A 288,358-nucleotide genomic window follows, 5' to 3' on the forward strand; every position below is an offset into this window, starting at 1 on the left:
TTTTCTGTTAATCGTTTTCTTTGCACCCCACGATAAGCCAGTCTCTCTCTTCTTTGCAATTGTCGGAGCAAATATAGATTTTGCCCGAAAGAGAGTACGAGCAACAGTGCTAGCAACGCCAGGGATATTAGCTGTATTACGTATAAATTTCTCGTCTGCTGGATTGTAATTCCAATAAGCTCTGTTGCCCAACTCTGTATATTCTGTGTCGTGTTGTCGGCAAGCTTCATCTAACTCGCTTTTTGAACTGCCAGCCGCGTTGAATGGTCCGCAATGTGGATAGCCTGGTATGGTCCAACCTCCTAACTCTCCTGTTACTTTATGCCGCTTCTCTGGTGGTGGCATACTTATATATGACTATTTTCTGTTTACCGGCCTGGCCTCACTTCCTTCCCGTAGAATTTAGTAGCGCCAGTCGGTCGTTTCGCCCACGTCTGACTCTCTATAGTACATACCTTAACCCTAGTATGTACTATAGAGAGTCAGTGTTGAGTGTCAGTGACGTCACAGAGCTAGTCGAACTTTGTGCGGCGCATAGCGCCGCTCGACGCTCTGTGACAAGTTTAGTGTCCAAAATGCAGAAATAAACCTAAAAAAATCCCATTCCTAAAAAATTTAGTAACGAAATAATCGGCATTATCACGAAACAGTTACCATTGTGACGCAACAGTTACTTACTATTGTTCGACATTTCAGAGTGATGTTATAATTTCTACCCTCTTCTAATGGTCAAGTCAACTCTTCTGCTTAAGGATAAACAAAAAATAATTGTGCTCACTCAACCGATACCACGTGGTCACCTTTTTCTTTTCTATGTCATGTTCAAATGCTGCTCTCTTGTAATCGTTCTTTTTGGTTTTTGTAGTGGTTCGAGAAAGTCGCTTTTTTGTTACTTCTGTTAATTTGGAAACAAAATATTTGTTCAGTTATCCTAGATAATGGTCATATTTGCCACGTCTCCTATTAGTATTTCATCGTAGGAAAGAGTTTTAAAAATGTCTGTTTCGGGCGACAAAAATATTTGCACCGATTTGTTTTATTCTAGCAACTTCTACCCAAAGACGTGCTTTCTTAATAATTATAATCATATTAATATGCCTAATATACAAGTGTAGTCTGGCTATCTAAAGGCACTTATATTTATTCAGATTTCTAAAGTTTCTTTGTTTTAACCGTCAGACCTGAACTCGTAAGTTTGGGGGTATTGGAAACGGAATTAAAGAATTCTTAGTTTGTCGGGACAAATTGGAAGTTTTTTTTTAGGTGCTCACTGGCTTTGAGTAATCATTTTATAAGACACTTGTTGTATTAATAATATTGCAAGTATTGATATTTTTGCATTTGGATTCCTGGCAGTTTCCCGGGCATCCACCTTTTTGGCGTGCCTCCTTAACTTTGCCTTTAGCTTTTGCTTTTATATTGAAGGTTTTGAGCATTTCTTTGGAAATGCCAGCGTTTCAAAATAATTCCATTTAAACGTTCGAGCTGTGAATTACAAATCGGATGACAAGGACTTTAATAACTATGTACAACTCCTATATTCAACAAGTAACTTTAAATTCTACCCCGGTCAGAACTACAAAACTCGGCAGACCAAAAAACACAAAGTTGTTCTAAACAAGTTCATAACAGTTGTTGACATATAGCAGGGCAAATCAACAATATTTAATCGACAATATTTATTGACTACAGTTAACAAATACTTGTTCTTTGTATTGGTAGGTGTTTAGTGAGGCCTTTGATGTCCGTGAAAAAAATCCCCACGCTTTCTTTTGCTTGAGGGGCAAAACTTTGTCTTTAATTTGTTGCAAACCGGGCAAGGTAAACTTTTGAACCTTACAAACTGAAGCAGTCTTGAAGTATCTGGATGACGAAGTCCATTATATATTTTTAACAATGATAAGATGTATTATAACCGAGTTAAATTTCTACAGTGCAAATTCCTGAAGTCGAGCCTTGAAGCTGGGGTACTGCTATAGAGACATTTTCTTTCCGATAAAATATAACGTTGCATTTTTCTGGCAGTCAGTTTATTAAGCAAGCAACCACTTTTTATTAGAGCAAAATACGTTAATTTGAAAAATAACTTTCGAAACATGTATTTCGGGAACATGCATTATTACTATTGTCATTAAGTATTCTGTTTATGATTAACAATTTTAAACACTGTGCCAGCAGTGTCATCGCATTTATATATAATTTTTGCCATCGTCTAAAAAGTGATGTAACAAAAGATACGCTTTTAAATGCACTGCACAGACCTTGACTCATAAGTTTTAGGGTACTAGAAGCGGAATTAAAGAATTGTGAATGTTTGTTGCGACAAATTGGAGTTTATTTTTTAAATGCCCAACCTGCTCTTTGTAATAATATCACTATCACACTTGTTGTATTAATAAAATTGCAAGTATTGATATTTTTGCAGTTGGTGTCCTGGCAGTTTCCCAGGCATTCACTTTTTTGGCGTGCCTCCTTAAACTTTGCCCTTTTTTATTTAAACACCACAACTTTTGCTTTTATTGTTATGGTTGTTTCTTGTAGCCTTGCTTGTTGGTGACGATGCAAAACGGGCAAAAGCAATCAGTCTTGTGTAAATCCCGCATTTTCAGTATGTTTCTTGGATCTAAACGTTAAAACATAATATGAAAATTTTATATGCTTTTAAACGAATTTAAATTATAATATATTTAAATATGGAACAAAACTAGTTGTCAAGCGTAAAAGTTAAATGACCACACGAAAATTTATCGGTATACTTTAATAACACGAAATATATCATTTTATTGTTTTGAATGTTCAGTTTGTGTATTAAATAAAAAAAAGGAAACCCGCGGCAAATGTAATATTTCAGAAGAGTTAATTAGTTAATGACGCTTTGTTGATTTAAAATGCAATAATATTTTAAAGTTATTTGTAGTTTTTTACATTTCGTCGTCTGTAACATTGTTTAACATGCTTTCAAATTCGCTTTTCAGATGAATATAAAAATTAAGGTATTCTTGTTTATTTTTTGATTTAACATTTTTTTGTATCTCTCTTCTTGCAACATGGCATCGTTTCGGTCCAAACGTTCAAATAGTTTATAAATTTTATTTTCCAGTTCTTTTTTGGACAAATCTTGTCCAAGAGTTAATGATGTTCTTTTCTTTGGCGTAATATATATTCTTCTAGGCTTTTGTTTATTATTTTCAAGTTTAGATTTAATATTGTTAATCAAGGAATTTTGTGCTGTGTCACTAAAGTTAACCAATTCATAATCCAAATTTGTTTTTCCGTCCAGGCTAGTGTGTTGTTTACTTTTGTTTGGGTCTGCAAAGTAGTTGTTTTTCCGGAATGCCACACTTACCTTATTAATCTGGGCCGAACCCACGCTGTATGGTTTAGTGGTTGGAGGATTTAATGCAGGTAGTGCTTGTTCTTTAACCTTTATGACAAAAATGCAATTATTAACAAAGAACACATTAGGTATATATATAAACACAAATTGTTATTACAAGATAACGTGTTTTTTTACAACTGTCATGAACTGACAGAAAGTTGCTCATAAATTTTGTAATGTACCAATTGATGTCAATATTATCATTTATAAAACTACAAGTCCCGCCACATAGGTTAGAAAATTGCAAAAGCCTACGCAGGATCGTCACAGCGTAAAGACAAAACAAAACTGACATGCATTATTGATCGATTTTAAGCTTATATCAGCACTATGTAAATATAAGTTTAGCCAGTCCACAATTTACTACGTACAATTCACCTTGATTAATTTTTTCAGGTTTCGAAACGTTTTTTGCCACTGTTTTTCAGATGGTATTTCGGAAGTTTTCAGCCATGATTTGGACTCCTTGTTCAATTCCTCCAACAATGCATTCCCACTTTGGTACTTTCCTTTGATTCCAGTTCTGCTTCCGGACACGAACATTTGCTTCACACTCAAAGGGGGGCGGGCATTAAGAAGTTGTCTAAGGAATCCCGATACAATATTTCCTGGTATTTTGGATGGTTTCTAGCAAAAAATAAATGTCTTATTTTAGTTTTTGCGCATTCTACGGCATCCCAGTTACACTTTCGTATACCAGAACGTAAAAGCATTAATGCATGCAGATATGTTAAACACATTTGTTGTAAGTACGCGTAATTAAGGCATTGGACGCTTCGCGCCAGAAACACCGATTTTTCTACAATTTCTAACAAACGGAGTAACAAGTTCACGCCCAATAGATAAATAATTTCTAAAAAATTCCAAAGTTTATGATGATCACTTCCCTTTTTTAAATATTCCTGCGCCTTTGTTGTTGCAAAACCGAGTGAATAACCCAATGTACTCGTGAACACGTCCCAGTTTAAATTAACAAAAGATCGAGCACCATTCGTTTCCAAATGTAGCAGCCCCATTACTGGGACTACCCACCCGAACTCTGACCTTCCGCTTCTTCAACTTTGCTACAAAAATGTTCAAAAATCGATGTTTTAGTATAAAACGACTCGTCACACCTTTCACATCTCCAGACGTTATCCATTAAATCCCGCATCGTTAAAAATGGTAAACCATCACATTCGACGAAAAGCCATTCCCGCATTTTGCCACCGTATTCAGACAACCCAGCTCTTTTGCCAATATTTGAAATGACGCTGGCGATTGATTTGTAACTGTTGGGATTTACAAAGTCTGGTTCTCCGGGTTTACATGTCATTTTTGGGGCACTTGTTTCTACATTATTAAAGCTGCTGTAGGGATCGCAAAGGTCACCAGATACAAATTTTGTGGTCCAGTCTTCAAACGTAAGGCGCACCAATTTCTCTCCGCATGTACGGCATATTCTATACCAGTGGTTCTCAACCTTTTTAGCCCATGGACTATTTCCAAGCTGACCTAAATATACGCGGACTCAAGCCATAAGTATAAAAATAAGGTAGTTCTATAGCTTTCTACCGAAAAAAGAAAGCGCTGTTTATTTCTAAATAGGCAGTGTATTTCACAAAATAGGGGCATTAAATACGGTATTAACGAAAAAAAGAACGCACTTTTTTACAAAATGGGGGAATTAAATACAGTATTGACGAAAAAAAGCAAGAACTGTTTTTCACTCAGCACACAACTTAATGAGAGCCTTGTCCTTGAACTCGCATTGCAAGTTTATCGAATTCCGGTGTTATGGTTGCCAATGCACATCTGATGTCATCTTCCAGTTGAAGTCTATTGCGATATTTCGTCTTGATCATCGTCAGTGTTGAAAAGCCAGATTCACATAAGTAAGTCGTTGGAAAGGGCAAAAGAGCCGTTGCAGCTTGCTTGCAGAGATCGAAAAGACTAGGCTCCATTGACTGCACATTTGCCCAAAATTGAGTTAAAATTCGTCTTTCCACATCTGTCGACTTTGCAATTCAAGCAACTGTTGCAATGCAGTCCATATCTGAATGAACTTCTAGCGCTGACACCTGAAAAGGATTTCGAACCCAATTAAAGATTTTGCAATGATCATTAGAAGGAATGTATCGATCCAATTCAGAAACAAATGTGTTAAGGTGCTCAAGAAAGATGGGAAGAATGACGTCCAAATTAATAATATCTTTCTCTTCCACAAATAAGTTCAATGCTGGAAAAGCGGCTAGCCTTCGACTTATCATTCGATGCATCCACAGCTTTATTTTACCTTTAAATGCTTCAATACTTTCCAAAACATCAAAAAATAGTTTTTCTCTTCCTTGCATAGAACCATTCAGTTGGTTCACATGGCTGAAAAAATCAGACAAGAATAGCAACTTCGCAATCCATTCATCGTTACGAAAGCGATTAGCAAGTTCATGATTTTGCTCTTTTAAAAAAGTGTGGGTTTCATCTTTAAGGGTAGTGTAGAGTTACTAGATTTTATTGTTGTAGTTATTTTGGTTGGTTATTCGGTTTAACTGTTTAATTTGGTTTGGTATTTTGTTTAAGATTTAGTTATAAACGACAAGACGTTAACAGTAATACTTTTATTGTAATACGGCAAAACTACACGGTTTGATTTAAAGTTACATTACAAGATCAGCTAGATTGCTAGACTGACGTTAAAGTTAAAGTACGGTTTGTAGGTCCAGTTATTGCGAGATGCGACGGTGGCCAACTATCGGTAGATTGGTGAAGAATGTTTAAATTGTTCCAGTATTTATAGCACAACCGAAAGGCAATAAAAGTTCGTTCGTTGTAGAGCCGCTGGCCTTCTACGTACAGGTTACGTGGCTAATTCTCGTTAAGGGCGATTTTAGAGTGCATTGTTTGAAGTTGACGCCCGTTGTAACGAGAATAATTGTTGTACGTGTCCAGTCAATGACATTGAACTAGCTTGAACTTAGAATTGATTGTAATAGGCTTATTACAATTGATTCTACATCACCTCTCCTTGGAAAAAGTTGTGCATTCCTGGCATATGAAAATTCGGCAGAATCAATATCTTCTTCGGAAAAGCGAATGGAAATTGAGGAGTGAACTGGTTGACATGTTGCGATCTTCCTTATTCTTGAGCTGTGCCGTGGGCTTGCTTGCGACAAGTGACATTGAAAAGGGACGATGAATGAGCCTCTGTGGGCGTAGTTGAGCCAGCTTGGGCGTTAAAGTAGACGAGCCATCTGTGGGCTTTGTAGACATGGACGAGTCAAATGTCGGCTTACAGGCAAGGAAATAGTTGCAGTCAGAAAATCGAAGCCCGTTTGGAAGTCTGGATGAGTGCGTATGCCCCTTGTTCACCACTTCTGTTTGCATCGCCAATGTTCGAGAAAATATGAGAAACTTTAGAGATTTGTTGTGCCAGAAATAAGGGTTTATGTTGTCTCGGATTATCTAAAAACAAAGTTGTTACGCTTCCTACAAAATGTAGGTTTTGGCGTTTGTTTTATTTTTTGCGCTATAAAACGTTTATTTGCTGCGCTTTGTTAAAATGGCGTAATAGCCTTAGGCAGTTGCTAGTTATATTTTATTTGTGCGCGCATCAAACTAATTATATAACACTTTTATTAAGGTATTTTATTCTATATCGTAATTCGGAAGGTTAAAAATATCGAAAGGTTTAAAGTATCGGAAGGTTTGAAATATCGAAAGGTTTGCGTATTCGAGGTTAATTATAGCACTCTACAACTATATCATGCCGGGAAATCGCCATTTGTAGAGTTACTAGATTTTATTGTTGTAGTTATTTTAGTTGATTATTCGGGTTAACTGTTTAATTTGGCTTGACTCCGTTTACCGACTCATTTTATTATGATTATATTTGGTTTGGTATTTTGTTTAAGTTTTAGTTATAAACGACAAGACGTTAACAGTAATACTTTTATTGTAATACGGCAAAACACTTACACGGTTTGATTTAAAGTTACATTACAAGATCGGCTAGATTGCTAGACTCACGTTAAAGTACGGTTTGTAGGTCCAGTTATTGCGAGATGCGACGGTGGCCAACTATCGGTAGATTGGTGAAGAATGTTTAAATTGTTCCAGTATTTATAGCACAACCGAAAGGCAATAAAAGTTCGTTCGTTGTAAAGCCGCCGGCCTTTCTCGTTAAGGGCGATTTTAGAGTGCATTGTTTGAAGTTGACGCCCGTTGTAACGAGAATAATTGTTGTACGTGTCCAGTCAATGACATTGAACTAGCTTGAACTTAGAATTGATTGTAATAGGCTTATTACAATTGATTCTACAGTAGCCACTCTCTCAAGCACTTTACCTCGTGACAACCAACGAATATTTGAATGGAACAGAAGCCCACTATGTTCCGCTTCCATTTCGGCACACAAAGCACGAAACAAACGAGTGTTCAAAGGACGAGATTTAATGTAATTTACCACAGATACAACCTCTTTAAAAACTATGGCAAGATCTTCTTGTATTTCTTTTGTTGCAAGATTCTCTCTGTGAAGAAGACAATGAACAACTGAAATGTTATTGTTTTTCTTTTTCACAAAACTCATAAAGCCTTTCTTACTTCCCATCATGGCTGGAGCACCATCAGCACAAACAGACACGCAATTAGATCACTCAAGCTCGTGTACTTCAAAGAAAAAATCAACTTTCTTGAATATTTCTTCTCCTGTGGTTTTTTTAGCAAGTGGACGGCAAAACAAAAACTGCTCCACGAAATCAGTTGTGTCAAAATATCGCACAAACACCATAAGCTGTGCATCACTCACGATATCTGTTGTCTCATCCAGTTGCAAACTAAATCCCCCACAACGTTTTACGGCAGCAAGTGTTTGTTGCAGAACATTTGTTGAGAGTTCTTCAATACGCCGCTTGATGGTGTCGTTTGACAAAGGAACCATTGTCAACTTGTTAGCAACAGCATCACCGCACATTATCCTGGCCATTTCGACAGATGCTGGTTTAATCAAATTTTCTCCAGCTGTGTGAGGCGCTTTTGCACGTGCGATTTTCCATGCAACTGCAAAAGAAGCACGCACTGCATGACTGTGAGAATATACTATTCCTCCCCAAGCAGTTGGGCGATCGATGCGACTTCGCTTCACCTGATGCTCTTTTTCTTTAAATACTTCAAGAGTTTTGTTAACAAAATTCCCATGGTTTGATTCTAGGTGCCGACGAAGTTTTGCTTCCTTTAAAGAGCTGTGAGCTAAGACTGTTAAGCACATCACACACTGCGGCCTTACTTCGCCATTTACCTCAATCGAAGTAAATCCAAGTATTCATCATTATATGCAAACTCTTGCTTTCTTTTAGTCATTTTTAAGTAACTACGGTAATTATATGCTGCCTTATCAACACAGACTGATGAAAAGAACGAATTAAAACTCTTTAATATGACATATCACAAAGATACCTTAATGAACGGTAGGTAAGGTTTTGTAGAGGTCAAGCAACTCGAGCTTTTTAGCTGTTGTCCTTACCTTGTATTGATTTCTTAATTTTGCAATAGATCTGCAACACTGCTTTAACTGAAACTGCTCTAAAGTCCTATGACTAATGTTCTAAATTAATTTGTTTAATTCACCATTGTTGATACAGTGCAACTCTCGTAATTACATGCTGATTAATCAACACAAGGTAATACGGAGAACGCCCTAAATGTCTTTATTATGACATCACAAAGATAAAGGAAGATTTTAAAACACGGTATATAAAAAAAGTGAATACAGTAGTTTCGGTTACAATGCATCCACGTCGGGCCGGCCGATTTTGGCTGCAAAAAGCGGCAGGTGTAATAACAAACTTTCCTAAACTGCACCTAAAAATCGGATTCGGTATCTCTAATTTGTCACAATTGCCGTTTATTTGCACATAGTCAAAAACAATTTTCTTATCAAAACAGTATGGACCGGGTGTATTAAGCGGCAGCTGGAACATATTAACCGTTTTTTGTAATGGCAAATATATCGGATAATTCCGTCCCAAGCAATTTGGATGTATCGGTAATAAGCGGCTGACTGTATTAACCGAGAATATCGTAAGTGAATTCTACTGTATTCCGCGTTTTATTTTTAAAACAGTATGAACTAATTACTGATAATGGCTGAATTATAATTCCCTAAGCAACAATGCTCGCGGACTCATCCAGGCCCTTCGGCGGACTCATTTGAGTCCGCGGACTCGGGGTTGAGAAACACCGTTCTATACGAAGGGTCATTTTGTGCTCCGCAACCCGAACATACTTTTTCCTCTGAGGCTAATTTAATTTTAGACACAATATCGTCAATGTAATCAGTTTCATCGGACAAGCCATGTTCATTAGCGACGATATGTTTCAAGAATTTTGAAACACAGGCCCTGTGTCGATCATTCCGTCTAAAAGTGCTTGCTTTTTTTCATCGGTAAGCTCCGTCCACATCCAGTTGTCTGGTTTTAAATTAAGATTTTTTTGCATATCGTTTTCGTCGTCTAAAATTATTGTAAGATGGCTGGTTATCACACTTGTTGGTACAGCATTTGTTCCTGTGATTTTATAGGTTCTGCCAATCTTTTGATTGTTGTCAAAAACTGATTTCGTTAAACCATTGGGGTACGAAATTGCCGTATTTGCCAAGTTAGATAACCAGTTACAAATATAGGGTGTAAGAGCCGCCAGGTGAGTTTGTTCCCAACATGTTGATAAGTTGTTTTGAGTTGGTTAGTTTGTAGGCCAGCTATTCTCGCGGAAAGATAGAGGTAAAACTAACTTTGAGTTGCGTCAATGGTAAATAAAATATGCGATCAAAAACAACCAACGCAGGACTATTTAAAAAGAAATGCTAATATAAGTTTCACGAAGAAAATGATGAAAAATCAAAAAGCAACCTGATTTACACAGGTTGTATTTGTGTTTTAATTGCCTGGAAAGTTATGACTTGAACTTACACAAAAAATCAGCAAGGCGAAATTTAAATGCATGAGGGAAACGGGCTTTATATCCTTATATTCATCGTATTTGTGTTATAATTGCCTGGAAAGTTATTACTTTAATCAAGCCAGCAATATTCCATCAACTTCGCAAACCATGACTAAAGAAAACTTTACGGAAGAAAATGAACTTGAAAATTTAATTTCTTCTGATATTAAAAACCTGTTTGTTTTAAAAGAATGCAGCAAATTTGTTTCTATAGATGAATATAATGCATTCCAATGGCTTTCCCAAAGGCCGAAAGATTTAGTGGAGGAAGTTTCAAAATTATGTAATGTTAATATAGGTGAAGACAGCAAAAAGTCGGAGGTTGTAGCAAAAATTGTTGAATGACAAGTATAAAGCTAAACTCAATATTAATAAAGTTTCTAAAAATAATATGCTTTTCACGGCGTAAAATTAATTAAAAATATAACATTCCACAGTTCTACCTGCAGACCTGCTCTTCAGTCAGTCAGTACTAAAAAAGTATTTATTTTCTATTAAACTAATTTTCTTAAATAGTCAGGTAATCAGATAAAGTATGCAAGAAAAAATGTTGGGTTCTAATTTTAATGCTCAGTAGGCGAAATGAACAACAATGAAGGCTCCAGCCTGCTAGCCAAAAAGCGATAAGGCGATTTAATTGTATAAGAACATTTATTGTAAAAATAATAAAAAGAAATCGATAAACACACAAGTAAAAAAACAATGAAGGCTTTTATATATAGTAACAATGGTGAAATAAATGAAAAGAAATCAATAAAAACACAAAAAAAAATACAACAAACCAAGTTAATAAAAAAAAGTCATTATCAGTGTGCGGGACACTTATTTTCGTGTTCTGCCACCGCCTTATTAAGTTGGAGTTGCATTTATACAACTTGCACCCAATAATTGCAGTCGGGAGCGTCACAGCCTATCCAGGTCGTTTAAATCTGATTAACGATGATCAGACAATATTAAAAGTGAAAAGTTTGTATGTCTTTATTTATGTCAGTATGTTAAATCCACACATCGTTGATCGTCAACCGCCAACGTCAGACTAATCTACTTTAGTAATTTGCAACTAAAAGGCTGATTTACCTGTTCCAGTGTGATCGTCGACAATGATAACATCGGGAAGCCTTTGACTAGAATCTTTGGGATTTAGATGTTGTTGCTGTTCAAACTCCTCTCCCACTTCAATTTTTAGCAAATCCAGTGGAGAGGCTGTTTGCTTGTTGAACAACATATTCCCAGTTCCACTGCTTGACTGGCCGGAAAAGGATGGAACTTAAAAAAAATAATTATTAGTTACGAAATGCAAAAATATGTCTTACTGGCTGGCAGGTATACAAACAGAAAGGCAATATATTTTTTTAAAACTTACTTTTCTCCGATATTGTTGACTCCATATCCTTTTGAAACTGTTGAATTTTTAGCTCGTACACATCGTTGATATTAGCTTCGCTAAGAACGTGAAAATTTTTATTTTGTTCCATTGCGGTAGTCCGTTAAGTTTCTATTTGTTTTATAAATTTAAAGCTGTCCAGAAAATCTTCTATATAAATGAATGTCGGGTGGCCATTATAAATATTTGAAGGCTATCGGCTGTCCAAGTAACCACAGGGAGTTTCCTTTTTTGCCATTTTTTCTTGGTGCAAAAAAGCGCAAAAGTTTTGTTCCACCGTTGATAGCACATTTTTAAACATTAATAAAAAAGTAGCCATTTTTCATATTTAAAAAGGCTGGCCTTTTTTATTACATATAATAATAAACGATGTTATACCTAAAAAAAATTTTTGTAGGAAAAATGTTATAGGGCAATACGATTTATTAGTTTTTGTTTTTTTAACTAGAATTCTAACCCGCAACACGATAAAAATTGGACACTTTATCACTAACTCACCATTTTAAATTTAAAGCATTTGGTTGTAGAGAATAAAAACATGAATTACAATTGGCAAATTACAAAAACTAACTTTGTATTTGCACTATGCCAAAAAAATCTTAAGTATTTAATTTCAAATAACCTAAAATTAGTTAAAGGCCTATCTTATCACTAACTCACCATTTTAAATTTAAAGCATTTGGTTGTAGAGAATAAAAACATGAATTACAATTGGCAAATTACAAAAACTAACTTTGTATTTGCACTATGCCAAAAAAATCTTTAAGTATTTAATTTCAAACAACCTAAAATTAGTTTGTATTAAGATTCCAAAAATTTAAAAAAAGGCCTATCTAACTTTACCAATGGTAAAAAACTAAGGCAATTTACTATGATAAGTCAGTTAAAAATAAATCTTTCAATAAAAAAAAACTCTTCATAATAATGTAATGTTTAACCTTATGATGAAAAAAGTTTTTTTTGCCGGGTAGGGAGATGCTCAGAACCCCAATCATGTGTGGGTGAATATCTACAAATAACTTAAAACTCTTTTTCTATGGAAGAAAATTGGTTTAGCACCTGTATACCTAATATTGGTTGGGGTTTGAGATAGGGTTGGGGATAGGGATAGGGTAGTCACATACATATGGTCTAATGTTTGTATAAATTCTCATGTGAGAGTTCAAGTTATCCTTTCTGCTGCGACGTTTACCGCACTCTGGGCACTGATATTGTTTAGCACCAGTATACCTAATATTGGTTGGGGATAGGGATAGGGTAGTCACATACATATGGTCTAATGTTTGTATGAATTCTCATGTGAGAATTCAAGTTATCCTTTCTGCTGCAACGTTTACCGCACACTGGGCACTGATATGGTTTAGCACCAGAATGCGTTCTCTGATGCCCCTTTAAATGATGGACATGCTTAAAAGTTTATTGCAGCATTGAAATAGCCCAGTCGCCCGGGGATTTTCAATGGGAGTTTAGGGTACGAGGCTATAGGAAACTGGGATAGAAGACTGAGGTACGGGACTATGGGCAAGTGAGGTAAGGGACTGGGGCGGGCTGCTCTCTAGGTATGAAGTTGTAGTAATCGATTGAGCTTTTTTTTATTTTTTTTTGCGCATTGATAAAAGTAAATAATAAATACGATATACAATTAATATTACAACAACGCGACGGGAAAAAATGACAAAATCCCAGTATAGATTATATGAATAATAAATGCGATAAATAAAATACATTTTACAGAATATACACCAAAAAAATAAAACTATAACAAAGGAGTAACAAAATAAAATTGTACGGAAAAAAAAAGAAAGTTACGACACATTTGATTTATAATAGTAAAGCAATTACTCTCGATGGTAGTTACAGTGAATAGTATTGTTATAAAAAAAACAAGAGTTAATTATTTTGCTTCAAATAAAAAAATAAATTTCACGCTATTTCCATGAGTTCGGCTAAAGTTCCAAGAGTCCTGGTGTGACATTTACCACAAATTTGGCTTTTAGTCAACAACTCCATGCTCTGGGGATATTGGCCCCTGTTCTGGGCATACTCGGATGCTTTTTAGGTTCTATGGAAAATACTCATCACAGCCAAAATCTTCGTATCTTATTTAAACTGACGTGTTGTTTTTTGCTGTTTTTTCCACGTGCCATAGTCACAACTCTCAACTAAAATTTGTCCGCAATAATTTACCTAGGCACCACAAATCGCAGTTTTATTTATTTTGTAAGCGTACAAGTTGGACATTCAAAAAATATTTTTGTACATGTAATTTTCACATTGATTAACAAATTTGAAAAATCCTTAAAACCCGATTGATTTGCATTCCAGCAATGCTCTATATGCTGTTTTAAATAAAATATGTGATGTTGCGATAAATATTTTCAGTGACAGGGGAACCAAACATATTGTATTGAATAAGTTTGTAATTGCGGCCCTTTATAAACAAAAATGACTATAACCATATACAATGTTTTTTGATTTATCAAATGGTAATCTTATGATGGTTAAAGTCTAATTTTGTAACAATGGGCTACTTGTTTAACATCCCTAACTTAAATGTTATATTAATCCAAGTAAAAGTTAATTGTCGCCGTCATCTTCCTTTCATTCAAGGTCGATTTACGACGATCGGTTCTGTTTCATGACATTCTGGGGATAAAATTTAATTTTTCTCGGAAACATGCATTATTATTGTCATTAAGTATTCCGTTAATGATTATCAGTTTTAATTACATCCACCTTTTTGGCGTGCCTCCTTAACTTTGCCCTTAATTTTTGCTTTTATTGTTGTGCTTGTTTCTTGTAGCCTTGTTTGTTGGTGACTATGCAAAACGGGCAAAAGCAATCAGTCTTGTGTAAATCATGCATTGTTTCTTGGCTCTAAACGTTAAAACATATTATGACAATTTATACGCATTCATTTCATTTTAATCTCTTATAAAAAGGGTGGCTTTGAAAAAAAGGAATAGCGCTAGAACCATTCGTCCAAATACCTCGGCAGGCATTTTGAAATTTCTTTTTTTAGCTTGACTTTTTCCCACATCGATTCTACGTCGTTTGTGTGCACACCTTTTGAAGTAACAAGTTGAAATCTGTTGAAATTGATTGGAGTACTGGACTATGGGAGTCTGGAGTAATTGATTAAGAGGGCCTGGGGTATTGGACTATGGGGGACTGGGGTAATAATTGATTGGGGTACAGGACTATAGGGGTGGGGACTGGGGGCAGGCAGATTTTGGATAACCAAATTTAGTTTTTCTTTTATCTCATTTTGATTTTTTAAAATTTTTAAAAAATGACGCATATCCATATTTTTTTTATCTAATATATATACTACACAAGGAAAAATAATTGTTATTTGCTTAAAATAATTTCTATCACTTGTACATTATGGTCCTCGATTTATTCTCTTGTTTATTATTAAACTTCTAGCATTTGTAGTACTTTAAATATCTTTTGGTGGCGGTGCACTGCACATGCTGGGGTGCAGAACTGGTTGCGCTGGGGTGCGGAACTGGTGGCGGTGCACCACTGCGCATGCTGGAGTGCAGAACTGGTGGCGCGATCCATTGCGCATGCTGGGGTGTGGAACTGGTGGCGGTGCACCACTGCGCATGCCGGGGTGCAGAACTGGTGACGGTGCACTACGCATGCTGGGGTGCGGAACTGGGGGCACGCTCTCCAGGCAGATGTTGAATTATATATAATATTTAACCTTTCTGTGATCCCTTTTTGTTTCTCCAAAATTTCTTTAATGAAATTTATAATATCCATATTTTGTTTATATAAATAAGTCTGATAACGCATGGCCAATTTTACGACTTAAATCAGTCATGTATGTGTTTAACGTGGCTCGTTTTTAATTATAAACTGCTGGAGAAAAATATTGAAATTCTGAAAAATCCTTAGTGACAACTTGCCCTCGACTAGACAACTTTCCCTTGAAATTTATCCAGACTTGTCCATAAATTGCATGGAAACCTAAATCTCAATAGCTTTTATTAAATCATTAGTTTTTAAAAAATGAACGATTACTGTTTGACGTGAAAATTGCATATTAAAATCGAGAAGCGTTCGGCAACACTAGTTTTCATTATGTCACTAGCAAACTGTGAACGAAGACAAACGTAATATTTCGGATTAATTCCATTTAAACATTCGAGCTTTGAATTACAAATCGGGTGACAAGGACTTTAATAACTATGTACAACTCCTCTATTTAACAAATACCTCTTTAAATTCTACCCCGGTCAGAACTACAAAACTCGGCAGACCAAAAAACGCAAAGTTGTTCTAAACAAGTTCATAACAGTTCTTGACATATAGCAGAGCAAATCAACAATATTCAATCGACAATATTCATCGATTACAGCTAACAAATACTTGTTCTTCAGAGACTGAGGTCAAGAAAAATCTAATCTTAAAAAGTATCGACTCCTAAGGGTTCTCTTATCCAAATATAATGGCAGAAAAATATAAAGTATAGATCTCCAATGTCTAAGATAGGGTTTAAGACCCGTCAGAAATGGTCAAAAATAGCAAACCGAATCTACAGACAACATCTATTTATTAATCAAACACGATCATCACATAGTTTTTCCGAAAGTTACATTATGCTTATACAAAAAAGGTTATTTCACATACACAGAACAAAACAACGTCTTTCGTATATTGACTACATTCTTTATTGTAGTATTTAACTGTTAACTACTTCAAATTATTAATTAGGTGTGTGTATTAATGTATTACGAACTATTAGAAATAAAATTGCGCAGGAAAAACACAAAAACGAACAACTGTCAATCCACATTTTTTATATCACTATTAACCCTTGTTCTATAAATTTATCGAATGTTTTGTTTTTGTTATCACAGTGGCCAACGCTGTATTTTATTGTCAAAGGCCAACAGCTCATACGGTTTTCTCAAAGGTTACGGTTAAATGTTTTAAAATCAACGAATGACCAAACTTCTAAAGAATATTTGAGACATGCGTTTGAGCTCTTTTACCTAGGAAACAAAAGAACGTTGCTGTGACATCTAACATTTTAACAACTGCTTTATTGTTTATTAATTGGTTTAAAACAGTATTCATTAAAAAACTTACAGTTCGACAGTTGAACCCGATTTGCTTGCTTCTTCCAATAACTTTTCCCCCTTTTCAGTAAAACTACAGAACCTTGCACTTAAGCGGTGAACGTTATGAAGGCATTTTGAGAAAGCAGCAGCACACTCATATCCAAGATTGTTTTTATTGATACTTAATCTTTTCATCTGAAATATTAAAACTATAACATTTTTCTTTAAAAATCTGCTTATTAAGGAAGAATGCATCATACAATTTAACACATTTTTCAAAAAAATGATACGCAGAGATCGCCGTTAAGCAATTATCATAAAACAATAAGTTCACTGCAATGTAAAACATTAAAGTAGTTAATTTCATTTGTTGTTTAGCATACTAAAACATAAATTCAGAAAAAATCAAGCTAAAACTTACAGGTGTTTTTAATTCTAAACACCCTTTAGCAATGGCCAATCCACCATCTTCTGTAATGTCACAATTACTAATAAAAAGTTCCACAAACTTGTCGATAACTTCACTCAGTATTTTTGCAGTTTCATTTCCTATTTTGTTGCCGGATAATTTTAGCTTCATCTAAAAAAAATTGTTACTTTTATACAATTTGAGTATTTTAATTTTCGCAATTACAAAAACGGTTATCAATATTTTATTTGACTATTGTGTTAAATAAGGGCGTCATAAATAACCTGTACAAACTAACTCAACCAAAAATTATCCATTTATAATTAGTTTGCAACAACTCACAGGAGTTTTTATTGCCGCACAACCTCTAGCAATCGCCAGTCCGCCAACTTCTGTAATGTCACACTTTTTGATATCAAGTTTTTCAAATTTGTAAACACATTTGCTTAGCGATATAGCTCCCATGTTGCTTATTTTGTTCCATGATAAATGTAATCTTACCTAAATAAAATATAAAATGTCAACTGTAAAACATAATTAGGTAATATACTAAAGTACTTTGCTGATGCTAGCCGTCATTGCAAAACAAAAGGAAAACTAAGTTAAGTTAACAAGCTTTAGAATATATCTCAAACCTTTTCAAGATTTAACCCTGAAATAAAACTAAACAGTGAAGATCGTTCATCTACTCTTCTAAACTTCAAATTTAAAGAATGATGTTTAGTCACTTTTTTAAAAACGTAGCTAAAATGGATGTAGTCACTTGGCAACAAAGTCTCCTTAAATCGAAAATTTAAATGTTCAGGTAAAAGACCTAGAACAGACTGATTAAGATGATCGTTTTCAGCTTCGTACAAATAATTGCTAAGTTGAATTAGATTCCCTGCTGCTTGCTCATGAGAGCCCGATGATGCATGGCCAATTTTTCGACTCAAATCAGTAATGTATGTACTTAACTTTGCTCGTTTTTCATTATAAACTGTTGGAGAAAAAGATTGAAATTCAGACAAATTCTTGGAGCTGTAAAACCCAAACAGAAATTTTGTGACTACTTCCCATCGACTAGTGGAAAATTGGAGAACACATTCTTGAAATGTATCCAGACTTGCCCATAAGAATAAATACATGGCAGCAAACAGTTCTTGCCAGGTGAGATGACTGAAGTTGTTTCGTTTGTCTCCTTCTAATATCTTGACTTTCATGTTTGAAGAATTATAAACAAAAGTGTCAAGAAAAGTTTTAAGCATTTTTTCAGTAATTCCAGCCTTTTTAATGTCTTTTTGATCAAAAATAATTTTTTTCTGCTCAAACCCATTCCAAGCAAGACAAGCTAGACCTTTAAATTCGTTTTCAAGAATGTCTGTGTTGTCAGGAAAATGATCTGACCTCATATAATGCTTTAAAGAAGCAACCATAACATTTGTCATAGTTTTTAGATTAACCTCAGAGCCAGACAAAATTGCTTGATTAATGCAGTGCATATTTAGAATGCAACTGGCAGGAACATAATTGTAAGCATCAATATCTGGATGATCTTGTAAGTAGGTCAAGACTTTAGATGAATTTTCCCCACATATTTGCTTGCAAATGTTTTCTTGTGATTCTTTGTTGAAACCAAGTAATTTCACTACTAGGTTAGGTCTGCAAGAAGGATTCCACTCATACATTGGCCTTGGTCGAGATGTAATAAGCTTATAAGCATTGGGAAATAACTTTCCACTGAAAATGTTTTTTATAATTTCTTCAGGAAAACCACTTGTAGATACCAAGTTTTTGGGTGCTTTCCCTAAGGTAGTACTATCAGCTTCATCCAGTCCATCAAAGATAAGGATAGTGTCAGAACTGTTTTTAATACAATTTAATGATTCTACATCAGTAGATTCTGGCTTATCCCAATCTATAGATGAATTTGCAACAAGAAACCTGAAAGTCGACATTTCCCTACGAAAATCAACCGATCGAAGAATAATGCAAGTAGTAATACATAGGTCATTATACGCCCGTTTTTATACGCCCGTTTGATTTCGCGATCGAAATTACGCGCCCGTTTTTTTTTCTCTAAAATTACGCGCCCGTTTGGGTGTCGAAGTTACGTGTCCGTTTTTTTTTGAATGACGGTCAGGTTTGGTTGTGTCGAGGCTATCAGAATTATACGACACGCCCGTTTTTTCGTGCTCGTTTAATTTCGCACCCGTTTCGCGATCGAAATTACGCGCCCGTTTTTTTTTCTCTAAAATTACAAACCTGTTTGGATGTCAAAGTTACGCGCCCGTTTTTTTTTCTCTAAAATTACGGGCCCGTTTTTTTCTTTGTAAAGTTACACACACACACAGGATCGTTTGGTTGTGTCGAAGCCGTTTGGTTGTGTCGAAGCTCGTTTTTGGGCCGCTTTTTTAATCTTTAATAAGATATATTTAGTTTTAATATCTTTAATATTTTTTTATTATATAAAATAAATTTTATTTTAATAAAATATATTTGTTTATATAAATGTGTTAAAGTATTTAATATTTTAATCTTTAATAAGATATATTTAGTTTTAATATCTTAAATACTTTTTTATTATATTAAATAAATTTTAGTTATGTTAAATCTAATGATTTTAAGAAAACTAAATTGATTAACATAATTAGGAAAAATTTTAAATAAATCATTTTTTATATATAGTACATTATTTAGTTGATTAATAAAGTGAACTGGGTACCTATTAATTATCTTTAAAAATATATATATATTACTGTATATACGTTTTTTAAATCTTTAATGTATATATTTCTATATAAAAGTATATTAACATAGTTTATGTCCTAATAAAACGTTTAAAGTTAGTTACAAGTAAAAAAAACAACTCATTTTTTAAATGTTGTATGTATTTATTTTTTGTTATTCAAGATAAGGTACACAATTCTAATGAAAATTACGTATTTTATTTGAGTAAATAAACATATAATACAACTTTATTAGTATGAACTGACAGGTGAAGAAAAATTATTTCTTTTTGTTCGGTTTGTTCAGGTGTTGAACGATTTGTTTGAACTGCACCTCATCTTTCTTTTCGATCTGTTTTTTCGACTTATTACGAATCTCATACTTTGGATTCTTGGTTTTGAAGCGCTGCAAGTAGTTGTCGAGGGCGTAAATGCCGTTGTACTGATTTACCGTTATGTACATACCGCTAGCTCTTGCGTCCTCGGTCATCTTCTCGATGCGGCTTTGAACCGGACAAGCTTCGTTCGAATCCTTATCAGCACAATAGAATAGAAGATTTAAGCAGTTAGGATAACTTGCTGGATAACCGATTACGTACGGCCAGTTTCCGAATAGCGCTTCGGCTAAGTCGACTAGCTCTGCTTGTGGCCATTTTTTTCAATTTTTCCTATCTATAATTTCTGTAAGTCTAGCGTTACTTGAAGTTGCAATTATACAACAAACGTTAATTTTCCTAAAAAGGTTTTTCTTAAACACTTTTATGATAAAATTACATAATGTGTTTAAATAAAACGGCTCAAAATATAATTGAACGAATAATTTAAAAATGTATGTAGGTAAGATGTTTACTCAAGAGTTTGGTGTGAAAAATTGTTTTCGAATAATTTATCGTTTGCTTGCGTGAGTTATGCTAAACAGGATAATAACTATATTAAAAATTTAAACTAGTAACCTAATTTATTTTTTGTTGAGGTAGCTGTGGACGCACTTTAAAAAATAGCGTGAAAAATATTGAGTTGACGTTGACCAAAACTTTTAAAATAAATATTTAATTTATTAGAATTTCAGCTTTAAATTATTTGGGTGCGTGTAAAGCCTCCAAAAAACTTAAAAAGTTAATTACATGGGTGCGTGTAAAGCCTATCCGAAACTTCAAATCTAACAAATACAAAACATATAAACTGCGCACTTTTTAAATTAAATTCTGAAACATATTAGGGTAATAGTTTTTAATTGGATATGGTTTGTGTGTTATCACGACGCTAAAATAAATTGATATCACGTCGTTTTTAAACCGCACGTTAGGTTTTGTACACACTAAAAAAAGTCTAGTTTGAGGTATAACAGTAGATCCTTTTTACTAAAATAAAACTATTAATGAGAATTTTAAAATTAAAAGAAAAAACAACAAAACATATTTTTATTTATTGTAGACATACAACAACGATTTTTTTTATTTACTTAAATTTGGAATTCATTTTTTTATGTCAGCAATTAAATTTTATGTCGTAATATAGCCGAAAAATCAAGCAATGAAGGTCTTTATTTTTTCTTTTACTAAAGTTTTGCAAAGCGAACATTTTTGAACATTTTTTGAACAATTTTGGCAGCAAACCAAGTGACCACAGGGTAAAAATAAAACGCTACTAGCCTCATCATGACAATTGCGACAAAGCCTATTTCTTTCGAGACTTTGCAATTCCTGAAATGCATTCGATATTGGGTTTTCGTGTGGTTTAGTCACGGAAACCGTAGTTTTAGTTTCTATGGAGCTTGACACTGGGATCTTTAGCAAGTTATCCAACATTTCGCTAAAGTTCTCGAACGGTAGTGCGCTGGTCTTACAACCCCTTTTAAATAAACAAATTAGATTTTCAAGGTAAATTTGTTATATAAAATAACACAAACGCCTATATAATCTTTGAAAAATTTTTTTCTGCATACTTTTGTAACACTTTTTGAATGTGCACATCGTTAAAACCCATTGACCTTGCTTTTTCAATCAAATGTTTCTTTGGCTTTCGAGTAAAATATAGACTTTTAAGATTTAGGAAAATTTGAGAAAAACACTGCGTTCCCCTTGTTAGTTTCTGCAGTGCATGATATGGTATTAGGCGTATACTTGTTTATTTACAATGTAACAACAACAAAAACCTGTATGTCGTTCTTTAATGGTGGTTCGGAGGCGGATGGGGGGAGGTGCTTGTGTGTGTACATGTTTTCGGGCACAGTCTAAATACTTAAGAGTAATCAATTTTTTGTAATTACAAATTATTACACTCCAATAAAAACCATTAAAAGTCTTTCTCTGTAGGTATTTTTACAATCATAAAATTTAAAAATTTACTTAAAATTAAATACATGAAAGTATACACATAACTTTATAAAATGGCAAACATGTAGTTCATCATGTTGTTTAACACAACTAAAAAATATACACGATTCTATTTATTTAGGCAAATTATGATATTGTTTTGTTGAAAATTGTTTAAAAAATCCCTTTCACAATTTAAGTTGATCAAGAACAATTGAAATAGTTAAGTACTACTATAAAAAAGTCAAAGTCTATTTTCGATACCCAAAAACTTGATATTGTCATCATTTCGCTTATAAATTCCTTTGATGTTTCACAAAGTATTTACAAATGTAAAAAAAAGGCACCGAACCTTTGCAAATAATTTATACATTTAAAAACAAGTAGCATTTTAAGAAAATTAAATCAGGACAAACACGCGTTTAAATAAAGCTTATAAAATTTGCGGTTTGATTGTGCTTTAGATTTTTATTTTTTTTGTTTACTCTCTATAGGAATTGTTGAAAGCGAAACTTATCGGCTTACGACTTAAAAAAAATTTCTAATCATGTGCCAGTGAATGTTATTCAACTTGCAAGGAATAGATTCTTGTTGACAGGTTGCCGGGATCGCGTGAAATGTTTTAGGTAATAAAAGTTTAACATGTTTAAAATATTGTCGAAGTTTTGTTTGTATGTTGTTTGCTTGGTGAAATACGCCTAACTTAAAATTTTACAAAGTAAAAAATAAAGTAATGACAAAGTCTTTTTAACTATCCAAAATGTTCATTCAGTTGTGCACTGTGTTGAGGAATGGTGCGTGGACGATGATCCAACGTTACATGAATGAAAACTGATGGGCAAACAGCGTCCCATAACCGACTGGTCTCGGACGTACAATTTAACAATCAAAGAGCAAATATCACAAACGCAAAAGGAGCGACAAATTGTATGTATCGCACAAACAGTAACACCTAAAACTTCTCATGCTTACAACTTCGAAATCCTCATATGAGAGACGTTTCTGACAGGTTACAAACGTACGTGCGGGACTGCTTTGGCTTTCGAATAAAAGAGTCGTAGACTTTTAATTTAAAAAAAAAACTCAAACTATTGGTAATTGTTTTGCAGAGCACGAGATTACTTCCGATGAATACTTGTTTAATTATCGCTTACTAAAATAAAAAAAATCATGATTTTTTTTAAAGGTATACCAAGCATAAAAAGCATGTCTTTTTTACAGATTGCGGTCTTAAAAAAAAATTTTTTAATTGATTTAAAGTTCTGAAAAAAAAGGACTGAGACAATAAATTTTACTACGTTTTTAAATAAAAACAATAAATAGCTAAAGTATAAGCAAAATAGTTAAAACATAGAGAATGTTTACGAAAAGAAGAACACAAGCGAATTTGAATGACAAAATCACGATGCTCAAATTTAATTTGGAAACAGATGGAAAGTGCTTATATCAAACTAAGGATCCGCCCGGACAACGGTGTGTGTATATTATTCCAGGTACGATTGAAAACCTAAACTATTATTCAAAATTCACCATATTCGCCGGTTAAAAAGAATAGGGTAAAACATAAAAGTGTTTTTGTGAGTTTTCGTTATACCGTAAATTAGTGGAATTCATTTTTGTAAACACTAGTCGGATGGTATTAGACTTGACTTTTATAATTTACCAGACATATATCCAGAAAATTTAAACAAGAAAAAAATTAAAAGGCAACGGTCTGCTTTTATAACAAGGATAGGGTATCAGTGTGTTTTATATAAATATTGCCTTATTTTAGATTATTTAAAACTTCTTGTTCATAATTTCGATTTCGTGTGAAAACTTTATATTAATGTAATATAACTAAAAGTAATCCCATGCTGAAAATTGTAAAATTTATAAATTTTAAATGAAATTTGAGTTTTAAAATAATTTTTTTATGTCGTTTTTTTTTTATTGAAATCTATCTTGCTTAAAAGTTCGTTTAAAACGCATGGTGACGTATATTCATTGATTGCCATGTCGGTTTTGATTTTTCTTTACGTCCTCAGGAAATGTTGAAAGCAAAATCTATCGACTTACGACATTTGGAAAATTTCCGAATCACATACCAGTTGATGTCACGCAACTTGCAATAAATGGATTTTTCTTTACTGGTTACCGAGACCGCGTAAAATGTTTTAGGTCCTCGTTTTTATTTGCTAGTGATAAGTATAACCTATTATGCATTATGTTTGTGAGGCAAAAACATGCTGTCAAGATATTTTGTAAAAGTATACCATGCCTTTATTTAAAAAGGAAAGTGTGAATAATGTGTTTGTGTTTTTCCAATTTTTTTACATATTCAAGATTCACTTTAATTATCAAAAGTTCAATTTTTTTAGTTGCGCGCGGTGCGTTGAGGACTGGTGCATAGGCGACGACCCAGCGTCACGAGAATGGCATGGACGCGACTGTTCACTAGTAGCTGAAAATACCCATAACAGTGCAGTAATAAGTAAGTTAAAAAAAACGCTTACTCTGTCATATTTTTAAATGTGTTTTCATGATGAAAATAAACAAGCGTAAAAGAAAATTATCTAGATAGGACTATCAACATTGGCATCCACGACTAAAAGACCAAAAACATGACACAACCAGCCATATTATGAATCACAAATTACCAATTAATTGCACGCTTTTACAGACACAAAACCTTCGCAAAGGACAAGTTCCATAATTAATAGAAATACTAAAGCTGAGTTAGAACGTCAGTTTCCTTGTTTGCGACCTCGAAATCCACACATGAGAGATGTTTTTGACAGGTTACAAACGTTTGTGGACTCTAAAAATTGGTCTAAGGAAAGAACGAATAGCCTACCTCAGCAGTTTGCTGAAGCCGGACTGCTTTACTTGGGTTGGTATTTTAACAAGAACAAAAGTAAAGTTTTAAACATGCGTTTAGCTTCGATTAGATACAATGTAAGAATTTTTTTATACGTAGAATTTTTTTCAAGGTAACCGCGATAGAGTAAAATGTTGGTATTGCAATGGAGGTTTACAAAATTGGGAACTAAATGATGAACCGTGGTTTGAACATGCTAAGTGGTTCCCAAAGTGAGCTTTATAATTTTTTTAATACAAAAGTTTCTAATAACACTTTGTTTATATTTCATAAACGCTCTCAGATGCGAGTTTTTGTTGCAAAAAAAAGGACCAGGATTTGTTGAAACTGTAGCAGGTCAATTTCCTAACCTCCAACGACCGCCGCAGAGTGCACCAAGTTTTATGAATTTTAGGTAAATATAAAATCAATGCTTTTTTACATCCAGATTCAACGAGCTTTGAGTAATGTAGCTGGATTTTTATAACTGTAGGTTTTACAACAACGCAAAAAAAACTTTGCGTCATTTTTTTTCTTTATACTGTAGTAAACAGTCTAAAACTTGTTAAATACGATTTTAGTCCAACTCCAAACCCAGAAAATTGCGAACAAGCAAATACCCAGGAAGCTAAAAAAGTAGGGCGCGAAAGAAAACCCGCTAACAGCGACATTCAACCATCACATTTGATTGAAAAAGCAAGGTCAATGGGTTTTAACGATGTGCACATTCAAAAAGTGTTACAAAAGTATGCAGAAAAAAATTTTTCAAAGATTATATAGGCGTTTGTGTTATTTTATATAACAAATTTACCTTGAAAATCTAATTTGTTTATTTAAAAGGGGTTGTAAGACCAGCGCACTACCGTTCGAGAACTTTAGCGAAATGTTGGATAACTTGCTAAAGATCCCAGTGTCAAGCTCCATAGAAACTAAAACTACGGTTTCCGTGACTAAACCACACGAAAACCCAATATCGAATGCATTTCAGGAATTGCAAAGTCTCGAAAGAAATAGGCTTTGTCGCAATTGTCATGATGAGGCTAGTAGCGTTTTATTTTTACCCTGTGGTCACTTGGTTTGCTGCCAAAATTGTTCAAAAAATGTTCAAAAATGTTCGCTTTGCAAAACTTTAGTAAAAGAAAAAATAAAGACCTTCATTGCTTGATTTTTCGGCTATATTACGACATAAAATTTAATTGCTGACATAAAAAAATGAATTCCAAATTTAAGTAAATAAAAAAAATCGTTGTTGTATGTCTACAATAAATAAAAATATGTTTTGTTGTTTTTTCTTTTAATTTTAAAATTCTCATTAATAGTTTTATTTTAGTAAAAAGGATCTACTGTTATACCTCAAACTAGACTTTTTTTAGTGTGTACAAAACCTAACGTGCGGTTTAAAAACGACGTGATATCAATTTATTTTAGCGTCGTGATAACACACAAACCATATCCAATTAAAAACTATTACCCTAATATGTTTCAGAATTTAATTTAAAAAGTGCGCAGTTTATATGTTTTGTATTTGTTAGATTTGAAGTTTCGGATAGGCTTTACACGCACCCATGTAATTAACTTTTTAAGTTTTTTGGAGGCTTTACACGCACCCAAATAATTTAAAGCTGAAATTCTAATAAATTAAATATTTATTTTAAAAGTTTTGGTCAACGTCAACTCAATATTTTTCACGCTATTTTTTAAAGTGCGTCCACAGCTACCTCAACAAAAAATAAATTAGGTTACTAGTTTAAATTTTTAATATAGTTATTATCCTGTTTAGCATAACTCACGCAAGCAAACGATAAATTATTCGAAAACAATTTTTCACACCAAACTCTTGAGTAAACATCTTACCTACATACATTTTTAAATTATTCGTTCAATTATATTTTGAGCCGTTTTATTTAAACACATTATGTAATTTTATCATAAAAGTGTTTAAGAAAAACCTTTTTAGGAAAATTAACGTTTGTTGTATAATTGCAACTTCAAGTAACGCTAGACTTACAAAAATTATAGATAGGAAAAATTGAAAAAAATGGCCACAAGCAGAGCTAGTCGACTTAGCCGAAGCGCTATTCGGAAACTGGCCGTACGTAATCGGTTATCCAGCAAGTTATCCTAACTGCTTAAATCTTCTATTCTATTGTGCTGATAAGGATTCGAACGAAGCTTGTCCGGTTCAAAGCCGCATCGAGAAGATGACCGAGGACGCAAGAGCTAGCGGTATGTACATAACGGTAAATCAGTACAACGGCATTTACGCCCTCGACAACTACTTGCAGCGCTTCAAAACCAAGAATCCAAAGTATGAGATTCGTAATAAGTCGAAAAAACAGATCGAAAAGAAAGATGAGGTGCAGTTCAAACAAATCGTTCAACACCTGAACAAACCGAACAAAAAGAAATAATTTTTCTTCACCTGTCAGTTCATACTAATAAAGTTGTATTATATGTTTATTTACTCAAATAAAATACGTAATTTTCATTAGAATTGTGTACCTTATCTTGAATAACAAAAAATAAATACATACAACATTTAAAAAATGAGTTGTTTTTTTACTTGTAACTAACTTTAAACGTTTTATTAGGACATAAACTATGTTAATATACTTTTATATAGAAATATATACATTAAAGATTTAAAAAACGTATATACAGTAATATATATATATTTTTAAAGATAATTAATAGGTACCCAGTTCACTTTATTAATCAACTAAATAATGTACTATATATAAAAAATGATTTATTTAAAATTTTTCCTAATTATGTTAATCAATTTAGTTTTCTTAAAATCATTAGATTTAACATAACTAAAATTTATTTAATATAATAAAAAAGTATTTAAGATATTAAAACTAAATATATCTTATTAAAGATTAAAATATTAAATACTTTAACACATTTATATAAACAAATATATTTTATTAAAATAAAATTTATTTTATATAATAAAAAAATATTAAAGATATTAAAACTAAATATATCTTATTAAAGATTAAAAAAGCGGCCCAAAAACGAGCTTCGACACAACCAAACGGCTTCGACACAACCAAACGTTTTATCGGCTTCGACACAACCAAACGATCCTGTGTGTGTGTGTAACTTTACAAAGAAAAAAACGGGCCCGTAATTTTAGAGAAAAAAAAACGGGCGCGTAACTTTGACATCCAAACAGGTTTGTAATTTTAGAGAAAAAAAAACGGGCGCGTAACTTCGACATCCAAACGGGTGTGTAATTTTAGAGAAAAAAAACGGGCGCGTAATTTCGATCGCGAAACGGGTGCGAAATTAAACGAGCACGAAAAAACGGGCGTGTCGTATAATTCTGATAGCCTCGACACAACCAAACCTGACCGTCATTCAAAAAAAAACGGACACGTAACTTCGACACCCAAACGGGCGCGTAATTTTAGAGAAAAAAAAACGGGCGCGTAATTTCGATCGCGAAATCAAACGGGCGTATAAAAACGGGCGTATAATGACCTATGTATTACTACTAATGCAAAATATAAATTTTATATTCTGAAGAAAGTTGTTATTTTCGAAAAAAATTTCTTGAATAAGCATTTTAATAAAAGAAGACTTCCCGATCCCAGCTTGCCCAACAATGGCAACGGTTTTCGAATTTATTTCAACATAGTCTTTTCTCTTTTCGTCCAATTCCTGTTGTTCAGTTTCGTTTGCGGCAATATTTTCAGTAAATTCTTGCCTAGCGTCATGTTCAGCTTTCTGTGTTGCAAATTTGAATATTTCGTTTAACTTAATTTTAATTCCAGAGTAATAGTGAGACCAAGTTAACTTTGACATTCTAAGTAATTGTTCCTTTCTGGTATTATGATGATCAATTGAATCCAAATCCTCAATATCAGTGGAAGAATATTCAGCCATTTCCAACTCAACGTATTTAATTCGTTTGTTTAATTGGACAGGAGAGCAGAATTCATGGGCAAAACTTCTAGCTTGCTTATAACATAGCTCGGAAAGTTGTGCACTTAAGGAATCATCTAAAACAAAGTTGTCTTCGTTCTAATTAATATTTTTCATAGAGGATATTTTAACTACCGTGTTATAAATTTAATCAACATAAAATTAACATTAAATAGAAAATCATACCGTAAGACCAAAATCTTTTACAGGTCCGGGTCAACCGATTTACAAACCTTAAAATATATACCTTGTTTTTGTTGTTTCGCGCTTGATAAGTGTTTAAAGGGTAGTTTTCGTTTACTTTCGTGACCCATTTTGTCATCGCAGTAAGCCATCGGAATATTAAAGTCAGTTGGTGAATGTTTATAATTGCCCTTAAATATAAAGTTAATCCACTTATATAATAACAGAAACTTTGAACAACTACTTATCGTATAGTTTATAAACTAAGCAGAAAAAGGAAAAAAATAAAACCTCTTTTGACGCGGGAGATCTATTACGTTGGTTTGACGAAGAACCTTGAAAAAAAGAAAGCGTTATATCACCTTTTTGTAGTCTAGTCCTAAGCAAGCATTAGGAACAGACCGGACTCCATGATTTGCTCCGCAAGTACCAGCGTGTTCTGGCCGTGACATTTATTTAAAAAGCTGTTTGACCCTTTCGGGGTCATACGTTCCCAAAATTGGTTTTAATAACAAACTGTTTTTATGTCAATTTATTCCGAGGTCAACTTTATCTGTGGACAACTTAACCCAAACACAACCTAATTCGTGGATAACTTAACCCAGGTACAACCTAAACCCGTGGACAACTCAAACCAAGTACAACTTAATCCGTGGACAACTTAACCCAAGTACAACTTAATCTGTGGACAACTCAACCCAAGTACAACTTAATCTGCGGACAACTCAACCCAAGCACAACTTAATCTGTGGACAACTCAACCCAAGCACAACTTAATCTGTGGACAACTCAACCCAAGTACAACTTAATTCGTGGACAACTCAACCCAAGTACAACTTAATCTGCGGACAACTCAACCCAAGCACAACTTAATCTGTGGACAACTCAACCCAATTACAATTTAATTCGTGGACAACTCAACCCAAGTACAACCTAATCTGTGGACAACTTAACCCAAGTACAACTTAATCCGTGGACAACTCAATGCAAGTACAACCTAATTGGTGGCCAACTCAACCCAATTATAACTTAATGCAAGTACAACCTAATAGGTGGCCAACTCAACCCAATTATAACTTAATCCAAGTACAACTTAACCCAAGTACAACTTAATTCGTGTACAACTCAACCCAAGTATAACTTAATCCGTAGACAACTCAATGCAAGTATAACTTATTTTGTGGACAACTCAACCCAAGTACAACCTAATTCGTGGACAACTCAACCCAAGTACAACTTAACCCAAGTACAACTTAATCCGTGGACAACTTAACCCAAGTACAACTTAATTCGTGTACAACTCAACCCAAGTATAACTTAATCCGTAGACAACTCAATGCAAGTATAACTTATTTTGTGGACAACTCAACCCAAGTACAAATTAATTCGTGGACAACTCAACCAAAGTACAACTTAACCCAAGTACAACTTAATTCGTGGACAACTTAACCCAAGTATAACTTAATCCGTGGAAAACTCAATGCAAGTACAACCTAATTGGTGGCCAACTCAACCCAATTATAACTTAATCCAAGTATAACTTAATCCAAGTACAACTTAATTCGTGGAAAATTCAATGCAAGTACAACCTAATTCGTGGACAACTCAACCCAATTATGACTTAATCCAAGTACAAATTAATTCGTGGACGACCTTATGCAAGTATAACTTAATTCGTGGACAACTCAACCCAAGTACAACTTAATTCGTGTACAACTTAACCCATGTATAACTTAATCTGTGGACAACTCAATGCAAGTATAACTTATTTTGTGGACAACTCAACCCAAGTACAACTTAATCCGTGGACAACTCAACCCAAATACAACTTAATCTGTGGACAACTTAACCCAAGTACAACTTAATCCGTGGACAACTCAACCAAAGTACAACTTAAATCGTAGACAACTTAATGCAAGTACAACTTAATCCGTGGACAACTCAACCCAAGTACAACCTAATTCGTGGACAACTCAACCCAAGTACAACCTAATTCGTGGACAACTCAATGCAAGTACAACCTAATTTGTGGACAACTCAACCCAAGTACAACCTAATTCGTGGACAACTCAACCCAATTACAACCTAATTCGTGGACAACTCAACCCAAGTACAACCTAATTCGTGGACAACTCAACCCAAGTACAACCTAATTCGTGGACAACTCAACCCAAGTACAACCTAATTCGTGGACAACTCAACCCAAGTACAATTTAATTCGTGGAAAACTCAACCCAAGTACAACCTAATTCGTGGACAACTCAACCCAATTATAACTTAATCCATGTATAACTTATTCCAAGTACAACTTAATTCGTGGACAACTCAACCCAATTATAACTTAATCCAAGTATAACTTATTCCAAGTACAACTTAATCCGTGGACAACTTAACCCAAGTATAACTTAATCCGTGGACAACTCAATGCAAGTATAACTTATTTTGTGGACAACTCAACCCAAGTTCAACTTAATTCGTGGACAACTTAACCCAAGTATAACTTTATACAAGTATAACTCAATGCAAGTACAACCTAATTCCTGGACAACTCAACCCAAGTACAACCTAAACCCAAGGACAACTCAACCCAAGTATAACTTAATTCGTAGACAACTTAACCCAAGTACAACTTAATCTGTGGACAACATAACTCAAGTACAACTTAATTCGTGGACAACTCAACCCAAGTACAACTTAATTTGTGAAGAACCCAACCCAAGTACAACCTAATTTGTGGACAACTCAACCCAAGTATAACCTAAACCCGTGGACAACTCAATGTAAGTACAACCTAATTCGTGGACAAATCAACTCAAGTAAAACCTATTTCGTGGACAACGCAACCCGAATACAACCTAATTCGTGGACAACTCAACACAAGTACAACTTAATCCGTGGACAACTTAACCCAAGTATAACTTAATCTGTGGACAACTCAACCCAAGTACAACTTAATTCGTGGACAACTTAATTCGTGGACAACTTAACGCAAGTACAATTTAATCCGTGGACAACTCAACCCAAGTACAACCTAATTCGTGGACAACTCAACCCAAGTACAACCTAATTCGTGGACAACTCAATGCAAGCACAACCTAATTCGTGGACAACTCAACCCAAGTACAACCTAATTCGTGGACAACTCAACCCAAGTACAACCTAATTCGTGGACAACTCAACCCAAGTACAACTTAATCTGTGGACAACATAACTCAAGCACAACTTAATTCGTGGACAACTCAACCCAAGTACAACTTAATTTGTGAAGAACCCAACCCAAGTACAACCTAATTCGTGGACAACTCAACCCAAGTATAACCTAAACCCGTGGACAACTCAATGTAAGTACAACCTAATTCGTGGACAAATCAACTCAAGTAAAACCTATTTCGTGGACAACGCAACACGAATACAACCTAATTCGTGGACAACTCAACTCAAGTACAACCTAATTCGTGGACAACTCAACACAAGTACAACTTAATCCGTGGACAACTTAACCCAAGTACAACTTAATCTGTGGACAACTCAACCCAAGTACAACTTAATCTGTGGACAACTCAACCCAAGTACAACTTAATTCGTGGACAACTTAACCCAAGTACAACTTAATCCGTGGACAACTTAACCCAAGTACAACTTAATTCGTGGACAACTTAACGCAAGTACAACCTAATTCGTGGACAACTCAACCCAAGTACAACTTAATTCGTGAAGAACACAACCCAAGTACAACCTAATTCGTGGACAACTCAACCCAAGTACAACTTAATTCGTGAAGAACACAACCCAAGTACAACCTAATTCGTGGACAACTCAACCCAAGTACAACCTAATTCGTGGACAACTTAACCCAAGTACAACTTAATCCGTGGACAACTTAACCCAAGTACAACTTAATTCGTGGACAACTTAACGCAAGTACAACCTAATTCGTGGACAACTCAACCCAAGTACAACTTAATTCGTGAAGAACACAACCCAAGTACAACCTAATTCGTGGACAACTCAACCCAAGTACAACTTAATTCGTGAAGAACACAACCCAAGTACAACCTAATTCGTGGACAACTCAACCCAAGTTCAACCTAATTCGTGGACAACTCAACCCAAGTACAACCTAATTCGTGGACAACTCAACCCAAATACAACTTAATTCGTGAAGAACACAACCCAAGTACAACCTAATTCGTGGACAACTCAACCCAAGTACAACTTAATTCGTGGACAACTTAACGCAAGTACAACCTAATTCGTGGACAACTCAACCCAAATACAACTTAATTCGTGAAGAACACAACCCAAGTACAACCTAATTCGTGGACAACTCAACCCAAGTACAACCTAATTCGTGGACAACTTAACCCAAATACAACTTAATTCGTGGACAACTTAACCCAAGTACAACCTAATTCGTGGACAACTCAACCCAAGTACAACTTAATTCGTGGACAACTTAACCCAAGTACAACTTAATCTGTGGACAACTCAATGTAAGTACAACCTAATTCGTGGACAACTCAACCCAAGTACAACCTAATTCGTGGACAACTCAACCCAAATACAACTTAATTCGTGGACAACTTAACCCAAGTACAACTTAATCTGTGGACAACTCAATGTAAGTACAACCTAATTCGTGGACAACTCAACCCAAATACAACTTAATTCGTGAAGAACACAACCCAAGTACAACCTAATTCGTGGACAACTCAACCCAAATACAACTTAATTCGTGAAGAACTCAAACCAAGTACAATCTAATCCGTGGACAACTCAACCCAAGTACAACTTAATTCGTAGACAACTCAACCCAAGTACAACTTAATCTGTGGACAACTTAACCCAAGTACAACCTAATTCGTGGACAACTCAACCCAAATACAACTTAATTCGTGAAGAACACAACCCAAGTACAACCTAATTCGTGTACAACTCAACTCAAGTACAACTTAATTCGTAGACAACTCAACCCAAGTACAACTTAATTCGTGAAGAACACAACCCAAGTACAACCTAATTCGTGGACAACTCAATCCAAGTACAACTAACTCTTAGTCTGTGGACAACTCAACTAAAAATAAAAACAAGATGAAGTGTTTGTTTGTTCAGGATTAATTAACACCAGAAACAAAATAACTAAACCGGGCTTAAATAAACTTGAAAAATGCTTTATATTCAGGATTCTATGACATTTAAACCACGTTACGGCATTTTATTTAGTTGTCTCAGCGGTTGTGTAAAAAAAAATTTTTCCAGGTTTATTTGTGCGTATTTTGCGTTTTATTATACGAGTCAATCATGACCCAGTTTTTTGTAAAAAAAAGTGCCCGTAAAGTTAAGTTAGATAGTTACCCAATACAATTTTTTTCTAAGCTCGGTAAGAGCAATTTAGACGGCGGGGGGGTCTAGGGAGGCAAATTTTTACGTTTTAAGAATTACGAAAAATGATGACTGAAATTCACTATTACTCAAATAAACATCACCTACAAAGCATTCTCGCAAGCCGATTTACTTAAAAAGTTCAAAAAAAAAGCTTTTTCGCGACGTAAAAAATTAAATAGTTAATTCTTGGCAACAAAATTTAGCAACAATCATCGCTTAGTTACCTGGCAACGAAAAAAACCTGACAACGAAAAATTGTGTATTTTTAAAGGCGTTGCGTTGGGTTTTACCTGTTTCAAGGTAAAGTTTCGGAGTTTTGTAATTAAAGTCTGACTTGATGTTCGTTACGCGAGGAAATAATGGAAGTTTTGTAATTAGATATTCTGTTAAACGTCTCTTTATTCACCTTCGATGGAATTTTGATCACGTTAAGGTTACACGAAATCAAGACCCTTTTTGTTTAAATTTCCTACTTCGTTGACTTTAAATATATGTACTGTAACAGGTATGTCACGTGTTCAACAACCTTGTTTGTGTTGTAAGGTTCAGAATCTTAAACACAATTAAATAATATACCCTTTATGCCTTATATAATATAAACTAGCTTTATACTTATTTGAATCAATAAAAAACCCTTTGTACCTAGTATAATTGTGGCCAAATATTTAAACCCTTTGGATCACATGTTGTCCGGCTTAAAACAACGTTCCGTTACCGTAGGAAAGAATTAAGGAGGACCGAGTGTGATTATGTTTTGTCTAGAACCGGACAACATACGTGATCCAACCCTTTTATTTAAACATCTAATAATAGATTTAAATGGAAGAGGTTCCGATGAAGGGTTTTAAATGCATGGATTTTAAATAAAAAGGGGTTCAAGTGTTATAACCCTTAATAATATATATTTTCTGTTTTAACTCGTTAATACATATTGGCCAATGCCAGTAAGGATAAAACTGTAATAAGTACCTGTTTTATGGAACTCGGAATCGTATATTGAAGCACCGGGCATGAGTACTCCACCAACTTGGTTATTTTCATGGTGAGTGATGTTTTGAGTGATCTCATTTTGAGTGATTTCATTTTGAGTGATGGTACTATCATGAATCAGGGTTATTTGTGGGTTATGTAAATGTACCACAGCATCTGAAATTTAATATCTGAATTATAAAAAGGATAAAGTGACTTTTAACAAAAATACTCAACATTATTTTATAGCAGTAATTTAAGCTGTTTTTATTCAAAAATTAGATGGATCGTTACTTTGTCACGTTTGAACGAGAAATAAACAAAAGCGTTCTGCGAGATGTAAATAAAAACAGGCCTTGGTTTTACCGCTTCATTTTATACAATAAATTTTTTTTTCGTGTTCACGATTATATTTTTATCACCGATAGGATATTGTATAGATTATAATTGCTCGATAATTAAGCTGCTGATGAGGTGCTGGCTTAGCAGGAGTTCATATCGTTTATATCGCCTTACTCAAGGGCGCTACAGCATATGATCAGTGGGGATTGAACCCACGACCTCATGGTGGTGTAGCAAGTGTTCTTACCACTACACCATGCTGCCATTGAAATACAGGCTTTGGTGGTGCCCGTTATTGTCATGTTTTAACTTTTTTTTAAAATAATTACGGAAAAGTTTAAAATATATCAAAAGTCAAACATATTTTTAAAGAATAATATCGGTTTAATAACTATTAACAAATATAGTATTTGTATTTATGTTTTTTTTTCATTTTTTGCTGTTTTTAAACATTTTTTGCTTGCTATGATTTAAATGATTAAATTTTGACACGAAAACTTACTTGGGGGGAATTTTTTTGAAATTCGAGCAAAATTGTCGCTTGAAGCAACTAGGCTCGGTGGCGAGGCTTTTACATTCTGTAAAATTAAAAGATTTTCACTTAAATGATTACCTTTCTGCAAGTATATTCTATAATAAGACCAGCAGCGTGGTTTAGTGGTAAAAACACCTGCTACACCACACATGAGGTCGTGGGTTCAATTCCCACTGATCTTATGCTGTAGAGCACTTGAGTAAGGCGCTATAAACGGTATGAACTCCTGCTGAGCCAGCACTTATTCAGCAGCATAATTACCGAGCAATTATAATCTATAATATCCCAACCTGCCACAGGCAACTCGAGACTGGGTCAGAGTAACAGTTGTTACTCTATGTTTAAGTCGCGCATTCGACTTTCCCACATCAAGGATAAAGATATATACAAAAAAAAATAAGAACATTTTACCTGACAATTTGATGGTGGCTCAGTGTCGTCTGATAAATTGGGGTTGGTGATAATTAGCAGTTGTGAATCACAGTTATCTGGATTGTAGTCTTCTACTAAATCTGAGATATTCGACTTAACATTTTTTTCCATAGCTGTTTTATAAAATATTATTTAAAAAAAAAAACCTAACCGCAAAATAATTTATTTTTCGGTGTTGCGCGAACCAAACATAGAGTAACATCAGTTACTTCTACCCAGTCTCGAGTTGCCTGTGGCAGTTTGGATATTATTGTGCTGGCTCAGCGGAAGTTTATACTCTTTATAGTGCCCAACTTAAGGGCGCTACACCATGAGATTACTGGGGATCAAACCCACAACCTCATGTGTGGTGTAGCAGGTGTTTTTACTTACACGACGCTGATATTAAAGGAATTTGGATACGCCTAATGTTTATTTAAATCCGTTGTAATCCTCCCTTTGTTTAAAGTTCAAACACAGCATGTTTAAATTGCTTGAAATATAAAAATGTTGCTGTTTAAATAGATTAACTCTTAAAATTATAATTACCTAGAGCTACAACATGAACGATTCTGCAACAAGTTTAAAATACTGTATATCGGTCTCGCACAAATTTTTTCAGTTCGTTTTAATTTCTTTACGATGTTGCCAATGTGTGAAAATTCAACAGACTGTCTCGCTTATTAACTAAACCCGTAATTCGAAGAATCTCGTTTGTAAATGTGAGAGAGTGCGAAAAAGGGATTTTACGCTACGCAAAATGACGTTTTCTACCTTTTACAGAATATTACGTGCTTCATAAAAAATGTTACAATTTATTTTTTTATATTGTGAAAATATAAATAACTTGGCCTTCTACTAAAGCTAAAAAATAAAAAATATATCTTGCAAATTGATGCGTGGGGACGCGGAATTTAAGGAAATGAAAAATGAAAAAACGGAAATTGAAAAAAGGAGAGGCGGATTCTTAAAAAAATAAAACGCAGAAATTCCGTTGACTGTTTATTTGTATTTAAGTCAATATTATTTCAGAAATAAAAGGGCATTTTATAAAAGAGAGTTAGTGTATGCTGGGGTAATAAAAATTAGCTCATTATCGCTTATCAGTTCTTGAATAAATAACAGTAAACCTAAATAAACGGTCAACGGTATTTCCGTTTAGTATTTAAGATTTTGCCCTCTCCTTTTTTGTTTTCCTTCATTTTCCGGTTCCTTCAAATTCCATTCCCGGATTTTCAGGCGACCCGAACAACGTTTTGTAGCTTATTTTAGATAAATCCACATAAGCTAACTTTTAATTTTATAAACAAACAGTTTTTGATGTTGATTTGAAATGAAATTGTTATTTATTTGCTGTCAAGCTTTGGCGTATTTTTCCTCCCTATTTTAACAATGAGTTCCAATGCTTTTAACTATAACTTGTTTATCGAATTTGCGGGTTATTTAACAACTCTTATCACATGGGAACTCTAACCTCGTTTTTCTAGTATTGAATCATTTTTTCAACGATTCATTTCCTCTTTTTATTAAGTGCAAATGTTCGTTTTAAAAAATAGTTAGGCAATTCCGTTCTGCTAAACGGACGCCACTTAATAAACATGGATTTAGATATTACTTAAATTCAGAGTTTATATCCGTAAGATTTAGCCAGAATTTTATATTCTTGTATCAACTAACCACTAAAGGACAGTTCATTAAAATTAATAAATCGCTACAAATGATGATTTTCCCGACGTGATTAAGGTTTTGGGATTTAAACAGAATTTTGTAGCTTCTGTTCTCAGACCAAATGAACACCTTCCAAAGAGTCGCGCAAACGGAGATAAGCAAGTTTTCAGCTTTTGTTTATCAGCCAAAACTTTAGAATAAAAACAGACAATTAACAATTTTTAAATGGGAAAACGTTATTGCCAGCTTTAAATTTTAACAGTCTAACTACAAAAACGACAGATGAAGAAAGACCATCGCAGCATTTTTTTACGTGTTTTTCTTTGCCAAGCGGGTCAAGTGAACAAGATGAAGTACATTTCTTGCACGAACTACCTAGTTTCTTTTACCCAACGATGGCCGACTCAAGACGATAATCGACGCACCCATGTCTGATGCCCACAGAAGGCCGATTATTTTTCCGAAGTGCCCAAACGAGGCCAATATGTCTATAATGCCCACAGAGGCCAAGTCCCTTTTAATCGTCGATCGTTGCAATCACCTACCTCATGAAAGTTCGAATGTGCAAGAAATACAGTCATCAAACAATAAACGCTTATTTACAAATTTACGCTTGTGAGAATTAAGACGCGTATCGAAGAGTAGCGGTTGTGTTTTCTTATTTTTGATTACCCCGGGCTCTACTTTGAGTTGGGTTGATGTAGCTTATTTTAGATAAATCCACATAAGCTAACTTTTAATTTTATAAACAAACAGTTTTTGATGTTGATTTGAAATGAAATTGTTATTTATTTGCTGTCAAGCTTTGGCGTATTTTTCCTCCCTATTTTAACAATGCGTTCCAATGCTTTTAACTATAACTTGTTTATCGAATTTGCGGGTTATTTAACAACTCTTATCACATGGGAACTCTAACCTCGTTTTTCTAGTATTGAATCATTTTTTCAACGATTCATTTCCTCTTTTTATTAAGTGCAAATGTTCGTTTTAAAAAATAGTTAGGCAATTTCGTTCTGCTGAACGGACGCCACTTAATAAACATGGATTTAGACATTACTTAAATTCAGAGTTTATTTCCGTAAGAATTAGCCAGAATTTTATATTCTTGTATCAACCAACAACTAAGGGGAGTTCATAAAAATTAATTAATTAATAATTCGCTACAGTTTAATAAGAACACTCGGCTTCACCACATGATATACTGGGTTCGATTCTCACTGCTTTTAAGCTGTTTTGTTTTATATAGAACGCTGTGAACGATATAGATGCAGCAGTTTTGCCCGATCAATAAATTCCTTTTTTTTTTGAATATTTAAATATTTAAATTAAAATAAATCTTAAACCTATCTTGAAATAATCAAAGCCCGGTTTAAAAATCAATTTTAGAATATAAATCAACTAAAAGTAGTTTAAAACCTAACATTTAAACTACTGAGCTGATGTTATTTATATTCAAACCTGTTAAAATTATATTATTTGGGTTTGGTGACCATGCCATAAAATACTTAAAATCTCTATGTAAACATTAATACTTTTGGCATGTTTTAAATCATTAAATTGATTTTGTCATTTTTTTCCGTTGCATTGTTGTAATATTTATTGTATATCGTATTTATTATTTACTTTTATCAATGTGCCAAAAACCAAAATTAAAAAAAAAATTATGAGGATAAAAAATGTTTCTTAAACGCGTGCCTTTAGTTTTTGACACAAATCGGTTAGAATTTAGTTTGAAACTAAATATGGTTAACTCCCAATTTTTTTTGCGCAAAATTTTTGGGAAAAAAATAATTTTGAGAAATATCGCCAAGCTTAAATAAATATTTTAATATTTAAGCACTTATTAAGTAATTTATTGAGAAGGATTGCTTGTTTTTCAGACTATGTTGTTGAATTTATTAATTTTGGGTTTTTATTTAAAAGTATTTGATCGGACTGTCAGACTGTCTGTCAGAATTAGGAAAAAATACGAAACATTTATTACAAATTACGATTTTTAAAAAGGAAGGTTGTAGTAGACCTACATATTAAATTTAGCTAAATTTATCAAAAAATTGTTTAAATTTAACTGAAGTAAAAAGGTTATTTTAAAATTTATGTTTAATTTGGTATAAAACATTTAAAAAAATTTTTTTGGCAAAAAGCTTTATTAGCATCGTCCGCCAAGTTAATAAAAAGCGGAAAGGGCAGAATTTGGATCTCTATTAGTTTCGCTTGCCCGAATTTAAAAAGGCGTTATAACCTAAGTATGGCAATTGTTCAACCAGACATTAAAAATTAGTTGAAATATGTTTTAATGAGTATAACTAAGTCCACTTTACGAGTCAGATGTGTTAATGGGTAAACTGAATATGTGAGGGTTAGGGTAAGGGTTTAATTTATGCAACCTCTTTGTTTAATTACATGTGCCATATTTCGGTTACACACTCTGTTTATGTAGGGCGTGCAAAACTAATAGAGATTAAAGAATTTTTAATAACCTTACCCTAATCTTCCCTTGCTAATTTTGTTCTTTTCCGCATTTATTTTATTTAGTACTACTTGTTAAAAATGGCAGCGTGATGTAGTGGTAAGAACCCTGCTACACCATACATGAGGTCGTGGGTTCAATCCCTACTGCTATCATGCTGTAGCGCCCTTGAGTAAGGCACTATAAACAGTGTGGACTCCTGCTGAGCCAGCACTTAATCAGCAGCATAATTATCGGGCAATTATAATTTATAATATCCCAAACTGCCACAGGCAACTCGAGATTGGGTCGGGGTAACAAAATGTTATGTTTTAGTCGTGCATTCGACTTTCCCACATCGAGGATAAATAAATATTAAAAAGAAGTTATGTGATTGCTAGGCCAACTGTATCAACTTTAACGAATTTTAATCAACTTTAAATAAAAACATTTTTTTTCTTAAAAGGTTTTTATTTTAAAACTTAAAAAATGTCTGCGTTAAGCGGGGTTCAAATGGCTGATGGTCGCTATGCCGACGGGTCATGGGAACTAAAGATAAAGGTGACGGATTTATCAATAAAAAACAAGCAAGGAGAAGTTATGAGAGAAGTTGATATTAAAGTTTTGGTGACAACGGAGTTACATATTGGGGGAGTTATTGCTAAGCTTGTGGATACTCTAAAAAGCCAATACGGTAATTTGTTTGTTTCTTCTATTCTAGAATAAGTTTTTATAATTTGAACTTTTCGGATTACTTGTACTTTACAGTCTTAGTTAATTCTTTCTTGTACTTTACAGTCCTAGCTAATTCTCTCTTGTACTTTACAGTCCTCGCTAATTCTCTCTCGTACTTTACTGTCCTAGCTAATTCTCTTTTGTACTTTACAGTCCTTGCTAATTCTCTCAGACTTTACAGTCCTAGCTAATTCTCTCTTGTACTTTACAGTCCTTGCTAATTCTCTCTTGTACTTAACAGTCCTCGCTAATTCTCTCTTGTACTTTACAGTCCTTGCTAATTCTCTCTCGTACTCTACAGTCCTCGCTAATTCTCTCTTGTACTTTACAGTCCTCACTAATTCTCTCTTGTACTTTACAGTCCTTGCTAATTCTCTCTTGTACTTTACAGTCCTCACTAATTCTCTCTTGTACTTTACAGTCCTTGCTAATTCTTTCTCGTACTTTACAGTCCTAGCTAAGTTTCTCTCGTACTTTACAGTCCTAGCTAAGTTTCTCTTGTACTTTACAGTCCTCGCTAATTCTCTCTTGTACTTTACAGTCCTCGCTAATTCTCTCTTGTACTTTACAGTCCTCGCTAATTCTCTCTCTTGTACTTTACAGTCCTAGCTAATTCTCTCTTGTACTTTACAGTCCTCGCTAATTCTTTCTTATACTTTACAGTCCTCACTAATTCTCTCTTGTACTTTACAGTCCTCGCTAATTCTCTCTTGTACTTTACAGTCCTCGCTAATTCTCTCTCTTGTACTTTACGGTCCTAGCTGACTCTCTCTCGTACTTTACAGTCCTCGCTAATTCTCTTTTGTACTTTACAGTCTTCGCTAATTCTCTCTTGTACTTTACAGTCCTCGCTAATTCTCTCTTGTACTTTACAGTCCTCGCTAATTCTCTCTCTTGTACTTTACGGTCCTAGCTGACTCTCTCTCGTACTTTACAGTCCTCGCTAATTCTCTTTTGTACTTTACAGTCCTCGCTAATTCTCTCTTGTACTTTACAGTCCTCGCTAATTCTCTCTTGTACTTTACAGTCCTCGCTAATTCTCTCTCTTGTACTTTACGGTCCTAGCTGACTCTCTCTCGTACTTTACAGTCCTCGCTAATTCTCTTTTGTACTTTACAGTCCTCGCTAATTCTCTCTTGTACTTTACAGTCCTCGCTAATTCTCTCTTGTACTTTACAGTCCTCGCTAATTCTCTCTCTTGTACTTTACGGTCCTAGCTGACTCTCTCTCGTACTTTACAGTCCTCGCTAATTCTCTTTTGTACTTTACAGTCCTCGCTAATTCTCTCTTGTACTTTACAGTCCTCGCTAATTCTCTCTTGTACTTTACAGTCCTCGCTAATTCTCTCTCTTGTACTTTACGGTCCTAGCTGACTCTCTCTCGTACTTTACAGTCCTCGCTAATTCTCTTTTGTACTTTACAGTCCTCGCTAATTCTCTCTTGTACTTTACAGTCCTCGCTAATTCTCTCTTGTACTTTACAGTCCTCGCTAATTCTCTCTCTTGTACTTTACGGTCCTAGCTGACTCTCTCTCGTACTTTACAGTCCTCGCTAATTCTCTTTTGTACTTTACAGTTCTCGCTAATTCTCTCTTGTACTTTACAGTCCTCGCTAATTCTCTCTTGTACTTTACAGTCCTCGCTAATTCTCTCTCGTACTTTACAGTCCTAGCTTATTCTCTCTTGTACTTTACAGTTCTCGCTAATTCTCTCTTGTACTTTACAGTCCTTACTAATTCTCTCTTGTACTTTACAGTCCTTGCTAATTCTCTCTTGTACATTACAGTCCTTGCTAATTCTCTCTTGTACTTAACAGTCCTCGCTAATTCTTTCTTGTACTTTACAGTCCTTGCTAATTCTTTCTCGTACTCTACAGTCCTCGCTAATTCTCTCTTGTACTTTACAGTCCTCACTAATTCTCTCTTGTACTTTACAGTCCTTGCTAATTCTCTCTTGTACTTTACAGTCCTCACTAATTCTCTCTTGTACTTTACAGTCCTTGCTAATTCTTTCTCGTACTTTACAGTCCTCGCTAATTCTCTCTTGTACTTTACAGTCCTTGCTAATTCTCTCTTGTACTTTACAGTCCTCACTAATTCTCTCTTGTACTTTACAGTCCTTGCTAATTCTTTCTCGTACTTTACAGTCCTAGCTAAGTTTCTCTTGTACTTTACAGTCCTCGCTAATTCTCTCTTGTACTTTACAGTCCTTGCTAATTCTCTCTTGTACTTTACAGTCCTCGCTAATTCTCTCTTGTACTTTACAGTCCTTGCTAATTCTCTCTTATACTTTACAGTCCTCGCTAATTCTCTCTTGTACTTTACAGTCCTCGCTAATTCTCTCTTGTACTTTACAGTCCTTGCTAATTCTCTCTTGTACTTTACAATCCTCGCTAATTCTCTCTTGTACTTTACAGTCCTTGCTAATTCTCTCTCGTACTTTACAGTCCTAGCTAAGTTTCTCTCATACTTAACAGTCCTTGCTAATTCTCTCTTGTACTTTACAGTCCTCACTAATTCTCTCTTGTACTTTACAGTCCTTGCTAATTCTCTCTCGTACTTTACAGTCCTAGCTAATTCTTTCTCGTACTTTACAGTCCTCGCTAATTCTCTCTTGTACTTTACAGTCCTCGCTAATTCTCTCTTGTATTTTACGGTCTTCGCTAATTCTTTCTTGTACTTTACAAAAGTGTATTTGTTGCGCAATTGTCGAGAGTAGATTATAATTTATTAGAAAACGGCAAACCGAGTGTTTTTTATGTTTAGTAAATTGTATACAATCTTAAATGACTATTATTATTCTTAATACTCGGGCCAAGTACTCGGACTCAGATTCGATTGGCCCATCTCTAGTTGTAACTAAATATAACCTTATATTTAAAGTGTAGGCTGTATAACAATTTTACTTTTTTTCCCATTACTTTTAACTAAGATCACATTTTTTTCTAATTTACTTTAAAAACTTATTTTTTTAGATGTATCGAAGGGTTGGTCCGACTATGAATTGTGGTGGCCCAAAACACAAAAATGGTTGGATAAGATGGGTCAAGTGTTGGGTAAATACGAGGTTCAGGCGGACGCTGAGTTACTTTACACCCCAAAACATAAGGTATGCAGTTATTGACCATATCAAAAGCTACATATAAATTAAACTATGAACTTTACAATGAAGCTGTTTTATTTATGCTTTTGGAATTTTATAATCCACTTTGTTATTAATATTTAAAAAAATTTAATTTAAATTGACCTTTGTGTAGTGGTTAGAACACTTGGCTTTACTATAATAGGTCTTGTGTTCGATTCCCACTGCTCTCGTGCTGTGGTGCCCTTGAGTAAGGCGCTATAAACGGTGTAAACTCCTGCTGAGCCAGCACTTAATCAGCATAATTATCGGGCAATTATAATCTCTATAATATCCCAAACTGCCACAGGCAACTCGAGACTGGGTCGGAGTAACTTATGTTTCTTTATGTTTAAGTCGCGCATTTGACATTTCCACATCGAGGATAAATAAAATACAAATAAATTTATATTTTGTTGCTAGGTTGTAAAGGTCCAGTTACCCGATCTACAATATGCAAATGTGCGAGTAAATTTTGCTGCTAAAGTTTTACATGTTGTTATCGAGATGTGCAAGTTTTTTGGTGAGTTTTCAGCTAAAAATAAACTTTTACTAACAATGGACATCTTTTATTGAACCCCCAGTTCACCAAAAGCCCTTCTCTGTAAAAAAACTTTTTAAATTTTTATATAAAAATTTTTAAATTATAAAAAGGAAATACCCTGCTAAAAAAAATAAAAATAAAAATAATGGAAAAATAATTCAAAAAAAAATAAACGAAGTTTTTTTTTTAACTCTTTATTAAGACAGGTTTAAAATTAAATTTTATTTTCAATTTTTCATAATTTTTTTTTGTAATATTTTTATCTTTGATGTGGAAAGTCGAATGCGCAACCCAAACATAGAGTAACATGAGTTACTCAGACCCAGTCTCGAGGTGCCTGTTGCCTGTGGCAGTTTGGGATATTAATGATTATAATTGCCCGATAATTATGCTGCTGATTAAGTGCTGGCTCAGCGGGAGTTCATACCGTTTATGACGCCTTACTTAAGGGCACTACAGCATAAGAGCAGTGGCTATTGAACCCACAACCTCATGTGGTGTAGCAAGTGCTCTGACCACTACACCACGCTGCCGGTTTTTATTGTCGATATTCGATTTTTAAATTTCTTAAATTAAATAAAATTTTTTTTAGATATTCGACACCCAGAAGAGTTATCAATCATGATTCCCCCGAAAGCCCCAAAAGCGGGAAACACCCCCAAAAAGGACACCCAAGATCAGGATGAGGGTTTGTTGACCCCGAATGTATTAACCCCGGGACTTACCCCAACTTCACCCTACACCCCAGGTGAAAATTTCAAAATTTTTATTTTTAGTAAATTTTTTTTAAAATTATTTTTAATTTTTTGTTTTAACTTACTTTTATTTTGCAATGATTTTATAAACTAGTTAATATTCTCTGGACAGGATTAATTGACCCACAAACAAAAATTGCAGTTTTTTGAAGGTCTATAACTTGGACATTCACATTTTTTTTGTATATATCTTTATCCTCGATGTAGAAAAGTCAAATGCGCGACTTAAACATAGAGTAACATCAGTTACTCTGACCCAGTCTCGAGTTGCCTGTGGCAGTTTGGGATATTATAGAATATAATTACCCAATAATTATGCTGCTGATTAAGTGCTGGCTCAGCAGGAGTTCATATTGTTTATAGCACCTTTCTCAAGGACGCTACAGCATGAGATCAGTGGGGATCAAACCCAGGACCTCATGTAGTGTAGAAAATGTTTTGACTACTACACCACACTGCCTTTATGTCGTTCATTAAGCTTTATTATATATTTTTGCATAATTGACATATTTTTGAAAACCATAAGTCTTTTTAAGTTTAAATTCAAAATAAATAGTTTTGAATAAAAAGTTTATTTTTAAGCAATACATAAGAACATTACGAGACTTAAACCAGGTATTATGTGTTTCAATGTCGTAATTTACATAAATTTAATTAAAATAATCAAAAATAACTTCATTTTCATAAACCTGATGTTTGTTGTATATTTATTAATATAATGCCTAAAAATTAATTTGCATTCAAATTTATATATAATTGATTTGGTTCACGTTAACTGTCCGTACCCAGACAAAACTGATAAACACTACATACCTTCCAAATTTACTCGAAGCTTGTACGTAACTCTCCTACGCAACGCCTTTTTCGTTTTAAACTTAGATAGGGTTGGGGTAAGGGTATATATATTTAAAGACTAAGATGATGTCTGCAAATCAACCGTCGGTGTTCAGTGAAGTCGCAAACTTAAAACAATAAGTCTTGTCTGACGACTATTGTTTATCAACAAGCGTACTGCCTAATTTGGGACATAATCGAACTTATAACTGTTTAATTAAACTATATTACACCAAAATGTAGTAATTTATAGCTAATGTTGTTTATTGTTTATTATTTATTCGCATAGGCTACATTACGAGAGAGCTATCTGGTAAATATTACGTAACTTCTAAATTCACTGGTTTTGAGAACGTAACTTTTTTTTGTTGAGTTACGAACAGTTTACATGAACCAATGATTTTATTTATTTTTTTATTTATTAATATTGTATTTTATATAATTTTTAATCATTATATTTCCATAAAAATGAAGGTTAATTTTTAGTTGTCATGCTTTTCAAGATATTAGTGTTTTATTTTTAGTAAAACAATCTGCTGGCATTTGCTTATATTAGGAAATTTTTAGCGCTTAATTATGGTAAAGCTTTTTTAACTTCATTTCAGTAGATTTAGGGTCGGAGTTTAATTCCTTTTTATATATTTATTTATCCTCGAAATGGGTAGAGTAACAACTGTTACCCCGACCCGGTCTCAAATTGACTTTGGCAGTTTGGGATATTATAGATTATAATTGCCCGATAATTAAGCTGCTGATTAAGTGCTGGCTCAGCAGGAGTTCATACCGTTTATAGCGTCTTACTCAAGGGCTCTACAGCATGAGATCAGTGAGGGTTAAACCCAGGAACTCTTGTAGTGAAACTAAGTGTTCTTACCACTACACCATGCTGCCTGTTTCACTATTCTAACATTGAGGATAAACTTATAATTTATCACCCAGGGTCACCCATGTACAATACCCTCACCCCCAAAAACATGAAATCTTCGTCGATGTCGCAGAGTCTTGAGTTTCTCGACACGACGTACATCGACACAAAGTTGTTGATCAACAGCCAGAAGCCATCAACAAGAGCATTGACAAACCTCATGAGACCGAAAAACTACGTCGACAAAGCTGGCTTTAACACTGGGTAAGCACTTTTAATGGGTAGGCACTTTTTAATACTAGGTCGGACTTTTTTACTACTGGGTAAACACTTTTTTAATACCAGGTAAGTACTTTTTTAAATAGTGGATTTTTTAAATATTGGGTAAACACTTACTTTAATACTGGGTAAGGACTTACTTTATTACTGGGTAAGGACTTTTTTAAATACTGAATAAGCACTTTTTTAATACTGGGTAAGGACTTTTTTAATATTGGGTAAGCACTTTTTTAATACTGGGTAAGGACTTTTTTAATAGTGTGTATGGACTTTTTTAAATAGTGGGTTTTTCTAAATACTTTTGTTTTTGGATTAGCACTTTTTTATTTCTTGGTAAGCACTTTTTTAAGTTCTGGGTAAGCACTTTTATTCCCGGGTTTTAACCTTAACGATTGTGTTTAGATGGGTCGACAGTTCACGCTGTTTGATGGAGCAAGGAGTTAATGAAAAAGACACAATTTTGCTGCGGTTCAAGTTTTATTCCTTCTTTGACCTTAATCCGAAGGTATTTTAATATTACTGATGATATAGTTGGTAAAAACATTCGGCTTCACAACATGAGGTCCTTGGTTCAATCCCCATTGCTTTCATGCTGTAGCGCCTTTAAGTAAGGTGCTATAAACAGTCTGAACTCCTGCTAAGCAAATACTTAATCATAGGCTTAATTATCGGGCAATTATAATCTATAATATCCCAAACTGCCACAGACAACTCGAGACTGGGTCAGGGGTTACAAATTTACTCTATGTTAAGGTGTGAAGTCTAACTTTCTACATTGAGGATAAAGATATATAAAAAAATAATTAAATCTTACAAATTTGTTCGTTTTTTTAAACTAAATTTTTTTTTTAATTTTCTAATTTAAAATTTGGAAAAATTTTTAATTTTTATTGTAATTAAAACATACTAAAAAATAAAAAAGTAATATTTTAATTTTATAAAAGTTATAAGTTACAAAATAAATTTTAAAAATTAAAAAAGAAATTTTAAAACTTATTTAGCTGAAACAGAGTTGAAATTTTTCTATTAAAATGACGTCACGAAATTTTTCTATTCAGTATAGGAAGTTATTAATTTCAAATTATCATTCAACAAACCTTTAATAAATGTTGAATATCAGGAACACTGAATTTAACAAAAATTAAAAAAAAAAAATTTTATTAAAATTTAAATATTTCTTTTTTATATATAGATTTATTTATCCTCAATGCGTAAAAAACGAACAAATCTGTAAGATTTAATTATTTTTTTTATATATCTTTATTTTCAATGTAGAAAGTTAGACTTCACACCCTAAACATATAGTAACATCAGTTACCCCGACCCAGTCTCGAGTTACCTTTAGTAATTTGAGATATTATAAAGATTATAATTGCCCGATAATTATGCTGCTGACTAAGTGCTGGTTTAGCAGAAGTTTATTCCATTTACAGCGCCTTACTCAAGGGCGCTACAGCATGAGAGCAGTGGGGATCGAACCCAGGACCTTGTGTAGTATAGCCAAGTGTTCTGACTACTACAACACTTTCCTTGTCATTAAATGATTAAACTTGAAAAAAATATCTTTAAACATAGAGTAACATTTGTTACCTCTACCCAGTCTCGAGTTGCCTTTACCCCTTTCAGATAATTAAAATATATTTTAATTAGTACGATGCTGTGAGGATAAATCAGTTGTTTGAGCAAGCAAAATGGAATTTATTATGTGAGGATATTGACTGCACCGAGGAAGAGATGATCATGTTTGCATCTTTACAGGTAAAATTCAAAACATATATTAAATTATGACATCACAAACCTAAATATGACATCATAGACCTAGTTATGACATCACAAACTTAATAATGACATCAAAACTTGATTATGGCATTATAACCTTAATTATGACATCAGAAATTTAAATATGACACCACAAACTTAAATATAACATCACAAACCTATTTATGACATCACAAATTTAAATATGACATCACAAACTTAATTATGACATCACAAACCTAAATATGACATAAAAAACATAATTATAACATCACAAACTTAATTATGACATCACAAACCTAACTCTGACATCATGAAATTAATTATGACATCACAAACTTAATTATGACAATTATTTTGTAGTACCACATCTCCAAGTTATCGGAAAACACAAACGAAGACGTTGAACAAAACGACAATCGAGATATTGATCAAGCTTTACAAGACTTGGAAGGTTCTCTGGGAACAAACAGTGTGGTTAGCAAGGTACGTTCAATTTGAGGTTCTGGGTTCGATTCCCATTGTTGCCCCTTATTTTAAATTGTTTAAAACCTAAAACTTGGGTTCGAGGGTTCGATTCCCATTGTTGCCCCTTATTTTAAATTGTTTAAAACCTAAAACTTGGGTTCGAGGGTTTGATTCCCATTGTTGCCTCTTATTTAAAATGGTTTTAAATTTAAGACTTAAGTTCTAAGGTTTGATTCCCACTGTTGCCACATATTTTAAATTGTTTTAAACCTAAAACTTGGGTTCTGAAGTTTGATTCCCACTGTTGCCCCTTATTTTAAATGGTTTTAAATTTAAGACTTAAGTTCTAAGGTTTGATTCCCACTGTTGCCACATATTTTAAATGGTTTTAAACCTAAAACTTGGGTTCTAAGGTTTGATTCTCACTGTTGCTCCTGTTTTAAATTGTTTAAAACCTAAAACTTGGGTTCTAAGGTTTGATTCCCACTGTTGCTTCTGTTTTAAATTGTTTAAAACCTAAAACTTGGGTTCTAGGGTTTGATTCCCACTGTTGCCTCTTATTTTAAATGGTTTAAAACCTAAAACTTGGGTTCTAAGGTTTGATTCCCACTGTTGCTCCTGTTTTAAATTGTTTAAAACCTAAAACTTGGGTTCTAAGGTTTGATTCCCACTGTTGCTCCTGTTTTAAATTGTTTAAAACCTAAAACTTGGGTTCTAAGGTTTGATTCCCATTGTTGCCTCTTATTTAAAATGGTTTTAAACCTAAAACTTAGGTTCTAAGGTTTGATTCCCACTGTTGCCACACATTTTAAATAGTTTTAAACCTAAAACTAAGGTTCTAAGGTTTGATTCCCATTGTTGCCCCTTATTTTAAATAGTTTTAAACCTAAAACTTGGGTTCGAGGGTTTGATTCCCATTGTTGCCTCTTATTTAAAATGGTTTTAAACCTAAAACTTAGGTTCTAAGGTTTGATTCTCACTGTTGCTCCTGTTTTAAATTGTTTAAAACCTAAAACTTGGGTTCTAAGGTTTGATTCCCACTGTTGCTTCTGTTTTAAATTGTTTAAAACCTAAAACTTGGGTTCTAGGGTTTGATTCCCACTGTTGCCTCTTATTTTAAATGGTTTAAAACCTAAAACTTGGGTTCTAAGGTTTGATTCCCACTGTTGCTCCTGTTTTAAATTGTTTAAAACCTAAAACTTGGGTTCTAAGGTTTGATTCCCACTGTTGCTCCTGTTTTAAATTGTTTAAAACCTAAAACTTGGGTTCTAAGGTTTGATTCCCATTGTTGCCTCTTATTTAAAATGGTTTTAAACCTAAAACTTAGGTTCTAAGGTTTGATTCCCACTGTTGCCACACATTTTAAATAGTTTTAAACCTAAAACTAAGGTTCTAAGGTTTGATTCCCATTGTTGCCCCTTATTTTAAATAGTTTTAAACCTAAAACTTGGGTTCGAGGGTTTGATTCCCATTGTTGCCTCTTATTTAAAATGGTTTTAAACCTAAAACTTAGGTTCTAAGGTTTGATTCCCACTGTTGCCACACATTTTAAATAGTTTTAAACCTAAAACTAAGGTTCTAAGGTTTGATTCCCATTGTTGCCCCTTATTTTAAATAGTTTTAAACCTAAAACTTGGGTTCGAGGCTTTGATTCCCATTGTTGCCTCTTATTTAAATTGGTTTTAAACCTAAAACTTAGGTTCTAAGGTTTGATTCCCACTGTTGCCACACATTTTAAATAGTTTTAAACCTAAAACTAAGGTTCTAAGGTTTGATTCCCACTGTTGCCCCTTATTTTAAATAGTTTTAAACCTAAAACTTGGGTTCGAGGCTTTGATTCCCATTGTTGCCTCTTATTTAAATTGGTTTTAAACCTAAAACTTAGGTTCTAAGGTTTGATTCCCACTGTTGCCACACATTTTAAATAGTTTTAAACCTAAAACTAAGGTTCTAAGGTTTGATTCCCACTGTTGCCCCTTATTTTAAATAGTTTTAAACCCAAAATTTCATGGTATGAAGTCAAGTGTTCTTACCACTAAACCACCTAGATAAATTAAAGTTTAGATTATAAAATAAGAAAATTATTTTTTGTTTGTAGGGTGATATTACATCAGTTCCTGAGTTGTCACACTATCTTAAACTTTTCAAGTTAGTATACTAAAAGTTATTTTTTTTTAACAACATTTTTTAACCTAATTAAAATACTCTATTTGTTAAAAAAAAAAATTTTTTAAATTTTAGAATTTTTTTTTTTAATTTAAAAAATTTTTTTTAGACCCAAAAAGTTTACCCTGAAAGGTTACAAGAAACATTATTTTATCTTCAAAGATACGAATATTTCTTATTTTAAATCTAAAGAGGATGCGGCATCTCTACTAAGCCCAACTACGGTTCGTTTTACAAAAATAATTTGATTTTTAGGGGGGGGGGGGGGGGGTTAAAAATGGCATTTTTTTTGTTCTTTTAAAATTTTTTAAATTTCGTTTGTATTCCAAATTATTTAAAATTATTATCATATATTATTATAACTACATAAGGTCCTGGGTTCAATTACCACTGCTCTCATGCTATACGCCCTTGAGTAAGGTGACATAAACGGTATAAAGTTTTTTTTTTTTTTTTGAATTAAAATTTAAACGTTTTATTGGATTTCTATTTATTACTTGGTGTCGTTGTTGGCACTTGGCTTTACTACATAAAGTCCCAGGTTCGATTCCCACTGCTCTCATCCTGTGACGCTTTTAAGTAGAGTGTTCCGGCCGTTAATTTTATTAACTTTAGCAATTATTTGTTGGATTATAAATATGTGAAAATATTATTTTATTTTAAATTTGTTGTTTTTAAATTTTGATTTTAGATTAAGTTGAAGGGAGCAGAAGTTATCCCTGATGTGAATATTGGAGAGGAAAAATATATCATCAAACTTTTAATCCCTAGTGCCGAGGGAATGTCAGAGTTGTGGCTTAGATGTGACACCGTAAGTTACAACTCTTAATTTTTACTTTTTTAATTACAACCTTTAATTTTTTATTTTTTTCACTGTGAGTTACAACTCTTATTTGATTTTCCTTCACTGTGAGTTACAACTCTTATTTTTTTATTAGCTACAATCATTATTTTACCTACTTTTATCGATAGTTACAACCCTAAATTTTTATTTTTTCTTTGTTTAAAACCTTATTTAAAAAATACTCTAAAACTAGTGATGTGCCGATCAAAATGGTGATCGTAAATCGTCGATTTTTGAAGGTATTTTGCGATCACCCGATCAAGGTCCAAAATCGGCAGATCGGTAATTACGTCACATTTAATTTTACGTCACAAATAAACACGCACATGCCTTAACCACATAGATTTCCATAAACTTTTACAGCGCTTTATTTCCGCGCTAGTAAAATTGTTTTTAGTTCTTGTAAATGATACTGAATATTACGGTTAAATATTTAAACAAACTTGTGAATAAGTAGAAGTGTTTAACATACAGGGTCAATTTTTTTGTATTTAGTGACGATAAAGTTACCGATTGTTCGGTCACGTTATCAGATCGATTTCGATTATAAAGAACGGCGATCGGCACATCACCATTAGTTACAACTATTATTCTTTACTATTTTCTTTGTTACTTACAAGTATTATTTTTACCTTTTTTTATTAATAGTAACAACTTTTTTTTTTTTTTTTTTTTACTTAAAGTTACATCCCTTGTTTCTCCATCTTTTTACTGTAAGTTACAACTCTTGTTTAATTTTTTTAAGGACGTTGTGTATTGTCAATGGATAGCTGCGTGTAAACTGGCAGCGAAAGGCCACACGATGGCAGACTCGAGTTACGAAAACGAAGTCCAAAATTTCCGAACTTTGCTTAAACTGCAAAAAAGTGGGACAGGGAATGGGAATGGTAAAAAATTATCTTAAAGTCCTATATTAGCGATATTTTTTTGCTCAGAAATTAATAAAGTTGGTGTCACTGAACACAAAAATGATTTTAACTTTAAATAATTTTAATTACTTTTTAAGTTACACAACTTTTAAAAAAAACTTTAACTTAATTTAAAAAAAAGGGAAGTCCTGTTTGTGATGATGTAGAAAGTACTAGCTTGTATACATTCACTACTCTACTTAGAACTTTCTACGTCACACAAAACATTATGGTAACCTGGTTTTTTATGTTAATCATTTTCCAGTATTTTTGAAAACTAAATTGTAAGTACCACAGACATTTTTTAAAGATTCTAAAGCCATTTTGTGATTCAGTGTCAACCATACTAACATGCTATATACATCACTTACTCATATTTTTTTGTTTACATTTTTTGCTCAAGTGATTTTAATACTATGGTTAAAAATATTTATAAATCAAGTTAAATTACGGTCCTGTCTGCTAACCAACAATATTGTAATGTCTGAATTGAGATAAAATTTAACTTTAACCTTTTTTAATATTTTAAATGTAAAGTTATACTTAAAGAGATGGTTCAGTCGTAGAGTTTTTTTTTTTAATTATGTTGGAATTTTTCCAACTTGCACGAGTATACCATTATTTTAAAAATTGGTCCTACGTCTGTGTCTGCCAGCATATGATCTTACGACGATGACGTCGTGGGTCACGTGACTGGCGAGCGTTGGGACTTTCCCTATTTACAATATTTACCTTCAAATCCCGATATCTCAAAAACTACTTGACCAATTTTTAAAATAATGGTATCCTCGTGAAAGTTGGAAAAATTCCAACATAATTAAAAAAGAAACTCTACGACCGAACCATCTCTTTAACGTTTCTTTTTATTAATTTTCTGTTAAATAGTTCTATTTTTACAAACATATTGAATTAAAAAAATTATTAAACTAATTCTTCTTTAAATTTATTTTTTTATATTTTTAAAATTTTTTTTAAATTTTTTCGATTTATTTTAAGCAAGTGGAGACGGTTTGGGAAGTCTGACAACGAACATTGAACCACAATTCTATGTCGCTAAAAAACATCTCAAAAAACTGGGGAACAAAGTAACCAAAATTATTTTAAAAATTTTTAAGGTTGATAATAGGAGGTAGTAGAAGTTAATAAGATCATGGGTTTGATTCCCACTGCTTCCATGCTGTAGAGCCCTTGAGTAAGGTGCTATAAACGATATGAACTCCTGCTGAGCCAGCACTTAATCAGCAGCTGAATTATCGGGCAATTATAATCTATATAATATCCCAAACTGTCACAGGCAACTTGAGACCGGGTCACGGTAACTAATGTTACTCTATGTTTAGGTCATTAAGTTGACCTTCTCACATCGAGGATAAATAAAAAGGAAACAAAAAATATATACAAAATTTTTTTTATTTTAAGCTTGCGGTTCGAAAAATTCAGGAATCCGTTGCTAACTATAGCAGCTACAATCTTGCTAATGCAAAACTAGCTTACATTAAGGCTTGGCAATCATTACCTGACTTTGGGATCACCTACTTTCTTGTCAAGTTTCAAAATTGTAGAAAAGAGGTAAATTTCAATATTTTAATAATTTAAAAGTTTATCCAGGATCTCAGGTCTTACTCAAGGATGCTACAACATGCCAGCAGTTGAGATCCAACCCAGGCTCTCAGGTCTTACTCAGGATACTACAAAATGCCAGCAGTGGGAATCAAACCCAGGATTTTAGGTCTTACTCAAAGATGCTACAACATGTCAGCAGTGGGAATCAAACCAAGGGCTTTAGGGTCTTACTAAATGATGTTACAACACCGATTGTAAATCTAGTTTTAGAAAGATTTTTAACAATGAGTTTTTTTAGGAGCTTGCAGCGATCGCGTACAATCGAATTATTCGAATGGATGCTGCATCTGGTGAGGCAACTAAAACATGGAGGTACAACACAATGAAGGTAGATTTCATTTGTTAGCTTGACTCTGTCTTGAGTTTTCTTTTTTTAGTTTATGTATTGTCAGTATATTTAAAATAGTTTTTTGTTTGGTAATTTACGCTTAGTTTACCTTTTTTTTTATCCTTGATATTGGAAAGTCAAGTTTAAGAGTTAAACATAAAGTAACATAAGTTACTCTGACCCAGTCTCGAGTTGACTGTGGCAGTTTGGGATATTATTTATTATAATTAACCGATAATTAAGCTGCTGATTAAGTGCTGGCTCATCAGAAGTTCATACTGTTTATATCGCCTTACTCAAGGACGCTACAGCATGAGAGCAGTGGGGATCAAACTGAGAACCTTATTTGGCGAAGTTTTATTAAATTAGTTTTGTTTCTAGGCATGGAGTGTAAATTGGGATACCAACACAGTCATTGTTGAACTTGCGGAGGAATCGAAATCAATTATGTTTGCTTGTACGAGATTTAGGTAAGTTTAGGGACACCTTGTTGTCTGAAAATTATACTTTTGTTTATCCTCAATAAAACATCAGTTACCCCAACCCAGTCTCTAGTTGCCTGTGGCAGTTTGGGATATTATAGATTGCAATTGCCCAATAATTAAGCTGTTGATTAAGTGCTGGCTCTGCAGGAGTTCATACCGTTTATAGCGCCTTAATAAAGGGCGCCCCAGCATAAGAGCAGTGGGGATTGAACCCAACTACATAAAAGGGGGTAAAGTTTAACCCACTTTTGAGGGTAAAAACTTTAACGGTAAATGCTTTTTAGCCCCAAGTTAGTCCACGAGTTGATAGGAGGATACATCTTCCTCTCGATGAGGACCAAAGATGCCGACGAAACTCTCGATGAGGAGAAGTTCTTCAAACTCACTGGAGGTTGGAACGGGTGAAGATTTGGAAGATTTTTGAACAAAAATGTTTCGAAAAATTTGTTATCATTTTTTTGAGATACTGATAAATAAATAAAAACCATTTCTATAAATGGTTGTTTTTTTCTGATATCCATATGTTAAAAAACACCATTTTACTAAAAGTTTTACATATTTCATTACACCCCTTCTACCCTATCCTCTCTTATCTGGGAAATCCCCTTTAATTTTGACAAATTTATGAAAAAATGTCGATTTTAAAATTTTTGGAATTTGGAAGACACTTTTTCATTTTGTAATTCTGGTGTCAACTTACTTTATTATATTGCGTTTATAACCTTATTATCATTCAATAGTTTCTGTAAATATTTTAAAACCATTTTCTTTCGATTCACAAAAAAAATTTAACATTTCGATCAAAAAACAATGTTTGAAAACTTTTAACTGCCGTTTATTGTAAATATTAAAAATCTTTGTTTTTTTGTTGTGGGTAAGTTTTCTTTTTGTTGAATCATTTAAAGGGTAAACTAATCAAAAGTTTAAACTTGTAAACTAATCAAATTACTAATCACAATCGTTATTTTCATTCTTATTAACATATTAAGCTTTATTAAACTAAGTGTAACAAATATTGCCTGGACGACCATTTTGTTAAACTTAATAAAATCTATGTATCATTATTTTCAATCGCATTAATTCTATTCTAATATTCTAAAACTTGTAGGATTCCTAAGTAAGACCTGAGATCCTGGGTTTGATTCCCACTGCTGGCATGTTGTAAAATCCTTAACTAATACCCGAGATCCTGGGTTTGATTTTCACTGCTGACATGTTGTAGCATTTTTGAGTAAAACCTGAGTCTTTGGCATATTTGTTAGTGTTATTAAGCTTATAAAGGTAAGCTAAACTTATTAACAGTCTAATTAAAAAAACACATTTAAAAAAAAGTTAAATTTTTTTTATTAAATGAAGTATTTGTAATAAGGTCGAAATAGTTGAAAATATTGCAATAAAAACAGAAAATATGTCAAAAAATAAAATTAGAGAAAAGATAATAATGTCAAAAAATCAGGTAAAAAAATGCTGAGTAAACCGTTCGTAAGCCAACTCTGCGTCTTTACATTCAGTTCGTTCTTCATCTATCCACCATTTATTAAGATCATGAACGACGTTAGGCTTGGTAATCGAGGATAAAACACAAAAACCAATTGGTCGTGGATTTAAATATTTTCTAACCAAGCTTGGGATGTGTTTATTTGAAATTTCGCCGTCATTATCTAAATATTTAACCCAAGTTCTCCATTGTAAATATTCAGCGTAAGCCGTGACATTTTTGTCCAAATATTTAAGATATTTTACCAGGTCTTTTTGGCTTTTAAAATCTTCCGCAAAAATGTAAGATTTCGGTGGCAAAATTGTCTTAATGTCGTTCCTGCTTGGACCAAAGATGATTGGAACGACGCCGCTGTACAAGGAGTTATACCATAACTTTTCGGTTACATAATCATGGCAGTGGAGGCTGTTTTCAAAAGCAAGGTAAAATTTGTACCTAAACAAAAAAGGTTTAATTTATCCTCAATGTGGGAAGGTTGACTTCATGGCCTAAACATAGAGTAACATCAGTTACTCCAACCCAGTCTCTAATTGACTTTCTGGTAATTAAGTGCTGGCTAAGTAGAAGTTTATACCGTTTATAGCGCCTTACTAAAGGGCACTACAGCATGAGATCAGTAAGAATCAAACCTAGAATCAAGTAAAGCCAAGTTTTTTTTTGTATATCTTTTTTTTTGTAAATATATCTTTATTCTCGATGTGGGAAAGTCAAATGTGGACCTAAACATAGAGTAACATCAGTTACTCCGACCCAGTCTCGAGTTGCCTGTGTCAGTTTGGGATATTATTGATTATGATAAAGTATTAAACAAATATCTAAATTTAAACCTTCCGAGAAGTTCAAAAAAGTTCGGGTCCCAGCGGGATAGAATTGGAAAATTCTGTTCATTGCAGGAACCAAATTGATCGATCTTCAACCCGGACCTCAACATGGAATCAGAAAGTTGAAATCTTAGAAAACTTGATTCAGTATTTCCACAATTGCTGACAATCCAACTTACCAACCTGGGTAATAATGGTTTTTTATTCTATAAATATTTATAACAAACTGGTAACATGATGTAAATGGTTAAAACATGACTTTAATGGGCCATGGGTTTGATCCCCACTGCTCTTAAGCTGTAGCCCCCTTTAGTAAGGCGCTATAAACAATATGAACTTCTGCTGAGCCAGCACTTAATCAGCAGCTTAATTATCGGACAAATATAATCTATAATATCCCAAACTGCTAAAGGCAACTCGAGACTGGGTCTGAGTAACAAATGTTACTCTATGTTTGGGTCAAGAAGTCGCCCTTTCCACATTAAGAATAAATAAAAAGAAAAAAAATATTAAACTTACCTATTTTTTTTGTTTATCAAACTTTTTAAATTTTTGTGAATATTTGGGTTTGAGTTAGTTTGGTGACGAATGGCGAGGGAATGTTTCGGAAGATCTTTAACCGCGTATTTTAAATCGATTTCATCCGAAACATAATTTCGTTTTAAATCATTCTGTTGCTTGAAAAAGTTTTTGCCGTTTTCTGGATTTCTGTAAAAAATAAAAAACTTACGTCTAAGATTTTGGGTTCAATACCCGCTAGAAGAATGGCCTACAAAAAAAACATAAAAACGTGGTCTGTTAAAAAAATAGATTTTTTTCATATTTGTTTGTCCTCAATGTATTTATAACCAAAAAATACATTAACTTTTTTTTTTTGTGTATATCTTTATCCTTGATGTGGGAAAGTCGAATACGCGACTTAAACATAGAGTAACATCAGTTACCCCAACCCAGTCTCAAGTTGACTTTGTCAGTTTGGAATATTATAGACTATAATTGCCCAGTAATTATGCTGCTGATTAAGTGCTGGCTCAGCAAGAGTTTATACCGTTTATAGTGCCTTACTCAAGGGCGCTACAGCATGAGAGCAGTGAGGATCAAACCCAGGACCTTATATATTTAAGCTCCTAACCACTACATCACAATGCCAGTATATCAAACCAATCAACAACAAGATAACAATTCAAATTATTTATTTAGCCCTAACTTACGAAATAAGTTTTAGCACCCAAGTAAAAGAAGCGTAAGGCACAAAAACATCCGAAGACCTCCGATAACTCGCAGTAAGATTGAAGAAGTCCTTGAGGTAAACATTTTGTGAAATCGATGCCGTACTTTCCGCACTCCACCAAACATAAAATTGGTCTGCTGTTCTGGTAAAAATAAAAGAAAATGGTGTTTAGTTTATGGTTTTGGTCGCATGGTGTTTAGTTTATAGTTTTGGTTGCATGGTGTTTAGTTTATGGTTTTAGTCGTATGGTGTTTAATTAATGGTTTTGGTCGTATGGTGTTTTTTTACCTGTTTTTTGGAAGGTCATTAATATCAAATTGGACAGCGTGAAAAACGATAAATCGACTTTCCCGCTCATATTTTCGGTCAAAAACTAATCTACTATTTCCACATTTACTAGTTTCAACTTGTGCTCTAAATAAAAGAGATTTATTTAAGAAAATTTTAACAATTAAGTCATTTAATAAGCAATGTGTGGTGGTCTGAAAAATTGGATTTACTACATGTGGTCGTGGGTTCAATCCCCATTGCTCCCATGCTGTAACACCCTTGAGTAAAGCGCTATAAACTGTATAAACTTCTGCTGAACAAAAAATTTAATCAGCAGATCAATTATCGGGCAATTATAATCTTTAATATTCCAAACTGCCACAGGCAACTTAAGACTGGGTCGGGGTAACAAATGTTACTCTATGTTTAAGTCGCGCATTTGACTTTCCCACATCGAGAATAAATACCACCAAAACTTTTCTTTGTTCTCAATTTTATTTTCAGTTAAAAAACAACAAATTTAGAACTTTATACAATATGGCAGTGTTTGATATTATTAAAAAAATTCAACATGCTAGGGTTGCCAACAGTGGGAATCAAACTCAAGACCCCAGGCAATTAAACTTAACAATTTTTAATTATGGTATTTTAAGTGAAAACAATTTAACTTACTGATTTGAAGTTAAGATAATTTTGGCATCGGTGAATAAAAATTCAAGTGCCGTAGTAATTTCGTTAAAGGGGGTGTACCAGAATAAGATGACGTCACTTCTTGTTGTGAAGTTTTGCAGATTTTTCTTCTTGAATTTAAAGTTACTTTTTCGTTCAACATTTGGTCTATTATTTTTTCTTGCAGGTTCAACAAAGCTCTTGTTTTGTATTCGTTCTAAAATTTCAATTTCTTTTTGCGCGAAGTTTCGATTTTCAATTCTTTCCGCCTTTTTCCGTTTCCATTGTTTACTTTTATGACGGAATAATCGTTTCAAAGCAACTGCCGAGTCCGTGGTCGCTGTTTTATATTCTGTAGAGAAGTTGACAGTCCAGACCAGGCAAGCAACCGAAATTAGAAGCAGAAATACAAAACTTAAAAACAATTTCCGCTTCGAACAAACATACGTTCTCTTGGCCATCTCTTAACCATTATTAACAATCAAAACTTCATAACTGAACAATCTAACAATGTTTATTAAACTTGCAGATATTTATTGTTCAAAACCGGGTTGTTAAATTTTAACAGTGAAACTTAAGCGCTTATGTCTTGTGCGTTTCCTATGTCAATATCCACTCAGTCGTGAAGTCTGTCTTTCGCTATGACGTCATCACGCGGTATTTTAACCTACAAACACTGTGATATATGATTTTAAACAGATACAGGCTCGAAAAGAATCTACCAAGCTGTGGTTGCAATTTAAACTTAGGTTATGGTGTGGCTTCTCTGTTCTGTAGCCAATTTAAGCGGTTATTGTTCCATAAACCGCCGTAAACTGTTTTCTAAGGGCCTTTTTCAGTCGATATACAAGAAACTAAAGAAGCTATATAGCCTAAACGCCTTTTTAAAACATAGTCTATAAATAATGGAGTATACAGTGGGCGAAGTACTGTATATATATACAATCCCAATATATATATAGGTTTGGTGACTATGACATAACATACTTAAATATATTTGTGTAAACATTAATACTTTTGGCATGTTTTAAATCATTAAATTAATTTTATCATTTTTTCCCGTCGCATTGTTGTAATATTAATTGTATATCGTATTTATTATTTACTTTTATCAATGCGCGAAAAACCAAAATAAAAATAAAAAAAGGCTACTGCAACGCCTTTTTAAAACACAGTCTATAAATAATGGAGCATACAGTTGGCGAACTACTGCATATATATAAATATACAATGTCCAATATATATACCTTAAAAATTTATAATATGTTTTTAACTCACTTAAAAATTTTATAATATGTTTTTAACTCACGAAAGTTAACTACAGTACTATTGTACCATTAAATCGTTTCCATGTCACATGCTTTTATTTTAATCGTAAACCTACATATAAATATTTAATAGTTATGCTGCATACAAACCAATAAAATGATTTTATTTGCACTTCTGTTTGTCACCAGCAGCGTGGTGTAGTGGTAAGAACACTTGCTTGCTGCACCACACATGAGGTCGTGGGTTCAATCCCCACTGCTCTGATACTGTAGCGCCCTTAAGTAAGATAACTCGAGACTGGGGGCCACAGGCAACTCGAGACTGGGTCGAAGTAACTGATGTTACTCTATGTTTAAGTCGCGCATTTGACTTTGTCCCACCTTTTTTTTATATTAACCTATTACCAAAGCTTTAATTTAGACTTTTACAAAAGACCACAAATAGCTTTATTTTAGGCTTAACCTAGCCTTAAGATTTCGATGTTGAACGTACAGTTAGGGAAGTTTAAATGGGAGGCCTTCCAACGACAATAGGAGACCAAACACTTCTCCGTACATGGATATTCATTGGTTTTATAAGCGCGTTTGGTCAGCTTGTAGTGCCTTTAGGCCGATGGCTTTGATCGACTGTTTGCTTTTTTGAATATCGGATCACCTACGCTATGGCAGGAACTGTTTCTCCCCAAATTTTGGCACAGTTTTAAAGTTTTAGTAGTCAGGGTTAGGGTTTTGCCGTTTTTTGTTAGATGTGTTGCCGTTTTTTTGTTAGATGTGTTGCACTTTAGTCTTAGTAGTTGGTCGCTTGCCGTTTTTTTGTTAGATGTGTTGCACTGCAGTCTTAGTAGTTAGGTCGTTTGCTAGTTTTTTTGGTGGACGTCTTGCGCTTTAGTCTTAGTAGTTAGGTCGCTTGCTAGGTTTTTAGATAGATGTCTTGCGCTTTAGTCTTAGTAGTTAGGTCGCTTGCTAGGTTTTTTGGTAGATGTCTTGCGCTTTAGTCTTAGTAGTTAGGTCGCTTGCTAGGTTTTTTGGTAGATATGTTGCGCTTTAGTCTTATTAGTTGGTCGCTTTGCTAGGTTTTTGATAGATATGTTGCGCTTTAGTCTTATTAGTCAGGCCCCTTGCCGTTTTTTTGATTGATATCTTGCGCTTTAGTCTTAGTAGTTGGTCGCTTTGCTAGGTTTTTTGGTAGATGTCTTGCGCTTTAGTCTTAGTAGTTGGTTGCTCGCTAGGTTTTTTGGTAGATGTCTTGCGCTTTAGTCTTAGTAGTTAGGTTGCTTGCTAGGTTTTTTGGTAGATGTCTTGCGCTTTAGTCTTAGTAGTTAGGTCGCTTGCTAGGTTTTTTGGTAGATGTCTTGCGCTTTAGTCTTAGTAGTTAGGTTGCTTGCTAGGTTTTTTTGGTTGATGTCTTGCGCTTTAGTCTTAGTAGTTAGGTCGCTTGCTAGGTTTTTTTGGTTGATGTCTTGCGCTTTAGTCTTAGTAGTTAGGTCGCTTGCTAGGTTATTGTTACATGTCTTGCGCTTTAGTCTTAGTAGTAAGGTCGCTCGCTAGGTTATTGTTAGATGTCTTGTGCTAGTTGTGTGTATAGTTAGTTTTGTTTGTTATAAACTAAGTAGAGGTAGTTGGTTATAGAGCTTAGCCTTTTGTCCGTCGTTGTCTTTTGTCGCTAGTTTTTGAGGTAGATGTCTTGCGCTTGTTTGTTTGTTATAAAAATGGTAAAACATCGTTTTTTTGTACAGTTTCTAATTCATGTTTAATTAGTAAAACGGTATTAGTTAAATTATGCCTGGTGTAATAGTCAGAACACTAGGCTTTTCTATACGAGGTCCTGGACTTAATTCCCAGTGCTCTCATGCAGTAGCGCCCTTGAGTAAGGTGCTATAAACGACCCAAACTCTTGCTAAGTCATTACTTATAAAGCAGTTTAGTTATTGTGCAAATATAATCAATAATACTCTAACATGCTAAAGGCAACTTAAGACTGGGTCGAGGTAACGTTGTTGCTCTATATTTAGGTCTTGAAGGCGACTTTCTTCCAATGAGTATTTAAAAAGTGGTGACATTTTTCGTACGCCGCATATGAGTTACTACTTCAACTTTTTGTTGACATCGCGTTGAGGAAATGTGATTTTGTAAACAGACCAAAAACAGATGTTTTTAGATTAATTGAGCAAATTATAAAGTAAAAACAAAGAGATGTTAAGATATATTAATGTTAAAAATATCAGAAAATTTATGGTCTGGCAATATTTGCCAAAATTGTTTGCGTTAGCTGATATATTCTGGATAAAATTTTAAGTTAATTTTAGGCATAAATTAAATCTTTTTTGCTGAATAATGTTTTTATTATTTTATTAATATTTAAACAAATAACGAACAATTTTTATGTATCAAATTTTAAAATTATATATACTGTAATAATGGCAGCATGGTGTAGTGGTCAGAATACTTGGCTTTACTACATAAGGTCCTGGGTTCGATTTTCATTGCTTCCATGCTGTAGCGCTCTTAAGTAAGGCGATATAAACCGTATGAACTTCTGCTGAGCCAGCACTTAACCAGCAGCTTTTTTTAAGTTGTTAAGTCGACCTTTCCATATCGCTAATTAATAAATGTAAAATATATTTTAACAGAATTTAAATTTAGTTTACTTTAACATTAGGAAAACAATTTCAAAATGGTTAAAACATTTAAAGGGGAGCCCATGTATCATTGGTATTGTATAACAATCCTAATGTTGTGTTATGGGTTTGGGGAGTTGGGTCATTTTATGATCGGTGTCACCTCAAAGGAAATGGCACAGGACGTTCATTTTGGAGACATGGCTTGTTTGACCTTGGACATAAATGTTGAAAAACTGTCAAACACAAAATGCAGAGATGTGAAGAATTCAACACAGTGAGTAGTTGTTAATTTTGCATGCTAATATTATTTTATTTTCTTAGATCTATATTAGATAATACTAAAGGTAAACGTTAACAAAAATTTGCAGAATGTGGGATGGAAAGAAAATTTTGTATTTTACTGCAAGATAAAGTTGATATTTACTTAAGCAGTGAGAATCAAACCCAGGATCTTAACTAACGATGCTACAACATGCCAGTAATAAGAATCAAACCAAGAACTTCAGGTCTTTCTAACGATGCTACAACATGTCAGCAGTGAGAATCAAACCCAACATCTCAGGCCTTACTTTAGAATGCTACAACATGCCAGCAGTAGGAATCAAACCCAGGATCTCAGGTCTGACTTAAGGATGCTACAACATGCCAGCAGTTAGAATCAAACTCAGGATCTTAGGTCTTACTCAAGGATGCTACAACATGCTAACTAACAAAGTAAATTATTAATAATCCTAATTTTTAAATGTAATCTCATGGGATTGAATGGAACGATATATTGTGAATGGAATTACTCAGGCCAGGGAATAGAATACCAAGTTCTTGCTGATCCAATATTTATTGCCATTTTTACTGTTATGGGAGTTGTAATGGGAATTGTTGGCGATAAATATAACAGGTTGATTACCGACTATTTTTTTATATTTATTTATCCTCAATGTGGAAAGGTCAACTTCACGACCTAAACATAGAGTAACATCATTTACTCTGACCCAGTATCGAGTTGCCTTCAACAGTTTGGGATATTATAAATTACAATAAGCCGATAATTAAGCTTCTAATTAAGTGCTGGCTTGGCATTTGCTGTTGGAAATTATGTGACTGACGCCAACATTCTTGGAATGGTGAAAATTTTTTAAATATTTTTTACCGGCAGCATGGTGTAGTAGTCAGAACACTTGGCTTTACTACATGAGAACCTGGGTTCGATCCCAACTGCTGTCATGTTGTAGCACCCCTTTTTTGATCAGTTTATTTTTAGGTTTTTTTATTAAATCAACTCCCAAAAAAACAAAATTGATTTAACTTTTTTTAAATTAATTTTTAACTAATTTTTTGTTAATTTTTTCTTAGAGCTGGCGTTGGTGTTACTTTATAGCTGGAGCTCCAGGCATAATTATGGCGATTATTTTATATTTCTCTGTCAAAGAACCGGAACGTAAAATTATAGAACAAGCTGAAGAGAATAACAAATATGAGATAGACTTTGGTATTTAATACTTTTGATAAAATGTTTAATAAATGAACCCGTTTTCTGTAATTCGATCGATCTCACGACCTAAACATAAAGTAACATTAGTTACCCCGACCCGGTCTCAAATTGACTTTGGAAATTTAGGATATTATTCAATATATTTGTCGGATAATTAATCTGCTGATTAAGTGTTGGCTTAGCAGGTGTTCACACCGTTTATAACACCTTACTTAAGGGTGCTACAGCATGAGAGCAGTGGGGATTGAACCCACGACCTTATGTGTGGTGTAGCAACTGTTCTTACCACTACACCATTCTGCCATTTTCATTATAAGAATTATGTTTTTTAATTCTGCCGTAAAATTTCTTATTTTTTTGGAGAAATGTTTAAAAGTTATTTGGTCTATTTTGCAAACTATGTTTTTAACTAAGCTATTTATAAACCTGGCTATAAATTTTATTATTTAGAAAAGCAGTCGGTGTTGAAATCAATTTTGACAACTTTCAAATTATTTATCAAATCTCCAACTATCTTATTGTTACTGGTTGGGGCTTCATTCAGACATTCTGGTGAGTTTTATATTTATGAATAAAATCCTTAGTCGGTGCTTCAACATGCCGGTACTGGGAATCAAACTTTAAACCTCACCCTGCATACTGTAGTGGTCGAATCACTTGGCTTTACTACATGGGGTCTTTGGTTCGATCCCTTCCGCTCTCAAACTGCCACAGGCAATTCGAGTCTGGGTTGGAGTAACTGATGTTACTCTATGTTTAAGTCGCGCATTTGACTTTCCCACATCGAGGATAAAGATATATACAAAAAAAATAATAATATCCCAAACTGCTAAAGGTAACTCGGGACTGGGTCGGGGTAACAAATATTCATCTATGTTCAGGTCATGAAGTCGACCTTCCCACATCGAGAACAAAATCTAAATCAAATTTTAATATTTTCAGCAAGTTTTTGTTGGTCTTACAACAGTCAGTTATATTTTGATCAATATTACCCCGGCACAGAGGTGGGGTTGTGGATGAGTTTAACTTCTATCGTTGGTGGAACGATTGGGATAATCACTGGTGGAATTTTGTCCGATTTACTCGCTTCTAGATACGGTAATCTTTATTTTGATCATATTATTAAAAATCGATTTTACTGAATGGACATTTTTCTAAAATAGTTTTCGAAAATGGCATTATCTGAAAATTTTGACATAAATTGAAGGTTGGCAGCATGGTGTAGTGGTCAAAACCCTTGTCTTTACTACATAAGTTCTGTTGTTCGATCCCCACTGCTTCCATGCTGTAGAGCCCTTAAGTAAGGCGCTATAAACGATATTAACTTCTGCTGAGCCAGCACTTAATCAGCAGCTTAATTATTGAGCAATTATTATATCTCAAACTGCCAACTTGAGACCGGGTCGGGGTAACTGATGTTACTCTATGTTTAGGTTGTGCATTCGACCTTCCCACGTTAAAGATAAATAAGTACAATAAAACAGTTTTATTTTCAGAGAAGGGATAGGATATAAAGTGGTTAATATAAATGTCCCATTATATGTAAATTGGCAGTATTATTAATATAACACAAATTTTGTAGATTTGTATTTAGAAATATTCCATTTTTTTGGGGGTTTAATTTTAAATCAAATTTTTTTAGGTGTACGAACAAGATTGTGGGTTTTGGTCGTTAGTCAAGCAATAGCCTGCCCTCTAGCGGCGGGAACTCTTTACTTTTCTCCGCCTTATGCTTTTATTTCGCTCTTTGGAGCTTATTTATTCGGTAAATAGTTTCATATTTTTTTAAGAGAACAGTTACCCCGACCCAGTTTTGAGATGGCTTTATTGTAATCAAATTTGATTTAAAACACAGCGGAAATGTGGTTCGGAGTTTTGTTCACTGTTTTGGTTGAGTTCTTTCCTGCCCAGTCACGCGCGACAGCGATCGCTATGTTTATTTTTGTGATCAATAATATCGGAGGGAATGCCCCTCTTATAGTACCACCTATGATCAAAGTTTTAGGTTTCAGGGAAGCACTGTACATCGTTTACCCAGGATTTTACTTGGCTAGTAAGTTTTTTTTCTGATAATTGTTTATCCTCGGTGTGGGAAGGTCGACTTTACGACCTAAACATGGAGGTTTATTTGTTACTCTGACCTAGTCTCGAGTTGCCTGTGGCAGTTTGGGATATTATAGATTATAATGCCTGATAATTATGCTGCTGATTAAGTGCTGGCTTAGCAGGAGTTTATAGCACCTTACTTAATAAAGTTACAGCTCAAGAGCAGTGGGAATCGAACCCAGGACCTCATGCAGCAAAGCCAAGTTTTTTAAATAATATTTTAATGGTTTATATAGTTTGATTTTTATTGTTTTGGTTAGTTTTTACGAAAACTTTTTTCTAATTTCAGGTTCTTTTTTCTTTTTGTTGACTCAAAAAAAATTCTCTTCTGCGTGGTTCACCGCACATGAGCATTGAAGCGAATAATTGTGAAGAAAGTGAAGCGATAGTTAATAAAACGAAACTTTAAATTAAATAAAGTTTTTGAATTATGTTAAACATTTATAAATTTAAAAATTTTATCATGACAATATTTTAATTTTATTAAATATTTATTAGTGAATTTTTTTGCCAAAATTTTTTTAAAGTTATTTTTAATATTATACTAGTGAGTTATTTTAGTTCCTAAATTATTTGTTGCCATTCTTGCTGTTTTTATTTTCTAATTTATATTAACTAAACAGAAATTTAAATAATGTTAATTTTACAGTTTTTATTACTTTTAAGATTTTGTATTCCCTTACTTTATAATTACTCCATATTTTATGAGAAATTATTATTGTTTTATATTTCTGAAATATATTTTGTTTTTGTTACTTCTTTTAAAATTTTAGAAAACTATAAAATTGATATCATCTATTTTTTAAGATTATCTTTCGAAAATGCAAATTATTAATAGTGATGTGCCGATCAAAATGGTGATCGTAAATCCCTGATTTTTGAAGGTATTTTGCGATCACCCGATCAAGGTCCAAAATCGGCAGATCGGTAATTACGTCACATTTAATTTTACGTCACAAATAAACACGCACATGCCTTAACCACATAGATTTCCATAAACTTTTACAGCGCTTTATTTCCGCGCTAGTAAAATTGTTTTTAGTTCTTGTAAATTATACTGAATATTACGGTTAAATATTTAAACGGGTGAATAAGTAGAAGTGTTTAACATACAGGGTCAATTTTGTTGATGTATTTAGTGGCGATAAAGTTACCGATTGTTCGGTCACGTTATCGGATCGTGATCTGATCAAAAAAAACTGCGATCGGCACATTACTAATTATTAAAATACTGTAGAAAGTTTTTTTGTTTTTATGCAACTATGCTTTTACAATTATTAAAATATTTAAATGTTAAAGACATGATTTCTATAAATTGATTTTTGGTTGAAAAGGCTGGGTTTGATTCCTACTGCTGGCATTTTGTAGCATTCGTGTAAGACCTGAGGTTCTGGGTTTGATTCCCACTGCTGGCATTTTGTAGCATTCGTGTAAGGCCTAAGATCCTGGTTTTGATTCTCACTGCTGGCATTTTGTAGCATTCGTGTAAAGCCTTAAAGTTAGTAAATAATTATAAACATGTGAACAACATGTTTATTATATTGACTTTAGTTCAAGGTCTGCAAAATGTTGCAATTCAGTAAACACAAAATTACTGAGAATTTCGTAAACATTGCGTAAATATTTTGCAGAATTTTTGTAATCACAGCTCATATTGACCTTATAAAAACATCAAGTTTTATAAATAACTTCCTGTTATTCAGCCATAAATATTTGTCCTAGCTGATACCAACGAGTTTTATTTATCGATATTATAAATGATTAACCAAGTTCAACAACCTTATAGCATATTCGCTTCCAATTTAAATAAATATTCGTCAATAGGTTTTGCGTCATATTTAGCTGACACCACCATGTTGAAAATACTTAATCAGTTTAATGTAAACTACCAAGTTGTTTGGTATGGGATAACTAACTGCTTTAAAATGTAATAAAATTAACTTGAAAATTTCGTTGTTTAAAAGTTGGTTTGGTTTTTAAATTTTTTACATTTTGTTGCTTTTAATTTTAGTTCGATGTCCTAACAACAGGACAATTTTTATTAAATGTTTTTTTGGTTTTTATATAATTTGAAAAAATAATAATTATTGGTAATTATTAAACATTTAGCAGCGTGGTGTAGTTGTAACAACACTTGCTGCACCAACATGATGTCGTGGGTTCAATCCCCACTGCTCTTATGCTGTAGCGCCCTCGAGTAAAGTGCTATAAACGGTATAAACTCCTGCTGAGTCAGCACTTAATCAGCAGCATAATTACCGGGCAATTATAATCTATAATATCCTAAACTGTTAAATGCAACTCGAGACTGGGTAACTCTATGTTAAGTTAGCACAATCGACCTTCCACATCGAAGATAAAGATTTATACAAAAAAAACTTGTGACTAATTCTCCTAAATTTAAAGATTGCCTTTTTCTACCTGTTTCAAACCAGCATTTATAAACGAGTGTTCTTTTGCTGGGATCGCATTTTGATTGCTAGGCTAAGGTATATATAGAATAACTTTACGAAAAAATACCAGAATTTATAAACAAAACTTATTTTTAAACAGTGGGGCTCAGGGTCGTACATTTCGGCCTTACTTTTTTATGAGTTTTTACGACCAGCGAACTAACAAGAAAGGTAACCAGGGCCCAAAGATTTTTTTTAGAACAGCGGGGATTTTGCATTTTAATTACCGCGAAAAATTTTATTTTCGCGTAGTTTTATACAATTTTTTAGACAGTATTTGAAATAAAATAAGCAGTAAATTAATAGTTTTTTTTAAAGAATAATGTGCAAGAACATGTTATCTTTCTTTTCCCGTGTCAATTTATTTTTTAATTTTACAAACTAAAACCTATAAAAAAATAATTTGAAAGCGCGCGCTTTTAGGTGACGCAAGACGATGCATTATGATATCACGTATTTTGCGAAATAGGCCGTATTTCTAAACAATATTTGAAGAAAAAGCATTAATTTATCATTTTTTACACTGGAGAATGTGCATAAATATGTTATTAGTTATTGCCCGTGTTAATGTTTATCAATTTATATATTAAAACACAAAGAATGAAACGTTTAAAGAGTTGCCAGAAGATTTGTCCTGCAAAAAACGGCGGGGAGTCGGCGATGAAATTCCCATGAATAAAGTCAGCGTAAGACCATATTTTACCGATATTTAAAATAAAAATTTTGCATAAAGTACAGTATATATAAAAGTTTTTATTGGTTGTTACGTTAATGACATATGTTGGTTTTTAGAATATTATTTTTTTTTTGAAGATTTTTGTTTCAAAAACCTTTTTAAAACGAATTAAAGACGGCTGCTTCTGGCCTGCAAAATTTTACGACTAATAGCTTTCGGTCTGCAAAATTTTTTATTAAACTGCGGGGAGCCTGCAGCGTTAAGCCCGCGTATATTTTTAACGCAAGAACATATTTTACCGATATTTAAAATAAAATTTGGCGAAAAGTATAATAGTTAAAAAAGTTTTAACCGGTTGTTAAGATAAATATATATGTTAATTTTTTAAATATTTCTTTTTTTAAAATGTGTAAAGAAGAAAACTGTGAGGCAGGCGTTAACACAAAAAACATAGAAAATACAGAATTAATGCGATCCCTTCTAGAAGGCAAACTTTGTCTCAGGTTAAGGTAGCATATGCAGTGCGCACCTGGACACGGCGCACACTCCCGTTCTTGTCTAACTTCTTGATGATCCCTTTAGGCCAGAGTCCTCTTTTTTGCGTTCTCATTAACGGACCACGTCGCCAACCGTGAATTCCTCATCGGCTGAAGCCACTTTTGTCGCAATTATGACGAAGGTCCAAAATACTCCTTTGTCAATCGCTCTCAAAATTGATCAGCAAGAAGTAGAACCTCCAAGATCGTCTGTAACTGTCTTCCTTGACAAACGTGTCTGGAGGCAGGTCGTTGTCCATTGTTCGGCAACATACTTGGCCTCAATGCCAATTCATCCTTGCAGTCGTCGCTGAGTGGCACCAGAGGTCTGCTGTTTAAAATTCGTTCCACCTCAGCCATCAATGGGGGACAAGACATGGATTGTTCCCGAATGCCCATGCCATGATACTTTGTTACAATGAGCTCAGTTACAACCTGGTTAGATGGAAGAATCATCGGATGTTCGGTGATTAAAGGGACGGTTGAATTACGTAGCCTGCCACCAACGTACATATTGCCTTTGATTAAAACCGGGATTCAGTCCTTTCAGCGATAAAACTAAATACAACCATAATCAATATTAAGGTTTAAAACATCTGGGTATACTAATGTTATCTCAATCAACAAAAGTGTTTAGCCAATTATTCCAAGTGTTAATATGTAGTTCTGGAACCAGATCGTAAAAGCACTTCCACGAGGCTGCTAGTAAAGTCCTTGTAATAAAACGTCATTTAAAGAAACAACGCAGTGTTTTGCAACACAATCAAACACTATAATGTACTTAGGGCCCGTACAATGGTGTGGTATATACCACGTTATATCGTTTACACAATTTCTATTAGCCAATACAGTCACATGTCCTTATTTTACATATTCATCGATTTCTTCCCTATATTGCCTAAAAGTTTTAGGGTTAGCAATAAACTTCTTTTTCAAAGATTGCAGCCTTTGAAGTGTCATTTTTCTATTCTTTAAGAGTTATATATATTTCTTTTTTCAGAGTAATCCAATTTCATAGTGTCAGCCATTTCGTGAAACTGTTTTGTTCATAATTTTCAACGTCCTTTTGTCCTTTATTGACATTTCGCTCTTTAGCGCACAATCAAGGTCTTGAAAATTGCTCGACAAAAACATCTGAAATTTTGTTGCATGATGTCGATACTTGTTCAGGCTCATGCATAAAATTAACATTAGTTCGTTGGGAGGGTTTTCTTCGGTTATGGTCTGAGCCAAACAACGTCCAACCCAACGCCGTATGCGGGCCGAAAGGCTGGCACTTTTTGCCGTAACGCCATTCAGAAACCCTGAATGCATCGTGAACATTGTTTCCCAGAAGTAGCTCCACTGATTTTGTTTTAAGTTCAGGAAACTTCAGGTCACGCAGATGCGGATATATGTTTACCACTTTCTTGGTTGTAATGCTGTCACCTATATTGACAATATGATCAAGTACCAAAATCTTTTTGTCAATAAACGATTCGGTTTGACCTCCTTTACACAGAGTGAGTCAACTCGGCTCCCATGACTAGTTACTTAATTTGCTGTATAAAGTTCGGTGTGTTCTTTTGTCTCCTTCTAATTTCTTTGCAAGGCTTGCAGTACAAATACTTGTATTTGAACCGTCATCCAGAAAAGCGTTCACAAAATTACTTTGATTGTTGCCCCACACTTTAACTGGCACAATCTTGAAACGTTTCACATTTTTAACGCTGTTATGGGAAACCTCGTTGCATGCCACAATAGCTGACTCGCTTTACGGCTCTGGTAGCGGGCTTTGTCGTCACTTTAGTAGTTTATGACATCACAATTTAACTATAGCGGGCTTTGTCGTTACTTCGGTAGATTATGACATCACAATTAAACTATAGCGGGCTTTGTCGTCACTTTAGTAGATTATGACATCACAATTAAACTATAGCGGGCTTTGTCGTTACTTTGGTAGATTATGACATTACAATTAAACTATAGCGTGCTTTGTGGTTACTTTAGTAGATTATGACATCACAATTAAACTATAGCGGGCTTTTCGTTACTTTGGTAGATTATGACATCACAATTAAACTATAGCAGGCTTTGTCGTCACTTTAGTAGATTATGACATCACAATTAAATTACCGTTTTAAAAGGTATTTGAATGCGTTACTAGATAAAAATGTTTAAGTTTACAAATATTAACGTTGTTTGGTTATTAAGTTAATTGAGAATTGTCATAAGTAGATAACGTAAAGCTTATGACTGTATGTCTATATATTAGAGAAAAATGAGGCGCATTTACATTTCCATTCAAACAGTCAGAGATTAACACTCAAAGAGTTTAAGTTACTGCCGCTTCAAATCTTAATAGATAACAATTCGAATAACTATTTTAATGCAGCGTTCCTATCATTGTTACGTCATAGTGTCGTCACATCTCCTTAAAATTTTTTTTAAATAACAGCCGATTTAAAATTAAACAAGATATAATTTTTGGTGTGTTTTGGTACCTGCGTGTTTTGATACAAAATCTCGGAACAGAGGAATGTTATTTTCAATTATTAGTGATAAATAATAATAACAAAATTATAACTAGCTTGTTAAATGAGTTTAGAACAAAACAATTGTAACTTAAAACTTACCGAAATGAGTTTGAAAATATTTATGTTTTTGTGCTTCTGGTTATGCTTAGCTGCATCCCAAAACAACCAAGTTTGTTTTAGTGCAAGCCCCGCTGCATCTGCTCATGAACCTTCTGAAACTAAACAAGGTAGACCAGGAAAGCTTGGCCCAGCTGGGGAGAAAGGTGAAAAAGGTTCAAGGGGTGAAATTGGGGCAATTGGGGGTCCTGGCGTTAGAGGTGAACAAGGTTTGATGGGTGAAATAGGCCCCATAGGTCCCAAGGGGTCAGTTGGGGTTACTGGCGAGTGTTCTTGCGATGGGGAGGTCGTGTCGGAGATAGAAAAAATTCTCCCCCAAATAAAAGGTATTTTGGTTACTTTACATTTGTTAAATAATGATAATATCATCGGCTTACTGTTAGAACCTCAAAACTAAAATAAAAACAATTTTAAGAAAATTAATTAACGTTTTAAACCTTGCAAGTATATTTTGTATGATTTATTAACATTGTTCCTTATATAAACAAGTATACTTAATACAGTGGCATTTTTAAAGTGCTAAAACTTACCTGTAAAATTAATTTTATCATAGATAATTAGTTATTGTAGGGAATTGGGTCAGGGTGACAGAAAGGTCCAGTAATGTATTAAAATACTTAAATATATTCCTAGGTAAAACCTTATTCAAATAGAATTCTGGCTAACATACTTTATTGGTAACAATATATATACAAAAATGGGGCGATAATATTACAATATTACATTACGCTAAATCATTTCTAAACTAACATCATTATCATATAAAATACACTAACTCCTTTCTCCACAATCACAATTATCAAAAATACAACACACTCACAACTTCGCCTTCCACGTAAAACGACACCTTAATCAAATGGTACATAATAGACACAAACTAAATTATTCTGCGATGCGAAAATAAATAATATACTGGGTTAAATAATACAAAACTACATTACATGGATGTACGTTTCACTGTCATTAAAATGGATGGTAATTCTATATCAAATTAATTAATAATCACAAGATTCGGGAAAAAATATATTCAGCAAAAATCTAACGCATACATAAAAAGAACTATGTCACTATTGATAATGTTTTTTAAAGGTTTTTACTATATAGTAAAAACTAAACAACAACAGAAAATGTTATTGAGATATAACCTAAATCCAAAATTGGGGCGTTGATATGTACATAGATAGCGTCTATACAATGTTTGACTATTTCAATATAATGACGAAATATATTTGGTTATTCTAATTACCTTATGGGTAATTAGATCTGTCCTTGAATAAAAAGGTATTTCTTAGTTTTCATACCCTTTTCTATAACCAATACATATAAATATTGTTTCTCTGTAATTCTCTTATTGTTAATAAATTTGTACGGCTTTTAACCGCATAGGATGGCAGCGAGTTTGCACAGTTATTTGGGTTCACAGAACAAAAGTTATTATTTTGCCTGAGAAGGGGTTCTTACGTATTCTTTTTTGGGGGACGCAGAATTTTTTATTTTTTAGGATTCCGCCTCTCCTTTCTTCACTTTCTTTCATTCTTCGGTTCCTTCATTCTCCGGTTCTTTCATTTTCCGGTTCCTTCATTTTCCTGTTTCTTCATTTTCCGTTCCTTCATTCTCCGGTTCCTTTATTTTCCGGTTCCTTCATTTTCTGTTTTTTCATTCTCCGGTCCCTTCATTTTCCGTTCCTTCATTTTCCGGTTCCTTCATTTTCCGGTTTCTTCATTTTCCGTTCCTTCATTCTCCGGTTCCTTTATTTTCCGGTTCCTTCATTTTCTGTTTTTTCATTCTCCGGTCCCTTCATTTTCCGTTCCTTCATTTTCCGGTTCCTTCATTTTCCGGTTTCTTCATTTTCCGTTCCTTCATTCTCCGGTTCTTTCATTTTCCGGTTCCTTCATTTTCCTGTTTCTTCATTTTCCGTTCTTTCATTCTACGGTCCTTTCATTTTCCGTTCTTTCATTTTCCAGTTCCTTCATTTTCCGTTCCTTCATTTTCAGTTGACCCCTTTTTTGTACTTCATAATGGGTTGGTTCTGGTTGATAGTGTTGATAAAGTTTGTAAATATTTTTGTTTTTGATACCCCCAGTTTCACGGCGAAAATTACATCACGGCTGTCAATGCAGGTGATTTTTGCCGTTCTTTGTGAACCAGCACCACAGCTGTTTTGAGGCTAGGAAAGCATTTGCAGCGTAACTGATTGCGATGCTAAGTGCTTTTCCTACATTATTATATTAACACCCGATATTTAGTTATTATGTCAGTTTTAATTTAACAACATTTGTATGTTAACAAAACTTTAACCACTCGATCTTTTTACTTAAAATACACGGTTATTTAAAGTCCAAAAATCAAATGATAAATTAATAAAAAGTTATTTTTTAATTACAAATAAAATCATTTTTTAAATGCCGCTAAATTTATATTTGTTGTCAAATTTTGAGTTACGAGGTTCTAACAGTAAGCAGACAATATAACAATTTATAAACATTTTGTAATATTTAATTTTACAATTTAAATATTTAAGAGTTAAGCTAAATCATGCCAACTTATAAGATTAATTCTAAATAAACATAAATATTTATAGTTAGTGTATGTGGACTTGGGTTAAAAGATGGAAGAATAGCGGATAGTGACATCACAGTTAGTTCTTATTATAGCAACAGCTACTTACCACATACAGCAAGGTTGGATGCTAATACCTATGGTTGGTTACCTAAACAATGTGAGTTGTTGGAATTATTTTCTATCTTATAATAAAGTTTCACAACTTTTGTAATTAGTGGAAAATAAACATTAACATTGTTTTAATTAATAGACAGGGTTGGGGAATGGATCCAAATTGACCTCAAGATATCAACTCGAGTGACAGGAGTTGTGACACAAGGAAATTACCATAATCATTATTGGGTCACCAGCTTTAAGATATCTTATGGGTCCAGTACATCAGATATGCAGTTCATCCAAAATAATGGAAATGATCTGGTAAGCTTAAATTTAAAACGAAAATTTATTTTGTTTAACTTATTAAAGTTTAGAAACAGTTTTTAATTAATTGGTGTTAATTAATTTAAAAAAACTTATTTTATTAAAAATGTTTTATTTAAAATCACCAAAACTTGTTTTTAAAAGTTTTGTGTTGTATACAAGCTAGATAATAATAACCAAGCAAACCATTGTTTAAACAATCCCTATTCTAATTGTTTTGTGATGTCATAGCTTGTTACAAAACTTAATTATTCGTCGTTTGTAACAATAAAAGGTCTGCGACAGTTTTAAATTTTTTATTAATCTAAAAGTAAAAGTTTTGTAATTTAAAAAAATTGACGTTGTAAAAATCCCGCGAACCGGTGTGAAAATAATTATGTGGGTTTTTCTTATGTTTGTACTCGGTCTTCAGTCGTTGTTTGACTGGAAAAACGTTTTTTTATTAAAACATGTCCAATATAGCAATATTGATGTTTTTTAAACTCTACAGGTTCTAAGGCTAAACTGGATCACAATTTTTTACCGATTTTGTATTTCAGTTTTATTATTTTCCAGTGCTGACTTTCTTTTACATTTTCAGCCCCAAATGGGGTTTACTACTTGTTGAAAGACGTTTTTATGTTTTTCCAAGTAGTAAATAAGTTGTGAGTTTATAATTTAACGCAAGTTATAATCTACTGTTTTCTTAAGACCGAACGTAGCTATTTTGGTCCTAGCGTACGAAGTAGCTTGGAAAGCAGTTTATAGTACCTAACTTACTTAAAAACAGCATTCTTTTTAGCCTTAGTGTTAATTAAAAACATTTTTTTTAAGTGCATGCTACATTTGATTTTGTGGTTGTGATTTTTGTCCATAAAACTGTTTTTTGCAAGACATGGAACCTATTTATATCACGTTGCTATGGACGCTGTTCTAGCTCCCTAAAAACAGTGTCAACACGAATTCTTAAATTATGCACAACTTTAATATAAAGTCGATAACTTAAATTTAAGCATCGTCGTAACATTTTTTTATTTAAAATAGCAAAAATCTGTAACTTTTGGGCAGGAAATAAGCTATTTAGATTGTAATCAGGGGCTGGCAAACACGTCACAATGCCCTTTATAAACATTTTAATTTTGCATGTTGCAGTCCCTTTAAGTTAAATGTGAAGCGATGAACAACGCGCGATTAAAAAAGTTATAAAATTTAAATAATTAATATCTTAAACCTGAATATTATTACGTTAAATAATATATTAAATCTTTTTAAAGGTCTTTGTTGGTAATGAAGATAGAAATGGTTACAAGTTGAACAACTTTCCTCACCCTATAAGTGCCCGCTATGTTCGATTGTATCCACAAACCTGGTATAGTGGTCCCGTTCATGGTCCCCATCTTCGCATGGAGCTTTTATCTTGCTAGTAATCACATATTTTTTTCGGTTAATTATTTTAATTCCTAGTTGTTAATTAAAATTCTTTAGTTATGTAATATATTAAAACTTTTAAAGTAATTAATTTTATAATTTGAACAAATAATCCGTGTTATATTAATTAAATCTTACAAAAACAAAATTCTGTAAATGTACTAAAATGTTAAGGCTGTAATAGTTGGGTTTATTAAATGTGTGAATAAACATAATGTAACAAAGTCTATAGTAGTAATATTTAAATTTCCTATTTTCAAGTGAACAGTTACTGCGATGTCAAATCGTAGGTCTAATATTTGGTAAAGACTGTAATCAAAGATAGTGAAAGTAAAGCAATGTGTAATAAATGTAAATTAGTTATTTTAAGTGGCAGGCAACAAAAGAAGTTATAATACTAAAAATGTGCAGCCATTTTCATTGACGAAAGGTTTTAAATGACGAAGGTTTTAGAGATCTTATGAAAGTTCTAGAGCCCAGGTTTAAAATACCATCCCGCACAATACTACCTGCTCTTTAAACAGAGGTGTGGGAAGGATTAGAAGGTGAGATTGAACAAAAAATCTCTCTTGCCAAAGCTTTAATTTAGACTTTTACAAAGGACCACAAATAGCTTCATTTTAGGCTTAACCTAGGCTCAAGATTTCGATGTTTAACTAACAGTTAGGGAAGATTAAATGGGAGACCTCCCAGCGACAATGGGAGGCCAACCACTTCTCCGTACGTGGATATTCGTTGGTTTTATAAGCGCGTCTGATTAGCTTGTAGTGCCTTTAGGCCGATGGCTTTGATCGACTGTTCGCTTTTTTGAATATCGGATCACCTACGCTATGGCAGGAACTGTTTTCCCCTAAATTGGCACAGTTTTAAAGCTTCGAGGTCAAAAATGTCTAATATAATATGGCTAAATATTGCTTTTTATGTTAAGTTTGTTTTCTGCAAAAAAATTTAAAAAAAAAGTACAACAAACGGGTCAGAGAGGACAAAATAAGGTCATTTTCCTATGTCTGCCAGCATATGATCTTACGACGATGACGTCGTGCATAACGTAACTCGCGAGCGTTGGGACTTTCCCTATTTACAATATTTACCTTCAAATTCCGATATCTCAAAAACTACTTGACCAATTTTTAAAATAATGGTATCCTCGTGCAAGTTGGAAAATTCCAACATAATTAAAAAAGAAACTCTACGACCGAACCATCTCTTTAAAAATCAGTTTAATTATTGTGCAAATATAATCAATAATATTCTAACATGCTAAAAGCAACTCAAGACTGGGTCGGGCTAACAATTGTTGCTTTATATTTAGGTCTTGAAGGCGACTTTCTTCCAATGAGTATTTAAAAAGTGGTGACATTTTTCGTACGCCGCATATGAGTAACTACTTCAACTTTTTGTTGACATCGTGTTGAGGAAATGTGATTTTGTAAACAGACCAAAAACAGATGTTTTTAGATTAATTGAGCAAATTATAAAGTAAAAATAAAGAAATGTTAAGATATATTTAAGTTAAAAAAATCAGAAAAGTTATGGTCTGGCAATATTTGCCAAAATTGTTTGCGTTAGCTGATATATTCTGGACAAAATTTTAAGTAAATTTTAGGCATAAATTAAATCTTTTTTGCTGAATAATGTTTTTATTATTTTATTAAAATTTAAACAAATAACGAACAATTTTTGGATCTCTATTACTTTCACACTCCCGAATTTAACAGGGCGTTATAACCTAAGTATGACAATTGTTCAACCAGACATTAAAAATTAGGGATGTACTAAAACCAGACACCCGACACTTTTTCAGACACCTTTTCAGACACCTCTAAAATTCACTTTATCGTTGTTATTTTTTAATAAAAATGATTTTTCCGACTTTAGGACTATTGTTCCAGCTTGCCTCAACAATTTTTTTTTTGTTTTAACGTGTTGAAATTTGTGGCAAATTTTTTTAAATTTAGGGGTGCCGGAATTTGCGGTAATTTTACCCTCATTAGACACCTCCAAAAACCAATTAAACAATTATAAATTTTAATAAAAACTGCCTTAACAACATAAGAACGCTTAAACTAACTTGCCCAAGTCGTTTTTATTAAAAAATAATGGTTATAAAATGGTTTTTAAAGGTGTCTGAAATTGGCAATAACGACCATACTTAAAATTTCTTCATCCTCAGACACCTCCAAAAACCAATTAAACAGTTATAAATTTTAATAAAAACTGCCTTAACAACATAAGAACGCTTAAACTAACTTGCCCCGGTCATTTTTATTAAAAAATAATGGTTATAAAATGGTTTTTAAAGGTGTCTGAAATTGGCAATAACGACCATACTTAAAATTTCTTCATCCTCAGACACCTCCAAAAACCAATTAAACAGTTATAAATTTTAATGAAAACTGCCTTAACAACATAAAAACGCTTAAACTAACTTGCCCAAGTCGTTTTTAAAAAAAAATAATGGTTATAAAATGGTTTTTAAAGGTGTCTGAAATTGGCAATAACGACCATACTTAAAATTTCTTCATCCTCAGACACCTCCAAAAACCAATTAAACAGTTATAAATTTTAATGAAAACTGCCTTAACAACATAAAAACGCTTAAACTAACTTGCCCAAGTCGTTTTTAAAAAAAAATAATGGTTATAAAATGGTTTTTAAAGGTGTCTGAAATTGGCAATAACGACCATAGTTGAAATTTCTTTATTACTAGACACCTCGAAAAACCAATTAAATAAACAAATATTTTAATACAAACTGCCGAACAACATCCTATTTGTATTAACCATATTATAAAAGTTATGGTTTAGCTCATTAGACCATTTTTAAAATAAAAAAAATTAAAATATGTTATTCTGTTTCAGATATTTTAATAATTGCACAGTATTAATTTAAAAATGGCTTATGAAAATAAACAATACAGTCTTTCAATAAAAAAAGTTATTGGAATTTTAAAAGACTGCTCAAATGAGAAAATTAAGGACCATTTTTTAATTAAAAATTCCCCTATAAATCCATGTAATGGAGAGTTATATTTGTTTAAATGTGACGAAGAAAGCGTTAGAGATTATCTTTGTGATTCTCTCAACTGGTTAAACGGTGGAAAGCGCATTGTTGGTACCCCAGGTGTCATAAAAAAAAGATGGTATTTAAAAAATCCCCTGGAAAAAAATAAACATTTAGACTTTAAAAAATTTTTGTACACATTATCGAAAACGAAAACAGATAAAAATTATTATTTATTACATTATGTTGGTGATATGTCAGAATATTTTCCATCCTCACATGGTAATAGCAAAAATCCAAACAAGATTTTTGTTACAACACAAAAAAATGTTTTAAACGATATAAGTATTCAATTAGAAAATAACAAATCTCCGTTTCAAACATATGCCAAAATGACAGCGAAAAAGCAACATGATGAAGGTGAAGATAGGATGTCTGTCGATCGACCGCGAGATTTAAAGCAGGTTCACAACATTGCACATAAGGAAAAAAAGGATTTTCAAATGTGCACTGATGAAATATTTTCTACCAAAGAACTGACTATAGTGTTACCAAATTTTGTTCAAAAATTATGTATAGTGCCTAGTGTGTATGCCATTCTTGTGAATGAAGAGACGATTAAAATCGCTATAAAAGAACTAACCAAGTTTCGCAAAAATAAAGCAATACCTCAGTGTTTTGGATACGACACAACATTCGAAATGGGGGACTTTTATGTGTCATTTTTAACGATGCGCAAAACGGATATAGATGGAAATCCAATGTTTCCCATCGGCGCGATGATTCATGAAAAAAAAGATCAACAATATCACGAAGAACTTTTTAAAATAATTAGCAAACAACTAAAATTACACGAATTGGACAATATTCCAGTGACGGCTGATAGGGAAAAAGCGATAATGAACGCAGTTAATAAAACCACTGGACTAAAATTAGTTTGTTGCGCTAATCATATATTGAGAGATGTTGAATTCTGGTTAAAAAAACAAAATGGAAAATTTTCGGACATAAAAGTTTACAAAGACGAAATTGAACAACTAATATTTTCAACTTCATATGATAACTTTAATAAATTGTATTTTGAATTAAAAACAAAATGGTCACCAACATTTGTAAATTATTTTGAAAAAAATCTGCAACAAGATATACTAGCTTATTCAGTATTTTTTTACACCAAACAGTTTACAATTTTTAATGGAAAAACTGTAACCAACAACATGAGCGAGTCATTCAATAGGGTACTGAAGGACATTTGTGGCAACAAAGAAAATAGATTGGACTACACAATTATATTGTTTTTTAAATTATTTCAGAATTTTGCATATGACCTTTTTCGTGCAGAAAAAGGATTTGGCAGGTTTGGTTTACTTTGTCCTCTGAAGAAACAATTTCTGCCGGCGAAGATTCTAAAGATAGTATTCCTAAATTGGTTTATTTAAACAAAATAAAAGAAGAAATTTTAAAACAAAAAAATTTGGCTTCTGGTTCTAAAACTAAAAAGTTCCCTGAAAAAACTTTTTATACTGAAGTTGTTGAAATGTGCCTTATGTCTAGTGGCGTATCTTTGGATAGAGACACTGGCACTTTTGTTGTGATAAATCCATTTACTGATGCCCGACATGCCGTTACATTATTTCCACCTATTTGTAGTTGTTCAAGTATTACTGCAAAATGCTGGCATGTACTTGCGGTCCATAAACGACTGCAAACCAACCAAAAAAATCTCAAGAATCGCAGTTATACACTCACGGCGTTAAACAAAAGGCAAAGGGGAAAAGATGGTAAGTCAGGCAAAAAAAAGGTTAGACAAAGAGACTACGATTACGACGTAATTCCTGCTCCCAACAGTGCAGAAATGAACATCGACCTGGATGTGCTCCTAGGTCAAGAGACAGAAGATAAAAAATATATGTGTAAAGGTAGCGACGAAGAGCATGGTGATGAGTTAACTAGCCTAGGTCTAATAGAAAGTAATATTACAATAGAAGAAATTGTCAAAAAGGGTAATAAACCCAAAGACATAATAGAAAAAAAGGAAAATTTAAAAAAAAGTAAGCACATTGAAGTTAAAGCAAACGCAAAAGAGATTGGCAAAAAAAATATTAAATCTGTAGTTGAAATCATGCCGAAAAATATTGGCAGAGAAGATAAGAATTCCGAAAGTAAATTATATACTAAAGAAAAAGGTAAGACAGAAAATATGCCCAAAATTAAAAAAAATAAAAATGAAAGTGGGGAAAACTACAAAACACCTGATGGTGAAATGGAGAAAAATCAAACGTCTTTTGGAAACGCCCCCTGGGAAAAGGAGAATCTTTTGGTAACAACAGATCAAAAAAAAAGTTGTTCAATTGCAATGGAATGTTTAATTGGGAAAAAAAAATGGTTGGATGACATATGCATTGAAAAGTGCATTAACGGAGTCATAAGTTATCTTGACCTAAAAAATGAAGCTTTCCAATTTTCTTCTTTAGTATTTGAAAATCAAAAAAATAACAATAATGTGGAGTTGGTCTCAAACTATATTAGTTCACTCAGAGCTTTGGACTTTAATGTAATTGTTTTTCCTAATAACCTTAATAATATTCACTGGCAATTAATTATCTGTAATATTTCTCAAAAAAATATATGGATTTTTGATTCTATGGTCTGTCAATTGCATGGAGCATGCCTGCAGAAATCAGCCAAGTGTTGTCTTAAAATTTTATCCTTTATGTATGCTGTAATTGACATACCATTTAATAACTTGGAATGGACAGTCTCTTTGATGAACAATTGCCCACAACAAAATAATTGTGATGACTGTGGGGTTTACACAATCATAAACACGTATTACGTGCTATCTGGTCAGGTTCCAAATGCATTTAATGTCGATTTAGCAAGAAAATGGCTTGCTGCACTATTTATAAAACAAAATAGATTGAGAGATTTTTCAAAGCGAATTTCGGCCAACGAAAGAAAATCAGCACTACAAAAAGTTATTAATCTAAAGCCTACTTCGTTTCAACTTAAAATAGAACGAAAGGAATTTAAATGCTTAGTTCTGAATTCAAATACTAATTGGAACATATGTGAATCAACGTCTTGTCCAGGAAATGGTACATATTTGCCACAAATACAATGTTGTGTTTGTAGGAAGTGGTATCACGTTAAATGTCAAAAGGGGGTTACAAAACTTAGAAGTTGGATATGTGATTTGTGCATGTTAAACTAAATTAAAAAAACAGACACTATAGACACTTAAATATTATTTGTATTAAGTCGTTTTTTCATTAAAAGGGAAATTTAAAAAAAATTTAATGAGCTTTTTACTTGGAACCATTCAAAACCTATAAGTATATTTACCAATTTTTACTTTTAAAAACATTTTAACTATTGTAAAATCCGTTAACCTAAGTTCTTTAAATTTGTTTGCATAATACAATATAAAATTGAGGAATATTGATTTAAATGTTCTTATGTTTTAGGAGTTTTTATTAAAATTTATAACTGTTTAATTGGTTTTTGGAGGTGTCTGAGGATGAAGAAATTTTAAGTATGGTCGTTATTGCCAATTTCAGACACCTTTAAAAACCATTTTATAACCATTATTTTTTAATAAAAACGACTTGGGAAAGTTAGTTTAAGCGTTCTTATGTTGTTAAGGCAGTTTTCATTAAAATTTATAACTGTTTAATTGTTTTTTGGAGGTGTCTGAGGATGAAGAAATTTTAAGTATGGTTGTTATTGCCAATTTCAGACACCTTTAAAAACCATTTTATAACCATTATTTTTTAATAAAAATGACCGGGGCAAGTTTGTTTGAGCGTTCTTATGTTGTTAAGGCAGTTTTTATTAAAATTTATAACTGTTTAATTGGTTTTTGGAGGTGTCTGAGGATGAAGAAATTTTAAGTATGGTCGTTATTGCCAATTTCAGACACCTTTAAAAACCATTTTATAACCATTATTTTTTAATAAAAACGACTTGGGAAAGTTAGTTTAAGCGTTCTTATGTTGTTAAGGCAGTTTTCATTAAAATTTATAACTGTTTAATTGTTTTTTGGAGGTGTCTGAGGATGAAGAAATTTTAAGTATGGTCGTTATTGCCAATTTCAGACACCTTTAAAAACCATTTTATAACCATTATTTTTTAATAAAAATGACCGGGGCAAGTTAGTTTAAGCGTTCTTATGTTGTTAAGGCAGTTTTTATTAAAATTTATAACTGTTTAATTGGTTTTTGGAGGTGTCTGAGGATGAAGAAATTTTAAGTATGGTCGTTATTGCCAATTTCAGACACCTTTAAAAACCATTTTATAACCATTATTTTTTTTAAAAAACCACTTGGGCAAGTTAGTTTAAGCGTTCTTATGTTGTTAAGGCAGTTTTCATTAAAATTTATAACTGTTTAGTTGGTTTTTGGAGGTGTCTGAGGATGAAGAAATTTTAAGTATGGTCGTTATTGCCAATTTCAGACACCTTTAAAAACCATTTTATAACCATTATTTTTTAATAAAAATGACCGGGGCAAGTTAGTTTAAGCGTTCTTATGTTGTTAAGGCAGTTTTTATTAAAATTTATAACTGTTTAATTGGTTTTTGGAGGTGTCTGAGGATGAAGAAATTTTAAGTATGGTTGTTATTGCCAATTTCAGACACCTTTAAAAACCATTTTATAACCATTATTTTTTAATAAAAATGACCGGGGCAAGTTAGTTTAAGCGTTCTTATGTTGTTAAGGCAGTTTTTATTAAAATTTATAACTGTTTAATTGGTTTTTGGAGGTGTCTGAGGATGAAGAAATTTTAAGTATGGTCGTTATTGCCAATTTCAGACACCTTTAAAAACCATTTTATAACCAATATTTTTTAATAAAAATGACCGGGGCAAGTTAGTTTAAGCGTTCTTATGTTGTTAAGGCAGTTTTTATTAAAATTTATAACTGTTTAATTGGTTTTTGGAGGTGTCTGATGAGGGTGAAATTACCGCAAATTCTGGCACCCCTAAATTTAAAAAATTTTGCCACAAATTTCAACACGTTAAAACAAAAAAAAATTGTTGAGGCAAGCTGGAACAATAGTCCTAAAATCGGAAAAATCATTTTTATTAAAAAATAACAACGATAAAGTGAATTTTAGAGGTGTCTGAAAAGGTGTCTGAAAAAGTGTCGGGTGTCTGGTTTTAGTACATCCCTAAAAATTAGTTGAAATATGTTTTAATGAGTATAACTTAGTCCGCTTTACGAGTCAGATGTGTTAATGGGTAAACTGAATATGTGAGGGTTAGGGTAAGGGTTTAATTTATGCAACCTCTTTGTTTAATTACATGTGCCGTATTTCGGTTACACACCCTGTTTATGTAGGGCGTGCGAAACTAATAGAGATCCCAATTTTTATGTATCAAATTTGAAAATTATATATACTGTAATAATGGCAGCATGGTGTAGTGGTCAGAACACTTGGCTTCACTACATGAGGTCCTGGGTTCGATCCTCATTGCTTCCATGCTGTAGCGCTCTTAAGTAAGGCGATATAAACCGTATGAACTTCTGCTGAGCCAGCACTTAACCAGCAGCTTTTTTTAAGTTGTTAAGTTGACCTTTCCATATCGCTAATTAATAAATGTAAAAATATAGTTTAACAGAATTTAAATTCAGTTTACTTTAACATTAGGAAAACAATTTGAAAATGGTTAAAACATTTAAAGGGGAGCCCATGTATCATTGGTATTGTATAACAATCCTAATGTTGTGTTATGGGTTTGGGGAGTTGGGTCATTTTATGATCGGTGTCACCTCAAAGGAAATGGCACAGGACGTTCATTTTGGAGACATGGCTTGTTTGACCTTGGACATAAATGTTGAAAAACTGTCAAACACAAAATGCGGAGATGTGAAGAATTCAACACAGTGAGTAGTTGTTAATTTTGCATGCTAATATTATTTTATTTTCTTAGATCTATATTAGACAATACTAAAGGTAAACGTTAACAAAAATTTGCAGAATGTGGGATGGAACAGAAATTTTGTATTTTACTGCAAGATAAAGTCGATATTTCCTTAAGCAGTGAGAATCAAACCCAGGATCTTAACTAACGATGCTACAACATGCCAGTAGTGGGAATCAAACCAAGAACCTTAGGTCTTACCTAACGATGCTACAATATGTCAGCAGTGAGAATCAAACCCAACATCTCAGGCCTTACTTAAAAATGCTACAACATGCCAGCAGTAGGAATCAAACCCAGGATCTCAGGTCTGACTTAAGGATGCTACAACATGCCAGCAGTAGGAATCAAACCCAGGATCTCAGGTCTGACTTAAGGATGCTACAACATGCCAGCAGTCGGAATCAAACCCAGGATATCAGGTCTTACTCAAGGATGATACAACATGCCAGCAGTGGGAATCAAACCCAGGATCTCAGGCCTTACACGAATGCTACAAAATGCCAGCAGTGGGAATTAAATTCAGGACCTTAGGTCTTACTCAAAGATGCTACAACATGCTAACTAACAAAGTAAATTATTAATATTCTTAATTTTTAGATGGGATTGAATGGAACGATATATTGTGAATGAAATTACTCAGGCCAGGGAATAGAATACCAAGTTCTTGCTGGTCCAATGTTTATTGCCATTTTTACTGTTACGGGAGTTGTAATGGGAATTGTTGGCGATAAATATAACAGGTTGATTACCGACTATTTTTTATATTTATTTATCTTCAATGTGGAAAGGTCAACTTCACGACCTAAACATAGAATAACATCATTTACTCTGACTCCGTATCAAGTTGCCTTCAACAGTTTGGGATATTATAAATTACAATAAGCCGATAATTAAGCTGCTAATTAAGTGCTGGCTCAGCAGGAGTTCATACTGTTTATAGCGCCTTACTTAAGGGCGCTACAGCATGAGGGCTGTGGGGATAAATTTTTTTTATAAACTTTTTTTGAAGTAAAAGAGAGTTAATAGAAAATGTGTTCTTGTTAGTAAAATGGTGGTTTTGGCATATAGTTTTTGGTAAAATGTCAGTAACTCCATTTTCTATGCAAACCTAAAATCTCTTTTTTTTTTTTTTTTTTTTTAAAATCTCATTTTTTTTTTATTTATTTTGCTTTTCAATATTTAAATTTTGAATTAACTTTTATAAAACTCTTTTTATTTTATGGTTTAGAATCCAGATATTATCTGCAAGTGTTTTCTTTTACTCGGTAATGACTTTTACCACCGGATTTGCCGACACTTATTGGTTGTTAGCTTTGCTGAGAGTTGGTTTTGGGGCAGGGTGAGTTTAAAGTTTGTTTCAGTAAAAAAATATTTAAAAAAAAAAGTTTTTTGTACCAGTTAATATTTTTAACTAAATTTGTGGGTGAAGCATGGTGTAGTGGTAAGAGCACTTGGCATCACTACATAAGGTTCTGCGTTCAATTCCCACTGCTCTTATGCTAGGGTCTTAACAAACCTTAATAATATCAAATTTTTTGTATGTATAATAAATTCTCTTAAAAACCTAAACCTTTTTTTCTCAGAGAGTCGGCCTGTACTCCTCTTACCTCAAGTTTGGTGGCCGACATTTTCTCACAGAAAGTTCGAGCTTTTGCGATGAGTTTTTTCAACTTTGGGATTTATTTTGGATATGGTTTGGCATTTGCTGTTGGAAATTATGTGACTGACGCCAATGTTCTTGGAAATGGTGAAAATATTTTAAATATTTTTTGAACGACAGTGCGGTGTAGTAGTCAGAACACTTGGCTTTACTACATGAGAACCTGGGTTCGATTCCTACTACTCTCATAACGTAGTAGCCTACCCTATTTTTGAACAATTTATTTTTAGGTTTTTTTATCAAATCAACCCCCAAAAAATTAATTTTATTGTTTTGAATTGATTTTTAACTAATCTTTTGTTAATTTTTTCTTAGAGCTGGCGTTGGTGTTACTTTATAGCTGGAGCTCCAGGCATAATTATGGCGATTATTTTATATTTCTCTGTCAAAGAACCGGAACGTAAAATTATAGAACAAGCTGAAGAGAATAACAAATATGAGATAGACTTTGGTATTTAATACTTTTGATAAAATGTTTAATAAATGAAACTGTTTTTTGTAATTCTTTATCCTCAATGTGAGAAGGTCGATCTCATGACCTAAACATAGAATAACATCAGTTACCCCAACCTGGTCTCAAATTGACTTTGGCAGTTTGGGATATTATTAAATATATTTGTCTGATAATTATGCTGCTTATTAAGTGTTGGCTCAGCAGGAGTTTATACTTTTTTATATCGCCTTACTTAAGGGTGCTACCACATGAGAGCAGTGGGGATTGAACCCACGACCTCATGGTGGTGTAGCAAGTGTTCTTACCACTACACCATCCTGCCGTTTTCATTATAAGAATTGTATTTTTTAAGTCTGCCGTAAAATTTCTTATTTTTTTGGAGAAATGTTTAAAAGTTATTTGGTCTATTTTGCAAACTATATTTTTAACTAAACTATTTATAAACCTGGTTATAAATTTTATTATTTAGAAAAGCAGTCGGTGTTGAAATCAATTTTGACAACTTTCAAATTATTTATCAAATCTCCAACTATCTTATTGTTACTGGTTGGGGCTTCATTTAGACATTCTGGTGAGTTTTATATTTATGCAATAAAATCCTTAGTCGGTGCTTCAACATGCTGCTACTGCGAATCAAACTTTAAACCTCACCCTACATACTGTAGTGGTCGAATCACTTTGCTTTACTACATGAGGTCTTTGGTTCGATCCCTTCTGCTCTCGTGCTGTAGTGCTTTTGAGTAAGGAGCTATAAACTCCTGCTAAGCCAGTACTTAATCAATTATCGGGCAATTATAGTCTATAATATCCCAAACTGCCACAGGCAACTCGAGACTGGGTCGGGGTAACTTGTGTTATTCTATGTTTAAGTCGCGCATTCGACTTTCCCACATCGAGGATAAAGATATATACAAAAAAAATAATAATATCCCAAACTGCTAAAGGTAACTCGGGACTGGGTCGGGGTAACAAAAATTCATCTATGTTCAGGTCATGAAGTCGACCTTCCCACATCGAGGATAACAAAATCTAAATCAAATTTTAATGTTTTCAGCAAGTTTTTGTTGGTCTTACAACAGTCAGTTATATTTTGATCAATATTACCCCGGCACAGAGGTGGGGTTGTGGATGAGTTTAACTTCCATTAATGGTGGAACGATTGGGATAATCACTGGTGGAATTTTGTCTGATTTACTCGCTTCTAAATACGGTAATCTTTATTTTGATCATATTATTAAAAATTTGATTTTACTGAATGGACACTTTTCTAAAATAGTTTTCGAAAATGGCATTATCTGAAAATTTTGACATAAATTGAAGGTTGGCAGCATGGTGTAGTGGTCAAAACCCTTGTCTTTACTACATAAGTTCCGTTGTTCAATCCCCACTGCTTCCATGCTGTAGAGCCCTTAAGTAAGGTGCTATAAACAATATTAACTTCTGCTGAGCCAGCACTTAATCAGCAGCTTAATTATTGAGCAATTATAATATCCCAAACTGTCAACTTGAGACCGGGTCGGGGTAACTGATGTTACTCTATCTTTAGGTTGTGCATTCGACCTTCCCACGTTAAAGATAAATAAGTACAATAAAACAGTTTTATTTTCAGAGAAGGGATAGGGTGTAAGGGGGTTAATATAAATGTCCCATTGTGTAAATTGACAGTATTATTAATATTACACAAATTTTGTAGATTTGTATTTAGAAATATTCCATTTTTTAGGTTTTAATTTTAAATCAAATTTTTTTTAGGTGTACGAACAAGATTGTGGGTTTTGGTCGTTAGTCAAGCAATAGCCTGCCCTCTAGCGGCGGGAACTCTTTACTTTTCTCCGCCTTATGCTTTTATTTCGCTCTTTGGAGCTTATTTATTCGGTAAATAGTTTCATATTTTTTAAGAGAACAGTTACCCCGACCCAGTTTTGAGATGACTTTATTGTAATCAAATTTTATTTAATACACAGCGGAAATGTGGTTCGGAGTTTTGTTCACTGTTTTGGTTGAGTTCTTTCCTGCCCAGTCATGCGCAACAGCGATCGCTATGTTTATTTTTGCGATCAATAATATTGGAGGGAATTCCCCTCTTATAGTACAACCTATGATCAAAGTTTTAGGTTTCAGGGAAGCACTGTACATCGTTTACCCAGGATTTTACTTGGTTAGTAAGTTTTTTTTCTGATAATTATTTATCCTCGATGTGGGAAGGTCAACTTCACGACCTAAACATGGAGGTATATATGTTACCCTGACCTAGTTTTAAGTTAACTTTGGCAGTTTGGGATATTATAGATTATAATTGCCTGATAATTAAGCTGCTGATTAAGTGCTGGCTTAGCAGGAGTTTATATCGTTTATAGCACCTTACTCAATAACGTTATAGCTTGAGAGCAGTGGGAATCGAACCCAGGACCTCATCCAGCAAAGCCAAGTTTTTTAAATAATATTTTAAAGGTTTATATAGTTTGATTTTTAAACCTGGTTTAATTTATTTTTTTAGTTTTTACGAAAACTTTTTTCTAATTTCAGGTTCTTTTTTCTTTTTGTTGACTCAAATTTCTCTTCTGCGTGGTTCACCGCACATGAGCATTGAAGCGAATAATTGTGAAGAAAGTGAAGCGATAGTTAATAAAACAAAACTTTAAATTGAAAAAAAAGTTTTTGAATTATTTTAAACATTTATAAATTTAAAAAATTTTATCATGACAATATTTTAATTCTATTAAATATTTATTAGTGAAATTTTTTTTATAATTTTTTTGCCAAAATTTTTTTAAATTTATTTTTAATATTATACTAGTGAGTTATTTTAGTTCCTAAATTATTTGTTGCCATTCTTGCTGTTTTTATTTTCTAATTTATATCAAATAAACAGAAATTTAAATAATTTTACAGTTTTTATTACTTTTAAGATTTTGTATTCCCTTACTTTATAATTACTCCATATTTTATGAGAAATTATTATTGTTTTATATTTCTGAAATATATTTTGTTTTTGTTACTTCTTTTAAAATTTTAGAGAACTATAAAATTGATATCATCTATTTTTTAAGATTATTTTTTCGAAAATGCAAATTATTAATAGTGATGTGCGGATCAAAATAGTGATCGTAAATCGTCGATTTTTGAAGGTATTTTGCGATCACCCGATCAAGGTCCAAAATCGGCAGATCGGTAATTACGTCACATTTAATTTTACGTCACAAATAAACACGCACTTTACATGCCTTAACCACATAGATTCCATAAACTTTTACAGCGCTTTATTTCCGCGCTAGTAAAATTGTTTTTAGTTCTTGTAAATGATACTGAATATTACGGTTAAATATTTAAACGTGTAAATAAGTAGAAGTGTTTAACATACAGGGTCAATTTTTTATGTATTTAGTGACGATAAAGTTACCGATTGTTCGGTCACGTTAGATCGTGATCTGATCCGAAAAAAAACGGCGATCGGCACATTACTAATTATTAAAATACTGTAGAAAGTTTTTTTGTTTTTATGCAACTATGCTTTTACAATTATTAAAATATTTAAATGTTAAAGACATGATTTCTATAAATGAATTTTTGGTTGAAAAGGCTGGGTTTGATTCCCACCGCTGGCATTTTGTAGCATTCGTGTAAGACCTGAGGTTCTGGGTTTGATTCTCACTGCTGGCATGTTGTAGGATCTTCAAGTAAGAACCTGAGGTCCTTAGTTTGATTTTTACTGATGGCATGTTGTAGGATCTTTAAGTAAGAACCTGAGGTCCTTAGTTTGATTCCCACTGATGGCATGTTGTAGGATCTTTAAGTAAGAACCTGAGGTCCTTAGTTTGATTTTCACTGATGGCATGTTGTAGTATCTTTAAGTAAGAACCTGAGGTCCTTAGTTTGATTTTCACTAATGGCATGTTGTAGGATCTTTAAGTAAGAACCTGAGGTCCTTAGTTTGATTCCCACTGATGGCATGTTGTAGGATCTTTAAGTAAGAACCTGAGGTCCTTAGTTTGATTCCCACTGCTGGCATGTTGTAGTATCTTTAAGTAAGAACCTGAGGTCCTTAGTTTGATTCCCACTGATGGCATGTTATAGTATCTTTAAGTAGAACCTGAGGTCCTTAGTTTGAACCCCACTGATAGCATGTTGTAGTATCTTTAAGTAAGAACCTGAGGTCCTTAGTTTGATTCCCACTGATGGCATGTTATAGTATCTTTAAGTAGAACCTGAGGTCCTTAGTTTGAACCCCACTGATAGCATGTTGTAGCATCTTTAAGTAAGAACCTGAGGTCCTTAGTTTAATTCCCACTGATGGCATGTTGTAGCATCTTTAAGTAGAACCTGAGGTCCTTAGTTTCAACCCCACTGATAGCATGTTGTAGGATCTTTAAGTAAGAACCTGAGGTCCTTAGTTTGATTCCCACTGATGGCATGTAATAGTATCCTAAGGTAAAAACGTGAGGTCCTTAGTTTGATTCCCACTGATGGCATGTTGTAGCATCTTTATTATTAGCCTTATAGTGTGCATCATTATGAAAAAAGAACTCATGTCCTGAGTTAACTTTTTAATAACCTTTTACTAAAATCTTGTGCCTTGAAAGGCTATTTTAAGAAAATATCATGCTCTAAATATGTTATATATCTTTCCTATATTTAGGTAAAAAGTCGTTTTTTTCATTTTTAAAGAGTATGGGCAGATACTTTTCAAGGGAAGATTAGGGTAAGGTTTAAAAATTCCGCTTTTCCGCAAAATCAAAAAAATTGTCGTTTAAAATAAATTTTTGCTTATGCTAAGCCAACACATATACAAAGCGTAAACTTGGACTTTTACAAAGGACCACAAATAGCTTCATTTTAAGCTTAACCTAGGCTCAAGATTTCGATGTTCAACTAACAGTTAGGGAAGTTTAAATGGGAGGCCCCCCAGCGACAATGGGAGGCCAACCACTTCTCCGTACGTGGATATTCGTTGGTTTTATAAGCGCGTCTGATTAGCTTGTAGTGCCTTTAGGCCGATGGCTTTGATCGACTGTTCGCTTTTTTGAATATCAGACCACCTACGCTATGGCAGGAACTGTTTTCCCCTAAGTTGGCATAGTTTTAAAGCTTTGGTCCGTTTAGGTAGTTAGGTCGCTTGCTGGGTTTTTTGGTAGATGTCTTGCGCTTTAGTCTTATTAGTTAGGTTGCTTGCTAGTTTTTTTGGTAGATGTGTTGCGCTCCAGTCTTAGTAGTTGGTTGCTTGCTAGGTTTTTTGGTAGATGTGTTGCGCTTCAGTCTTAGTAGTTAGGTTGCTTGCGAGATTTTTTGGTAGATGTGTTGCGCTTTAGTCTAAGTAGTTAGGTCACTTGTTAGGATTTTTGGTAGATGTCTTGCACTACAGTCTTAGTAGTTGGTTCGCTTGCTAGGTTTTTAGGTAGATGTCTTGCGTTTTAGTCTTAGTAGTTAGGTCGCTTGGTAGTTTTTGAGGTGAATATCTTGGGCTTGTTTGTTTGTGATAAAAATGGTAAAACATCGTTTTTTGTACAGTTTCTAATTCATGTTTATTTGGTAAAATATTTTTAGTTAAATTGTGTTAAGGCAGCCTGGTTTAGTAGTCAGAACACTTGGCTTTTCTATACGAGGTCCTAGACTTAAGTCCCACTGCTCTCATGCAGAAGCGCCCTTGAGTAAGGTGCTATAAACGACATAAACTCTTGCTGGGTCATAACTTATATAGCAGTTTATTTATTGTGCAAATATAATCAATAATACTCTAACCTGCTAAAGGCAACTTAGGACTGGGTCAAGGTAACAGTTGTTACTCTATATTTAGGTCTTGAAGTTGACTTTCTTGCAATGAGTATTTAAAAAGTGGTGACATTTTTCGTACGCCGCATATGAGTAACTACTTCAACTTTTTGTTGACATCGCGTTGAGGAAATGTGATTTTGTAAACAGACCAAAAACAGATGTTTTTAGATTAATTGAGCAAATTATAAAGTAAAAACAAAGAAATGTTAAGATATATTTATGTTAAAAAAATCAGAAAAGTTATGGTCTGGCAATATTTGCCAAAATTGTTTGCGTTAGCTGATATATTCTGGATAAAATTTTAAGTTAATTTTAGACATAAATTAAATCTTTTTTGCTGAATAATGTTTTTATTATTTTATTAATATTTAAACAAATAACGAACAATTTTTATTTATCAAATTTTAAAATTATATATACTGTAATAATGGCAGAACACTTGGCTTCACTACATGAGGTCCTGGGTTCGATTCTCATCGCTTCCATGCTGTAGCGCTCTTAAGTAAGGCGATATAAACCGTATGAACTTCTGCTGAGCCAGCACTTAACCAGCAGATTTTTTTAAGTTGTCAAGTCGACCTTTCCGCATCACTAATTAATAAATGTAAAAATATTTTTTAACAGAATTTAAATTCAGTTTACTTTAACATTAGGAAAACAATTTGAAAATGGTTAAAACATTTAAAGGGGAGCCCATGTATCATTGGTATTGTATAACAATCCTAATGTTGTGTTATGGGTTTGGGGAGTTGGGTCATTTTATGATTGGTGTCACCTCAAAGGAAATGGCACAGGACGTTCATTTTGGAGACATGGCTTGTTTGACCTTGGACATAAATGTTGAAAAACTGTCAAACACAAAATGCAGAGATGTGAAGAATTCAACACAGTGAGTAGTTGTTAATTTTGCATGCTAATATTATCTTGTTTTCTTAGATCTATATTAGACAATACTAAAGGTAAACGTTAACAAAAATTTGGAGAATGTGGGATGGAACGGAAATTTTGTATTTCACTGTGGGATAAAGTCGGTATTTATTTAGGACTGAGGGATGATAGGGAAAAGTATAAAAATTTTGCCCTTTTCGCATTCAGTGATTTTTTGTTAACGTTTACATATGCCCCCTTACTATTTTCCGAACCCTCAACTTTTTGCATTCTGTATTTTAGTACCATCTTATATATATTGACTGTTTTATTTCCAGTTTCAAAAGGTTTAATTGTAAATAAATTTAACTCCTGACGACATAGTGTAGTGGTAAGACACTTGGCTTCACTAAACTAGGTTCTGGGTTTGATCCCCACTGCTTACATACTTTAGCTTCTTTAAGTAAGGCCTATTATTAATAGAAACTTTTGCTACGACAATTATCAGCAGATTAATGACTGTAAAATATATTTAATAATATCCATAAATTCTAAAGCTAACTTAGATTTACTTTAACATGCCATCAGCTGGAGTCAAACCCAGGATCTTAGTTCTTATTAAAGGATGCTACAACACAACTGTAGTGGGAATCAAACCAAGAACCTCAGGTCTTACTTAAGAATGCTACAACATGCCAGCAGTGGGAATCAAACCCAGGATCTCACATCTTACTTAACGATGCTACAACATGCTAACTAATAAAGTAAATTATTAATAATCTTAATTTTTAGATGTAATCTCATGGGATAGAATGGAACGATATATTGTGAATGGAATTACTCAGGCCAGGGAATAGAATACCAAGTTCTTGCTGGTCCAATATTTATTGCCATTTTTACTGTTATGGGAGTTGTAATGGGAATTGTTGGCGATAAATATAACAGGTTGATTACCGACTATTTTTTATATTAATTTATCCTCAATGTGGAAAGGTCAACTTTACGACCTAAACATAGAGTAACATCATTTACTTTGACCCAGTATCGAGTTGCCTTCAACAGTTTGGGATATTATAAATTACAATAAGCCGATAATTAAGCTGCTAATAAAGTGCTGGCTCAGCAGGAGTTCATACTGTTTGTAGCGCCTTACTTAAGGGCGCTTCAGCATGAGGGCTGTGGGGATAAATTTTTTTTATAAACTTTTTTTGAAGTAAAAGAGAGTTAATGGAAAATGTGTTATTGTTAGTAAAATGGTGGTTTTGGGAATATAGTTTTTGGTAAAATGTCAGTAACTCCATTTTCTATGCAAACCTAAAATCTTTTAAAAATTTGTTTTATTTATTTTGCTTTTTAATATTAAATTTTTAATTAACTTTTATAAAACTCTTTTTATTTTATTGTTTAGAATCCAGATATTATCTGCAAGTGTTTTCTTTTACTCGGTAATGACTTTTACCACCGGATTTGCCGACACTTATTGGTTGTTAGCTTTGCTGAGAGTTGGCTTTGGGGCAGGGTAAGTTTAAAGTTTGTTTCAGTAAAATAATATTTAAAAAAAAAAATTTTTTTGTACCAGTTATTATTTATAACTAAATTTGTGGGTGAAGCATGGTGTAGTGGTAAGAGCACTTGGCATCACTACATGAGGTCCTGTGTTCAATTCCCACTGCTCTTATGCTATAGGGTCTTAACAAACCTTAACAATATCAAATATTTTATGTTTTGTATGTATAATAAATTCTCTTAAAAACCTAAAACTTTTTTCTCAGAGAGTCGGCCTGTACTCCTCTTACCTCAAGTTTGGTGGCCGACATTTTCTCACAGAAAGTTCGAGCTTTTGCGATGAGTTTTTTAACTTTGGAATTTATTTTGGATATGGTTTGGCATTTGCTGTTGGAAATTATGTGACTGACGCCAACATTCTTGGAATGGTGAAAATTTTTTAAATATTTTTCACCGGCAGCATGGTGTAGTAGTCAGAACACTTGGCTTTACTACATGAGGACCTGGGTTCGATCCCAACTGCTGTCATGATGTAGCACCCCTTTTTTTGATCAGTTTATTTTTAGGTTTTTTTATCAAATCAACCTCTAAAAAAACAGAATTAATTTAAATTAATTTTTAACTAATTTTTTGTTAATTTTTTCTTAGAGCTGGCGTTGGTGTTACTTTATAGCTGGAGCTCCAGGCATAATTATGGCGATTATTTTATATTTCTCTGTCAAAGAACCAGAACGTAAAATTATAGAACAAGCTGAAGAGAATAACAAATATGAGACAGACTTTGGTATTTAATACTTTTGATAAAATGTTTAATAAATGAACCCGTTTTCTGTAATTCGATCGATGTCACGACCTAAACATAGAGTTGACTTTGGCAGTTTGGGATATTATTCAATATATTTGTCCGATAATTAATCTGCTGATTAAGTGTTGGCTCAGCAGGTGTTCACACCGTTTATAACACCTTACTTAAGGGTGCTACAGCATGAAAGCAGTGGGGATTGAACCCATGACCTTATGTGTGGTGTAGCAACTGTTCTTACCACTACACCATGCTGCCGTTTTCATTATAAAAATTGTATTTTTTAAGTCTGTCGTAAAATTTCTCTTTATTTTGGAGAAATGTTTAAAAGTTATTTGGCCTATTTTGCAAACTATATTTTTAACTAAGCTATTTATAAACCTGGCTATAAATTTTATTATTTAGAAAAGCAGTCGGTGTTAAAATCAATTTTGACAACTTTCAAATTATTTATCAAATCTCCAACTATCTTATTGTTACTGGTTGGGGCTTCATTCAGACATTCTGGTGAGTTTTATATTTATGATTAAAACCTTTAGTCGGTGCTTCAACATGCCGGTACTGGGAATCAAACTTTAAACCTCACCCTACATACTGTAGTGGTCGAATCACTTTGCTTTACTACATGAGGTCTTTGGTTTGATCCCTTCCGCTCTCAAACTGCCACAGGCAATTCGAGACTGGGTCGGAGTAACTGATGTTACTCTATGTTTAAGTCGCGCATTTGACTTTCCCACATCGAGGATAAAGATATATACAAAAAAATAATAATAATATCCCAAACTGCTAAAGTTAACTCGAGACTGGGTCGGGGTAACAAATATTCATCTTTGTTCAGGTCATGAAGTTGACCTTCCCACATCGAGGATAACAAAATCTAAATCAAATTTTAATATTTTCAGCAAGTTTTTGTTGGTCTTACAACAGTCAGTTATATTTTCGGGTAACTGATGTTACTCTATGTTTAGGTTGTGCATTCGACCTTCCCACGTTAAAGATAAATAAGTACAATAAAACAGTTTTATTTTCAGAGAAAGGATAGGATATAAAGTGGTTAATATAAATGTCCCATTATATGTAAATTGACAGTATTATTAATATAACACAAATTATGTAGATTTGTATTTAGAAATATTCCATTTTTTTGGGGGTTTAATTTTAAATCAAATTTTTTTAGGTGTACGAACAAGATTGTGGGTTTTGGTCGTTAGTCAAGCAATAGCCTGCCCTCTAGCGGCGGGAACTCTTTACTTTTCTCCGCCTTATGCTTTTATTTCGCTCTTTGGAGCTTATTTATTCGGTAAATAGTTTCATATTTTTTTAAGAGAACAGTTACCCCGACCCAGTTTTGAGATGACTTTATTGTAATCAAATTTTATTTAAAACACAGCGGAAATGTGGTTCGGAGTTTTGTTCACTGTTTTGGTTGAGTTCTTTCCTGCCCAGTCACGCGCGACAGCGATCGCTATGTTTATTTTTGTGATCAATAATATCGGAGGGAATGCCCCTCTTATAGTACCACCTATGATCAAAGTTTTAGGTTTCAGGGAAGCACTATACATCGTTTACCCAGGATTTTACTTGGCTAGTAAGTTTTTTTTTCTGATAATTGTTTATCCTCGATGTGGGAAGGTCAACTTTACTACCTAAACATGGAGGTATATTTGTTACCCTGACCCAGTCTCGAGTTGTGGCAGTTTGGGATATTGTAGATTATAATTGCCTGATAATTATGCTACTGATTAAGTGCTGGCTTAGCAGAATTTATATCGTTTATAACGCCTTACTCAATAACGTTACAGCTTGAGAGCAGTGGAAATCGAACCCAGGACTTTATGCAGCAAACCCAAGTTTTTTTTTTAATAGTTTGATTTTTAAACCCTTTTTTTAGTTAGTTTTTACGAAAACCCTTTTTCTAATTTTAGGTTCTTTTTTCTTTTTGTTGACTCAAATTTCTCTTCTGCGTGGTTCACCTCACATGAGCATTGAAGCGAATAAATGTGAAGAAAGTGAAGCGATAGTTAATAAAACGAAACTTTAAATTGAAAAAAAAAGTTTTTGAATTATGTTAAACATTTATAAATTTAAAAAATTTTATCATGACAATATTTTAATTTTATTAAATATTTATTAGTGAAATTTTTTTTATAATTTTTTGCCAAAATTTTTTTAAAGTTATTTTTAATATTATACTAGTGAGTTATTTTAGTTCCTAAATTATTTGTTGCCATTCTTGCTGTTTTTATTTTCTAATTTATATCAACTTAACCGAAATTTAAATAATGTTAATTTTACAGTTTTACTTTTAAGATTTTGTATTCCCTTACTTTATAATTACTCCATATTTTATGAGAAATTATTATTGTTTTATATTTCTGAAATTAATATATTTTGTTACTTCTTTTAAAATTTTAGACAACTATAAAATTGATTTTATCTATTTTTTAAGATTATTTTTCGAAAATGCAAATTATTAATAGTGATGTGCCGATCAAAATGGTGATCGTAAATCGTCGATTTTTGAAGGTATTTTGCGATCACCCGATCAAGGTCGAAAATCGGCAGATCGGTAATTACGTTACATTTAATTTTACGTCACAAATAAACACTTTACATGCCCTTACCACATAGATTTCCATAAACTTTTACAGCGCTTTATTTCCGCGCTGATAAAATTGTTTTTAGTTCTTGTAAATTATACTGAATATTACGGTTAAATATTTAAACAAACTTTTGAATAAGTAGAAGTGTTTAACATACAGGGTCAATTTTTTTGTATTGAGTAGCATTCGTGTAAGATCTGAAAGTTAATAAATAATTATAAACATGTGAACAACATGTTTATTATATTGACTTTAGTTCAAGGTCTGCAAAATGTTGCAATTCAGTAAACACAAATTTACTGAGAATTTCGCAAACATTGCGTAAATATTTTGAAGAATTTCTGCAATCACAGCTGATATTGACCTTATAAAAACATCAAGTGTTATAAATAACTTCCTGTTATGCAGCCATCAATATTTGTCCTAGCTGATACCAACGAGTTTTATTTATCGATATTATAAATGATTAACCAAGTTCAACAACCTTATAGCATATTCGCTTACAATTTAATTAAATATTTGTCATCAGGTTTTGCGTCATATTTAACTGACACCACCATGTTGACAATACTCAGTTTAATGTAAACTACCAAGTTGTTTGGTATGGGATAACTAACTGCTTTAAAATGTAATAAAATTAACTTAAAATTTCGTTGTTTAAAAGTTGGTTTGGTTTTTAAATTATTTACATTTTGTTGCTTTTAATTATGGTTCGAAATCTTTGATTTCGAAACATATTGTTATTGTCAGTGTATTTATTATGGTTCGAAATCTTAGATTTCGAAACATATTGTTATTGTCAGTGTATTTATTATTATTATTATTATTATTATTATGGTTCGAAATCTTAGATTTCGAAACATATTGTTATTGTCATTATATTTATTATTGTTTTTATTCTTATTTGACGAATTTTGAAAGACGATAACTTTTGTTCTTTAAAAGTAAAAGTTCTAAATTTTTAGTATGTTTGTTATTATCCCAACGAATCGCAAACCTCCTATTTACGACATTTAAATGTCACTAATTACTAATTAATATATTTTATTATTAAAATTTAAAGATTAAATTTTCTGAAATTTTAATATATTGTTGGTATTATTATTTTGTATGTTGCTGTTTAAAATGAAGATTTAACTCTAGCTAAATATCGTTTAATCATTATTTTAGTTTTTTTTTATAAAATAACGAATCAGTGTGAGTTTAACGCTTGAATAATTTAATAGCGTTCTGGTCGCCGTCAAAAATCGTCCTTTTCGCTGTCAATTAAAGTAAAAAATATTGGTTGAAAATTTAAGTAAAATGTTAAAGTATAAGTCAAAAATGTGTAAAATTTTTTTTTTTAATTGTTTTGTTATTATTATATTTTAATACTTGTTTAATTACTAAAAAATTAAAATCGGTATTTTGCTTTTAAATTTAGTTTACTTTTCTATTACAATATCAATGAATGCGTGTTCGTTTGTTAAAATTAGGTTTAAAAATAAAAAAGTTCATATTTAAATTTATAATTTAATTAATAAAACTACTAAATAAATTATATTTATAAAAAAGAATCAAACGATTTCGAACCATATTTTATTTATCAAATAAATTTAGTTGTTTTTATTCTTATTTGACAAATTTTGAAAGACGATAACTTTTGTTCTTTAAAAGTAAAAGTTCTAAATTTTTAGTATGTTTGTTATTATCCCAACGAATCGCAAACCTCCTATTTACGACATTTAAATGTCACTAATTACTAATTAATATATTTTATTATTAAAATTTAAAGATTAAATTTTCTGAAATTTTAATATATTGTTGGTATTATTATTTTGTATGTTGCTATTTAAAATGAAGATTTAACTCTAGCTAAATATCATTTAATCATTATTTTAGTTTTTTTATAAAATAACGAATCAGTGTGAGTTTAACGCTTGAATAATTTAATAGCGTTCTGGTCGCCGTCAAAAATCGTCCTTTTCGCTGTCCATTAAAGTAAAATATATTGGTTGAAAATTTAAGTAAAATGTTAAAGTATAAGTAGAAAATGTGTAAAATTTTTTTTTTAATTGTTTTGTTATTATTATATTTTAATACTCGTTTGATCACCAAAAATTAAGAACGGTATTTTGCTTTTAAATTTAGTTTACTTTTATATTACAATATCAATAAGTGCGTGTTCGCTTGTTAAAATTAGGTTTAAATTTAAAAAAGTTAATATTTAAATTTATAATTTAATTAATAAACCTACTAAATAAATTATATTTATAAAAAAGAATCAAACGATTTCGAACCATATTTTATTTATCAAATAAATCTAGTTATTATTGTTTTTATTCTTTCTAGTCAGAATTTTGAAAGACGATAACTTTTGTTCTTTAAAACAAAAAGTTCTAAAATTTTAGTATGTTTGTTATTATCCCAACGAATCGCAAACCTCCTATTTACGACATTTAATTATCACTAATTACTAATTAATAGGTGTTTGTTTATTAAAATTTAAAGATTGTTATTAATTTTTTAAATTTTGGTCAATTGTATATTATGATATGACTAACTCAAAAATAAATTAAAATTTTAATTTTTATCGATAATTACTAATTAATAGGTGTTTATTTATTAAAATTTAAAGATTGTTATTTATTCTTTAAATCTTAGCCATTTGTTTATCATGATATTGGTAACTCAAAAATGAATTAAAATTTTGAATTTTATCACTAATTACTAATTAATAGGTGTTTATTTAATAAAATTTAAAGTTTGTTATTTATTTTTTAAATCTCGGCCATTTGTATATCATGATATTGGTAACTCAAAAATGAATTAAAATTTTAATTTTTATTGCTAATTACTAATTAATAGGTGTTTATTTAATAAAATTTAAAAATTGTTAATTATTTTTTCAATCTTGGCCATTTGTATATCATGATACTAGTAACTCAAAAATGAATTAAAATTTTAATTTTTATCACCAATTAATAAATTATGGGTGTTTAGTGATTAAAATTTAAAGGTTGTTATTAATTTTTAAATTTTTGTCAATTGTATATCATGATATTAGTAACTCAAAAACGAATTTAATTTTTGTCACTAATTACTAATTAATAGGTGTTTGTTTATTTAAATTTAAAGATTGTTATTAGGTTTTTAAATTTTGGTCGGTTTTATCTTATAATATTTATAATTCGAAAAAAAATTAAAAAATAATTCTTGTTTGTTTTTTATATTTAAATGCTGGTTTGTTCATTAAAAATTAAAGTTCGACATTAAGCATTAAAAATTTGGTATGGTGTATTTTATAATATAAGTAATTAAAAAACATATTAGAAAAATAATTTTCGTTTATTTATCATATTTAAATGCTTGTTTATTTAATAAAAATCAATTTTAAGAATTTAAAATTTACTATAATTTATATCCTAATATCACCAACTTAAAACTGGGTTAAATATTAGTTTTTGTTTGTATTATATATATAAATGCTTGTTTGTTTATTAAAAATCAAAGGTTTGTAATATTCTTAGTTAATGTTTATGTATGTCTTTTTTTATTTATAAAAATTTATGTTAAAAATAATCAAATATTTTCGAACCATATTTTATTTATCAAATAAATCTAGTTATTATTATTATTATTATTATTATTATTATGGTTCGAAATCTTAGATTTCGAAACATATTGTTATTGTCATTATATTTATTATTGTTTTTATTCTTATTTGACGAATTTTGAAAGACGATAACTTTTGTTCTTTAAAAGTAAAAGTTCTAAATTTTTAGTATGTTTGTTATTATCCCAACGAATCGCAAACCTCCTATTTACGACATTTAAATGTCACTAATTACTAATTAATATATTTTATTATTAAAATTTAAAGATTAAATTTTCTGAAATTTTAATATATTGTTGGTATTATTATTTTGTATGTTGCTGTTTAAAATGAAGATTTAACTCTAGCTAAATATTGTTTAATCATTATTTTAGTTTTTTTTTATAAAATAACGAATCAGTGTGAGTTTAACGCTTGAATAATTTAATAGCGTTCTGGTCGCCGTCAAAAATCGTCCTTTTCGCTGTCAATTAAAGTAAAAAATATTGGTTGAAAATTTAAGTAAAATGTTAAAGTATAAGTCAAAAATGTGTAAAATTTTTTTTTTTAATTGTTTTGTTATTATTATATTTTAATACTTGTTTAATTACTAAAAAATTAAAATCGGTATTTTGCTTTTAAATTTAGTTTACTTTTCTATTACAATATCAATGAATGCGTGTTCGTTTGTTAAAATTAGGTTTAAAAATAAAAAAGTTCATATTTAAATTTATAATTTAATTAATAAAACTACTAAATAAATTATATTTATAAAAAAGAATCAAACGATTTTGAACCATATTTTATTTATCAAATAAATCTAGTTATGGTTCGAAATCTTAGATTTTGAAACATATTGTTATTGTCATTATTATGGTTCGAAATCTTCGATTTCGAAACATATTGTTATTGTCATTATATTTATTATTGTTTTTATTCTTATTTGACGAATTTTGAAAGACGATAACTTTTGTTCTTTAAAACTAAAAGTTCTAAATTTTTAGTATGTTTGTTATTATCCCAACGAATCGCAAACCTCCTATTAACGACATTTAAATGTCACTAATTACTAATTAATATATTTTATTATTAAAATTTAAAGATTAAATTTGCTGAAATTTTAATATGTTGTTGGTATTATTATTTTGTATGTTGCTATTTAAAATGAAGATTTAACTCTAGCTAAATATCGTTTAATCATTATTTTAGTTTTTTTATAAAATAACGAATCAGTCTGAGTTTAACGCTTGAATAATTTAATAGCGTTCTGGTCGCCGTCAAAAATCGTCCTTTTCGCTGTCCATTAAAGTAAAAAATATTGGTTGAAAATTTAAGTAAAATGTTAAAATATAAGTAAACAATGTGTAAAATTTTCGTTTTAATTGTTTTGTTATTATTATATTTTAATACTTGTTTGATTACTAAAAAATTAAGATCGGTATTTTGCTTTTAAATTTAGTTTACTTTTATATTACAATATCAATGAGTGCGTGTTCGCTTGTTAAAATTAGGTTTAAATATAAAAAAGTTCATATTTAAATTTATAATTTAATTAATAAACCTACTAAATAAACTATATTTATAAAAAAAATCAAACAATTTCGAACCATATTTTATTTATCAAATAAATCTAGTATTTATTATGGTTCGAAATCTTAGATTTCGAAACATATTGTTATTGTCATTATGGTTCGAAATCTTCGATTTCGAAACATATTGTTATTGTCATTATATTTATTATTGTTTTTATTCTTATTTGACGAATTTTGAAAGACGATAACTTTTGTTCTTTAAAACTAAAAGTTCTAAATTTTTAGTATGTTTGTTATTATCCCAACGAATCGCAAACCTCCTATTAACGACATTTAAATGTCACTAATTACTAATTAATATATTTTATTATTAAAATTTAAAGATTAAATTTGCTGAAATTTTAATATGTTGTTGGTATTATTATTTTGTATGTTGCTATTTAAAATGAAGATTTAACTCTAGCTAAATATCGTTTAATCATTATTTTAGTTTTTTTATAAAATAACGAATCAGTGTGAGTTTAACGCTTGAATAATTTAATAGCGTTCTGGTCGCCGTCAAAAATCGTCCTTTTCGCTGTCCATTAAAGTAAAAAATATTGGTTGAAAATTTAAGTAAAATGTTAAAATATAAGTAAACAATGTGTAAAATTTTAGTTTTAATTGTTTTGTTATTATTATATTTTAATACTTGTTTGATTACTAAAAAATTAAGATCGGTATTTTGCTTTTAAATTTAGTTTACTTTTATATTACAATATCAATGAGTGCGTGTTCGCTTGTTAAAATTAGGTTTAAATATAAAAAAGTTCATATTTAAATTTATAATTTATTATGGTTCGAAATCTTAGATTTCGAAACATATTGTTATTGTCATTATATTTATTATTATTATTATTATTATTATGGTTCGAAATCTTAGATTTCGAAACATATTGTTATTGTCAGTGTATTTATTATGGTTCGAAATCTTAGATTTCGAAACATATTGTTATTGTCATTATATTTATTATTATGGTTCGAAATCTTAGATTTCGAAACATATTGTTATTGTCAGTGTATTTATTATTATTATTATTATGGTTCGAAATCTTCGATTTCGAAACATATTGTTATTGTCATTATATTTATTATTGTTTTTATTCTTATTTGACGAATTTTGAAAGACGATAACTTTTGTTCTTTAAAACTAAAAGTTCTAAATTTTTAGTATGTTTGTTATTATCCCAACGAATCGCAAACCTCCTATTAACGACATTTAATTATCACTAATTACTAATTAATATATTTTATTATTAAAATTTAAAGAATAAATTTGCTGAAATTTAAATATGTTGTTGGTATTATTATTTTGTATGTTGCTATTTAAAATGAAGATTTAACTCTAGCTAAATATCGTTTAATCATTATTTTTGTTTTTTTATAAAATAATGAATCAGTGTGAGTTTAACGCTTGAATAATTTAATAGCGTTCTGGTCGCCGTCAAAAATCGTCCTTTTCGCTGTCCATTAAAGTAAAAAATATTGGTTGAAAATTTAAGTAAAATGTTAAAATATAAGTAAAAAATGTGTAAAATTTTTGTTTCAATTGTTTTGTTATTATTATATTTTAATACTTGTTTGATTACTAAAAATTAAGATCGGTATTTTGCTTTTAAATTTAGTTTACTTTTATATTACAATATCAATGAGTGCGTGTTCGCTTGTTAAAATTAGGTTTAAATATAAAAAAGTTCATATTTAAATTTATAATTTAATTAATAAACCTACTAAATAAATTATATTCATTAAAAAGAATCAAACAATTTCGAACCATATTTTATTTATCAAATAAATCTAGTTATTATTATTATTATTGTTTTTATTCTTTCTAGTCAGAATTTTGAAAGACGATAACTTTTGTTCTTTAAAACAAAAAGTTCTAAAATTTTAGTATGTTTGTTATTATCCCAACGAATCGCAAACCTCCTATTTACGACATTTAATTATCACTAATTAATAAATAATAGGTGTTTGTTTATTAAAATTTAAAGATTGTTATTAATTTTTTAAATTTTGGTCAATTGTATATTATGATATGACTAACTCAAAAATAAATTAAAATTTTAATTTTTATCACTAATTACTAATTAATAGGTGTTTATTTATTAAAATTTAAAGATTGTTATTTATTTTTTAAATCTTAGCCATTTGTTTATCATGATATTGGTAACTCAAAAATGAATTAAAATTTTGATTTTTATCACTAATTACTAATTAATAGGTGTTTATTTAATAAAATTTAAAGTTTGTTATTTATTTTTTAAATCTCGGCCATTTGTATATCATGATATTGGTAACTCAAAAATGAATTAAAATTTTAATTTTTATTGCTAATTACTAATTAATAGGTGTTTATTTAATAAAATTTAAAAATTGTTAATTATTTTTTCAATCTTGGCCATTTGTATATCATGATACTAGTAACTCAAAAATGAATTAAAATTTTAATTTTTATCACCAATTAATAAATTATGGGTGTTTAGTGATTAAAATTTAAAGGTTGTTATTAATTTTTAAATTTTTGTCAATTGTATATCATGATATTAGTAACTCAAAAACGAATTTAATTTTTGTCACTAATTACTAATTAATAGGTGTTTGTTTATTTAAATTTAAAGATTGTTATTAGGTTTTTAAATTTTGGTCGGTTTTATCTTATAATATTTATAATTCGAAAAAAAATTAAAAAATAATTCTTGTTTGTTTTTTATATTTAAATGCTGGTTTGTTCATTAAAAATTAAAGTTCGACATTAAGCATTAAAAATTTGGTATGGTGTATTTTATAATATAAGTAATTAAAAAACATATTAGAAAAATAATTTTTGTTTATTTATCATATTTAAATGCTTGTTTATTTAATAAAAATCAATTTTAAGAATTTAAAATTTACTATAATTTATATCCTAATATCACCAACTTAAAACTGGGTTAAATATTAGTTTTTGTTTGTATTATATATATAAATGCTTGTTTGTTTATTAAAAATCAAAGGTTTGTAATATTCTTAGTTAATGTTTATGCATATCTTTTTTTATTTATAAAAATTTATGTTAAAAATAATCAAATATTTTCGAACCATATTTTATTTATCAAATAAATCTAGTATTTATTATGGTTCGAAATCTTAGATTTCGAAACATATTGTTATTGTCATTATATTTATTATTATGGTTCGAAATCTTAGATTTCGAAACATATTGTTATTGTCATTATATTTATTATTGTTTTTATTCTTATTTGACAAATTTTGAAAGACGATAACTTTTGTTCTTTAAAAGTAAAAGTTCTAAATTTTTAGTATGTTTGTTATTATCTCAACGAATCGCAAACCTCCTATTAACGACATTTAAATGTCACTAATTACTAATTAATATATTTTATTATTAAAATTTAAAGATTAAATTTTCTGAAATTTTAATATGTTGTTGGTAATATTATTTTGTATGTTGCTATTTAAAATGAAGATTTAACTCTAGCTAAATATCTTTTAATCATTATTTTAGTTTTTTTATAAAATAACGAATCAGTGTGAGTTTAACGCTTGAATAATTTAATAGCGTTCTGGTCGCCGTCAAAAATCGTCCTTTTCGCTGTCTATTGAAGTAAAAAATATTGGTTGAAAATTTAAGTAAAATTTTAAAATATAAGTCAAAAATGTGTAAAAATTTTTTTTTTAATTGTTTTGTTATTATTATATTTTAATACATGTTTGATTACTAAAATATTAAGATCGGTATTTTGCTTTTAAATTCAGTTTACTTTTCTATTATAATATCAATGAATGCGTGTTCGTTTGTTAAAATTAGGTTTAAATATAAAAAAGTTCATATTTAAATTTATAATTTAATTAATAAACCTACTAAATAAATTATATTTATAAAAAAGAATCAAACGATTTCGAACCATATTTTATTTATCAAATAAATCTAGTTGTTTTTATTCTTATTTGACAAATTTTGAAAGACGATAACTTTTGTTCTTTAAAAGTAAAAGTTCTAAATTTTTAGTATGTTTGTTATTATCCCAACGAATCGCAAACCTCCTATTTACGACATTTAAATGTCACTAATTACTAATTAATATATTTTATTATTAAAATTTAAAGATTAAATTTTCTGAAATTTTAATATGTTGTTGGTATTATTATTTTGTATGTTGCTATTTAAAATGAAGATTTAACTCTAGCTAAATATCATTTAATCATTATTTTGGTTTTTTATAAAATAACGAATCAGTGTGAGTTTAACGCTTGAATAATTTAATAGCGTTCTGGTCGCCGTCAAAAATCGTCCTTTTCGCTGTCCATTAAAGTAAAATATATTGGTTGAAAATTTAAGTAAAATGTTAAAGTATAAGTAGAAAATGTGTAAAATTTTTTTTTTAATTGTTTTGTTATTATTATATTTTAATACTCGTTTGATTACCAAAAATTAAGAACGGTATTTTGCTTTTAAATTTAGTTTACTTTTATATTACAATATCAATGAATGCGTGTTCGTTTGTTAAAATTAGGTTTAAATTTAAAAAAGTTAATACTTAAATTTATAATTTATTTAATAAACCTACTAAATAAATTATATTTATAAAAAAGAATCAAACGATTTCGAACCATATTTTATTTATCAAATAAATCTAGTTATTATGGTTCGAAATCTTAGATTTCGAAACATATTGTTATTGTCATTATATTTATTATTGTTTTTATTCTTATTTGACGAATTTTGAAAGACGATAACTTTTGTTCTTTAAAACTAAAAGTTCTGAATTTTTAGTATGTTTGTTATTATCCCAACGAATCGCAAACCTCCTATTAACGACATTTAATTATCACTAATTACTAATTAATATATTTTATTATTAAAATTTAAAGATTAAATTTGCTGAAATTTTAATATGTTGTTGGTATTATTATTTTGTATGTTGCTATTTAAAATGAAGATTTAACTCTAGCTAAATATCGTTTAATCATTATTTTTGTTTTTTATAAAATAATGAATCAGTGTGAGTTTAACGCTTGAATAATTTAATAGCGTTCTGGTCGCCGTCAAAAATCGTCCTTTTCGCTGTCCATTAAAGTAAAAAATATTGGTTGAAAATTTAAGTAAAATGTTAAAGTATAAGTAAAAAATGTGTAAAATTTTTGTTTTAATTGTTTTGTTATTATTATATTTTAATACTTGTTTGATTACTAAAAAATTAAGATCGGTATTTTGCTTTTAAATTTAGTTTACTTTTATATTACAATATCAATAAGTGCGTTTTCGCTTGTTAAAATTAGGTTTAAATATACAAAAGTTTATATTTAAATTTATAATTTAATTAATAAACCTACTAAATAAATTATATTTATAAAAAAGAATCAAATAATTTCGAACCATATTTTATTTATCAAATAAATCTAGTTGTTTTTATTCTTTCTAGTCAGAATTTTGAAAGACGATAACTTTTGTTCTTTAAAACAAAAAGTTCTAAAATTTTAGTATGTTTGTTATTATCCCAACGAATCGCAAACCTCCTATTTACGACATTTAATTATCACTAATTACTAATTAATAGGTGTTTGTTTATTAAAATTTAAAGATTGTTATTAATTTTTTAAATTTTGGTCAATTGTATATTATGATATGACTAACTCAAAAATAAATTAAAATTTTAATTTTTATCACTAATTACTAATTAATAGGTGTTTATTTATTAAAATTTAAAGATTGTTATTAATTTTTTAAATTTTGGTCAATTGTATATCATGATATCAGTAACTCAAAAATGAATTAAAATTTTGAATTTTATCACTAATTACTAATTAATAGGTGTTTATTTAATAAAATTTAAAGTTTGTTATTTATTTTTTAAATCTCGGCCATTTGTATATCATGATATTGGTAACTCAAAAATGAATTAAAATTTTAATTTTTATTGCTAATTACTAATTAATAGGTGTTTATTTAATAAAATTTAAAAATTGTTAATTATTTTTTCAATCTTGGCCATTTGTATATCATGATACTAGTAACTCAAAAATGAATTAAAATTTTAATTTTTATCACCAATTAATAAATTATGGGTGTTTAGTGATTAAAATTTAAAGGTTGTTATTAATTTTTAAATTTTTGTCAATTGTATATCATGATATTAGTAACTCAAAAACGAATTTAATTTTTGTCACTAATTACTAATTAATAGGTGTTTGTTTATTTAAATTTAAAGATTGTTATTAGGTTTTTAAATTTTGGTCGGTTTTATCTTATAATATTTATAATTCGAAAAAAAATTAAAAAATAATTCTTGTTTGTTTTTTATATTTAAATGCTGGTTTGTTCATTAAAAATTAAAGTTCGACATTAAGCATTAAAAATTTGGTATGGTGTATTTTATAATATAAGTAATTAAAAAACATATTAGAAAAATAATTTTCGTTTATTTATCATATTTAAATGCTTGTTTATTTAATAAAAATCAATTTTAAGAATTTAAAATTTACTATAATTTATATCCTAATATCACCAACTTAAAACTGGGTTAAATATTAGTTTTTGTTTGTATTATATATATAAATGCTTGTTTGTTTATTAAAAATCAAAGGTTTGTAATATTCTTAGTTAATGTTTATGCATGTCTTTTTTTATTTATAAAAATTTATGTTAAAAATAATCAAATATTTTCGAACCATATTTTATTTATCAAATAAATCTAGTTTTAGTTCGATGTCCTAGCAACAGGATAATTTTTTTTGGGGGGGGGGTTTAATTAATTTAAAAAAATAATAATTATTGGTAATTATTAAACATTTGGCAGCGTGGTGTAGTTGTAAGAACACTTGCTGCACCAACATGATGTCGTGGGTTCAATCCCCACTGCTCTTATGCTGTAGCGCCCTCGAGTAAAGTGCTATAAAGGGTATAAACTCCTGCTGAGTCAGCACTTAATCAGCAGCATAATTATCGGGCAATTATAATCTCTATATTATCCCAAACTGCTTAATGCAACTCGAAACTGGGTAACTCTATGTTTAGTTCGCGCAATCGACCTTCCCACATCGAAAATAAAGATATATTCAAAAAAAACTTGTGACCAATTCTCCTTAATTTAAAGATTGCCTTTTTCTACCTGTTTCAAACCAGCATTTATAAACGAGTGTTCTTTTGCTGGGATCGCATTTTGATTGCTAGGCTAAGGTATATATAGAATAACTTTACGAAAAAATACCAGAATTTATAAACAAAACTTATTTATTAAACAGTGGGGCTCAGGGTCGTACATTTTAATTTTATTTTAACGTAAGGTTGTTTTCAGATTATATTTTATTTTTGAGGTGTAGATAACAGAGGTGGCTCATGGGCTATATAACTAGAAAGGAGGAATAATTTTAAAAAATCGCAGCATCGCGAGATGAATTTGGCGAAAATTATTGATTAGTTGACTGCAGTTTATATCTTGAATAATGTAGGATCTAATAAACTCCTAGTATGGCTTAAACAATTATTAACCCCAATAGAGTACGCTGTAAAGATGGGCATCGATAAGAAGGCCACACTTAATTAAAACAAAAATGCGACAAAAACTATATGATACGAAACACAAACTACAAAGTATTTAATTAACAAATTAAGTATAAAAGCGAAAGTCTAATTGTATGTTAAACCTTACTTCGGCTTTCCTTATTTATAAGTTTTTACGTCCAGCGAACTGACCAAAAAGGTTACCAGACACTTCAGCCCGAAGATTTTTTTTAGAACAGCGGGGATTTTGCATTTTAATTACCGCGTGAAATTTTATTTTCGCGTAGTTTTATACAGTTTTTTAGACAGTATTTGAAATAAAATAAGCAGTAAATTAATAGTTTTTTTAAAGAATAATGTGCAAGAACATGTTATCTTTCTTTTCCCGTGTCAATTTATTTTTTAATTTTACAAACTAAAACTTATAAAAAAATAATTTGAAAGCGCGCGCTTTTAGGTGACGCAAGACGATGCATTATGATATCACGTATTTTGCGAAATAGGGCCGTATTTCTAAACAATATTTGAAGAAAAAGCATTAATTTATCATTTTTTACACTGAAGAATGTGCATAAATATGAAGATTTGTTCTGTAAAAAAACGGCGGGGAGTCGGCGATGAAATTCCCGTGTATAAAGTCAGCGTAAGACCATATTTTACCGATATTCAAAATAAAATTTTGCATAAAGTACAGTATATATAAGTTTTTATTGGTTGTTACGTTAATGACATATGTTAGTTTTTAGAATATTATTTTTTTTTGAAGATTTTTGTTTCAAAAACCTTTTTATAAACGGATTAAAGACGGGTGCTTCTGGCCTGCAAAATTTTACGACTAATAGCTTTTGGCCTGCAAATTTTTTTATTAAACTGCGGGGAGCCTGCAGCGTTAAGCCCGCGTATACCTTTAACGCAAGAACATATTTTACCGACATTTAAAATGAAATTTGGCGAAAAGTATAATAGTTAAAAAAGTTTTAACCGGATGTTAAGATAAATATATATGTTAATTTTTTAAATATTTCATTTTCTAAAGATTTTTATCTCGAAAACGTAATTTTAAAACGCATTAAATGACATAAAGTTTATTGATCACCTAGGGAAAAGATTGTCGTTAACTGCCCGCACAATGGCAACTGTTGCGCTATTTAGTTCAATGGCAACTTTTGCGCTATTCAGTTCAATGACAACTGTTGCGCTATTTAGTTCAATGGTAGCTGTTGCCCTATTTAGTTCAATGGTAGCTGTTGCGCTATTTAGATCAATGGCAGCTTTTGCGCTATTTAGATCAATGGCAACTTTTGCGCTATTCAGTTCAATGACAACTGTTGCGCTATTTAGTTCAATGACAACTGTTGCGCTATTTAGTTCAATGGTAGCTGTTGCGCTATTTAGATCAATGGCAGCTTTTGCGCTATTTAGATCAATGGCAACTTTTGCGCTATTCAGTTCAATGACAACTGTTGCGCTATTTAGTTCAATGACAACTGTTGCGCTATTTAGTTCAATGGTAGCTGTTGCGCTATTTAGATCAATGGTAGCTGTTGCGCTATTTAGATCAATGGCAGCTGTTGCGCTATTTAGATCAATGGCAGCTGTTGCGCTATTTAGATCAATGGCAGCTGTTGCGCTATTTAGATCAATGGCAGTTAAATTAAACTGTGAGGCAGGTCGTCGCTGAGTGGCACTAGAGGTCTGCTGTTTAAAATTCGTTCCACCTCAGCCATCAATGGCGGACAAGATATCAATTGTTCCCGAATGCCCATGCCATGATACTTTGTTACAATGAGCTCGGTTACAACCTGGTTAGATGAAAGAATCATCGAATGTTTGGTGATTAGAGGGACGGTTGAGTTATGTAGCCTGCCACCAACGTACATATTGCCTTTGACTAAAACCGGGCTTCAGTCCTTTCAGCGATAAAACTAAATACAACCATAATCAATATTAAGGTTTAAAACATCTGGGTATACTAATGTTCTCTCAATCAACAAGAGTGTTAAGCCAATTATTCCAAGTGTTAATATGTAGTTCTGGAACCAGATCGTAAAAGCACTTCCACGAGGCTGTTAGTAAAGTCCCTGTAATAAAACGTCATTAAAAGAAACAACGCAGTGTTTTGCAACACAATCAAACACTATAATGAACTTAGGGCCCGTACAGTGGTGTGGTATATACCACGTTATATCGTTTACACAATTCCTATCAGCCAATACAGTCCCATGTCCTTATTTTACATATTTATCGATTTATTCCCTATATTGCCTAAAAGTTTTAGGGTTAGCAATAAAATTCTTTTTCAAAGTTTACAGCCTTTGAAGTGCCATTTTTCTGTTCTTTAACAGATAAACATCTGAAATTTCGTTGCATGATGTCAATACTTGTTCAGGCTCATGCATAAAGTTAACATTAGTTCGTTGGGAGGATTTTCTTGGGTTATGGTCTGAGCCAAACAACGTCCAACCCAACGCCGTATGCGGACCGAAAGGCTGGCACTTTTTGCCGTAACGCCATTCAGAAACCCTAAATACATCGTGAACATTGTTTCCCAGAAGTAGCTCCACTGACTTTGTTTTAAGTTCAGGAAACTTCAGGTCACGCAGATGCGGATACATGTTTGCCACTTTCTTGGTTGTAATGCTGTCACCTATATTGACAATATGATCAAGTACCAAAAGCTTTTCAACAACAAACGATTCGGTTTGACCTCCTTTACACACAGTGAGTCAACTCGGCTTCCATGACTAGTTACTTAATTTGCTGTATAAAGCTCGGTGTGTTCTTTTGTCTCCTCCTAATTTCTTTGCAAGGCTTGCAGTACAAATACTTGTATGTGAACCGTCATCCAGAAAAGCGTTCACAAAATTACTTTGATTGTTGCCCCACACTTTAACTGGCACAATCTTGAAACGTTTCACATTTTTAACGCTGTTATGGGAAACCTCGTTGCATGTCACAATAGCTGACTCGCTTTGCGGCTCCGATAGCGAGCTTTAACGTCACTTTAGTAGATTATGACATCACAATTTAACTATAGCGGGCTATGTTGTTACTTTGGTAGATTATGACATCACAATTAAACTATAGCGGGCTTTGTCGTTACTTTAGTAGATTATGACATCACAATTAAACTATAGCGTCAAATCTTGTTAGACAACAATTCGAATAAGTATTTTAATGCAGCGTTGCTATTATTGTTACGTCATAGTGTCGTCATATCTCGTTTAAAAAGTTTTTAATTAATTTTAAATTGCAGTCGATTTAAAATTAATCAAGATATAATTTTTGGTGCGTTTTGGTACCTGCGTGTTTTGATACAAAAATATCGGAACAGACGGAAAGTTATTTTCAATTATTTGTGATAAATATTAATAACAAAATTATAACCAGCTTGTTAAATGAGATTAGAATAAAACAATTGTAACTTGAAACTTGCTGAAATGAGTTTGAAAATATTTATGTTTTTGTGCTTCTGGTTATGCTTAGCTGCATCCAGAAAAAACCAAGTTTGTTTTAATGCAAGCCCCGATAGTCCCGCTTTCAGGGAGCTAAGATCAACCCAAGGGAGACCAGGCAAGCTTGGCCCAGCTGGGGAGAAAGGTGAAAAAGGTTTCAGGGGTGAAATTGGGACAATTGGGGGTCCTGGCGTCAAGGGTGAACAAGGTTTCAGGGGTAAAATTGGCCCCATAGGTCCCAAGGGTGAAATTGGGGCAATTGGGGGTCCTGGCGTTAAAGGTGTGCAAGGTTTCAGGGGTAAAATTGGCCCCATAGGTCCCAAGGGGTCAGTTGGGGTTACTGGCGAGTGTTCTTGCGATGGGGAGGTCGTGTCGGAGTTAGAAAAAATTCTCCCCCAAATAAAAGGTATTTTGGTTACTTTACATTTGTTAAATAATGATAATATCATCGGCTTACTGGTAGAACCTTAAAACTAAAATAAAAGCAATTTTAAGACAAATAATTAGCTTTTTGAACCTTGCAAGTATATTTTGTATGATTTATTAACATTGTTCCTTATATAAACAAGAACAATTTCATCATAGATATTTAGTTATTGTAGGGAATTGGGTTAGGAGGGTGACAGTTGGTTCTGGTTGATAGAGTTGATAAAGTTTGTAAATATTTTTGCTTTTGATACCCCCAGTTTCACGGCGAAAATTACATCACGGCTGTCAATGCAAGTGATTTTTGCCGTTCTTTGCGAACCAGCACCACAGCTGTTTTGAGGCTAGGAAAGCATTTGCAGCGTAATCGATTGCGATGCTAAGTGCTTTTCCTACATTATTATATTAACACCCGATATTTAGTTATTATGTCAGTTTTAATTTAACAACATTTGTATGTTAACAAAACTTTAACCACTCGATCTTTTTACTTAAAATACACGGTTATTTAAAGTTCAAAAATCAAATGATAAATTAATAAAAAGTTATTTTTTAATTACAAATAAAATCATTTTTTAAATTCCGCTAAATTTATATTTGTTGTCAAATTTTGAGTTACGTGGTTCTAACAGTAAGCAGACAATATAACAATTTATAAACATTTTGTAATATTTAATTTTACAATTTAAATATTTAAGAGTTAAGCTAAATCATGCCAACTTATAAGATTAATTCTAAATAAACATAAATATTTATAGCTAGTGTTTGTGCGCTTGGGTTAAAAGATGGAAGAATACCGGGTAGTGACATCACAGCTAGTTCTTATTGGAACAGCAACACATCACCACATAAAGCAAGGTTGGATGCTCATACCAATGGTTGGTGGCCTAAACGAGGTGAGTTGTTGGAATTATTTGCTATCTTATAATAAAGTTTCACAACTTTTGTAATTAGTGGAAAATAAACATTAACATTGTTTTAATTAATAGCCAGGGTTGGGGAATGGATCCAAATTGACCTCAAGAGATCAACTCGAGTGACAGGAGTTGTGACACAAGGAAGTTACTATAGTTCTTATTGGGTGACCAGCTTTAAGATATCTTATGGGTCCAGTACATCAGATATGCAGTTCATCCAAAATAATGGAAATGATCTGGTAAGCTTAAATTTAAAACGAAAATTTATTTTGTTTAACTTATTAAAGTTTAGAAACAGTTTTTAATTAATTGGTGTTAATTAATTTAAAAAAGTTTATTTTATTAAAAATGTTTTATTTAAAATCACCAAAACTTGTTTTTAAAAGTTGTGTGATGTTTACAAGCTAGATAATAATAACCAAACAAACCATTGTTTAAACAATCACCATTCTAATTGTTTTGTGATGTCATAGCTTGTTACAAAACATAATTATGCGTCGTGTAACAATAAAGGGTCTGCGACAGTTTTAAATTTTTTAATAATCTAAAGTTTTGTATTTTTAAAAATTAACATTGCAAAAATCCTGCGAACTGGTGTGAAAATAATTATGTGGGCTTTTCTTATGTTTGTACTCGGTTTTCAGTCGTTGTTTGACTGGAAAAACATTTTTTTATTGAAACATGTCCAATATAGCAATATTGATGTTTTTTTAAATTCTACAGGTTCTAAGGCTAAACTGGATCACAATTTTTTACCGATTTTGTATTTCAGTTTTATTATTTTCCAGTGCTGACTTTCTTTTACATTTTTTGCCCCAAATGGGGTTTACTACTTGTTGAAAGACGTTTTTATGTTTTTTCCAAGTAGTAAATAAGTTATCAGTTTATAATTTAACGCAAGTTATAATCTACTGTTTTCTTAAGGCCGAACGTAGCTACTTTGGTCCCAGCGTACGAAGTAGCTTGGAAAGTAGTTTATAGTACCTAACTTACTTAAAACAGCTTTCTTTTTGGACTTAGTGTTAATTAAAAACAGTTTTTTTAAGTGCAGGCTAGATTTGATTTTGTGGTTGTGATTTATGTCCATAAAACTGTTTTTTTTACAAGACATGGAACCTATTTATATCACGTTGCTATGGACGCTGTTCTAGCTCCCTAAAAACAGTGTCAACACGAATGCTTAAGCTTAAATTATGCACAACTTAAATATAAAGTCGATAACTTAAATTTAAGCATCGTCGTAACATTTTTTTATTTAAAATAGCAAAAATCCGTAACTTTTGGGCAGGAAATAAGCCATTTAGATTGTAATCAGGGGCTGGCAAACACGTCACAATGCCCTTTATAAACATTTTAATTTTGCATGTTGCAGTCCCTTTAAGTTAAATGTGAAGCGATGAACAACGCGCGATCAAAAAAGTTATAAAATTTAAATAATTAATATCTTAAACCTGAATATTATTATGTTAAATATTATATTAAATCTTTTTAAGGTCTTTGTTGGTAATGAAGATGAGGATGGTCACAAGTTCAACAACTTTCCTCAACCTATAAGTGCTCGCTATGTTCGATTGTATCCACAAACCTGGTATGGTAGGCCCCGCCTTCGCATGGAGCTTTTATCTTGCTAGTAATCACATATTTCTTTCGGTTAATTATTTTAATTCCTAGTTGTTAATTAAAATTCTTTAGTTATGTAATATATTAAAACTTGTTAACTAATTAATTTTATAATTTTGAACAAATAATCCGTGTTATATTAATTAAATCTTACAAACAATAAAATTCTGTAAATGTACTAAAATGTTAAGGCTGTAATAGTTGAGTTTATTAAATGTGTGAATAAATATAATGTAACAAAGTCTATAATAGTAATATTTAAATTTTCTATTATCAAGTGAGCAGTTACTGCGATGTCAAATCGTAGGTCTAATATTTGGAAAAGATTGTAATCAAAGATAGTGAAAGTAAAGCAATGTGTAATAAATGCAAATTAGTTATTTTAAGTGGCTGTCCAGGCAACAAAAGAAGTTATAATACTAAAAATTTGCAGCCATTTTCATTGACGAAATGTTTTAAATGACGAAGGTTTTAGAGACCTTATGAAAGTTCTAGAGCCCAGGTTTAAAATACCATCCCGCACAATACTACCTGCTCTTAAAACAGAGGTGTGGGAAGGATTAGAAGACGAGGTTGAACAAAAAGTAAGTGCTGTTACGATTACTACTGATTTGCGGACCAACAAGCAAACAATTAGCTACATCGATGTAACTGGGTCAAACAAAGAAGGTATTGGCCCTATTAATGCCACAATTGTAACTTATTTTGGATAAATCCACATAAGCTAACTTTTAATTTTATAAACAAACAGTTTTTGATGTTGATTTGAAATGGAATTGTTATTTATTTGCTGACAAGCTTTGGCGTATTTTTCCTCCCTATTTAAATAATAAGTTTCAATGCTTTTAACTATAACTTGTTTATCGAATTTGCGGGTTATTTAACAACTCTTTTCACATGGGAACTCTAACCTCGTTTCTCTAGTATTGAATTATTTTTTCAACGATTCATTTCTGCTTTTTATTAAATGCAAATGTTCGTTTTAAACAGTTGGGCAATTCCGTTCTGCTGAACGGACGCAACTTAATAAACATGGATTTAGACATTACTGAAATTCTGAGTTTATTTCCGTAAGAATTAGCCAGAATTTTATATTCATGTAAACAACCAACAACTAAAAACAGTTTGTAATTAATAAAATTCGCTTCATATTCTTGCATGATTCCCACTGCTGGCATGTTTTAGGATCTTTAAGTAAGAACCTGAGGTCCTTAGTTTGATTCCCACTGATGGCATGTTGTAGGATCTTTAAGTAAGAACCTGAGGTCCTTAGTTTGATTCTCACTGATGGCATGTTGTAGGATCTTTAAGTAAGAACCTGAGGTCCTTAGTTTGATTCCCACTGATGGCCTGTTGTAGGATCTTTAAGTAAGAACCTGAGGTCCTTAGTTTGATTCCCAATGATGGCATGTTGTAGGATCTTTAAGTAAGAACCTGAGGTCCATAGTTTGATTCCCACAGATGGCATGTTGTAGGATCTTTAAGTAAGAACCTGAGGTCCTTAGTTTGATTCCCACTGATGGCATGTTGTAGGATCTTAAAGTAAGAACCTGAGGTTCTTAGTTTGATTCCCACTGATGGCATGTTGTAGGATCTTTAAGTAAGAACCTGAGGTCCTTAGTTTGATTCCCACTGATAGCATGTTGTAGCATCTTTAAGTAGAACCTGAGGTCCTTAGTTTGATTCCCACTGATGGAATGTTGTAGGATCTTTAAGTAAGAACCTGAGGTCCTTAGTTTGATTTCCACTGATGGCATGTTGTAGGATCTTTAAGTAAGAACCTGAGGTCCTTAGTTTGATTTCCACTGATGGCATGTTGTAGGATCTTTAAGTAAGAATCTGAGGTCCTTAGTTTGATTTCCACTAATGGCATGTTGTAGGATCTTTAAGTAAGAACCTAAGGTTCTTAGTTTGATTCCCAATGATGGCATGTTGTAGGATCTTTAAGTAAGAACCTAAGGTCCTTAGTTTGATTCTTACTGATGGAATGTTGTAGGATCTTTAAGTAAGAACCTGAGGTCCTTAGTTTAATTTTCACTAATGGCATGTTGTAGGATCTTTAAGTAAGAACCTGAGGTCCTTAGTTTGATTTTCACTGATGGCATGTTGTAGGATCTTTAAGTAAGAACCTGAGGTTCTTAGTTTGATTCTCACTGATGGCATGTTGTAGGATCTTTAAGTAGAACCTGAAGTCCTTAGTTTGATTCCCACTGATGGCATGTTGTAGGATCTTTAAGTAAGAACCTGAGGTCCTTAGTTTGATTCCCACTGATGGCATGTTGTAGGATCTTTAAGTAAGAACCTGAGGTCCTTAGTTTGATTCCCACTGATGGCAAGTTGTAGGATCTTTAAGTAAGGGCCTAAGGTCCTTAGTTTGATTCCCACTGATGGCATGTTGTAGCATCTTTAAGTAGAACCTGAGGTCCTTAGTTTGATTCCCACTAATGGCATGTTGTAGGATCTATAAGTAAGAACCTGAGGTTCTTAGTTTGATTTCCACTGATGGCATGTTGTAGGATCTTTAAGTAAGAACCTGAGGTCCTTAGTTTGATTCCCACTGATGGCATGTTGTAGGATCTTTAAGTAAGAACCTGAGGTTCTTAGTTTGATTTTCACTGATGGCATGTTGTAGGATCTTTAAGTAAGAACCTGAGGTTCTTAGTTTGATTTTCACTGATGGCATGTTGTAGGATCTTTAAGTAAGAACCTGAGGTCCTTAGTTTGATTTCCACTGATGGCATATTGTAGGATCTTTAAGTAAGAATCTGAGGTCCTTAGTTTGATTTCCACTGATGGCATGTTGTAGGATCTTTAAGTAAGAACCTGAGGTTCTTAGTTTAATTTTCACTAATGGCATGTTGTAGGATCTTTAAGTAAGAACCTAAGGTTCTTAGTTTGATTCCCAATGATGGCATGTTGTAGGATCTTTAAGTAAGAAACTAAGGTCCTTAGTTTGATTCTTACTGATGGAATGTTGTAGGATCTTTAAGTAAGAACCTGAGGTCCTTAGTTTAATTTTCACTAATGGCATGTTGTAGGATCTTTAAGTAAGAACCTGAGGTCCTTAGTTTGATTTTCACTGATGGCATGTTGTAGGATCTTTAAGTAAGAACCTGAGGTTCTTAGTTTGATTCTCACTGATGGCATGTTGTAGGATCTTTAAGTAGAACCTGAAGTCCTTAGTTTGATTCCCTCTGATGGCATGTTGTAGGATCTTTAAGTAAGAACCTGAGGTCCTTAGTTTGATTCCCACTGATGGCATGTTGTAGGATCTTTAAGTAAGAACCTGAGGTCCTTAGTTTGATTCCCACTGATGGCATGTTGTAGGATCTTTAAGTAAGGGCCTAAGGTCCTTAGTTTGATTCCCACTGATGGCATGTTGTAGCATCTTTAAGTAGAACCTGAGGTCCTTAGATTGATTCCCACTGATGGCATGTTGTAGGATCTATAAGTAAGAACCTGAGGTTCTTAGTTTGATTTCCACTGATGGCATGTTGTAGGATCTTTAAGTAAGAACCTGAGGTCCTTAGTTTGATTCCCACTGATGGCATGTTGTAGGATCTTTAAGTAAGAACCTGAGGTTCTTAGTTTGATTTTCACTGATGGCATGTTGTAGGATCTTTAAGTAAGAACCTGAGGTTCTTAGTTTGATTTTCACTGATGGCATGTTGTAGGATCTTTAAGTAAGAACCTGAGGTCCTTAGTTTGATTCCCACTGATAGCATGTTGTAGCATCTTTAAGTAGAACCTGAGGTCCTTAGTTTGATTCCCACTGATGGAATGTTGTAGGATCTTTAAGTAAGAACCTGAGGTCCTTAGTTTGATTTCCACTGATGGCATGTTGTAGGATCTTTAAGTAAGAACCTGAGGTCCTTAGTTTGATTTCCACTGATGGCATATTGTAGGATCTTTAAGTAAGAATCTGAGGTCCTTAGTTTGATTTCCACTGATGGCATGTTGTAGGATCTTTAAGTAAGAACCTGAGGTTCTTAGTTTAATTTTCACTAATGGCATGTTGTAGGATCTTTAAGTAAGAACCTAAGGTTCTTAGTTTGATTCCCAATGATGGCATGTTGTAGGATCTTTAAGTAAGAACCTAAGGTCCTTAGTTTGATTCTTACTGATGGAATGTTGTAGGATCTTTAAGTAAGAACCTGAGGTCCTTAGTTTAATTTTCACTAATGGCATGTTGTAGGATCTTTAAGTAAGAACCTGAGGTCCTTAGTTTGATTTTCACTGATGGCATGTTGTAGGATCTTTAAGTAAGAACCTGAGGTTCTTAGTTTGATTTTCACTGATGGCATGTTGTAGGACCTTTAAGTAAGAACCTGAGGTCCTTAGTTTGATTCCCACTGATAGCATGTTGTAGCATCTTTAAGTAGAACCTGAGGTCCTTAGTTTGATTCCCACTGATGGCATGTTGTAGGATCTTTAAGTAAGAACCTGAGGTCCTTAGTTTGATTTCCACTGATGGCATGTTGTAGGATCTTTAAGTAAGAACCTGAGGTCCTTAGTTTGATTTCCACTGATGGCATGTTGTAGGATCTTTAAGTAAGAACCTAAGGTCCTTAGTTTGATTCTTACTGATGGCATGTTGTAGGATCTTTAAGTAAGAACCTGAGGTCCTTAGTTTAATTTTCACTAACGGCATGTTGTAGGATCTTTAAGTAAGAACCTGAGGTCCTTAGTTTGATTTTCACTGATAGCATGTTGTAGGATCTTTAAGTAAGAACCTGAGATCCTTAGTTTGATTCCCACTGATGGCATGTTGATGGCATGTTGTAGCATCTTTAAGTAAGAACCTAAGGTCCTTAGTTTGATTCTTACTGATGGCATGTTGTAGGATCTTTAAGTAAGAACCTGAGGTCCTTAGTTTAATTTTCACTAATGGCATGTTGTAGGATCTTTAAGTAAGAACCTGAGGTCCTTAGTTTGATTTTCACTAATGGCATGTTGTAGGATCTTTAAGTAAGAACCTAAGGTTCTTAGTTTGATTCCCACTGATGGCATGTTGATGGCATGTTGTAGCATTTTTAAGTAGATCCTGAGGTCCTTAGTTTAATTTTCACTAATGGCATGTTGTAGGATCTTTAAGTAAGAACCTAAGGTTCTTAGTTTGATTCCCACTGATGGCATGTTGATGGCATGTTGTAGCATCTTTAAGTAGAACCTGAGGTCCTTAGTTTAATTTTCACTAATGGCATGTTGTAGGATCTTTAAGTAAGAACCTAAGTTTCTTAGTTTGATTCCCAATGATGGCATGTTGTAGGATCTTTAAGTAGAACCTGAGGTCCTTAGTTTGATTCCCACTAATGGCATGTTGTAGGATCTTTAAGTAAGAACCTAAGGTCCTTAGTTTGATTCCCACTGATGGCATGTTGTAGGATCTTTAAGTAAGAACATAAGGTCCTTAGTTTGATTCCCACTGATGGCATGTTGTAGGATCTTTAAGTAAGAACCTGAGGTCCTTAGTTTAATTTTCACTAATGGCATGTTGTAGGATCTTTAAGTAAGAACCTGAGGTCCTTAGTTTGATTTTCACTGATGGCATGTTGTAGGATCTTTAAGTAAGAACCTGAGATCCTTAGTTTGATTCCCACTGATGGCATGTTGATGGCATGTTGTAGCATCTTTAAGTAAGAACCTAAGGTCCTTAGTTTGATTCTTACTGATGGCATGTTGTAGGATCTTTAAGTAAGAACCTGAGGTCCTTAGTTTAATTTTCACTAATGGCATGTTGTAGGATCTTTAAGTAAGAACCTGAGGTCCTTAGTTTGATTTTCACTAATGGCATGTTGTAGGATCTTTAAGTAAGAACCTAAGGTTCTTAGTTTGATTCCCACTGATGGCATGTTAATGGCATGTTGTAGCATTTTTAAGTAGATCCTGAGGTCCTTAGTTTAATTTTCACTAATGGCATGTTGTAGGATCTTTAAGTAAGAACCTAAGGTTCTTAGTTTGATTCCCACTGATGGCATGTTGATGGCATGTTGTAGCATCTTTAAGTAGAACCTGAGGTCCTTAGTTTAATTTTCACTAATGGCATGTTGTAGGATCTTTAAGTAAGAACCTAAGTTTCTTAGTTTGATTCCCAATGATGGCATGTTGTAGGATCTTTAAGTAGAACCTGAGGTCCTTAGTTTGATTCCCACTAATGGCATGTTGTAGGATCTTTAAGTAAGAACCTAAGGTCCTTAGTTTGATTCCCACTGATGGCATGTTGTAGGATCTTTAAGTAAGAACATAAGGTCCTTAGTTTGATTCCCACTGATGGCATGTTGTAGGATCTTTAAGTAAGAACCTGAGGTCCTTAGTTTAATTTTCACTAATGGCATGTTGTAGGATCTTTAAGTAAGAACCTGAGGTCCTTAGTTTAATTTTCACTAATGGCATGTTGTAGGATCTTTAAGTAAGAACCTGAGGTCCTTAGTTTGATTTTCACTAATGGCATGTTGTAGGATCTTTAAGTAAGAACCTAAGGTTCTTAGTTTGATTCCCACTGATGGCATGTTGATGGCATGTTGTAGCATTTTTAAGTAGATCCTGAGGTCCTTAGTTTAATTTTCACTAATGGCATGTTGTAGGATCTTTAAGTAAGAACCTAAGGTTCTTAGTTTGATTCCCACTGATGGCATGTTGATGGCATGTTGTAGCATCTTTAAGTAGAACCTGAGGTCCTTAGTTTAATTTTCACTAATGGCATGTTGTAGGATCTTTAAGTAAGAACCTAAGTTTCTTAGTTTGATTCCCAATGATGGCATGTTGTAGGATCTTTAAGTAGAACCTGAGGTCCTTAGTTTGATTCCCACTAATGGCATGTTGTAGGATCTTTAAGTAAGAACCTAAGGTCCTTAGTTTGATTCCCACTGATGGCATGTTGTAGGATCTTTAAGTAAGAACATAAGGTCCTTAGTTTGATTCCCACTGATGGCATGTTGTAGGATCTTTAAGTAAGAACCTGAGGTCCTTAGTTTAATTTTCACTAATGGCATGTTGTAGGATCTTTAAGTAAGAACCTGAGGTCCTTAGTTTGATTTTCACTGATGGCATGTTGTAGGATCTTTAAGTAAGAACCTGAGATCCTTAGTTTGATTCCCACTGATGGCATGTTGATGGCATGTTGTAGCATCTTTAAGTAAGAACCTAAGGTCCTTAGTTTGATTCTTACTGATGGCATGTTGTAGGATATTTAAGTAAGAACCTGAGGTCCTTAGTTTAATTTTCACTAATGGCATGTTGTAGGATCTTTAAGTAAGAACCTGAGGTCCTTAGTTTGATTTTCACTAATGGCATGTTGTAGGATCTTTAAGTAAGAACCTAAGGTTCTTAGTTTGATTCCCACTGATGGCATGTTGATGGCATGTTGTAGCATTTTTAAGTAGATCCTGAGGTCCTTAGTTTAATTTTCACTGATGGCATGTTGTAGGATCTTTAAGTAAGAACCTAAGGTTCTTAGTTTGATTCCCATTGATGGCATGTTGTAGCATCTTTAAGTAGAACCTGAGGTCCTTAGTTTAATTTTCACTAATGGCATGTTGTAGGATCTTTAAGTAAGAACCTAAGGTTCTTAGTTTGATTCACAATGATGGCATGTTGTAGGATCTTTAAGTAGAACCTGAGGTCCTTAGTTTGATTCCCACTAATGTCATGTTGTAGGATCTTTAAGTAAGAACCTAAGGTCCTTAGTTTGATTCCCACTGATGGCATGTTGTAGGATCTTTAAGTAAGAACCTAAGGTCCTTAGTTTGATTCCCACTGATGGCATGTTGTAGGATCTTTAAGTAAGAACATAAGGTCCTTAGTTTGATTCCCACTGATGGCATGTTGTAGGATCTTTAAGTAAGAACCTGAGGTCCTTAGTTTAATTTTCACTAATGGCATGTTGTAGGATCTTTAAGTAAGAACCTGAGGTCCTTAGTTTGATTTTCACTGATGGCATGTTGTAGGATCTTTAAGTAAGAACCTGAGATCCTTAGTTTGATTCCCACTGATGGCATGTTGATGGCATGTTGTAGCATCTTTAAGTAAGAACCTAAGGTCCTTAGTTTGATTCTTACTGATGGCATGTTGTAGGATATTTAAGTAAGAACCTGAGGTCCTTAGTTTAATTTTCACTAATGGCATGTTGTAGGATCTTTAAGTAAGAACCTGAGGTCCTTAGTTTGATTTTCACTAATGGCATGTTGTAGGATCTTTAAGTAAGAACCTAAGGTTCTTAGTTTGATTCCCACTGATGGCATGTTGATGGCATGTTGTAGCATTTTTAAGTAGATCCTGAGGTCCTTAGTTTAATTTTCACTGATGGCATGTTGTAGGATCTTTAAGTAAGAACCTAAGGTTCTTAGTTTGATTCCCATTGATGGCATGTTGATGGCATGTTGTAGCATCTTTAAGTAGAACCTGAGGTCCTTAGTTTAATTTTCACTAATGGCATGTTGTAGGATCTTTAAGTAAGAACCTAAGGTTCTTAGTTTGATTCCCAATGATGGCATGTTGTAGGATCTTTAAGTAGAACCTGAGGTCCTTAGTTTGATTCCCACTAATGTCATGTTGTAGGATCTTTAAGTAAGAACCTAAGGTCCTTAGTTTGATTCCCACTGATGGCATGTTGTAGGATCTTTAAGTAAGTACCTGAGGTTCTTAGTTTGATTTTCACTAATGGCATGTTGTAGGATCTTTAAGTAAGAACCTAAGGTTCTTAGTTTGATTTTCACTGATGGCATGTTGTAGGATCTTCAAGTAAGAATCTGAGGTCCTTAGTTTGATTCCCACTGATGGCATGTTGTAGGATCTTTAAGTAAGTACCTGAGGTTCTTAGTTTGATTTTCACTAATGGCATGTTGTAGGATCTTTAAGTAAGAACCTAAGGTTCTTAGTTTGATTCCCACTGATGGCATGTTGATGGCATGTTGTAGCATTTTTAAGTAGATCCTGAGGTCCTTAGTTTAATTTTCACTAATGGCATGTTGTAGGATCTTTAAGTAAGAACCTAAGGTTCTTAGTTTGATTCCCACTGATGGCATGTTGATGGCATGTTGTAGCATCTTTAAGTAGAACCTGAGGTCCTTAGTTTAATTTTCACTAATGGCATGTTGTAGGATCTTTAAGTAAGAACCTAAGGTTCTTAGTTTGATTCCCAATGATGGCATGTTGTAGGATCTTTAAGTAGAACCTGAGGTCCTTAGTTTGATTCCCACTAATGGCATGTTGTAGGATCTTTAAGTAACAACCTAAGGTCCTTAGTTTGATTCCCACTGATGGCATGTTGTAGGATCTTTAAGTAAGAACCTAAGGTCCTTAGTTTGATTCCCACTGATGGCATGTTGTAGGATCTTTAAGTAAGAACCTGAGGTCCTTAGTTTAATTTTCACTAATGGCATGTTGTAGGATCTTTAAGTAAGAACCTGAGGTCCTTAGTTTGATTTTCACTGATGGCATGTTGTAGGATCTTTAAGTAAGAACCTGAGATCCTTAGTTTGATTCCCACTGATGGCATGTTGATGGCATGTTGTAGCATCTTTAAGTAAGAACCTAAGGTCCTTAGTTTGATTCTTACTGATGGCATGTTGTAGGATATTTAAGTAAGAACCTGAGGTCCTTAGTTTAATTTTCACTAATGGCATGTTGTAGGATCTTTAAGTAAGAACCTGAGGTCCTTAGTTTTATTTTCACTAATGGCATGTTGTAGGATCTTTAAGTAAGAACCTAAGGTTCTTAGTTTGATTCCCACTGATTGCATGTTGATGGCATGTTGTAGCATTTTTAAGTAGATCCTGAGGTCCTTAGTTTAATTTTCACTGATGGCATGTTGTAGGATCTTTAAGTAAGAACCTAAGGTTCTTAGTTTGATTCCCACTGATGGCATGTTGATGGCATGTTGTAGCATCTTTAAGTAGAACCTGAGGTCCTTAGTTTAATTTTCACTAATGGCATGTTGTAGGATCTTTAAGTAAGAACCTAAGGTTCTTAGTTTGATTCCCAATGATGGCATGTTGTAGGATCTTTAAGTAGAACCTGAGGTCCTTAGTTTGATTCCCACTAATGTCATGTTGTAGGATCTTTAAGTAAGAACCTAAGGTCCTTAGTTTGATTCCCACTGATGGCATGTTGTAGGATCTTTAAGTAAGAACCTAAGGTCCTTAGTTTGATTCCCACTGATGGCATGTTGTAGGATCTTTAAGTAAGAACCTAAGGTCCTTAGTTTGATTCTTACTGATGGCATGTTGTAGCATCTTTAAGTAAGAACCTAAGGTTCTTAGTTTGATTCCCAATGATGGCATGTTGTAGGATCTTTAAGTAAGAACCTAAGGCCTTAGTTTGATTCTCACTGATGGCATGTTGTAGGATCTTTAAGTAGAACCTGAAGTCTTTAGTTTGATTCCCACTGATGGCATGTTGTAGGATCTTTAAGTAAGAACCTGAGGTCCTTAGTTTGATTCCCACTGATGGCATGTTGTAGGATCTTTAAGTAAGAACCTGAGGTTCTTAGTTTGATTTCCACTGATGGCATGTTGTAGGATCTTTAAGTAAGAACCTGAGGTCCATAGTTTGATTCCCACTGATGGCATGTTGTAGGATCTTTAAGTAAGAACCTGAGGTTCTTAGTTTGATTTTCACTGATGGCATGTTGTAGGATCTTTAAGTAAGAACCTGAGGTTCTTAGTTTGATTTTCACTGATGGCATGTTGTAGGAACTTTAAGTAAGAACCTGAGGTCCTTAGTTTGATTCCCACTGATAGCATGTTGTAGGATCTTTAAGTAGAACCTGAAGTCCTTAGTTTGATTCTCACTGATGGCATGTTGTAGGATCTTTAAGTAAGAACCTGAGGTTCTTAGTTTGATTTTCACTGATGGCATGTTGTAGGATCTTTAAGTAAGAACCTAAGGTTTTTAGTTTGATTCCCACTGATGGCATGTTGTAGGATCTTTAAGTAAGAACCTGAGGTCCTTAGTTTGATTCCCACTGATGGCATGTTGTAGGATCTTTAAGTAAGAACCTGAGGTCCTTAGTTTGATTCCTACTGATGGCATGTTGTAGGACCTTTAAGTAGAACCTGAAGTCCTTAGTTTGATTCCCACTGATGGCATGTTGTAGGATCTTTAAGTAGAACCTGAAGTCCTTAGTTTGATTCCCACTGATGGCATGTTGTAGGATCTTTAAGTAAGAACCTGAGGTCCTTAGTTTGATTCCCACTGATGGCATGTTGTAGGATCTTTAAGTAAGAACCTGAGGTTCTTAGTTTGATTTCCACTGATGGCATGTTGTAGGATCTTTAAGTAAGAACCTGAGGTCCTTAGTTTGATTCCCACTGATGGCATGTTGTAGGATCTTTAAGTAAGAACCTGAGGTTCTTAGTTTGATTTACACTGATGGCATGTTGTAGGATCTTTAAGTAAGAACCTGAGGTTCTTAGTTTGATTTTCACTGATGGCATGTTGTAGCATCTTTAAGTAGAACCTGAGGTCCTTAGTTTGATTCCCACTGATGGCATGTTGTAGGATCTATAAGTAAGAACCTGAGGTTCTTAGTTTGATTTTCACTGATGGCATGTTGTAGGATCTTTAAGTAAGAACCTGAGGTTATTAGTTTGATTCCCACTGCTGGCATGTTGTAGCATCTTTAAGTAGAACCTGAGGTCCTTAGTTTGATTCCCACTGATGGCATGTTGTAGGATCTTTAAGTAAGAACCTGAGGTCCTTAGTTTAATTCCCACTGATGGCATGTTGTATAATCTTTAAGTAAGACCTGAGGTCCTTGGTTTGATTCCCACTGATGCCATGTTGTAGGATCTTTAAGTAAGACCTGAGGTCCTTAGTTTGATTCCCACTGATAGCATGTTTTAGGATCTTTAAGTAAGAACCTGAGGTCCTTAGTTTGATTCCCACTGATAGCATGTTGTAGGATCTTTAAGTAAGAACCTGAGGTCCTTAGTTTGATTCCCACTGATGGCATGTTGTAGGATCTTTAAGTAAGACCTGAGGTCCTTAGTTTGATTTTCACTGATGGCATGTTGTATCATCTTTAAGTAAGAACCTGAGGTTCTTAGTTTGATTCCCACTGCTGGCATGTTGTAGGATCTTTAAGTAGAACCTGAGGTCCTTAGTTTGATTCCCACTGATGGCATGTTGTAGGATCTTTAAGTAAGAACCTGAGGTTCTTAGTTTGATTTTCACTGATGGCATGTTGTAGGATCTTTAAGTAAGAACCTAAGGTTCTTAGTTTGATTTTCACTGATGGCATGTTGTAGGATCTTCAAGTAAGAACCTGAGGTCCTTAGTTTGATTCCCACTGATGGCATGTTGTAGGATCTTTAAGTAAGTACCTGAGGTTCTTAGTTTGATTCCCACTGATGGCATGTTGTATAATCTTTAAGTAAGAACCTGAGGTTCTTAGTTTGATTCCCACTGCTGGCATGTTGTAGCATCTTTAAGTAGAACCTGAGGTCCTTAGTTTGAACCCCACTGATAGCATGTTGTAGTATCTTTAAGTAAGAACCTGAGGTCCTTAGTTTGATTCCCACTGATGGCATGTAATAATATCTTAAGGTAAAAACGTGAAGTTCTTAGTTTGATTCCCACTGATGGCATGTTGTAGCATCTTTATTATTAGCCTTATAGTGTGCATCATTATGAAAAAAGAACTCATGTCCTGAGTTAACTTTTTAATAACCTTTTACTAAAATCTTGTGCCTTGAAATGCTATTTTAAGAAAACCTCATGCTCTAAATATGTTATATATCTTTCCTAAATGTCAGCTCTACCTAAATTTAGGTAAAAAGTTGTTTTTTAAATTTTCAAAGAGTATGAGCAGATACTTTTTATGTTAATGATGTTAAAAAAGTTGGAAGTACTGGGATTCCACGTTTCCTTCCGTTAATTATTTCCGTAAACGAAATTCTCGATTTTTAATATTTTTTTTGCAAGTTTTTAGAATTTATTCTGAAATAAAGAAATTTGTTAACGTAGCAAAGTAAATAAACACTTTAAAGCTTAGCGCTCTATAAGGGTCGTCCACCAAGTTTATGAATGCGGAAAGGGCGGAATTTTTATAACCTTACCCTTATCTTTCTTTGTATATTCCGTCTGTTCCGCATTCATTTTAGTACTAAATAAAAAATCTTGTTAAATGGGTGTCTTAAAAATGTTAATGCTCGATATGCGCAGAGAACATGAAGCCCTAGGTTTAATTCCCACTGCTCTCATGCTGTAGCGTCCTTGAGTAAGGAGGTATAAACGGTATGAACTTCTGTTGAGCCAGCACTTAATCAGCAGCATAATTATCTGGCAAATATAATCAATAATATCCCAAACTATCACAGGCAACAGGCAACTCGAGACTGGGTCGGAGTAGCGGATGTTACTCTATGTTTAAGTCGCGCATTCGACCTTACCACATTGAGGATAAAGATATATACAAAAAAATGGGGTCTTGATTGGGTAAAACTTTTAATAAAATTGTATTTTTTTCAGAAAACTCAAGTAATGGTGTTCCATAAAGACCCATGTGGTATTTTTTGTGTTATTTTCACGTACTTTTTAGTGATTTATGCTGATTATGTGATCATACAACACATTGTTATGACATCACTATCTGGAAGGTTGGTTTGTATTGCTTATTAATAAATTGGATTTTTTTAAAATATAAATATTATAATTTATGTTTTAATTTTTTTGTCATTTTTCGAATCACGTAAATACTTTTATTGTAAAAGGAAAAAACTAATTTTAAGTACAATGTTCACTACAAGAAGTCCTGGGTTCAATCTCAACTGATCTCATGCTGTAGCGTTCTTAAGTGAGTGCTGTAAACGGTATGAACTCCTGCTGAGCCAACACTTAATCAGCAGCATAATTATCGGACAATTATAATCTATAATATCCCAAACTGCCACAGGCAACTCGATAATGGGTCGAAGTAACTAATGTTACTCTATGTTTAGGTCGTGTATTCGACCTTCCCACATCGAGGATAAATAAATAAACAAAAAAAATGATGTTGTTCAACTAAATTTCAATAAAGTTTATACAGGTTGTCCCATTCACTGTAACAATAAAAAAACATTAATTTTTTAGTTTATGGGGCCCATTTCATGCTGTAATGTTCAACATGGTTGTTTTAGCATTGTTGTTTGCCCATAGTAGATCTGTGTTTTCTGATCCTGGCATTGTTCCTCTACCAATCAGAGGCCTCGATTTCTCTGATGTCAGAATGAACTCTAAAGATCAGGTTAAATTTTTTCGTATTTAAAATATTCAATAAAATTAACTTCACCGTTAATTATTTTATATATCTTTATCTTCGATGTGGGAAAGTCGACTTTACAGCCAAAACATTAACAACTGTTACTGTGACCCGGTCTCGAGTTGACTTTAGTAGTTTGGGATATTATAGAATATAATTTCTTAATAATTAAGCTGCTGATTAAGTGTTGGCTTATCAGAAGTTCATATGCGTTTTATGTTTTTTCGTAATATTGACGTCACTAAAATTAAGTATTACAAAAGTTTTTTTATTATTTAAAAGAAAATTCTGCATTAAAAGTGTATCATGCCTAGTTTAAATTAATTTAGTTTTGTTCATGTTGTTCTCATGGCTAGATCCAGCTCTGCCTATAATTCTTTATTTAAAGTCACTGAAACTAAAGAGGAATTAATATTTTAGTCTAGCAGCAGCCAGGATTGGACTGTGTTCCAGCGGTGCGAAAGTTACCGACCCCCGAGAGCTCACCACTGCAAAATATGTCGCCGTTGTATCAGAAGAATGGACCACCATTGTCCATGGTAAGTTGAGTAACAATTAACTGACATTACGTTAAAAACACCGTTTTTCTTATAATCAAACATTACCCCCCTTTAAAGTTGGGCAGTTTTTGACAAGGGGCAGCATCACAAAACTCGTTAAGTTAACAATCGCGTTATTTAAACGTCATTAGCGAACAAGAACGTCACTTAGCGTCATTACTAAATTTGCGGGTGAAGCATGGTGTAGTGGTAAGAGCACTTGGCATCACTACATGAGGTTCTGAGTTCAATTCCCACTGCTCTTATGCTATAGGGTCTTAACAAACCTTAATAATATCATATTTTTTTGTTTTGTATGTATAATAAATTCTCTTGAAAACCTAAAACTTTTTTCTCAGAGAGTCGGCCTGTACTCCTCTTACCTCAAGTTTGGTGGCCGACATTTTCTCACAGAAAGTTCGAGCTTTTGCGATGAGTTTTTTCAACTTTGGAATTTATTTTGGATATGGTTTGGCATTTGCTGTTGGAAATTATGTGACTGACGCCAACATTCTTGGAATGGTGAAAATTTTTTAAATATTTTTGACCGGCAGCATGGTGTAGTAGTCAGAACACTTGGCTTTACTACATGAGGACCTGGGTTCGATTCTCACTACTCTCATAACGTAGTAGCCTACCCTTTTTTTGTAGATTTATTTTTAGGTTTTTCTATCAAATCAACCTCTAAAAAAACAAAATTAATTTAAATTAATTTTTAACCAATCTTTTGTTAATTTTTTCTTAGAGCTGGCGTTGGTGTTACTTTATAGCTGGAGCTCCAGGCATAATTATGGCGATTATTTTATATTTCTCTGTCAAAGAACCAGAACGTAAAATTATAGAACAAGCTGAAGAGAATAACAAATATGAGACAGACTTTGGTATTTAATACTTTTGATAAAATGTTTAATAAATGAACCCGTTTTCTGTAATTCGATCGATCTGACGACCTAAACATAAGGTAACATTAGTTACCCCGACCCGGTCTCAAATTGCCTTTAGCAGTTTGGGATATTATTCAATATATTTGTCCGATAATTAATCTGCTGATTAAGTGGTTGCTCAGCAGGTGTTCACACCGTTTACTTAAGGGTGCTACTTAAGGGTGCTACCGTTTATAACACCTTACTTAAGGGATGATAAGAGCAGTGGGGATTGAACTCACGACCTTATGTGTGGTGTAGCAACTGTTCTTACCACTACACCATGCTGCCGTTTTCATTATAAAAATTGTATTTTTTAAGTCTGTCGTAAAATTTCTCTTTATTTTGGAGAAATGTTTAAAAGTTATTTGGCCTATTTTGCAAACTATATTTTTAACTAAGCTATTTATAAACCTGGCTATAAATTTTATTATTTAGAAAAGCAGTCAGTGTTGAAATCAATTTTGACAACTTTCAAATTATTTATCAAATCTCCAACTATCTTATTGTTACTGGTTGGGGCTTCATTCAGACATTCTGGTGAGTTTTTATATTTATGAATAAAATCCTTAGTCGGTGCTTCAACATGCCGCTACTGGCAATCAAACTTTAAACCTCACCCTACTTACTGTAGTGGACAGATCACTTGGCTTTACTACATGAGGTCTTTGGTTTGATCCCTTCTGCTCTCATGCTGTAGTGCTCTTAAGTAAAGTGCTATAAACTTCTGATGAGCTAGCACTTAATTAGCAGCTTATTTATCGGGCAATTATAATCAGTAAGATTCTAAACTGCCACAGGCAACTCGAGACTGGGTCGGAGTAGCTTGTGTTACTCTATGTTTAAGTCGCGCATTCGACTTTCCCACATCGAGGATAAAGATATATACAAAAAAATAATAATATCCCAAACTGCTAAAGTTAACTCGAGGCTGGGTCAGGGTAACAAATATTCATCTATGTTCAGGTCATGAAGTTGACCTTCCCACATCGAGGATAACAAAATCTAAATCAAATTTTAATATTTTCAGCAAGTTTTTGTTGGTCTTACAACAGTCAGTTATATTTTGATCAATATTACCTCGGCATAGAGGTGGGGTTGTGGATGAGTTTAACTTCCATCGTTGGTGGAACGATTGGGATAATCACTGGTGGAATTTTGTCCGATTTACTCGCTTCTAAATACGGTAATCTTTATTTTGATCATATTATTAAAAATTGATTTTACTGAATGGACACTTTTCTAAAATAGTTTTCGAAAACGGCATTTTTGAAAATTTTGACATAAATTGAAGGTTGGCAGCGAGGTGTAGTGGTCAAAACCCTTGTCTTTACTACATAAGTTCTGTTGTTCGATCCCCACTGCTTCCATGCTGTAGAGCCCTTATGTAAGGCGCTATAAACGATATTAACTTCTGCTGAGCCAGCACTTAATCAGCAGCTTAATTATTGAGCAATTATTATATCCCAAACTGTCAACTTGAGACCGGGTCGGGGTAACTGATGTTACTCTATGTTTAGGTTGTGCATTCGACCTTCCCACGTTAAAGATAAACAAGTACAATAAAACAGTTTTATTTTCAGAGAAGGGATAGGGTATAAGGGGGTTAATATAAAGGTCCCATTATGTGTAAATTGGCAGTATTATTAATATAACACAAGTTTTGTAGATTTGTATTTAGAAATATTTCATTTTTGTGGGGGTTTTAATTTTAAATCAAATTTTTTTAGGTGTACGAACAAAATTGTGGGTTTTGGTCATTAGTCAAGCAATAGCCTGCCCTCTAGCGGCGGGAACGCTTTACTTTTCTCCGCCTTATGCTTTTATTTCGCTCTTTGGAGCTTATTTATTCGGTAAATAGTTTTATATTTTTTTAAGAGTAACAACAGTTACCCCGACCCAGTTTCGATGACTTTATTGTAATCAAATTTTATTTAAAACACAGCGGAAATGTGGTTCGGAGTTTTGTTCACTGTTTTGGTTGAGTTCTTTCCTGCCCAGTCACGCGCGACAGCGATCGCTATGTTTATTTTTGTGATCAATAATATCGGAGGGAATGCCCCTCTTATAGTACCACCTATGATCAAAGTTTTAGGTTTCAGGGAAGCACTGTACATCGTTTACCCAGGATTTTACTTGGCTAGTAAGTTTTTTTTTCTGATAATTGTTTATCCTCGATGTGGGAAGGTCAACTTTACGACCTAAACATGGAGGTATATTTGTTACCCCGACCCAGTCTCGAGTTGCCTGTGCCAGTTTGGGATATTATAATTGTTCGATAATTATGCTGCTGATTAAGTGCTGGCTTAGCAGGAGTTTATATCGTTTATAACGCCTTACTCAATAAAGTTACAGCTCAAGAGCAGTGGGAATCGAACCCAGGACCTCATGCAGCAAAGCCAAGTTTTTTGAATAATATTTTATTGGTTTATATAGTTTGATTTTTAAACCCTTTTTTTAGTTAGTTTTACGAAAACTTTTTTCTAATTTTAGGTTCTTTTTTCTTTTTGTTGACCCAAATTTCTCTTCTGCGTGGTTCACCGCACATGAGCATTGAAGCGAATAATTGTGAAGAAAGTGAAGCGATAGTTAATAAAACTTAAATTTAAAAAAAGTTTAAATTAAAAAAAAGTTTTTGAATTATTTTAAACATTTATAAATTTAAAAAATTTTGTCATGACAATATTTTAATTTTATTAAATATTTATTAGTGAAATTTTTTTTATAATTTTTTGCCAAAATTTTTTTAAAGTTATTTTTAATATTATACTAGTGAGTTATTTTAGTTTCTAAATTATTTGTTGCCATTCTTGCTGTTTTTATTTTCTAATTTATATTAACTAAACAGAAATTTAAATAATGTTAATTTTACAATTTTTATTACTTTTAAGATTTTGTATTCCCTTACTTTATAATTACTCCATATTTTATGAGAAATTATTATTGTTTTATATTTCTGAAATATATTTTGTTTTTGTTACTTCTTTTAAAATTTTAGAAAACTATAAAATTGATATCATCTATTTTTTCAGATTATTTTTCGAAAATGCAAATTATTAATAGTGATGTGCCGATCAAAATGGTGATCGTAAATCGCCGATTTTTGAAGGTATTTTGCGATCACCCGATCAAGGTCCAAAATCGGCAGATCGGTAATTACGTCACATTTAATTTTACGTCACAAATAAACACGCACATGCCTTAACCACATAGATTTCCATAAACTTTTACAGCGCTTTATTTCCGCGCTAGTAAAATTGTTTTTAGTTCTTTTAAATTATACTGAATATTACGGTTAAATATTTAAACAAACGGGTGAATAAGTGGAAGTGTTTAACATACAGGGGCAATTTTTTTGTATTTAGTGACGATAAAGTTACCGATTGTTCGGTCACGTTAGATCGTGATCTGATCCGAAAAAAAACGGCGATCGGCACATCACTAATTATTAAAATACTGTAGAAAGTTTTTTTGTTTTTATGCAACTATGCTTTTACAATTATTAAAATATTTAAATGTTAAAGATATCATTTCTATAAATTGATTTTTGTTGAAAAGGCTGGGTTTGATTCCCACTGCTGGCATTTTGTAGTATTCGTGTAAGGCCTGAGGTCCTGGGTTTGATTCCCACTGCTGGTATTTTGTAGCATTCGTGTAAGACCTGAGATTCTGGGTTTGATTCCCACTGCTGATATTTTGTAGCATTCGTGTAAGGCCTGAGATTCTGGGTTGGATTCCCACTGCTGGCATTTTGTAGCATTCGTGTAAGACCTGAGATTCTGGGTTTGATTCCCACTGCTGGTATTTTGTAGCATTCGTGTAAGGCCTGAGATCCTGGGTTTGATTCCCATTGCTGGCATATTGTAGCATTCGTGTAAGGCCTAAAAGTTAATAAATAATTATAAACATGTGAACAACATGTTTATTACATTGACTTTAGTTCAAGGTCAGCAAAATGTTGCAATTCAGTAAACACAAATTTACTGAGAATTTCGCAAACATTGCGTAAATATTTTGCAGAATTTTTGTAATCACAGCTGATATCGACCTTATAAAAACATCAAGTTTTATAAATAACTTCCTGTTATGCAGCCATCAATATTTGTCCTAGCTGATACCAACGAGTTTTATTTATCGATATTATAAATGATTAACCAAGTTCAACAACCTCATAGCATATTCGCTTACAATTTAAATAAATATTTGTCATCAGGTTTTGCGCCATATTTAACTGACACCACCATGTTGAAAATACTCAGTTTAATGTAAACAATCAAGTTGTTTGGTATGGGATATCTAACTGATTTAAAATGTAATAAAATTAACTTGAAAATTTCGTTGTTTAAAAGTTGGTTTGGTTTTTAAATTATTTACATTTTGTTGCTTTTAATTTTAGTTCGATGTCCTAGCAACAGGACAATTTTTTTTTTTTGGGGGGGGGGGGTTTAATTAATTTAAAAAAATTATAATTATTGGTAATTATTAAACATTTGGCAGCGTGGTGTAGTTGTAAGAACACTTGCTGCACCAACATGATGTCGTGGGTTCAATCCCCACTGCTCTTATGCTGTAGCGCCCTCGAGTAAAGTGCTATAAACGGTGAAAACTCCTGCTGAGTCAGCACTTAATCAGCAGCATAATTATCGGGCAATTATAATCTCTATATTATCCCAAACTGCTTAATGCAACTCGAAACTGGGTAACTTTATGTTTAGTTCGCGCAATCGACCTTCCACATCGAGGATAAAGATATATTCAAAAAAAACTTGTGTCTATTTCTCCTTAATTTAAAGATTGCCTTTTTCTACCTGTTTCAAACCAGCATTTATAAACGAGTGTTCTTTTGCTGGGATCGCATTTTGATTGCTAGGCTAAAGTGTTTAAGGTATATATAGAATAACTTTACGAAAACATACCAGAATTTATAAACAAAACTTATTTTTAAACAGTGGGGCTCAGGGTCGTACATTTTAATTTTATTTTAACGTAAGGTTGTTTTCAGAATATATTTTATTTTTGAGGTGTAGATAACAGAGGTGGCTCATGGGCTATATAACTAGAAAGGAGGAATAGTTTTAAAAATCGCAGCACCGCGAGATGAATCTGGCGAAAATTTTTGATTAGTTGACTGCAGTTTATATCTTGAATAATGTAGAATCTAATAAACTATTACTATGGCTTAAACAATTATTAAACCCCAATAGAGTACGCTGTAAATATGGGCATCGATAAGAAGGCCACACTTTATTAAAACAAAAATGCGACACAAACTATATGATACGAAACACAAACTACAAAGTATTTAATTAACAAATAAAGTATAAAAGCGAAAGTCTAATTGTATGTTAAACCTTACTTCGGCCTTACTTTTTTATGAGTTTTTACGTCCAGCGAACTGACCAAAAAGGTAACCAGACACTTCAGCCCGAAGATTTTTTTTAGAACAGCGGGGATTTTGCATTTTAATTACCGCGAAAAATTTTATTTTCGCGTATTCCTATACAGTTTTTTAGACAGTATTTGAAATAAAATAAGCAGTAAATTAATAGTTTTTTTAAAGAATAATGTGGAAGAACATGTTATCTTTCTTTTCCCGTGTCAATTTATTTTTTAATTTTACAAACTAAAACCTATAACAAAATAATTTGAAAGCGCGCGCTTTTAGGTGACGCAAGACAATGCCTTATGATATCACGTATTTTGCCAAATAGGGCCGTATTTCTAAACAATATTTGAAGAAAAAGCATTAATTTATCATTTTTTACACTGAGGAATGTGCATAAATATGTTATTAGTTATTGCCCGTGTTAATGTATATAAATTTATGTACTAAAACACAAAGAATAAAACGTTTAAAGAGTTGCCAAAAGATTTGTTCTGCAAAAAAACGGCGGGGAGTCGGCGATGAAATTCCCGTGTATAAAGTCAGCGTAAGACCATATTTTACCGATATTCAAAATAAAATTTTGCATAAAGTACAGTATATATAAAAGTTTTTATTGGTTGTTACGTTAATGACATATGTTGGTCTTTAGAATATTTTTTTTTTTGAAGATTTTTGTTTCAAAAACCCTTTTATAAACGGATTAAAGACGAGTGCTTCTGGCCTGCAAAATTTTACGACTAATAGCTTTCAGCGTGCAAAATTTTACGACTAATAGCTTTCGGCCTGCAAAATTTTTTATTAAACTGCGGGGAGCCTGCAGCGTTAAGCCCGCGTATACTTTTAACGCAAGAACATATTTTACTGATATTTAAAATAAAATTTGGCGAAAAGTATAATAGTTAAAAAAGTTTTAACCGGTTGTTAAGATAAATATATATGTTAATTTTTTAAATATTTCTTTTTTTAAAATGTGTAAAGAAGAAAACCGTGAGGCAGGCGTAAACACAAAAAACATAGAAAATACAGAATTAATGCGACCCCTTCTAGAAGGCAAATTTTGCATCGGGTTAAGGTAGCATATGCACTGCGCACCTGGACACGGCGCACACTCCCGTTCTTGTCTAACTTCTTGATGATCCCTTTCGGTCAGAGTCCTCTCTTCGCGTTCTCATTAACGAACCACGTCGCCAATCGTGAAATTCCTCATCGGCTGAAGCCATTTTTGTCGCAATTGTAACGAAGGCAAATACTCCTTTGTCAATCGCTCCCAAAATTGATCAGCAAGAAGTAGAACCTCCAAGATCGTCTGTAACTGTCTTCCTTGACAAACGTGTCTGGAGGCAGGTCGTTGTCCATTGTTCAGCAACATACTTGGCGTCAAAGCCAATTCATCCTTGCAGTCGTCGCTGAGTGGCACCAGAGGTCTGCTGTTTAAAATTCGTTCCACCTCAGCCATCAATGGGGGACAAGACATGGATTGTTCCCGAATGTCCATGCCTGTTATGATACTTACAATGAGCACAGTTACAACCTGGTTAGATGGAAGAATCATCGGATGTTCGGTGATTAAAGGGACAGATTATGTAGCCTGCCACCAACGTACATATTGCCTTTGACTAAAACCGGGCTTCAGTTCTTTCAGCGATAAAACTAAATACAACCATAATCAATATTAAGGTTTAAAACATCTGGGTATACTAATGTTCTCTCAATCAACAAGAGTGTTAAGCCAATTATTCAAAGTGTTAATATATAGTTCTGGAACCAGATCGTAAAAGTACTTCCACGAGGCTGTTAGTAAAGTCCCTGTAATAAAACGTCATTAAAAGAAACAACGCAGTGTTTTGCAACACAATCAAACACTATAATGAACTTAGGGCCCGTACAGTGGTATGGTATATACCACGTTGAATGTTTACACAATTCCTATTAGCCAATACAGTCACATGACCTAATTTTACATATTTTATAGATTTCTTTCCTATATTGCCTAAAAGTTTTAGGGTTAGCAATAAACTTCTTTTTCAAAGATTGTAGCTTTTGAAGTGTCATTTTTCTATTCTTTAAAAGTTTAATATATTTCTTTTTCCAGAGTAATCCAATTTCATAGAGTCAGCCATTTGCCAAACTGTTTTGTTCATAATTTCAACGTACTTTTGTCGTTTAATGACATTGCGCTCTTTTGCGCACAATCAAGGTCGTGAAAATTGCTCGACAAAAACATCTGAAATTTCGTTGCATGATGTCGATACTTGTTCAGGCTCATGCATAAAGTTAACATTAGTTAGATGGGAGGATTTTCTTGGGTTATGGTCTGAGCCAAACAACGTCCAACCCAACGCCGTATGCGGGCCGAAAGGCTGGCACTTTTTGCCGTAACGCCATTCAGAAACCCTGAATGCATCGTGAACATTGTTTCCCAGAAGTAGCTCCACTGACTTTGTTTTAAGTTCAGGAAACTTCAGGTCACGCAGATGCGGATACATGTTTATCACTTTCTTGGTTGTAATGCTGTCATCTATATTGACAATATGATCAAGTACCAAAAGCTTGTCGACAATAAACGATTCGGTTTGACCTCCTTTACATACAGTGAGTCAACTCGGCTCCCATGACTAGTTACTTAATTTGCTGTATAAAGTTCGGTGTGTTCTTTTGTCTCTTCCCTAATTTCTTTGCAAGGCTTGCAGTACAAATACTTGTATCTGAACCGTCATCCAGAAAAGCGTTCACAAAATTACTTTGATTGTTGCCCCACACTTTAACTGGCACAATCTTGAAACGTTTCACATTTTTAACGCTGTTATGGGAAACCTCGTTGCATGCCATAATAGCTGACTCGCTTTACGGCTCCGGTAGCGGGCTTTAACGTCACTTTAGTAGATTATGACATCACAATTTAACTATAGCGGGCTTTGTCGTCACTTTAGTAGTTTATGACATCACAATTAAACTATAGCGGGCTTTGTCGTTACTTTGGTAGATTATGACATCACAATTTAACTATAGCGGGCTTTGTCGTCACTTTAGTAGTTTATGACATCACAATTAAACTATAGCGGGCTTTGTCGTTACTTTAGTAGTTTATGACATCACAATTTAACTATAGCGGGCTATGTTGTTACTTTGGTGAATTATGACATCACAATTAAACTATAGCGGGCTTTGTCGTCACTTTAGTAGTTTATGACATCACAATTAAACTATAGCGGGCTTTGTCGTTACTTTGGTAGATTATGACATCACAATTTAACTATAGCGGGCTATGTTGTTACTTTGGTGAATTATGACATCACAATTAAACTATAGCGGGCTTTGTCGTTACTTTAGTAGATTATGACATCACAATTAAACTATAGCGTCAAATCTTGTTAGACAACAATTCGAATAAGTATTTTAATGCAGCGTTGCTATTATTGTTACGTCATAGTGTCGTCATATCTCGTTTAAAAAGTTTTTAATTATTTTTAAATTGCAGCCGATTTGAAAATTAATCAAGATATCATTTTTGGTGCGTTTTGGTACCTGCGTGTTTTGATGCAAAAATATCGGAACAGACAGAAAGTTATTTTCAATTATTTGTGATAAATATTAATAACAAAATTATAACCAGCTTGTTAAATGAGTTTAGAATAAAACAATTGTAACTTGAAACTTGCCGAAATGAGTTTGAAAATATTTATGTTTTTGTGCTTCTGGTTATGCTTAGCTGCATCCCAAAACAACCCAGTTTGTTTTAGTGCATGTCCCACTGCATCTGCTCATGAACCTTCTGAAACTAAACAAGGTAGACCAGGAAAGCTTGGCCCAGCTGGGGAGAAAGGTGAAAAAGGTTTCAGGGGTGAAATTGGGGCAATTGGGGGTCCTGGCGTTAGAGGTGAACAAGGTTTGATGGGTTAAATGGGCCCCATAGGTCCCAAGGGGTCAGTTGGGGCTATTGGAGAATGTTCTTGCAATGGGGAAGTCGTGTCAGAGTTAGAAAAAATTCTCCCCCAAATAAAAGGTATTTTGGGTACTTTACATTTGTTAAATAATGATAATATCATCGGCTTACTGGTAGAACCTCAAAACTAAAATAAAAACAATTTTAAGACAAATAATTAACTTTTTAAACCTTGCAAGTATATTTTGTATGGTTTATTAACATTGTTCTTTATATAAACAAGTATACTTAATACAGTGGCATTTTTAAAGTGCTAAAACTTATCTGTAAAATTAATTTTATCATAGATATTTAGTTATTGTAGGGAATTGGGTCAGGGTGACAGAAAGGTCCAGCAATGTATTAAAATACTTAAATATATTCCTAGGTAAAACCTTATTCAAATAGAATTCTGGTTAACATACTTTATTGGTAACAATATATATACAAAAATAGGGGCGATAATATTACAATATGTTAAATCATTTCTAAACTAACATCATTATCATATAAAATACACTAACTTCTTTCTCCACAATCACAATTATCAAAAATACAACACACTCACAACTTCTCCTTCCACGTAAAGCGACACATTAATCAAATGGTACATAATAGACACAAACTAAATTATTCTGCGATGCGAAAATAAATAATATACTGGTTTAATAATACAAAACTACATTACATGGCTGTACGTTTCACTGTAATTTAAAATGGATGGTAATTCTATATCAAATTAATTAATTATCACAAGATTAAGGAAAAATATATTCAGCAAAAATCTAACGCATACATAAAAAGAACTATGTCACTATTGATAATGTTTTTTAAAGGTTTTTACTATATAGTAAAAACTGAACAACAACAGGAAATGTTATCGAGATATAACCTAAATCCCAAATTGGGGCGTTGATTTGTACATAGATAGCGTCTATACAATGTTTGACTATTTTAATATAATGACGAAATATATTTGGTTATTCTAATTACCTTATGGGTAATTAGATCTGTCCTTGAATAAAAAGGTATTTCTTAGTTTTCATACCCTTTTCTATAACCAATACATATAAATATGGTTTCTCTGTAATTCTCTTATTGTTAATAAATTTGTACGGATTTTAACCGCATAGGATGGCAGCGAGTTTGCACAGTTATTTGGGTTTACAGAACGAAAGTTATTATTTTGCCTGAGAAGGGGTTCTTACGTATTCTTTTTTGGAGGACGCAGAATTTTTTATTTTATAGGATTCCGCCTCTTCTTACTTCACTTTCCTTCATTCTTCGGTTCCTTTATTTTTTGTTCCTTTATTTTCCGGTTCCTTCATTTTCCGGTTCCTTCATTTTCCGGTTCCTTCATTTTCCGTTCCTTCATTCTCCGGTTCCTTTATTTTCCAGTTCCTTCATTTTCTGTTTTTTCATTCTCCGGTCCCTTCATTTTCCGTTCCTTCATTTTCCGGTTCCTTCATTTTCCGGATTCTTCATTTTCCGTTCCTTCTTTCTCCGTTTCTTTCATTTTCCGGTTCCTTCATTTTCCTGTTCCTTCATTTTCCGTTCTTTCATTCTCCGGTCCTTTCATTTTCCGTTCTTTCATTTTCTGGTTCCTTCATTTTTCGTTCTTTCATTCTACGGTCCTTTCATTTTCCGTTCTTTCATTTTCCGGTTCCTTCATTCTCCGGTTCCTTTATTTTCCGGTTCCTTCATTTTCCGGTTCCTTCATTTTCTGTTTTTTCATTCTCCGGTCCCTTCATTTTCCGTTCCTTCATTTTCCGGTTCCTTCATTTTCCGGTTTCTTTATTTTCCTGTTCCTTCATTTTCCGTTCTTTCATTCTACGGTCCTTTCATTTTCCGTTCTTTCATTTTCCGGTTCCTTCATTCTCCGGTTCCTTCATTTTCCGGTTCCTTCATTCTCCTGTTCCTTCCTTTTCCGGTTCCTTCATTTTCCGGTTCCTTCGTTTTTCGGTTCCTTCATTTTCCGGTTTCTTCATTTTCCGTTCTTTCATTCTCCGGTTCTTTCATTTTCCGGTTCCTTCATTTTCCTGTTCCTTCATTTTCCGTTCTTTCATTCTACGGTCCTTTCATTTTCCGTTCTTTCATTTTCCGGTTCCTTCATTCTCCGGTTCCTTCCTTTTCCGGTTCCTTCATTTTCCGGTTCCTTCATTTTCCGGTTTCTTCCTTTTCCGGTTTCTTTATTTTCCGGTTCCTTCGTTTTCCGGTTCCTTCATTTTCCGGTTCCTTCATTTTCCGGTTTCTTCCTTTTCCGGTTTCTTCCTTTTCCGTTCTTTCATTTTCCGGTTCCTTCATTCTCCGGTTCCTTCCTTTTCCGGTTCCTTCATTTTCCGGTTCCTTCATTTTCCGGTTTCTTCCTTTTCCGGTTTCTTCCTTTTCCGTTCTTTCATTTTCCGGTTCCTTCATTCTCCGGTTCCTTCCTTTTCCGGTTCCTTCATTTTCCGGTTCCTTCATTTTCCGGTTTCTTCCTTTTCCGGTTTCTTCCTTTTCCGGTTCCTTCATTTTCCGGTTCCTTCGTTTTCCGGTTCCTTCATTTTCCGTTCTTTCATTTTCCGGTTCCTTCATTCTCCGGTTCCTTCCTTTTCCGGTTCCTTCATTTTCCGGTTCCTTCATTTTCCGGTTTCTTCCTTTTCCGGTTTCTTCCTTTTCCGGTTCCTTCATTTTCCGGTTCCTTCGTTTTCCGGTTCCTTCATTTTCCGTTTCTTCATTCTCCGGTCCCTTCATTTTCCGTTCCTTCATATTCAGTTGACTCCTTTTTTGTACTTCATAATGGGTTGGTTCTGGTTGATAGTGTTGATAAAGTTTGTAAATATTTTTGCTTTTGATACCCCCAGTTTCACGGCGAAAATTACATTACGGCTGTCAATGCAAGTGATTTTTGCCGTTCTTTGCGAACCAGCACCACAGCTGTTTTGAGGCTAGGAAAGCATTTGCAGCGTAACTGATTGCGATGCTAAGTGCTTTTCCTACATTATTATATTAACACCCGATATTTAGTTATTATGTCAGTTTTAATTTAACAACATTTGTATGTTAACAAAACTTTAACCACTCGATCTTTTTACTTAAAATACAAGGTTATTTAAAGTTCAAAAATCAAATGATAAATTAATAAAAAGTTATTTTTTAATTACAAATAAAATCATTTTTTAAATCCCGCTAAATTTATATTTGTTGTCAAATTTTGAGTTAAGAGGTTTTAACAGTAAGCAGACAATATAACAATTTATAAACATTTTGTAATATTTATTTTTACAATTTAAATATTTAAGAGTTAAGCTAAATCATGCTAACTTATAAGATTGATTCTAAATAAACATAAATATTTATAGCTAGTGTTTGTGGACTTGGGTTAAAAGATGGAAGAATACCGGATAGTGACATCACAGCTAGTTCTTATTGGAACAGCAACACATCACCACATAAAGCAAGGTTGGATGCTCATACCAATGGTTGGTTACCTAAACAAAGTGAGTTGTTAGAATTATTTTCTATCTTATAATAAAGTTTTACAACTTTTGTAATTAGTGGAAAATTAACAATAACATTGTTTTAATTAATAGACAGGGTTGGGGAATGGATCCAAATTGACCTCAAGAGATCAACTCGAGTGACAGGGGTTGTGACACAAGGAGATTTCTATTATTCTCGTTGGGTCACCAGCTTTAAGATATCTTATGGGTCCAGTACATCAGATATGCAGTTCATCCAAAATAATGGAAATGATCTGGTAAGCTTAAATTTAAAACGAAAATTTATTTTGTTGAACTTATTAAAGTTTAGAAACAGTCTTTAATTAATTGGTGTTAATTAATTTAAAAAGTTTATTTTATTAAAAATGTTTTAATTAAAATCACCAAAACTTGTTTTTAAAAGTTGTGTGTTGTTTACAAGCTAGATGATAATAACCAAGCAAATCATTGTTTAAACAATCCCTATTCTAATTGTTTTGTGACGTCATAGCTTGTTACAAAACTTAATTATGCGTCGTGTAACAATAAAGGGTCTGCGACAGTTTTAAATTTTTTATTAATCTAAAGTTTTGTAATTTTTAAAAATTGACATTGCAAAAATCCCGCGAACCGGTGTGAAAATAATTATGTGGGCTTTTCTTATGTTTGTACTCGGTCTTCAGTCGTTGTTTGACTGGAAAAACGTTTTTTTTATTAAAACATGTCCAATATAGCAATATTGATGTTTTTTTAAATTCTACAGGTTCTAAGGCTAAACTGGATCACAATTTTTTATCGATTTTGTATTTCAGTTTTATTATTTTCCAGTGCTGACTTTCTTTTACATTTTCAGCCCCAAATGGGGTTTACTACTTGTTGAAAGACATTTTTATGTTTTTTCCAAGTAGTAAATAAGTTGTGAGTTTATAATTTAACGCAAGTTATAATCTACTGTTTTCTTAAGGCCGAACGTAGCTACTTTGGTCCCAGCGTACGAAGTAGCTTGGAAAGTAGTTTTTAGTACCTAACTTACTTAAAAACAGCATTCTTTTTAGCCTTAGTGTTAATTAAAAACAGTTTTTTTAAGTGCATGCTACATTTGATTTTGTGGTTGTGATTTTTGTCCATAAAACTGTTTTTGCAAGACATGGAACGTATTTATATCACGTTGCTATGGACGCTGTTCTAGCTCCCTAAAAACCAGTGTCAACACGAATGCTTAAGCTTAAATTATGCACAACTTAAATATAAAGTCGATAACTTAAATTTAAGCATCGTCGTAACATTTTTTTATTTAAAATAGCAAAAATCTGTAACTTTTGGGCAGGAAAAAAGCCATTTACATTGTAATCAGGGGCTGGCAAACACGTCACAATGCCCTTTATAAACATTTTAATTTTGCATGTTGCAGTCCCTTTAAGTTAAATGTGAAGCGATGAACAACGCGCGATTAAAAAAGTTATAAAATTTAAATAATTAATATCTTAAACCTGAATATTATTACGTTAAATATTATATTAAATCTTTTAAAGGTCTTAGTTGGTAATGAAGATTATAATGATCACAAGTTCAACAACTTTCCTCAACCTATAAGTGCTCGCTATGTTCGATTGTATCCACAAACCTGGCATGATCATCCCAGTCTTCACATGGAGCTTTTATCTTGCTAGTAATCACATATTTCTTTCGGTTAATTATTTTATTTCCTAGTTGTTAATTAAAATTCTTTTGTTATGTAATATATTAAAACTTGTAAACTAATTAATTTTATAATTTTGAACAAATAATCCGTGTTATATTAATTAAATCTTACAAAAAATAAAATTCTGTAAATGTACTAAAATGTTAAGGCTGTAATAGTTGGGTTTATTAAATGTGTAAATAAATATAATGTAACAAAGTCTATAGTAGTAATGTTTAAATTTTCTATTTTTTCTATTTTTAAGTGAACTATTTTTTTTCTATTTTTAAGTTTTCTATTTTTAAGTGAACAGTTACTGCGATGTCAAATCGTAGGTAATATTTGGTAAAGACTGTAATCAAACATATTGAAAGTAAAACAATGGGTAATAAATGCAAATAAGTTATTTCAAGTGGCTGTCCAGGCAACAAAAGAAGTTATAATACTAAAAATTTGCAGCTATTTTCATTGACGAAAGGTTTTAAATGACGAAGGTTTTAGAAATCTTATGAAAGTTCTAGAGCCCAGGTTTAAAATACCATCCCGCACAATACTACCTGCTCTTAAAACAGAGGTGTGGGAAGGATTAGAAGACGAGATTGAACAAATCTCTCTTGCCAAAGCTTTAATTTAGACTTTTACAAAGGACCACAAATAACTTTATTTTAGGTTTAACCTACGCTCAAGATTTCGATGTTTAACGTACAGTTAGGGAAGATTAAATGGGAGGCCTCCCAGCGACAATGGGAGGCCAAGCACTTCTCCGTACGTGGATATTCATTGGTTTTATAAGCGCGTCTGATCAGCTTGTAGTGCATTTAGGCCGATGGCTTTGATCGACTGTTCGCTTTTTTGAATATCGGATCACCTACGCTACAGGAACTGTTTTCCCCTAAGTTGGCACAGTTTTAAAGCTTTAGTCCGTTTTAGTAGTTAGGTCGCTCGCTAGGTTTTTTGGTAGATGTCTTGCACCACAGTCTTAGTAGTTAGGTTGCTTGCTAGGTTTTGTGTAAGATGTCTTGCGCTTTAGTCTAAGTAGTTAGGTCGCTTGCTAGGTTTTTAGATAGATGTCTTGCGTTTTAGTCTTAGTAGTTGGTCGCTCGCTAGGTTTTTTGGTAGATGTCTTGCACTACAGTCTTAGTAGTTGGTTCGCTTGCTAGGTTTTGAGGTAGATGTCTTACGTTTTAGTCTTAGTAGTTAGGTAGCTTGCTAGGCTTTTCGATAGATGTCTTGCGTTTTAGTCTTAGTAGTTGGTCGCTTGCTAGGTTTTTTGATAGATGTCTTGCGCTTTAGTCTTAGTAGTTAGGTCGCTTGCTAGGTTTTTTGGTAGATGTCTTGCACCACAGTCTTAGTAGTTAGGTTGCTTGCTAGGTTTTGTGTAAGATGTCTTGCGCTTTAGTCTTAGTAGTTAGGTCGCTTGCTAGGTTTTTTGATAGATGTGTTGCGCTTTAGTCTAAGTAGTTAGGTCGCTTGCTAGGTTTTTTGATAGATGTCTTGCGCTTTAGTCTTAGTAGTTAGGTCGCTTGCTAGGTTTTTTGGTAGATGTCTTGCACCACAGTCTTAGTAGTTAGGTCGCTTGCTAGGTTTTGTGTAAGATGTCTTGCGCTTTAGTCTTAGTAGTTAGGTCGCTTGCTAGGTTTTTTGGTAGATGTCTTGCGCTTTAGTTTTAGTAGTTAGGTTGCTTGCTAGGTTTTTAGATAGATGTGTTGCGCTTTAGTCTTAGTAGTTAGGGTGCTTGCTAGGTTTTTTGATAGATGTGTTGCACTACAGTCTAAGTAGTTGGTCGCTTGCTAGGTTTTTTGGTAGATGTCTTGCGCTTTAGTCTTAGTAGTTAGGGTGCTTGCTAGGTTTTTTGATAGATGTGTTGCACTACAGTCTAAGTAGTTGGTCGCTTGCTAGGTTTTTTGGTAGATGTCTTGTACTACAGTCTTAGTAGTTAGGTCGCTTGCTAGGTTTTTTGGTAGATGTGTTGCGCTTCAGTCTTAGTAGTTAGGTTGCTTGCGAGATTTTTTGGTAGATGTCTTGCGCTTTAGTCTTGGTAGTTAGGTCGCTTGCTAGGTTTTTAGATAGATGTCTTGCGCTTTAGTCTTAGTAGTTAGGTCGCTTGCTAGGTTTTTTGGTAGATGTGTTGCGCTTTAGTCTTAGTGTCGCTTGCTAGGTTTTTAAATAGATGTCTTGCGCTTTAGTTTTAGTAGTTAGGTCGCTTGCTAGGTTTTTAGATAGATGTCTTGCGTTTTAGTCTTAGTAGTTAGGTCGCTTGCTAGGTTTTTTGGTAGATGTCTTGCGCTTTAGTCTTAGTAGTTAAGTTGCTTGCTAGGTTTTTTGATAGATATCTTGCACTACAGTCTTATTAGTTAGGTCGCTTGCTTGTTTTTTTTGGTAGATGTCTTGCGTTTTAGTCTTAGTAGTTAGGTCGCTCGTTAGGTTTTTGTTAAAAGTCTTGCGCTAGTTGTGTGTATAGTTAGTTTTGTTTGTTATAAACTAAGTAGAGGTAGTTGGTTATAGAGCTTAGCCTTTTGTCTGTCGTTGTCTTTAGGTTGCTTGGTAGTTTTTGAAGTAGATGTCTTGCGCTTGTTTGTTATAAAAATGGTAAAACATCGTTTTTTGTACAGTTTCTATTTTTTGGTAAAATGTTTTTAGTTAAATTATGTTAAGGCAGCCTGGTGTAATAGTCAGAACACTTGGCTTTTCTATACGAGGTCCTAGACTTAATTCCCACTGCTCTCATGCAGTAGCGTCCTTGAGTAAGGTGCTATAAACGATATAAAACTCTTGCTAAGTCATTACTTATAAAGCAGTTTATTTATTGTGCAAATATGATCAATAATACTCTAACATGCTATAGGCAACTTAAGACTGGGTCGAGGTAACAGTTGTTATTCTATGTTTAGGTCTTGAAGTCGACTTTCTTGCAATGAGTATTTAAAAAGTGGTGACATTTTTCGTACACCGCATATGAGTAACTACTTCAACTTTTTGTTGACATCGCGTTGAGGAAATGTGATTTTGTAAACAGACCAAAAGCAGATGTTTTTAGATAAATTTAGCAAATTATAAAGTAAAAACAAAGAAATGTTAAGATATATTTAAGTTAAAAAAATCAGAAAAGTTATGGTCTGGTAATATTTGCCAAAATTGTTTGCGTTAGCTGATATATTCTGGACAAAATTTTAAGTTAATTTTAGGCATAAATTAAATCTTTTTTTGCCGAATATGATTTTTATTATTTTATTAATATTTAAACGAATAACGAACAATTTTTTTTTGATCAAATTTAAAAATTATATATCCTTCAATGGCAGCATGGTGTAGTGGTCAGAACACTTGGCTTTACTACATGAGGTCCTGGGTTCGATTCTCATTGCTTTCATGCTGTAGCACTCTTAAATACTGTAAATAAGGCGCTATAAACCGTATGAACTTCTGCTGAATCAGCACTTAATCAGCAGCTTTTTTTAAGTTGTCAAGTCGACCTTTCCATATCGCTAATTAATAAATGTAAAAATATATTTTAACAGAATTTAAATTTAGTTTACTTTAACATTAGGAAAACAATTTCAAAATGGTTAAAACATTTAAAGGGGAGCCCATGTATCATTGGTATTGTATAACAATCCTAATGTTGTGTTAGGGGTTTGGGGAGTTGGGTCATTTTATGATCGGTGTCACCTCAAAAGAAATGGCACAGGATGTTCATTTTGGAGACATGGCTTGTTTGACCTTGGACATAAATGTTGAAAAACTGTCAAACACAAAATGCAAAGATGTGAAGAATTCAACACAGTGAGTAGTTGTTAATTTTGCATGCTAATATTATTTTATTTTCTTAGATCTATATTAGACAATACTAAAGGTAAACGTTAACAAAAATTTGCAGAATGTGGGATGGAACGGCAATTTTGTATTTCACTGTGGGATAAAGTCGGTATTTATTTAGGACTGAGGGATGATAGGGAAAAATATAAAAATTTTGCTCTTTCCGCATTCAGTGATTTTTTGTTAAGGTTTACATAATATGGCCTCACTATTTTCCGCACCCTAAACTTTTTGAATTCTGTATTTTAGTACCATCTTATATATATTGACTGTTTTATTTCCAGTTTCAAAAGGTTAAATTGTAAATAAATCTAACTCCTGACGACATAGTGTAGTGGTAAGACACTTGGCTTCACTAAACTAGGTTCTGGGTTTGATCCCCACTGCTTACATACTGTAGCTTCTTTAAGTAAGGAGCCATTATTAATATAAACTTTTGCTACGACAATTATCAGCAGATTAATGACTGTAAAATATATTTAATAATATCCATAAATTCTAAAGCTAACTTAAATTTGCTTAAACATGCCATCAGTGGAAATCAAACCCAGGATCTTAGTTCTTATTAAAGGATGCTACAACATGCCAGCAGTGGGAATCAAACCCAGGATCTCACGTCTTACTTAACGATGCTACAACGTGCTAACTAATAAAGTAAATTATTAATAATCTTAATTTTTAGATGTAATCTCATGGGATTGAATGGAACGATATATTGTGAATGGAATTACTCAGGCCAGGGAATAGAATACCAAGTTCTTGCTGGTCCAATATTTATTGCCATTTTTACTGTTATGGGAGTTGTAATGGGAATTGTTGGCGATAAATATAACAGGTTGATTACCGACTATTTTTTCTTTTTATTTATCCTCAATGTGGAAATTCAACTTTACGACCTAAACATAAAGTAACATCAGTTACTCCGACCCAGTCTCAAGTTGCCTTCAACAGTTTATGATATTATAGATTATAATTGCCCATTAAGTAAGCTGCTGATTAAGTGTTGGCTCAGCAGGAGTTCATACCGTTTATAGTGCCTTACTTAATGGCGCTACAGCATGAGAGCTTTTTTTTTATAAAATCATTTTTTTTTGAGTAAATGAGAGGTAACTGAAAATGTGCTATTGTTAGTAAAATGGTGTTTTTTGGGAATATAGTTTTTGGTAAAATGTCAGTAACTCCATTTTCTATGCAAACCTAAAATCTCTTAAAAATTTTTTTTTTTTTTATTTTGCTTTTCAATATTTAAATTTTGAATTAACTTTTATAAAACTCTTTTTATTTTATTGTTTAGAATCCAGATATTATCTGCAAGTGTTTTCTTTTACTCGGTAATGACTTTTACCACCGGATTTGCCGACACTTATTGGTTGTTAGCTTTGCTGAGAGTTGGCTTTGGGGCAGGGTAAGTTTAAAGTTTGTTTCAGTAAAAAGAAATATTTAAAAAAAAAAAGTTTTTTGTACCAGTTAATATTTTTAACTAAATTTGTGGGTGAAGCATGGTGTAGTGGTAAGAGCACTTGGCATCACTACATAAGGTCCTGTGTTCAATTCCCACTGCTCTTATGCTATAGGGTCTTAACAAACCTTAATAATATCATATTTTTTGTTTTGTATGTATAATAAATTCTCTTAAAAACCTAAACCTTTTTTTCTCAGAGAGTCGGCCTGTACTCCTCTTACCTCAAGTTTGGTGGCCGACATTTTCTCACAGAAAGTTTGAGCTTTTGCGATGAGTTTTTTCAACTTTGTAATTTATTTTGGATATGGTTTGGCATTTGCTATTGGAAATTATGTGACTGACGCCAACATTCTTGGAATGGTGAAAATATTTTTGACCGGCAGTGCGGTGTAGTAGTCAGAACACTTGGCTTTACTACATGAGGACCTGGGTTCGATTCCCACTTCTCTTATAACGTAGTAGCCTACCCTTTTTTTGAACGATTTATTTTTAGGTTTTTCTATCAAATCAACCCCCCAAAAAAACAAAATTAATTTAAATTTATTTTATTTTTAACTAATCTTTTGTTAATTTTTTCTTAGAGCTGGCGTTGGTGTTACTTTATAGCTGGAGCTCCAGGCATAATTATGGCGATTATTTTATATTTCTCTGTCAAAGAACCAGAACGTAAAATTATTGAACAAGCTGAAGAGAAAAACAAATATGAGATAGACTTTGGTATTTAATACTTTTGATAAAATGTTTAATAAATAAAACTTTTTTTGTATATCTTTATCCTCGATGTGGGAAGGTCGAATGCACGACTTAAACATAGAGTAACATCAGTTACCCCAACCCAGTCTTGAGTTGCCTGTGGCAGTTTGTGATATTATAGATTATAATTGCCCGATAATTATGCTGCTGATTAAGTGTTGGCTCAGCAGAAGTTTATACTGTTTATAGCGCCTTACTAAAGAGCGCTACCACATGAGAGCAGTAGGGATAGAATGCACGACCTTATGTGTGGTGTAGCAAGTGTTCTTACCACTACACCATCCTGCCATTTTCATTATAAGAATTATGTTTTTTAAGTCTGTCGTAAAATTTCTCTTTATTTTGGAGAAATGTTTAAAAGTTATTTGGCCTATTTTGCAAACTATATTTTTAACTAAGCTATTTATAAACCTGGCTATAAATTTTATTATTTAGAAAAGCAGTCGGTGTTGAAATCAATTTTGACAACTTTCAAATTATTTATCAAATCTCCAACTATCTTATTGTTACTGGTTGGGGCTTCATTCAGACATTCTGGTGAGTTTTATATTTATGCAATAAAATCCTTAGTCGGTGCTTCAACATGCCGCTACTGGGAATCAAACTTTAAACCTCACTCTACATATTGTAGTGGTCAGATTACTTTGCTTTACTACATAAGGTCTGTTGTTCGATCCCTTCTGCTCTCATGCTGTAGTGCTCTTAAGTAAAGTGCTATAAACTTCTAATGAGCTAGCACTTAATTAGCAGCTTATTTATCGGGCAATTATAATCGGTAAGATTCTAAACTGCTAAAGGCAACTCGAGACTGGGTCGGAGTAGCTTGTGTTACTCTATGTTTAAGTCGCGCATTCGACTTTCCCACATCGAGGATAAAGATATATACAAAAAAAATAAAAAAATCCTAAATTGCTAAAGTTAACTCGAGACTGGGTCGGAGTAACTTTTGTTACTCTATGTTTAAGTCGCGCATTCCCACATCGAGGATAAAGATCGAGGATAAAGATATATACAAAAAAAATATTAATATCCCAAACTGCTAAAGTTAACTCGAGACTGGGTCGGGGTAACAAATATTCATCTATGTTTAGTCAAGTTGACCTTCCCACATCGAGAACAAAATCTAAATTAAATTTTAATATTTTCAGCAAGTTTTTGTTGGTCTTACAACAGTCAGTTATATTTTGATCAATATTACCCCGGCACAGAGGTGGGGTTGTGGATGAGTTTAACTTCCATCGTTGGTGGAACGATTGGGATAATCACTGGTGGAATTTTGTCCGATTTACTCGCTTCTAAATACGGTAATCTTTATTTTGATCATATTATTAAAAATCGATTTTATTGAATGGACATTTTTCTAAAATAGTTTTCGAAAACGGCATTATCTGAAAATTTTGACATAAATTGAAGGTTGGCAGCATGGTGTAGTGGTTAAAACCCTTGTCTTTACTACATAAGTTCTGTTGTTCGATTCCCACTGCTTTCATGCTGTAGCACCCTTGAGTAAGGCGCTATAAACGATATTAACTTCTGCTGAGCCAGCACTTAATCAGCAGCTTAGTTATTGAGAAATTAATATATCCCAAACTGTCAACTTGAGACCGGGTCTGGGTAACTGATGTTACTCTATGTTTAAGTTGTGCATTTGACCTTCCCACGTTAAAGATAAATAAGTACAATAAAACAGTTTTATTTTTAGAGAAGGGATAGGGTATAAGGGGGTTAATATAAATGTCCTATTATGTGTAAATTGACAGTGCTTTTAATATAACACAAATTTTGTAGATTTGTATTTAGAAATATTCCATTTTTTGGGGGGTTTAATTTTAAATCAAATTTTTTTAGGTGTACGAACAAGATTGTGGGTTTTGGTCGTTAGTCAAGCAATAGCCTGTCCTCTAGCGGCGGGAACTCTTTACTTTTCTCCGCCTTATGCTTTTATTTCGCTCTTTGGAGCTTATTTATTCGGTAAATAGTTTCATATTTTTTTAAGAGAACAGTTACCCCGACCCAGTTTTGAGATGACTTTATTGTAATCAAATTTTATTTAAAACACAGCGGAAATGTGGTTTGGAGTTTTGTTCACTGTTTTGGTTGAGTTCTTTCCTGCCCAGTCACGCGCGACAGCGATCGCTATGTTTATTTTTGTGATCAATAATATCGGAGGGAATGCCCCTCTTATAGTACCACCTATGATCAAAGTTTTAGGTTTCAGGGAAGCACTGTACATCGTTTACCCAGGATTTTACTTGGCTAGTAAGTTTTTTTTCTGATAATTATTTTTCCTCAATGTGGGAAGGTCGACTTTACGACCTAAACATGGAGGTATATTTGTTACCCTGACCCAGTCTCGAGTTGTGGCAGTTTGGGATATTATAAATTATAATTGTCCGATAATTATGCTGCTGATTAAGTGCTGGCTTAGCAGGAGTTTATATCGTTTATAGCACCTTACTTAATAAAGTTACAGCTCAAGAGCAGTGGGAATCGAACCCAGGACCTCATGCAGCAAAGCCAAGTTTTTTAAATAATATTTTAATGGTTTATATAGTTTGATTTTTAAACCCTTTTTTTAGTTAGTTTTACGAAAACTTTTTTTTTCTAATTTCAGGTTCTTTTTTATTTTGTTGACCCAAATTTCTCTTCTGCGTGGTTCACCGCACATGAGCATTGAAGCGAATAATTATGAAAAAAGTGAAGCGATAGTTAATAAAACGAAACTTTAAATTAAAAAAAGTTTTTGAATTATTTTAAACATTTATAAATTTAAAAAATTTTTATCATGACAATATTTCAATTTTATTAAATATTTATTAGTGAAATTTTTTTATAATTTTTTTGCCAAAATTTTTTTAAAGTTATTTTTAATATTATACTAGTGAGTTATTTTAGTTCCTAAATTATTTGTTGCCATTCTTGCTGTTTTTATTTTCTAATTTATATCAACTAAACAGAAATTTAAATAATGTTAATTTTACAGTTTTTGTTACTTTTAAGATTTTGTATTCCCTTACTTTATAATTACTCCATATTTTATGAGAAATTATTATTGTTTTATATTTCTGAAATTAATATATTTTGTTTTTGTTACTTCTTTTTAAATTTAAAACAACTATAAAATTGATTTCATCTATTTTTTAAGATTATTTTTCAAAAATGCAAATTATTTATAGTGATGTGCCGATCAAAATGGTGATCGTAAATCGTCGATTTTTGAAGGTATTTTGCGATCACCCGATCAAGGTCGAAAATCGGCAGATCGGTAATTACGTCACATTTAATTTTACGTCACAAATAAACACGCACTTTACATGCCTTAACCACATAGATTTCCATAAACTTTTACAGCGCTTTATTTCCGCGCTAGTAAAATTGTTTTTAGTTCTTGTAAATGATACTGAATATTACGGTTAAATATTTAAACGTGTAAATAAGTAGAAGTGTTTAACATACAGGGTCAATTTTTTTTTGTATTTAGTGACGATAAAGTTACCGATTGTTCGGTCACGTTAGATCGTGATCTGATCCGAAAAAAAAACGGCGATCGGCACATCACTAATTATTAAAATACTGTAGAAAGTTTTTTTGTTTTTATGCAACTATGCTTTTACAGTTATTAAAATATTTAAATGTTAAAGACATGATTTCTATAAATTGACTTTTAGTTGAAAAGGCTGGGTTTGATTCTCACTGCTGGCATGTTGTAGGATCTTTAAGTAAGAACCTGAGGTCCTTAGTTTGATTCCCACTGATAGCATGTTGTAGCATCTTTAAGTAAGAACCTGAGGTCTTTAGTTTGATTTTCACTGATGGCATGTTGTAGTATCTTTAAGTAAGAACCTGAGGTCCTTAGTTTGATTCCCACTGATGGCATGTTGTAGGATCTTTAAGTAAGAACCTGAGGTCCTTAGTTTGATTCCCACTGCTGGCATGTTGTAGGATCTTTAAGTAAGAACCTGAGGTCCTTAGTTTGATTCCCACTGATAGCATGTTGTAGCATCTTTAAGTAAGAAACTGAGGTCCTTAGTTTGATTCCCACTGATGGCATGTTGTAATATATTTAAGTAAGAACCTGAGGTCCTTAGTTTGGTTCCCACTGATGGCAAGTTGTAGGATCTTTAAGTAAGAACCTGAGGTCCTTAGTTTGATTTCCACTGATGGCAAGTTGTAGCATCTTTAAGTAAGAACCTGAGGTCCTTAGTTTGATTTTCACTGATGGCATGTTGTAGGATCTTTAAGTAAGAACCTGAGGTCCTTAGTTTGATTCCCACTGATGGCATGTTGTAGTATCTTTAAGTAAGAACCTGAGGTTCTTAGTTTGATTCCCACTGATGGCATGTTGTAGTATCCTTGAGTAAGACCTGAAGTCCTTAGTTTGATTCCCACTGATGGCATGTTGTAGCATCTTTAAGTAAGAACCCGAGGTCCTTAGTTTGATTCCCACTGATGGCATGTTGTAGTATCCTTGAGTAAGACCTGAGGTCCTTAGTTTAATTCCCACTGATAGCATGTTGTAGGATCTTTAAGTAAGAACCTGAGGTCCTTAGTTTGATTTTCACTGATGGCATGTGTTCGGTCACGTTAGATCGTGATCTGATCCGAAAAAAAACGGCGATCGGCACATCACTAATTATTAAAATACTGTAGAAAGTTTTTATGTTTTTATGCAACTATGCTTTTACAGTTATTAAAATATTTAAATGTTAAAGACATGATTTCTATAAATTGACTTTTAGTTGAAAAGGCTGGATTTGATTCTCACTGCTGGCATGTTGTAGGATCTTTAAGTAAGAACCTGAGGTCCTTAGTTTGATTCCCACTGATAGCATGTTGTAGCATCTTTAAGTAAGAACCTGAGGTCTTTAGTTTGATTCTCACTGATGGCATGTTGTAGTATCCTTGAGTAAGAACCTGAGGTCCTTAGTTTGATTCCCACTGATGGCATGTTGTAGCATCTTTAAGTAAGAACCTGAGGTCCTTAGTTTGATTCCCACTGATAGCATGTTGTAGCATCTTTAAGTAAGAACCTGAGGTCTTTAGTTTGATTTTCACTGATGGCATGTTGTAGTATCTTTAAGTAAGAACCTGAGGTCCTTAGTTTGATTCCCACTGATGGCATGTTGTAGGATCTTTAAGTAAGAACCTGAGGTCCTTAGTTTGATTCCCACTGATGGCATGTTGTAGGATCTTTAAGTAAGAACCTGAGGTCCTTAGTTTGATTCCCACTGCTGGCATGTTGTAGCATCTTTAAGTAAGAACCTGAGGTCCTTAGTTTAATTTCCACTGCTGGCATGTTGTAGGATCTTTAAGTAAGAACCTGAGGTCCTTAGTTTGATTCCCACTGATAGCATGTTGTAGCATCTTTAAGTAAGAACCTGAGGTCCTTAGTTTGATTCCCACTGATGGCATGTTGTAATATATTTAAGTAAGAACCTGAGGTCCTTAGTTTGGTTCCCACTGATGGCAAGTTGTAGGATCTTTAAGTAAGAACCTGAGGTCCTTAGTTTGATTTCCACTGATGGCAAGTTGTAGCATCTTTAAGTAGTAAGAACCTGAGGTCCTTAGTTTGATTCCCACTGATAGCATGTTGTAGCATCTTTAAGTAAGAACCTGAGGTCTTAGTTTGATTCCCACTGCTGGCATGTTGTAGGATCTTTAAGTAAGAACCTGAGGTCCTTAGTTTGATTCCCACTGATGGCATGTTGTAGAATCTTTAAGTAAGAACCTGAGGTCCTTAGTTTGATTCCCACTGATGGCATGTTGTAGGATCTTTAAGTAAGAACCTGAGGTCCTTAGTTTGATTCCCACTGATGGCATGTTGTAGAATCTTTAAGTAAGAACCTGAGGTACTTAGTTTGATTCCCACTGCTGGCATGTTGTAGGATCTTTAAGTAAGAACCTGAGGTCCTTAGTTTGATTCCCACTGATGGCATGTTGTAGGATCTTTAAGTAAGAACCTGAGGTCCTTAGTTTGATTCCCACTGCTGGCATGTTGTAGCATCTTTAAGTAAGAACCTGAGGTCCTTAGTTTGATTCCCACTGCTGGCATGTTGTAGGATCTTTAAGTAAGAACCTGAGGTCCTTAGTTTGATTCCCACTGATGGCATGTTGTAGGATCTTTAAGTAAGAACCTGAGGTCCTTAATTTGATTTTCACTGATGGCATGTTGTAGGAACTTTAAGTAAGAACCTGAGGTCCTTAGTTTGATTCCCACTGATGGCATGTTGTAGTATCTTTAAGTAAGAACCTGAGGTTCTTAGTTTGATTCCCACTGATGGCATGTTGTAGCATCTTTAAGTAAGAACCTGAGGTCCTTAGTTTGATTCCCACTGATGGCAAGTTGTAGCATCTTTAAGTAAGAACCTGAAGTCCTTAGTTTGATTCCCACTGATGGCATGTTGTAGCATCTTTAAGTAAGAACCCGAGGTCCTTAGTTTGATTCTCACTGATGGCATGTTGTAGTATCCTTGAGTAAGACCTGAGGTCCTTAGTTTAATTCCCACTGATAGCATGTTGTAGGATCTTTAAGTAAGACCTGAGGTTCTTAGTTTGATTTTCACTGATGGCATGTTGTAGCATCTTTAAGTAAGAACCTGAGGTTCTTAGTTTGATTCCCACTGATAGCATGTTGTAGCATCTTTAAGTAAGAACCTGAGGTTCTTAGTTTGATTCCCACTGCTGGCATGTTGTAGGATCTTTAAGTAAGAACCTGAGGTCCTTAGTTTGATTCCCACTGATGGCGTGTTGTAGGATCTTTAAGTAAGAACTTTAGGTCCTTAGTTTAATTCCCACTGATGGCATGTTGTAGGATCTTTAAGTAGAACCTGAGGTCCTTAGTTTAATTCCCACTGATGGCATGTTGTAGCATCTTTAAGTAGAACCTGAGGTCCTTAGTTTGAACCCCACTGATGGCATGTTATAGTATCTTTAAGTAGAACCTGAGGTCCTTAGTTTGAACCCCACTGATAGCATGTTGTAGCATCTTTAAGTAAGAACCTGAGGTCCTTAGTTTAATTCCCACTGATGGCATGTTGTAGCATCTTTAAGTAAGACCTGAGGTCCTTAGTTTGAACCCCACTGATAGCATGTTGTAGCATCTTTAAGTAAGAACCTGAGGTCCTTAGTTTAATTCCCACTGATGGCATGTTGTAGCATCTTTAAGTAAGAACCTGAGGTCCTTAGTTTGATTCCCACTGATGGCATGTAATAGTATCCTAAGGTAAAAACGTGAGGTCCTTAGTTTGATTCCCACTGATGGCATGTTGTAGCATCTTTATTATTAGCCTTATAGTGTGCATCATTATGAAAAAAGAACTCATGTCCTGATTTAACTTTTAATAACCTTTTACTAAAATCTTGTGCCTTGAAATGCTATTTTAAGAAAATCTCATGCTCTAAATATGTTATATATCTTTCCTAAATGTCAGCTCTACCTAAATTTAGGTAAAAAGTCGTTTTTTAAATTTTCAAAGAGTATGAGCAGATACTTTTTATGTTAATGACGTTAAAAAAGTTGGAAGCGCTGGGATTCCACGTTTCTTTCCGTTAATTATTTCCGTAAACGAAATTCTCGATTTTTAATAATTTTTTTGCAAGTTTTTAGAATTTATTCTGAAATAAAGAAATCTGTTAACGTAGCAAAGTAAATAAACACTTTAAAGCTCAGAGCTCTATAAGGGTCGTCCACCAAGTTTATGAATGCGGAAAGGGCGGAATTTCTATAACCTTACGCTACTCTTTCCTTGTATATTCCGTCTGTTCCGCATTCATTTTAGTACTAAATAAAAAATCTTGTTAAATGGGTGTCTTAAAAATGTTAATGCTCGATATGCGTAGAGAACATGAAGTCCTAGGTTTAATCTCCACTGCTCTCATGCTGTAGCGCCCTTTAGTAAGCTGCTATAAACTTCTGTTGAGCCAGCACTTAATCAGCAGCATAATTATCGGTCAATTATAATCTATAATATCCCAAACTGTCACAGGCAACTCGAGACTGGGTCGGAGTAGCTGATGTTACTCTATGTTTAAGTCGCGCATTCGACCTTACCACATTGAGGATAAAGATATATACAAAAAAATGGGGTCTTGAATGGGTAAAACTTTTAATAAAATTGTATTTTTTTCAGAAAACTCAAGTAATGGTGTTCCATAAAGACCCATGTGGTATTTTTTGTGTTATTTTCACGTACTTTTTAGTGATTTATGCTGATTATGTGATCATACAACACATTGTTATAACATCACTATCTGGAAGGTTGGTTTGTATTGCTTATTAATAAATTGGATTTTTAAAAATATGAATATTATAATTTATGTTTTAATTTTTTTGTCATTTTTCGAATCACGTAAATACTTTTATTGTAAAAATGGAAAAACGTCCCAATTTTAAGTACAACACTTTACTACAAGAAGTCTTGGGTTCAATTCCCACTGCTTCCATGCTGTAGCACCCTTTAGTAAGCTGCTATAAACTTCTGCTGAACTAACACTTAATCAGCAGCATAATTATCGGACAATTATAATCTATAATATCCCAAACTGACTCAGGCAACTCAAGACTGGGTCGGGGTAACTAATGTTACTTTATGTTTAGGTCGCGTATTCGACCTTCCCACATCGAGGATAAATAAATAAACAAAAAAATGATGTTGTTCAACTAAATTTCAATAATAAAGTTTATACAGGTTGTCCCATTTACTGTAATAATAAAAAAACTTACTTTTTTAGTTTATGGGGCCCATTTCATGCTGTAATGTTCAACATGGTTGTTTTAGCATTGTTGTTTGCCTATAGTAGATCTGTGTTTTCTGATCCTGGCATTGTTCCTCTACCAATCAGAGGCCTCGATTTCTCTGATGTCAGAATGAACTTTAAAGATCAGGTTAAATTTTTTCGAATTTAAAATATTCAATAAAATTAACGTCACCGTTAATTATTTTTATATATCTTTATCCTCGATGTGGGAAAGTCGACTTTACAGCCAAAACATTAACAACTGTTACTGTGACCCGGTCTCGAGTTGACTTTAGTAGTTTGGGATATTATAGAATATAATTTCTTAATAATTAAGCTGCTGATTAAGTGTTGGCTTATCAGAAGTTCATATGCGTTTTATGTTTTTTTGTAATATTGACGTCGCTAAAATTAAGTATTACAAAAGTTTTTTATTATTTAAAAGAAAATTCTGCATTAAAACTGTATCATGCCTAGTTTAAATTAATTTATTTTTGGTTATGTTGTTCTCATGGCTAGATTCAGCTCTGCTTATAATTCTTTATTTAAAGTCAATGAAACTAAAGAGGAATTAATATTTTAGTCTAACAGCAGCCAGGATTGGACTGTGTGCCAGCGGTGCGAAAGTTACCGACCCCCGAGAGCTCACCACTGCAAAATATGTCGCCATTATATCAGAAGAATGGACCACCATTGTCCATGGTAAGTTGAGTAACAATTAACTGACATTACGTTAAAAACACCGTTTTTCTAATAATTAAACATTACCCCCCTTTAAAGTTGGGCAGTTTTTGACAAGGGGCAGCATCACAAAACTCGTTAAGTTAACAATCTCGTTATTTAAACGTCATTAGCAAACGAGAATGTCACTTGGCGTCATTACTAAATTTGTGGGTGAAGCATGGTGTAGTTGTAAGAGCACTTGGCATCACTACATGAGGTTCTGTGTTTAATTCCCACTGCTCTTATGCTATAGGGTCTTAACAAACCTTAATAATATCAAATTTTTTATGTTTTGTATGTATAATAAATTCTCTTAAAAACCTAAAACTTTTTTCTCAGAGAGTCGGCCTGTACTCCTCTTACCTCAAGTTTGGTGGCCGACATTTTCTCACAGAAAGTTCGAGCTTTTGCGATGAGTTTTTTCAACTTTGGAATTTATTTTGGATATGGTTTGGCATTTGCTGTTGGAAATTATGTGACTGACGCCAACATTCTTGGAATGGTAAAAAATTTTAAATATTTTTTGACCGGCAGTGCGGTGTAGTAGTCAGAACACTTGGCTTTACTACATGAGGACCTGGGTTTGATCCCAACTGCTGTCATGATGTAGCACCCCTTTTTTTGATCAGTTTATTTTTAGGTTTTTTTATTAAATCAACCCCCAAAAAAACAAAATTGATTTAACTTTTTTTAAATTAATTTTTAACTAATTTTTTGTTAATTTTTTCTTAGAGCTGGTGTGGGGTTACTTTATAGCTGGAGCTCCAGGCATAATTATGGCGATTATTTTATGTTTCTCTGTCAAAGAACCGGAATGTAAAATTATAGAACAAGCTGAAGAGAATAACAAATATGAGACAGACTTTGGTATTTAATACTTTTGATAAAATGTTTAATAAATGAACCCGTTTTCTGTAATTCGGTCGATCTCACGACCTAAACATAGAGTTGACTTTGGCAGTTTGGGATATTATTCAATATATTTGTCCGATAATTAATCTGCTGATTAAGTGTTGGCTCAGCAGGTGTTCACACCGTTTATAACACCTTACATAAGGGTGCTACAGCATGAGAGCAGTGGGGATTGAACTCACGACCTTATGTGTGGTGTAGCAACTGTTCTTACCACTACACCATGCTGCCGTTTTTATTATAAGAATTGTATTTTTTAAGTTTGCCGTAAAATTTCCTATTTTTTTTGAAGAAATGTTTAAAAGTTATTTGGCCTATTTTGCAAACAATATTTTTAACTAAGCTATTTATAAACCTGGCTATAAATTTTATTATTTAGAAAAGCAGTCGGTGTTGAAATCAATTTTGACAACTTTCAAATTATTTATCAAATCTCCAACTATCTTATTGTTACTGGTTGGGGCTTCATTCAGACATTCTGGTGAGTTTTATATTTATGCAATAAAATCCTTAGTCGGTGCTTCAACATGCCGGTACTGGGAATCAAACTTTAAACCTCACCCTACATACTGTAGTGGTCGGATCACTTTGCTTTACTACACGAGGTCTTTGGTTTGATCCCTTCTGCTCTTAAACTGCTAAAGGTAACTCGGGACTGGGTCGGGGTAACAAATATTCATCTATGTTCAGGTCATGAAGTCGACCTTTCCACATCGAGAACAAAATCTAAATCAAATTTTAATTTTTTTAGCAAGTTTTTGTTGGTCTTACAACAGTCAGTTATATTTTGATCAATATTACCCCGGCACAGAGGTGGGGTTGTGGATGAGTTTAACTTCCATCGTTGGTGGAACGATTGGGATAATCACTGGTGGAATTTTGTCCGATTTACTCGCTTCTAAATACGGTAATCTTTATTTTGATCATATTATTAAAAAATCGATTTTACTGAATGGACACTTTTCTAAAATAGTTTTGAAAACGGCATTATCTGAAAATTTTGACATAAATTGAAGATTGGCAGCTATGTTTAGGTTGTGCATTCGACCTTCTCACGTTAAAGATAAATAAGTACAATAAAACAGTTTTATTTTCAGAGAAGGGATGGGGTGTAAGGGGGTTAATATATATGTCCCATTATGTATAAATTGGCAGTTTTATTAATATAACACAAATTTTGTAGATTTGTATTTAGAAATATTCCATTTTTTTGGGGGTTTAAATTTAAATCAAATTTTTTTAGGTGTACGAACAAGATTGTGGGTTTTGGTCGTTAGTCAAGCAATAGCCTGCCCTCTAGCGGCGGAAACTCTTTACTTTTCTCCGCCTTATGCTTTTATTTCGCTCTTTGGAGCTTATTTATTCGGTAAATAGTTTCATATATTTTTAAGAGTAACAACAGTTACCTCGACCCAGTTTTGAGATGACTTTATTGTAATCAAATTTTATTTAAAACACAGCGGAAATGTGGTTCGGAGTTTTGTTCACTGTTTTGGTTGAGTTCTTTCCTGCCCAGTCACGCGCGACAGCGATCGCTATGTTTATTTTTGTGATCAATAATATCGGAGGGAATGCCCCTCTTATAGTACCACCTATGATCAAAGTTTTAGGTTTCAGGGAAGCACTGTACATCGTTTACCCAGGATTTTACTTGGCTAGTAAGTTTTTTTTCTAATAATTGTTTATCTTCGATGTGGGAAGGTCAACCTTACAACCTAAACATGGAGGTATATTTGTTACCCTGACCCAGTCTCGAGTTGCCTGTGGCAGTTTGGGATATTATAGATTATAATTGTCGATAATTAAGCTGCTGATTAAGTGCTGGCTTAGCAGGAGTTTATATCGTTTATAGCACCTTACTCAATAATGTTACAGCTCAAGAGCAGTGGGAATCGAACCCAGGACCTCATGCAGCAAAGCCAAGTTTTTTAAATAATATTTTAATGATTTATATAGTTTGATTTTTATTTTTTTAGTTAGTTTTTACGAAAACTTTTTTCTAATTTCAGGTTCTTTTTTCTTTTTGTTGACTCAAATTTCTCTTCTGCGTGGTTCACCGCACATGAGCATTGAAGCGAATAATTGTGAAGAAAGTGAAGCGATAGTTAATAAAACAAAACTTTAAATTGAAAAAAAAGTTTTTGAATGATTTTAAACATTTATAAATTTGAAAAATTTTATCATGACAATATTTTAATTTTATTAAATATTTATTAGTGAAATTTTTTTTATATTTTTTTGCCAAAATTTTTTTAAAGTTATTTTTAATATTATACTAGTGAGTTATTTTAGTTCCTAAATTATTTGTTGCCATTCTTGCTGTTTTTATTTTCTAATTTATATCAACTAAACAGAAATTAAAATAATGTTAATTTTATAGTTTTTGTTACTTTTAAGATTTTGTATTCCCTTACTTTATAATTACTCCATATTTTATGAGAAATTATTATTGTTTTATATTTCTGAAATATATTTTGTTTTTGTTACTTCTTTTAAAATTTTAGAAATCTATAAAATTGATATCATCTATTTTTTGAGATTATTTTTCGAAAATGCAATTTATTAAAGGTATGTGCCGATCAAAATGGTGATCGTATATGTTATTCAGCCATCAATAGAACTTCCTGTTATTCAGCCATCAATATTTGTCCTAGCTGATACCAACGAGTTTTATTTATCGATATTATAAATGATTAACCAAGTTCAACAACCTTATAGCATATTCGCTTATAATTTAATTAAATATTCGTCATCAGGTTTTGCGTCATATTTAGCTGACACCACCATGTTGACAACACTCAGTTTAATGTAAACTACCAAGTTGTTTGGTATGGGATATCTAACTGCTTTAAAATGTAATAAAATTAACTTGAAAATTTCGTTGTTTAAAAGTTGGTTTGGTTTTTAAATTATTTACATTTTGTTGCTTTTAATTTTAGTTCGATGTCCTAGCAACAGAACAATTTTTTTAAAATTTTTTTTTGGTTTTTATTTAAACATTTAGCAGCGTGGTGTAGTTGTAAGAACACTTGCTGCACCAACATGATGTCGTGGGTTCAATCCCCACTGCTCTTATGCTGTAGCGCCCTCGAGTAAAGTGCTATAAACGGTGAAAACTCCTGCTGAGTCAGCACTTAATCAGCAGCATAACTACCGGGCAATTATAATATATATTATCCCAAACTGCTAAATGCAACTCGAGACTGGGTAACTCTATGTTTAGTTAGCGCAATCGACCTTCCACATCGAGGATAAAGATTTGTACAAAAAAAACTTGTGACTAATTCTCCTTAATTTAAAGATTGCCTTTTTCTACCTATTTCAAATCAGCATTTATAAACGAATGTTCTTTTGCTGCGATCGCGATTGCTAGGCTAAAGTGTTTAAGGTATATATAGAATAACTTTACAAAAAAATACCAGAATTTATAAACAAAACTTATTTTTAAACAGTGGGGCTCAGGGTCTTACATTTTAATTTTATTTTAACGTAAGGTTGTTGTCAGATTATATTTTATCTTTGAAGTGTAGATAACAGAGGTGGTTCATGGGCTATATAACTAGAAAGGAGGAATAATTTTAAAAAATCGCAGCACCGCGGGATGAGTCTAGCGAAAATTTTTGATTAGTTGACTGCAGTTTATATCTTGAATAATGTAGGATCTAATAAACTCCTACTATGGCTTAAACAATTATTAAACCCCAATAGAGTACGCTGTAAAGATGGGCATCGATAAGAAGGCCACACTTTAATAAAACAAAAATGCGACACAAACTATATGATACGAAACACAAACTACAAAGTATTTAATTAACAAATTAAGTATAAAAGCGAAAGTCTAATTGTATGCTAAACCTTACTTCGGATTTACTTATTTATAAGTTTTTACGTCCAGCGAACTGACCAAAAAGGTAACCAGAACCTTCAGCCCGAAGATTTTTTTAGAACAGCGGGGATTTTGCATTTTAATTACCGCGTGAAATTTTATTTTCGCGTAGTTTTATACAGTTTTTTAGACAGTATTTGAAATAAAATAAGCAGTAAATTAATATTTTTTTTAAAGAATAATGTGCAAGAACATGTTATCTTTCTTTTCCCGTGTCAATTTATTTTTTAATTTTACAAACTAAAACCTATAAAAAACTAATTTTGAAAGCGCGCGCTTTTAGGTGACGCAAGACGATGCATTATGATATCACGTATTTTGCGAAATAGGGCCGTATTTCCAAACAATATTTGAAGAAAAAGCATTAATTTATCATTTTTTACACTGAAGAGTGTGCATAAATATGTTATTGGTTATTGCCTGTGTTAATGTATATAAATTTATATATTAAAACACGAAGAATAAAACGTTTAAAGAGTTGCCAGAAGGTTCGTCCCGCAAAAAAAAACGGCGGGGAGTCGGCGATGAAATTCCCGTGTATAAAGTCAGCGTAAGACCATATTTTACCGATATTTAAAATAAAAATTTTGCATAAAGTACTGTATATATAAAAGTTTTTATTGGTTGTTACGTTAATGACATATGTTAGTTTTTAGAATATTATTTTTTTTGAAGATTTTTGTTTCAAAAACCTTTTTATAAACGGATTAAAGACGGGTGCTTCTGGCCTGCAAAATTTTACGACTAATAGCTTTCGGTCTGCGAAATTTTACGACTAATAGCTTTCGGTCTGCGAAATTTTACGACTAATAGCTTTCGGTCCGCGAAATTTTTTAATAAACTGCGGGGAGCCTGCAGCGTTAAGCCCGCGTATACTTTTAACGCAAGAACATATTTTACCGATATTTAAAATAAAATTTGGCGAAAAGTATAATAGTTAAAAAAGTTTTAACCGGTTGTTAAGATAAATATATATGTTAATTTTTTAAATATTTCTTTTTTTAAAATGTGTAAAGAAGAAAACTGTGAGGCAGGCGTAAACAAAAAAAACACAGAAAATACAGAATTTATGCGACCCCTTCTAGAAGGCAAACTTTGTCTCAGGTTAAGGTAGCATATGCAGTGCGCACCTGGACACGGCGCACACTCCCGTTCTTGTCTAACTTCTTGATGATCCCTTTAGGCCAGAGTCCTCTTTTCGCGTTTTCATTAACGGACCACGTCGCCAACCGTGAAATTCCTCATCGGCTGAAGCCATTTTTGTCGCAATTGTAACAAAGTCAAATACTCCTTTGTCAATCTCCCCCAAAATTGATCAGCAAGAAGTAGAACATCCAAGGTCGTCTGTAACTGTCTTCCTTGACAAACGTGTCTGGAGGCAGGTCGTTGTCCATTGTTCAGCAACATACTTGGCGTCAATGCCAATTCATCCTTGCAGTCGTCGCTGAGTGGCACCAGAGGTCTGCTGTTTAAAATTCGTCCCACCTCAGCCATCAATGGGGGACAAGACATAGATTGTTACCGAATGCCCATGCCATGATACTTTGTTACAATGAGCTCGGTTACAACCTGGTTAGATGGAAGAATCATCGGATGTTTGTTGATTAAAGGGACAGATTATGTAGCCTGCCACCAACGTACATATTGCCTTTGACTAAAACCGGGCTTCAGTCCTTTCAGCGATAAAACTAAATACAACCATAATCAATATTAAGGTTTAAAACATCTGGGTATACTAATGTTCTCTCAATCAACAAAAGTGTTAAGCCAATTATTCCAAGTGTTAATATATAGTTCTGGAACCAGATCGTAAAAGCACTTCCACGAGGCTGTTAGTAAAACACTATAATAAACTTAGGGCCCGTACAGTGATGTGGTATATACCGCGTTATATCGTTTACACAATTTCTATTAGCCAATACAGTCACATGTCCTTATTTTACATATTCATCGATTTCTTTCCTATATTGGCTAAAAGTTTCAGGGTTAGCAATAAACTTCTTCTTCAAAGATTGCAGCCTTTGAAGTGCCATTTTTCTGTTCTTTAGCAGATAAACATCTGAAATTTCGTTGCATGATGTCGATACTTGTTCAGGCTTATGCATAAAGTTAACATTAGTTCGTTGGGAGGATTTCCTTGGGTTATGGTTTGAGCCAAACAACGTCCAACCCAACACCGTATGCGGACCGAAAGGCTGGCACTTTTTGCCGTAACGCCATTCAGAAACTCTGAATGCATCGTGAACATTGTTTTCCAGAAGTAGCTCCACTGACTTTGTTTTAAGTTCAGGAAACTTCAGGGCACGCAGATGCGGATACATGTTTACCACTTTCTTGGTTGTAATGCTGTCATCTATATTGACTATATGATCAAGTACCAAAAGCTTGTCGACAATAAACGATTCGGTTTGACCTCCTTTACATACAGTGAGTCAACTCGGCTCCCATGACTAGTCACTTAATTTGCTGTATAAAGCTCGGTGTGTTCTTTTGTCTCCTTCTAATTTCTTTGCAAGGCTTGCAGTACAAATACTTGTATCTAAACCGTCATCCAGAAAAGCGTTCACAAAATTACTTTGATTGTTGCCCCACACTTTAACTGGCACAATCTTGAAACGTTTCACATTTTTAACGCTGTTATGGGAAACCTCGTTGCATGCCACAATAGCTGACTCGCTTTGCGGCTCCGATAGCGGGCTTTGTCGTCACTTTAGTAGATTATGACATCACAATTAAACTATAACGGGCTTTGTCGTTATTTTTGTTGTCACATTAGTAGATTATGACATCACAAATAAATTATATCTACATTTCCATTTAAACAGTCAGAGACTAACACTCAAACAGTTTAAGTTACTGCCGCTTCAAATCTTAATAGATAACAATTCGAAAAAGTATTTTCTATCATTGTTACGTCATAGTGTTTCAATTATTTGTGATAAACATTAATAACAAAATTATAACTAGCTTGTTAAATGAGTTTAGAATAAAACAATTGTAACTTGAAACTTGCCGAAATGAGTTTGAAAATATTTATGTTTTTGTGCTTCTGGTTATGCTTAGCTGCATCCCAAAACAACCAAGTTTGTTTTAGTGCATGTCCCACTGCATCTGCTCATGAACCTTCTGAAACTAAACAAGGTAGACCAGGAAAGCTTGGCCCAGCTGGAGCGAAAGGTGAAAAAGGTTTTAGGGGTGAAATTGGGGCAATTGGGGGTCCTGGTGCCAGGGGTGAGCAAGGTTTCAGGGGTGAAATTGGCCCCATAGGTCCTAAGGGTGAAATTGGGTCAGTTGGGGGCGCTGGCGTTAGAGGTGAACAAGGTTTCAGGGGTGAAATTGGCCCCATAGGTCCTAAGGGTGAAATTGGGTTAGTTGGGGCTACTGGAGAGTGTTCGTGTCATGATGAAATTGTTGCAATATTAAAAAGATTTTTTCCTGATAAAGCAGGTATTTTGGTTACTTTACATTTGTTAAATAATGATAATATCATCGGCTTACTGGTAGAACCTCAAAACTAAAATAAAAACAATTTTAAGATAATTAATTAACGTTTTAAACCTTGCAAGTATATTTTGTATGGTTTATTAACATTGTTCCTTATATAAACAAGTATACTTAATACAGTGGCATTTTTAAAGTGCTAAAACTTATCTGTAAAATTAATTTTATCATAGATATTTAGTTATTGTAGGGAATTGGGTTAGGAAGGTGGCAGAAAGGTCCAGCAATGTATTAAAATACTTAAATATATTCCTAGGTAAAACCTTATTCAAATAGAATTCTGGTTAACATACTTTATTGATAACAATATATATATAAAAATAGGGGCGATAATATTACAATATTACATTACGTTAAATCGTTTCTAAACTAACATCATTATTATATAAAATACACTAACTTCTTTCTCCACAATCACAATTATCAAAAATACAACACGCTCACAACTTCGCCTTCCACGTAAAGCGACACATTAATCAAATGGTACATAATAGACACAAACTAAATTATTCTGCGATGCGAAAATAAATAATATACTGGGTTAAATAATACAAAACTACATTACATGGCTGTACGTTTCACTGTCAATAAAATGGATGGTAATTCTATATCAAATTAATTAATAATCACAAGATTCGGGAAAAAATATATTCAGCAAAAATCTGACGCATACATAAAAAGAACTATGTCACTATTGATAATGTTTTTTAAAGGTTTTTACTATATAGTAAAAACTAAACAACAACAGGAAATGTTATCGAGATATAACCTAAATCCAAAATTGGGGCGTTGATATGTACATAGATAGCGTCTATACAATGTTTAACTATTTCAATATAATGACGAAATATATTTGGTTATTCTAATTACCTTATGGGTAATTAGATCTGTCCTTGAATAAAAAGGTATTTCTGAGTTTTCATACCCTTTTCTATAACCAATACATATAAATATTTTTTCTCTGTAATTCTCTTATTGTTAATAAATTTGTACGGCTTTTAACCGCATAGGATGGTAGCGAGTTTGCACAGTTATTTGGGTTCACAGAACCAAAGGTATTATTTTGCCTGAGAAGGGGTTCTTACGTATTCTTTTTTGGGGGACGCGGAATTTTTTATTTTTTAGGATTCCGCCTCTTCTTACTTCACTTTCCTTCATTCTCCGGTTCCTTTATTTTTTGTTCCTTTATTTTCCGGTTCCTCCATTTTCCGGTTCCTTCATTTTCCGGTTCCTTCATTTTCCGTTCCTTCATTCTCCGGTTCCTTTATTTTCCGGTTCCTTCATTTTCCGGTTTCTTCATTTTCTGTTTTTTCATTCTCCGGTCCCTTCATTTTCCGTTCCTTCATTTTCCGGTTCCTTCATTTTCCGGTTTCTTCATTTTCCGTTCCTTCATTCTCCGGTTCTTTCAATTTCCGGTTCCTTCATTTTCCTGTTCCTTCATTATCCGTTCTTTCATTCTACGGTCCTTTCATTTTCCGTTCTTTCATTTTCCGGTTCCTTCATTTTCCGTTCTTTCATTCTACGGTCCTTTCATTTTCCGTTCTTTCATTTTCCGGTTCCTTCATTCTCCGGTTCTTTCCTTTTCCGGTTCCTTCATTTTCCGGTTCCTTCGTTTTCCGGTTCCTTCATTTTCCGTTCCTTCATTTTCCGTTCCTTCAATTTCCGTTCCTTCATTTTCAGTCGACCCCTTTTTTGTACTTCATAATGGGTTGGTTCTGGTTGATAGTGTTGATAAAGTTTGTAAATATTTTTGCTTTTGATACCCCCAGTTTCACGGCGAAAATTACATCACGGCTGTCAATGCAGGTGATTTTTGCCGTTCTTTGCGAACCAGCACCACAGCTGTTTTGAGGCTAGGAAAGCATTTGCAACGTAACTGATTGCGATGCTAAGTGCTTTTCCTACATTATTATATTAACACCCGATATTTAGTTATTAAGTCAGTTTTAATTTAACAACATTTGTATGTTAACAAAACTTTAACCACTCGATCTTTTTACTTAAAATACACGGTCATTTAAAGTTTAAAAATCAAATGATAAATTAATAAAAAGTTATTCTTTAATTACAAATAAAATCATTTTTTAAATGCCGCTAAATTTATATTTGTTGTCAAATTTTGAGTTACGAGGTTCTAACAGTAAGCAGACAATATAACAATTTATAAACATTTTGTAATATTTAATTTACAATTTAAGTATTTAAGAGTTAAGCTAAATCATGCTAACTTATAAGATTAATTCTAAATAAACCTAAATATTTATAGCTAGTGTTTGTGGGCTTGGGTTAAAAGATGGAAGAATACCGGATAGTGACATCACAGCTAGTTCTTATGTCAGCAGCACCTACTCACCACATAAAGCAAGGTTGGATGCTCATACCAGGAGTTGGTATCCTAAACAAAGTGAGTTGTTGGAATTATTTTCTATCTTATAATAAAGTTTCACAACTTTTGTAATTAGTGGAAAATAAACATTAACATTGTTTTAATTAATAGGGGTGGTTGGGGAATGGATCCAAATTGACCTCAAGACATCAACTCAAGTGACAGGAGTTGTGACACAAAGAAATTACTATAATCCTTATTGGGTTACCAGCTTTAAGATATCTTATGGTCCCAGTTTATCAAATATGCAGTTCATCCAAAATAATGGAAATGATCTCGTAAGCTAAAATTTAAAACGAAAATTTATTTTGTTTAACTTATTAAAGTTTAGAAACAGTTTTTAATTAATTGGTGTTAATTAATTTAAAAAATTTATTTTATTAAAAATGTTTTAATTAAAATCATCAAAACTTGTTTTTAAAAGTTGTGTGATGTTTACAAGCTAGATAATATTAACCAAGCAAACCATTGTTTAAACAATCACTATTCTAATTGTTTTGTGATGTCATAGCTTGTTACAAAACTTAATTATTCGTCGTTTTTAACAATAAAGGGTCTGCGACAGTTTTAAATTTTTTATTAATCTAAAGTTTTGTAATTTTAAAAATTGACATTGCAAAAATCCTGCGAACCGGTGTGAAAATAATTATGTGAGCTTTTCTTAAGTTTGTACTCGGTCTTCAGTCGTTGTTTGACTGGAAAAACATTTTTTTATTAAAACATGTCCAATATAGCAATATTGATGTTTTTTTAAATTCTACAGGTTCTAAGGCTAAACTGGATCACAATTTTTTACCGATTTTGTATTTCAGTTTTATTATTTTCCAGTGCTGACTTTCACTTACATTTTCATCCCCAAATGGGGTTTACTACTTGTTGAAAGACGTTTTTATGTTTTTTCCAAGTAGTAAATAAGTTGTGAGTTTATAATTTAACGCAAGTTATAATCTACTGTTTTTTTAAGGCCGAACGTAGCTACTTTGGTCCCAGTGTACGAAGTAGCTTGGAAAGTAGTTTATAGTACCTAACTTACTTAAAAACAGCATTCTTTTTAGCCTTAGTGTTAATTAAAAACAGTTTTTTTAAGTGCAGGCTACATTTGATTTTGTGGTTGTGATTTTTGTCCATAAAACTGTTTTTTGCAAGACATGGAACGTATTTATATCACGTTGCTATGGACGCTGTTCTAGCTCCCTAAAAACCATTGTCAACACGAACGCTTAAATTATGCACAACTTAAATATAAAGTCGATAACTTAAATTTAAGCATCGTCGTAACATTTTTTTATTTAAAATAGCAAAAATCCGTAACTTTTGGGCAGGAAATAAGCCATTTAGATTGTAATCAGGGGCTGGCAAACACGTCACAATGCCCTTTATAGACATTTTAATTTTGCATGTTGCAGTCCCTTTAAGTTAAATGTGAAGCGATGAACAACGCGCGATTATTAAAGTTATAAAATTTAAATAATTAATAGCTTAAACCTAAATATTATTACGTTAAATATTATATTAAATCTTTTTAAAGATCTTTGTTGGTAACGAAGATAGAAATAGTTACAAGTTCAACAACTTTCCTCAACCTATAAGTGCTCGCTATGTTCGATTGTATCCACAAACCTGGCATAATGATCTCAGTCTTCGCATGGAGCTTTTATCTTGCTAGTAATCACATATTTCTTTCGGTTAATTATTTTAATTCCTAGTTGTTAATTAAAATTCTTTAGTTATGTAATATATTAAAACTTGTAAACTAATTAATTGTATAATTTTGAACAAATAATCCGTGTTATATTAATTAAATCTTACAAACAATAAAATTCTGTAAATGTACTAAAATGTTAAGGCTGTAATAGTTGGGTTTATTAAATGTGTGAATAAACATAATGTAACAAAGTCTATAGTAGTAATATTTAAATTTCCTATTTTTAAGTGAACAGTTACTGCGATGTCAAATCGTAGGTCTAATATTTGGTAAAGACAGTAATCAAAGATAGTGAAAGTAAAGCAATGTGTAATAAATGCAAATTAGTTATTTCAAGTGGCTGTCCAGGCAACAAAAGAAGTTATAATACTAAAAATGTGCAGCCATTTTCATTGACGAAATGTTTTAAATGACAAAGGTTTTAGGGACCTTATGAAAGTTCTAGAGCCCAGGTTTGAATACCATCCCGCACAATACTACCTGCTCTTAAAACAGAGGTGTGGGAAGGACTAGAAGACGAGATTGAACAAAAAGTTAGTGCTGTTACGATTACTACTGATTTGCGGACCAACAAGCAAACAATTAGCTACATCGATATAACTGGGTCAAACAAAGAAGGTATCGGCCCTATTAATGTCACAATTGTAACTTATTTTGGATAAATCCACATAAGCTAACTTTTAATTTTATAAACAAACAGTTTTTGATGTTGATTTGAAATTGAATTGTTATTTATTTGCTGTCAGGCTTTGGCGTATTTTTCCTCCCTATTTAAATAATAAGTTTCAATGCTTTTAACTATAACTCGTTTATCGAATTTGCGGGTTATTTAACAACTCTTTTTACATGGGAACTCTAACCTCGTTTTTCTGGTATTGAATCATTTTTCCAACGATTCATTTCTGCTTTTTATTAAATGCAAATGTTCGTTTCTAAAAGCAGTTACTGAAATTCTGAGTTTATTTTTGTAAGAATTAGCCAGAATTTTATATTCTTGTAAACAACCAACAACTAAAAACCGTTCGTAATTAATAAAATTTGCTACATATTCTTGCATGACTCCCACTGCTAGCATGTTATAGCTTCTTTAAGTAGGACCTGAGGTCCTTGGTTTGATTCCCACTGCTGGCATGTTGTAGGATCTTTAAGTAAGAACCTGAGGTCCTTAGTTTGATTCTCACTGATGGCATGTTGTAGGATCTTCAAGTAAGAACCTGAGGTCCTTGGTTTGATTCCCACTGATGCCATGTTTGTAGGATCTTTAAGTAAGAACCTGAGGTCCTTAGTTTAATTTCTACTGATGGCATGTTGTAGCATCTTTAAGAAAGAACCTGAGGTCCTTAGTTTAATTCCCACTGATGGCATGTTGTAGGATCTTCAAGTAAGAACCTGAGGTTCTTTGTTTGATTCCCACTGATGCCATGTTTGTAGGATCTTTAAGTAAGAACCTGAGGTTCTTTGTTTGATTCCCACTGATGGCATGTTGTAGTATCTTTAAGAAAGAACCTGAGGTCCTTAGTTTAATTCCTACTGATAGCATGTTGTAGGATCTTTAAGTAAGAACCTAAGGTCCTTGGTTTGATTCCCACTGATGCCATGTTTGTAGGATCTTTATGTAAGAACCTTAGGTCCTTGGTTTGATTCCCACTGATGCCATGTTTGTAGGATCTTTAAGTAAGAACCTAAGGTCCTTGGTTTGATTCCCACTGATGCCATGTTTGTAGGATCTTTAAGTAAGAACCTAAGGTCCTTGGTTTGATTCCCACTGATGCCATGTTTGTAGGATCTTTAAGTAAGAACCTAAGTTCCTTGGTTTGATTCCCACTGATGCCATGTTTGTAGGATCTTTAAGTAAGAACCTAAGGTCCTTGGTTTGATTCCCACTGATGCCATGTTTGTAGGATCTTTAAGTAAGAACCTGAGGTCCTTGGTTTGATTCTCACTGATGGCATGTTGTAGCATCTTTAAGTAAGAACCTGAGGTCCTTAGTTTGATTCCCACTGATGGCATGTTGTAGCATATTTAAGTAAGAACCTGAGGTCCTTAGTTTGATTCTCACTGATGCCATGTTTGTAGGATCTTCAAGTAAGAACCTAAGGTCCTTGGTTTGATTCTCACTGATGGCATGTTGTAGGATCTTTAAGTAAGACCTAAGGTCCTTAGTTTGATTTTCACTGATGGCATGTTGTAGCATTTTTAAGTAAGAACCTAAGGTTTTTAGTTTGATTCCCACTGATGGCATGTTATTGCATATTGAAGTAGGACCTGAGGACTTTAGTTTGATTCCCACTGATGGCATGTTGTAACATCCTTAAGACCTGAGATCCTGGGTTTAATTCCCACTGATGGTATGTTGTAGCATCTTTATTATTAGCCTTATAGTGTGCATCATTATGAAAAAAGAACTCATGTCCTGAGTTAACTTTTTAATTATCTTTTACTAAAATCTTGTGCCTTGAAATGCTATTTTAAGAAAATCTCATGCTCTAAATATGTTAAATATCTTTCCTATATTTAGGTAAAAAGTCGTTTTTTTTATTTTTAAAGAGTATGGGCAGATACTTTTCAAGGGAAGATTAGGGTAAGGTTTAAAAATTCCGCTTTTCCGCATTTTATAAACCGGACGAACGACGCAAGCTTTCAATTTTCAACATCTCACAATTTTCACCCAAAACATTTTTTATTTACAAAAATCAAAAAAATTGTCGTTTAAAATAAATTTTTGCTTATGCTAAGCCAACACATATACAAAGCGTAAACTTGGACTTTTACAAAGGACCACAAATAGCTTCATTTTAAGCTTAACCTAGGCTCAAGATTTCGATGTTCAACTAACAGTTAGGGAAGTGTAAATGGGAGACCTCCCAGCGACAATGGGAGGCCAACCACTTCTCCGTACGTGGATATTCGTTGGTTTTATAAGCGCGTCTGATTAGCTTGTAGTGCCTTTAGGCCGATGGCTTTGATCGACTGTTCGCTTTTTTGAATATCGGATCACCTACGCTATGGCAGGAACTGTTTTCCCCTAAGTTGGCATAGTTTTAAAGCTTTGGTCCGTTTAGGTAGTTAGGTCGCTTGCTGGGTTTTTTGGTAGATGTCTTGCGTTTCAGTCTTAGTAGTTAGGTCGCTTGCTAGTTTTTTTGGTAGATGTCTTGCGCTTTAGTCTTAGTAGTTAGGTCGCTTGCGAGATTTTTTGGTAGATGTGTTGCGCTTTAGTCTAAGTAGTTAGGTCACTTGTTAGGATTTTTGGTAGATGTCTTGCACTACAGTCTTAGTAGTTGGTTCGCTTGCTAGGTTTTTAGGTAGATGTCTTGCGCTACAGTCTTAGTAGTTAGGTCGCTTGCTAGTTTTTTTGGTAGATGTCTTGCGCTTCAGTCTTAGTAGTTAGGTTGCTTGCGAGATTTTTTGGTAGATGTGTTGCGCTTTAGTCTTAGTAGTTAGATCGTTCGCTAGGTTTTTTGGTAGATGTCTTGCACTACAGTCTTAGTAGTTGGTTCGCTTGCTAGGTTTTTAGGTAGATGTCTTGCGTTTTAGTCTTAGTAGTTAGGTCGCTTGGTAGTTTTTGAGGTGAATATCTTGGGCTTGTTTGTTTGTGATAAAAATGGTAAAACATCGTTTTTTGTACAGTTTCTAATTCATGTTTATTTGGTAAAATGTTTTTAGTTAAATTGTGTTAAGGCAGCCTGGTTTAGTAGTCAGAACACTTGGCTTTTCTATACGAGGTCCTAGACTTAAGTCCCACTGCTCTCATGCAGTAGCGCCCTTAAGTAAGGTGCTATAAACGACATAAACTCTTGCTGGGTCATAACTTATATAGCAGTTTATTTATTGTGCAAATATGATCAATAATACTCTAACCTGCTAAAGGCAACTTAGGACTGGGTCAAGGTAACAGTTGTTACTCTATATTTAGGTCTTGAAGGCGACTTTCTTGCAATGAGTATTTAAAAAGTGGTGACATTTTTCGTACACCGCATATGAGTAACTACTTCAACTTTTTGTTGACATCGCGTTGAGGAAATGTGATTTTGTAAACAGACCAAAAACAGATGTTTTTAGATTAATTGAGCAAATTATAAAGTAAAAACAAAGAAATGTTAAGATATATTTAAGTTAAAGAAATCAGAAAAGTTATGGTCTGGTAATATTTGCCAAAATTGTTTGCGTTAGCTGATATATTCTGGACAAAATTTTAAGTTAATTTTAGGCATAAATTAAATCTTTTTTGCTGAATAATGTTTTTATTATTTTATTAATATTTAAACGAATAACGAACAATTTTTATGTATTAAGTTTTAAAATTATATATACTTTAATAATGGCAGCATGGTGTAGTGGTCAGAACACTTGGCTTCACTACATGAGGTCCTGGGTTCGATTCTCATTGCTTCCATGCTGTAGCGCTCTTAAGTAAGGTGCTATAAACCGTATGAACTTGAACCAGCACTTAATCGGCAGCTTTTTTTAAGTTGTCAAGTGGACCTTTCTACATCGCTAATTAATAAATGTAAAAATATATTTTAACAGAATTTAAATTTAGTTTACTTTAACATTAGGAAAACAATTTCAAAATGGTTAAAACATTTAAAGGGGAGCCCATGTATCATTGGTATTGTATAACAATCCTAATGTTGTGTTATGGGTTTGGGGAGTTGGGTCATTTTATGATCGGTGTCACCTCAAAGGAAATGGCACAGGACGTTCATTTTGGAGACATGGCTTGTTTGACCTTGGACATAAATGTTGAAAAACTGTCAAACACAAAATGAAGAGATGTGAAGAATTCAACACAGTGAGTAGTTGTTAATTTTGCATGCTAATATTATTTTATTGGGAATCAATTCAAGAACCCCAGGTCTTACTCAAAGATGTTACAACATGACAGCAGTGGGAATCAAATCCAGCATCTCAGATCTTACTTAAGGATGCTACAACATGCCAGCAGTGGGAATCAAACCAAGAACCTCAGGTCTTACTTAAGGATGCTACAACATGCCAGCAGTGGGAATCAAACCCAACATCTCAGATCTTACTCAAAGATGTTACAACATGACAGCAGTGGGAATCAAATCCAGCATCTCAGATCTTACTTAAGGATGCTACAACATGCCAGCAGTGGGAATCAAACCCAGAATCTCAGGTCTTACTCAAAGATGTTACAACATGACAGCAGTGGGAATCAAATCCAGCATCTCAGATCTTACTTAAGGATGCTACAACATGCCAGCAGTGGGAATCAAACCAAGAACCTCAGGTCTTACTTAAGGATGCTACAACATGCCAGCAGTGGGAATCAAACCCAGAATCTCAGGTCTTACTCAAAGATGTTACAACATGACAGCAGTGGGAATCAAATCCAGCATCTCAGATCTTACTTAAGGATGCTACAACATGCCAGCAGTGGGAATCAAACCAAGAACCTCAGGTCTTACTTAAGGATGCTACAACATGCCAGCAGTGGGAATCAAACCCAGGATTGCAGGTCTTACTCAAAAATGCTACAACATGCTAGTAGTAGGAATCAAACCCAGGATCTCATGTCTTACTTAAGGATGCTACAACATGCCAGCAGTGGGAATCAAACCCAGGATTTCAGTTCTTACTCAAGGATGCTACAACATGCTAGTAGTAGGAATCAAACCCAGGATCTCAGGTCTTACTCAAAGATGCTACAACATGCTAACTAACAAAGTAAATTATTAATTTTCTTAATTTTTAGATGGGATTGAATGGAACGATATATTGTGAATGGAATACTCAGGCCAGGGAATAGAATACCAAGTTCTTGCTGGTCCAATATTTATTTTTTTTACTGTTATGGGAGTTGTAATGGGAATTGTTGGCGATAAATATAACAGGTTGATAACCGACTATTTTTTATATTTATTTATCCTCAATGTGGAAAGGTCAACTTTACGACCTAAATATAGAGTAACATCATTTACTCTGACCCAGTTAGTAAAATGGTGTTTTTGGGCATATAGTTTTTGGTAAAATGTCAGTAACTCCATTTTCTATGCAAACCTAAAATCTTTTAAAACTTTTTTTTATTTATTTTGCTTTTTAATATTTAAATTTTGAATTAACTTTTATAAAATTCTTTTTATTTTATGGTTTAGAATCCAGATATTATCTGCAAGTGTTTTCTTTTACTCGGTAATGACTTTTACCACCGGATTTGCCGACACTTATTGGTTGTTAGCTTTGCTGAGAGTTGGCTTTGGGGCAGGGTGAGTTTAAAGTTTGTTTCAGTAAAAAAATATTTAAAAAAAAAAAGTTTTTTGTACCAGTTATTATTTTTAACTAAATTTGTGGGTGAAGCATGGTGTAGTGGTAAGAGCACTTGGCATCACTAAATTAGGTCCTGTGTTCAATTCCTGCTGCTCTTATGCTAGGGTCTTAACAAACCTTAATAATATCAAATTTTTTGTATGTATAATAAATTCTCTTAAAAACCTAAACCTTTTTTTCTCAGAGAGTCGGCCTGTACTCCTCTTACCTCAAGTTTGGTGGCCGACATTTTCTCACAGAAAGTTCGAGCTTTTGCGATGAGTTTTTTCAACTTTGGGATTTATTTTGGATATGGTTTGGCATTTGCTGTTAGAAATTATGTGACTGACGCCAACATTCTTGGAATGGTGAAAATATTTTTGACCAGCAGTGCGGTGTAGTAGTCAGAACACTTGGCTTTACTACATGAGGACCTGGGTTCGATTCCCACTTCTCTTATAACGTAGTAGCCTACCCTTTTTTTGAACGATTTATTTTTAGGTTTTTCTATCAAATCAACCCCCCAAAAAAACAAAATTAATTTAAATTTATTTTATTTTTAACTAATCTTTTGTTAATTTTTTCTTAGAGCTGGCGTTGGTGTTACTTTATAGCTGGAGCTCCAGGCATAATTATGGTGATTATTTTATATTTCTCTGTCAAAGAACCAGAACGTAAAATTATTGAACAAGCTGAAGAGAAAAACAAATATGAGATAGACTTTGGTATTTAATACTTTTGATAAAATGTTTAATAAATAAAACTTTTTTTGTATATCTTTATCCTCGATGTGGGAAGGTCGAATGCACGACTTAAACATAGAGTAACATCAGTTACCCCGACCCAGTCTTGAGTTGCCTGTGGCAGTTTGTGATATTATAGATTATAATTGCCCGATAATTAATCTGCTGATTAAGTGTTGGCTCAGCAGAAGTTTATACTGTTTATAGCGCCTTACTAAAGAGCGCTACCACATGAGAGCAGTAGGGATAGAATGCACGACCTTATGTGTGGTGTAGCAAGTGTTCTTACCACTACACCATGCTGCCGTTTTTATTATAAAAATTGTATTTTTTAAGTCTGCCGTAAAATTTCTTATTTTTTTGGAGAAATGTTTAAAAGTTATTTGGCCTATTTTGCAAACTATATTTTTAACTAAGCTATTTATAAACCTGGCTATAAATTTTATTATTTAGAAAAGCAGTCGGTGTTGAAATCAATTTTGACAACTTTCAAATTATTTATCAAATCTCCAACTATCTTATTGTTACTGGTTGGGGCTTCATTCAGACATTCTGGTGAGTTTTTATATTTATGAATAAAATCCTTAGTCGGTGCTTCAACATGCCGCTACTGGGAATCAAACTTTAAACCTCACCCTACATACTGTAGTGGACAGATCACTTGGCTTTACTACATGAGGTCATGGGTTCGATCCCTTCTGCTCTTAAACTGCCACAGGCAACTCAAGACTGGGTTGGAGTAACTGATGTTACTCTATGTTTAAGTCGTCACTACATGAGGTCATGGGTTCAATCCCTTTTGCTCTCGTGCTGTAGTGCTTTTGAGTAAAGTGCTATAAACTTCTGATGAGCTAGCACTTAATCAGCAGCTTATTTATCGGGCAATTATAATCAGTAAGATTCTAAACTGCCACAGGCAACTCGAGACTGGGTCGGAGTAGCTTGTGTTACTCTATGTTTAAGTCGCGCATTCGACTTTCCCACATCGAGGATAAAGATATATACAAAAAAATAATAATAATATCCCAAACTGCTAAAGTTAACTCGAGACTGGGTCGGGGTAACAAATATTTATCTATGTTCAGGTCATGAAGTCGACCTTCCCACATCGAGAACAAAATCTAAATCAAATTTTAATTTTTTCAGCAAGTTTTTGTTGGTCTTACAACAGTCAGTTATATTTTGATCAATATTACCCCGGCACAGAGGTGGGGTTGTGGATGAGTTTAACTTCCATCGTTGGTGGAACGATTGGGATAATCACTGGTGGAATTTTGTCCGATTTACTCGCTTCTAAATACGGTAATCTTTATTTTGATCATATTATTAAAAATCGATTTTACTGAATGGACATTTTTCTAAAATAGTTTTCGAAAACGGCATTATCTGAAAATTTTGACATAAATTAAAGGTTGGCAGCATGATGTAGTGGTCAAAACCCTTGTCTTTACTACATAAGTTTCGTTGTTCGATTCCCACTGCTTCCATGCTGTAAAGCCCTTAAGTAAGGCGCTATAAACGATATTAACTTCTGCTGAGCCAGCACTTAATCAGCAGCTTAATTATTGAGCAATTATAATATCCCAAACTGCCAACTTGAGACTGGGTCGGGGTAACTGATGTTACTCTATGTTTAGGTTGTGCATTCGACCTTCCCACATCGAGGATAAATAAGTACAAAAACAGTTTTATTTTCAGAGAAGGGATAGGGTGTAAGGGGTTAATATAAATGTCCAATTATGTGTAAATTGACAGTATTATTAATATAACACAAATTTTGTAGTTTTGTATTTAGAAATATTCCATATTTTTGTGGGGGTTTAATTTTAAATTTAATTTTTTTAGGTTTACGAACAAGATTATGGGTTTTGGTTGTTAGTCAAGCAATAGCCTGCCCTCTAGCGGCGGGAACTCTTTACTTTTCTCCGCCTTATGCTTTTATTTCGCTCTTTGGAGCTTATTTATTCGGTAAATATTTCATATTTTTTAAGAGTAACAACAGTTACCCCAACCCAGTTTCGAGATGACTTTATTGTAATCAAATTTTATTTAAAACACAGCGGAAATGTGGTTCGGAGTTTTGTTCACTGTTTTGGTTGAGTTCTTTCCTGCCTAGTCACGCGCGACAGCGATCGCTATGTTTATTTTTGTGATCAATAATATCGGAGGGAATGCCCCTCTTATAGTACCACCTATGATCAAAGTTTTAGGTTTCAGGGAAGCACAGTACATCGTTTACCCAGGATTTTACTTGGCTAGTAAGTTTTTTTTTCTGATAATTGTTTATCCTCGATGTGGGAAGGTCAACTTTACTACCTAAACATGGAGGTATATTTGTTACCCCGACCCAGTCTCAAGTTGCCTGTGGCAGTTTGGGATATTATAGATTATAATGCCTGATAATTATGCTGCTGATTGAGTGCTGGCTTAGTAGGAGTTTATAGCACCTTACTCAATAAAGTTACAGCTTGAGAGCAGTAGGAATCGAACCCAGGACCTTATGCAGCAAACCCAAGTTTTTTTTTTTAATAGTTTGATTTTTAAACCCTTTCTTTAGTTAGTTTTTACGAAAACCCTTTTTCTAATTTTAGGTTCTTTTTTCTTTGTGTTGACTCAAATTTCTCTTCTGCGTGGTTCACTGCACATGAGCATTGAAGCGAATAATTGTGAAGAAAGTGAAGCGATAGTTAATAAAACAAAACTTTAAATTGAAAAAAAAAGTTTTTAAATTATTTTAAACATTTATAAATTTAAAAAATTTTATCATGACAATTTTTTAATTTTATTTAATATTTATTAGTGAAATTTTTTTTATAATTTTTTGCCAAAATTTTTTTAAAGTTATTTTTAATATTATACTAGTGAGTTATTTTAGTTCCTAAATTATTTGTTGCCATTCTTGCTGTTTTTATTTTCTAATTTATATTAACTAAACAGAAATTTAAATAATGTTAATTTTACAATTTTTATTACTTTTAAGATTTTGTATTCCCTTACTTTATAATTACTCCATATTTTATGAGAAATTATTATTGTTTTATATTTCTGAAATATATTTTGTTTTTGTTACTTCTTTTAAAATTTTAGAAAACTATAAAATTGATATCATCTATTTTTTAAGATTATCTTTCGAAAATGCAAATTATTAATAGTGATGTGCCGATCAAAATGGTGATCGTAAATCCCTGATTTTTGAAGGTATTTTGCGATCACCGATCAAGGTCCAAAATCGGCAGATCGGTAATTACGTCACATTTAATTTTACGTCACAAATAAACACGCACTTTACATGCCTTAACCACATAGATTCCATAAACTTTTACAGCGCTTTATTTCCGCGCTAGTAAAATTGTTTTTAGTTCTTGTAAATGATACTGAATATTACGGTTAAATATTTAAACGTGTAAATAAGTAGAAGTGTTTAACATACAGGGTCAATTTTTTATGTATTTAGTGACGATAAAGTTACCGATTGTTCGGTCACGTTAGATCGTGATCTGATCCGAAAAAAAACGGCGATCGGCACATTACTAATTATTAAAATACTGTAGAAAGTTTTTTTGTTTTTATGCAACTATGCTTTTACAATTACTAAAATATTTAAATGTTAAAGACATGATTTCTATAAATTGATTTTTGGTTGAAAAGGCTGGGTTTGATTCCCACCGCTGGCATTTTGTAGCATTCGTGTAAGACCTGAGATTCTGGGTTTGATTCTCACTGCTGGCATGTTGTAGGATCTTCAAGTAAGAACCTGAGGTCCTTAGTTTGATTTTCACTGATGGCATGTTGTAGGATCTTTAAGTAAGAACCTGAGGTCCTTAGTTTGATTCCCACTGATGGCATGTTGTAGGATCTTTAAGTAAGAACCTGAAGTCCTTAGTTTGATTTTCACTGATGGCATGTTGTAGTATCTTTAAGTAAGAACCTGAGGTCCTTAGTTTGATTTTCACTAATGGCATGTTGTAGGATCTTTAAGTAAGAACCTGAGGTCCTTAGTTTGATTCCCACTGATGGCATGTTGTAGGATCTTTAAGTAAGAACCTGAGGTTCTTAGTTTGATTCCCACTGCTGGCATGTTGTAGCATCTTTAAGTAGAACCTGAGGTACTTAGTATGAACCCCACTGATAGCATGTTGTAGTATCTTTAAGTAAGAACCTGTGGTCCTTAGTTTGATTCCCACTGATGGCATGTTATAGTATCTTTAAGTAGAACCTGAGGTCCTTAGTTTGAACCCCACTGATAGCATGTTGTAGCATCTTTAAGTAAGAACCTGAGGTCCTTAGTTTAATTCCCACTGATGGCATGTTGTAGCATCTTTAAGTAGAACCTGAGATCCTTAGTTTCAACCCCACTGATAGCATGTTGTAGGATCTTTAAGTAAGAACCTGAGGTCCTTAGTTTGATTCCCACTGATGGCATGTAATAGTATCCTAAGGTAAAAACGTGAGGTCCTTAGTTTGATTCCCACTGATGGCATGTTGTAGCATCTTTATTATTAGCCTTATAGTGTGCATCATTATGAAAAAAGAACTCATGTCCTGAGTTAACTTTTTAATAACCTTTTACTAAAATCTTGTGCCTTGAAATGCTATTTTAAGAAAATCTCATGCTCTAAATATGTTAAATATCTTTCCTATATTTAGGTAAAAAGTCGTTTTTTTCATTTTTAAAGAGTATGGGCAGATACTTTTCAAGGGAAGATTAGGGTAAGGTTTAAAAATTCCGCTTTTCCGCATTTTATAAACCGGACGAACGACGCAAGCTTTCAATTTTCAACATGTCACAATTTTCACCCAAAACATTTTTTATTTACAAAAATCAAAAAAATTGTCGTTTAAAATAAATTTTTGCTTATGCTAAGCCAACACATATACAAAGCGTAAACTTGGACTTTTACAAAGGACCACAAATAGCTTCATTTTAGGCTTAACCTAGGCTCAAGATTTCGATGTTCAACTAACAGTTAGGGAAGTTTAAATGGGAGGCCTCCCAGCGACAATGGGAGGCCAACCACTTCTCCGTACGTGGATATTCGTTGGTTTTATTTTTACAAGCGCGTTTTATAAGCGTAAGCGCGTTTTATAAGCGCGTCCGATTAGCTTGTAGTGCCTTCAGGCCGATGGCTTTGATCGACTGTTCGCTTTTTCGAATATCGGATCACCTACGCTATGGCAGGAACTGTTTTCCCCTAAGTTGGCATAGTTTTAAAGCTTTGGTCCGTTTAGGTAGTTAGGTCGCTTGCTGGGTTTTTTGGTAGATGTCTTGCGCTTTAGTCTTATTAGTTAGGTTGCTTGCTAGGTTTTTTGGTAGATGTCTTGCGCTTCAGTCTTAGTAATTAGGTCGCTTGCTAGTTTTTTTGGTAGTTGTGTTGCGCTTCAGTCTTAGTAGTTAGGTTGCTTGTTAGGATTTTTGGTAGATGTCTTGCACTACAGTCTTAGTAGTTGGTTCGCTTGCTAGGTTTTTAGGTAGATGTCTTGCGTTTTAGTCTTAGTAGTTAGGTCGCTTGGTAGTTTTTGAGGTGAATAGCTTGGGCTTGTTTGTTTGTGATAAAAATGGTAAAACATCGTTTTTTGTACAGTTTCTAATTCATGTTTATTTGGTAAAATGTTTTTAGTTAAATTATGTTAAGGCAGCCTGGTTTAGTAGTCAGAACACTTGGCTTTTCTATACGAGGTCCTAGACTTAAGTCCCACTGCTCTCATGCAGTAGCGCCCTTGAGTAAGGTGCTATAAACGACATAAACTCTTGCTGGGTCATAACTTATATAGCAGTTTATTTATTGTGCAAATATAATCAATAATACTCTAACCTGCTAAAGGCAACTTAGGACTGGGTCAAGGTAACAGTTGTTACTCTATATTTAGGTCTTGAAGGCGACTTTCTTCCAATGAGTATTTAAAAAGTGGTGACATTTTTCGTACGCCGCATATGAGTAACTACTTCAACTTTTTGTTGACATCGCGTTGAGGAAATGTGATTTTGTAAACAGACCAAAAACAGATGTTTTTAGATTAATCGAGCAAATTATAAAGTAAAAACAAAGAAATGTTAAGATATATTTATGTTAAAAAAATCAGAAAAGTTATGGTCTGGCAATATTTGCCAAAATTGTTTGCGTTAGCTGATATATTCTGGATAAAATTTTAAGTTAATTTTAGGCATAAATTAAATCTTTTTTGCTGAATAATGTTTTTATTATTTTATTAATATTTAAACGAATAACGAACAATTTTTATGTATTAAGTTTTAAAATTATATATACTTTAATAATGGCAGCATGGTGTAGTGGTCAGAACACTTGGCTTCACTACATGAGGTCCTGGGTTCGATTCTCATCGCTTCCATGCTGTAGCGCTCTTAAGTAAGGTGCTATAAACCGTATGAACTTGAACCAGCACTTAATCAGCAGCTTTTTTTAAGTTGTCAAGTCGACCTTTCTACATCGCTAATTAATAAATGTAAAAATATATTTTAACAGAATTTAAATTTAGTTTACTTTAACATTAGGAAAACAATTTCAAAATGATTAAAACATTTAAAGGGGAGCCAATGTATCATTGGTATTGTATAACAATCCTAATATTGTGTTATGGGTTTGGGGAGTTGGGTCATTTTATGATCGGTGTCACCTCAAAGGAAATGGCACAGGACGTTCATTTTGGAGACATGGCTTGTTTGACCTTGGACATAAATGTTGAAAAACTGTCAAACACAAAATGCAGAGATGTGAAGAATTCAACACAGTGAGTAGTTGTTAATTTTGCAGGCTAATATTATTTTATTGGGAATCAAACCAAGAATCTCAGGTCTTACTCAAAGATGTTACAACATGACAGCAGTGGAAATCAAATCCAGCATCTCAGATCTTACTTAAGGATGCTACAACATGCCAGCAGTAGGAATCAAACCCAGGATTGCCGGTCTTACTTAAGGATGATACAACATGCCAGCAGTGGGAATCAAACCCAGGATCTCAGGCCTTACACGAATGCTACAAAATGCCAGCAGTGGAAATTAAATTCAGGACCTTAGGTCTTACTCAAAGATGCTACAACATGCTAACTAACAAAGTAAATTATTAATATTCTTAATTTTTAGATGGGATTAAATGGAACGATATATTGTGAATGGAATTACTCAGGCCAGGGAATAGAATACCAAGTTCTTGCTGGTCCAATATTTATTGCCATTTTTATGTTATGGGAGTTGTAATGGGAATTGTTGGCGATAAATATAACAGGTTGATTACCGACTATTTTTTATATTTATTTATCTTCAATGTGGAAAGGTCAACTTTACGACCTAAACATAGAGTAACATCATTTACTCTGACCCAGTATCGAGTTGCCTTCAACAGTTTATGATATTATAGATTATAATTGCCCATTAAGTAAGCTGCTGATTAAGTGCATAGAGTAACATCTAATTAAGTGCATAGAGTAACATAAAACATAGAGTAACATCTAGCCCGTTTCCATGTCCAAAAATAAAGCCAGGCTTTGTATTGGACTTTGGGCTAATTTTTAGTCCAAAGCCGAGTTCTGTTTCCATGGCCATTTAGCACATTGGGCTTTTTATTAAAATGTTCGTTTTGTCTGTTTGTCAGACTTCTGCTTAACGCAAAACAACCTGTTTTTATATTGTTTATTGCACAAAAAACACAAATTATAAGTAAGGATTTTACCATATAGGAATTAAAAGTTTTCAAATATATAACATATAGCTAATCAAATTAACAGGTTGCCAATTGTATATATTAGCTTTCTTTAAACAGCTTCTTTGTTCTCAGTTGTTTTCTATTTTTGTTTAACCACTTATACCATTTAACACACCATTAATACCATTTTATCCTACAAAAACAGATTCAAACGTGTTTAAACAAATCTAATAATGCTTTGTTTTTACTTGGCAGTCTGTAAAATTCAAACCATACAATTTGACATTTTTACTGTCTGACAGATATTTGTAGGTGATTTTTTGTAAGATTACACATTTAAATTGACAGTTAACCAATTAGTACGGCAATTATAAGATAAAATAACGGTTCATGTCAGACTGTCCGCCTATATTTTACTGTTAACTTGTGGTTTGGCATGTTTCAAAGTGTCTGTCGGTCAGACAGCTTAACTGCCGTTTTAAAATTGATTAAACCCGTATTTGTTTTTATTCACTAACCAAAAACGATTTAACTTTCATTCTACATCTTAATTTTATCCATTTGTTTGCATTTTATCAACAAAATATCGCTTAAACTAACAAAATCACGTATGCGCTCACTAGCCTAACCAATTGCGTAACCGAAGACCGGTGAAAAGCCCGGGCTTTTTCGAATTAGACCACCTCTTTAGCAGGGCCAAAAAAGCCCGTTTTTTTTCGCCAAGTCATGATATTTTTGGACTAAATTAATCCAAAGCCCAGAAAAAAGTGGACATGGAAACGGGCTAATCATTTACTCTGACCCAGTATCGAGTTGCCTTCAACAGTTTGGGATATTATAAATTACAATAAGCCAATAATTAAGCTGCTAATTAAGTGCTGGCTCAGCAGGAGTTCATACTGTTTATAGCGCCTTACTTAAGGGCGCTACAGCATGAGGGCTGTGGGAATAAATTTTTTTTATAAACTTTTTTTGAGTAAAAGAGAGTTAATAGAAAATGTGCTATTATTAGTAAAATGGTGGTTTTGGAAATATAGTTTTTGGTAAAATGTCAGTAACTCCATTTTCTATGCAAACCTTAAATCTCTTTAAAATTTTTTTTAATTTATTTTGCTTTTCAATATTTAAATTTTTAATTAACTTTTATAAAACTCTTTTTATTTTATGGTTTAGAATCCAGATATTATCTGCAAGTGTTTTCTTTTACTCGGTAATGACTTTTACCACCGGATTTGCCGACACTTATTGGTTGTTAGCTTTGCTGAGAGTTGGCTTTGGGGCAGGGTGAGTTTAAAGTTTGTTTCAGTAAAAAAATATTTAAAAAAAAAAAGTTTTTTGTACCAGTTAATATTTTTAACTAAATTTGTGGGTGAAGCATGGTGTAGTGGTAAGAGCACTTGGCATCACTACATAAGGTTCTGTGTTCAATTCCCACTGCTCTTATGCTAGGGTCTTAACAAACCTTAATAATATCAAATTTTTTGTATGTATAATAAATTCTCTTAAAAACCTAAACCTTTTTTTCTCAGAGAGTCGGCCTGTACTCCTCTTACCTCAAGTTTGGTGGCCGACATTTTCTCACAGAAAGTTCGAGCTTTTGCTATGAGTTTTTTCAACTTTGGAATTTATTTTGGATATGGTTTGGCATTTGCAGTTGGAAATTATGTGACTGACGCCAACATTCTTGGAATGGTGAAAATTTTTTAAATATTTTTTAACGGCAGTGCGGTGTAGTAGTCAGAACACTTGGCTTTACTACATGAGGACCTGGGTTCGATCCCAACTGCTGTCATGATGTAGCACCCCTTTTTTTGAACGATTTATTTTTAGGTTTTTCTATCAAATCAACCTCTAAAAAAACAGAATTAATTTAAATTAATTTTTAACCAATCTTTTGTTAATTTTTTCTTAGAGCTGGCGTTGGTGTTACTTTATAGCTGGAGCTCCAGGCATAATTATGGCGAAATATTTTATATTTCTCTGTCAAAGAACCAGAACGTAAAATTATAGAACAAGCTGAAGAGAATAACAAATATGATATAGACTTTGGTATTTAATACTTTTGATAAAATGTTTAATAAATAAAACTGTTTTTTGGATTTATTTATCCTCGATGTAGGAAGGTCGATCTCACGACCTAAACATTGAGTAACATTAGTTACCCCGACTCAGTCTCGAGTTGCCTTTAGCAGTTTTGGATATTATTAAATATATTTGTCTGATAATTATGCTGCTGATTAAGTTCTGGCTTAGCAAAAGTTTATACTTTTTTATATCGCCTTACTTAAGGGTGCTACCACATGAGAGCAGTGGGGATTGAACCCACGACCTCATGGTGGTGTAGCAAGTGTTCTTACCACTACACCATTCTGCCATTTTCATTATAAGAATTATGTTTTTTAAGTCGTCTGCCATAAAATTTCTTATTTTTTTGGAGAAATGTTTAAAAGTTATTTGGCCTATTTTGCAAACTATATTTTTAACTAAGCTATTTATAAACCTGGCTATAAATTTTATTATTTAGAAAAGCAGTCGGTGTTGAAATCAATTTTGACAACTTTCAAATTATTTATCAAATCTCCAACTATCTTATTGTTACTGGTTGGGGCTTCATTCAGACATTCTGGTGAGTTTTTATATTTATGAATAAAATCCTTAGTCGGTGCTTCAACATGCCGCTACTGGGAATCAAACTTTAAACCTCACCCTGCATACTGTAGGTCTTTGGTTCAATCCCTACTGCTCTCATGTTGTAGTGTCCTTGAGTAAGGCGCTATAAGCGGTATGTACTCCTGCTAAGCCAACACTTAATCAGCAGCTTAATTATCGGGCAACTATATTCTCTATAATATCCCAAACTGCTACAGGCAACTCGAGACTGGGTCGGAGTAGCTTGTGTTACTCTATGTTTAAGTCGCGCATTCGACTTTCCCACATCGAGGATAAAGATATATACAAAAAAATAATAATAATATCCCAAACTGCTAAAGTTAACTCGAGACTGGGTCAAGGTAACAAATATTCATCTATGTTCAGGTCATGAAGTCGACCTTCCCACATCGAGGGTAACAAAATCTAAATCAAATTTTAACATTTTCAGCAAGTTTTTGTTGGTCTTACAACAGTCAGTTATATTTTGATCAATATTACCCCGGCACAGAGGTGGGGTTGTGGATGAGTTTAACTTCCATCGTTGGTGGAACGATTGGGATAATCACTGGTGGAATTTTGTCCGATTTACTCGCTTCTAAATACGGTAATCTTTATTTTGATCATATTATTAAAAATCGATTTTACTGAATGGACATTTTTCTAAAATAGTTTTCGAAAACGGCATTATCTGAAAATTTTGACATAAATTAAAGGTTGGCAGCATGGTGTAGTGGTCAAAACCCTTGTCTTTACTACATAAGTTCTGTTGTTCGATCCCCACTGCTTCCATGCTGTAGATCCCTTAAGCAAGGCGCTATAAACGATATTAACTTCTGCTGAGCCAGCACTTAATCAGCAGCTTAATTATTGAGCAATTATAATATCCCAAACTGTCAACTTGAGACCGGGTCGGGGTAAGTGACGTTACTCTATGTTTAGGTTGTGCATTCGACCTTCCCACGTTAAAGATAAATAAGTACAATAAAACAGTTTTATTTTCAGAGAAGGGATAGGGTATAAGGGGGTTAATATTAATGTCCTATTATGTGTAAATTGACAGTGTTATTAATATAACACAAATTTTGTAGTTTTGTATTTAGAAATATTCCATATTTTTGTGGGGGTTTAATTTTAAATTTAATTTTTTTAGGTTTACGAACAAGATTATGGGTTTTGGTTGTTAGTCAAGCAATAGCCTGCCCTCTAGCGGCGGGAACTCTTTACTTTTCTCCGCCTTATGCTTTTATTTCGCTCTTTGGAGCTTATTTATTTGGTAAATAGTTTTATATTTTTTTAAGAGTAACAACAGTTACCCCGACCCAGTTTCGAGATGACTTTATTGTAATCAAATTTTATTTAAAACACAGCGGAAATGTGGTTCGGAGTTTTGTTCACTGTTTTGGTTGAGTTCTTTCCTGCCCAGTCACGTGCGACAGCGATCGCTATGTTTATTTTTGTGATCAATAATATTGGAGGGAATGCCCCTCTTATAGTACCACCTATGATCAAAGTTTTAGGTTTCAGGGAAGCACTGTACATCGTTTACCCAGGATTTTACTTGGCTAGTAAGTTTTTTTTTTCTTTATAACTGTTTATCCTCGATGTGGAAAGATCGACTTTTCGACCTAAACATGGAGGTATATTTGTTACCCTGACCCAGTCTCGAGTTGCCTGTGGCAATTTGGGATATTATAGATTATAATTGTCGATAATTAAGCTGCTGATTAAGTGCTGATTAAGTGCTGGCTTAGCAGGAGTTTATATCGTTTATAGCACCTTACTCAATAACATTACAGCTTGAGAGCAGTGGGAATCGAACCCAGGACCTCATGCAGCAAAGCCAAGTTTTTTAAATAATATTTTAATGATTTATATAGTTTGATTTTTATTTTTTTAGTTAGTTTTACGAAAACTTTTTTCTAATTTCAGGTTCTTTTTTCTTTTTGTTGACCCAAATTTCTCTTCTGCGTGATTCACCGCACATGAGCATTAAAGCGAATAATTGTGAAGAAAGTGAAGCGATAGTTAATAAAACGAAACTTTAAATTAAAAAAAAGTTTTTGAATTATTTTAAACATTTATAAATTTAAAAATTTTTATCATGACAATATTATAATTTTATTAAATATTTATTAGTGAAATTTTTTTATAATTTTTTGGCCAAAATTTTTTTAAAGTTATTATGGTTCGAAATCTTAGATTTCGAAACATATTGTTATTGTCATTATATTTATTATTGTTTTTATTCTTATTTGACAAATTTTGAAAGACGATAACTTTTGTTCTTTAAAAGTAAAAGTTCTAAATTTTTAGTATGTTTGTTATTATCCCAACGAATCGCAAACCTCCTATTTACGACATTTAAATGTCACTAATTACTAATTAATATATTTTATTATTAAAATTTAAAGATTAAATTTTCTGAAATTTTAATATGTTGTTGGTATTATTATTTTGTATGTTGCTATTTAAAATGAAGATTTAACTCTAGCTAAATATCATTTAATCATTATTTTAGTTTTTTATAAAATAACGAATCAGTGTGAGTTTAACGCTTGAATAATTTAATAGCGTTCTGGTCGCCGTCAAAAATCGTCCTTTTCGCTGTCCATTAAAGTAAAATATATTGGTTGAAAGTTTAAGTAAAATGTTAAAGTATAAGTAGAAAATGTGTAAAATTTTTTTTTTAATTGTTTTGTTATTATTATATTTTAATACTCGTTTGATTACCAAAAATTAAGAACGGTATTTTGCTTTTAAATTTAGTTTACTTTTATATTACAATATCAATGAATGCGTGTTCGTTTGTTAAAATTAGGTTTAAATTTAAAAAAGTTAATATTTAAATTTATAATTTATTTAATAAACCTACTAAATAAATTATATTTATAAAAAAGAATCGAACGATTTCGAACCATATTTTATTTATCAAATAAATCTAGTTTTTAATATTATACTAGTGAGTTATTTTAGTTCCTAAATTATTTGTTGCCATTCTTGCGGTTTTTATTTTCTAATTTATATCAACTAAACAGAAATTTAAATAATGTTAATTTTACAGTTTTTATTACTTTTAAGATTTTGTATTCCCTTACTTTATAGTTACTCCATATTTTATGAGAAATTATTATTGTTTTATATTTCTGAAATTAATATATTTTGTTTTTGTTACTTCTTTTAAAATTTTAGAAAACTATAAAATTGATATCATCTATTTTTTAAGATTATTTTGTCGAAAATGCAAATTATTAATAGTGATGTGCCGATCAAAATGGTGATCGTAAATCGCCGATTTTTGAAGGTATTTTGCGATCACCCGATCAAGGTCCAAAATCGGCAGATCGGTAATTACGTCACATTTAATTTTACGTCACAAATAAACACGCACATGCCTTAACCACATAGCTTTCCATAAACTTTTACAGCGCTTTATTTCCGCGCTAGTAAAATTGTTTTTAGTTCTTGTAAATTATACTGAATATTACGGTTAAATATTTAAACGTGTGAATAAGTAGAAGTGTTTAACATACAGGTTCAATTTTTTATGTATTTAGTGACGATAAAGTTATCGATTGTTCGGTCACGTTAGATCGTGATCTGATCCGAAAAAAAACGGCGATCGGCACATTACTAATTATTAAAATACTGTAGAAAGTTTTTTTGTTTTTATGCAACTATGCTTTTACAATTATTAAAATATTTGAATGTTGAAGACATGATTTCTATAAATTGATTTTTGGTTGAAAAGGCTGGGTTTGATTCCCACTGCTGGCATTTTGTAGCATTTGTGTAAGGCCTAAGATCCTGGGTTTGATTCCTACTGCTGGCATTTTGTAGCATTTGTGCAAGGCCCGAGATTCTGGGTTTGATTCTCACTGCTGGCATTTTGTAGCATTCGTGTAAAGCCTTAAAGTTAGTAAATAATTATAAACATGTAAACAACATGTTTATTATATTGACTTTAGTTCAAGGTCTGCAAAATGTTGCAATTCAGTAAACACAAATTTACTGAGAATTTCGCAAACATTGCGTAAATATTTTGAAGAATATTTGTAATCACAGCTGATATTGACCTTATAAAAACATCAAGTTTTATAAATAACTTCCTGTTATTCAGCCATCAATATTTGTCCTAGCTGATACCAACGAGTTTTATTTATCGATATTATAAATGATTAACCAAGTTCAACAACCTTATAGCATATTCGCTTACAATTTAAATAAATATTCGTCATTAGGTTTTGCGTCATATTTAACCGACACCACCATGTTGAAAATACTCAGTTTAATGTAAACAATCAAGTTGTTTGGTATTGGATAACTAACTGCTTTAAAATGTAATAAAATTAACTTAAAATTTTGTTGTTTAAAGTTGGTTTGGTTTTTAAATTATTTACATTTGTTGCTTTTAATTTTAGTTCGATGTCCTAACAACAGGACAATTTTTTTAATGTTTTTTTTGGTTTTTAATTAATTTGTAAAAATAATAATTATTGTTAATTATTAAACATTTGGCAGCGTGGTTTAGTTGTAAGAACACTTGCTGCACCACCAGGAGATCGTGGGTTCAATTCCCACTGCTCCTATGCTATAGCACCCTTGAGTAAGGCGCTATAAACGGTATAAACTCCTGCTGAGTCAGCACTTAATCAGCAGCATAACTACCGGGCAATTATAATATATATTATCCCAAACTGCTAAATGCAACTCGAGACTGGGTAACTCTATGTTTAGTTCGCGCAATCGACCTTCCAAATCGAGGATAAAGATATATTCAAAAAAAACTTGTGACTAATTCTCCTAAATTTAAAGATTGCCTTTTTCTACCTGTTTCAAACCAGCATTTATAAACGAGTGTTCTTTTGCTGGGATCGCATTTTGATTGCTAGGCTGAAGTGGTTAAGATAGTTATAGAATTACTTTATGAAAAAATACCAGAATTTATAAACAAAACCTATTTTTAAACAGTGGGGCTCAGGGTCGTACATTTTAATTTTATTTTAACGTAAGGTTGTTGTCAGATTATATTTTATTTTTGAAGTGTAGATAACAGAGGTGGTTCATGGGCTATATAACTAGAAAGGAGGAATAAGTTTTAAAAATCGCAGCACCGCGGGATGAGTCTGGCGAGAATTTTTGATTAGTTGACTGCAGTTTATATCTTGAATAATGTAGGATCTAATAAACTCTTACTATGGCTTAAACAATTATTAACCCCAATAGAGTACGCTGCAAAAATGGGCATCGATAAGAAGGCCACACTTTATTAAAACAAAAATGCGACAAAAACTATATGATACGAAACACAAACTACAAAGTATATAATTAACAAATTAAGTATGGAAGCGAAAGTCTAATTGTGTGTTAAACCTTACTTCGGCCTTCCTTTTTTATGAGTTTTTACGTCCAGCGAACTGACCAAAAAGGTAACCAGACACTTCAGCCCGAAGATTTTTTTTAGAACAGCGGGGATTTTGCATTTTAATTACCGCGAAAAAATTTATTTTCGCGTAGTTTTATACAGATTTTTAGACAGTATTTGAAATAATATAAGCAGTAAATTAATAGTTTTTTTAAAGAATAATGTGCAAGAACATGTCATCTTTCTTTTCCCGTGTCAATTTATTTTTTAATTTTACAACTAAAACCTATAACAAAATAATTTGAAAGCGCGCGCTTTTAGGTGACGCAAGACGATGCCTTATGATATCACGTATTTTGCGAAATAGGGCCGTATTTCCAAACAATATTTGAAGAAAAAGCATTAATTTATCATTTTTTACACTGAGAAATGTGCATAAATATGTTATTAGTTATTGCCCGTGTTAATGTATATAAATTTATATACTAAAACACAAAGAATAAAACGTTTAAAGAGTTCCCAGAAGATTCGTTCTGCAAAAAACGGCGGGGAGTCGGCGATGAAATTCCCGTGAATAAAGTCAGCGTAAGACCATATTTTACCGATATTCAAAATAAAATTTTGCATAAAGTACAGTATATATAAAAGTTTTTATTGGTTGTTACGTTAAAGACATATATGTAAGTTTTTAGAATATTATTTTTTTTTTTGAAGATTTTTGTTTCAAAAACCTTTTTATAAACGGATTAAAGACGGGTGCTTCTGGCCTGCAAAATTTTACGACTAATAGCTTTCGGCCTGCAAAATTTTACGACTAATAGCTTTCGGCCTGCAAAATTTTACGACTAATCGCTTTCGGTCTGCGAAATTTTTTATTAAACTGCGGGGAGCCTGCAGCGTTAAGCCCGCGTATACTTTTAACGCAAGAACATATTTTACCGATATTTAAAATAAAATTTGGCGAAAAGTATAATAGTTAAAAAAGTTTTAACCGGTTGTTAAGATAAATATATATGTTAATTTTTTAAATATTTATTTTTTTTAAATGTGTAAAGAAGAAAACCGTGAGGCAGGCGTAAACACAAACAACATAGAAAATACAAATTTATGCGATCCCTTCTAGAAGGCAAATTTTGTCTCAGATTAAGGTAGCATATGCAGTGCGCACCTGGACACGGCGCACACTCCCGTTCTTGTCTAACTTCATGACCCTTTTCGGTCAGAGTCATCTCTTCGCGTTCTCATTAACGAACCACGTCGCCAATCGTGAAATTCCTCATCGGCTGAATCCACTTTTGTCGCAATTGTAACAAAGTCAAATACTCCTTTGTCAATCGCTCCCAAAATTGATCAGCAAGAAGTTGAACCTCCAAGATCGTCTGTAACTGTCTTCCTTGACAAACGTGTCTGGAGGCAGGTCGTTGTCCATTGTTCAGCAACATACTTGGCGTCAATGCCAATTCATCCTTGCAGTCGTCGCTGAGTGGCACCAGAGGTCTGCTGTTTAAAATTCGTTCCACCTCAGCCATCAATGGCGGACAAGACATAGATTGTTCCCGAATGCCCATGCATGCCATGATACTTTGTTACAATGAGCTCGGTTACAACCTGGTTAGATGGAAGAATCATCGGATGTTCGGTGATTACAGGGACGGTTGAATTATGTAGCCTGCCACCAACGTACATATTGCCTTTGACTAAAACCGGGCTTCAGTCCTTTCAGCGATAAAACTAAATACAACCATAATCAATATTAAGGTTTAAAACATCTGGGTATACTAATGTTCTCTCAATCAACAAGAGTGTTAAGCCAATTATTCCAATTAAGTGTTAATATGTTGTTCTGGAACCAGATCGTAAAAGCACTTCCACGAGGCTATTAGTAAAGTCCCTGTAATAAAAACTCATTAAAAGAAACAACGCAGAGTTTGCAGCACAATCAAACACTATACGGTCCGTACAGTGGTGTGGTATATAACACGTTATATCGTTTACACAATTCCTATTAGCCAATACAGTCACATGTCCTTATTTTACATATTCATCGATTTCTTCCCTATATTGACTAAAAGTTTTAGGGTTAGCAATAAACTTCTTCTTCAAAGATTGCAGCCTTTGAAGTGTCATTTTTCTATTCGTTAAAGGTTTAATATATTTCTTTTTCCAGAGTAATCCAATTTCATAGTGTCAGCCATTTCGCGAAACTGTTTTGTTCATAATTTTCAACGTACTTTTGTCGTTTAATGACATTTCGCTTATTTGCGCACAATCAAGGTCGTGAAAATTGCTCGACAAAAACATCTGAAATTTCGTTGCATGATGTCAATACTTGTTCAGGCTCATGTATAAAGTTAACATTAGTTCGTTGGGACGATTTTCTTGGGTTATGGTCTGAGCCAAACAACGTCCAACCCAACGCCTTATGCGGACCGAAAGGCTGGCACTTTTTGCCGTAACGCCATCTTTTGTCTCCTCCTAATTTCTTTGCAAGGCTTGCAGTACAAATACTTGTATCTGAACCGTCATCCAGAAAAAGGTTTTCACAAAATTACTTTGATTGTTGCCCCACACTTTAACTGGCACAATCTTGAAACCTTTCACATTTTTAACGCTGTTATGGGAAACCTCGTTGCATGTCACAATAGCTGACTCGCTTTGCGGCTCCGGTAGCGGGCTTTAACGTCACTTTAGTAGATTATGACATCACAATTTAACTATAGCGGGCTATGTTGTTACTTTGGTAGATTATGACATCACAATTAATCTATAGCGTCAAATCTTGTTAGACAACAATTCGAATAAGTATTTTAATGCAGCGTTGCTATTATTGTTACGTCATAGTGTCGTCATATCTCGTTTAAAAAGTTTTTTTAAATTAAAGCCGATTTAAAAATTAATCAAGATATAATTTTTGGCGCGTTTTGGTACCTGCGTGTTTTGATACAAAAATGTCGGAACAGACGGAAAGTTATTTTCAATTATTAGTGATAAATATTAATAACAAAATTATAACTAGCTTGTTAAATGAGTTTAGAATAAAACAATTGTAACTTGAAACTTGCCGAAATGAGTTTGAAAATATTTATGTTTTTGTGCTTCTGGTTATGCTTAGCTGCATCCCAAAACAACCAAGTTTGTTTTAGTGCATGTCCCATTGCATCTATGCTCATGAACCTTCTGAAACTAAACAAGGTAGACCAGGAAAGCTTGGCCCAGCTGGGGAGAAAGGTGAAAAAGGTTCAAGGGGTGAAATTGGGGCAATTGGGGGTCCTGGCGTTAGAGGTGAACAAGGTTTGATGGGTGAAATTGGCCCCATAGGTCCCAAGGGGTCAGTTGGGGCTACTGGCGAGTGTTCTTGCGATGGGGAGGTCGTGTCGGAGTTAGAAAAAATTCTCCCCCAAATAAAAGGTATTTTGGTTACTTTATATTTGATAAATAATGATAATATCATCGGCTTACTGTTAGAACCTCAAAACTAAAATAAAAACAATTTTAAGACAAATAAATAACTTTTTAAACCTTGCAAGTATATTTTGTATGGTTTTCTAACATTGTTACTTATATAAACAAGTATACTTAATACAGTGGCATTTTTAAAGTGCTAAAACTTATCTGTAAAATTAATTTTATCATAGATATTTGGTTATTATTTTAACGAACGATATTAAGTTATAATGTCAGTTTTAATTAAATAAACTTTTAATTTAAATAACTTAAAATGTTTTATGGATTCTGTGCCAAAAAAATACAGCTTTTAAAATTTGTATTTTTTAATATCTGCTAAAATTTCATCTGTTTATAAATTAATTTTTTTTTTTTAAATTGCAACCAGTTTTAATTTAACAACATTCGTATGTTAACAAAACTTTAACCACTCGATCTTTTTACTTAAAATACACGGTTATTTAAAGTTCAAAAATCAAATGATAAATTAATAAAAAGTTATTTTTTAATTACAAACTAAATCATTTTTTAAATTCCGCTAAATTTATATTTGTTGTCAAATTTTGAGTTACGAGGTTCTAACAGTAAGCAGACAATAAAACAATTTATAAACATTTTGTAATATTTAATTTTGCAATTTAAATATTTAAGAGTTAAGCTAAATCATGTCAACTTATAAGATTAATTCTAAATAAACATAAATATTTATAGCTAGTGTATGTGGACTTGGGTTAAAAGATGGAAGAATACCGGATAGTGACATCACAGCTAGTTGTTATTATAACAGCAACACATTACCACATAAAGTAAGGTTGGATGCTCATACCTGGGGTTGGTTACATAAACAATGTGAGTTGTTGGAATTATTTTCTATCTTATAATAAAGTTTCACAACTTTTGTAATTAGAGGAAAATAAACATTAACATTGTTTTAATTAATAGACAGGGTTGGGGAATGGATCCAAATTGACCTCAAAACACCAACTCAAGTGACAGGAGTTGTGACACAAGGAGGTTACTATGGTTATGATTGGGCCACCAGCTTTAAGATATCTTATGGTTCCAGTACATCAGATATGCAGTTCATCCAAAATAATGGAAATGATCTGGTAAGCTTAAATTTAAAACGAAAATTTATTTTGTTTAAATTTTTAAAGTTTAGAAATAGTTTTTAATTAATTGGTGTTAATTAATTTAAAAAGTTTATTTTATTAAAAATGTTTCAATTAAAATCACCAAAACTTGTTTTTAAAAGTTGTGTGTTGTTTACAAGCTAGATAATAATAACCAAGCAAATCATTGTTTAAACAATCCCTATTCTAATTGTTTTGTGATGTCATAGCCTGTTACAAAACTTAATTATTCGTCGTTTTTAACAATAAAGGGTCTGCGACAGTTTTAAATTTTTTATTAATCTAAAGTTTTGTAATTTTAAAAATTAACATTGTAAAAATCCCGCGAACCGGTGTGAAAATAATTATGTGAGCTTTTCTTATGTTTGTACTCGGTCTTCAGTCGTTGTTTGACTGGAAAAACGTTTTTTTATTAAAACATGTCCAATATTGCAATATTGATGTTTTTTTAAATTCTACAGGTTCTAAGACTAAACTGGATTACAATTTTTTACCGATTTTGTATTTCAGTTTTAATATTTTCCAGTGCTGACTTTCTTTTACATTTTCATCCCCAAATGGGGTTTACTACTTGTTGAAAGACGTTTTTATGTTTTTTCAAGTAGTAAATAAGTTGTGAGTTTATAATTTAACGCAAGTTATAATCTACTGTTTTCTTAAGGCCGAACGTAGCTACTTTGGTCCCAGCGTTCGAAGTAGCTTGGAAAGTAGTTTATAGTACTTAACTTACTTAAAACAGCTTTCTTTTTGGACTTAGTGTTAATTAAAAACAGTTTTTTTAAAGTGCAGGCTACATTTGATTTTGTGGTTGTGATTTATGTCCATAAAACTGTTTTTGCAAAACATGGAACGTATTTATATCACGTTGCTATGGTCGCTGTTCTAGCTCCTTAAAATCCAGTGTCAACACGAATGCTTGAGCTTAAACTGATGCACAACTTAATTATAAAGTCGATAACTTAAATTTAAGCATCGTCGTAACATTTTTTTATTTAAAATAGCAAAAATCCGTAACTTTTGGGCAGGAAATAAGCCATTTAGATTGTAATCAGGGCCCCGCAAACACGTCACAATGTCCCTTATAGACATTTTAATTTTGCATGTTGCAGTCCCTTTAAGTTAAATGTGAAGCGATGAACAACGCGCGATTATTAAAGTTATAAAATTCAAATAATTAATATCTTAAACCTAAATATTATTACGTTAAATATTATATTAAATCTTTTTAAAGGTCTTTGTTGGTAATGAAGATAGAAATGGTTACAAGTTCAACAACTTTCCTCAACCTATAAGTGCTCGCTATGTTCGATTGTATCCACAAACCTGGTATGATGTTCCCGTTCTTCGCATGGAGCTTTTATCTTGCTAGTAATCACATATTTCTTTCGGTTAATTATTTTAATTCCTAGTTGTTAATTAAAATTCTTTAGTTATGTACTATATTAAAACTTTTAAAGTAATTAATTTTATAATTTGAACAAATAATCTGTGTTATATTAATTAAATCTTACAAAATTCTGTAAATGTTCTAAAATGTTAAGGCTGTAATAGTTGGGTTTATTAAATGTGTAAATAAACATAATGTAACAAAGTCTATAGTAGTAATGTTTAAATTTCCTATTATCAAGTGAACAGTTACTGCGATGTCAAATCGTAGGTCTAATATTTGGCAAAGACTGTAATCAAAGTTAGTGAAAGTAAAGCAATGTGTAATAAATGCAAATTATTTATTTCAAGTGGCAGGCAACAAAAGAAGTTATAATACTAAAAATGTGCAGCCATTTTCATTGACGAAATGTTTTAAATAACGAAGGTTTCAGGGACCTTATGAAAGTTCTAGAGCCCAGGTTTGAAATACCATCCCGTACAATACTACCTGCTCTTAAAACAGAGGTGTGGGAAGGATGAGAAGACGAGATCGAACAAATCTCTCTCGCCAAAGCGTAAACTTGGACTTTTACTCAAGATTTTGATGTTTAACTTACAGTTAGGGAAGATTAAATGGGAGGCCTCCCAGCGACAATGGGAGGCCAACCACTTCTTCGTACATGGATATTCATTGGTTTCATAAGCGCGTCTGGTCAGCTTGTAGTGCCTTTAGGCCGATGGCTTTGATCGACTGTTCGCTTTTTTGAATATTGATCACGTACGCTATGGCAGGAACTGTTTTCCCTAAATTTTGGCACAGTTTTAAAGCTTCAGTCCGTTTTATTAGTTAGGTTGCTTAAGATAGGTAGCTTGCTAAGTTTTTTGGTAGATGTCCTGCGCTTTATTCTTAGTAGTTGGTCGCTTGCTAGGTTTTTTGGTAGATGTCTTGCGTTTTAGTCTTAGTAGTTAGGTCGCTTGCTAGATTTTTTGGTAGATGTCCTGCGTTTTAGTCTTAGTAGTTGGTTGCTTGCTAGGTTTTTTGGTAGATGTCTTGCGCTTCAGTCTTAGTAGTTAGGTCGCTTGCTAGGTTTTTTGGTAGATGTCCTGCGTTTTAGTCTTAGTAGTTGGTTGCTTGCTAGGTTTTTTAGTAGATGTCTTGCGCTTTGTTCTTAGTAGTTAGATCGTTTGTTAGGTTTTTTGGTAGATGTCTTGCGTTTTAGTCTTAGTAGTTGGTCGCTCGCTAGGTTTTTGGTAGATGTCCTGCGCTTCAGTTTTAGTAGTTGGTTGCTTGCTAGGTTTTTTGGTAGATGTCTTGCGTTTTAGTCTTAGTAGTTGGTTGCTTGCTAGTTTTTTGTTAGATGTTTTGCGCTAGTTGTGTGTATAGTTAGTTTTGTTTGTTATAAACTAAGTAGAGGTAGTTTAAAACACTTGGTTTTTCTATACGAGGTCCTGGATTTGATTCCCACTGCTCTCATGCAGTAGCGTCCTTGAGTAAGGTGCTATAAACGACATAAACTCTTGCTGGCTCATTACTTAATCAGCAGTTTATTTATTGTGCAAATATAATCAATAATACTCTAACCTGCTAAAGGCAACTTAGGACTGGGTCAAGGTAACAGTTGTTACTCTATATTTAGGTCTTGAAGTTGACTTTCTTGCAATGAGTATTTTAAAAGTGGTGACATTTTTCGTACGCCGCATATGAGTAACTACTTCAACTTTTTGTTGACATCGCGTTGAGGAAATGTGATTTTGTAAACAGACCAAAAACAGATGTTTTTAGATTAATTGAGCAAATTATAAAGTAAAAACAAAGAAATGTTAAGATATATTTATGTTAAAGAAATCAGAAAAGTTATGGTCTGGTAATATTTGCCAAAATTGTTTGCGTTAGCTGATATATTCTGGACAAAATTTAAAGTTAATTTTAGACATAAATTAAATCTTTTTTGCTGAATAATGTTTTTATTATTTTATTAATATTTAAACGAATAACGAACAATTTTTTGTATCAAATTTAAAAATTATATATCTTTTAATGGCAGCATGGTGTAGTGGTCAGAACACTTGGCTTCACTACATGAGGTCCTGGGTTTGATTCTCATTGCTTCCATGCTGTAGCGCTCTTAAGTAAGGCGCAATAAACGACATGAACTTCTGCTGAACCAGCACTTAACCAGCAGCTTTTTTTAAGTTGTCGAGTCGACCTTTGCTAATTAATAAATGTAAAAATATATTTTAACAGAATTTAAATTTAGTTTAGTTTAACATTAGGAAAACAATTTCAAAATGGTTAAAACATTTAAAGGGGAGCCCATGTATCATTGGTATTGTATAACAATCCTAATGTTGTGTTATGGGTTTGGGGAGTTGGGTCATTTTATGATTGGTGTCACCGCAAAGGAAATGGCACAGGACGTTCAATTTGGAGACATGGCTTGTTTGATCTTGGACATAAATGTTGAAAAACTGTCAAACACAAAATGCAGAGATGTGAAGAATTCAACACAGTGAGTAGTTGTTAATTTTGCATGCTAATATTATTTTATTGGGAATCAATTCAAGAACCCCAGGTCTTACTTAAGGATGCTACAACATGCCAGCAGTAGGAATCAAACCCAGGATTGCAGGTCTTACTCAAGAATGCTACAACATGCTAGTAGTAGGAATCAAACCCAGGATCTCATGTCTTACTTAAGGATGCTACAACATGCCAGCAGTGGGAATCAAACCCAGAATCTCAGGTCTTACCTAATGATGCTACATTATGCCAGCAGCGGGAATCAAACCCAAGATCTCAGGTCTTACTCAAGGATGTTACAACATGCTAACTAACAAAGTAAATTATTAATAATCTTAATTTTTAGATGTAATCTCATGGGATTGAATGGAACGATATATTGTGAATGGAATTACTCAGACCAGGGAATAGAATACCAAGTTCTTGCTGGTCCAATATTTATTGCCATTTTTACTGTTATGGGAGTTGTAATGGGAATTGTTGGCGATAAATATAACAGGTTGATTACCGACTATTTTTTATATTTATTTATCCTCAATGTGGAAAGGTCAACTTCACGACCTAAACATAGAGTAACATCATTTACTCTGACCCAGTATCGAGTTGCCTTCAACAGTTTGGGATATTATAAATTACAATAAGCCAATAATTAAGCTGCTAATTAAGTGCTGGCTCAGCAGGAGTTCATACTGTTTATAGCGCCTTACTTAAAGGCGCTACAGCATGAGGGCTGTGGGGATAAATTTTTTTTATAAACTTTTTTTGAGTAAAAGAGAGTTAATAGAAAATGTGTTATTGTTAGTAAAATGGTGGTTTTGGAAATATAGTTTTTGGTAAAATGTCAGTAACTCCATTTTCTATGCAAACCTAAAATCTTTTAAAAATTTGTTTTATTTATTTTGCTTTTTAATATTTAAATTTTTAATTAACTTTTATAAAACTCTTTTTATTTTATTGTTTAGAATCCAGATATTATCTGCAAGTTTTTCTTTTACTCGGTAATGACTTTTACCACCGGATTTGCCGACACTTATTGGTTGTTAGCTTTGCTGAGAGTTGGCTTTGGGGCAGGGTGAGTTTAAAGTTTGTTTCAGTAAAAAAATATTTAAAAAAAAAAGTTTTTTGTACCAGTTAATATTTTTAACTAAATATGTGGGTGAAGCATGGTGTAGTGGTAAGAGCACTTGGCATCACTACGTGAGGTTCTTTGTTCAATTCCCACTGCTCTTATGCTAGGGTCTTAACAAACCTTAATAATATCATATTTTTTTGTTTTGTATGTATAATAAATTCTCTTAAAACCTAAAACTTTTTTCTCAGAGAGTCGGCCTGTACTCCTCTTACCTCAAGTTTGGTGGCTGACATTTTCTCACAGAAAGTTTGAGCTTTTGCGATGAGTTTTTTCAACTTTGGGATTTATTTTGGATATGGTTTGGCATTTGCTGTTGGAAATTATGTGACTGACGCCAACATTCTTGGAATGGTAAAAATTTTTTAAATATTTTTCACCGGCAGCATGGTGTAGTAGTCAGAACACTTGGCTTTACTACATGAGGACCTGGGTTTGATCCCAACTGCTGTCATGATGCAGCACCCCTTTTTTGAACAATTTATTTTTATGTTTTTTTTATTAAATCAACCCCTAAAAAAACAAAATTGATTTAACTTTTTTTAAATTTATTTTTAACTAATTTTTTGTTAATTTTTTCTTAGAGCTGGCGTTGGTGTTACTTTATAGCTGGAGCTCCAGGCATAATTATGGCGATTATTTTATATTTCTCTGTCAAAGAACCAGAATGTAAAATTATAGAACAAGCTGAAGAGAATAACAAATACGAGATAGACTTTGGTATTTAATACTTTTGATAAAATGTTTAATAAATGAACCCGTTTTCTGTAATTCTTTATCCTCGATGTGAGAAGGTCGATCTCATGACCTAAACATATAGTTGACTTTGGCAGTTTGGGATATTATTCAATATATTTGTCCGATAATTAATCTGCTGATTAAGTGTTGGCTCAGCAGGTGTTCACACCGTTTATAACACCTTACTTAAGGGTGCTACAGCATAAGAGCAGTGGGGATTGAACTCACGACCTTATGTGTGGTGTAGCAACTGTTCTTACCACTACACCATGCTGCCGTTTTCATTATAAAAATTGTATTTTTTAAGTCTGTCGTAAAATTTCTCTTTATTTTGGAGAAATGTTTAAAAGTTATTTGGCCTATTTTGCAAACTATATTTTTAACTAAGCTATTTATAAACCTGGCTATAAATTTTATTATTTAGAAAAGCAGTCGGTGTTAAAATCAATTTTAACAACTTTCAAATTATTTATCAAATCTCCAACTATCTTATTGTTACTGGTTGGGGCTTCATTCAGACATTCTGGTGAGTTTTATATTTATGCAATAAAATCCTTAGTCGGTGCTTCAACATGCCGGAACTGGGGATCAAACTTTAAACCTCACCCTGCATACTGTGGTGGTCAGATCACTTGGCTTTACTACATGAGGTCTTTGGTTCGATCCCTTCCGCTCTCATGTTGTAGCGCCCTTGAGTAAAGTGCTAAAAACGGTATAAACTCCTGCTGAGCCAGCACTTAATCAGCAGCTTATTTATCGGGCAATTATAATCAGTAAGATTCTAAACTGCCACAGGCAACTCGAGACTGGGTTGGAGTAACTTGTGTTATTCTATGTTTAAGTCGCACATTCGACTTTCCCACATCGAGGATAAAGATATATACAAAAAAAATAATAATATCCCAAACTGCTAAAGTTAACTCGGGACTGGGTCGGGGTAACAAATATTCATCTATGTTCAGGTCATGAAGTCGACCTTCCCACATCGAGGATAACAAAATCTAAATCAAATTTTAATATTTTCAGCAAGTTTTTGTTGGTCTTACAACAGTCAGTTATATTTTGATCAATATTACCCCGGCACAGAGGTGGGGTTGTGGATGAGTTTAACTTCCATCGTTGGTGGAACGATTGGGATAATCACTGGTGGAATTTTGTCCGATTTACTCGCTTCTAAATACGGTAATCTTTATTTTGATCATATTATTAAAAATTGATTTTACTGAATGGACATTTTTCTAAAATAGTTTTCGAAAACGGCATTATCTGAAAATTTTGACATAAATTGAAGGTTGGCAGCATGGTGTAGTGGTCAAAACCCTTGTCTTTACTACATAAGTTCTGTTGTTCGATCCCCACTGCTTTCATGCTGTAGAGCCCTTAAGTAAGGCGCTATAAACGATATTAACTTCTGCTGAGCCAGCACTTAATCAGCAGCTTAATTATTGAGCAATTATTATACCCCAAACTGCCAACTTGAGACCAGGTCGGGGTAACTGATGTTACTCTATGTTTAGGTCGTGCATTCGACCTTCCCACATCGAGGATAAATAAGTACAAAAACAGTTTTATTTTCAGAGAAGGGATAGGGTATAAGGGGGTTAATATAAATGTCCCATTATGTGTAAATTGACAGTATTATTAATATAACACAAATTTTGTAGATTTGTATTTAGAAATATTTCATTTTTTGGGGGGTTTAATTTTAAATCTAATTTTTTTAGGTGTACGAACAAGATTGTGGGTTTTGGTCGTTAGTCAAGCAATAGCCTGCCCTCTAGCGGCGGGAACTCTTTACTTTTCTCCGCCTTATGCTTTTATTTCGCTCTTTGGAGCTTATTTATTCGGTAAATAGTTTCATATTTTTTTAAGAGAACAGTTACCCCGACCCAGTTTTGAGATGACTTTATTGTAATCAAATTTGATTTAAAACACAGCGGAAATGTGGTTCGGAGTTTTGTTCACTGTTTTGGTTGAGTTCTTTCCTGCCTAGTCACGCGCGACAGCGATCGCTATGTTTATTTTTGTGATCAATAATATTGGAGGGAATGCCCCTCTTATAGTACCACCTATGATCAAAGTTTTATTTTTAGTGGAAATTTATTAGCAACATTACCTTAAGTTTTACACAATTTTAAACCAAAGTTTCAAGTGATTGACATGTTTATTATATTGACTTTAGTTCAAGGTCTGCAAAATGTTGCAATTCAGTAAACACAAATTTACTGAGAATTTCGAAAACATTGCGTAAATATTTTGCAGAATTTTTGTAATCACAGCTGATATTGACCTTATAAAAACATCAAGTTTTATAAAGAACTTCCTGTTATGCAGCCATCAATATTTGTCCTAGCTGATACCAACGAGTTTTATTTATCGATATTATAAATGATTAACCAAGTTCAACAACCTTATAGCATATTCGCTTACAATTTAAATAAATATTCGTCATCAGGTTTTGCGTCATATTTAGCTGACACCACCATGTTGAAAATACTAAGTTTAAAGTAAACTACCAAGTTGTTTGGTATGGGATAACTTACTGCTTTAAAATGTAATAAAATTAACTTAAAATTTCGTTGTTTAAAAGTTGGTTTGGTTTTTAAATTATTTACATTTTGTTGCTTTTAATTTTAGTTCGATGTCCTAGCAACAGGACAATTTTTTTTTGGGGGGGGGGGTTTAATTAATTTAAAAAAATAATAATTATTGGTAATTATTAAACATTTGGCAGCGTGGTGTAGTTGTAAGAACACTTGCTGCACCAACATGATGTCGTGGGTTCAATCCCCACTGCTTCTATGCTGTAGCACTCTTGAGTAAGGCGTTATAAACGGTATAAACTCCTGCTGAGTCAGCACTTAATCAGCAGCATAATTATCGGGCAATTATAATCTCTATATTATCCCAAACTGCTTAATGCAACTCGAAACTGGGTAACTCTATGTTTAGTTCGCGCAATCGACCTTCCCACATCGAGGATAAAGATATATTCAAAAAAACTTGTGACTAATTCTCCTTAATTTAAAGATTGCCTTTTTTTACCAGTTTCAAACCAGCATTTATAAACGAGTGTTCTTTTGCTGGGATCGCATTTTGATTGCTAGGCTAAGGTATATATAGAATAACTTTACGAAAAAATATCAGAATTTATAAACAAAACTTATTTTTAAACAGTGGGGCTCAGGGTCTTACATTTTAATTTTATTTTAACGTAAGGTTGTTGTCAGATTATATTTTATCAGTTTTTGAGGTGTAGACAACAGAAGTGGTTCATGGGCTATATAACTAGAAAGGAGAAATAGTTTTAAAAATCGCAGCACCGCGAGATGAATCTGGCGAAAATTTTTGATTAGTTGACTGCAGTTTATATCTTGAATAATGTAGGATCTAATAAACTCCTACTATGGCTTAAACAATTATTAAACCCCAATAGAGTACGCTGTAAAGATGGGCATCGATAAGAAGGCCACACTTTATTAAAACAAAAATGCGACACAAACTATATGATACGAAACACAAACTACAAAGTATTTAATTAACAAATTAAGTATAAAAGCGAAAGTCTAATTGTGTGTTAAACCTTACTTCGGCCTTACTTTTTTATGAGTTTTTACGTCCAGCGAACTGACCAAAAAGGTAACCAGACACTTTGGCCCGAAGATTTTTTTTAGAACAGCGGGGATTTTGCATTTTAATTACCGCGAGAAATTTTATTTTCGCGTATTCCTGTACAGTTTTTTAGACAGTATTTGAAATAAAATAAGCAGTAAATTAATAGTTTTTTTAAAGAATAATGTGCAAGAACATGTTATCTTTCTTTTCCCGTGTCAATTTATTTTTTAATTTTACAAACTAAAACCTATAAAAAAATAAGCGCGCGCTTTTAGGTGACGCAAGACGATGCATTATGATATCACGTATTTTGCGATATAGGGCCGTATTTCTAAACAATATTTGAAGAAAAAGCATTAATTTATCATTTTTTACACTGAAGAATGTGCATAAATATGTTATTAGTTATTGCCCGTGTTAATGTATATAAATTTATATACTAAGACAGAAAGAATAAAACGTTTAAAGAGTTGCCAGAAGATTTGTCCTGCAAAAAACGGCGGGGAGTCGGCGATAAAATTCCCGTGTATAAAGTCAGCGTAAGACCATATTTTACCGATATTCAAAATAAAAATTTTGCATAAAGTACAGTATATATAAAAGTTTTTATTGGTTGTTACGTTAATGACATATGTTGGTTTTTAGAATATTTTTTTTTTGAAGATTTTAGTCTCAAAAACCTTTTTATAAACGGATTAAAGACGGGTGCTTCTGGCCTTCAAAATTTTACGACTAATAGCTTTCGGCCTGCAAAATTTTTCATTAAACTGCGGGAAGCCTGCAGCGTTAAGCCCGCGTATACTTTTAACGCAAGAACATATTTTACCGATATTTAAAATAAAATTTGGCGAAAAGTATAATAGTTAAAAAAGTTTTAACCGGTTGTTAAGATAAATATATATGTTAATTTTTTAAATATTTTTTTTTTTAAAGATTTTTATCTCGAAAACGTAATTTTAAAACTCGTTGCATGCCACAATAGCTCGTTACTTTGTCTCCTCCCAATTTCTTTGCAAGGCTTGCAGTACAAATACTTGTATCTGAACCGTCATCCAGAAAAGGGTTTTCACAAAATTACTTTGATTGTTGCCCCACACTTTAACTGGCACAATCTTGAAACGTTTCACATTTTTAACGCTGTTATGGGAAACCTCGTTGCATGGCACAATAGCTGACTCGCTTTGCGGCTCCGGTAGCGGGCTTTGTCGTCACTTTAGTAGATTATGACATCACAATTTAACTATAGCGTGCTTTGTCGTCACTTTAGTAGATTATGACATCACAATTTAACTATTGCGGGCTTTGTCGTCACTTTAGTAGATTATGACATCACAATTAAATTTTAAAAATTATTTGAATGCGTTACTAGATAAAATTGTTTAAGTTTACAAATATTAACGTTGTTTGGTTATTAAGTTAATTAAAAATTGTCATAAGTAGATATCGTAAAGCTTCTGACTGTAAGTCTATATATTAGAGAAAAATGAGGCGACTTTACATTTCCATTCAAACAGTCAGAGACTAACACTCAAACAGTTTAAGTTACTGCCGCTTCAAATCTTAATAAATAACAATTCGAAAAAGTATTTTCTATCATTGTTACGTCATAGTGTTTCAATTATTTGTGATAAATATTAATAACAAAAATATAACTAGCTTGTTAAATGAGTTTAGATTAAAACAATTGTAACTTAAAACTTACTGAAATGAGTTTGAAAATATTTATGTTTTTGTGCTTCTGGTTATGCTTAGCTGCATCCCATAACAACCAAGTTTGTTTTAGTGCATGTCCCACTGCATCTGCTCATGAACCTTCTGAAACTAAACAAGGTAGACCAGGAAAGCTTGGCCCAGCTGGGGAGAAAGGTGAAAAAGGTTCAAGGGGTGAAATTGGGGCAATTGGGGGTCCTGGCGTTAGAGGTGAACAAGGTTTGATGGGTGAAATGGGCCCCATAGGTCCCAAGGGGTCAGTTGGGGCTATTGGAGAGTGTTCTTGCAATGAGGGTGTCGTGTCGGAGTTGGAAAAAATTCTCCCCCAAATAAAAGGTATTTTGGTCACTTTACATTTGTTGAATAATGATAATATCATCGGCTTACTGTTAGAACCTTAAACCTAAAATAAAAACAATCTTAAGAAAATTAAATAACTTTTTAAACCTTGCAAGTATATTTTGTATGGTTTATTAACATTGTTACTTATATAAACAAGTATACTTAATACAGTGGCATTTTTAAAGTGCTAAAACTTATCTGTAAAATTAATTTCATCATAGATATTTAGTTATTATATTAATAAACGATGTTAAGTTATTATGTCAGTTTTAATTAAATAAAATTTTAATTTAAATAACTTAAAATGTCCTATGGAATCTGTGACCAAGAAAACGCAGCTTTTAGAATTTGTATTTTTTAATATCTGCTGAAATTTCTTCTGTTTATAAATTAAAATTTTCGGTGTTTTTTTAAATGTTTTGAGGCTAGGAAAAGCACAGCTGTTTTGAGGCTAGGAAAGCATTTGCAGCGTAACTGATTGCGATGCTAAGTGCTTTTCCTACATTATTATATTAACACCCGATATTTAGTTATTATGTCAGTTTTAATTTAACAACATTTGTATGTTAACAAAACTTAAACCACTCGATCTTTTTACTTAAAATACAAGGTTATTTAAAGTTCAAAAATCAAATGATAAATTAATAAAAAGTTTTTTTTTAATTACAAATAAAATCATTTTTTAAATTCCGCTAAATTTATATTTGTTGTCAAATTTTGAGTTACGAGGTTCTAACAGTAAGCAGACAATATAACAATTTATAAACATTTTGTAATATTTAATTTTACAATTTAAATATTTAAGAGTTAAGCTAAATCGTGCCAACTTATAAGATTAATTCTAAATAAACATAAACCTAAATATTTATAGTTAGTGTATGTGGACTTGGGTTAAAAGATGGAAGAATAGCGGATAGTGACATCACAGCTAGTTCTTATTATAGCAACAGCTACTTACCACATAAAGCAAGGTTGGATGCTCATACCAGGGGTTGGTTACCTAATCAATGTGAGTTGTTGGAATTATTTTCTATCTTATAATAAAGTTTCCCAACTTTTGTAATTAGTGGAAAATAAACATTAACATTGTTTTAATTAATAGACAGGGTTGGGGAATGGATCCAAATTGACTTCAAGACATCAACTCAAGTGACAGGAGTTGTGACACAAGGAAGATACAATGGTTATGGTTGGGTCACCAGCTTTAAGATATCTTATGGGTCCAGTACATCAGATATGCAGTTCATCCAAGATAATGGAAATGATCTGGTAAGCTTAAATTTAAAACGAAAATTTATTTTGTTTAAATTTTTAAAGTTTAGAAACAGTTTTTAATTAATTGGTGTTAATTAATTTGAAAAGTTTATTTTATTAAAAATGTTTTATTTAAAATCAACAAAACTTGTTTTTAAAAGTTGTGTGATGTTTACAAGCTAGATAATAATAACCAAGAAAACTATTGTTTAAACAATCACCATTCTAATTGTTTTGTGATGTCATAGCTTGTTACAAAACTTAATTATGCGTCGTTTTTAACAATAAAGGTGCGACAGTTTTTGAATTTTTTATTAATCTAATAATAAAGTTTTGTAATTTTAAAAATTAACATTGCAAAAATCCTGCGAACCGGTGTGAAAATAATTATGTGGACTTTTCTTATGTTTGTACTCGGTCTTCAGTCGTTGTTTGACTGGAAAAACGTTTTTTTATTAAAACATGTCCAATATAGCAATATTGATGTTTTTTTAAATTCTACAGGTTCTAAGGCTAAACTGGATCACAATTTTTTACCGATTTTGTATTTCAGTTTTATTATTTTCCAGTGCTGACTTTCTTTTACATTTTCAGCCCCAAACGGGGTTTACTACTTGTTGAAAGACATTTTTATGTTTTTTCCAAGTAGTAAATAAGTTGTGAGTTTATAATTTAACGCAAGTTATAATCTACTGTTTTCTTAAGACCGAACGTAGCTACTTTGGTCCCAGCGTACGAAGTAGCTTGGAAAGTCGTTTATAGTACCTAACTTACTTAAAAACAGCATTCTTTTTAGCCTTAGTGTTAATTAAAAACAGTTTTTTTAAGTGCAGGCTACATTTGATTTTGTGGTTGTGATTTATGTCCATAAAACTGTTTTTTTAAAAGACATGGAACGTATTTATATCACGTTGCTATGGACGCTGTTCTAGCTCCGTAAAAACCATTGTCAACACGAATACTTGAGCTTAAATTTATTGACAACTTAAATATAAATTCGATAACTTAAATTTAAGCATCGTCGTAACATTTTTTTATTTAAAATAGCAAAATTCGTAACTTTTGGGCAGGACATAAGCCATTTAGATTGTAATCAGGGGCTGGCAAACACGTCACAATGCCCTTTATAAACATTTTAATTTTGCATGTTGCAGTCCCTTTAAGTTAAATGTAAAGCGATGAACAACGCGCGATTATTAAAGTTATAAAATTTAAATAATTAATATCTTAAACCTGAATATTATTACGTTAAATATTATATTAAATCATTTTAAAGGTCTTTGTTGGTAATGAAGATAGAAATGGTCACAAGTTCAACAACTTTCCTCAACCTATAAGTGCTCGCTATGTTCGATTGTATCCACAAACATGGACTGATTATCCCGTTGTTCGCATGGAGCTTTTATCTTGCTAGTAATCACATATTTCTTTCGGTTAATTATTTTAATTCCTAGTTGTTAATTAAAATTCTTTTGTTATGTAATATATTGAAACTTATTAACTAATTAATTTTATAATTTTGAACAAATAATCCGTGTTATATTAATTAAATCTTACGAAAAATAAAATTCTGTAAATGTACTAAAATGTTAAGGCTGTAATAGTTGGGTTTATTAAATGTGTAAATAAACATAATGTAACAAAGTCTATAGTAGTAATATTTAAATTTCCTATTTTTAAGTGAACAGTTACTGCGATGTGAAATCGTAGGTCTAATATTTGGTAAAGACTGTAATCAAAGATAGTAAAAGTAAAGCAATGTGTAATAAATGCAAATTAGTTATTTAAAGTGGCAGGCAACAAAAGAAGTTATAATACTAAAAATTTGCAGCCATTTTCATTGACGAAATGTTTTAAATGACGAAGGTTTTAGAGACCTTATGAAAGTTCTAGAGCCCAGGTTTGAAATACCATCCCGAACAATACTACCTGCTCTTAAAACAGAGGCGTGGGAAGGATTAGAAAACGAGATTGAACAAATCTCTCTTGCCAAAGCTTTAATTTAGACTTTTACAAAGGACCACAAATAGCTTTATTTTAGACTTAACCTAGACTCAAGATTTCGATGTTTAACGTACAGTTAGGGAAGTTTAAATGGGAGGCCTCCCAGCGACAATGGGAGGCCTCCCAGCGACAATGGGAGGCCAAGCACTTCTCCGTACGTGGATATTCATTGGTTTTATAAGCGCGTCTGATCAGCTTGTAGTGCCTTTAGGCCGATGGCTTTGATCGACTGTTCGCTTTTTTGAATATCGGATCACCTACGCTATGGCAGGAACTGTTTTCTCCTAAGTTGGCATAGTTTTAAAGCTTTAGTCCGTTTTAGTAGTCAGGTACCTTGCTAGATTTTTCGATAGATGTCTTGCGCTTTAGTCTTAGTGGTTAGGTCGCTCGCTAGGTTTTTTGGTAGATGTCTTGCACTACAGTCTTAGTAGTCAGGCCCCTTGCCGTTTTTTTGGTAGATGTCTTGCGCTTTAGTCTTAGTAGTTAGGTCGCTTGCTAGGTTTTTCGATAGATGTCTTGCGCTTTAGTCTTAGTGGTTAGGTCGCTCGCTAGGTTTTTTGGTAGATGTCTTGCGCTTTAGTCTTAGTGGTTAGGTCGCTCGCTAGGTTTTTTGGTAGATGTGTTGCACTACAGTCTTAGTAGTTAGGTTGCTTGCTGGGTTGTTTGGTGGATGTTTTGCGCTTTAGTCTTAGTAGTTCGGTCCCTTGCTAGTTTTATTGGTAGATGTCTTGCGTTTTAGTCTTAGTAGTTAGGCCGCTCGCTAGGTTTTTTGGTAGATGTCTTGCACTACAGTCTTAGTAGTCAGGCCCCTTGCCGTTTTTTTTGGTAGATGTCTTGCGCTTTAGTCTTAGTAGTTAGGTCGCTTGCTAGGTTTTTTGTTAGATGTGTTGCACTTTAGTCTTAGTAGTTAGGTCGCTTGCTAGGTTTTTAGGTAGATGTGTTGCGCTTTAGTCTTAGTAGTTAGGTCGCTCGCTAGGTTTTTGGTAGATGTCTTGCACTACAGTCTTAGTAGTCAGGCCCCTTTGCCGTTTTTTAGGTAGATGTCTTGCGCTTTAGTCTTAGTAGTTAGGTCGCTTGCTAGGTTATTGTTAGATGTCTTGTGCTAGTTGTGTGTATAGTTATTTTTGTTTGTTATAAACTAAGTAGAGGTAGTTGGTTATAGAGCTTAGCCTTTTGTCCGTCGTTGTCTTTAGGTCGCTTGGTAGTTTTTGAGGTAGATGTCTTGCGCTTGTTTGTTTGTTATAAAAATGGTAAAACATCGTTTTTGTACAGTTTTTAATTCATGTATATTTGGTAAAACGTTTTCAGTTAAATTATGTTAAGGCAGCCTGGTGTAGTGGTAAAAACACTTGGCTTTTCTATACGAGGTCCTGGACTTAATTCCCACTGCTCTCATGCACTAGCGCATTAACTAAGGTGCTATAAACGACATAAACTCTTGCTGGCTCATTACTTAATCAGCAGTTTATTTATTGTGCAAATATGATCAATAATACTCTAACATGCTAAAGGCAACTCAAGATTGGGTCGGTGTAACAGTTGTTGCCCTATATTTAGGTCTTGAAGTCGACTTTCTTGCAATGAATATTTAAAAAGTGGTGATATTTTTCGTACACCGCATATGAGTTACTACTTCAACTTTTTGTTGACATCGCGTTGAGGAAATGTAATTTTGTAAACAGACCAAAAACAGATGTTTTTAGATAAATTGAGCAAATTATAAAGTAAAAATAAAGAAATGTTAAGATATATTAATGTTAAAAATATCAGAAAAGTTATGGTCTGGTAATATTTGCCAAAATTGTTTGCGTTAGCTGATATATTCTGGACAAAATTTTGGTTAGTTTTAGGCATAAATTAAATCTTTTTTGCTGAATAATGTTTTTATTATTTTATTAATATTTAAACGAATAACGAACATTTTTTATGTATTAAGTTTTAAAATTATATATACTTTAATAATGGCAGCATGGTGTAGTGGTCAGAACACTTGGCTTCACTACATGAGGTCCTGGGTTCGATTCTCATTGCTTCCATCCAGTCTGGAAAGTAGGGCAGCATGCACGTACAATATTTTTTTTATTAATAAATATGCACGCCTGGAATTAGCTTTTTGCTCGCCTGGTGTCTTAAAAAAATGTGTACGTGCAGTACTGATGTCTAAAAACGCTAACATATCACGCGTGCACGCCTAAACCGGAAATTTTGGTACGCGAGCACACGCGGTCACGCATTTTTTTACGCTTGCACGCACGAGATCTTGTCGAAAACTGCCCCACTTTCCAGACTGGGCTTTCATGCTGTAACGCTCTTAAGTAAGGCCGAATAAACTTGGAGATTTTTTTAAGTTGTCAAGTCGACCTTTCCGCATCACTAATTAATAAATGTAAAAATATATTTTAACAGAATTTAAATTCAGTTTACTTTAACAATAGGAAAACAATTTCAAAATGGTTAAAACATTTAAAGGGGAGCCTATGTATCATTGGTATTGTATAACAATCCTAATGTTGTGTTATGGGTTTGGAGAGTTGGGTCATTTTATGATCGGTGTCACCTCAAAGGAAATGGCACAGGACGTTCATTTTGGAGACATGGCTTGTTTGACCTTGGACATAAATGTTGAAAAACTGTCAAACACAAAATGCAGAGATGTGAAGAATTCAACACAGTGAGTAGTTGTTAATTTTGCATGCTAATATTATTTTATTTTCTTAGGTCTATATTAAGCAATACTAAAGGTAAACATTAACAAAAATTTGCAGAATGTGGGATGGAACGGAAATTTTGTATTTCACTGTGGGATAAAGTCGGTATTTATTTAGGACTGAGGGATGATAGGGAAAAATATAAAAATTTTGCCCTTTGGCAATTCCGTTATTTTTTGTTAACGTTTACATATGCCCCCTTACTATTTTCCGCACCCTAAACTTTTTGAATTCTGTATTTTAGTACTATCTTATATATATTGACTGTTTTATTTCCAGTTTCAAAAGGTTTAATTGTAAATAAATTTAACTATCGACGGCATAGTGTAGTGGTAAGACACTTGGCTTCACTAAACTAGGTTCTGGGTTTGATCCCCACTGCTTCCATACTGTAGCTTTTTTAAGTAAGTCGCCATTATTAATATAAACTTTTGCTACGACAATTATCAGCAGATTAATGACTGTAAAATATATTTAATAATATCCATAAATTCTAAAGCTAACTTAAATTTGCTTAAACATGCCATCAGTGGAAATCAAACCCAGGATCTTAGTTCTTATTAAAGGATGCTATAACATGCCAGCAGTGGGAATCAAACCCAGGATCTCACGTCTTACTTAACGATGCTACAACATGCTAACTAATAAAGTAAATTATTAATAATCTTAATTTTTAGATGTAATCTCATGGGATTGAATGGAACGATATATTGTGAATGGAATTACTCAGGCCAGGGAATAGAATACCAAGTTCTTGCTGGTCCAATATTTATTGCCATTTTTACTGTTATGGGAGTTGTAATGGGAATTGTTGGCGATAAATATAACAGGTTGATTACCAACTATTTTTTATATTAATTTATCCTCGATGTGGAAAGGTCAACTTCACGACATAAACATAAAGTAACATCATTTACTCCGACCCAGTCTCAAGTTGCCTTCAACAGTTTGAGATATTATAGATTTTAATTGCCCAATAATTATGCTGCTGATTAAGTGTTGGCTTAGCAGGAGATTAAACTGTTTATAGCGCAACAGCATGAGAGCTATGAGGATTAATTTTTTTTAGAAATTAAAGAGAATTTTTTATTGAGTAAAAAAGAGTTAATAGAAAATGTGCTATTGTTAGAAAAATGGTGGTTTTGGGCATATAGTTTTTGGTAAAATGTCAGTAACTCCATTTTCTATGCAAACCTAAAATCTCTTAAAACCTTTTTTTTATTTATTTTGCTTTTTAATTATTTAAATTTTGAATTAACTTTTATAAAACTCTTTTTATTTTATGGTTTAGAATCCAGATATTATCTGCAAGTGTTTTCTTTTACTTGGTAATGACTTTTACCACTGGATTTGCCGACACTTATTGGTTGTTAGCTTGCTGAGAGTTGGCTTCGGGGCAGGGTGAGTTTAAAGTTTGTTTCAGTAAAAAAATATTTTTCAAAAAAAAAAAAAATTTTTTGTACCAGTTAATATTTTTAACTTAATTTGTGGGTGAAGCATGGTGTAGTGGTAAGAGCACTTGGCATCACTACATGAGGTCCTGTGTTCAATTCCCACTGCTCTTATGCTATAGGGTCTTAACAAACCTTAATAATATCATATTTTTTTGTTTTGTATGTATAATAAATTCTCTTAAAAACCTAAAACTTTTTTCTCAGAGATCGGCCTGTACTCCTCTTACCTCAAGTTTGGTGGCCGACATTTTCTCACAGAAAGTTTGAGCTTTTGCGATGAGTTTTTTCAACTTTGGGATTTATTTTGGATATGGTTTGGCATTTGCTGTTGGAAATTATGTGACTGACGCCAACATTCTTGGAATGGTGAAAATATTTTTGACCGGCAGTGCGGTGTAGTAGTCAGAACACTTGGCTTTACTACATGAGGACCTGGGTTCGATTCCCACTTCTCTTATAACGTAGTAGCCTACCCTTTTTTTGAACAATTTATTTTTAGGTTTTTCTATCAAATCAACCTCTAAAAAAACAAAATTAATTTAAATTAATTTTTAACCAATTTTTTCTTAGAGCTGGCGTTGGTGTTACTTTATAGCTGGAGCTCCAGGCATAATTATGGCGATTATTTTATATTTCTCTGTCAAAGAACCAGAACGTAAAATTATAGAACAAGCTGAAGAGAATAACAAATATGAGACAGGCTTTGGTATTTAATACTTTTGATAAAATGTTTAATAAATGAACCGTTTTCTGTAATTCTTTATCCTCGAGGTGAGAAGGTCGATCTCATGACCTAAACATAGAGTTGACTTTGGCAGTTTGGGATATTATTCAATATATTTGTCCGATAATTAATCTGCTGATTAAGTGTTGGCTCAGCAGGTGTTCACACCGTTTATAACACCTTACTTAAGGGTGCTACAGCATGAGAGCAGTGGGGATTGAACTCACGACCTTATGTGTGGTGTAGCAACTGTTCTTACCACTACACCATCCTGCCATTTTCATTATAAAAATTGTATTTTTTAAGTCTGTCGTAAAATTTCTCTTTATTTTGGAGAAATGTTTAAAAGTTATTTGGCCTATTTTGCAAACTATATTTTTAACTAAGCTATTTATAAACCTGGCTATAAATTTTCTTGTTTAGAAAAGCAGTCGGTGTTGAAATCAATTTTGACAGCTTTCAAATTATTTATCAAATCTCCAACTATCTTATTGTTACTGGTTGGGGCTTCATTCAGACATTCTGGTGAGTTTTTATATTTATGAATAAAATCCTTAGTCGGTGCTTCAACATGCCGGTACTGGGAATCAAGCTTCAAACCTCACCCTACATACTGTAGTGGTGGGATCACTTGGCTTTACTACATGAGGTCTGTGGTTCGATCCCTTCTGCTCTTAAACTACCACAGGCAACTCGAGACTGGGTCGGGGTAACAAATATTCATCTATGTTCAGGTCATGAAGTCGACCTTCCCACATCGAGGATAACAAAATCTAAATCAAATTTTAATTTTTTCAGCAAGTTTTTGTTGGTCTTACAACAGTCAGTTATATTTTGATCAATATTACCCCGGCACAGAGGTGGGGTTGTGGATGAGTTTAACTTCCATCGTTGGTGGAACGATTGGGATAATCACTGGTGGAATTTTGTCCGATTTACTCGCTTCTAAATACGGTAATCTTTATTTTGATCATCTTATTAAAAATTGATTTTACTGAATGGACATTTTTCTAAAATAGTTTTCGAAAACGGCATTATCTGAAAATTTTGACATAAATTAAAGGTTGGCAGCGAGGTGTAGTGGTCAAAACCCTTGTCTTTACTACATAAGTTCTGTTGTTCGATCCCCACTGCTTCCATGCTGTAGCACCCATGAGTAAGGCGCTATAAACGATATTAACTTCTGCTGAGTCAGCACTTAATCAGCAGCTTAATTATTGAGCAATTATAATATCCCAAACTGTCAACTTGAGACCGGCTCGGGGTAACTGATGTTACTCTATGTTTAGGTTGTGCATTCGACCTTCCCACGTTAAAGATAAATAAGTACAATAAAACAGTTTTATTTTCAGAGAAGGGATAGGGTATAAGGGGGTTAATATAAATGTCCCATTATGTGTAAATTGGCAGTATTATTAATATAACAAAAATTTTGTAGATTTGTATTTAGAAATATTTCATTTTTTTGGGGGTTTAATTTTAAATCAAATTTTTTTAGGTGTACGAACAAGATTGTGGGTTTTGGTCGTTAGTCGAGCAATAGCCTGCCCTCTAGCGGCAGGAACGCTTTACTTTTCTCCGCCTTATGCTTTCATTTCGCTCTTTGGAGCTTATTTATTCGGTAAATATTTCTTTTTTTTTAAGAGTAACAACAGTTACCTCGACCCAGTTTCGAGATGACTTTATTGTAATCAAATTTGATTTAAAACACAGCGGAAATGTGGTTTGGAGTTTTGTTCACTGTTTTGGTTGAGTTTTTTCCTGCCCAGTCACGCGCGACAGCGATCGCTATGTTTATTTTTGTGATCAATAATATCGGAGGGAATGCCCCTCTTATAGTACCACCTATGATCAAAGTTTTAGGTTTCAGGGAAGCACTGTACATCGTTTACCCAGGATTTTACTTGGCTAGTAAGTTTTTTTTTCTTTATAATTGTTTATCCTCGATGTAGGAAGGTCGACTTTACGACCTAAACATGGAGGTATATTTGTTACTCAGACCTAGTCTCGAGTTGCCTGTGGCAGTTTGGGATATTATAGATTATAATAGTCTGATAATTATGCTGCTGATTAAGTGCTGGCTTAGCAAGAGTTTATATCGTTTATAGCACCTTACTTAATAAAGTTACAGCTCAAGAGCAGTGGGAATCGAACCCAGGACCTCATGCAGCAAAGCCAAGTTTTTTAAATAATATTTTAATGGTTTATATAGTTTGATTTTTAAACCCTTTTTTTAGTTAGTTTTACGAAAACTTTTTTCTAATTTCAGGTTCTTTTTTCTTTTTGTTGACTCAAATTTCTCTTCTGCGTGGTTCACCGCACATGAGCATTGAAGCGAATAATTGTGAAGAAAGTGAAGCGATAGTTAATAAAACGAAACTTTAAATTAAAAAAAAAAGTTTTTGAATTATGTTAAACATTTATAAATTTAAAAAATTTTATCATGACAATATTTTAATTTTATTAAATATTTATTAGTGAAATTTTTTTATAATTTTTTTCGAAAATTTTTTTAAAGTTATTTTTAATATTATACTAGTGAGTTATTTTAGTTCCTAAATTATTTGTTGCCATTCTTGCTGTTTTTATTTTCTAATTTATATCAACTAAACAGAAATTTAAGTAATGTTAATTTTACAGTTTTTATTACTTTTAAGATTTTGTATTCCCTTACTTTATAGTTACTCCATATTTTATGAGAAATTATTATTGTTTTATATTTCTGAAATATATTTTGTTTTTGTTACTTCTTTTAAAATTTTAGAAATTTATAAAATTGATATCATCTATTTTTTGAGATTATTTTTCGAAAATGCAATTTATTAAAGGTATGTGCCGATCAAAATGGTGATCGTATATGTTATTCAGCCATCAATAGAACTTCCTGTTATTCAGCCATCAATATTTGTCCTAGCTGTATTTACCGAGTTTCATTTATCGATATTATAAATGATTAACCAAGTTCAACAACCTTATAACATATTCGCTTACAATTTAATTAAATATTCGTCATCAGGTTTTGCGTCATATTTAGCTGACACCACCATGTTGACAATACTCAGTTTAATGTAAACTACCAATTTGTTTGGTATGGGATAACTAACTGCTTTAAAATGTAATAAAATTAACTTAAAATTTCGTTATTTAAAAGTTGGTTTGGTTTTTAAATTATTTACATTTTGTTGCTTTTAATTTTAGTTCGATGTCCTAGCAACAGGACAATTTTTTTTGGGTGGGGGTTTAATTAATTTAAAAAAATAATAATTATTGGTAATTATTAAACATTTGGCAGCGTGGTGTAGTGGTAAGAACATTTGCTACACCACCAAGAGGTCGTGGGTTCAATCCCCACTGCTCTTATGCTGTAGCGCCCTCGAGTAAAGTGCTATAAACGGTATAAACTTCTGCTGAGCCAGCACTTATTCAGCAGCATAACTACCGGGCAATTATAATATATATTATCCCAAACTGCTAAATGCAACTCGAAACTGGGTAACTCTATGTTTAGTTCGCGCAATCGACCTTCCCACATCGAGGATAAAGATATATTCAAAAAAAACTTGTGACTAATTCTCCTTAATTTAAAGATTGCCTTTTTCTACCTGTTTCAAATCAGCATTTATAAACGAGTGTTCTTTTGCTGGGATCGCATTTTGATTGCTAGGCTGAAGTGGTTAAGATAGTTATAGAATAACTGTACGAAAAAATACCAGAATTTATAAACAAAACTTATTTTTAAACAGTGGGGCTCAGGGTCGTACATTTTAATTTTATTTTAACGTAAGGTTGTTGTCAGAATATATTTTATCTTTGAAGTGTAGATAACAGAGGTGGTTCATGGGCTATATAACTAGAAAGGAGGAATAATTTTAAAAAATCGCAGCACCGCGAGATGAATCTGGCGAAAATTTTTGATTAGTTGACTGCAGTTTATATCTTGAATAATGTAGGATCTAATAAACTCCTACTATGGCTTAAACAATTATTAAACCCCAATAGAGTACGCTGTAAAGATGGGCATCGATAAGAAGGCCACACTTTATTAAAACAAAAATGCGACACAAACTATATGACACGAAACACAAACTACAAAGTATTTAATCAACAAATTTAGTATGGAAGCGAAAGTCTAACTGTATGTTAAACCTTACTTCAGCCTTACTTTTTTATGAGTTTTTACGTCCAGCGAACTGGCCAAAAAGGTAACCAGACACTTTAGCCCGAAGATTTTTTTTAGAACAGCGGGGATTTCGCATTTTAATTACCGCGAAAAATTTTATTTTCGCGTATTCCTATACAGTTTTTTAGACAGTATTTGAAATAAAATAAGCAGTAAATTAATAGTTTTTTTAAAGAATAATGTGCAAGAACATGTTATCTTTCTTTTCCCGTGTCAATTTATTTTTAAATTTTACAAACTAAAACCTATAAAAAAATAAGCGCGCGCTTTTAGGTGACGCAAGACGATGCATTATGATATCACGTATTTTGCGAAATAGGGCCGTATTTCTATTTTTTACACTGAAGAATGTGCATAAATATGTTATTAGTTATTGCCCGTGTTAATGTATATAAATTTATATACAAAAACACAAAGAATAAAACGTTTAAAGAGTTGCCAGAAGATTTGTCCTGCAAAAAAACGGCGGGGAGTCGGCGATGAAATTCCCGTGAATAAAGTCAGCGTAAGACCATATTTTACCGATATTCAAAATAAAATTTTGCATAAAGTACAGTATATATAAAAGTTTTTATTGGTTGTTACGTTAAAGACATATATGTAAGTTTTTAGAATATTATTTTTTTTTTTTAAGATTTTTGTTTCAAAAACCTTTTTATAAACGGATTAAAGACGGGTGCTTCTGGCCTGCAAAATTTTACGACTAATAGCTTTCGGCCTGCGAAATTTTTTATTAAACTGCGGGGAGCCTGCAGCGTTAAGCCCGCGTATACTTTTAACGCAAGAACATATTTTACCGATATTTAAAATGAAATTTGGCGAAAAGTATAATAGTTAAAAAAGTTTTAACCGGTTGTTAAGATAAATATATATGTTAATTTTTTAAATATTTCTTTTTTTAAAATGTGTAAAGAAGAAAACTGTGAGGCAGGCGTAAACAAAAAAAACATGGAAAATACAGAATTTATGCGACCCCTTCTAGAAGGCAAATTTTGTCTCAGGTTAAGGTAGCATATGCAGTGCGCACCTGGACACGGCGCACACTCCCGTTCTTGTCTAACTTCTTGATGATCCCTTTAGGCCAGAGTCCTCTTTTCGCGTTCTCATTAACGGACCACGTCGCCAACCGTGAAATTCCTCATCGGTTGAAGCCACTTTTGTTGCAATTGTAACAAAGTCAAATACTCCTTTGTCAATCTCCCCCAAAATTGATCAGCAAGAAGTAGAACATCCAAGGTCGTCTGTAACTGTCTTCCTTGACATACGTGTCTGGAGGCAGGTCGTTGTCCATTGTTCAGCAACATACTTTGGCAGAGGTCTGCTGTTTAAAATTCGTTCCACCTCAGCCATCAATGGCGGACAAGACATGGATTGTTCCCGAATGCCCATGCCATGATACTTTGTTACAATGAGCTCGGTTACAACCTGGTTTGATGGAAGAATCATCGGATGTTTGTTGATTAGAGGGACGGTTGAATTACGTAGCCTGCTACCAACGTACATATTGCATTTGACTAAAACCGGGCTTCAATTCTTTCAGCGATAAAACTAAATACAACCATAATCAATATTAAGGTTTAAAACATCTGGGTATACTAATGTTCTCTTAATCAACAAGAGTGTTAAGCCAATTATTCCAAGTGTTAATATATTGTTCTGGAACCAGATCGTAAAAGCACTTCCACGAGGCTGTTAGTAAAGTCCCTGTAATAAAACGTCATTTAAAGAAACAACGCAGAGTTTGCAGCACAATCAAACACTATAATGAACTTAGAGCCTGTACAGTGGTGTGGTTTATACCACGTTATATCGTTTACACAATTCCTATCAGCCAATACAGTCCCATGTCCTTATTTTACATATTCATCGATTTCTTTCCTATATTGGCTAAAAGTTTTAGGGTTAGCAATAAACTTCTTCTTCAAAGATTGTAGCCTTTGAAGTGCCATTTTTCTATTCGTTAAAAGTTTAATATATTCTTTTTTCCAGAGTAATCCAATTTCATAGTGTCAGCCATTTTGCCACACTGTTTTGTTCATAATTTCAACGTACTTTTGTCGTTTAATGACATTTCGCTCTTTTGCGCACAATCAAGGTCGTGAAAATTGCTCGAAAAAAACATCTAAAATTTTGTTGCATGATGTCGATACTTGTTCAGGCTCATGCATAAAGTTAACATTAGTTCGTTGGGAGGATTTTCTTGGGTTATGGTCTGAGCCAAACAACGGCCAACCCAACGCCTTATGCAGGCACTTTTTGCCGTAACGCCATTCAGAAACCCTGAATGCATCGTGAACATTGTTTCCCAGAAGTAGCTCCACCGATTTTGTTTTAAGTTCAGGAAACTTCAGGTCACGCAGATGCGGATACATGTTTGCCACTTTCTTGGTTGTAATGCTGTCACCTATATTGACAATATGATCAAGTACCAAAAGCCTTTCAACAATAATCGATTCGGTTTGACCTCCTTTACATACAGTGAGTCAACTCGGCTCCCATGACTAGTTACTTAATTTGCTGTATAAAGCTCGGTGTGTTCTTTTGTCTCCTTCTAATTTCTTTGCAAGGCTTGCAGTACAAATACTTGTATCTGAACCGTCATCCAGAAAAGCGTTCACAAAATTACTTTGGTTGTTGCCCCACACTTTAACTGGCACAATCTTGAAACGTTTCACACTTTTAACGCTGTTATGGGAAACCTCGTTGCATGTCACAATAGCTGACTCGCTTTGCGGCTCCGATAGCGGGCTTTAACGTCACTTTAGTAGATTATGACATCACAATTTAACTATAGCGGGCTATGTTGTTACTTTGGTAGATTATGACATCACAATTAAACTATAGCGGGCTTTGTCGTTACTTTAGTAGATTATGACATCACAATTAAACTATAGCGTCAAATCTTGTTAGACAACAATTCGAATAAGTATTTTAATGCAGCGTTGCTATTATTGTTACGTCATAGTGTCGTCACATCTCGTTTAAAAAGTTTTTAATTAATTTTAAATTACAGTCGATTTGAAAATTAATCAAGATATAATTTTTGGTGCGTTTTGGTACCTGCGTGTTTTGATACAAAAATGTCGGAACAGACGGAAAGTTATTTTCAATTATTTGTGATAAATATTAATAAAATAAATATAACTAGCTTGTTAAATGAGTTTAGATTAAAACAATTGTAACTTAAAACTTGCCGAAATGAGTTTGAAAATATTTATGTTTTTGTGCTTCTGGTTATGCTTAGCTGCATCCAGAAAAAACAAAGTTTGTTTTAATGCAAGCCCCGATAGTCCCGCTTTCAGGGAGCTAAGATCAACCCAAGGGAGACCAGGCAAGCTTGGCCCAGCTGGGGAGAAAGGTGAAAAAGGTTCAAGGGGTGAAATTGGGGCAATTGGGGCTACTGGAGAGTGTTCGTGTCATGATGAAATTGTTGCAGTAATAAAACGAGTTTTTCCTGATAAAGCAGGTATTTTGGTTACTTTATATTTGTTAAATAATATCATCTTACTGGTAGAACCTCAAAACTTAAATAAAAACAATCTTAAGACAATTAATTAACTTTTTAAACCTTGCAAGTATATTTTGTATGGTTTATTAACATTGTTCCTTATATAAACAAGTATACTTAATACAGTGGCATTTTTAAAGTGCTAAAACTGATCTGTAAAATTAATTTTATCATAGATATTTAGTTATTGTATTAACAAACGATGTTTAGTTATTATGTCAGTTTTAATTAAATAAACTTTTAATTTAAATAACTTAAAATGTCTTATGGAATCTGTGCCCAAGAAAACGCAGCTTTTAGAATTTGTATTTTTTAATATCTGCTGAAATTTCTTCTGTTTATAAATTAAAATTTTCGGTGTTTTTTAAATCGCAACCAGTTTTAATTAAACAACATTTGTATGTTAACAAAACTTTAACCACTCGATCTTTTTACTTCAAATACAAGGTTATTTAAAGTTTAAAAATCAAATGATATTTTAGTAAAAAGTTATTTTTTTAATTACAAATAAAATCATTTTTTAAATTCCGCTAAATGTATATTTGTTGTCAAATTTTGAGTTACGAGGTTCTAACAGTAAGCAGACAATATAACAATTTATAAACATTTTGTAATATTTAATTTTACAATTTAAGTATTTGAGAGTTAAGCTAAATCATGCCAACTTATAAGATTAATTCTAAATAAACATAAATATTTATAGTTAGTGTATGTGGACTTGGGTTAAAAGATGGAAGAATACCGGATAGTGACATCACAGCTAGTTCTTATTATGACAGCAGGTACTTACCACATAAAGCAAGGTTGGATGCTCATACCAGGGGTTGGTATCCTAAACAATGTGAGTTGTTGGAATTATTTTCTATCTTACAATAAAGTTTCACAACTTTTGTAATTAGTGGAAAATAAACATTAACATTGTTTTAATTAATAGTCAGGGTTGGGGAATGGATCCAAATTGACCTCAAGATATCAACTCGAGTGACAGGGGTTGTGACACAAGGAAATTACAATGGTAATAATCGGGTCACCAGCTTTAAGATATCTTATGGGTCCAGTACATCAGATATGCAGTTCATCCAAAATAATGGAAATGATCTGGTAAGCTTAAATTTAAAACGAAAATTTATTTTGTTTAAATTTTTAAAGTTTAGAAACAGTTTTTAATTAATTGGTCTTAATTAATTTAAAAAGTTTATTTGTTTCAATTACAATCACCAAAACTTGTTTTTAAAAGTTGTGTGTTGTTTACAAGCTAGATGATAATAACCAAGCAAACCATTGTTTAAACAATCCCTATTCTAATTGTTTTGTGACGTCATAGCTTGTTACAAAACTTAATTATGCGTCGTGTAACAATAAAAGGTCTGCGACAGTTTTAAATTTTTTATTAATCTAAAGTTTTGTAATTTTAAAAATTGACATTGTAAAAATCCCGCGAACCGGTGTGAAAATAATTATGTGAGCTTTTCTTATGTTTGTACTCGGTCTTTTGTTTTTTGGCTGAAAAAACTCGTTGTTTGGCTGAAAAAACGTTTTTTTATTGAAACATGTCCAATATTGCAATATTGATGTTTTTTTAAATCCTGCAGGATGCAGGATAAAACATTTTAATTTTTTTTTTTTGTCCATAAAACTGTTTTTTTGCAAGACATGGAACGTATTTATATCACGTTGCTATGGACGCTGTTCTAGCTCCCTAAAAACAGTGTCAACACGAATGCTTAAGCTTAAATTATGCACAACCTAAATATAAAGTCGATAACTTAAATTTAAGCACCGTCGTAACATTTTTTTATTTAAAATAGCAAAAATCAGTAACTTTTGGGCAGGACATAAGCCATTTAGATTGTAATCAGGGGCTGGCAAACACGTCACAATGCCCTTTATAAACATTTTAATTTTGCTAGTTGCAGTCCCTTTAAGTTAAATGTGAAGCGATGAACAACGCGCGATTAAAAAAGTTATAAAATTGAAATAATTAATATCTTAAACCTGAATATTATTATGTTAAATATGATATTAAATCTTTTAAAGGTCTTTGTTGGTAACGAAGATGGAAATGGTCACAAGTTGAACAACTTTCCTCAACCTATAAGAGCTCGCTATGTTCGATTGTATCCACAAACCTGGTATGGTAATCCCTTTCTTCGCATGGAGCTTTTATCTTGCTAGTAATCACATATTTCTTTCGGTTAATTATTTTAATTCCTAGTTGTTAATTAAAATTCATTAGTTATGTACTATATTAAAACTTGTTAACTAATTAATTTTATAATTTGAACAAATAATCCGTGTTATATTAATTAAATCTTACAAAAAATAAAATTCTGTAAATGTACTAAAATGTTAAGGCTGTAATAGTTGGGTTTATTAAATGTGTGAATAAACATAATGTAACAAAGTCTATAGTAGTAATGTTTAAATTTCCTATTTTCAAGTGAACAGTTACTGCGATGTCAAATCGTAGGTCTAATATTTAGTAAAGACTGTAATCAAAGATAGTGAAAGTAAAACAATGTGTAATAAATGCAAATTAGTTATTTCAAGTGGCTGTCCAGGCAACAAAAGAAGTTATAATACTAAAAATTTGCAGCTATTTTCATTGACGAAAGGTTTTAAATGACGAAGGTTTTGGAGATCTTATGAAAGTTCTAGAGCCCAGGTTTGAAATACCATCTCGCACAATACTACCTGCTCCTAAAACAGAGATGTGGGAAGGATTAGAAGACGAGATTGAACAAAAAGTAAGTGCTGTTACGATTACTACTGATTTGCGGACCAGCAAGCAAACAATTAGCTACATCGGTGTAACTGGGTCAAACAAAGAAGGTATTGGCCCTATTAGTGCCACAATTGTAACTTATTTTGGATAAATCCGCATAAGCTAACTTTTAATTTTATAAACAAACAGTTTTTGATGTTGATTTGAAATGGAATTGTTATTTATTTGCTGACAAGCTTTGACGTATTTTTCCTCCCTATTTAAATAATAAGTTTCAATGCTTTTAACTATAACTTGTTTATCGAATTTGCGGGTTATTTAACAACTCTTTTCACATGGGAACTCTAACCTCGTTTTTCTAGTATTGAATTATTTTTCCAACGATTCATTTCTGCTTTTTATTAAATGCAAATGTTTGTTTTAAACAGTTAAGCAATTCCGTTCTGCTGAACGGACGCCACTTAATAAACATGGATTTAGACATTACTGAAATTCTGAGTTTATTTCCGTAAGAATTAGCCAGAATTTTATATTCAAGTAAACAACCAACAACTAAAAACAGTTTGTAATTAATAAAATTCGCTTCATATTCTTGCATGATTCCCACTGATGGCATTTTGTAGGATCTTTAAGTAAGACCTGAGGTCCTTGGTTTGATTCCCACTGATGGCATGTTGTAGGATCTTTAAGTAAGACCTGAGGTCCTTAGTTTGATTCCCACTGATGGCATGTTGTAGGATCTTTAATGTAGAACCTGAGGTCCTTAGTTTGATTCCCACTGATAGCATGTTGTAGGATCTTTAAGTAAGAACCTGAGGTCCTTAGTTTGATTTTCACTGATGGCATGTTGTAGGATCTTTAAGTAAGAACCTGAGGTCCTTAGTTTGATTTTTACTGATGGCATGTTGTAGCATCTTTAAGTAAGAACCTAAGGTCCTTAGTTTGATTCCCACTGATGGCATGTTGTAGGATCTCTTTAAGTAAGAACCTAAGGTTGTTAGTTTGATTCCCACTGATGGCATGTTGTAGGATCTTTAAGTAAAACCTGAGGTCCTTAGTTTGATTCTCACTGATGGCATGTTGTAGCATCTTTAAGTAAGACCTGAGGTCCTTAGTTTGATTCCCACTGATGGCATGTTGTAGGATCTTTAAGTAAGACCTGAGGTCCTTAGTTTGATTCCCACTGATGGCATGTTGTAGGATCTTTAAGTAAGAACCTGAGGTCCTTAGTTTGATTTTCACTGATGGCATGTTGTAGCATCTTTAAGTAAGAACCCGAGGTCCTTAGTTTGATTTTCACTGATGGCATGTTGTAGTATCTTTAAGTAAGAACCTGAGGTCCTTAGTTTGATTCCCACTAATGGCATGTTGTAGGATCTTTAAGTAAGACCTGAAGTCCTTAGTTTGATTCCCACTGATGGCAAGTTGTAGGATCTTTAAGTAAGACCTGAGGTCCTTAGTTTGATTCCCACTGATGGCATGTTGTAGGATCTTTAAGTAAGACCTGAGGTCCTTAGTTTGATTCCCACTGATGGCATGTTGTAGGATCTTTAAGTAAGACCTGAGGTCCTTAGTTTGATTCCCACTGATGGCATGTTGTAGGATCTTTAATGTAGAACCTGAGGTCCTTAGTTTGATTCCCACTGCTGGCATGTTGTAGGATCTTTAAGTAAGAACCTGAGGTCCTTAGTTTGATTTTCACTGATGGCATGTTGTAGGATCTTTAAGTAAGAACCTGAGGTCCTTAGTTTGATTTTCACTGATGGCATGTTGTAGCATCTTTAAGTAAGAACCTAAGGTCCTTAGTTTGATTCCCACTGCTGGCATGTTGTAGGATCTTTAAGTAAGAACCTGAGGTTCTTAGTTTGATTCCCACTGATGGCATGTTGTAGGATCTTTAAGTAAGAATCTGAGGTTTTTAGTTTGATTCCCACTGATGGCATGTTGTAGGATCTTTAAGTAAGACCTGAGGTCCTTAGTTTGATTCCCACTGATGACATGTTGTAGGATCTTTAAGTAAGACCTGAGGTCCTTAGTTTGATTCCCACTGATGGCATGTTGTAGGATCTTTAAGTAAGAACCTAAGGTCCTTAGTTTGATTTTCACTGATGGCATGTTGTAGGATCTTTAAGTAAGACCTGAGGTCCTTAGTTTGATTTCCACTGATGGCATGTTGTAGGATCTTTAAGTAAGACCTGAGGTCCTTAGTTTGATTCCCACTGATGGCATGTTGTAGGATCTTTAAGTAAGAACCTGAAGTTCTTAGTTTGATTCCCACTGATGGCATGTTGTATAATCTTTAAGTAAGAACCTGAGGTTCTTAGTTTGATTCCCACTGATGGCATGTTGTAGGATCTTTAAGTAAGAACCTGAGGTCCTTAGTTTGATTTTCACTGATGGCATGTTGTATCATCTTTAAGTAAGAACCTGAGGTTCTTAGTTTGATTCCCACTGATGGCATGTTGTAGGATCTTTAAGTAAGAACCTGAGGTTCTTAGTTTGATTTTCACTGATGGCATGTTGTAGCATCTTTAAGTAAGACCCAAGGTCCTTAGTTTGATTTTCACTGATGGCATGTTGTAGGATCTTTAAGTAAGAACCTGAGGTCCTTAGTTTGATTTTCACTGATGGCATGTTGTATCATCTTTAAGTAAGAACCTGAGGTTCTTAGTTTGATTCCCACTGATGGCATGTTGTAGCATCTTTAAGTAAGACCCAAGGTCCTTAGTTTGATTTTCACTGATGGCATGTTGTAGGATCTTTAAGTAAGAACCTAAGGTCCTTAGTTTGATTTTCACTGATGGCATGTTGTAGGATCTTTAAGTAAGAACCTGAGGTTCTTAGTTTGATTCCCACTGATGGCATGTTATAGTATCTTTAAGTAGAACCTGAGGTCCTTAGTTTGATTCCCACTGATGGCATGTTGTAGGATCTTTAAGTAAAAACCTAAGGTTCTTAGTTTGATTTTCACTGATGGCATGTTGTAGGATCTTTAAGTAAGAACCTGAGGTTCTTAGTTTGATTTTCACTGATGGCATGTTGTAGCATCTTTAAGTAAGACCTAAGGTCCTTAGTTTAATTTTCACTGATGGCATGTTGTAGGATCTTTAAGTAAGAACCTAAGGTTCTTAGTTTGATTTTCACTGATGGCATGTTGTAGGATCTTCAAGTAAGAACCTGAGGTCCTTAGTTTGATTCCCACTGATGGCATGTTGTAGGATCTTTAAGTACGAATCTGAGGTCCTTAGTTTGATTCCCACTGATGGCATGTTGTAGGATCTTTAAGTAAGAACCTGAGGTCCTTAGTTTGATTTTCACTGATGGCATGTTGTAGCATCTTTAAGTAAGAACCCGAGGTCCTTAGTTTGATTTTCACTGATGGCATGTTGTAGTATCTTTAAGTAAGAACCTGAGGTCCTTAGTTTGATTCCCACTAATGGCATGTTGTAGGATCTTTAAGTAAGACCTGAGGTCCTTAGTTTGATTCCTACTGATGGCATGTTGTAGGATCTTTAAGTAAGAACCTGAGGTTCTTAGTTTGATTTTCACTGATGGCATGTTGTAGCATCTTTAAGTAAGACCCAAGGTCCTTAGTTTGATTTTCAATGATAGCATGTTGTAGGATCTTTAATTAAGAACCTGAGGTCCTTAGTTTGATTTTCACTGATGGCATGTTGTATCATCTTTAAGTAAGAACCTGAGGTTCTTAGTTTGATTCCCACTGATGGCATGTTGTAGGATCTTTAAGTAAGAACCTGAGGTTCTTAGTTTGATTTTCACTGATGGCATGTTGTAGGATCTTTAAGTAAGAACCTGAGGTTCTTAGTTTGATTCCCACTGATGGCATGTTGTAGGATCTTTAAGTAAGAATCTGAGGTTTTTAGTTTGATTCCCACTGATGGCATGTTGTAGGATCTTTAAGTAAGACCTGAGGTCCTTAGTTTGATTCCCACTGATGACATGTTGTAGGATCTTTAAGTAAGACCTGAGGTCCTTAGTTTGATTCCCACTGATGGCATGTTGTAGGATCTTTAAGTAAGAACCTAAGGTCCTTAGTTTGATTTTCACTGATGGCATGTTGTAGGATCTTTAAGTAAGAACCTGAGGTTCTTAGTTTGATTCCCACTGATGGCATGTTGTATAATCTTTAAGTAAGAACCTGAGGTTCTTAGTTTGATTCCCACTGATGGCATGTTGTAGGATCTTTAAGTAAGAACCTGAGGTCCTTAGTTTGATTTTCACTGATGGCATGTTGTATCATCTTTAAGTAAGAACCTGAGGTTCTTAGTTTGATTCCCACTGATGGCATGTTGTAGGATCTTTAAGTAAGAACCTGAGGTTCTTAGTTTGATTTTCACTGATGGCATGTTGTAAGATCTTTAAGTAAGAACCTGAGGTTCTTAGTTTGATTTTCACTGATGGCATGTTGTATCATCTTTAAGTAAGAACCTGAGGTTCTTAATTTGATTCCCACTGATGGCATGTTGTAGGATCTTTAAGTAAGAACCTGAGGTTCTTAGTTTGATTTTCACTGATGGCATGTTGTAGCATCTTTAAGTAAGACCCAAGGTCCTTAGTTTGATTTTCAATGATGGCATGTTGTAGGATCTTTAAGTAAGAACCTGAGGTCCTTAGTTTGATTTTCACTGATGGCATGTTGTATCATCTTTAAGTAAGAACCTGAGGTTCTTAGTTTGATTCCCACTGATGGCATGTTGTAGGATCTTTAAGTAAGAACCTGAGGTTCTTAGTTTGATTTTCACTGATGGCATGTTGTAGGATCTTTAAGTAAGAACCTGAGGTTCTTAGTTTGATTTTCACTGATGGCATGTTGTAGCATCTTTAAGTAAGACCCAAGGTCCTTAGTTTGATTTTCACTGATGGCATGTTGTAGGATCTTTAAGTAAGAACCTGAGGTTCTTAATTTGATTTTCACTGATGGCATGTTGTAGCATCTTTAAGTAAGACCCAAGGTCCTTAGTTTGATTTTCACTGATGGCATGTTGTAGGACCTTTAAGTAAGAACCTGAGGTTCTTAGTTTGATTCCCACTGATGGCATGTTATAGTATCTTTAAGTAGAACCTGAGGTCCTTAGTTTGATTCCCACTGATGGCATGTTGTAGGATCTTTAAGTAAAAACCTAAGGTTCTTAGTTTGATTTTCACTGATGGCATGTTGTAGGATCTTTAAGTAAGAACCTGAGGTTCTTAGTTTGATTTTTACTGATGGCATGTTGTAGCATCTTTAAGTAAGACCTAAGGTCCTTAGTTTGATTTTCATTGATGGCATGTTGTAGGGTCTTTAAGTAAGAACCTAAGGTTCTTAGTTTGATTTTCACTGATGGCATGTTGTAGGATCTTCAAGTAAGAACCTGAGGTCCTTAGTTTGATTCCCACTGATGGCATGTTGTAGGATCTTTAAGTACGAACCTGAGGTTCTTAGTTTGATTCCCACTGCTGGCATGTTGTAGCATCTTTAAGTAGAACCTGAGGTCCTTAGTTTGAATCCCACTGATAGCATGTTGTAGTATCTTTAAGTAAGAACCTGAGGTCCTTAGTTTGATTCCCACTGATGGCATGTTATAGTATCTTTAAGTAGAACCTGAGGTCCTTAGTTTGAACCCCACTGATAGCATGTTGTAGGATCTTTAAGTAAGAACCTGAGGTCTTTAGTTTGATTCCCACTGATGGCATGTAATAGTATCCTAAGGTAAGAACTTGAGGTCCTTAGTTTGATTCCCACTGATGGCATGTTGTAGCATCTTTAAGTAGAACCTGAGGTCCTTAGTTTCAACCCCACTGATAGCATGTTGTAGCATCTTTAAGTAAGAACCTGAGGTCCTTAGTTTAATTCCCACTGATGGCATGTTGTAGCATCTTTAAGTAAGAACCTGAGGTCCTTAGTTTGATTCCCACTGATGGCATGTAATAGTATCCTAAGGTAAAAACGTGAGGTTTTTAGTTTGATTCCCACTGATGGCATGTTGTAGCATCTTTATTATTAGCCTTATAGTGTGCATCATTATGAAAAAAGAACTCATGTCCTGAGTTAACTTTTTAATAACCTTTTACTAAAATCTTGTGCCTTGAAATGCTATTTTAAGAAAATCTCATGCTCTAAATATGTTATATATCTTTCCTAAATGTCAGCTCTACCTAAATTTAGGTAAAAAGTCGTTATGAGCAGATACTTTATGAGCAGATACTTTTTATGAGCAGTTACTTTTTATGTTAATGATGTTAAAAAAGTTGGAAGCGCTGGGATTCCACGTTTCTTTCCGTTAATTATTTCCGTAAACGAAATTCTCGATTTTTAATAATTTTTTTGCAAGTTTTTAGAATTTATTCTGAAATAAAGAAATTTGTTAACGTAGTAAAGTAAATAAACACTTTAAAGTTCAGAGCTCTATAAGGGTCGGCCACCAAGTTTATGAATGCGGAAAGGGCGGAATTTCTATAACCTTACCCTTATCTTTCCTTGTATATTCCGTCTGTTCCGCATTCATTTTAGTACTAAATAAAAAATCTTGTTAAATGGGTGTCTTAAAAATGTTAATGCTTGATATGCGCAGAGAACATGAAGTCCTAGGTTTAATTCCCACTGCTCTCATGCTGTAGCGCCCTTTAGTAAGCTGCTATAAACTTCTGTTGAGCCAGCACTTAATCAGCAGTTTGTCGGGCAAATATAATCTATAATATCCCAAACTGTCACAGGCAACAGGCAACTCGAGACTGGGTCGGAGTAGCTGATGTTACTCTATGTTTAAGTCGCGCATTCGACCTTACCACATTGAGGATAAAGATATATACAAAAAAATCCGATCTTGAATGGGTAAAATTTTAATAAAATTGTTTTTTTTCAGAAAACTCATGTAATGGTGTTCCATAAAGACCCATGTGGTATTTTTTGTGTTATTTTCACGTACTTTTTAGTGATTTATGCTGATTATGTGATCATACAACACATTGTTATGACATCACAATCTGGAAGGTTGGGAAGGTTGGTTTGTATTGCTTATTAATAAATTGGATTTTTTTAAAATATAAATATTATAATTTATGTTTTAATTTTTTTGTCATTTTTCGAATCACGTAAATACTTTTATTGTAAAAGGAAAAAACTAATTTTAAGTACAATGTTCACTACAAGAAGTCCTGGGTTCAATCTCAACTGATCTCATGCTGTAGCGTTCTTAAGTGAGTGCTGTAAACGGTATGAACTCCTGCTGAGTCAGCACTTAATCAGCAGCATAATATCGAACAATTATAATTTATAATATCCCAAAGTGCCACAGGCAACTTGATAATGGGTCGGGGTAACTAATGTTACTCTATGTTTAGGTCGCGTATTCGACCTTCCCACATCGAGGATAAATAAATAAACCAAAAAATAATGTTGTTCAACTTAAATTTCAAAAATAAAGTTTATACAGGTTGTCCCATTCACTGTAACAATAAAAAAAACATTAATTTTTTAGTTTATGGGGCCCATTTCATGCTGTAATGTTCAACATGGTTGTTTTAGCATTGTTGTTTGCTCATAGTAGATCTGTGTTTTCTGATCCTGGCATTGTTCCTCTACCAATCTGAGGCCTCGATTTCTCTGATGTCAGAATGAACTCTAAAGATCAGGTTAAATTTTTTCGAATTTAAAATATTCAATAAAATTAACTTCACCGTTAATTATTTTTATATATCTTTATCCTCGATGTGGGAAAGTCGACTTTACAGCCAAAACATTAACAACTGTTACTGTGACCCGGTCTCGAGTTGACTTTAGTAGTTTGGGATATTATAGAATATAATTTCTTAATAATTAAGCTGCTGATTAAGTGTTGGCTTATCAGAAGTTCATATGAGTTTTATGTTTTTTTGTAATATTGACGTCACTAAAATTAAGTATTACAAAAGTTTTTTATTATTTAAAAGAAAATTCTGCATTAAAATCATGCCTAGTTTAAATTAATTTGTTTTTGTTCATGTTGTTCTCATGGCTAGATTCAGCTCTGCCTATAATTCTTTATTTAAAGTCACTGAAACTAAAGAGGAATTAATATTTTAGTCTAGCAGCAGCCAGGATTGGACTGTGTGCCAGCGGTGCGAAAGTTACCGACCCCCGAGAGCTCACCACTGCAAAATATGTCGCCGTTGTATCAGAAGGATGGACCACCATTGTCCATGGTAAGTTGAGTAACAATTAACTGACATTACGTTAAAAACACCATTTTTCTAATAATTAAACATTACCCCCCTTTAAAGTTGGGCAGTTTTTGACAAGGGGCAGCATCACAAAACTCGTTAAGTTAACAATCGCGTTATTTAAACGTCATTAGCGAACGAGAATGTCACTTAGCGTCATTACTAAATTTGTGGGTGAAGCATGCTGTAGTGGTAAGAGCACTTGGCATTACTACATGAGGTCCTGTGTTCAATTCCCACTGCTCTTATGCTATAGGGTCTTAACAAACCTTAATAATATCATATTTTTTTGTTTTGTATGTATAATAAATTTTCTTAAAAACCTAAAACTTTTTTCTCAGAGAGTCGGCCTGTACTCCTCTTACCTCAAGTTTGGTGGCCGACATTTTCTCACAGAAAGTTCGAGCTTTTGCGATGAGTTTTTTCAACTTTGGGATTTATTTTGGATATGGTTTGGCATTTGCTGTTGGAAATTATGTGACTGACGCCAACATTCTTGGAATGGTGAAAATTTTTTAAATATTTTTGACCGGCAGCATGGTGTAGTAGTCAGAACACTTGGCATCACTACATGAGGACCTGGGTTCGATTCCCACTACTCTCATAACGTAGTAGCCTACCCTTTTTTTGAACGATTTATTTTTAGGTTTTTCTATCAAATCAACCTCTAAAAAAACAAAATTAATTTAAATTAATTTTTAACCAATCTTTTGTTAATTTTTTCTTAGAGCTGGCGTTGGTGTTACTTTATAGCTGGAGCTCCAGGCATAATTATGGCGATTATTTTATATTTCTCTGTCAAAGAACCAGAACGTAAAATTATAGAACAAGCTGAAGAGAATAACAAATAAGAGTTAGACTTTGGTATTTAATACTTTTGATAAAATGTTTAATAAATGAAACTGTTTTTTGGATTTATTTATCCTCGATGTGGGAAGGTCGATCTCATGACCTAAACATAGAGTAACATTAGTTACCCCGACCCAGTCTCGAGTTGCCTTTAGCAGTTTGGGATATTATTAAATATATTTGTCTGATAATTATGCTGCTGATTAAGTGTTGGCTCAGCAGGAGTTTATACTTTTTTATATCGCCTTACTTAAGGGTGCTACCACATGAGAGCAGTGGGGATTGAACCCACGACCTCATGGTGGTGTAGCAAGTGTTCTTACCACTACACCATCCTGCCGTTTTCATTATAAGAATTGTATTTTTTAAGTCTGCCGTAAAATTTCTTATTTTTTTGGAGAAATGTTTAAAAGTTATTTGGCCTATTTTGCAAACTATATTTTTAACTAAGCTATTTATAAACCTGGCTATAAATTTTATTATTTAGAAAAGCAGTCGGTGTTAAAATCAATTTTGACAACTTTCAAATTATTTATCAAATCTCCAACTATCTTATTGTTACTGGTTGGGGCTTCATTCAGACATTCTGGTGAGTTTTATATTTATGCAATAAAATCCTTAGTCGGTGCTTCAACATGCCGCTACTGGGAATCAAACTTTAAACCTCACCCTACATACTGTAGTGGTCAAATCACTTTGCTTTACTACATGAGGTCTTTGGTTCGAACTCTTCTGCTCTCGTGCTGTAGTGCTTTTGAGTAAGGAGCTATAAACTCCTGCTGAGCCAGTACTTAATCAGCAGCTTAATTATCGTGCAATTATAATCTATAATATCCCAAACTGCCAATGGCAACTCGAGACTGGGTCGGAGTAGCTTGTGTTATTCTATGTTTAAGTCGCGCATTCGACTTTCCCACATCGAGGATAAAGATATATACAAAAAAAATAATAATATCCCAAACTGCTAAAGGTAACTCAGGACTGGGTCGGGGTAACAAATATTCATCTATGTTCAGGTCATGAAGTCGACCTTCCCACATCGAGAACAAAATCTAAATCAAATTTTAATATTTTCAGCAAGTTTTTGTTGGTCTTACAACAGTCAGTTATATTTTGATCAATATTACCCCGGCACAGAGGTGGGGTTGTGGATGAGTTTAACTTCCATCGTTGGTGGAACGATTGGGATAATCACTGGTGGAATTTTGTCCGATTTACTCGCTTCTAAATACGGTAATCTTTATTTTGATCATATTATTAAAAATCGATTTTACTGAATGGACATTTTTCTAAAATAGTTTTGAAAACGGCATTATCTGAAAATTTTGACATAAATTGAAGGTTGGCAGCATGGTGTAGTGGTCAAAACCCTTGTCTTTACTACATAAGTTCTGTTGTTCGATCCCCACTGCTTTCATGCTGTAGCACCCATGAGTAAGGCGCTATAAACTATATTAACTTCTGCTGAGCCAGCACTTAATCAGCAGCTTAATTATTGAGCAATTATAATATTCCAAACTGTCAACTTGAGACCGGGTCGGGGTAGCTGATGTTACTCTATGTTTAGGTTGTGCATTCGACCTTCCCACGTTAAAGATAAATAAGTACAATAAAACAGTTTTATTTTCAGAGAAGGGATGGGGTGTAAGGGGGTTAATATAAATGTCCCATTATATGTAAATTGGCGGTGTTATTAATATAACACAAATTTTGTAGATTTGTATTTAGAAATATTCCATTTTTTGGGTTTAATTTCAAATCAAATTTTTTAGGTGTACGAACAAGATTGTGGGTTTTGGTCGTTAGTCAAGCAATAGCCTGCCCTCTAGCGGCGGGAACTCTTTACTTTTCTCCGCCTTATGCTTTTATTTCGCTCTTTGGAGCTTATTTATTCGGTAAATAGTTTCATATTTTTTTAAGAGAACAGTTACCCCGACCCAGTTTTGAGATGACTTTATTGTAATCAAATTTTATTTAAAACACAGCGGAAATGTGGTTCGGAGTTTTGTTCACTGTTTTGGTTGAGTTCTTTCCTGCCCAGTCACGCGCGACAGCGATCGCTATGTTTATTTTTGTAATCAATAATATTGGAGGGAATGCCCCTCTTATAGTACCACCTATGATCAAAGTTTTAGGTTTCAGGGAAGCACTGTACATCGTTTACCCAGGATTTTACTTGGCTAGTAAGTTTTTTTTTTCTTTATAATTGTTTATCCTCGATGTAGGAAGGTCGACTTTACGACCTGAACATGGAGGTATATTTGTTTGTGAAGCGATAGTTAATAAAACGAAACTTTAAATTAAAAAAAAATATTTAAATTATGTTAAACATTTATAAGTTTAAAAAATTTTATCATGACAATATTTTAATTTTATTAAATATTTATTAGTGAAATTTTTTTTATAATTTTTTGCCAAAATTTTTTTAAAGTTATTTTTAATATTATACTAGTGAGTTATTTTAGTTCCTAAATTATTTGTTGCCATTCTTGCTGTTTTTATTTTCTAATTTATATTAACTAAACAGAAATTTAAATAATGTTAATTTTACAGTTTTTATTACTTTTAAGATTTTGTATTCTCTTACTTTATAATTACTCCATATTTTATGAGAAATTATTATTGTTTTATATTTCTGAAATATATTTTGTTTTTGTTACTTCTTTTAAAATTTTAGAAATCTATAAAATTGATATCATCTATTTTTTGAGATTATTTTTCGAAAATGCAATTTATTAAAGGTATGTGCCGATCAAAATGGTGATCGTATATGTTATTCAGCCATCAATAGAACTTCCTGTTATTCAGCCATCAATATTTGTCCTAGCTGTATTTACCGAGTTTCATTTATCGATATTATAAATGATTAACCAAGTTCAACAACCTTATAACATATTCGCTTACAATTTAAATAAATATTCGTCATCAGGTTTTGCGTCATATTTAGCTGACACCACCATGTTGACAATACTCAGTTTAATGTAAACTACCAAGTTGTTTGGTATGGGATAACTAACTGCTTTAAAATGTAATAAAATTAACTTAAAATTTTGTTATTTAAAAGTTGGTTTGGTTTTTAAATTATTTACATTTTGTTGCTTTTAATTTTAGTTCGATGTCCTAGCAACAGGACAATTTTTTTGGGGGGGGGGTTTAATTAATTTAAAAAAATAATAATTATTGGTAATTATTAAACATTTGGCAGCGTGGTGTAGTCACTGCTCTTATGCTGTAGCGCCCTCGAGTAAAGTGCTATAAACGGTATAAACTTCTGCTGAGCCAGCACTTATTCAGCAGCATAACTACCGGGCAATTATAATATATATTATCCCAAACTGCTAAATGCAACTCGAAACTGGGTAACTCTATGTTTAGTTCGCGCAATCGACCTTCCCACATCGAGGATAAAGATATATTCAAAAAAAACTTGTGACTAATTCTCCTTAATTTAAAGATTGCCTTTTTCTACCTGTTTCAAATCAGCATTTATAAACGAGTGTTCTTTTGCTGGGATCGCATTTTGATTGCTAGGCTGAAGTGGTTAAGATAGTTATAGAATAACTGTACGAAAAAATACCAGAATTTATAAACAAAACTTATTTTTAAACAGTGGGGCTCAGGGTCGTACATTTTAATTTTATTTTAACGTAAGGTTGTTGTCAGATTATATTTTATTTTTGAAGTGTAGATAACAGAGGTGGTTCATGGGCTATATAACTAGAAAGGAGGAATAATTTTAAAAAATCGCAGCACCGCGGGATGAGTCTGGCGCAAAATTTTTGATTAGTTGACTGCAGTTTATATCTTGAATAATGTAGGATCTAATAAACTCCTACTATGACTTAAACAATTATTAAACCCCAATAGAGTACGCTGTAAAGATGGGCATCGATAAGAAGGCCATACTTTATTAAAACAAAAATGCGACACAAACTATATGATACGAAACACAAACTACAAAGTATATAATCAACAAATTAAGTATGGAAGCGAAAGTCTAATTGTATGTTAAACCTTACTTCGGCCTTACTTTTTTATGAGTTTTTACGTCCAGCGAACTGACCAAAAAGGTAACCAGACACTTCAGCCCGAAGATTTTTTTTAGAACAGCGGGGATTTTGCATTTTAATTACCGCGAAAAATTTTATTTTCGCCTAGTTTTGTACAGTTTTTTAGACAGTATTTGAAATAAAATAAGCAGTAAATTAATATTTTTTTAAAGAATAATGTGCAAGAACATGTTATCTTTCTTTTCCCGTGTCAATTTATTTTTTAATTTTACAAACTAAAACCTATAAAAAAATAATTTGAAAGCGCGCGCATTTAGGTGACGCAAGACGATGCATTATGATATCACGTATTTTGCGAAATAGGGCCGTATTTCCAAACAATATTTGAAGAAAAAGCATTAATTTATCATTTTTTACACTGAAGAGTGTGCATAAATATGTTATTGGTTATTGCCCGTGTTAATGTATATAAATTTATATACTAAGACAGAAAGAATAAAACGTTTAAAGAGTTGCCAGAAGGTTCGTCCCGCAAAAAAAAACGGCGGGGAGTCGGCGATGAAATTCCCGTGTATAAAGTCAGCGTAAGACCATACTTTACCGATATTTAAAATAAAAATTTTGCATAAAGTACAGTATATATAAACGTTTTTATTGGTTGTTACGTTAATGACATATGTTAGTTTTTAGAATATTATTTTTTTTGAAGATTTTTGTCTCAAAAACCTTTTTATAAACGGATTAAAGACGGATGCTTTTGGCCTGCAAAATTTTACGACTAATAGCTTTCGGCCTGCGAAATTTTTTATTAAACTGCGGGGAGCCTGCAGCGTTAAGCCCGCCTATACCTTTAACGCAAGAACATATTTTACCGATATTTAAAATGAAATTTGGCGAAAAGTATAATAGTTAAAAAAGTTTTAACCGGTTGTTAAGATAAATATATATGTTAATTTTTTAAATATTTTATTTTTTAAAATGTGTAAAGAAGAAAACTGTGAGGCAGGCGTAAACACAAACAACATAGAAAATTCAAATTTATGCGACCCCTTCTAGAAGGCAAATTTTGTCTCGGGTTGAGGTAGCATATGCAGTGCGCACCTGGACACGGCGCACCATCTCGTTCTTGTCTAACTTCTGGATGATCCCTTTCGGCCAGAGTCCTCTCTTTGCGTTCTCATTAACGGACCACGTCGCCAACCGTGAAATTCCTCATCGGTTGGAGCCATTTTTGTCGCAATTGTAACAAAGTCAAATACTTCTTTGTCAATCGCTCCCAAAATTGATCAACAAGAAGTAGAACATCCAAGATCGTCTGTAACTGTCTTCCTTGACAAACGTGTCTGGAGGCAGGTCGTTGTCCATTGTTCAGCAACATACTTGGCGTCAATGCCAATTCATCCTTGCAGTCGTCGCTGAGTGGCACCAGAGGTCTGCTGTTTAAAATTCGTTCCACCTCAGCCATCAATGGCGGACAAGACATGAATTGTTTCCGAATGCCCATGCCATGATACTTTGTTACAATGAGCTCGGTTACAACCTGGTTAGATGGAAGAATCATCGGATGTTCGGTGATTAAAGGGACAGATTATGTAGCCTGCCACCAACGTACATATTGCCTTTGACTAAAACCGGGCTTAGCTTTCTTAAAGTGCTGAGCTGTTTTGATTTATTTAGATGTTGTTTAGACTTGAATTGTAAAGGCTCGTCCAAAAGTTGGTGGTCATGAAGTTGATTGATCAACTCGGGAAAAGATTGTCGTTGAACTGACAGCACAATGGCAGTTGTTGCGCTATTCAGTTCTTTCAGCGATAAAACTAAATACAACCATAATCAATATTAAGGTTTAAAACATCTGGGTATACTAATGTTCTCTCAATCAACAAGAGTGTTAAGCCAATTATTCCAAGTGTTAATATATAGTTCTGGAACCAGATCGTAAAAGCACTTCCACGAGGCTGTTAGTAAAGTCCCTGTAATAAAACGTCATTAAAAGAAACAACGCAGAGTTTGCAGCACAATAAAACACTATAATGAACTTAGGGCCCGTTAAGTGGTGTGGTATATACCACGTTATATCGTTTACACAATTCCTATTAGCCAATACAGTCACATGTCCTTATTTTACATATTCATCGATTTCTTTCCTATATTGCCTAAAAGTTTTAGGGTTAGCAATAAACTTCTTCTTCAAAGATTGTAGCCTTTGAAGTGTCATTTTTCTATTCTTTAAAAGTTTAATATATTTCTTTTTTCAGGGTAATCCAATTTCATAGTGTCAGCCATTTCGCGAAACTGTTTTGTTCATAATTTTCAACGTACTTTTGTCGTTTAATGACATTTCGCTCTTTAGCGCACAATCAAGGTCGTGAAAATTGCTCGACAAAAACATCTGAAATTTCGTTGCATGATGTCGATACTTGTTCAGGCTCATGCATAAAGTTTACATTAGTTCGTTGGGACGATATTCTTGGGTTAAGGTCTGAGCCAAACAACGTCCAACCCAACGCCGTATGCGGTCCGAAAGGCTGGCACTTTTTGCCGTAACGCCATTCAGAAACCCTGAATACATCGTGAACATTGTTTCCCAGAAGTAGCTCCACTGACTTTGTTTTAAGTTCAGGAAACTTCAGGTCACGCAGATGCGGATACATGTTTGCCAATTTCTTGGTTGTAATGCTGTTACCTATATTGACAATATGATCAAGTACCAAAAGCTTTTCGACAATAAACGATTCGGTTTGACCTCCTTTACATACAGTGAGTCAACTCGGCTCCCCTGACTAGTTACTTAATTTGCTATATAAAGCTCGGTGTGTTCTTTTGTCTCCTTCTAATTTCTTAACAAGGCTTGCAGTACAAATACTTGTATCTGAACCGTCATCCAGAAAAGCGTTCACAAAATTACTTTGATTGTTGCCCCACACTTTAACTGGCACAATCTTGAAACGTTTCACATTTTTAACGCTGTTATGGGAAACCTTGTTGCATGCCACAATAGCTGACTCGCTTTACGGCTCCGGTAGCGGGCTTTAACGTCACTTTAGTAGATTATGACATCACAATTTAACTATAGCGGGCTTTGTCGTCACTTTAGTAGTTTATGACATCACAATTTAACTATAGCGGGCTTTGTCGATACTTTGGTAGATTATGACATCACAATTTAACTATAGCGGGCTATGTTGTTACTTTGGTGGATTATGACATCACAATTAAACTATAGCGGGCTTTGTCGTTACTTTAGTAGATTATGACATCACAATTAAACTATAGCGTCAAATCTTGTTAGACAACAATTCGAATAAGTATTTTAATGCAGCGTTGCTATTATTGTTACGTCATAGTGTCGTCATATCTCGTTTAAAAAGTTTTTAATTATTTTTAAATTGCAGCCGATTTGAAAATTAATCAAGATATAATTTTTAGTGCGTTTTGGTACCTGCGTGTTTTGATACAAAAATGTCGGAACAGACGGAAAGTTATTTTCAATTATTAGTGATAAATATTAATAAAAAAAATATAACTAGCTTGTTAAATGAGTTTAGAATAAAACAATTGTAACTTGAAACTTGCCGAAATGAGTTTGAAAATATTTATGTTTTTGTGCTTCTTGTTATGCTTAGCTGCATCCAGAAAAAACAAAGTTTGTTTTAATGCAAGCCCCGATAGTCCCGCTTTCAGGGAGCTAAGATCAACCCAAGGGAGACCAGGCAAGCTTGGACCAGCTGGGGAGAAAGGTGAAAAAGTTTCAAGGGGTGAAATTGGGGCGATTGGGGGTCCTGGTGCCAGGGGTGAGCAAGGTTTCTTGGGTGAAATTAGCCCCATAGGTCCTAAGGGTGAAATTGGGTCAGTTGGGGGCGCTGGCGTTAGAGGTGAACAAGGTTTCAGGGGTGAAATTGGCCCCATAGGTCCTAAGGGTGAAATTGGGTCAGTTGGGGGCTCTGGCGTTAGAGGTGAACAAGGTTTCAGGGGTAAAATTGGCCCCATAGGTCCTAAGGGTGAAATTGAGTCAGTTGGGGCTTTTGGAGAGTGTTCGTGTCATGATGAAATTGCTGCAATGTTTCAAAGATTTTTTCCTGATAAAGCAGGTATTTTGGTTACTTTATATTTGTTAAATAATGATAATATCATCGGCTTACTGTTAGAACCTCAAAACTAAAATAAAAGCAATCTTAAGACAATTAAATAACTTTTTAAACCTTGCAAGTATATTTTGTATGGTTTTTTAACATTGTTACTTATATAAACAAGTATACTTAATACAGTGGCATTTTTAAAGTGCTAAAACTTATCTGTAAAATTAATTTTATCATATATATTTAGTTATTGTAGGGAATTGGGTCAGGGTGACAGAAAGGTCCAGTAATATATTAAAATACTTAAATATATTCCTAGGTAAAACCTTATTCAAATACAATTCTGGTTAACATACTTTATTGATAACAATATATATACAAAAATGAGGGCGATAATATTACAATATTACATTACGCTAAATCATTTCTAAACTAACATCATTATCATATAAAATACACTAACTTCTTTCTCCACAATCACAATTATCAAAAATACAACACACTCACAACTTCTCCTTCAACGTAAAGCAACACCTTAATCAAAAGGTACATAATAGACATAAACTAAATTATTCTGCGATGCGAAAATAAATAATATACTGGGTTAATAATACAAAACTACATTACATGGCTGTACGTTTCACTGTCATTAAAATGGATGGTAATTCTATATCAAATTAATTAATAACCACAAGATTCGGGAAAAAATATATTTAGCAAAAATCTAACGCACACATAGAAAAACTATGTCACTATTGATAATGTTTTTTAAAAGTTTTTACTATATAGTAAAAACTAAACAACAACAGGAAATGTTATCGAGATATAACCTAAATCCAAAATTGGGGCGTTGATATGTACATAGATAGCGTCTATACAATGTTTGACTATTTTAATATAATGACGAAATATATTTGGTTATTCTAATTACCTTATGGGTAATTAGATCTGTCCTTGAATAAAAGGGTATTTCTTAGTTTTCATACCCTTTTCTATAACCACTACATATAAATAATGCTTCTTTGTAATTCTCTTATTGTTAATAAATTTGTACGGCTTTTAACCGCATAGAATGGTAGCGAGTTTGCACAGTTATTTGGGTTCACAGAACGAAAGTTATTATTTTGCCTGAAAAGGGGTTCTTACGTATTCTTTTTTAGGGGACGCGGAATTTTTATTTTTTAGGATTCCGCCTCTCCTTTCTTCACTTTCTTTCATTCTTCGGTTTCTTCATTTTCTGTTCCTTCATTTTCCGGTTCCTTCATTTTCCGGTTCCTTCATTATCCGTTCCTTCATTCTCCGGTTCCTTTATTTTCCGGTTCCTTTATTTTCCGGTTCCTTCATTTTCTGTTTTCATTCTCCGGTCCCTTCATTTTCCGTTCCTTCATTTTCCGTTCCTTCATTTTCCGGTTTCTTCATTTTCCGTTCCTTCATTCTCCGGTTCTTTCATTTTCCGGTTCCTTCATTTTCCTGTTTCTTCATTTTCCGTTCTTTCATTCTACGGTCCTTTCATTTTCCGTTCTTTCATTTTCCAGTTCCTTCATTTTCCGATTCCTTCATTTTAGAAAACCTTTGATAGTGTTGATAAAGTTCGTAAATATTTTTGCTTTTGATACCACCAGTTTCACGGCGAAAATTACATCACGGCTGTCAATGCAGGTGATTTTTGCCGTTCTTTGCGAACCAGCACCACAGCTGTTTTGAGGCTAGGAAAGCATTTGCAGTGTAACTGATTGCGATGCTAAGTGCTTTTCCTACATTATTATATTAACACCCGATATTTATTTATTATGTCAGTTTTAATTTAACAACATTTGTATGTTAACAAAACTTTAACCACTCGATCTTTTTACTTAAAATACAAGGTTATTTAAAGTTCAAAAATCAAATGATAAATTTTTTAATTACAAATAAAATCATTTTTTAAATTCCGCTAAATTTATATTTGTTGTCAAATTTTGAGTTACGAGGTTCTAACAGTAAGCAGACAATATAACAATTTATAAACATTTTGTAATATTTAATTTTACAATTTAAATATCTAAGAGTTAAGCTTAATCATGCTAACTTATAAGATTGATTCTAAATAAACCTAAATATTTATAGTTAGTGTATGTGGACTTGGGTTAAAAGATGGAAGAATACCGGATAGTGACATTACAGCTAGTTCTTATTTTAACAACAACTACTCACCACATGAAGCAAGGTTGGATGCTCATACCAATGGTTGGAATCCTAAACAAGGTGAGTTGTTGGAATTATTTTCTATCTTATAATAAAGTTTCACAACTTTTGTAATTAGTGGAAAATAAACATTAACATTGTTTTAATTAATAGGGAGGGTTGGGGAATGGATCCAAATTGACCTCAAGACATCAACTCGAGTGACAGGAGTTGTGACACAAGGAAGTTACGATTATCCTTATTGGGTCACCAGCTTTAAGATATCTTATGGGTCCAGTACATCAGATATGCAGTTCATCCAAAATAATGGAAATGATCTGGTAAGCTTAAATTTAAAACGAAAATTGATTTTGTTTAACTTATTAAAGTTTAGAAACAGTTTTTAATTAATTGGTGTTAATTAATTTAAAAAAGTTTATTTTATTAAAAATGTTTTAATTAAAATCACCAAAACTTGTTTTTAAAAGTTGTGTGATGTTTACAAGCTAGATAATAATAACCAAGCAAATCATTGTTTAAACAATCCCTATTCTAATTGTTTTGTGACGTCATAGCTTGTTACAAAACTTAATTATTCGTCGTTTTTAACAATAAAGGGTCTGCGACAGTTTTAAATTTTTTATTAATCTAAAGTTTTGTAATTTTAAAAATTGACATTGTAAAAATCCTGCGAACCGGTGTGAAAATAATTATGTGGGTTTTTCTTATGTTTGTACTCGGTCTTCAGTCGTTGTTTGACTGGAAAAAGGTTTTTTTATTAAAACATGTCCATATACATGGCAAAAATCAAAAATCGTTTCGAAAAACAAAAATCGTTTCGAGAAAAAAAAATTTTGTTTCGAGCAAAATTTGCATTTTCTAGTGGTAAGGTGGCAGTAGAGGACCATTTTTAAACTTTGTAGTATTTTATGTAATTACAATGGGAACGAGAAATTTAAGTGAATGGTAAAATAAAGGGACCGGAAATGAAGGAACTAAAAAAAGCTGCCTACGATAAAGGGGGGACGCGAAAAATGAAGGAACAGAAAATAAAGGACCCAGTAAACAAAGGAACGGAAAATAAAGGAGCGGGAAAATGAAGGAACCGAAAAATGAGGGAACGGGAAAATGAAGGAACCGAAAAATGAGGGAACGGGAAAATGAAGGCACCGAAAAATGAAAGAACTGGAAAATAAAAGATCGCGAAAATGAGGGAACGGTAAAATGAAGGAAACGGAAAATGAAGGAACCGGTAAATAAAGGAACGGAAAATGAAGGAGCGGTAAAATGAAGGAACCGGAAAATGAGGAAACGAGAAAATGAAGGAACGGAAAATAAAAGAACTGGAAAATGAGGGAAGGAACGGGAAATAATTTATAAACGCAAATTGCCTGATGAATTTACCATTAATGGCATTTATTTATAAATACATTAAAATTACCTTAGTGAACACACCACATACTGGTGCAATACACAATCTAAAATCAGGTTATGTTTCTTTTCGTGCCTAACATCTTCGTTTAATGCACCTTTGTTTTATTTTATGTCAAAAGTTTTTGGTGAAATAACAGTTGGTAAATACGAGAACATTAAATTACAGTTGGTGAAATTGGTACAAAATCACACTTAACATACACATTTTTAAAATGTTAACATAGCACATAGCTTGTCATTAAGAAAAAAAAATCATAAGCATTAACGAAAATAAAGTTGTATTTTATAAATTTTGTTTCCATTTAAAAATTAACACTTTTTAATACAAAATTATATCGTGGTACAATACAGTTGGTAAATTTGAATAAGTTATAACTAATTTAAGTTTAACATTCAAAAAAATAATTAAAATCCAGCACTTAATAGAAGCTTAACATTAAAAACATTTTAATAAAATTAAGCAGTTTTTTTTTTAATTCCAGTTTTCATATTTCTTAAAATTGACCACAATGAAGTCTTTCAGTAGAATAATCTAAATAAGGTGAAACAAAAATTTTAAAATTTTGTACTAAACACCATAGCAATTTAAAACTAGATTTAGTTGAAAAATAAAATATGGAAAAAAAAATTAAAAAGCAAAATACAGAATGTTAAGGTTCATGTTGTCCGGCTCTAGACAAAACAACGAGTCGTTTACCATAGTAGAGAATTTAGGAGAGCCGTAATCCTGACAAGACAATTTCTCCATAAGTATTTCCCCATAAGAGAGAATTTTGGAAAGCCGTAAACCAGCCAGAGAAATTAGAAGCAAAAATTTAATATCACTGACAATAACAATTTGTTTGGTATTTGAAGATTCTAAACAATAATAATGTTAATTTAAATTATCATTTCATAACATGCAATTAAAATATTACTAATTAACAAACACTTTTTCATTTATTATTTGTTTTTAGCGTTTAATATTGTTGAGTTTTCTCGCTTAATGACTGTGGCAACATATTTTAATAAACAACAAATATAAATTCGCTATATTTACTTTCTAAGTTCCAACAATCAGTAAAATTAAACAACTTACCTTAAATTAAAGGTCTTCAGCTCAACACAGCATTTTAAAGATTATTATTGAGAATGTAAACTTATTCCTAAAAATAAATTTTATTTTAATAAATCTTGTTAAAATAACTTAATAATATGAATTTAATTATATTAATAACAAAATCAAATTTTTATATCTTGAAAAATAGCGACACCATGTAAAAAGTTCAGAGTGTTTTTTTAAATGATGTCACAAACTGTTTTGGTGAGGTAATTATAATGTATGCTAAGATGTTAAAAGCCTAAACTAAATATAAAACAAATGATCGTACTTAAAATGTAGAAAAACTAGCAATTAAATGATGCTACCTACAGGTTGACACAAAGGGTTTAAGGAGACAACAGAAGTATTATATGAAGAAAATGCGAATGGCTCGGTTGTAAACAATTAGGCTTGCACAGAGTTGCAAAATTTTTATCCAAAACCTGCCTAACATATAATTTTCTTGTAAGATATTAAATCTCCTTTGTGCCAAAGTCTAACCATCACCATCATTCGATTGCAAATTAAATTTACTTTAGAAATGGGCAAATTAAAATGTAGCACACAGGGGTCGTGACGTCTTTTCTGCAAAAAAAAATGATAATTGAAATGCATAATTTCCTCATATAATGCGCTTGTTGACCTTTTTATTCCTCCGAGCTAATTTTTCAATTACCACTGTTCCTATTTAAGCCTATATAACACTATTTTCATTTTAACTTATTTTGTAAAAAAACAATTTAGCATTTACAATATGGAGACAGCTAATACGTAGAGAGCTAAATTAAAAAGTTTGTTAATTATAGGCATATGTCGTTAGTAAACGAAAATGTTACCTAGCAAGAAAATCTGCAAATATCATGAAAATAAAAATTTAACAAACAAGACCCCACAAAAGTTTGGTCAAAATGCTTGCAATAGCAGTGAATTGTTTAAATGCTAAGTTCTTATAGTTTACAATTCTATGACTTCTTTCTAACTATAAACTAGATGTGATTCCAATTCTTTCAACAAAATGTATATATTATATAGGCCTATATTGTTTATTTTAAACATGTCATTGAGTAGATAAATTTTTATTTTTTAATTAAATATCATATATATACATCTTAATCTATTGATTTATATGTTGGTTCTATCTATAAAAATAAAATCAACATACCGTATAGAACAAGAAAAAAATACTTCATCACAAGGTTTGTCGATTTTTAAATTTGGTTTTTAAATCACCAAAAACTCTAAGAAATGGTGTATCTCAGTTACTGTATCTTTTTTGGAAAACCTTTTTCTTTTAGCATAAGTGTTCCTGAAATATATAACATATATATTACCTTGCTAAGGTCTTATGTTGTTAAGACTGTCAAAAACAAATTAAAGTAACAAGACTGTTAAAAATTAAATGTCAAAAACTAGTATAAACTGGGTATTTATAAGCTATACAAGATCGAATGGACCAAATGGATCAAATGTATAACAAATGGATAGCAAATGAACCGAATGGATCGATCCATTTGATCGATTCGGTCCATTCGCTAACCATTTAATATACGATCCATTCAAACCTGTATAGTTTATAGGTACCGGTATAAACTGGGCATTACCTTTTTTTCCATGTTTCCTGTTAACATTTTACCATTTATTTTGTTCAGACAGTCAGAGAAGAAATTTACAAAACTATTCTTGAAAATACAGTTAGACATTTACTACGCCAGATTGTTTACCGTCTGACTGCTGCATATTAAAATTTTATTTAGTAAATGAAGTACCAGTATAAGAATTGTCCAAAAAAAATTTATTCAAGTTTATACTGTCTGACTGTTGTCGGCAAGACTTATCAAGTAACAACTTAACATAGCTAAAATTGTTTAAAAGAGGGCTTTTAACTTTTAACTGTTTTTAATTTAAATATTGTATATATTTTTTTAAGTTAAAGTTAAACACTTAATAAATTATTTAAAAGAACTATAAGCTGGCCTATAAGATAGGCTACAGTTACCAAAAATTTTGAACACGATTACTTTTTGAAACAAAGTTTGTTTCTGAAACAATTTTCGAAACAAAATTTGTTTCTCGAAACGAATTTTGTTTCCAAAATTGTTTCGAGAAACAAAATTTGTTTCGAAAAGTGTTTCCGAAACGAATTTCGTTTCCAAAATTGTTTCGAGAAACAAAATTTGTTTTAAAGAGTAAACTGTGTTTTAAATTTCGAAATTGTTTTTAGAAATAATTTTGTTTTATACAAACAAAAACGGATTTTATTACTTAGTAATCATTTTTGACAATTTAAATGAAATTATTATAACATGAATGTAGATGTGCGAAATCACGCGGCAAAAAAACAAGCAGGCTTTATTATTACGATCTTATGTAAAAAAATAAAAAAGAGAGTCAAAACCAAATAAGGGTTAGTTTATCTAACACTTTTTTACTCTCTTTCGAATAATATATACAACTAAGGCATACAAAAAGTAATAAAGTCAATTTAATTTAATCGGAATCAAAATAAATTTGATTAAAAATTATTTTAAAATTGCGCCCCCTAACGTTTAGTAACAAGTTTTGTGAATTTTTTTTGCGATGCATACTTATTACCAACTGACAGACTGACCAACGACAGAGCGATTATGAACTATTTTTTTAATAATTGCTAAGAATTATTTCAGTTTTTGGTAATAAATTAGGTTATTATTTATAGTTGACTGAACTAATATAATCAAAAATGAATAAGGAAACGAATTTTGGAAGGTAATGTTTTTTATTTTCTTTTTGTTTTGACTACTCTTACTGTCTGACTGTTTTATAAGGCACGATTTGTACCATCTTACTAGTCCATCGAGTCCTATATAACTCAGAATTTTATTGTATTGTGCAATTTTAAGTGCTAAAACTCTGTTTGTCATTAAACTTTATTTTTATTAATTTATTTTTTAACTGATTGACTGAATTGGATGTAAATGTTACAAGCATTATAAGTGATTGCCAGTCGATCCATACCCCGGTTTATGTCACCAAAGCGGTCTGTACTCGAAACAACGGCAATTTTTTTTTTGCGGTGATTTTTTGCCTTTTGGACCGCTACGCAAACCTTTGTATCAACGGGCGATCCAAACTCGGTCTTTTTTACGTTATTTGTAAATATGATATGTTGCTAGTTATAATCTATTTCTATTTTTTACCGAATAAATGTTGGATATATGCTTTAGTAAATGTGTTTTTCAACGTTTCTAGTGATAAATTATTGTGTTGTTGACATCTTTTTTGTCAGCTGCTTTTAACCATTATCGCAACCAAGACGTAAGATAAGGGTAATAGCTTTGACGTGTAATCGGAATTTTTATCAGTTGACCTTATTCATTTTAAATTATTGTCACGGTGATTAGCTTTTATAACATACCAGCGAACAACTTTGTGTATTAATAGTCTTGTTTTAAGCATAAATACATAATTTCAAAGTAAAACTTTTTACAATTCATAAACATAACAAAAAACAAATAACACAATATATTTTAATAACAAGATTTCCTTTTAATCATTATTTTTTTGTAGATTAAAATGGTGTAAGCATACTTATTGGCCATACGCCAAATTCTGTGGCCTGACTTTTTGGTACACTTGTTCACTTAAATTGTATTAAAATTTATTAACAATACTAAGTACGACATATATAAGTACTTATCGCACATTTCTACTAAGATAAAACACTTTAAATAAACCGATTCGGCATGTATATGCGCCTGAATTATATAAAGGGTGACGCAATGCAAGTACGAATGGACTTGAACCCGAGTACAGATCGCCTTGTGCGCATCGACCTAAGTACGGATCGAAATATATACCGATATATTTTAGTGTTTGTTATCGATAATTTTAATGAAACAGTGTTATTTATTTTTTAGAAAGACACATTCAAGAAAAACATTTTTTTCAAGGTTCGATAAATATGAGAACAATATTAAGACATTCGTTAATATTAAAATTATTTGTAATGTTTTATCAAAATGTCAATTTGTACAAGTATGCATTTTTGTTTCAGAGGTATTTCTTCAAGTGATTCGAATACTGATAATGAACAAAAATTTATCCAGTTAGTCACAATTTATTTATTTGCCAATAATTGCATTAATTTATGGCTGTTCTTACTAAAATTTAGATACTTGACTGTAATGTTTTTTTAGTTGTTCTAATTAATATTTAATACCGACTGCACTTAAGTCAAAATCTATATTAAAAAGCCTATTACAGCATGATAACTTTTTTTGTGCATGCTTACCTTACAAAAAAAAAATTATTTGCAATAACTTAAATATAAACTTGGGTTGTTTACAAAGTTATATATATATCTACTTTTTAGTTATTCTTTTGTGTTATCTTATTTTTGTAAAGTAGATACATTGTTTTCACCAGGCATAAAAAACTAAAACATAAAAATCAATGTTGGAAATCTTCATCAAATAGTGAAAGCTCTGTACATGATTCTGCAAGGGAAATGTAATAGTATTTACTAAATTTTCTAAAAACATCCAAATAAGCATATTGCTGTTTGAGAATGGAGTATATATACATTGATTAATATATAATTATTTTCAATATAAAAAATTTATTTGTTGTGTTTTTAAGACAAAAGAAGAATTTACAAAAAATAAACTTAGCTTTTTGAATCTACTAGGTACCAATACAAGAAACAAAGAAAAAAAAAGCGCTTTTCTCATACTTTAGTCAGTAAAAAAAGATCTTCTGTTAGGTGAGTTAAACGATGATATATTTAAAAAGTAAAAAATGAAATTAATAATAATCGTGGTGTTTTAGGTCATCATCAAGCAGTTCCAGTAGTGATACTGAGTCTTCGTTGCGGTTTGTTGAAAAATAATTTTTATTTTTTTGAATTATATTAATGCTTAGTTTGTTCTAAATAAGTTTTGTTATAAAAAAAGGTTATTTATTGGTAAACTAAGTGAAAAAAATTGAACTATTTTATAATTTAAATAATTTAACTACATATCCTACTATGTTCAGTAAAGTAACATTTTTTTCCAGGGATATGTTTTGTTAAGTATTTTTTATGTTTAAAATATTCTTCTTTTAATGATAGAAGGCATTTTATTTCCATGTAGATCTTACAAGTTAAAAAGGAATAACTATAATGGCAATGATTTATCCTGTATTGAATGTTCATCTGATGATGAAAGGTATTTATTAATTCACAATTTTATAATAATTTCAGTGAAAAGTAACTTATACTAAATTAAATATTTAATGATTTTTTAGTTTTTTGTACTTCCATTACATTTTATTAAATGAAGTTTAAAACGAATTAATTATTTTTTTCAGGTATTGTTATCAATTAATAAATTCTAAAAAAAAACTTAAGAAAGAATTATGTAATAGTGAAAGTTCTTCCTCACAGTCCAATAGGTTTGTAAATTTTTTAGTTTTGGGTATATCTATTATGTTTAAACTAGTATTTTTTTCTTAAAAAACTGTTATATAGTAGGGTAACTGTCTTTTTAATAATGGGGTTTTGTTATATTGGTTATTATCATAAAGTACACACAATTACAACTACTTCTAGATAATAAAAATTGGAAAAACAGGATATTTTTAATTTTTAGTGAGAGAGCTGCCTGAAGTTTAAAAACCACTGATATAGCCTATTTAAACTTTTTGTAGAAGTGTTTTGTGATACATTTTAATACTAAAATATAAAACACATAAAATCTTTTTTTAAACTAGATTTAAAACTGCAACTAGAAAAATAAGGGAATGTCCTCACTGTGGGCAAAATTTTGTTAATGTGACTCATCATCGAAAAAAACACAAAGATATTGATAAAAAAGATTTTATGTATGATTCGTTTGCTAAACGCAATAGAGTTGGTTTTTACAAAAATTATACTGGTAATATATGTTGCATTTGTAAAGTTGCAGTACTGGGAATTGAAAGTCATGTTCTTAACAAACATAAAAACATTAAAAAGGGGTCTGAAAAATTCAAAAATGTTGTTGCTCAAAGCAAAATAAACATTAACCTTCAAAATGTTTTGGAAAACTATAAAACAACACTTTTAACTATGGGAAGTGGACATAGAAATGCCGGTAGTAAATCTCAAGTCCAAACATACATACGTCAAATATATACCCTACTATCGAGTCTGGACGACTTAAAACGACCACAAAAAATTTATAAGACTCTACATGAAAAAGTATGCAAGGAGGGCCGAGATTCTACCAGATACTCTTATCTAGCAACGTTAAAAAATTTTATTTATTTTTTGGATATTGAGTATGAAGAATTGTTTCGTGAATATTCTGTTTCCAAACTTTTAAAACTTGTTAAGGAATGGCTTCAGCGACAACGACCAAAAAAAGAAAAAAGGGAAAAATTAGTTAAAGATAGATCTCGTCGAGCACTTGCTGAATGTGCTTTTCCTGGAAAAGTTGTTATAAAATATATAAAAGCTCAAGAATTGTTTCTAAATTCTTTAAGAAATAAAAAATGTGGATCCCTTAATTGTCAAGAAATTAAAAAACTGTGTGGGGACATTTTTGTTAGAATTATTTGCTCACAAGGCTGTAGATCAAGTGTTTTCACAGGAATGTTGTTATCGGAAATTAAAGATTGCGAAGAAACAAGTAGTGGAAACTTTTCTGTGTTAGTAAGTGATCAAAAAAAAAGAAAACGTCATGCATGTATAGTATTTAAACACAAAGAATATAAGGATGCTATTGCTGTTTCTGATCATATTTGGGCCTACTTGCAAAATTGCAACAAAATTCCTCTTGTTAATAGAGCATTTCCTTCATTTTTTGGCAATAACACTGGTGAGAAAATGACTGCATCCCAATTTAATAGTATTTACAAAAAGGTCACTAAAAATTATTTTGGAAAGGGAATCAATGTAACAGAAACTAGAAAGTTAATAACAAGAGAAGTGGGTGGTAAATCGAAGGTAATACAAAGAGCAGTGGCAAGAGCTGAAGGTCATTCTGTCGAGGTACAAGATAAATTTTATGACATAACAAGCCCAGGCCAAATTGTAGAAAATGCCAGAGTATATTTAGAAAAAATAGCTGAAGGTAAAGAACCACTTCTAAGATTATTTATAGCCTAATCTCTTAATAGTAAAGTTAAGGATTTAATAAAAGAGTGTCTTATAATCAAATTAATATAGTCAATTTAAAACTAATTGTAAAATGTAACGATTTTACTATTAATTAAACCGTAAAGATAAATACCTCGAAATGTATCAAACTCAATAATTAAAAACAATTTATTTTAAGAATCTGTTGACATGGAGGATACAAATCTAAAAAATGCAGCTTCGACTTCCAGAGCTTCGTTTCCAAGTAAGTTGTTGTTTTTTTTTTGTTTAAACGATGTGCTTTATACAAATTTCTAAATCTTTTTTGCGTGTTTTTTTTTAAAAAACTGTTTTCATTCATTTTGTACTTTATTAGTAAAAGATGTGATTTTAAGCTTTTAATATCTTTTAACAGAACAAAATCAACATAAAATTAAATTATTGTTTAAAATTATAAAAAAGCCTTTTATAATCAATAGGGCTAATTTATATTATGCTAATTTTTTAATTTAAATATTTATAAGTTATTAAAAATGGTTAATAATTATTATTTTATAAAAATAAGAGTAGTACTACCTTGTTTAGTTGCAATTTAAGGTAAATGCACTGTATATATAATATTTAATAAAAATAAAATAAATTCTTTTTATTGCAGAAGAAACAACAACTGTTGGTTATAACTTGAATAAAGTAAGAGTGGATTCAAATAACATATTGTATGACAATTTTAGCAATAACTCAGAGGAGTACTGTGGTTCAACTACACCACCAGCAACAGGTTTGTAATAAGTAGCGTAATATGTAAAAATAAAATTTTGATTAAAAATAAAATTGCTTGCTAGGTTTTTAATTTATTATTTTATAAAAATAAAAGCATTATTTTTATTAAAAATAGAACAAATTATTTTTATTGCAGAGGAAACAACAACAGTTGGTTATAACTTGAATGAAGTAAGAGTGAATTTACATAACATATTGTATGACAATACTAGCAATAACTCAGAGGAGTACTGTGGTTCAACTACACCACCAGCAACAGGTTTGTGTTACTAACTGAGTAAAAATAGCAGTATGATTAAAATAATATAACAATAATTTCTGGTAAAAAAATACCACAAAAAAGCCAATTAACTAAAGCAGCAGCATTACTATTATTAACCTTAAAAAATTACCATAAACAGTTATACTTTTATATATTCCGTAGAATTATTTGAGAAAATGGAAAAACAAAACGAAATTACGAAAATTGATAATCTGTACAATCCTCTATCTGGTAAGTGTATTTTTGTTGTTGTTTATGCCTTATTCAAACATTAAACAAATTTTGTCAACTGTATGAAAACTGTATATATGACAAAGATAGGCGTTTTATTTTTTCATAGCGTAATGTTTTGTAAAGTTTAGCTGGTCTATTTTAATTTGATATGACAGATTATGGCCTACTTGGTTAATTTACAAGAATAGTTAAACCAGAAATTAAATAATAACTTGTGTACCAGAGACAGTTTATTGTCATGAATTAATACACAGAATAAAATAAAGATTTAAAATCATTTTTTATACGATTATGAAAAATGTTACAAAAATTAAGGAAGTTAAGTTTGAAAAATGTAGTTTATCTGTGAAGTGTTTATAATTTAAATTAATTAAAATTGTTAATTATGTCTGCTTTTTGATGCACATTTTACAAATATATGATATCCAACTAGGCATTTTAAACCTTTAAACTAGAGTTGTAAATATATATTTTTATAGTTTTTTACATTCTATTTTGATTTTCATTTTTTTGGGTATGTGCAGTGGTTGGTTGATTGGTTGACTCCTATTAAAGTTAAGTATTACATTACAGAAAATATATGGTAATGTAAATTTATTGAAGGTCAAGGAGACATGTTACATGTCTGAGGGTGCATGCACCCCCATTTATAATTTTGCTGTGTATGTCGCACCTGTAAGTTATTTGCAAAATGCTGCATTTTTGGCGTTAAATTGATAGTTATATATGCAAACTAAAAAATTTCGCGATAATTAATGCTTGAAATGTCAGCAAGTTTCTTTGAAATGTCGCTAAGAAAACAGCTTTTTCTGTTGTGGAATTGTCGCCATGTTGTGGAATGTCTAAAACTGTCATTTGTATTGCAGCCAATGGACATGAATATATTATATCTGCTTTTTTTACTATAAGAAATAAATTAATTTTAATACTCAAAGAAATAATAACTTAGTCAATATTAATATACTGCTGTAGAATAAAAAGCACTTTAATATTTACTACCTATGTGATTTGTTTACAGTTAGTTTAACCTGTTAAAGTTTAAATAATAAATTTAGATGCTACTATATTATAACAAAGTCATTTTAAAAAAATGATATTTTTTTTATGTTTAAATTGCACATTACTTTTTATGGTTGTAAATTTTGTTATTTTAATTGCATAGATACCTCTAAACGCTTTATAAGAGTCAAATTCATCGATGACGACTTGGAACTGGATGTTTATCGCCCTTGTGACGTAAAAATAGATGGAAGTAAACTTGCAGATTTCCACAATATTAAAGTAGAGGACAAACTTTTTGTAAGGTGGCCTCATGACCGAAGATTTTATGATGCTTGTCTTATAACTAAATGTAAGTTCACTAATAATTTTTTTAAAATATATATATTAAAATATATACCTGTGATTAAATTTGTAAAATGAACTGTTTTTTGTTATAGATTCTCCTACAAAAAGATTTTCAGATAGCGAGATTTATTCGCCAAAGAAAAAAAGAAAACTTTTTTAAGTTATTAAAAAAAAAAATTATTCGTCTGTATTAAAAATAAAACTAAATTATGATCTAAAATTTGCAATGTATAAGTAAGTCAATGGAGGTAATTATTGGATGTTTTTGATAAAATTGGCCATCACTTTTTTGTTTTAATTTTTAAGTCAAATATTTTGTTCAATTATTACCCCTGCAAATGGGGTGATTAATGGACACATGGGAGGAAATTAATGGACGCTTTTTTGTAGAACATAAAATAGATATGTAGAAAGGAAAATTTCATTTACGACGTGAAATACCTATACTCATTACAATTTTCATAAGGCCATATTCATTTTTTATGGGTCTGTAACGTTTTTTTTGTAATAAATGCATGGGTGGAACATATTTTTAATATGGAAAACTGCTCATGGGAGACTAAACTTCTTTTTTTAAAGTTATAAACTACAAATAATCTCCACTTATTATGTTTTTAATGTTCATGTTTTCCTAACATTCGCGGGTTTTACATATGCTTTATCTGTCAACTTTTTATACTAAAAAAAACTAACATATAATTTTTCTATTCATTCACATGGATTTCTCTTTTGATGCTTTTATTTTTGTAAAAAAGTAAGTTTCTTAAAGCTCTTTCGTGATGATTTTTTGTCTTAGATAATTGATTTTGTAAATATTGTTACAAATACTTTCTTGGCATTTTTAAATTAAGAGTTTTATAACAGTTGTTCCTTTTTTTTTTTTAAAACCCTTGAGTGTTGTTAATGTTAATTAGTGTTTTTGTAATAACTGTTATTTTAAGGTACTGTAGGATTAGTTTGCATTGTAAAAAAAACAAAAAAATTTTCATAAAATGCATCCAATAATTTCCCCCATTCATCATAATAGTGTGGAGGTAATATTTGGAGGCATATTGTTAAAACTGTGATGCAAATATAAGTGTGACATTGAGCTTTATATGGTTAGGAATATTTTTAGTTTATATTGTCAATTCAATTAGATATTTCGAAAAATTTAAATTTTTTTTTAATTTTTAAAACAACATAATTTTTTTCTGAAAATATAATTAAAAAAAATGCTAATCATTTAAGCCTTACTATTAAGATAATATAACCACAAAACCCTGAAAAAAAACGGGAATGGTGTCCACTAATTACCTCCCAATTTTAACTGTCCATTTATTACCTCTATTGACTATACATATATTTTATTATAAATAGTTGTTTAACAAACTGCTTTTAACCATTATCATAAATAAATTTATCATAATCATTTTAAATATAAAAATGTTAATAATGTGTACTTTCTGGTTTTTAAAATTTCTCATTACCTTTATTTTGGTTAAAAATTGGCCTTAAAAAAAACAATTTAATTTTTTTCAAAAACTTTTAAAATTACCAATAACTGCAAACTGTTGTTTTTTATTTACTTTTTTCAGTGTGCTTAATAATTAGGAACTTGATAATTCTAATAAATTAGTACAAAATTAACAATAATTGCAAACTGTTGTTTTTTATTTACTTTTTTAGTGTGCTTAATAATTAGGAACTTGATAATTCTAATAAATTAGTACAAAATTAACAATAATTGCAAACTGTTGTTTTTTATTTACTTTTTTCAGTGTGCTTAATAATTAGGAACTTGATAATTCTAATAAATTAGTACAAAATTAACAATAATTGCAAACTGTTGTTTTTTATTTACTTTTTTCAGTGTGCTTAATAATTAGGAACTTGATAATTCTAATAAATTAGTACAAAATTAACAATAATTGCAAACTGTTGTTTTTTATTTACTTTTTTCAGTGTGCTTAATAATTAGGAACTTGATAATTCTAATAAATTAGTACAAAGTTAACAATAATTGCAAACTGTTGTTTTTTATTTACTTTTTTCAGTGTGCTTAATAATTAGGAACTTGATAATTCTAATAAATTAGTACAAAATTAACAATAATTGCAAACTGTTGTTTTTTATTTACTTTTTTCAGTGTGCTTAATAATTAGGAACTTGATAATTCTAATAAATAAGTACAAAGTTAACAATAATTGCAAACTGTTGTTTTTTATTTACTTTCTTTATTGTGCTTAATAATTAGGAACTTGATAATTCTAATAAATTAGTACAAAGTTAACAATAATTGCAAACTGTTGTTTTTTATTTACTTTCTTTATTGTGCTTAATAATTAGGAACTTGATAATTCTAATAAATTAGTACAAAGTTAACAATAATTGCAAACTGTTGTTTTTTATTTACTTTCTTTATTGTGCTTAATAATTAGGAACTTGATAATTCTAATAAATTAGTACAAAATTAACAATAATTGCAAACTGTTGTTTTTTATTTACTTTTTTCAGTGTGCTTAATAATTAGGAACTTGATAATTCTAATAAATAAGTACAAAGTTAACAATAATTGCAAACTGTTGTTTTTTATTTACTTTTTTTAATGTGCTTAATAATTAGGAACTTGATAATTCTAATAAATTAGTACAAAGTTAACAATAATTGCAAACTGTTGTTTTTTTATTTACTTTTTTAGTGTGCTTAATAATTAGGAACTTGATAATTCTAATAAATTAGTACAAAGTTAACAATAATTGCAAACTGTTGTTTTTTATTTACTTTTTTTAATGTGCTTAATAATTAGGAACTTGATAATTCTAATAAATTAGTACAAAGTTAACAATAATTGCAAACTGTTGTTTTTTATTTACTTTTTTCAGTGTGCTTAATAATTAGGAACTTGATAATTCTAATAAATTAGTACAAAGTTAACAATAATTGCAAACTGTTGTTTTTTATTTACTTTCTTTAATGTGCTTAATAATTAGGAACTTGATAATTCTAATAAATTAGTACAAAATTAACAATAATTGCAAACTGTTGTTTTTTATTTACTTTTTTAGTGTGCTTAATAATTAGGAACTTGATAATTCTAATAAATAAGTACAAAATTAACAATAACTGCAAACTGTTGTTTTTTATTTACTTTTTTCAGTGTGCTTAATAATTAGGAACTTGATAATTCTAATAAATAAGTACAAAGTTAACAATAATTGCAAACTGTTGTTTTTTATTTACTTTTTTTAATGTGCTTAATAATTAGGAACTTGATAATTCTAATAAATTAGTACAAAGTTAACAATAATTGCAAACTGTTGTTTTTTATTTACTTTTTTCAGTGTGCTTAATAATTAGGAACTTGATAATTCTAATAAATTAGTACAAAGTTAACAATAATTGCAAACTGTTGTTTTTTATTTACTTTCTTTAATGTGCTTAATAATTAGGAACTTGATAATTCTAATAAATTAGTACAAAATTAACAATAATTGCAAACTGTTGTTTTTTATTTACTTTTTTAGTGTGCTTAATAATTAGGAACTTGATAATTCTAATAAATTAGTACAAAGTTAACAATAATTGCAAACTGTTGTTTTTTATTTACTTTTTTCAGTGTGCTTAATAATTAGGAACTTGATAATTCTAATAAATTAGTACAAAGTTAACAATAATTGCAAACTGTTGTTTTTTATTTACTTTCTTTAATGTGCTTAATAATTAGGAACTTGATAATTCTAATAAATTAGTACAAAATTAACAATAATTGCAAACTGTTGTTTTTTATTTACTTTCTTTAATGTGCTTAATAATTAGGAACTTGATAATTCTAATAAATAAGTACAAAATTAACAATAATTGCAAACTGTTGTTTTTTATTTACTTTCTTTAATGTGCTTAATAATTAGGAACATGATGATTCTAAAAATAAGTATTTTAAAAGGTTAAGAGCAATAATAAATGAATACAAAAATTAGCATTTATAAATAACAACTATATATAAAATGCCACAAAAAACAGGCAATCAAAATAATTTAACCATAATAAGTTAAAAATGTATTTCCATTAAGTTCACAGTATATACATTTTTTTATTTAACTTTAATTCTTTACATATTATTTTATCAAAATTTTATAAAAATTTAATTTTAAAATGTTTTCTAAAAAATCATATAAAAAATAAACATTATTTAGGCTTTATTACTTACCACTGTATATAAATTTAAAAAAAATACTTCAAAGTTTTTAAACTACAATAAAAATATAATTTTAAATCAAGTTTGAAAAAAATTGAAAATCGGAAAAAATTTACTCTTTGTACCACCTAGGGAATTTCGAAACGAAATTTCGAAACAATTTTTTTATTTCGAAACATTATTTATTCTTCGAAACGAAATTTTCGTTTCCCAGCCAATTCAAATGGAGTTACCATGCCCTTTAATCTGGGAAAAATATACGTTACAGTTACAACATTTAAAAACCTAAGCGTGGTAAGATCCGAAACGAGCAACCATCCAATATTTTTGGGCCCTTTATTTTTGCATAGCAAATCGGACTACCGCACGTATTTTGATTTTTTTGGAAATCTAAGCACTCTTTTGGGCGATGATTATACGCAGATGGTTTTTGGGTCGGATGATGAAAAGGCAATGCACAAAGCTGCTCTGCAAGCTTTTAATGGGTGCCACCATGTGTTGTGTAGCAAACATTTAAAGGATAATTTGATCCACTATCTAAAAGATGTGATCGGAGCTAATTCAGGTAGTAGAAAGCAGATATTAGAAATGATTGAGTCTCTAATCTGCTCTCAAGATGAGGTTGAATTTAATGCTAAAAGCATAGAATTTCTGAAACTTTTTAAAGATAAGTTTCCCACTGCCGAAATTTATGTCCGTAGTCGAATTTTGCCGCTGCTTAAACAACATGTGTGGCTTCAAAAAAAAGTTGTCGGAGGGCCTTGGACGAATAACAACTCTGAGTCTATAAATTACGTTTTAAAGGCGAAAGCTCAATGGAAACAAAGCAAACTTCCACAACTAATAAATTTGCTATTCGGTGTAGTACAGACACAATACAGCGAACTCCGAAGTGCTTTGGTGCAAATAGGGCTTTTCGAGCTCACAAATAGATATGATCAATTTAAAATTTCAATTCCAAATTGGGTTTCAAAAAACGATACGCAGAAACAAACAAATTTTGAATCTTTTTTAAAAGCTTTTCATAAAGTGAAAAAGTCAGGAGGAATATTTTCATCTGATGGATCCTTGATAACCCCAAAACCCTCGGCAACAACCAAAAAAGTAGACGGCGTAAATTACGAACAGTGACTACTACAAAAAATGTCAAAAGCATAAAAAAAGAAAACTAAGTAAAGATGCTTGACAAAAACCTAGCTTTTTCAACGTTTTAATATTACTTTACGTTATTTTCCTTCTTTTATTATTTTCCAATAATTGAACACATTTACTATACCATTTTGTTAAATTTATTTATATTGAACTTTATCGAAATTGCACAGGTATTGATATCACGATTTATACTTGTTTTTTTAGAACAGACGGTTTTTATAATAAAACTTTTTTTAAATAAAGTATTTTTAAATAAATTCGTAAATTTTAATTTAAGACAGAATATAGCTACAATGTACATTTTAAACGTTTAATAAATTTTTTCAAATACTGCAGCATAACAATGTTTATTTCGTGCAAACTTGTTTTAAATAGTTTACAGGTGTTAAGATCGTTTGTATTCGATATTTCGACTCTATAGGCCTATCGGAACTGTATTATTGGTGGGTTAATTAATTTGGTTCACTCGATATAATTTGATCCATTCGGTCCATTCGATAACGATTTAATATACATTTGGTCCATTTGATCCATTCGATAACGATTTCATATACATTTGGTCCATTTGATCCATTCGATCCATTCGGTCCATTCGATAATAATTTAATATACATTTGGTCCATTCGATCCATTCGATAACAATTTAAAATACATTTGGTCCATTCGGTCCATTCGATCCATTCGATAACGATTTGATATACATTTGGTCCATTTGATCCATTCGATCCATTCGGTTCATTCAATAACGATTTGATATACATTTGCTCCATTCGCTCCATTCGCTCCATTCGCTCCATTCGCTCCATTCGATCCTGTATAGTTTATAGGTACCGGTTAAAACATTTAAAGGGGAGCCTATGTATCATTGGTATTGTATAACAATCCTAATGTTGTGTTATGGGTTTGGAGAGTTGGGTCATTTTATGATCGGTGTCACCTCAAAGGAAATGGCACAGGACGTTCATTTTGGAGACATGGCTTGTTTGATCTTGGACATAAATGTTGAAAAACTGTCAAACACAAAATGCAGAGATGTGAAGAATTCAACACAGTGAGTAGTTGTTAATTTTGCAGGCTAATATTATTTTATTGGGAATCAAACCAAGAATCTCAGGTCTTACTCAAAGATGTTACAACATGACAGCAGTGGGAACCAAATCCAGCATCTCAGATCTTACTTAAGGATGCTACAACATGCCAGCAGTGGGAATCAAACTAAGAACCTCAGGTCTTACTTAAGGATGCTACAACATGCCAGCAGTGGGAATCAAACCCAGGATTGCAGGTCTTACTCAAAAATGCTACAACATGCTAGTAAAAGGAATCAAACCCAGGATCTCATGTCTTACTTAAGGATGCTACAACATGCCAGCAGTGGGAATCAAACCCAGAATCTCAGGTCTTACCTAATGATGCTACAGCATGCCAGCAGAAGGAATCAAACCCAGGATCTCAGGTCTTACTTAAGGATGCTACAACCATGCCAGCAGAAGGAATCAAACCCAGGATCTCAGGTCTTACTTAAGGATGCTACAACATGCTAACTAACAAAGTAAATTATTAATAATCCTAATTTTTAGATGTAATCTCATGGGATGGAATGGAACGATATATTGTGAATGGAATTACTCAGGCCAGGGAATAGAATACCAAGTTCTTGCTGGTCCAATATTTATTGCCATTTTTACTGTTATGGGAGTTGTAATGGGAATTGTTGGCGATAAATATAACCGGTTGATTACCGACTATTTTTATATTTATTTATCCTCAATGTGGAAAGGTCAACTTCACGACCTAAACATAGAGTAACATCATTTACTCCGACCCAGTATCGAGTTGCCTTCAACAGTTTGGGATATTATAAATTACAATAAGCCGATAATTAAGCTGCTAATTAAGTGCTGGCTCAGCAGGAGTTCATACTGTTTATAGCGCCCTACTAAGGGCGCTACAGCATATGAGTAGTGGGGATAAATTTTTTTATAAACTTTTTTTGAAGTAAAAGAGAGTTAATAGAAAATGTGTTATTGTTAGTAAAATGGTGTTTTTGGGCATATAGTTTTTGGTAAAATGTCAGTAACTCCATTTTCTATGCAAACCTTAAATCTCTTTAAAATTTTTTTTAATTTATTTTGCTTTTCAATATTAAAATTTTGAATTAACTTTTATAAAACTCTTTTTATTTTATGGTTTAGAATCCAGATATTATCTGCAAGTGTTTTCTTTTACTCGGTAATGACTTTTACCACCGGATTTGCCGACACTTATTGGTTGTTAGCTTTGCTGAGAGTTGGCTTTGGGGCAGAGTGAGTTTAAAGTTTGTTTCAGTAAAAAAATATTTAAAAAAAAAAAGTTTTTTGTACCAGTTAATATTTTTAACTTAATTTGTGGGTGAAGCATGGTGTAGTGGTAAGAGCACTTGGCATCACTACATGAGGTTCTTTGTTCAATTCCCACTGCTCTTATGCTAGGGTCTTAAGAAACCTTAATAATATCATATTTTTTTGTTTTGTATGTATAATAAATTCTCTTAAAAACCTAAACCTTTTTTCTCAGAGAGTCGGCCTGTACTCCTATTACCTCAAGTTTGGTGGCCGACATTTTCTCACAGAAAGTTCGAGCTTTTGCGATGAGTTTTTTCAACTTTGGGATTTATTTTGGATATGGTTTGGCATTTGCTTTTGGAAATTATGTGACTGACGCCAACATTCTTGGAATGGTGAAAATTTTTTAAATATTTTTTGAACGACAGTGCGGTGTAGTAGTCAGAACACTTGGCTTTACTATATGAGGACCTGGGTTCGATTCCTACTACTCTCATAACGTAGTAGCCTACCCTATTTTTGAACAATTTATTTTTAGGTTTTTTTATCAAATCAACCCCAAAAAAATTAATTTTATTGTTTTGAATTGATTTTTAACTAATCTTTTGTTAATTTTTTCTTAGAGCTGGCGTTGGTGTTACTTTATAGCTGGAGCTCCAGGCATAATTATGGCGATTATTTTATATTTCTCTGTCAAAGAACCAGAACGTAAAATTATAGAACAAGCTGAAGAGAATAACAAATATGAGACAGACTTTGGTATTTAATATTTTTGATAAAATGTTTAATAAATGAACCCGTTTTCTGTAATTCGATCGATCTCACGACCTAAACATAGAGTTGACTTTGGCAGTTTGGGATATTATTCAATATATTTGTCCGATAATTAATCTGCTGATTAAGTGTTGGCTCAGCAGGTGTTCACACCGTTTATAACACTTACTTAAGGGTGCTACAGCATGAGAGCGGTGGGGATTGAACTCACGACCTTATGTGTGGTGTTGCAACTGTTCTTACCACTACACCATGCTGCCGTTTTCATTATAAAAATTGTATTTTTTAAGTCTGTCGTAAAATTTCTCTTTATTTTGGAGAAATGTTTAAAAGTTATTTGGCCCATTTTGCAAACTATATTTTTAACTAAGCTATTTATAAACCTGGCTATAAATTTTATTGTTTAGAAAAGCAGTCGGTGTTGAAATCAATTTTGACAACTTTCAAATTATTTATCAAATCTCCGACTATCTTATAGTTACTGGTTGGGGCTTCATTCAGACATTCTGGTGAGTTTTATATTTATGAATAAAATCCTTAGTCGGTGCTTCAACATGCCGGTACTGGGAATCAAACTTTAAACCTCGCCCTGCATACTGTAGTGGTCGAATCACTTGGCTTTACTACATGGGGTCTTTGGTTCGATCCCTTCCGCTCTCAATCTGCCACAGGCAATTCGAGACTGGGTTGGAGTAACTGATGTTACTCTATGTTTAAGTCGCGCATTTGACTTTCCCACATCGAGGATAAAGATATATACAAAAAAATAATAATATCCCAAACTGCTAAAGTTAACTCGAGACTGGGTCGGGGTAACAAATATTCATCTATGTTCAGGTCATGAAGTTGACCTTCCCACATCGAGGATAACAAAATCTAAATCAAATTTTAATATTTTCAGCAAGTTTTTGTTGGTCTTACAACAGTCAGTTATATTTTGATCAATATTACCTCGGCATAGAGGTGGGGTTGTGGATGAGTTTAACTTCCATCGTTGGTGGAACGATTGGGATAATCACTGGTGGAATTTTATCCGATTTACTCGCTTCTAAATACGGTAATCTTTATTTTGATCATATTATTAAAAATCCAATTTACTGAATGGACATTTTTCTAAAATAGTTTTCGAAAATGGCATTATCTGAAAATTTCGACATAAATTGAAGGTTGCCTGCATGGTGTAGTAGTCAAAACCCTTGTCTTTACTACATAAGTTCTGTTGTTCGATCCCCACTGCTTCCATGCTGTAGAGCCCTTAAGTAAGGCGCTATAAACGATATTAACTTCTGCTGAGCCAGCACTTAATCAGCAGCTTAATTATTGAGCAATTATAATTTCCCAAACTGTCAACTTGAGACCGGGTCGGGGTAACTGATGTTACTCTATGTTTAGGTTGTGCATTCGACCTTCCCACGTTAAAGATAAATAAGTACAATAAAACAGTTTTTTTTTCAGAGAAGGGATGGGGTGTAAGGGGGTTAATATAAATGTCCCATTATGTGTAAATTGGCAGTGTTATTAATATAACACAAATTTTGTAGATTTGTATTTAGAAATATTTCATTTTTTTGGGGGTTTAATTTTAAATCAAATTTTTTTAGGTGTACGAACAAGATTGTGGGTTTTGGTCGTTAGTCAAGCAATAGCCTGCCCTCTAGCGGCGGGAACGCTTTACTTTTCTCCGCCTTATGCTTTTATTTCGCTCTTTGGAGCTTATTTATTCGGTAAATAGTTTCATATTTTTTTAAGAGTAACAACAGTTACTCCGACCCAGTTTCGAGATGACTTTATTGTAATCAAATTTTATTTAAAACACAGCGGAAATGTGGTTCGGAGTTTTGTTCACTGTTTTGGTTGAGTTCTTTCCTGCCCAGTCACGCACGACAGCGATCGCTATGTTTATTTTTGTGATCAATAATATCGGAGGGAATGCCCCTCTTATAGTACCACCTATGATCAAAATTTTAGGTTTCAGGGAAGCACTGTACATCGTTTACCCAGGATTTTACTTGGCTAGTAAGTTTTTTTTCTGATAATTATTTATCCTCCATGTGGGAATGTCAACTTTATGACCTAAACATGGAGGTATATATGTTACCCTGACCTAGTTTTAAGTTAACTTTGGCAGTTTGGAATATTATAGATTATAATTGTCTGATAATTATGCTGCTGATTAAGTGCTGGCTTAGCAGGAGTTTATATCGTTTATAACGCCTTACTCAATAAAGTTACAGCTCAAGAGCAGTGGGAATGAAACCCAGGACCTCATGCAGCAAAGCCAAGTTTTTTGAATAATATTTTATTGGTTTATATAGTCTGATTTTTAAACCCTTTTTTTAGTTAGTTTTACGAAAACTTTTTTCTAATTTTAGGTTCTTTTTTCTTTTTGTTGACCCAAATTTCTCTTCTGCGTGGTTCACCTCACATGAGCATTGAAGCGAATAATTGTGAAGAAAGTGAAGCGATAGTTAATAAAACGAAACTTTAAATTAAAAAAAAAAGATTTTAAATTATTTTAAACATTTATAAATTTAAAAAATTTTATCATGACAATATTTTAATTTTATTAAATATTTATTAGTGAAATTTTTTTATATTTTTTTGCCAAAATTTTTTTAAAGTTATTTTTAATATTATACTAGTGAGTTATTTTAGTTCCTAAATTATTTGTTGCCATTCTTGCTGTTTTTTTTTTCTAATTTATATCAACTAAACCGAAATTTAAATAATGTTAATTTTACAGTTTTTATTACTTTTAAGATTTTGTATTCCCTTACTTTATAGTTACTCCATATTTTATGAGAAATTATTATTGTTTTATATTTCTGAAAGTAATATATTTTGTTTTTGTTACTTCTTTTAAAATTTTAGACAACTATAAAATTGATTTTATCTATTTTTTAAGATTATTTTTCGAAAATGCAAATTATTAATAGTGATGTGCCGATCAAAATGGTGATCGTAAATCGTCGATTTTTGAAGGTATTTTGCGATCACCCGATCAAGGTCGAAAATCGGCAGATCGGTAATTACGTCACATTTAATTTTACGCCACAAATAAACACTTTACATGCCCTTACCACATAGATTTCCATAAACTTTTACAGCGCTTTATTTCCGCGCTGATAAAATTGTTTTTAGTTCTTGTAAATTATACTGAATATTACGGTTAAATATTTAAACAAACTTTTGAATAAGTAGAAATGTTTAACATACAGGGTCAATTTTTTTGTAGTGAGTAGCATTCGTGTAAGATCTGAAAGTTAATAAATAATTATAAACATGTGAACAACATGTTTATTATATTGACTTTAGTTCAAGGTCTGCAAAATGTTGCAATTCAGTAAACACAAATTTACTGAGAATTTCGCAAACAATGCGTAAATATTTTGCAGAATTTCTGCAATCACAGCTGATATTGACCTTATAAAAACATCAAGTGTTATAAATAACCTCCTGTTATGCAGCCATCAATATTTGTCCTAGCTGATACTAACGATTTTTATTTATCGATATTATAAATGATTAACCAAGTTCAACAACCTTATAGCATATTCGCTTACAATTTAATTAAATATTCGTCATCAGGTTTTGCGTCATATTTAACTGACGCCACCATGTTGAAAATACTCAGTTTAATGTAAACTACCAAGTTGTTTGGTATTGGATAACTAACTGCTTTAAAATGTAATAAAATTAACTTAAAATTTCGTTGTTTAAAAGTTGCTTTGGTTTTTAAATTATTTACATTTTGTTGCTTTTAATTTTAGTTCGATGTCCTAGCAACAGGACAATTTTTTTTTTTGGGGGTGGGGGGGTTTAATTAATTTAAAAAAATTATAATTATTGGTAATTATTAAACATTTGGCAGCGTGGTGTAGTGGTAAGAACATTTGCTACACCACCAGGAGGTCGTGGGTTCAATCCCCACTGCTCTTATGCTGTAGCGCCCTCGAGTAAAGTGCTATAAACGGTATAAACTCCTGCTGAGTCAGCACTTAATCAGCAGCATAATTATCGGGCAATTATAATCTCTATATTATCCCAAACTGCTTAATGCAACTGGAGACAGGGTAACTCTATGTTTAGTTCGCGCAATCGACCTTCCCACATCGAGGATAAAGATATATTCAAAAAAAACTTGTGACTAATTCTCCTTAATTTAAAGATTGCCTTTTTCTACCTGTTTCAAATCAGCATTTATAAACGAGTGTTCTTTTGCTGGGATCGCATTTTGATTGCTAGGCTAAGGTATATATAGAATAACTTTACAAAAAAATACCAGAATTTATAAACAAAACTTATTTTTAAACAGTGAGGCTCAGGGTCGCACATTTTAATTTTATTTTAACGTAAGGTTGTTGTCAGATTATATTTTATTTTTGAGGTGTAGATAACAGAGGTGGCTCATGGGCTATATAACTAGAAAGGAGGAATAATTTTAAAAAATCGCAGCACCGCGAGATGAATCTGGCAAAATTTTTGATTAGTTGACTGCAGTTTATATCTTGAATAATGTAGAATCTAATAAACTATTACTATGGCTTAAACAATTATTAAACACACTTTATTAAAACAAAAATGCGACACAAACTATATGATACGAAACACAAACTACAAAGTATTTAATTAACAAATTAAGTATAAAAGCGAAAGTCTAATTGTATGTTAAACCTTACTTCGGCCTTACTTTTTTATGAGTTTTTACGTCCAGCTAACTGACCAAAAAGGTAACCAGACACTTCAGCCCGAAGATTTTTTTTAGAACAGCGGGGATTTTGCATTTTAATTACCGCGAAAAATTTTATTTTCGCGTATTCTTATACAGTTTTTTAGACAGTATTTGAAATAAAATAAGCAGTAAATTAATAGTTTTTTTAAAGAATAATGTGCAAGAACATGTTATCTTTCTTTTCCCGTGTCAATTTATTTTTTAATTTTACAAACTAAAACCTATAAAAAAATAATTTGAAAGCGCGCGCTTTTAGGTGACGCAAGACGATGCATTATGATATCACGTATTTTGCGAAATAGGGCCGTATTTCTAAACAATATTTGAAGAAAAAGCATTAATTTATCATTTTTTACACTGAAGAATGTGCATAAATATGTTATTAGTTATTGCCCGTGTTAATGTATATAAATTTATACATTAAAACACAAAGAATAAAACGTTTAAAGAGTTCCCAAAAGATTTGTCCTGCAAAAAACGGCGGGGAGTCGGCGATTTTCTTGTCTAACTTCTTGATGATCCCTTTCGGTCAGAGTCCTCTCTTTGCGTTCTCATTAACGAACCACGTCGCCAATCGTGAAATTCCTCATCGGCTGAAGCCATTTTTGTCGCAATTGTAACGAAGGCAAATACCCCTTTGTCAATCGCTCCCAAAATTGATCAGCAAGAAGTAGAACTTCCAAGATTGTCTGTAACTGTCTTCCTTGACAAACGTGTCTGGAGGCAGGTCGTTGTCCATTGTTCAGCAATATACTTGGCGTCAATGCCAATTCATCCTTGCAGTCGTCGCTGAGTGGCACCAGAGGTCTGCTGTTTAAAATTCGTTCCACCTCAGCCATCAATGGCGGACAAGACATGAATTGTTCCCGAATGCCCATGCCATGATACTTTGTTACAATGAGCTCAGTTACAACCTAGTTAGATGGAAGAATCATCGGATGTTTGGTGATTAGAGGGACGGTTGAATTACATAGCCTGCCACCAACGTACATATTGCCTTTGACTAAAACCGGGCTTCAATTCTTTCAGCGATAAAACTAAATACAACCATAATCAATATTAAGGTTTAAAACATCTGGGTATACTAATGTTATCTCAATTAACAAGAGTGTTAAGCCAATTATTCCAAGTGTTAATATGTAGTTCTGGAACCAGATCGTAAAAGCACTTCCACGAGGCTGTTAGTAAAGTCCCTGTAATAAAACGTCATTTAAAGAAACAACGCAGTGTTTTGCAGCACAATAAAACACTATAATGTACTTAGGGCCCGTACAATAGTGTGGTATATACCACGTTATATCGTTTACACAATTCCTATTAGCCTATACAGTCACATGTCCTTATTTTACATATTCATCGATTTCTTTCCTATATTGGCTAAAAGTTTCAGGGTTAGCAATAAAATTCTTTTTCAAAGTTTGCAGCCTTTGAAGTGCCATTTTTCTGTTTTTTAGCAGATAAACATCTGAAATTTCGTTGCATGATGTCGATACTTGTTCAGGCTCATGCATAAAGTTAACATTAGTTCGTTGGGAGGATTTTCTTGGGTTATGGTCTGAGCCAAACAACGTCCAATCCAACGCCGTATGCGGGCTGAAAGGCTGGCACTTCTTGCCGTAACGCCATTCAGAAACCCTGAATGCATCGTGAACATTGTTTCCAGGAAGTAGCTCCACTGATTTTGTTTTAAGTTCAGAAAACTTCAGGTCACGCAGATGCGGATACATGTTTGCCACTTTCTTAGTTGTAATGCTGTTACCTATATTGACAATATGATCAAGTACCAAAAGCTTGTCGACAATAAACGATTCGGTTTGACCTCCTTTACATACAGTGAGTCAACTCGGCTCCCATGACTAGTTACTTAATTTGCTGTATAAAGCTCGGTGTGTTCTTTTGTCTCCTCCCAATTTCTTTGCAAGGCTTGCAGTACAAATACTTGTATCTGAACCGTCATCCAGAAAAGCGTTCACAAAATTACTTTGATTGTTACCCCACACTTTAACTGGCACAATCTTGAAACGTTTCACATTTTTAACGCTGTTATGGGAAACCTCGTTGCATGCCACAATAGCTGACTCGCTTTGCGGCTCCGATAGCGGGCTTTGTCGTCACTTTAGTAGATTATGACATCACAATTTAACTATAGCGTGCTTTGTCGTCACTTTAGTAGATTATGACATCACAATTAAACTATAGCGTCAAATCTTGTTAGACAACAATTCGAATAAGTATTTTAATGCAGCGTTGCTATTATTGTTACGTCATAGTGTCGCCATATCTCGTTTAAAAAGTTTTTTTTTAATTTTAAATAACAACCGATTTAAAATTAATTAAGATATATTTTTGATGCGTTTTGGTACCTGCGTGTTTTGATATAAAAATGTCGGAACAGACGGAAAGTTATTTTCAATTATTTGCGATAAATATTAATAACAAAAGTATAACTAACTTGTTAAATGAGTTTAGAATAAATCAATTGTAACTTAAAACTTTCCGAAATGAGTTTGAAAATTTTTATGTTTTTGTGCTTCTGGTTATGCTTAGCTGCATCCCAAAACAACCAAGTTTGTTTTAGTGCATGTCCCACTGCATCTGCTCATGAACCTTCTGAAACTAAACAAGGTAGACCAGGAAAGCTTGGCCCAGCTGGGGAGAAAGGTGAAAAAGGTTTCAGGGGTAAAATTGGGGCAATTGGGGGTCCTGGCGTTAGAGGTGAGCAAGGTTTCATGGGTGAAATTGGCCCCATAGGTCCTAAGGGTGAAATTGGGGCAGTTGGGAGCGCTGGCGTTAGAGGTGAACAAGGTTTCAGGGGTGAAATTGGCCCCATAGGTCCCAAGGGTGAAATTGGGGCAATTGGGGGTCCTGGCGTTAAAGGTGAACAAGGTTTCAGGGGTGAAATTGGCCCCAAAGGGTCAGTTGGGGCTACTGGCGAGTGTTCTTGCGATGGGGAGGTCGTGTCGGAGATAGAAAAAATTCTCCCCCAAATAAAAGGTATTTTGGTTACTTTACATTTGTTAAATAATGATAATATCATCGGCTTACTGGTAGAACCTCAAAACTTAAATAAAAACAATCTTAAGAAAATTAAATAGCTTTTTGAATCTTGCAAGTATATTTTGTATGGTTTATTAACAATGTTACTTATATAAACAAGTATACTTAATATAGTGGCATTTTTAAAAGGCTAAAACTTAATTGTAAAATTAATTTTATCATAGATATTTATTTATTATATTAACAAACGATATTAAGTTATAATGTCAGTTTTAATTAAATAAACTTTTAATTTAAATAACTTAAAATGTCTTATGGAATCTGTGCCCAAGAAAACGCAGCTTTTAAAATTTGTATTTTTTAACATCTGCTGAAATTTCTTCTGTTTATAAATTAAAATTTTCGGTGTTTTTTTAAATCGCAACCAGTTTTAATTAAATAACATTCGTATGTTAACAAAACTTTAACCACTCGATCTTTTTACTTAAAATACAAGGTTATTTAAAGTTCAAAAATCAAATGATAAATTAATAAAAAGATATTTTTTAATTACAAACTAAATCATTTTTTAAATGCCGCTAAATTTATATTTGTTGTCAATTTTTGAGTTACGATGTTCTAACAGTAAGCAGACAATATAACAATTTATAAACATTTTGTAATAATTAATTTTACAATTTAAATATCTAAGAGTTAAGCTAAATCATGCCAACTTATAAGATTAATTCTTAATAAACCTAAATATTTATAGTTAGTGTATGTGGACTTGGGTTAAAAGATGGAAGAATACCGGATAGTGACATCACAGCTAGTTCTTATTATGCCTATCATGGCAGCAGCAGGTACTCACCACATAAAGCTAGGTTGGATGCTCATACCTGGGGTTGGAATCCTAAACAAGGTGAGTTGTTGGAATTATTTTCTATCTTATAATAAAGTTTCACAACTTTTGTAATTAGTGGAAAATAAACATTAACATTGTTTTATTTTAATTAATAGGCAGGGTTGGGGAATGGATCCAAATTGACCTCAAGAGATCAACTCAAGTGACAGGAGTTGTGACACAAGGAAGTTACCAATATTCTTATTGGGTGACCAGCTATAAGATATCTTATGGGTCCAGTACATCAGATATGCAGTTCATCCAAAATAATGGAAATGATCTGGTAAGCTTAAATTTAAAACGAAAATTTATTTTGTTTAACTTATTAAAGTTTAGAAACAGTTTTTAATTAATTGGTGTTAATTAATTTAAAAAAACTTATTTTATTAAAAATGTTTTAATTAAAATCACCAAAACTTGTTTTTAAAAGTTGTGTGTTGTTTACAAGCTAGATGATAATAACCAAGCAAATCATTGTTTAAACAATCCCCATTCTAATTGTTTTGTGACGTCATAGCTTGTTACAAAACTTAATTATGCGTCGTTTGTAACAATAAAGGGTCTGCGACAGTTTTGAATTTTTTATTAATCCAAAGTTTTGTAATTTTAAAAATTGACATTGCAAAAATCCCGCGAACCGGTGTGAAAATAATTATGTGAGCTTTTCTTATGTTTGTACTCGGTCTTTAGTCGTTGTTTGACTGGAAAAACGTTTTTTTATTAAAACATGTCCAATATAGCAATATTGATGTTTTTTTAAATTCTACAGGTTCTAAGGCTAAACTGGATCACAATTTTTTACCGATTTTGTATTTCAGTTTTATTATTTTCCAGTGCTGACTTTCTTTTACATTTTCAGCCCCAAATGGGGTTTACTACTTGTTGAAAGACATTTTTATGTTTTTCCAAGTAGTAAATAAGTTTCGGTTTATAATTTAACGCAAGTTATAATCTACTGTTTTCTTAAGGCCGAACGTAGCTACTTTGGTCCCAGCGTACGAAGTAGCTTGGAGAGTAGTTTATAGTACCTAACTTACTTAAAAACAGCATTCTTTTTAGCCTTAGTGTTAATTAAAAACAGTTTTTTTAAAGTGCAGGCTACATTTGATTTTGTGATTGTGATTTATGTCCATAAAACTGTTTTTTTTATAAGACATGGAACGTATTTATATCACGTTGCTATGGACGCTGTTCTAGCTCCCTAAAAACAGTGTCAACACGAATGCTTAAGCTCAAATTATGCACAACTTAAATATAAAGTCGATAACTTAAATTTAAGCATCGTCGAACATTTTTTTATTTAAAATAGCAAAAATCCGTAACTTTTGGGCAGGAAATAAGCCATTTAGATTGTAATCAGGGGCTGTCAAACACGTCACAATGCCCTTTATAAACATTTTAATTTTGCATGTTGCAGTTCCTTTAAGTTAAATGTAAAGCGATGAACAACGCGCGATTATTAAAGTTATAAAATTTAAATAATTAATATCTTAAACCTGAATATTATTACGTTAAATATTATATTAAATCTTTTAAAGGCTTTTGTTGGTAATGAAGATAGAAATGGTTACAAGTTCAACAACTTTCCTCAACCTATAAGTGCTCGCTATGTTCGATTGTATCCACAAACCTGGCATGATTATCCCGCTCTTCGCATGGAGCTTTTATCTTGCTAGTAATCACATATTTCTTTCGGTTAATTATTTTAATTCCTAGTTGTTAATTAAAATTCTTTAGTTATGTAATATATTAAAACTTGTAAACTAATTTATTGTATAATTTTGAACAAATAATCCGTGTTATTATATTTAAATTATACAAAATTCTGTAAATGTACTAAAATGTTAAGGCTGTAATAGTTGAGTTTATTAAATGTGTAAATAAACATAATGTAACAAAGTCTATAGTAGTATTGTTTAAATTTTCTATTTTTAAGTGAACAGTTACTGCGATGTCAAATCGTAGGTCTAATATAAAGACTGTAATCAAAGATAGTGAAAGTAAAGCAATGTGTAATAAATGCAAATTAGTTATTTCAAGTGGCTGTCCAGGCAACAAAAGAAGTTATAATACTAAAAATTTGCAGCCATTTTTATTGACGAAAGGTTTTAAATGACGAAGGTTTTAGAGATCTTATGAAAGTTCTAGAGCCCAGGTTTAAAATACCATCCCGCACAATACTACCTGCTCTTAAAACAGAGGTGTGGGAAGGATTAGAAGACGAGGTTGAACAAAAAGTAAGTGCTGTTACGATTACTACTGATTTGCGGACGGACCAACAAGCAAACAATTAGCTACATCGATGTAACTGGGTCAAACAAAGAAGGTATTGGCCCTATTAATGCCACAATTGTAACTTATTTTGGATAAATCCACATAAGCTAACTTTTAATTTTATAAACAAACAGTTTTTGATGTTGATTTGAAATGGAATTGTTATTTATTTGCTGACAAGCTTTGGCGTATTTTTCCTCCCTATTTAAATAATAAGTTTCAATGCTTTTAACTATAACTTGTTTATCGAATTTGCGGGTTATTTAACAACTCTTTTCACATGGGAACTCTAACCTCGTTTCTCTAGTATTGAATTATTTTTTCAACGATTCATTTCTGCTTTTTATTAAATGCAAATGTTCGTTTTAAACAGTTAGGCAATTCCGTTCTGCTGAACGGACGCCACTTAATAAACATGGATTTAGACATTACTGAAATTCTGAGTTTATTTCCGTAAGAATTAGCCAGAATTTTATATTCATGTAAACAACCAACAACTAAAAACAGTTTGTAATTAATAAAATTCGCTTCATATTCTTGCATGATTCCCACTGCTAGCATGTTTTAGGATCTTTAAGTAAGAACCTGAGGTCCTAAGTTTAATTCCCACTGATGGCATGTTGTAGCATCTTTAAGTAAGAACCTGAGGTCCTTAGTTTGATTCCCACTGATGGCATGTTGTAGGATCTTTAAGTAAAAACCTGAGGTCCTTAGTTTGATTCTCACTGATGGCATGTTGTAGGATCTTTAAGTAAGAACTTTAGGTCCTTAGTTTAATTCCCACTGATGGCATGTTGTAGCATCTTTAAGTAAGAACCTGAGGTCATTAGTTTGATTCCCACTGATGGCATGTTATAGTATCTTTAAGTAAGAACCTGAGGTCATTAGTTTGATTCCCACTGATGGCATGTTGTAGCATCTTTATTATTAGCCTTATAGTGTGCATCATTATGAAAAAAGAACTCATGTCCTGAGTTAACTTTTTAATAACCTTTTACTAAAATCTTGTGCCTTGAAATGCTATTTTAAGAAAATCTCATGCTCTAAATATGTTATATATTTTTCCTATATTTAGGTAAAAAGTCGTTTTTTTCATTTTTAAAGAGTATGGGCAGATACTTTTCAAGGGAAGATTAGGGTAAGGTTTAAAAATTCCGCTTTTCCGCATTTTATAAACCGGACGAACGACGCAAGCTTTCAATTTTCAACATGTCACAATTTTCACCCAAAACATTTTTTATTTACAAAAATCAAAAAAATT

At 32.7% G+C, this 288,358-nt stretch overlaps 15 protein-coding genes, 1 long non-coding RNA gene and 6 pseudogenes across 20 annotated transcripts; 16 read left to right on the forward strand and 6 right to left on the reverse strand.

Annotated features, from left to right (window-relative positions):
- Window positions 1-5,385: 5,385 nt before the first annotated feature.
- LOC145755914 (protein FAM200A-like) lies at window positions 5,386-7,967 on the reverse strand. The gene is made up of 3 exons (XM_082572148.1): window positions 7,665-7,967; window positions 6,652-6,820; window positions 5,386-5,840 (listed from the first exon to the last, which is right to left on the reverse strand). The coding sequence occupies exons 1-3, from the start codon at window positions 7,965-7,967 to the stop codon at window positions 5,386-5,388; spliced, it is 927 nt and encodes a 308-aa protein (XP_082428274.1).
- Window positions 7,968-8,009: 42 nt separating this feature from the next.
- LOC145755915 (zinc finger BED domain-containing protein 5-like) lies at window positions 8,010-8,624 on the reverse strand. Its single transcript, XM_082572149.1, has one exon. The coding sequence runs from the start codon at window positions 8,622-8,624 to the stop codon at window positions 8,010-8,012; it is 615 nt and encodes a 204-aa protein (XP_082428275.1).
- A 6,556-nt stretch (window positions 8,625-15,180) lies between these two features.
- Window positions 15,181-19,159, reverse strand: LOC145755916 (NACHT, LRR and PYD domains-containing protein 12-like). The gene is made up of 5 exons (XM_082572150.1): window positions 17,858-19,159; window positions 17,565-17,723; window positions 17,235-17,393; window positions 16,842-17,008; window positions 15,181-15,412 (listed from the first exon to the last, which is right to left on the reverse strand). Exons 1-5 carry the CDS (start codon window positions 19,157-19,159, stop codon window positions 15,181-15,183), a joined length of 2,019 nt encoding a protein of 672 aa, XP_082428276.1.
- An 8,940-nt stretch (window positions 19,160-28,099) lies between these two features.
- Window positions 28,100-37,500, reverse strand: LOC145755111 (uncharacterized). The gene is made up of 7 exons (XM_082571322.1): window positions 37,392-37,500; window positions 36,843-36,976; window positions 36,399-36,474; window positions 35,555-35,731; window positions 29,492-29,535; window positions 29,265-29,391; window positions 28,100-29,094 (listed from the first exon to the last, which is right to left on the reverse strand). Exons 2-7 carry the CDS (start codon window positions 36,972-36,974, stop codon window positions 28,574-28,576), a joined length of 1,077 nt encoding a protein of 358 aa, XP_082427448.1. The 5' UTR covers window positions 36,975-36,976; window positions 37,392-37,500; the 3' UTR covers window positions 28,100-28,573.
- Window positions 37,501-41,431: 3,931 nt separating this feature from the next.
- Window positions 41,432-57,731, forward strand: LOC145755639 (fermitin family homolog 2-like). Its single transcript, XM_082571886.1, has 17 exons — window positions 41,432-41,653; window positions 44,668-44,801; window positions 45,237-45,336; window positions 45,950-46,105; window positions 47,886-48,075; window positions 48,493-48,595; window positions 49,741-49,848; window positions 50,212-50,334; window positions 52,415-52,464; window positions 52,592-52,706; window positions 53,174-53,293; window positions 54,072-54,213; window positions 55,231-55,319; window positions 55,654-55,803; window positions 56,096-56,185; window positions 56,567-56,655; window positions 56,955-57,731. Exons 1-17 carry the CDS (start codon window positions 41,449-41,451, stop codon window positions 57,073-57,075), a joined length of 2,085 nt encoding a protein of 694 aa, XP_082428012.1. The 5' UTR covers window positions 41,432-41,448; the 3' UTR covers window positions 57,076-57,731.
- A 271-nt stretch (window positions 57,732-58,002) lies between these two features.
- Window positions 58,003-61,889, reverse strand: LOC145754858 (4-galactosyl-N-acetylglucosaminide 3-alpha-L-fucosyltransferase 9-like). Of its 2 annotated transcripts, XM_082571002.1 has the most exons (7): window positions 61,163-61,889; window positions 60,509-60,634; window positions 60,201-60,362; window positions 59,509-59,697; window positions 58,996-59,172; window positions 58,414-58,603; window positions 58,135-58,331 (listed from the first exon to the last, which is right to left on the reverse strand). In XM_082571002.1, exons 1-7 carry the CDS (start codon window positions 61,618-61,620, stop codon window positions 58,275-58,277), a joined length of 1,359 nt encoding a protein of 452 aa, XP_082427128.1. In that variant the 5' UTR covers window positions 61,621-61,889; the 3' UTR covers window positions 58,135-58,274. The 2 variants fall into 2 exon arrangements, with proteins under 2 accessions (XP_082427127.1, XP_082427128.1); XM_082571001.1 differs by having other exon boundaries at window positions 58,003-58,603.
- Window positions 61,890-66,443: 4,554 nt separating this feature from the next.
- On the forward strand, window positions 66,444-69,000 carry LOC145755917 (uncharacterized). Its single transcript, XM_082572151.1, has 5 exons — window positions 66,444-66,483; window positions 67,480-67,635; window positions 68,180-68,302; window positions 68,393-68,590; window positions 68,933-69,000. Exons 1-5 carry the CDS (start codon window positions 66,444-66,446, stop codon window positions 68,998-69,000), a joined length of 585 nt encoding a protein of 194 aa, XP_082428277.1.
- A 5,777-nt stretch (window positions 69,001-74,777) lies between these two features.
- On the forward strand, window positions 74,778-79,326 carry LOC145755918 (retinoschisin-like). The gene is made up of 4 exons (XM_082572152.1): window positions 74,778-75,267; window positions 77,523-77,660; window positions 77,754-77,920; window positions 79,177-79,326. The coding sequence occupies exons 1-4, from the start codon at window positions 74,886-74,888 to the stop codon at window positions 79,324-79,326; spliced, it is 837 nt and encodes a 278-aa protein (XP_082428278.1). The 5' UTR covers window positions 74,778-74,885.
- Window positions 79,327-87,999: 8,673 nt separating this feature from the next.
- Window positions 88,000-92,952, forward strand: LOC145755919 (protein spinster-like). Its single transcript, XM_082572153.1, is given in 11 exon segments — window positions 88,000-88,220; window positions 88,315-88,348; window positions 88,859-89,001; window positions 89,490-89,600; window positions 89,845-90,008; window positions 90,238-90,338; window positions 90,889-90,946; window positions 91,430-91,585; window positions 92,128-92,250; window positions 92,340-92,533; window positions 92,902-92,952. Coding segments are annotated over 11 exon segments (1,326 nt in total). The 3' UTR covers window positions 92,923-92,952.
- Window positions 92,953-96,812: 3,860 nt separating this feature from the next.
- On the forward strand, window positions 96,813-139,296 carry LOC145755921 (MFS-type efflux pump MSMEG_3705-like; annotated as a pseudogene).
- LOC145755225 (uncharacterized) lies at window positions 117,693-120,350 on the forward strand. The gene is made up of 4 exons (XM_082571452.1): window positions 117,693-118,432; window positions 119,211-119,348; window positions 119,442-119,608; window positions 120,294-120,350. The coding sequence occupies exons 1-4, from the start codon at window positions 118,012-118,014 to the stop codon at window positions 120,348-120,350; spliced, it is 783 nt and encodes a 260-aa protein (XP_082427578.1). The 5' UTR covers window positions 117,693-118,011.
- On the forward strand, window positions 133,919-135,774 carry LOC145755226 (palmitoyltransferase ZDHHC3 pseudogene; annotated as a pseudogene). The gene is made up of 3 exons (XR_014284187.1): window positions 133,919-134,587; window positions 135,063-135,216; window positions 135,652-135,774. The product of XR_014284187.1 is annotated as a palmitoyltransferase ZDHHC3 pseudogene (transcript).
- A 6,683-nt stretch (window positions 139,297-145,979) lies between the features above and the next one.
- On the forward strand, window positions 145,980-169,670 carry LOC145755922 (uncharacterized; annotated as a pseudogene).
- A 4,778-nt stretch (window positions 169,671-174,448) lies between these two features.
- Window positions 174,449-179,098, forward strand: LOC145755923 (putative carboxypeptidase X1). Its single transcript, XM_082572154.1, has 4 exons — window positions 174,449-174,878; window positions 177,199-177,336; window positions 177,430-177,596; window positions 178,847-179,098. The coding sequence occupies exons 1-4, from the start codon at window positions 174,449-174,451 to the stop codon at window positions 178,982-178,984; spliced, it is 873 nt and encodes a 290-aa protein (XP_082428280.1). The 3' UTR covers window positions 178,985-179,098.
- A 4,496-nt stretch (window positions 179,099-183,594) lies between these two features.
- On the forward strand, window positions 183,595-188,743 carry LOC145755924 (protein spinster homolog 1-like; annotated as a pseudogene).
- A 3,819-nt stretch (window positions 188,744-192,562) lies between these two features.
- Window positions 192,563-198,394, forward strand: LOC145755925 (protein spinster homolog 1-like; annotated as a pseudogene).
- Window positions 198,395-204,857: 6,463 nt separating this feature from the next.
- Window positions 204,858-207,657, forward strand: LOC145755926 (lactadherin-like). The gene is made up of 4 exons (XM_082572156.1): window positions 204,858-205,119; window positions 205,867-206,004; window positions 206,098-206,264; window positions 207,520-207,657. Exons 1-4 carry the CDS (start codon window positions 204,858-204,860, stop codon window positions 207,655-207,657), a joined length of 705 nt encoding a protein of 234 aa, XP_082428282.1.
- A 15,762-nt stretch (window positions 207,658-223,419) lies between these two features.
- On the forward strand, window positions 223,420-248,186 carry LOC145755927 (uncharacterized). The gene is made up of 10 exons (XM_082572157.1): window positions 223,420-223,640; window positions 224,355-224,507; window positions 224,969-224,988; window positions 225,336-225,392; window positions 226,279-226,380; window positions 226,654-226,809; window positions 227,354-227,476; window positions 227,569-227,766; window positions 247,302-247,499; window positions 248,125-248,186. The coding sequence occupies exons 1-10, from the start codon at window positions 223,420-223,422 to the stop codon at window positions 248,184-248,186; spliced, it is 1,290 nt and encodes a 429-aa protein (XP_082428283.1).
- Window positions 242,653-244,417, forward strand: LOC145755518 (palmitoyltransferase ZDHHC3-like). The gene is made up of 3 exons (XM_082571761.1): window positions 242,653-243,268; window positions 243,747-243,900; window positions 244,331-244,417. Exons 1-2 carry the CDS (start codon window positions 243,144-243,146, stop codon window positions 243,856-243,858), a joined length of 237 nt encoding a protein of 78 aa, XP_082427887.1. The 5' UTR covers window positions 242,653-243,143; the 3' UTR covers window positions 243,859-243,900; window positions 244,331-244,417.
- A 10,291-nt stretch (window positions 248,187-258,477) lies between the features above and the next one.
- LOC145755476 (uncharacterized) lies at window positions 258,478-259,982 on the reverse strand. The gene is made up of 3 exons (XR_014284208.1): window positions 259,685-259,982; window positions 259,246-259,389; window positions 258,478-258,668 (listed from the first exon to the last, which is right to left on the reverse strand). It is a non-coding gene; the product is annotated as an uncharacterized LOC145755476 (long non-coding RNA).
- A 704-nt stretch (window positions 259,983-260,686) lies between these two features.
- Window positions 260,687-269,360, forward strand: LOC145754775 (uncharacterized). Of its 3 annotated transcripts, none has more exons than XM_082570885.1 (15): window positions 260,687-260,828; window positions 261,980-262,012; window positions 262,117-262,167; window positions 262,488-262,571; window positions 262,750-262,824; window positions 262,890-262,934; window positions 263,195-263,269; window positions 263,412-263,495; window positions 263,814-265,156; window positions 265,361-265,426; window positions 265,817-265,939; window positions 266,078-266,200; window positions 266,366-266,434; window positions 267,600-267,788; window positions 267,877-269,360. In XM_082570885.1, the coding sequence occupies exons 1-15, from the start codon at window positions 260,803-260,805 to the stop codon at window positions 267,942-267,944; spliced, it is 2,454 nt and encodes an 817-aa protein (XP_082427011.1). In that variant the 5' UTR covers window positions 260,687-260,802; the 3' UTR covers window positions 267,945-269,360. The 3 variants fall into 3 exon arrangements, with proteins under 3 accessions (XP_082427011.1, XP_082427013.1, XP_082427012.1); XM_082570887.1 differs by lacking the exon at window positions 267,877-269,360 and adding an exon at window positions 267,041-267,112 and having other exon boundaries at window positions 267,600-267,666; XM_082570886.1 differs by having other exon boundaries at window positions 260,698-260,752.
- A 4,640-nt stretch (window positions 269,361-274,000) lies between these two features.
- Window positions 274,001-278,699, forward strand: LOC145755928 (MFS-type efflux pump MSMEG_3705-like; annotated as a pseudogene).
- Window positions 278,700-288,358: the final 9,659 nt, after the last annotated feature.

This window comes from Corella eumyota, chromosome 6 (assembly GCF_963082875.1).
Source record: "Corella eumyota chromosome 6, kaCorEumy4.1, whole genome shotgun sequence".
NCBI lineage: Eukaryota > Metazoa > Chordata > Ascidiacea > Phlebobranchia > Corellidae > Corella > Corella eumyota.

What these genes read in the sequence shown, in the direction of transcription:
- LOC145755639 (XM_082571886.1), top strand. Translation starts at nt 41,449, where the DNA reads ATGTCTGCGTTAAGCGGGGTTCAAATGGCTGATGGTCGCTATGCCGAC. An exon ending in CGAGATGTGCAAGTTTTTTG is followed by an intron (nt 45,337 to 45,949) that starts GTGAGTTTTCAG and finishes AATTTTTTTTAG; the next exon opens with ATATTCGACACCCAGAAGAG. An exon ending in TTCAAAATTGTAGAAAAGAG is followed by an intron (nt 55,804 to 56,095) that starts GTAAATTTCAAT and finishes GAGTTTTTTTAG; the next exon opens with GAGCTTGCAGCGATCGCGTA.
- LOC145755916 (XM_082572150.1), bottom strand. Translation starts at nt 19,159, where the DNA reads ATGTCGACTTTCAGGTTTCTTGTTGCAAATTCATCTATAGATTGGGAT. An exon ending in GTGCGGCAATAAAAACTCCT is followed by an intron (nt 17,394 to 17,564) that starts GTGAGTTGTTGC and finishes AATTTTTTTTAG; the next exon opens with ATGAAGCTAAAATTATCCGG. An exon ending in GTTTAGAATTAAAAACACCT is followed by an intron (nt 17,009 to 17,234) that starts GTAAGTTTTAGC and finishes TTAATATTTCAG; the next exon opens with ATGAAAAGATTAAGTATCAA.
- LOC145755926 (XM_082572156.1), top strand. Translation starts at nt 204,858, where the DNA reads ATGTCCCATTGCATCTATGCTCATGAACCTTCTGAAACTAAACAAGGT. An exon ending in GGGTTGGTTACATAAACAAT is followed by an intron (nt 206,005 to 206,097) that starts GTGAGTTGTTGG and finishes TTTAATTAATAG; the next exon opens with ACAGGGTTGGGGAATGGATC. An exon ending in AAAATAATGGAAATGATCTG is followed by an intron (nt 206,265 to 207,519) that starts GTAAGCTTAAAT and finishes ATCTTTTTAAAG; the next exon opens with GTCTTTGTTGGTAATGAAGA.
- LOC145755927 (XM_082572157.1), top strand. Translation starts at nt 223,420, where the DNA reads ATGGTTAAAACATTTAAAGGGGAGCCTATGTATCATTGGTATTGTATA. An exon ending in GATGTGAAGAATTCAACACA is followed by an intron (nt 223,641 to 224,354) that starts GTGAGTAGTTGT and finishes CTTAATTTTTAG; the next exon opens with ATGTAATCTCATGGGATTGA. An exon ending in GGCTTCATTCAGACATTCTG is followed by an intron (nt 226,381 to 226,653) that starts GTGAGTTTTTAT and finishes TAATTTTTTCAG; the next exon opens with CAAGTTTTTGTTGGTCTTAC.
- LOC145755111 (XM_082571322.1), bottom strand. Translation starts at nt 36,974, where the DNA reads ATGGAAAAAAATGTTAAGTCGAATATCTCAGATTTAGTAGAAGACTAC. An exon ending in AGCCACCATCAAATTGTCAG is followed by an intron (nt 36,475 to 36,842) that starts GTAAAATGTTCT and finishes TTAATTTTACAG; the next exon opens with AATGTAAAAGCCTCGCCACC. An exon ending in TTCCGAGTTCCATAAAACAG is followed by an intron (nt 29,536 to 35,554) that starts GTACTTATTACA and finishes CTTTTTTTCAAG; the next exon opens with GTTCTTCGTCAAACCAACGT.
- LOC145755225 (XM_082571452.1), top strand. Translation starts at nt 118,012, where the DNA reads ATGAGTTTGAAAATATTTATGTTTTTGTGCTTCTGGTTATGCTTAGCT. An exon ending in AATTCTCCCCCAAATAAAAG is followed by an intron (nt 118,433 to 119,210) that starts GTATTTTGGTTA and finishes AAATATTTATAG; the next exon opens with CTAGTGTTTGTGCGCTTGGG. An exon ending in AAAATAATGGAAATGATCTG is followed by an intron (nt 119,609 to 120,293) that starts GTAAGCTTAAAT and finishes TGTTTTCTTAAG; the next exon opens with GCCGAACGTAGCTACTTTGG.
- LOC145755915 (XM_082572149.1), bottom strand. Translation starts at nt 8,624, where the DNA reads ATGTGCTTAACAGTCTTAGCTCACAGCTCTTTAAAGGAAGCAAAACTT.
- LOC145755914 (XM_082572148.1), bottom strand. Translation starts at nt 7,967, where the DNA reads ATGGGAAGTAAGAAAGGCTTTATGAGTTTTGTGAAAAAGAAAAACAAT. An exon ending in TGGCTACTGTAGAATCAATT is followed by an intron (nt 6,821 to 7,664) that starts GTAATAAGCCTA and finishes CTTTGTTTTTAG; the next exon opens with ATAATCCGAGACAACATAAA. An exon ending in CTGCAACTATTTCCTTGCCT is followed by an intron (nt 5,841 to 6,651) that starts GTAAGCCGACAT and finishes CTACCCTTAAAG; the next exon opens with ATGAAACCCACACTTTTTTA.
- LOC145755923 (XM_082572154.1), top strand. Translation starts at nt 174,449, where the DNA reads ATGAGTTTGAAAATATTTATGTTTTTGTGCTTCTGGTTATGCTTAGCT. An exon ending in ATTTTTTCCTGATAAAGCAG is followed by an intron (nt 174,879 to 177,198) that starts GTATTTTGGTTA and finishes AAATATTTATAG; the next exon opens with CTAGTGTTTGTGGGCTTGGG. An exon ending in GAGTTGGTATCCTAAACAAA is followed by an intron (nt 177,337 to 177,429) that starts GTGAGTTGTTGG and finishes TTTAATTAATAG; the next exon opens with GGGTGGTTGGGGAATGGATC.
- LOC145755518 (XM_082571761.1), top strand. Translation starts at nt 243,144, where the DNA reads ATGGTGTTCCATAAAGACCCATGTGGTATTTTTTGTGTTATTTTCACG. An exon ending in CAATCTGGAAGGTTGGGAAG is followed by an intron (nt 243,269 to 243,746) that starts GTTGGTTTGTAT and finishes TTAATTTTTTAG; the next exon opens with TTTATGGGGCCCATTTCATG.
- LOC145754775 (XM_082570885.1), top strand. Translation starts at nt 260,803, where the DNA reads ATGAATAAGGAAACGAATTTTGGAAG. An exon ending in AGAAAAACATTTTTTTCAAG is followed by an intron (nt 262,013 to 262,116) that starts GTTCGATAAATA and finishes TTTTTGTTTCAG; the next exon opens with AGGTATTTCTTCAAGTGATT. An exon ending in AACTACACCACCAGCAACAG is followed by an intron (nt 266,201 to 266,365) that starts GTTTGTGTTACT and finishes TATATTCCGTAG; the next exon opens with AATTATTTGAGAAAATGGAA.
- LOC145754858 (XM_082571001.1), bottom strand. Translation starts at nt 61,620, where the DNA reads ATGGCCAAGAGAACGTATGTTTGTTCGAAGCGGAAATTGTTTTTAAGT. An exon ending in TTGATAAACAAAAAAAATAG is followed by an intron (nt 59,173 to 59,508) that starts GTAAGTTTAATA and finishes ATTATTACCCAG; the next exon opens with GTTGGTAAGTTGGATTGTCA. An exon ending in TTTTTTGAACTTCTCGGAAG is followed by an intron (nt 58,604 to 58,995) that starts GTTTAAATTTAG and finishes TTTTTTGTTTAG; the next exon opens with GTACAAATTTTACCTTGCTT.
- LOC145755918 (XM_082572152.1), top strand. Translation starts at nt 74,886, where the DNA reads ATGAGTTTAGAACAAAACAATTGTAACTTAAAACTTACCGAAATGAGT. An exon ending in AATTCTCCCCCAAATAAAAG is followed by an intron (nt 75,268 to 77,522) that starts GTATTTTGGTTA and finishes AAATATTTATAG; the next exon opens with TTAGTGTATGTGGACTTGGG. An exon ending in TGGTTGGTTACCTAAACAAT is followed by an intron (nt 77,661 to 77,753) that starts GTGAGTTGTTGG and finishes TTTAATTAATAG; the next exon opens with ACAGGGTTGGGGAATGGATC.
- LOC145755917 (XM_082572151.1), top strand. Translation starts at nt 66,444, where the DNA reads ATGGCGATTATTTTATATTTCTCTGTCAAAGAACCGGAAC. An exon ending in CTCTGTCAAAGAACCGGAAC is followed by an intron (nt 66,484 to 67,479) that starts GTAAAATTATAG and finishes TAATATTTTCAG; the next exon opens with CAAGTTTTTGTTGGTCTTAC. An exon ending in TTTACTCGCTTCTAGATACG is followed by an intron (nt 67,636 to 68,179) that starts GTAATCTTTATT and finishes AAATTTTTTTAG; the next exon opens with GTGTACGAACAAGATTGTGG.